At 46.0% G+C, this 204,394-nt stretch overlaps 4 protein-coding genes across 7 annotated transcripts; all 4 read left to right on the top strand.

The window, feature by feature from the left end:
- Positions 1–3,782: 3,782 nt before the first annotated feature.
- Positions 3,783–79,739, top strand: MTA1 (metastasis associated 1). 4 transcript variants are annotated; one of them, XM_050306621.1, is made up of 21 exons: positions 3,789–3,992; positions 18,965–19,032; positions 20,352–20,445; positions 28,214–28,340; positions 28,476–28,539; positions 33,741–33,858; positions 35,482–35,584; positions 37,619–37,718; positions 38,942–39,130; positions 40,275–40,349; positions 47,047–47,105; positions 53,623–53,738; positions 54,610–54,761; positions 56,401–56,590; positions 56,973–57,062; positions 58,986–59,138; positions 59,891–59,926; positions 65,675–65,686; positions 70,643–70,674; positions 73,522–73,673; positions 78,031–79,739. In XM_050306621.1, exons 1-21 carry the CDS (start codon positions 3,965–3,967, stop codon positions 78,167–78,169), a joined length of 2,097 nt encoding a protein of 698 aa, XP_050162578.1. In that variant the 5' UTR covers positions 3,789–3,964; the 3' UTR covers positions 78,170–79,739. The 4 variants fall into 4 exon arrangements, with proteins under 4 accessions (XP_050162581.1, XP_050162580.1, XP_050162578.1 ...); XM_050306622.1 differs by lacking the exon at positions 65,675–65,686; XM_050306623.1 differs by lacking the exons at positions 65,675–65,686; positions 70,643–70,674 and having other exon boundaries at positions 3,788–3,992; positions 78,031–78,179.
- Positions 79,740–88,118: 8,379 nt separating this feature from the next.
- Positions 88,119–102,946, top strand: CRIP2 (cysteine rich protein 2). Its single transcript, XM_050307081.1, has 8 exons — positions 88,119–88,273; positions 97,862–97,956; positions 99,899–99,956; positions 100,438–100,578; positions 100,765–100,833; positions 101,273–101,367; positions 101,654–101,711; positions 101,856–102,946. The coding sequence occupies exons 1-8, from the start codon at positions 88,231–88,233 to the stop codon at positions 101,921–101,923; spliced, it is 627 nt and encodes a 208-aa protein (XP_050163038.1). The 5' UTR covers positions 88,119–88,230; the 3' UTR covers positions 101,924–102,946.
- Positions 102,947–111,418: 8,472 nt separating this feature from the next.
- CRIP1 (cysteine rich protein 1) lies at positions 111,419–115,444 on the top strand. Its single transcript, XM_050307082.1, has 5 exons — positions 111,419–111,535; positions 114,286–114,380; positions 114,490–114,547; positions 114,677–114,724; positions 115,089–115,444. Exons 1-4 carry the CDS (start codon positions 111,496–111,498, stop codon positions 114,715–114,717), a joined length of 234 nt encoding a protein of 77 aa, XP_050163039.1. The 5' UTR covers positions 111,419–111,495; the 3' UTR covers positions 114,718–114,724; positions 115,089–115,444.
- Positions 115,445–123,794: 8,350 nt separating this feature from the next.
- TEDC1 (tubulin epsilon and delta complex 1) lies at positions 123,795–196,040 on the top strand. The gene is made up of 8 exons (XM_050307112.1): positions 123,795–123,974; positions 124,852–124,930; positions 131,524–131,726; positions 145,974–146,144; positions 151,755–151,853; positions 170,711–170,797; positions 173,669–173,881; positions 194,808–196,040. Exons 1-8 carry the CDS (start codon positions 123,795–123,797, stop codon positions 195,156–195,158), a joined length of 1,383 nt encoding a protein of 460 aa, XP_050163069.1. The 3' UTR covers positions 195,159–196,040.
- The last annotated feature ends 8,354 nt before the right edge of the window (positions 196,041–204,394 follow it).

Here is a 204,394-nt window from a genome sequence, read left to right as displayed (position 1 = left end):
GGGCTGTGTTGGAGGGACACAGTGGTGTTTGGGTATGAAGAAGGGGGCATCTCAGTGGGAGAAGATTGAGGCTGGGGTAGCCTGAAGCTGTGCGTGCTCCTGGGAGCACCGTGGGAGAGGGACTGCCATGTATGACACTCCAAATACCTAGGCTCAGTGCTGGGCAGTCAGGAGGTGGAGAGAAGAAGGAAAAAGAAGAGCTAAGCAGCTGTTTTGAGGCAGGAAGGTGAAGAAATTTTGGGAAATGGGCCCATGGTCTCTAGTATACAGCATGTTGAAGGCAGTGGGGAGGATGCCAAGCTGGAGCAGCCTGCATCCCTGTGCTCCCCTGACCGAGGGTGAGGGGTGGAGGAGCGGCTGCTGACAGAGCAAGGAGCTGGGGTGAAGGGAGCCCTTCGCAGTGGGCCAGGCTGCTCTCAAAGCACTCAGGTCTCAGTAGATGTCCTAGCCCCTCTGGGTGGCTTGGCCAAGTGCAGGCACATTTATGACCCGAGCCCTTTGCTGGAGGAGGGGACACAACTCTCACCCTGGTGGCACAGAGCAGGCATTGGATCATTCCAGGCAGAAGGAAGGCTGGTAGTTCAGGAGAGGGCAAATTCAGGACTCTTGAGTGCAGAAACAGCACCAAAAGCCACAGAGAGAGCGTGGCTGCTGGTGAGATGGGGGGAGCACTGTGGGGCAGCTTGTGGAGACAAGTGTGCTGAAGGCTGTTTTGGCTGTGTATTTTTTGCACAGGTTTAACTATAAACTTGCACTGAGGGCCCAGCTGTGTGAAAGAGGCACATCCTGAGCTTCACCTTTTAGAGTCCACAGAGGAGCCCATCTCAGTATGGGAAGGAGAGTGCAAATGGAGGGGACTGAGGTGATGGGAAGGCTCATGTACTGGCAGGGGAAGCAGAGGATCAGCCCCACACACACCAAGCCAAATGCCCTGGTGGGGCTGCTGTCCTGTTGTTCAGAAGGGAGGAGAATGAAATGAGGGCTGGGTGGAGCAAGGATGGCTCAAGGCCAGGGTGTGCCAGGTCGAATGCAATGGGCCTAGAGAGGGGCAGACCAATTTCTGCCAGGAAACCCCAGACTGGGCTCTCAAAGCACCAGTGTTCTTTTGCAGGTCTAGCCCTTTCTCAGGGGATGTGCACCCTCAGTGCCACAGAAGAGGTGTCAAACAAAAGTGATGCCCTGTCAGGATTCACCAAAAGCCTTCTGGGAGGATGGGGTTTGCCACAGTGAGAGTCAGTGGCACCCATGGGAGTGAGGTTTGGCGGTGGCAGACGAGGCGTTGCAAGAGCCTGCTCCTTCCCAGGCTGCAGCCACCAGCACCAGCTCACCTCCCTCCCACTGCATAACACCCCGGCTGTGGCCACAGCTGTTGCTTAACCTGGAAGAGGAACAGCAGGGAAGTTCTGACACGTTTTTGCTGCTGTCGTTTAAAGCACAATTTAGCATCTGGAAAAAGCAGTGAGAACCACGTGACCCTCCGCTTCTTCATGTGCAACTACCGAGTGCCCTGTGATGCGATTTGTAAATATTTATTCTGGATAATTTTTGTGTGTCCTACTGGATTATTTTTTGCTCTGCTTAATGGTTGCTGAAGCAGCCTGGGGAGAGCCAGCCCTCATGTCCTGGGGTGTGCTCGGTGCCTGTGCCGGCACGCGCTTCCCTGGCTGGCTCAGAAAGGAGGAAATATCACGGTGGTGCTCCCTGGCGCATTGACCTTTTTTGGCTGACCGACTTTCACCCCCAGAAGTGTTCTCCTCACTCAGCCGTGCTCCTTGCACACACTGGAAACATGAAAGCAGAGCCCTGTGACCAGCTGGGATCTGAGGACTGTCAGATTTGGTGTTGTAGGGGTTTTTTTTTCCTAACATTCAAAGCAAATTTTAACAAGAGCCCTGTTCTTTCTGAAGAAATATGTATTTTGGCAGATGTCAACGTTTGGGTGGTCTTGCATAGCTGTTTCAGGACTTCAGGAGAACCAGGGTTGAGAGTGCAGGTAAAGGCTGTGCTCAGCCCTGATAAAGGGCTCCAGCAAAACATTTCATGACAGGTATTTTTTGGCCATTCTGACCTGTCTGATTATGTAGAGGGGTCCTGGGCTGACAACGGGCTCAGGCAACACCAGGTGACTCTCCAGCTCTGCACTGGAGCTGAGGACCAAGTGTAGTTGTCCTGCCAATCCCAAGAGCCCAGCAGTGCCCTGGATCTGCCTGTGCTGACCATCAGAGGCGTAGCTTTTCCTCGAGTTCATCAACCAGCCTTGGCCACATGCATGGATAAGTCTTCAGAGGGGGTTGGACTCTCACCTCCGCTGCTGCACTTTGTCAGTCCTCGCTGGGAAACCTACTGTAAAAGTGTTATGATGGTTTCTTGGGGTGTTTTTTGGAGTCAGCCTGTTGGTTCCTGTAGGAGAGGAAATGGTAATGTGCAATGTGAAAGTTTTGCAGTGATCTGGACCTGACAACTGTTCAACAACTGTGTAACCATGGCTGCCGAGGGGACACCTGGGCAGGAGCTGTGCACAAGTGAAGAAGAGGTGTACCTGTGTGGTGCAGCCCCGTGTGCACAGGACTGGTAACCTCCCCAGGTCAGTGGGCAAGGGAAAGCTAAAGCCATCAGCTACATTTCACTTCAAAGGCTGACACCCGCAGAGGGGGGAAAGCCCCAGCATGGCAGTGGGTGACACAAGTACAGAGGGAACAGTCCAGGAAGCCTCTCACCATTATGGGGATCCAAGTGAGACACTGTAGGAGTGGGACACATGAGCAGGGGGTGTTTGTAGGGCATGGGACTCCTGTGTACGTAGGGCTGGAGGGATGTACGTGGAGAACAGGCAAGCATCTCGATGTAGGTGCAGGTGTGAGGGGCATCTCATGTCATGCGAGCAGGCTGTGAGTGTGCATGAGAAGGGCTGTATCTGTGGAGTGACCTGTTGTTCCTGCCCAGGGTGGGGACAGATTGGGTGTGTGTGAGGAATACTGTGTGTGTGTGGACAGGTGCTGCCTGTACATGGAGGCTCGTGTGTGAATACAGGTGACACACTAGAAGGGCTGTGAGTACAGGCAGATGTGTGTGTAAGAACAGGTGGAGTGTGGGGGGGGCTGTGTATACAGGTAAGGTGCTACGAGGAAGGTTGTGCGCAAGTACAGGCAGATGCACGTGTGAGGAGAGCTGTGTGTACAGACAGACGTGAACGCAAGTGGTGTTTGAGAGAGTGTGTCTCTGTGTGTCGGGCTGTACTTGAGGACAGGCTGGTGTGTGTGTATGAGGAGGGCTGTCCATGCCAGAACAGGGATGGTGTGCGAGGATGGCTGGAGCCTGTGTGGGGACTGGAGAGCTGAGTGAGAAGGACTGTGTGAAGACAGGGGTGTGTGTGACTTAGGAGTGTCCAGGTGTTTGTGTGACTGTGTGTGAGCACAGGCGGTCTGTGCATGCGAGGAGAGGCCGTGCATGAGGACAGGCGGTCTGTGTGTGTGTGTTTGTGTACAGGCAGTGTGTGTGTGAGTGTGTGCAGGGGCAGCCTGTGTGTATGTGCGAGGACCGGCGATCTGTGTGTGCATACCCGCAGTCTGACCCCGTGTCTGTGTACGTACACGCAGTCTCTCCCTCTTCCTCTGTGTGTGTGTGTGAGGAGGCCGTGCCGCCCCCGTCCCCTCTCCCTCCTGTCCCGTCCCGTCCCTCCCCTCGCGCAGCCGGAGCGCCGCCCTCTCACGCCGCGGGCGGGCGGCTCCGGCTCCTTCCCCTCCCTCCCTCCTTCCCTGCCGCCGCCGCCGCCGCCGCCGCCGGGCCCCCTCCGTCGGGCCGCCGCCCCGCCCTCCGCCTCGCTCCCTCCCCGTCCGCCGGCGCGGCCCCTTTAATTCCCCCGCTCCTCTCCCCCGCCGCCCGCTCCAGCCTCCATTTTCCAGCGGATCCGGCACCTGGAGGCGGCGGGAGCGGCCCGCGCCCCGCACTCGGCCCGGTCGCGGGCATGGCCGCCAACATGTACCGGGTCGGAGGTAAGAGCGGTGCCGCCGCCGCCGCCGCCCGCCCCGCGCTGCCTCCCGCTGCCTCCCGCGTGCGGGCGAGCGGCGCTCGGGCCCGGCGGGGCAGGCCCGGGGCGGGGCGGAGGCACCGGCGGGGCCCCGGGGAGCCCAGGGGGCTCCGGGGGCGGGAGCGGGGCAGGGGCCCGGCGGGCTGCGGGGAGGAGAGGCCCGGCGTGGGGTTAAACGGGGTGAGGGGCTGCGGGGCCCGGAGCGCGGCGATCCGGGGCGGGGGGCGCAGCGGGATGGCTGAGGTGAGGGGTAACAGCATCGTGGGGCCGTGCGGGGCCCGGGGGTGCGGGGAGGTGGGCCATGTGAGTTGCGGGCTGGTGGGGGCTCGGGAGGTTTGGGCAGGTCCGGGAGTGGGGCAGGGGGAGGTGGGGGAGCGCGCTGGAGCGGGGCAGCCTCGGGGCCGGGCCCCGGGATGGGGCCCGGGGAGCAGTGGCTGCTCGGATGGGCGTCATGCGAGGCTGTCGGAGTGGGGAGCCAGGAGGAGTTGCTGAGATAAGGAGCACAAAGATGGGCAGAGGCTGCTGATAGACCGGGGGGCTGGCGTGAGACACGTCCTGCGGATCTTGGCCTCCCCTTCCACTCTTGCTGTTCTGTTGTATGCTCTCCCATTAGTCTTCTATTCAGGGTTGCGCTCCTGTCTGATTGTCCTTTGTTTTGGCTCACGTGAAGAGAAAGGAGAGGCGATGAGGTTTGGGACTGCGTTTTATGGAATATAAACTGAGGGTGGTCTGGCATGAATTTGTGCTCGGCCATTTTCCTTCGTAAAAGCTGGTCCGTGGAGCTTCCTTCTCCCCAGGACTACAGGATGTACAGGAAGACGTTTTTGTGGAGCTCTCTCCTTTTCAAAATGCCTTGTTTCTTGTGGAGTTCTTCAAAACCAGAGTAAAGTAAACAAGACAAAAAATATAGCAAAGGTGGCCAAGCCATCCTGTCTAGCTGCTCTCCATCAACAACTACTTTCTGTTCTTTCTGCTGTTCTGGCCTACCCTTACTTTGCACTCTGAAAAATGCTACTTCTTTTGTCATGTTCATACTGTCTTTTCTTTTCTGGTTGTACCTGATTTTGTAGAGGGATAAGGGATGACTCTTGGCTGTCCCAGCTTTGTGTCTTGGGTTGCTCCAAGCTGATAGTGTGCATGTAACGTTGTATGTTGTGTTGGGATGGACATGCTGAGAGTCAAAGGATAACGGGCAAGATGAGTTGTGAAAATTCACCGTGGTGTGACTTGCAAAGGGAGTTGTTTCCTGGAAATAATTGTTTGCCTTTTGATGGCCAAGTCTTGTGGGGAATGTCACCTCTTAGCATTTGTATGGCCAAATCTGTACAGTGCATCCCCCAGGAGGTGGGAAGGCACCTCTGGAGGTCTCCAGGCCAACCTCGTGGTAAAAACTGTCCTGTTGAAGCAGAGTGCTCCGGGCTGGGTCCATCCCATTCTCTCTCTAAGGGTGATGATGCCAGTCTGGCTTTGGGCCCTGTCATTTTGACCATGCTTATAGCAAATATTTGTCTCCATGTGCCTGATTGGATTTTCTCTTGTTCAGCTGTTGTCCCTTTTCCCCTTATTCTTCATCCTGTTCCTAGTTTTAAGCAGGCCTGGCTCCTCCTAGAGGAGTGCCATTAGTGATGGGTAACCAGGTGAAGGTTGTAACTGCTGATCATTATGAGCCGTTTTGGGTTTCCTCCTACCTTTATTGTCCAGTTATCCAAGCATTTTTGTTCAAAGGATGCTGTGGGAGGCTTAGCATGGCCTTTGACACAAAGTCAAGGTGTCCAACACCCCCTGCTCTCCCCACAGCCACAGAGCCAGTCTCCTTGTCCCAGATGGGGGAGTCACGTTGGTCAGCTGTGGTTTGCCTTTGGTATATCCATTTTGGCTGGTCTCCGTTACCTTCTTGTCCTTCCTGTACTTGGAAACGGTGTCCAGGATTTGCTCTGTAGCCTTTCTGGGCAGAGGCAAGGCAGGTGGCTGACAGCCAAGGTTACAGTGCTCCATTATGGCTCACATAGATGAAGTCTTGATTTGATGTATTACCAAGATCAACATATGGATGGATGCAGCTGTTTCTGTGTGAGCACTCTGTCCAGCCTGAGCCCAGGGGTGTGTATTATCGAATTGTTTCTGACCTCTGGTGCTGGTGTCTCCCACTAATGGCTTCGTGCACTGAAGTTGTGTGTGAACTCCAGGGCAGGATTAAATCCTGAATGGGATTTGTGCATAGTCATTTCATACACTTCCCACTGGAAGACAAACAGCAGATAATCTGTTATTACTCTTGTGACTACCGTATTGTGCCACATGAACTCCAGGCCCAGCAGCTGCCAAAAGCAGCTTCCTCACTAGAGATCAGTACTGCTCCTGGAAATGTGTGTTGACTCAGAAAGGCTCGTCATCACTTCTGGCCTGGTCATGAAACACTGTGAATTTTTGTATTCAGAAGCCAGTGGGTGGGTTGCACCTCTCTGATAAGTCTGATTTTTAAATGTATAGTTGACAGGTCTTCCAAAGGACAGGGAGTGTCTTGCTCTCTTGACATTCCTGGGTAGATGAGCTGAGGAGTTCCTGGGCTATGTGGGCTGAAAGTGGCACACAAGTCTTCCTCTGTGTTGAGTAGAGAGAGCATGCTGGGGCCTTAGGAGCTGTCCCTTGAATGTCAGGCTCTGTGGGTAAATTGATTGGTGGCATCAAATTGTTTGGAGAAAGCAAATGGTTCCCCTGCTTCCTGGCAAGTTTCTACTGGTACATTTCTGATGGGAAGAGAGTTGGTTTCCAGTACAAATGGGACTGTCACAAGCTAGCACAGCTCACAGGGGATGTGAAACTTTTAAATGTGTAGGGAAGATGCCAGGGTATCACATTCCAAAATGAAGTATGGGATCTTACTTGTTGGCCAGATGGAAATCCTGGAATTGCCTGCCTCCAGTGTAGCAGAAGTGAAGATTTTCTTAACAGCTGCTGTAGAGCCACGAAATAAATGGCAGCATGATGAGAGTGGACATGGTGGACTGGTCTGCATGATCACAGACCGTGTGGGAATGTTGGGTAAACACCAGATCTGAGGAGCTTGGGATCTCTAAGCTGGAATTTGGGGCCTCTAACGAAAAAATGCACGTGGGAGAGATGTTCATTGTACTAGCTAGTGCCAGGCTCCACTTTCAGGAGAGTGCTGTGTCAGCTGCCTGGAAGAGAATAGGTCATTTTGGTATCAAGAGACTTCCCAACAGCTATTCTGTCTCCACCTTCTCCAGGAGAGTGTAACTGTAGTGTGACAAGAATTTAGTGGTGGCAGTTGACTGAGCTCCACTGCACATTTATGCCCCTATGGCATTCCCGTGACACAGTGAAACGATGATTTTTTGCATTTCCATCTTGCAGTGATTTTTGAGGAACTTAATTTTTTTCCACCTTCCCTCCTCCTCACTCTTTGTTTTTTCCTGGATTATTTTTAATCTTGCATCAGCTACCCAATCTGGTTCACTGTGGGACTGTGTGAACAGCTGAATGGTCTCAGTGGGAGGGCTGGTAACAAGGGGATGGGGAAAGAAAGGAGAGGAAGGATGGAGGAAGAACTACTGAAGGCAACACTTTTGCTGAGACAAATGTCAGTTTATGCTTTTAGATGAAAAGCCTTTTGTATGTTCTTGACTTTTTGCTTGTTTGGGAGAGTACTTGGCTACAAAATTACCACTGTTTTTGAGTCTGTGATACATTTAAGGTATGTTTAAATGGCGTCAGGAGATCCAATCAGAAGTCATTCAGGCACATCAGTACTTGCTGCATCTAACGTGTTTAAGGTATGGGAAATGATGACCCACAGTGCCTGATGTGGGCACCTAAGGGTCCCAGCAGCTTTATTCCAGTGTGCTGGAGGCTGACGCTCCACAACTTCCTTGGTGTTATTCTCGTTCGTTGCCTCCTACCTGGTGGTGGTGTGCCTGCCTGTACTGCAGTCATACATCTTACTTCTGGGTGGTTGTCCCCAAAGTTTTTAAGAATGGCAGTATGACATCATCTCTCTGTTATTATAGGGTGTTATTAATGTGTGGCTGAGGGCTGTGGTTTGACCTGCCCCCCCATACCATTACATACTCCCACTTGGCATCCAGACTCTCGTGGCAGTGTACAAGTCTTGACATCCATACTCTGCCGGAGAGCTCTGAGCAGAGCTCAACCCTCTTGACATCACAATAGTGTCAATAATAATATTCTGAGCTTTCCTGGTAAAGACCTGAGAGCTGTTAAGGAAGCTTACATGGAAGTATGTTGCTGCATCCGGATCTGGAGCAAATTCAAAGCATTTAACTGCAGGATCACGTGTAAACCTTCTCCTGTTCCCTTGCTTTATTGTCAGTGTGTATGTGTTTTGGGTGGCAGGAGGGCTTACTGTGGGATATTTTGGTTGTGTTTGTTGTGTTTTGGTTCTGTTTGTTGTTTTTGTTTGGTTTTTTTCCTTTTTTTAACTTTACAGGTAACCTGAGCTGAGAGTGGGTTTTGTTGAGAGAGGTATTAAATAACCAGTAAAGATAAAAATGAGAGTTTATTCTTGAAAATTACTAATAGGCTTCTGCAGTCGTTGGCCCTAATAAATATAAGACTGCTTCTAGCTTATCACCTCTCAGCCACAGCCAGGCAGTGGGTTTCTTCATCTTTTCCTTTCACTGTTTCTAGTTGCACAAGTTTATCTTCTCCTGTTTTACAGTTTTCCTTCCCTTTCCCCTCTCCCCCATATCTGACTTCTTCAGCATGTTAGCCTTTTGTTGGGAAACGCTTCATGGTGGACAGTGTTGTCTGCCAGCTTAGGTGTGTTTGGGGCTAGAGCTGTGACAACTGTGTCAATACACACTCTGTGGATTTGTAATAGCTGTCAAGCCCTTTGCAGCTGGCAAAATGGAGCTAAAGCACTAAGCTTGCTTCTGGGACATCCAGCTTTCCCCTTCTCATCCCAGCAGGGTGGTGCTCACCTGCTGCCTCTTTGGTCAGATTCGTGTCGCTGGCCCATTGGAAAGTCAGCAGAGGAGAGGAGGCAGGTTTCTGCTGGGCTGGTGAGTTTAGACAGGCCCTGGGCTGGTGGCTGGGAGGCTGTGCCAGGGCAGCCTGCCAGGAGGGCTGGGGCGGGTGGCACTGCCTGCCGTGGGGGTCTGGGAGGTGGACATGTAACACCTTGGCAGTACCCATTTTGCTCCGGGGAGGCCCCTGGGGCCTGTCAGTCTTGTTCGTGTGTTTTGCCTTTCAGTGATGGTGAATAAAAGACACTTGATAAGAAATTGTGGGAAAAGGACTCTTAAAACTTGTTTAACTGGTGAGATTTTGTGTGAATGTGAAAGGTTTTCCTTTCGCTTGCATCTAGTTGTTTTTCAAGCTTTTGATCAACTTTTGATGTTTAAGCATCCTGACTTTAAATAAATAGAGTGCTTAGTCTCTCCCCAGTAGGATGAGAATAGAATAAAGTGGTTACTGTTACTGTTTTTATTTTGATTTATGAACTACTCCTGAGCGGTTTGGGGTCACTTGAAAGCATAGGTATGAACTGTTGGAGGTCACCTCGTGGTAGTTCCGCCCATCTGCTGGCTACAAGTAACTTGTGAAGTCAGTGTTACTTCTGCGCCAAGTAAGGTGTTTGTTTTTACACTGTATCTTATTGCTTTGCAAGTGCACTATTATTTTTTTTTTTTAAATCCCTGCACTACTTTGCCTCAGTTTCCCGTGACGTTTACATAACAAGAAAAGTGCTCTTGTAAGATATCGTGGTTCTAGCTCTTTTGAGGTCACTGCCATAGATCCAGCATACAAAGAGGCCCCCGCTTCAGAGTGTCTTTAAGGTCTGGTGTGGTTCCTCATCCCCTCTTTACTTGTAAAACCAAGTCTGGAAGGACCTGTGAAGTACTGGTGAAGCTTTCAGGCTGTGTAGCCCAGAAGGAACCATGCACATGTTCTTCTTTTCCAGCTCTTTGGCTGGGCCTCCTTCAGGAAGGAGAAGTGTTTCTGAGATAATTTTTTACTTGATGTTGATCAGTGAAGCAAAGCAGAGAAGTTAGTTGGCAGCTTTAAAGTGAGTTTGCAAGTGGAAGAAAGATTTGGGCTTCTCCAGTCTTGTTACTCGCAAGCTTTTCATCTTTGTGGTGCCTGGGATTTCATGGCTCTGGTTCTGTGCATTGCCAGATCACCAGTCATGGTCTGTGTCAGATGTGGCCCATGGTAATGTTTCTGTTAAATTGCACGTGATGTGCTCTGGTTAATTTGGGGACTTTATGCTTTTATACAAGACGTAGGAGAACAGATGAGACTTGACCAAGCATAAAGTTAGTGTGGCGTGAACAGATGATTCCTGATTTAGCTCAGAGCTTGTCCTTACAGAGTTAAGTTGTTAACATCTGAGCAAATTTGAGCCAGCCAAGTGAGACAGTTTCTGTGGATGTTTCTTTTGGTAGGGTGTCGATTCAAGCAGAGATGTGTTACTGTCCTCTCCTTCCTTTGCTGGGCTCATGAAGCTCGGCGGGGCTGTGCAACAGAGCAGGTCAGGGAATTGTTTGGGTTGGAGACAGTTTTTTGACCAGTGTGAATTCCCAGTGGGGTTTACCACGTTCATGTGTGCCTCCTGCCATCCAGGGAGAGGCTGTCACAACTTGAGGGAGTCGTGTGAGAGAGCAGGGGATGAATCAGCTTCACTGGCACTCTCGTTTGAAGAAACAATTGCAAAAACTATGGCAGGAGTTTATACTTTGCCCATGTTTTACATTGTGAAGCCATGATGTTTCAGATCTGGCACTGAAACCGCTACCTCTGGACTTTGTATTGTCACACTGCGACCAGAGCAGTTAATTCACATTGACTAAGTGAAGTTGAACATTGTTCTTAAACAAACAAGCAAACCCAAACAAAAAAACACAACATTTTTTTGTTTGTTTCTTGAGGGTGATACCAACCTTGGTGTCTGAGTACTTCAGAGGTTCTTGTTTTGCGACTCTTGAGATACTTGCAGGGAATATGAAGCTGATTTCTTGTCATCATCTGTGTTGCCTGAATATCTCTTGGAAAATAATATTTTTCTTATCTGTCCTTAGCTCTGAGAATTACAACGGAACAGGCTGTTCTCTTGGCTGCTACAGAAGATGATTGTTAGGGTGTAGCTTGAGGATACTCATCTTCCGTCTCCCCCCACCCCCCACCAAATACTCCCCCATGATTTGAGGACCTCTCTTCTTACCAGTTTCTCCATCTGCTCAAGTGTTTCTCTGACTCTTCTGTGAATTAGACCATTCTACTCTTCCCTTGCAACCTACCTTTGGGTGAAGTTTTTCTCTTTTTAAGCCTGAACTATTTCCATGAGCTGGTTCATGGTACTGCCCCCACGAAGAGTGGTAGTGGATGCAGCTGAAGTTACAGGGGCTCACGACTTTGCTATGGCACTTAGTGCTTGTATGGCTACATCTTTGGAAACTGAAGCGGCAGAAGAGACAATGCAGACACTATGCTTTGTGCCCAGAGGCCTTTGAATCATGCTTAGACATCTCATGTAGAGCACAGAATAAAAAAGTGGTTCTCCAGGAGTGTTTAGCGTGTGCTTGTCCTGCCGGAAGCTGGAGGGGGTTGACTTAGTGAACCTGAAGGGGCAGTGCCACATGCAAATGTGCCTAAGTTACAGCTGGGATATTGGGAGTGGATTAATTGAAAGTGTTTTTTTTGAACTGCCATATAATTGATTTCTAACAGCAGAATTGCTTCTTTATCCTGGGGGTAGTGTTTTGGAAGCTTAATTTTATTTCCAGGATTGTCACGGTCTCTTCTCAAATCTTGTTTGTACACAGTCTCCTACCTTACCTTTAAGCTGGCGTGCCTAGTAGCAGTTACTTCTTACTTCAGCATGGCACAGCTCTTGTCTAAGAGGGACCCATGAAGTGCAGCTGACACTCATAACCACTCTGGCAAGAGGACCAGCAGATTCCTGTCTTTGGTTTTTAACACAGATCATCTGTGAGTGAAAACAGCCAGTGGTGCTGTGAGGAACAGAAAGAAGGACACTGACAATCTAAAAGTTGTGTTCTTTCTTCCATTATGTGATTCTTCGCCTTCCTCTGTTCCTGCTCCTGTGGAACTTTGACTTTTACTGTGATACAGTACAATATGCACCATTGGTGCCTCATGCAGCACTGAGATCTTCAGTCTTTAGGCCGTTGCTATGAGGTAGAGTACCTGCCTTCTTCCCTGGCAGAGGGGGAACATTTGGGAGCACACTTGGCCATCATGAGCTGGTTCAGAAGTTAATCAAGCCCAGGACCTGCTTGAGCAGCACTGACAGTGCAGGTGGTGGGAGGTGTGTAGGAAAGTGAGCACTCTTGATGATTCTTCCAAACACTGTGGAATCTCCAGTGATTTGCTTTAAAACCTAATCTCTTAATTGTTTCTGAAATGGGAACCATTTCATATGTCTAATTTATCTATCTTACCTTTCTCACTTTCTCTTGTAGTTTTAGTATTTATGTCTTTAAGATAGGCAACAGTGATCAGAACTTAATTATCTTTGAGACTTCTGTCCCTCTGTGAAATGTCTGAACAAAAAGGGTTCAGGAGTTAATAGGGAAGAACTAATGCATGGATAATGGAGTTGCATAAACCTTGTTTCACTAAAAATCAGGCAAAAAATGATATGAGATGGCTGGACAGGAATTTTTCCTCCCCCTGCCTTGACATGATAGAAAACAAAGAACAGAAGACTTCTGGGAAGTTCCAAGTACCTTAATGTTTCAGAGTTTAAATTGGATCAAGCAATCGGCAGTTTATCCAAGCAAGTTGCATGTAATTAACTTTGTTTTGGTGGTTTTTTTTTTTTTACTTCAAAAAGAGAATATTTCTTAGCTTGAGTAAATTTCTGCCTGGTAGATACTTCAGTTTTTGTTTGTAGCCAGTACAGGTCCTTCAGAGGTTTGGTGTTTTAGTGGTTTTTTTGTTGTTGTTTGGGCTGTTGGGTTTTTTTGTTGTTGTAATAACTCTTGCTACAAGAGGAGAGCTTGCAGAGATTAACAGTTGTATCGACTTTTTTATAGCTCTGTGCATAGTTTGTTGTCCTGCTATGTGGACTTTGCTGTGAATCCCTTCTCTTTTGGCTTAGGGTAATACTGCACCTGGATTTTTAGAGGCGAGTCAGAAAAAGCGATACATGAGTTTCATCTCGAAACGGCCAAGTAACATTGGCTGTCCCTCTCTCGTTCTGCACATTTGGAAGAAAATGTAACATGAAAATCTTGTTTACCATGTTAGTGTGCAGATAATCCTTACTCAAGAAAGAAGAGCAAAGCTGGCTTGCTTTAACTGGGGTACCTTAACTTATCCTTGCTAAATTTACGGATGGTTTGCTGTTGACTGAATGGAGTGGAGATTTCTGCAGGAGATGGTGCTTGCTCTAGCCATGTCCTTCACTAATTGGTTATAGGTATTTCAGGTGCTTGTGTGCTTGGCATTTACACACCCTTTTTAAGGAGTTGAGTGTTTCCCATGGCCTGTGCTCAGCTTGCTGCAGCCTGTGCATGCAGTAGTCACAAATACTGCTGTCCTGCAAACACAAATTGAGCTTGTACTGACAGTATGTCTTCAACACCTTTGTGGATCCATGAAAGATGTTAACTTGTAAATACCTGTTTTGTGTATACTGCTAAATCTATTGGACCTGGTAATTCTTCTAGCAACAGAAACAACTGTTTCAGTGTTGCCTTTTCTCGTAATGAAAATGTTGTGCTGGTAAGGCTTTCTCTGTTGAAACTCTGTGTGCTCTGTAACTAAAAATTTCATAGGGTGTTTTCAACAGCCAGAAGGCAATGGGACCTCAGCTGTGCCAGGTGAGATTGCAGGACTGTTGGCTGAAAGTAGTGTTGCCTCTCCAGCCTTCTCTTTCATGGGAATGTGGACCAGGAGGGATTGTATTATCCAAAATATAATGTCACTGCTGGTTTAGGGGCCAAGCTGGTGAATAATTTGAAAACGGGATCTTAATGAAAGAAAGTGGCCCAAAGTTGAGTTGGAAACCTAGACTATGAGGAGGCATATATTTCCCATAAGAGAAGTCATAAAGTAAGCAGGTCATCATAAGTTTATGCACTCTCTTGGTGCTCATCTTTAATTCAGGGCAGCAGCTTTGTGGATTGGGCAGGGGAAATACACAGCTGTGAAGTTACTTCTTTGTCACGTGTCTGGAAAGGCACCTTCTACCCAACAGTGGTAGTGAGTGTGGGAAGGGAAAGGCTTCAGCCTCCCTTGAAGTCCTGAGAACATTTTTAGGCTGGTGCAGTATGCAGTGTGTAAGACTTTCTGGGGGAAAGGTAGGGAGTATTCAGGCAGGTCAGTCCTCAGAAAGCACTCGTAGCTTGAAAGGCAAATGTACATCAGGAAGGATAAAAATACTTTTGGGCATTTTTGCAACTTGATCACCTCAAAGCCTGTAAGGTTATTAGGTAGCTCAGACATGTCTAATCTTATAAATGTATGACCTCTAGACAGTGTGTGTTCTTTATTTTGCTGTACCGCTTCCTGATTTTCCTATCCATGCACTGATGTAGACATAATCAACAGCTGACATGAAGAGGGCAGAGGGGGAAGTCATTTTGTAATAATGTCTTAGAACTTCTTTTTGCTCTCATATGCTTATGTTCATTGCTAATTGAGCGCAATTACTTTACTGTCTTTATGGAAAATGTCTGTCTTCCAGGGTCTGTAGGCTGCCATTCTAGTTTTAGCTGTTAGACCACTGCCACTGTGCTTGTGTTCTGTGTGTTCCAGCAGTTCAGTCAGTACCTGTGTAATACAGCATTGCTTTCTAGCAAGTTTTGTGCATTCAGGAAAAATGTTACAGGATATAAAGGCTTTTTTGGGTAGATTTATGTACGTGGGTACTTCTGCCCTATAACAGCACAGGCAAGAGGAAGAACTACGTCTTGAGTTTGAGTCAGAAGGTGATATGTCTGATGGTCCTTACTGCCCTGTGGTATTTCCATACTCCTCAGCCATTGTTTTAGCCTTATTACAAATAACTCTGTAATGTGCATGAGTGATGCTGTTAATTGTGATTGTCATGTGGATGTGTGGCTGATGAATTTGGGGATCGAATTAATGTGTTGTGAAGGTATGGGATTGAAACTCCAACCTCTGGTCGGGCAGTTGAGTGGTGAGGGGTTGGCTTCATGTGCTTTTTATGGTGGTTGCTGTGTATGAGAAGATGTCATCCTTGTGGGATGCAGAGCAGTTGGACTAGTCCTTTTCTGCAACTGTGTAAGTAGGAAAGCAAAGAAATGAGCAAGAATAGACAGTATGCTGGTTTTGAAGGGTCTGACTTGTTTTGCTTGCTATCTGGCTCTACTTTTCTGTCCCTAGACCTTATTTTTTGTTTTAGTGAACTCTTCCTTCCTGTTCTTAGTAGGAGCTGAGATGCCTATCTCCCTGTTGCCTAGAGATTTGCTAATTTTGTCTCCTTCCCCATCCCCTCTTTCAGTCCAGGGCACAGAGACCCTGGCAGTTGTGCACATACAGGATGTCTCTCATTGACAACTGGATTGTTGGGAGCCCGTGGAAGGCTTCTGTTATCTCGTGTGTGTTTGTGCACATGCACCTGGGAGTAATATTAATTGGGTAGACAAAATGAGAAGGGTGCACTTCCATGGCGTGGGAGGAAGCTGGAGATGAAGGGGAAGTGCTGCTCAAGGAGAAAGGTGGTGTTTTGGAGTGTAGGGACCAGTGCTGTGCCTCCGATAAACCTCCTGTGCAGGAAACCAGCCTTTGTGGGTTTTGTTGCCCGTGGAGCAGTTTTAGAGGAGTGTTCTCACCAGCATAAGCATCAGTTTGGAGAGTGGTTTGTTGAACTTAAAATTTCCTTGTTATACATGTGGAAGAGTAATTCAAGCAATTTTCGATGCAGGATAGCATTTTAATTTTAGTTCAAGTATTTAAAATCTCTATGAAAAATGCAAAGCAGTCCCCTCACGTTCTGAGTCATGTGATTTGCGGTGTGCTCTGCATTGCTTGCTGAAAGGAAGAAACCCTTTTCCAGGTAATTTGAGTAATGGGAAATAGGTCTCCATTAGTTGCATAGCTACTGCTGAAATGCTTCACATAGTTGTGGGATTAGTCTAAAACACAGATGAGATGTACCGGGCTGTGGATCTGTGGCAAGATGAAGTCATTGAGCACTGGCCTAAGCATGCACCTCTACAGTGTCACGTGTCAGCTCTTGAAACATCCCATGGGACAGCTTGGGCTCTGCCTTTTTACCAGCAGTGTGCAGTTGGCTGGTTCCTGTGAGGTTGGTTTGCTGTTGATCACACGGTGTGGGTTTGGGGATGTTCCTGCTGCTGACTGAGACACGGTTTAGGGGTTTTATTATTCAAAACTGTTGGACACCACTGTGAGCTATTCTTTGGTAAATCATTCATCTGTGATAAGCTTTTTTAAAATCCATGCCAGATTTTACAATCAATAAACTGTAGTTACATGAAAAATTGAGTTAGTGTTCACTTGAGGTATAAAATGTGTCTCAGAATATATGCATGTACATGCACACAAAAAAGCTGATTAAAAATGATGTGAACTATGAACATTTGTAACAGCCACCTGAAAACCATGGAATTCAAGACAAGGTTATATTTTCAAGACATAGATTGACATTTCCTTTACTTTTAATTTTCAATTTTCAGCCACAGTGTTTAGAAAAGTAAGATTTTTGCATCTGCCTCAGCCAAAGTCTCTGAAGTGAGGAGTAGCTGTTTGTCTTAGGAGTTATTAGAGGAGTGGAGGGAAAGAACTTATTCTTTCTTCATATCTTGGAGCCTTCTGGTGAGAGGTGGACAGTGAGCTTGGAAGCACCTCAGAACTTTAACACCCTCCACTGCAGTGCCCTTGTAGGGCATGGGTGGTTCTGCTGTGGGAGAAATTTCTCTTTACTCTGCTGATCAGTTAATTGCTTAATGCCCACCATTGTTATTTCAGTCAGCAGTTGTTATTGCGGAAGCTGCCAAGTATCTGATTGGTTTTGGAACTTTTGGTAGAGTTGGTTGTAGTAATGTTGAGCCTGTTGCTTCCTGTTTGATGCTCTGCACGGAGCCAGTGTTTGGGAATGGAAATTTAGGGTCTAGTTACTTGGGCATTTTAACCATTTCTGTGAACTTTGTGTTTTCCACAAACCAGAGGTCCAAACTGTGTTCCTCATGTGAGATAATTTCCAGTCTAAAGCCTGTAGGGATGTGGCATTTAAGATGAACCAACTCCTACAACTGGGAAGAAAGTTTTGGAGTCACTCAGATGCACGTTAACGTGTGTGAAGATAGCTGATGATCAGTCTGAGAGGTCTGAAGGACAGAATGCTCAAAATTTAAAAAATCAGGTGTGCTGTTTCAGTGCTTTCTTAGCCCTGGTTACACTCTCTGGTTGGGTAACCCAAGATCTGTGCTCAGTACTGGCAACTTGTCACTTTTCACTTCAACCAAGACCATGCTGAGACTTCGCTGTCAAGGTGTCTTTGTAACTCATGGCACGCAGCACATTTTCTGCAAAGGCAAAAGCTTGAAGAACAGATTTGTTAAAAATTGGTGCTCTTGGGATTGTAACCCCTGGGATTCCTGACCAGTGACCTCTCTCCTAAGGCAGCCCTGCCCTGTGGAAGGGACATGAGGGCACATGAGTTGTTTGCAGGTAGTGCAAGCTGCAGCTTCCTCTGGGCCGTTTGCCTGGCAGTCACTGCTGTGCTCTTGTGTCACACGTAGCAAGTAGCTTGATCTGTAAATCCAGTGAGACCTACGGATAACAGGAGCAAGAGCCTGAAAAAATCGGTGTCCATAGCTTGAGGAGTGTTCCACGAAGAATTGGAAAAGCTGCACCAGGAGAGTTAAGGAGTCCCCTTTTCTCTTCAAGGTGGCCAGGGAGACACGGAAACATTCACCCATCACATCTTAAACCAGCAAAGGCCCTTGCGGGGGGATGTCTTCCTTCCTCTGGACCGGGGAGGAGGGAACTAGTATCTCTGTTTCCGGCAGCCCTTTTAACAAGGATTTCAGGGGGATTGATGCTAACAGCCTCGGTAGTTGTCCCTATTTACAGAGGGCCAACAATGCTAAACACCCATTCATCCTGGAGCATCATGCTAATGTAGACAATGCAGAAGATCACCTGAGGCGTGCCCGGAGGCTATGGGTGTTTTGCTCCAAACACAAATGAGCTGGGAAATCTGGAGGGAAATCGTTTTAGGTAGTCTTGGAAGGAATTGTTGCTAGATCTGTATGCAAGGTCAGCACCTTGTCAGCGGGGAGGTGGATTCAGCCCTCTCTTTGCCTCAGTTCAGGCTTAGGGTTTGGCTTCTGGAGTGCTGGGAGGGAGAGGCCAAGTCCATTTTGGACTCTAGAGTACCTGTTTCCTTACCTGTAAAAAGAAGTGTTAAAGCTTTTGGAGCTCAGTAATACCAAGTAATTTATATGGCACTCCTGGATGTTTCTGTGATTTTTTTTTTTATGAAGGTGCTGTCTTGGGTAAAGAACTCGGTTTGTCATGTAACTTTAGATGTTTTATCCTGCTTGAAGAAATGCAAGTATTACTTGAAGAGTTTGGATGGTTATATTTGGAGTTTTGTTAAGGCATTCTAGGATCATATAAGGGTAAAAGACCAGGAAGTAGAGAAAAAGATGAGAGAGAGAGACAGAATGAAGCTATTTGAATTCTAAGTAAATGAGCAGTAAGTGTAAACTGGGCTGGAAGGGGAGAGAAGGATCACATATTGCTGGTGAGAAGTTTGGCTGGATTTTGTTAAGAAAAGGAAGCAAGTAAAAAAACAACAGTGTGGCCAAAGTGGAAATAATCTGATCAGAGAGAGAAGGAAGATCACATGGTTTGCTTTCCAGGCTGACAGAGGTTTTGGTTTGATTTTTAGCAGCTCGTATTTTAAAGAGTCTCTTTTTTTCTTTTTGTCAGATTATGTCTACTTCGAAAATTCTTCAAGTAACCCTTACTTGATACGAAGAATAGAAGAGCTCAATAAGGTAAACATTTTTTTCCATCAAGTCTTTGAAGTTAATTGAATTTATGATCTGTTTGATTTGATTAAAATCAAAACATTTCTTTAGCAGTTCTCTGGCAATTAGAAGCTTAAAAATACTTTTGTTCTCTGATAATTTTCTGGAATGCTTTAAAACCTTTTGTTCTCCTTTGGTATGAAAGGACTGAATGTCAATGGCAGGTCATTCTCAAGGTGATCATGCCCACCTTTAGGGCAGGAGATTTCTGTGGTTCTTCAGTTCTGTGCCAGGATCATGGGATATAAAGTTAATGTAACAGTTTGTCTAGAGGATGGAAAGCTTTAGTTTGATCTTTCTTGTGGGAAACCCTTGCTCAACAGAAAGGTTCGTAGCCATTATCTGCTTCCTCAGGCTTTTATCTTTGCTAGTTGTCCTTTGGGCCTGTGCATCATTTCATCTGCCAAATTCCCTTTCAATGGATCGAAAATGGAAGGATGGTGGTTTGTGTGTGGGGAAACCAGCTGAAGTTCTCAATGCTGAACTTTGACCTAGCTGAGGAGGGAAGACTGTTCTGAAGCCGTTGGCTGTGTTTATTTCCCCTAGAGCTTGTAAAAAGCCACTTCCACAGTTTAGCAAGTGCCACCTTACAAGTAATTGATCACCTATGTAATTTTAAGAGTTTAAAGAAAACAGTCTTTCAAAAATTCAGACCCTTTTTTGGGTGTTGTCATCGGTGTAGAGTTTATTGCCTGATCCGGCTTCCTTGGTTCTCCTTTTGGAATGATTTTTTTATGTGTGTGTGTTGGTCATTGTTTAGCTTACCAGTGCTGTCAGATAAAGAAAACCTTAAAGGGATTTCTTTTGTGAAATTAATAATGGCCTGGTTCTTTCTTGCTTTCCTACCGCCCTGCAGAGTTTGGAGAACAGTCTACATCTGAACTGTGTTGCTATATATCACAGATTTTTATTAGGATTTTAAAGAGGCATTTCAATTCTGCTTTATTTAGGCATCACCTCAATTATAGCCAAGTGGCTTTTTAGTATGTTGTAATTACAGGTAAGTGTGGGGTTTTTTTCTTACCCCTTGAAACATCTGTAACCTAAAAATGGTGATCCCACAAAAACAATTAGGAGGGCAGGGCCAAACTACCTGGAATTTCCCTACCCTCTAAGGAATCTGCTGGAGTTTGTGTGTTAGATAACACGTGCAGGTGGAGGTGCTAAAAGTAGATGCTGTGTAGTTCTTGTGCAAAATTCCAAACTGTTTCTGAAGTTTCTAGTTAGTGTGTACAGTTCTGCTCTTGATTGGTGGTCAATTGTTCTCTTTTTTTTCCCTGTTTCAGACTGCCAATGGGAACGTGGAAGCAAAGGTGGTGTGTTTCTACAGGAGGAGAGACATATCAAGTACACTTATTGTATTGGCAGACAAACATGCAAGTAAGCTTGTTTGTGTTCAAATTAAATTGCTTCTAAACAAAATTGTCAAACTTGGATACAACTTTGATATTTGAATTCAAGTGTCAGTCTCACTATTCATAAATGTATTTTTTCTGTAACCATCTTCAACAATTTGCATTACTTGTTTGGTTGACTTTTCTCTGCCTTTCTTCTCTCTGCCCCCTTCCCCCTTTTGTTATTTTTAGTTTCTCCTTTCCACTTTCCTTACGCCTTTTAAAACCTCATCTTTGTGTGGTTGCATTATGGTGGGGACAAGACGAAAGTTTTCAGTTAGAGCTGAGTAAAGGCATCATCTTGTTTGCTCTAGAGAAGTGAATTTTTAAATTTTTTTAAATGAGAAGGGAGTATTCTCCTTGTCTCATATTACTTCTCATGAATTACTTGGTTTGGTTTGTAGATTTAAAAAAAACCAAACCCTCAAACATTCTTTATGAGTAAATCAAATAGACTGATCAGAGGAGACCGACTTGAAACATGGCCAGCTTGAAACCTGACTAACAGGATTTCTCTTTAAATTTCAATATTAATATTTTTGGTAGTGACATAGCTTTTGTCTGAACACGTTCAGTAAATACCCTTCAAAAGCAGAGAATTTTAGGGTCTCCTATCTCTTTTTTGAATATTTCAAGTCCTTTTGTTTGGAAAAGAAGTGTCTGTGCTGAGAGGAGACTTGAAATTTAGACTTTTTTGAGTATTGTAGTTATGTTCTGATTTTTTAAAAAAGCATGAAACTAGCATAAAATTCAGAGGGTTATTCATGCTACCTTACATCAGCCTCCCTTGCATGTATACATTGTGTAACTAATTTCTTGATTATTTTAAGAGTTTTTTAATTATTTTTATTATTTTACAGAATGTTGTCTTATGTTTTTGTACTCCTCTTCTAGGGTGATCAGAGGCATGTGGGACACTTAGCTGAGTAAAGGTGGAAGCTTATTTCTAAACAAAAATGTAATGCTGCAATTCTCTTTCAGTTATAGAAACAGTTTTAAATCAGAGCAACATATTTACACGACATTGGGCACTTTATGTGAGGTGCTTCCAGCCTGTTTGACTCCATTCCAATTGCCAGGGAGAATTAGATTTAGGTTTATTACGCCTTCCTCTGCCAGTTCAACGTCCCTCTTGTCCCGTCCTTGCAAGGTGATGGATACAGTACTAATGTAACAGTTTCCAAAACAGACATGTTGAGAGGGAGAAAAACACTGAGCAGGTGGAATCACAAAACTGGTTTTTTTCCTGTAAAGAAAGGAGTGTGTGAAATGTAACTGTTCAGGTCGCTTGAAATTTAGCAAAAAGCATGGACAGCCTTGTATGAATCCTTATAATTCAGGGCACATACATAAATGAAAGAGAAGCAATCAGATATGGGCATGTGAGAATTATGATTTAGCTGGCAAGCATTATTGTCTTTTAATATGCTGCTTGGTGTATGTATGAATAGAGTGATGTATATGTAATACAAATCTAACATAGTTTTACTGCATGGGGATTGATTAAATCAGATATTCAGTTTCAACAATGAATACAGTATCTTGCTGTGTTCTCACTGCTGTAATGCCATTGGGGAAAACATGCAGCAAAACGAGTCCCCTCTTGTAAATTTGAGTATTTTCTGTTGCAGATTGGAGTCTGTCCAAATAATTCCTCCATCACAGCCATAGCTTGAAGAAAAGGTCATGTGGCAGTGAGATGGGGTTTGGCTGTGTGGCAGAACTGTGGTGGCAGGCAAAGCTTTTTTTGATGCCTCTTCAATGCAGTAGTACTTATTTTATCCGAGAACCCTGAAGCTTAATAGGAGCTTCACCATAAACAACATGACTATTGATTCCTTCATCTGTGTCTCACTTCACTAGATTTAGTAAAGGAAGGAGGTAGGAAGGATTCACAGAGACGCATGTCTGAGACTGAAAATGAAAAATATTTGAACCCGTAAAAATGCTCTTTGAATCTGCAAAGGCTGATTTCTCATTCTGATTAGAAATTTAAGTGGGTTTTTTTTAAATGCAAACAAATAATTCATTGTTCATATTCATATGCGTTTGAAAGATGGGAAAATTCTTCTATAGCACAATCCTATTAATGGAGCCACCAGAGACAACTGAGGCTGCCTCTTAGGGTAAATTTCATTAGTAACTAACATTTTCTCCAGTATGTTTCTTTCTGGTGCAGAATAAAATTGCTACTCAATGACTTCCATTTATTTAGATAGATGTGCTGTTCTGTGGTTTCTGCTCTTCCTAAGGAGGGAGAAGAGAGTGAAATTAAGCTTTTGGACAGCCATTAGTTCTTTACTCTGAAAAAAATACCTACATCTTGCATGATATAATGAAATTAAATTTTGAGGATGTTAAGATTCTAGTACAGATATTCCACTCTGTCACTGACTTTGAATTCATTTCCATGAAGTCTCCTGTTGCCTCATTTTGATGCATTTGCAGTAGATGTACGTATCTGCATCGCTGATCTTTTAACTGCCTTTGTTCAGCTGATTAATGGAGCTTTCTGACTGCAGACATTTCTGGATTCACACAGTCTTCTGTTTAAGATGCCTTTATTTCAGACCTACTGTTGAGATCAGCGCAGTGAGAGAGCCAAGTAATGGGAAGATACGGCCAGAATGTGAATGGAAAAATTATATATATATATATATATATATATATATTTTTACTCTTCCAATAAAGGAAGGAAAAAGGTGTGATTGTGAAATGAATGTTTTGAAGTTTAAAAAAAAAAGCCACTTTAGCTTGTATGATCCATCAGGTATCTAAAACAGACAAGTCTGAAATGTTGTCTTTCCTCGTAACTCTTCATACAGAGAAATGGGTTGGAAGCACCTTATTCTGTAGTTAGTGGCTGTAAATTAATACCTGATGTATGCAACCTGATTCTTGGATTTGATCTGTGATCTTACTATTTTTATCATATGATATAAAGCTTATCTGGGCTGTGCTATAAATCTTTCAGCTTCATAATGTCTTCCATACACTGTTAGCACTTTTTATTCATAAGCCTTTTTAATCACCTCACAAATTATTCTAGGGAATTTCTCCACCTGTTTCTGAAATGAACCTGCTTCACCAGTAGGAAACTGTTTAATGTTCTTGCCCAGAGACTTCACAGAGGTTTAAGAGAGATACTGTATGCAAAGAAGATTGTGGGCAGGACTTGATGGAAGATAAATGGGAAAGATACTTTACTCCTCAAGCTACTGTTGGGTGCTGTCACTGCGTATTTTCTCCATGTGTCTTATATAGTTTTTTATAATCAAGTTAATATTTCCAGCAGCAGGAATAGCTTCCTACCCTCTCTTCTAATGATCCACCCCCATCCATGTCTGGACACTTGTGGTTTGCCTTAGGACCGCAGTTCTCACTTCATAAAAATGTTCGTCCCGATTTGCAAAGCAATGAGTGACCAGTTGGTAGTGGTTGGAGAACTGAGTAGTTAGTGCTGGCTGATTTGGTAGATTTTTAGTTAGTTTTCAGCAGGTGGTGTTTGGGTGCCAGGCACACATGGCAGAATGGTTTGGGAACTACCAAAGCTTCTGAAAATAAATGTAGCGGTTAAATGTCATTGCTCGTTCAATCCATGAGTTGCATGATACCTGCGTGCCTAAACAGGCAAGGAGTTCATTGAGAATTTTTTTTTGCATTTTAGGTAACACCAATCTAAATAAAGTTTGATAATAGCTTCACAAATAAAGTCTGTCTATTTTATTTCTTCCATTTTATTATCTCTTTCCATTTTTTCCCAACACCACACTTGCAGACTTAAGAGGAGTCATATTCACATATCCACTAATGACAGTTTGGCTCTGTTGTTACTGGGAGGAAGACAAGTGTGGTTTTTCTCTTTGGGAGTGGTGCAGGGAGGGAAGATACAATAAGCATCCAAAATAGTGTCTGTTTTGCAGCCATGGCCACTATTACAGGTGGCAAAGATGATGACAAGGAATTTGTGGCAGGAATCCCAGTGGGAGGTCTTGATAATGTGGCAAAGTCCTTCTAAAGTGTCAAGGTATAGGGATTTCTAGTTGTTTAAACTTTCGTCATATTTTCTGTAGCTACAAACCAATATATTGGTTTTTGGTAGAGAGAAAATAAATAATGCTAAGGCTTCATACAGACCATTTGAAACTGAACCTGGAAGAAGGAAAGTGGTGTTGTATTGTTCATTTATTCAAGTACAGCATTTCTGTAACGTCTTTTTAAGGTCCTTGGATGAACTGTTAGAGCAGCAAAAGTTACAAGTTCCTTTGCTGCTGAAGGAGCTGTTATGCAGGTCACCAGCATTGGCTTTACTGTGTTTCCCAATGTTTTGGTTCCCTTTTTTTCCTTTACGTTATTTTGTTAGTGATAACCTTGCTAACTAATTTTTCTGTTACTACAGAGTGTCTCCCTAGTTGGACAGCCTGGTGTGCTCTCTGAACCTAATTTCTGTATCTTGTTTGCCTTTGTGCATTTCAGAATTCTGTCATGTAGCTACTTGTACAACACCCAGAATGCAGAGAAAGGGCTGGTGCTTTCTACCTCTGATGTTGTAGAGAGCCCAATCTGATCTATGGCAAATTGCTATTCTTTCTAGTGTCTAGCAAATATTGATGTTTAATTTCACATCTCACACATCCAATCATTTTAAATTACAATTACTGCCTCTTGGGTTTCTCCTGCCAACTCAGAGTTTACTCTTCCTAATTATTTTCCCCATATATGTTAGCTTTCACATGAGTCTTGCTGTTTGTGCCCAGTCTGTCTGTCTCTTGTTCCCAATATAAGTCATCTTCAAGCTTTGTTTAAGTGCTATTAATGATTCTGTCATCAAATATCAAATAATACTTAATCTAATATGCTCTTTGCAGCATTCCACTGGATATTTCTGCATAGCTGATATATTACTGTTTGTATTAAGGTTAAATGTTTAGCTTCAAATCTGCACAAGCACATCTATCTAACAGAGAGATTAATTTTGAAGTAAGGCTTTAGGAGCACATTGAAGTCCCACTATACTGTACCTCCTGTATTCCCATAGCACTTATTCTGCAGTACTGTCAAAATGCAGGAGAGTCTGAAAAGATTTCCTTGGATGTTTTATAAATATATATTTCATTTTTTCTTTTTTTAAGGCTACAGTTCTTCTCCTAGGCCACCATTCTTGAGGATGGAGTCTGCTTCACTCAGAGTGTGAGTGGGTGGGGGCTGTAGGAAGGTGAAATGCAGATGTGTCAGACAGACTTGACCTGGAGCTGCGACTGGGACAGACCCTGTCGTGGTTTATACTCTGATTTAATAAGCCTTTGCTGTCTGTGCAGAGGTGGTGATGTGGTGTCAGTGGGATGTGAGGTGGTATTGATTAGTTTTTTGTCAAAGCTGCTTTTGCATGACTTCAGTGAGGTAGAGGTTCCTGTCCTGGATCCAGTCCTGGATCCAGTCCTGTGTTCTCTCCTCCTCCCCTTGGTTCTGAATGCATTTGGTAGTTTCATTCTTTTCAGTGCTAAATCATGGCTGTGGAAAAGGAGAGGAGATGCTTATGTAGATTTGTTGTTTGTTACTCCTTGGAATATTCTTACCTCTGTCTCTCTGACAGTTGTGCCTCTGTGTGTGTGTGAGTTGTTTGTTACCTGTAGAAACTCCTGTCTATTTTCAAGAAAAAAATGTATTGTACTTTTTGATTTTTAAAAGGTTGTGCATAGCAGAGCTAGAGTAAGAACAACATGTGTGCTTCCCCCCTGTATTTTATTACAAAAGCTAGACACATAAATAAAACACTATTTGGAAGGCAAGCCTACCTGAAGGGATGCAGTTCCTGGGATTAGCTTGGTCGTGCTGGTGCTTTTGTTTTGTTTTGTTTGTGGATTTGACTGACATCACAGCAGTTGACACACTTTATGGAAAAATGTAATTTTTAAGAGCTCTAGGCTATCAAGTATACTGAAGATATTAAGTATTTTAGGTTGCTCCTTACAGTGTTTTCCCTGCATTACACAGTGCACTACTGTCATTCTCCAAAGCTGGTTTAAGTGCAAGCGTGAATTGCCTTTTCATTTGTGCATCCCTCAGTTTTCAGGAAAGCAAGCTTGGAACTTGCTGACTTGTTTGTGGATTGCTGCTGGTGTATTTATAGTGCAGGATAGCAGGCACAATATTAATTTTCAACTAAAACAGAATCCACTTCAGTAAATAAATTGCAGACCCGTGAAACTGTGGCACAAATGTAAATTTGGTGTTCCAGTTCCCAGGAAAATATTAAAACGTTAAGTGCCTGCTGCTGTATGCTTAACAGCTCGTGTGCTGTAACAGCTATTGTATGTTGCAGTCTGGTTTAATTATGCCACTACTTTTTTCCTTCCTTGCTGGAGCAGCCTACCTGAGGGGCAAATAAACCACAGGTCTTTTTTCAGGACAGTAAAACAGTGATAAATTGTGGGGAACCTGTAGGGCACATAATTTTCTGTCACCCCCTTTGGCATAATGTTGACCTATTTAAAAATAAATGCAATTTTAGTGTTTTATAAAATGGAGATCTCTCATTTCTGTTTGCTTTATTTTTTGGATAACTATAAGGATTATAGTTAACTAATCTTAAGGGTATGTAAATCTTAACTGCCTGTGTGTGTTTCTGACTAGCAATGTTTCTTGGCAACAACTGTTGAATTAAGCTGCAGGCAAAAGTCTGCTCTTTGAGAGTAATGCTGCTGTAAAATTAGACTTTTACAATTCACGTATGAGGCTTTACAGCTCGTTCTACTACAGTCTGGGAAACTTTTCCCGTGGTTTTGCAAAATACAGTAACTACCTTAATTTCTTAGAGAACGAAAAGTCTGATGTCTTCTTTCCCAGTCCATCATGGAGGGCCTTTGCAGCTTTTTCTTATGAGTATTTTGCCTTTTACCGCTTTATTTTCATAACTGGCAGGATACTCGCTAATGAACACAAAACACACTAACAATTTATTTCTTACAGGAAAGATGCCTGGAGATGTTTTGGATCAGTTGTGTATCAGTGTGGATGTGATTTCGTGTATTTACTTGGGCATACGTTTAAGAACTGGTTGGATGGAAACTGGATACCTTGAAACCAGACATGGTGGATCCTGAGTGTTGAAATGCTGGAGCGTTGCAGTTGAACGTGTGTGGTGCTGTGGTAGGGTAGGGTGGCAAGACTGGCCTTAGGCACTTGGTTACATTCCAGTTAATCTTGTGGCTGTGATCTGTTGGCTGTGGCTGGAGTGAGGAGAGTAAAATACATTCACTAAATAAAATACCCTTTTCAATGGGCATTTCCTGCAGATGCTGTTGAGGTCAGGATGGGACAGTGTGATATCCTGAAAGAGGAGAAAGGTTTTAGAGAACTGATGCCTGGCAAAGAGGAAAGACTTCACTGTTATTGCCTCACTCAAAGTGTGTCAGCTTCTGCCTGATGAATCTAATGGTGCACTGATGGTCTCCAAAAGCAGCTCTATCCCTTCAGAACTTCTCTGTTGGTAGCAGATCTATGACTTTCAGCTTGGTGAGACTGTGTGAACCTGGGGTGAATTGATCCCAGTGGTGAATGAATAAATGCATTCTTCAGAGGCATCATTTCAATTACGTAATTGTTCAGTTGGCTGAAATGTGAGGATTCAGATGAAGGTAGATTTAATCTGATTGTTCGTTATTTAGCAAAGGTTTTAGAGCAGCTCATCCCGATTGGCTGAGAATCAATTCTTGCCCTGTTCTTGATGATCAATTTTGTCTCTTTATAACTAGGAGAAATGGAAGAAGAAATGGAAAATCCAGAAATGGTTGATTTACCAGAGAAGCAGAAGCATCAGCTACGACATCGTGAGTTGTTTCTCTCACGACAGCTGGAATCCCTGCCAGCCACACACATTAGGTAATGACTGTTTCCTTCCATTTTATTCAAAAATCAAACACCCTTGTCATTACTCAAGCATTCTTCAATGTAAGATCAGTAATACCATCTTGAGCATTTACGATGTTTTTTCATAAGATGTTTCTCTTTTTTTAGAGGCAAATGCAGCGTTACTCTGTTAAATGAGACAGAATCCCTTAAATCATATCTGGAACGGGAGGTAGGAACCATTTTGTGTATTGTAAAGCTTGAACAGTTTATTCTGGCACAATTTAGGATTGGTGCCTTTTTACAGGTTTTCTTTCTTTTTTTTTTTTTTTCTTTTTTTTCCATTTCTACATGTAGTGTGCATTGACAATGGGAAGTTTTAGGTCCCACACAATTTTCATTCTGCTATAAAATTTTGTGGATCCAGGGGCCAGATCTGGTGTTTACATCCCTGTGACAGGGATGCGCAGGTGGGAGATGCAGTAACTGTAGAAGGGGGAGCCATACAGCAAGCTGTGTTTCTGTATATTTGCTTTATCCTGAAATCATACAGATTTATGTTAATATGCTTTAAGCTTGATCTTGCCTCAGATTTGAGGAGCTTAGTTCCCTGTTCTTTGAGTTCACTGTTTAAAATACTTATCCATAGTCCTTCATGTACCACCACAGACACTCAAATCCTTGAAAAACTGCTTGTCAGGTGATATCTGAGTCCTGCAGAAATTTACTCAATCTATACCTTTAAAGGTACCTCAAACCAAACACTTGAAACTGAATTGTCTTGCACAGTTAATCACCATTCAGACTATAAACATTGGGATTTAGGTTTTCTAGGTATTTTGTTATATTAAAAATTGCTATTGTATTTTTTTAAATATATTTATATACTTTTAATTTTTAATTGTGGACAGACCTTTGGCTGCTGACTGTGTCAGACAGTCTTGGAATGTGACAATCTGTGAGCTTTTCTTTGGGAGATTAGCAAAGAATTTCAGTGTATTATTATTTGAATACATCTGCAAGCAAATAATTTGCATTTGAAAGCTTTAAAAGGTTATACAAGAGAGGAAATCTTATAATTAAAAACAGTAGGGTGATGGTCATTACTGACTTTTAAGACAAGGAGAAAACAGATCATTTCTTTGCAAGGAGCATACTGTAGTCTCTCTCATAGCTGGACTTTTTTTATAAATGCTTTTTTAGCTTTCTTTAGTATTTATTTAAGCATAAGATTAATTTTAATCTGATACTTTAAGAAAATTCTAAACAAAGCACAGGGATTAAATCATCGAGTTTTTCTCTTTGGAATGTGAAACCAAAAAACTCTTGGGCCTGCTGAAGGCTGCCAAATGGCAGCGCATCAAACGAGGGACGTTGTATTCAGCAGCGCTTGTAACCACTCAGCAGCCCAGGATACACCAGTTGGAAAGCAAAAGTTGATCAAACTGAAATTGCTTTAGGTTTTCTAGTAACCAACTTTTATGTCGTGTTTGCTCTCAGTTGCTCCCAACATGATTTTATTTTCACTGATGTTACAGATAGGTATGCTGAGATGGAAGGGAGCTACCTTCAGATGTAGGCACAAAAAGAGATTTTTTTTTTTTTTCTTTTTTTTTCCCCATCCTTTTTGAACTCTCAAAATGCAAGATGAGTGATGTGGGTTATTTTTAAAACTGAGCAGGCACTTGGAAATTTCGCAGAACGAGAGAGTTCCCTGAATGTGTCCTGTCACTTAGCGTGGCATTTTGCTGTGGTGCAAACTAGCTTGGACAGATGGTAAAAGAAAGCTCAGAACACAAATGTGCTTGGGTGGAGGGTAAAGAGGTTAAGAAAAGGAGATAGTTTGTTGCCTGATAAATTCCTAACACTGGATGGTATTGTTTTGAGTGTTTCTTCTTTCCCCACGCCTCCTGTTCTTAATCCATTCTTTGCTTTGTTTCAGGATTGTTGTTTTGTTTTGTTTTGTTTTTTAACATGGCTGCTGTCAATAAAGCCTAAGCAGTTCCAGGGAATCTGTTATTTGATTTCTTAAATGTTATGACCAGTGAAAGTAGGCTTTCAACCCAAGGGTGTCTGCCTTGAAGCAGGTTAAACATGCAGACACAAATTTTTAGGGAGATAGTAAGCACAGCAAAATTACATTTGTGTTATCTCTGTTTTCTTCCTTCCACCCCTCTCTCATCTCTCTCAGGAAGATTGCCTTGTTATATTTGAAATGCAGGCTGAAGGGGACCAGCACGGACTCTTTTATTGTGCCTGGTAAAACTGGGTTTGTAGCAGGAGTGAGGAACAGGAAGAAAGAGGAAAAAAAAAAAAAAAGTAACTGGAAAACCTGAATTTTCTGTGGATACCAAATTCCCATGGAGATCAAGAGAAGGGCATAGCCAATTATGGCAAAAGCACTAGATTTCCCTATTCTGCAGGAAACTGTTTTATGTGTGCCGTCTATTTTACAGCTCTGCCTGAATATATCCAGACGCTTGCGTGAATTTGCCTGCTGAGCAGATGTCTGGCATTTCTGTTCCTTTTGGTACCCCCCTAAAAATAAAATGTTCTCTAGTTAAAATATATGAAATACATGAAAGTAAGTTTGCAAGCTGTAACGAACTAACCATTATCTCCATACTGTACTTTCACTTTGGGCCTGTCCTTCTTCTTCTAGTTCTTCTGCCGTTTCTTAGTGGCTTTGGTTCTTGGCTATAGCTTTGGGCAGCTTGAGGGCTTGGGTAGGGAAGCTCTGAGCATATGTGTCTGTCTAACAGCTGGGAGAAGTAGAAACTCATGATTCAGTTTTAATTCTTGGCAGGTCATGTTAATTTTTCCAAACATGTTGGGTATTTTCTGGAATCTGAAATTAAAAGAGGAAACCCTTCTCTTTCTTGGCTACTGCAGACTCAGCTCCAATGATCACGGAGGATTTTGAACAGCTGTTCTTCTGTTGTGAATGTCACTCTTGTAAAACCCTTGTGAAAAATTGTTCTTATCACATAGTGGTGATCAAGAGCTCACATGTGCTCTCGAGTACACACAAGGATCCTGTTTGTTTCTTATACCATGGTTTGCACTGGCACTAAACTGACATGTATTAATGTTTTCATAAATCCCACTCAGTTTGCAAGAATGAATTTCATATCTATGGGGGAAGATGGTAGTGGTATTGTATTATATCTAGAGGTTGCAGTTTCTGTTGTGTTCACACTTGGGCCCCCAAACTTTCATCCTTTCTCTGGCGAGGAGGTTCTGCTTGGGAAGAAGCTTTTAATTGTTTTGTTGAACCTGCTTGATTTGAGACAAAACTGGATAAGATATAACAGGATGACCTGAGATTAGTAGAGAAGGGTGGGGTTTATTATATATATATGAGAAAACTCATAGTGATAACCAATAAAAGAGAAGCAATAAGGCATCCAACAGTCAAATACCATGGCAGAAAACCCATCCACAATGTATGACTTTCCCTGGCCAAGAAAGACTGTGTAAAGAAATTGCCTGTAGAATAGGTCTTCCTTGGGGCCCAGTGTGTTATACTGCAGTGTTTGGGTTGCGTATTTACTGGGCAATGTGCCTCAAAAGCATTTATGCTGCACGGCATCTTAGTCCTGCAGTTAGGTGTTTTGGAGCTGAAACAAATAAACCACTGTATTTATAACCTGGAAGCCTGTGAGACAAAAGCTTTTCTTACATTTTATTAATGCAATAATGCATTTTCACAGTATTGTAATATCTTCAGCTTTGTGTATGTCAGGGAGCAAGAGACACAGATTTCTTTACATAGCTGTAATATAAATGAGTTTTCATGTACTCTGAAGCTTCCTTCTATCATGAGGTTGATGTAATTTGACCCTGGTGCCTGTGGGAGTAGGAATGAATTTTGTCAAAAGTATCATTTATTTAGGATGCAACCAAACCCCCCACCCAAAACCCAAATACAGACAACCCTTCCTGTTGAAGTTCAGTTCCTTTCCAGAATATTTGGTATGTTACTGTGGAAATTCACAGCAATTCTTTTTTTTTTTTTGGGGGGGGAGAGGCTTTGTATGACAGATTGGGAGACTCTCTTTTCCTTTGCCACCTCTTCATAAAGCTGAAGAGGGCTTGAAACTGATACTGGTTTTGTCCTGATTTTTGTTGCATGCTGTTGACACATACAAATATAGGGAAAGGGAAAATGAGGTGAGCATGAAATGAGATGTATTTAAAGAGAGTGCCTGCTAGTGACACAGAAATATGGGGAAAGGGAAAATGAGCTAGTAACCCAAAGTGTGAAAAATGGCACATCACACATCCTGTTTCTGTTCAGAAACATTTCTCTTTCTTGATGATGATGGTGCTGTGGACAGAGGTTACAAAAGGTCTGTTATGCCACGTCCTACCAGAGCTCTGATCCTGCCTAATATCCCACATTTTACTTTGGTGGAGCATACCTGGTCTCTGATGTGTCACTCGATAGCTACAGCCAAGTACTTATCCATGCAGAAAAGTTTAATTACTTATACTGTGGAGTTTTAAGTAGTTAAAATATTGGGCTGTTTTCTTTCACTGCCCTGGCAGAACATTCTCATTCTGCTATGCCTTCTTGCTTTAATTTTACACACTCAGGTAAAATAAGCTAAGCAGCTATTTTAGCCTTTTTCTCATCTACTTAAACAAAAGCAACAAATTAATGTATCGCCACCTGCAGCTAATTACTGCTGCTGCCAAATCTGCTGCCCCTCTCCCGATCATGGAACAGAAGGAAACACCGTGATTTAAGCTTAGATGGTGTCAGGCAAGAAGTTGATTATCAGTGCATCTCTGTGACAAGGAAAGCTGAGCACATCCTGGTCTATATTAGCAGGAATGTAGCCAGCAGATGGAGGAAAGGGATTCATCCCCTCACTTCATCACTTGTGAGACTACTTCGGGAGTGTTGTGTCCAACTTTGGGCCTTCCAGCATGAGAGAGACATTGACAGACTGGAGCAAGCACAGCAGAGGCTGCAGAGGTAGCCTGGGGCTTCATTTCTCTGTGGGGTTGCATTAGTCATGACATTATACTTCAGTTTGTACCAATATTTCTGTGCAGATAAGTCACTGGCGTCTAGTACTGCTGTTTTGGGATATGGGAAAATGCAGTTTTGTATTCTGAAACAGGTGATAGGACTAAAAATTGTCTCCTGGCCTTTTTTGTTCACTTTAGTTTTGAGACACTGTATGTTAAGGGAAGGGCTGCAGTTGAGGAGAGCTGTTACATTTCCAATGTAGAAGAAAATGGCAGCGTTTAAATGGGGCTTTAAAACTGGTGGTTCATTTGCTGTTCATTCACGCAATTTTAAAATCTATATATAGGTAATAAAACCAAACTTAAAATGTAAAAGCTTGGTAGTTTGTATGTAAAGCTGAAAATGAAAGCTAAAAACACTGTTTACCTTTTTGCTTTTGTTTTATTTTTTAGGATTTCTTCTTTTATTCACTAGTATATGATCCTCAACAAAAGACCCTGCTTGCTGATAAAGGAGAGATTCGAGTTGGAAACCGATACCAGGCAGATATAACAGACTTACTAAAAGAGGGTAATTTCTGTAATTTATTTAAATTGTCAAGAGTCCACGTTGAATGTGGCCCCTTGTATGTGTGCAGCCTGCCAAGGTGTGGGAGGTGGAGGTTCCCACTGCCAGGCCATGTGTACAAGGATGGCTGGGTTTGTTTAGGCTGTTGCCCACTGAAGGCAATTAGTTCTGTTTCAAACTGGTCTTTAAATGGGCATTTGTCCAAATCATAAATGTTGTTGAAATAAATTGAATTAATGGGCTCTCTCAGAGTTTGCACTCTTTTTATTAGGAGATTTCAGAATTTCCATGGGAAGCACAAATTTCCATCATGTCTGTAAAAACCTTTTGTGTTTTTAATCAAGACTCACTTCTCTGTGAGAGCCCCTCCCAAATTACTGCCAATTAAATGCTGTCTGCCCTCATCAATCTGCCCATTATTGCCGGGTGCCTTTTCCCTGGAGCCCTCTCCCATTCCCAGTGTTGGCTGCCAGCCTAGACTTCTCACCTGCAGAACAGGCAGAGGGAAGAATTTGCTGGCTGGAGTGTGTGGTGAGACCTCAGCCTGCCCCCACTGTGCCATCCATGGGGCACAGTACCACAAGGACCCTGGCCCAAGGGAGAGGGAGCAGTGGCAGTAACCAGTGGTAGTTACCAAATAGTAACTGACTTTAGATTTGTCTCTGCACAGACAAATCCAAAGGATCACCACCCTACAGATCCAAAAGTGGGTGGAGAAACAGAGGGATGGGGAGTGTTGGCACCTAACTGTTCTTTCCTGAGCCCCTTGCAATGCGTGGGGAAAGGTCTGTTGACCTCTCCTGAGAGACCGAGGGCTGTGACCCATGTTGGAAAGGCCCTATCCAGACTGAATAGGCCAAGATGTGAAAGCAATGAGATGCCTCTGCTGTGCTTAGGAGCTTTGCTGATATTGTTAGTCTCATGCTAGAACAGGCAAACAAATGGATCAGGGCTCTTGTTTAATTTGTCTGTGAAACTGGTATTTATTCAACAGCTGGGCAAGCCTCCTAAGTGAGGGTGAACTAATTTGAAAGGAATCCTCTTCCCTCAGTCGGCCAATATGGGGCTTCAGAGAAGGATAATCTCCAGATGTTTTAAAGGGAACAGAAAGAAGAGAAAAAAAGTTTCTCCTGTGTTTTTCCAGGGTGTTTTGGTTTGTATAGAGTTGGGAAAATAAAAACAAGAGTGTCTAATGCCATGACTTACCCCTTAGAAAGCAGCTGACACGGGTTGAACCAGTTACTTTTTGCCTGCTCAGAGCAGCTGGGAGTGTGTCTGTTTTCCTGAAACTGCTGCAAGTTAAAGGAGGAAGAGAGACAAGCCGAGGAAAGAAACTGTTAAGAAATTGTCTAGTTTGAAGAAGGATGTACTGTTTGCCATGACATGTCCTTTGAAACCAGTTTTTGAAAATCTGATTGCCTGATTCAGACGAGCTGTGTTGCTGTGTCTGTCAAGATGAAATTGTCATGTACAAATAAGTGAATACAATTTTCACAGGGGCCTGTCAGACAGATTAACTGAGATGGGCTAAGAGTGACATTATGGTGAGATAAACAAATAATCTAGAAAGTACTTTGATTTTGAAAGAACCCTGCTAAGCATTTCTGATTTGTTTTTTTCAACCAGGTGAGGATGATGGAAGAGATCAGTCAAAACTTGAAACAAAAGTTTGGGAAGCCTTTAACCCACTAGTAGACAAGCAGATAGACCAGTTCCTGGTGGTAGCACGGTAAGAAGCTTTTACCTCTCTTCTGGAGAAGTAAATGTTAGTAACTCCTCCAGGCACTTTAAGTTCTTTTTGCTTTATTAATATGAATGCGAGTTTTGGTTGCTTGATTCACTCGCTCCATTTTGAAAGATGGACATTTTACATACCTGCCTGGGAATTGCATGGCTTTAGGAACAGCTTCTCAGATTTACAACTTAATCAGTTTCATTAAGGAAGAGAAAATGGCATGTAAAAGCGATCCTGAAATTGGTGAGGTTTTTTCAAATGCTTTGGCCAGCAGGCAGAAGACTTAGTGAGCTAAAGTCTTGGCAGTTGTTTGCTCTGTTCGTTTTCTGCCTTTTTCAAATCCAATGACATTTTAACATCCATTAACAGTTTGCTAAGAATTCTAGTAAATGCTTTTGATGGAGCAAGGATGCTTACTAAGGCGTAGATTCGAAAAGGTAGGCCCAGTAAAATACAACTCTGCAAATCTGTACTGATGGTGTTTTTATTTAAGCCTAAGTTAATCTTCGTGGATCAACTTTTCCTTTTTAAAAGGTTCTTGAACTAATTCATTGTACGCGTTTATATAAACTGAAGACTATATTAAATTTTAGGCCATCATCGCAATTGGTGACTGAATAATTTGGAGAAAAAAATAAAAAAGTAATACACTTCACATTCTGTGTGGTTTAGGTGCCTGCTTCAGCCAAGGGCTTTATCCCTGGTTAACAGAGTTAAGCCTTTTTGGATGAACCCTGGATCTGTCAGCCTTCTGGTTCTTTCTTTTTCCCCCCTCTTGTGTTTTCTTGTGGGTTGGTTTGGAGTGGCTGTAGAGCTCCTTTGTGATGGGGGTTTCCAGCTTATGTAGGCTTCTGGTAGCAAACCTGGTTTTAGTGGTTCTTTCTGTCTGTTCAGTGCTGCCCACTGGGTTTGCCGGTACAGCCGCTGTAATGAGAAGCACTGAAAAAATTGCTTCTGTCTGGAATCAGCAAAGCATTCCAGTTTATAATTAGTTCACACACACACACAAAAGTATCAGTTCAGCTAAAGCTGGGGATGGGGAGTTGTGAAGCAGGGGTGGGGATAGTGACTGGGAGGCTGAGGAGAGGGCGAAGTGTGAATAGCCACAGACACTTGGATGGGGGAGGCTGGTTTGGATTCTGGCCAGAATTAGATGTTTGATGACAACTAGTGCTTAAACATTTACCTTTCCTACTCCTGCACTGCTTGGCACTAGTGTGTTCCTCTGTGGGCTCAGCTAGTTTAGGGAAGTGATCTGAGTGGTGGGGGGAAAATCCTGACCCACCTTTTTTTGTTGTTGCAGTTGCTCAGAGGAGTTCAGCTCCAGTTCCCTTGTGCAGAAGGACAAGTGTTTCACCCACGTGATGTAGCAAGCAGGCAGGGGAGTAGGAATTTTGAGAACCAATGTTTATGTTAAAGGTTCTCCAACTAATTTCTTTAGGAATAAGATGAAGAGCATGGGGATTGTAGCCTCAGATGCAGAAATAACTGGTATTATGAAGTATTCAAGAATAGCTGTGTTCCTATGCAGGCTTTATAATAAATATTACATAATAAGTTGTAAAATAAATATTGCTTTTAATGTCACTGAAACCTTTAGAAAAATGTTTGCATTACTGCATTTTCCCTGTATGGTCTTGGCATCTGTCTCTATACCTTCGGGCAATGCAGCACTGCTCGTGATTGGGGAAGAGACTATTGCCATTCATAAAGCTTGCTTGTGCTCAGTTCCTTTTATAGCTTAAGTCTATTGAGAGATAAGAGAGCAGGTCAAAACTCCCTGTTGGTCATCCTTCAGTCTTTGTTTCCTCTCCTATGCCTAAGCTTCTTTGGTCGTATGAACTAAGTGAAGTGTTGATAATAACAAACCACATCTGAAGAGGACGGTCTCTGGCTCAGAATGAGCACCAAATCATATCCTCCTGTAACTGAGAAATGGAGTCTGCTCATCTCAGAAAGTGTTGGTGGGCTGTTTATATTTGTGCTGGGCTTGCATGCAAAGTTAATGCTGTGTCTAATTCCTTTCAGGTCTGTTGGTACGTTTGCCCGAGCGCTGGATTGCAGTAGTTCTGTCAGACAGCCAAGTTTGCACATGAGTGCTGCAGCGGCCTCCAGGGACATCACGCTGGTGAGATTTTTTTTTTTAAGAGGACCTTAAGTCTGTGAGAGATGCAAAATATTCACCTCAGCAACAACAACAGTTGGCAAAGAGAGAGGGGCAGATGGATTGTAATTGTGGCCTGCTGTGAAGCAGACCCTGTCTTTGTAAAGGAATCCTTTAGTTACAGATGAAGTAACTTTCTCTGGCCTTGGGCCTCCTGTGATCCATCATGGATAGTTCTATGAGATGTTTTTTGTTGTTGTGTTTTAGTTTTATTAAAATACTCTGATGACATACTTTACAGCCCGTGTCTTACATGGGCTTGGTAGCTGCCTTGAGAAGAATGCAAATGATTGCCTGCCTGTCTGTAATGTCACAGTGCCAGAGTGCCACTCCTCATCATTTCCCCGACACCAGACTGTCACTGGCATCCTTGGGCAAGATTGTCTAGGGGAAAAGCTTGTGGTCAGATAAGAAATGTCAGTGGATCCAGTTGTTCTCTTTGAGTTCCGTTTTAGAATACCTGAGGAGTGGTGTTATTGTTAACATTTCAAAATCATAAATGTTGCTGAGTAGATCAAGGAAAGGGAAAACTTGAACTTTTATGCATTTACTAATTCCAGTTCCTCCCTCGGCAGAGTGTTCTCAGCCCTTGCAAATCACAAGTTGCAAACAGCCATAGCTCAGCTTTCTGAGGAGTAATTGCTCCTGAGAGTGATTCTTTTTCCCTACTCAGCTGTGATGTGCAACTTAAATCTTTTTTGGGGTTTCTGGCCTTTGGGGGGAACCGTATGTGTGTAGTGCTGCTCTTATTTTTTCATATATGCAACTTTTGTGGATCGTTTGATGAAGAAGGTGCATGGCCCAGTCTATGAGAAAACGTGCCCTTGGACCTCTATCTTCGTACCCCTTATGTGGAATGGTAGTTAAGAGGGCTGCTCAGTCTTTGGGGGAGTGGGTCTATCCCTGACTAACAGCAGTGCTGCAATGGTGGTGCTGAGTAGGAATTATTGATGCACAAGGGCTTGTGTTTCACACACCCTGCTATTGCTAGTGAATGTTAGACTTGTACACTGACGATTGAAGTGAGTCTGAGGTTGGAACAGTTTTTACTGACTTTGTTTTGGGTGTAGAATACTGCACCCTCAAATCTTGGTCCAGCATTGCTGTTTCACTGTTAAGCATTTCCTCCCCCGCCAGATGCTTGTCCTTACATTTCTCTTTCTCCTTTCTCCTTTTCAACCATGTAGTTCCATGCTATGGACACTTTGCACAAAAATGTCTATGACATTTCCAAGGCAATCTCTGCGCTTGTGCCACAAGGTGGGCCAGTCCTGTGCAGAGATGAGATGGAGGAGTGGTCTGCTTCAGAGGCAAACCTCTTCGAGGAAGCACTAGAAAAATATGGAAAAGATTTCACTGACATTCAGCAAGATTTTGTAAGTATATAAAGCAAGGGCCCCCGTGGTGACCGGTTCTGATCAGTGACAGAGCTGGTTTGCAGCTTGTCTAAACTGTGTTGTTTTTCCTCGTGTTGAAGAAGAGGGCTTTGAACTAGAGCATGTGTCTTGCTGTAAAGTGGGGAAAGGCAGACCTCATACTGATGACAGCCTGTTGTACAGTCAGAATTTCAAATCACAGATGATTGCTTTTCCTTTAGAGACGTTAATTTAGAATCATCTGCTCCACTACAGCTGAGGGAGGATTTAGGAAAGTGTTGTGACAGCCGAGCTGCTCTAGATTAATTTGTGTTTGAAGGAGAGTAAGTACTGGGCCTTCTGAAACACGAAAATGTAGTCACTCTTACAGTGTGATTTCAGAAAGGGCCTTTGAAAGTTTTCAAAAGGAATCCTGAACATCCAAGGGAAGTGTCCTGTAGTTTGGCCAAAGCTCCATGCTAGGTGCTCAGCCTGTGGATTGAATGGAGCACGGTAAGGAGAGCCAAGTTTCACTGTGTCACTGATTGAGTCCTCTGGAACACAACAAGTAGTTTCAGTGTTGCTTGTCCAATGCTCTAATCTTTTAGACAGAGGGACTTGAGAACAGCACAACACTCTGTGGTCCTGCTGAAATCCTCATGCTTCTCATGCAGAGAACAGAGCTGGTGGAGCACAAATCTGTTAGCAGTTTGTTTTGGTTTTGTGTTTTGGTGTTTTTTGGTTTTTTTGTTGTTTTTAATAGGCCAGCTCCACTGAAGCCAAGCAAATCAGAACTGGGATACTGTAGTTGTGGCTCTTGCTTCAGTCTCTCCTCAAACAGAGAGAATCTGAGCCTGTGGGCTCCCTTCCACATTGTGCCTCTCTTGAATGGTTTACAGTGGAGCCAGTGCAGTATGAAGATTTACCTGTAACCAGTTCCACTTCTACACTGAAAACTATTTTTTTGAAAGGGCATTTAATTTAACATGTGTCCCATGTGCATCTAATGTCCTTGGGAGATTCAGACACTGACTTGTCTTTTTGTTGTGAGGAGGGTTAGTAGTTGCAAGATTCTGCTACAAACTGTCGGTCAGAGGAATCCTGTGAATTTTTGAGTCTGTGCCAGCTCCTTTCAATGACTGCTGCTTTTCCTTTGTGTCCCCAGCTCCCATGGAAGTCCTTAACAAGCATAATAGAGTATTACTATATGTGGAAAACTACAGACAGATACGTTCAGCAGGTAAGAGAGTCAGAATCACCTCTTTCATTCTCACCCAAGTTGTTTTTCTTGCCTGTGAAACTGAGCCTTGTTGCTTTATTCTCCCTCTTGGGGTTCAGCCTTTCCATTAGGTGCATTCTGTTATGACTGGAACGATCTCTTGTCACCAAACTCATCAGCTACTCTGTAGATACAAACAGGTAGCAGTGGCAGGAGTACATCCTTTTCATGTTTGCTGCTACCTTGTTTGTTTGGAGCTTTCCAGTGTCTGTTTTGGAATTCAGCAGAGGAAGGCAAGGCAGTTACTTTCTGCCTGTAGAGTTCAAGGGCAGCGTTAACTTCATTGACTTTTTTTTTTGGGGGGTGTCAGCTGCTGTACAAGAGGCACCCACGCTGATTCCCCACTGCTGCCTGCCAGTGACTTTGGTGGCAGATGCACGAGGCTCCCCCATGTAAGCTCTGCAAGTGAAGTGTGTGTCTGGGAAGTGTTGATGGCTCAAATTCCCAGACTCGTTATACTTGAGAATCAACTCTGACTGCTGTTTACAATCGTTTTTATCTCTGCACGTTTAAATACGAAGGCTGGTTGGTCCCTGAAATAAAGCAAGTACAATGCAAGCAACATGCAAAATGTTGCAGAGTGTCAGTTGTTGAAAACTACTTACAATATTTAATAGGAAAATCAAGTAAAGGAAGGGAGAAATTTAGAATGGAGTTTTCATTATGATTATCAGTCTTAAGCTGAGGCATCTATTTGAAGTGTTAGAAAAAGTGGAGTTAATGAAAATACCTTGCCTTAACATGCTTCCTTGGAAATTGAGCCTGGGGTAAAGACTAGGTGCCTGAGGCATTCACCAACGTTTGCCATGTGCTGATATTTAAGCACCTTGATCTGTAATGTGATTTTTACAATTTTCTTTCTAGTCAGGACACTATTTAAATTATAGAGGGGTCCTCCGGACAAACAAGAAACATAACTGATACCAAAAAAAGATTTTACTTTTAATAAAAATATTAATGGCATCCTCATTCCAATATTCTCTCAAGTTCATTCTTTGATTGAAACTTTTCCTTCTGGCAAGGAAATGGGTGGTAGGAAAGTGGGATGGTGATGGAAACTGGTGTGATGGGGAAAAATGGTTCTGGAGAACTGAAGGCATGGTCTTTCCTTCCCCATTGCTTTTTCCACTTTCATAAAGTTTGTTATTACATAGGGAAAACTGCAGAAGGGATATTTGTGCAAAATACTTTGATTATTTGTTCTTGCAGCAATTAAAAAGAGCCAGCAAACTTACATTTTCTTGTACTGTTTTGCTCTGTTCCTGTGCACTGGGATTTTTAACATGGTTATATGGTACCTTACATGTGCTGCCCAGGAGTCTACCAGGGAGTGGGATTTGGGGAAAACTTCCAGTTGGAGACTCTGCACTTAGGAGACAGTATGAGTGAGTGTAAGCTGAACTGGCTGAAGTTGCAGTGAAGAGATGTCACATCAGTTAAATCTGAACTGAGCTGAAGACCTCATCTCAAATTCCTGGCTTGTACAAGCAAATAGTATCATGAAACATTTATAAAAACTTGAGAGGGCTATCAATCTGTAACCACAAAGAAAGCATAGGAAGTTGAAGTTGAAATAATAGTGTATTACATTTATATTCTACTTGATGAGTGCAAAGTCTTTGGCAGAGCACATCTGTTGCCACTTATTCCATCTGTTTCTTCATAGTGTTTGATCTATGCAGAATCTTTCCTTGGTCTATTACCAAGGAATGGTTTGGGGGCTAATGGTATTTGTGTACATAAGATATTGAAAATATGTAAAGTAAGGATATGAAAAGTGTGTATCCCAGGTTGTTACACTTCCACTTCCCTCTTTCCAAGAAGATGATTAAATTATATTTCAAGTCTGTATGTTACTGTCTTTAATAAAAGTATTGATAACTTGCTTATTCTTGTAGAATCTTTGTCTGAATGAACACTAAAAGTCCATTTAAACTGACTGTTTCTGTGAGTTACAAAACACAGGAGTAAAAATTTTTCTCACCAACCAATTGCCTGCTTGGATGAAAAAGCAACAATTAGTTGGGAGCTGTTTACACCCTTCTGTGTTTCCCTTGACGGTTTCTTGGCACGAGAAAGCACTGCTATATAATCCTGAAGTAGAATCTATCTGTTTCTTGCAAATGAGGAAGGGACATCTTGAGTTGCCTTCAACAGAAGGCCCTTTCTGAGAACTGAACAATAAAGTGTGCTCATGCTTGGTGCACCTCAGATGGAAAGGCTTAATGCTGCACTTCCTTGCCTTGTGAGTAGGACACTGTGATTGAGATACATGCAAGTTGACTTCGTTTGGAGCATGCACTTGGATCTCTTACCCAATAATTTTATTTTACTTTAGCTATACCCCATGCTTTTGAAGATTACCAGCATAATTAGGAGTTCAGTCGTTTCAAGGGAAGGACTGACCCTCCAAGAACAGAACTGCTAAAAGGAGTAATTCTACTGCAATGTCAACACAAAATTTGTGGTTTAATGTAGGCTCCTGAACGCCCATCCAAAGTGATCCCAAGAGCTGTCCTGTCAAAGACACCCTTTCAGAGTTGTTCTGAAGAAGATGGGAGTGATGCATTCCAGATTCAGTATCCCGGCTCTCCTTTGAATGCATTCTTTTCTTGGGACAGATTTCCTGTGTCAATTCACCAGATCATGTATTTCTGACTCTGAAGGATTTGAAATGGCATTGACCAACTTCTCTGCTGTTTGTTGGCTTCCCTCAGTGATTTGAAAGCTCTAAGAGCTGATGTGATGTCTGGCTACATTTTCATTCAAGGTAGAGGTTGAGTTCTTGCCTAGTTCTGAATTTCAGGGTGATTTTTTTTTTTTTTTAATATTTGTAAATGCTTCTATTATTTTGCATATTGTGAGGGGAAGTCCTAAAAACTTTAAAATGTTAAACTTTTCATAAGTTGAGAAGAACTCTAACGTGCAGTTGGTACATTTCAATCAGTCATATGCTTTCTGAGAGTCATATGCTTTACTTCTTGCATTTTATTTGAGTGTGAGGAGCAGGTGACTTGAAGAGGAAGGTCAAATACTATGAATTTCCATTGTTCTATTTCTTATTTTGAAGTGCCATTAGAAAAGTGTAGGAGGAATAGACAGAAAATCGGTTTAAGGTATCTATAGTGTTGGGAAGATACTGGAGAAAGTGGAAGTGTCCTTACATTTGACTCAGTGAGGTAGGGAGCTCTGGGACAGTCTTGATGCAGATAGGAAACATCTTTATTAAGGAAATCAAACCTGCTTTGTACCTAGCTGAGGGCTGTGAGTGACATATTAATGTACCAGCCTTCATAAAGTCCTGTGTGTAGCAATGTAGAAATAACATCAATGAAATGTTTTTCCACGTACGTAGGATGTTTTATCCCCAAACACCTCCTGTTAAAACTGCAGCATTGTGGAACTCTGTCACTTGCTTGCCAAAACTGCCAGAAACTGTAGGTACCACCCCTCAGTTCTGAGATGTGTTGTTGGAGCACAAGCAGCTGGAAACATTTCTCCCTTTTCTATCCCATCTCCCCTTATATATTTAACATTTTTATGTTCAGAGGTTTGAAAAAGAATAAACAGTGTGAAAGTTTTCCTCTAAATCCAGAAGATGCAATTTATCTTCCCTATCATAAAATAATAAAGGCTTGATGTTTGAGGCATCCCTGTGCTGTCTACCAACCTAACTCTTGCAGTGTGAATGTTGAAGTATCCCCAACGTTCCTGGTTTTCTTTTGCTATTTCCTCTTTATAAATGGTTCACTCTTTAGAAAGTGACCACAAACATTTGCTCTCATACATCATGTGTTATAAAACTCTTTCAAGCCCGAGAGATAGAATGAAAGATATGAAATCTAGGGAGAGGATATATAAAGGACAGATGTTTGCACCAACTTGAGTGTACAGTACTTTAGTCCCTTGGCTTAGTACTTTAATCCCTTGGTCCTCAGGGGATAGACAAGTTGGTAATATCTTCCTTTTATAGATGGGGAAAATATGATGAGGTAAATAAGTATATCCTCTTAAGATGTGTGTATATAAATAACTGAAAGAGAAAAGATTTATTTTAGGCCAAACTACTAGAAAAAGTTACAAATGTTTAGGTTTTTTCCTGTGGGTGAGGACATTCGTAACTACATCAGACAGCATTAAGAATTTATAGTGTAAATATGCTTCAGGCACAGATCAATTAATAACTGGCAAAGGACCTAGCAAAGCACTCTCTCAGGGAAGGGATTATTCTGAAATTGTGCATGACTGCATCTCAGGCCCCTGTCTTTTGTATCTTCTGGAATTGGCCACTGTCAGGAAATAGGAAACTCATCATATCTGGTCTATCGATTGCCCACAGCTGCAGGTACTTAGTGCAAAACCTCTTCTTATCCAGGACACTGTGGTACCTTCTGGAAACCTTCAATTTTCCTTGTATGCTGTTTGTAGTAAGGGTGTATGCTGCTTGTTGTACACCGTGCTGATCCCCAGGTAGCTGTAGGAGAGGAGGGTATTGCAAGGTCCAGTGATCTATGGCAGTTGTTGGCTCAGGGCTCACACCAGGGTCATCAGTTACAAAGGAAATCTGTGGTATGAGGTTAACATTCGTCACCTGTTTACTAAAAAGTTTACTAAATTAACCATGAACCCAATGCAAATGACTTTACATTGTGGACAGTAGAATATTTCAGCTGCTGCTGACGTGTGCTTGGATGAAGCTCTTGCATTTGTATATTTCCAAAACTGTCTTAACATAATGATGCTACGTAATTCCCTTGGGAGATGTTGTCAAGAAAACTGCAGCTTTTTCCTTCCACAACCCAGAAATTTAAAAAACCAGCAGTTCTCTGCCAGTGTAAGTTTTCTGAATTTCTTGCTTAGGTCTCGAGGAGATTGGTTTCCTACAGTGTTCATCATGCAGTATCTTAAGCTGTTAATCAATATCTGATGTTGGATATCCATGTATTTCCTGGGGAGATTATGAGCTCTATGGCTGTTCATCTGCTGATGTAACTGTCCGCAGCAGTCTGTGCCTGGAGCACGAAGTCCTCCTTTTTGTTGAGGCTGTGGGTGGAACAATCTCCAGTCCCTGAGCAGAAAGGCACCTGAGCATGCATTTGTTAAAGGATGGGTTTTTTTTGTGTGTAGTGTCTCTCTGGAAGGTAGAGGAGGATTTCTGAAGCTGTTTAGAGAACCATTATCAATGGCACTTTTTGAGGCCTCTCATTCGGTGCTTTTGTTTCTTACATAAAAACGCTCAGGTAGGGTGGCTTGAAAACATTCAATTTGAATTTGTAGTTTGTATTCAAAGGAAAAGCTCTTTAGTTCCATCACTGATTGCCAGAAAAATGTTTGTTATTGGTTCCTCCAAGTCTATAGGATTGATAAAGTCTTCATTAAGGTTTCCTTGAGGCCAGTTTTCAGGCAGCTTTTCCTGTCCTACGTGAGGTTTAACAGAAGCAGTCTTGGAAACTCGCCTACACTAGCAGAAGGGAGTCAGTCAGAGAGAGTGAAGCTCTCTGAAGGTGTACACATAGTCCCAGGAAAACTTTCAAAAGTTCTGTTTTCTCAGTCCTTGCTCTGTTGTCTGACAATTCTTTGATTTTTAAGACAGGTTGACTATTATTTGCAGGAAGAAGGGAATTCTTTAGGAGCCTAGAGAGCTTGGGTGAGGAGCTGTCGGACTGTCAGATGGAAAAACTGTTCAAAACTGTCCTGGTCAAGGCTTTATGCTTACAGGAAACATTTACTTCATCATTTTTATGTGTCCAAGATGTCCCTGTAAAAAGGATTTTTATGTTTGTCCATTTCCTCAGTGACACACTCTTCAATTCTATTACATTTCTGGTGCTTCCTGCTTCTATGAAGATACTGACTTCAACTTTACAAGTATTTTCCTAGACTGTGCCTTGAGGCTGCTGCATAGCAAATGCTAAGCTAACCTGTTTGTCTGGAATATCACAATGCTTCTTGTTTGCCAGGAAAACATTGCTGTGGCTTTATGCAGACCACTGTTAACGGCCTTGAACAGAGGGTTGGACTAGAGACCTTCACAGGCTCACCCTAAATTTATTTTGTAGATGTAATAAAGAGAAAACTTAAACCTTAGAGTATCTTTCTTACTTTTTAAATGGTGAAGGTTTGAGTTATGAAAGGAGCTCATGGCCTTCTTAATGTTTAAATAAAATCTTCTGTGTCACCTATGCCTCAAAAGTTCAAGGATATCAACACAGAAGTCTTCCTTGAAACTCTTTGAATTGCTGCAGCTGGTTCAGGAACTATCGTGGAGAGGGTGCATTGCTATGCCTGTTACTGTCCAATTGCTGAACGTTATCGTGGAGAACCAACTCTGACTGATGTGTCAGATCTTCCTCTGCAGGGGAAATAAAAAAATTTAAAAAGCATTGTGGGGGGAACAGTGCAAGAATTTGTATTGAAGTGAATGGGAATGAAAAGTTTATCCTTATTAACAGTAGCTTGGCATCTCTGAATTTTTTGATGAGCTGTGTGCATAGTCATTTGATGCCCACAATTGTCTTGGGTGGATATTTTCTTGTTGGAAAAAGGATTAGTGGTAGCTGCTCAGTAAACATCATAAGAACTGCTGAAGTTTTGTAAGTGTATTACTTGACTTGGTTATTCTAACTGTTTTCTTTTTTCTATTCTTTCTATGTTAAAGAAACGATTGAAAGCAGCAGAAGCAGAAAGCAAACTAAAACAAGTGTATATACCCAACTAGTAAGTATCCTTTTGTATTGTTTTGTTTCCCATCTCATTGTAGAGGGACTGGTGTAGCAGTTTCCATGGCCTGCCAGTATTATGTGGTTGCTTTATATGCATGAGAGACATAGTTGAACAAACACATCAGAGAACTATTAAATTAGGATACCAGTATAACCAGCCTTCAGCTGATGCTTGAATTCCTTTTTATTTTTGCTGAGTTAATGCTGACCACTCTGATACTGATAAACTAGGTGCCCTGTGGAAGAAAACTCGATAGCCTTGGTATTTCAGAGCAGGCTGGAACAAAGCAGCTCCTCCCTCTGTGCTTGCACTGCTGCTTGTGAGTGTTGAAGCTGGTTCCACATGGACTAGGAGTTGGGGACTTGCTGGCAGGTTCACGATTGTGAACAAAAGGGTAGCTAATTAACTGCTCAGTAATATCTGTTTTTCTTAATTCTTGTCAGGAGTGGATCACCAATGTGTGGTTGTTCTCTAATGTAATTTTTTTATATACAAATTTCTCTCTCTCTGTAAAAAGTAATATATTAAAATATATACTATACAGAGTATATATTGTATATAATGACATATTATTCTTAATATATAATATGTATGTGCATTTTAAAACAAAAATCTTAGTAAAATGTTTTCTATTGCATTTCCTCTGCATAGCAAATCAACAGTTGCTACAATGCAGAACTTCTAGTCTACCCTGCCCTTTTGCTTTTCAACTTTTGCTCCCAGCCATGTTCCCCTGTGTATTATCCCCAATAACTCCTTTCCTCTTTTATGCTGTCTCCTTTTAAATATTTATGAACTTCTACCATCTGTTCTGCTACTTTAGACAAAACCAATTTTTATATATTTAACTTGTAAGACAGTCCCTTATTTCTTCTGAAAATAGAGGATTTCTTTTCTCCTTTGAAATATGTCAATCTCTCTCAGGTGAGTTTTCTAAAAATCAGGTATAATATTCAGAGGGAAGCCAAATAGATTTCTTGTCATGCAGTTTTTCAACAGTATTGCTTTCTGTGGATGCTGTTACTCTGCAGGGGGACACTGGACATCAAATTAAACATGAATTCACAATGTGATAAGCTCGTAAAGCAAAAGGCAATGTAATTTAGACTGCAGATGCAAAAGGATATTGCAGACAAGAGAGCCTGGTAGTCCTGCTGCTGCTCTTGGATTACAATGTGTGTAGGTAGGGCTTTGTGTTTGAAAGGTTGTGGTGCTCATTCAATAATGGCTGTCTGGAGTGGTATCTTATCCCTCAGCACTGTACCTCAGCAAGGTAATTGTTGCTCCTATCTAGAGAATACAATAAAATCAGCAACTTACCTCCCTGCTTCAGGAAAAGATTTCTGCCTCTACCCACGTCTCTGGCTCTTTTTGTCTCTGGCTCTGATTTCCAGTCGCGGTTGATTTTGTGAGTGTTATACCTTAACTTACATATTGTTTAATGGCTAAAATGGGGATAAACTTTTCCTCCTCCTTCAATGTCCTCTCATGCGTATCAGGAAAAGCAGCAGCTGTGTATGTGATTTATTAAATGCTACTTGAACGTTTCTGCTGCTTTTTTGCTGTTAAGACCTCCAAATGTGGCAACAATTAAGTATTTCTAAGCTTTTGGGTTATTTCTACTCAAGTTTCAGTACGAGGTCTGGCACACAGGTAGTGCATCCATACCCAGAAGATGATTATATTCTTGGCTTGTAATAGCAATACACGGTGTAGGGATCTAAATATCAATGTTATTGATTTGTCCTTGTCGTGTTACTGAGCCCGTTCCTGTTTCGAGGCTTGAACCATAATGATTCACTTGTCACCTCGAAAATAAATTACTTGATGTAGGCTGTCACAAGACCTATGCAGAAGTGAATCAGCTGTTTGACTGAAACCTATTCCAACAGTAGCTGATGTAGAATTGTTGGCAGGGAGAGACCCCGAAGGATAACAGACTCAAACAGTTTTACCTTTTGTTTTTGTCTCTGGTTGTCTTCCATCGACAGGACTCTTGTTGTGATGTTAATAAGAAAATCTAGGAGAGAGGAGGAAAATAATGAGAAAAAGAATAGAAACTGTCTTCAAAGATGACATACATGTTACACAGTGAAAAATAACAGCTCTGTGTGAAGCATTAGAGTTGGTATTTTTTAACTTGAGGCTGTGCCCCAGATTTATTAATGCAGGTAACTGAAGTGTGGAGAGTCATACAGGTAATTGATGTGAGGTCATCAAGTCCTAAACCAACATCTTAGAAAAACACTTCTGTCCTAGATTGGACAAACATTTATGTGCCTCCTCCAAGAATAACCTTGGTTTTGGGACAGGCATTTGTAGTTGACGTGACTGAACCAAATGTCTGTATGTACGGCTTTGTAGTGCAGTCCTTTGGTTGAAAAGCACTAATGTGCTTTCCTGGTGAAAGGAAAAAATATAAAACCAGTTAAGTCCTGCATTTAGGAATTACTGAAAAAAAATGGTTTAGTTGTTTTCTGTAGCACTGTCTCTGACTGTGGGAGTGGCGTTAAAGCAGCAGCAGAAGCCTGAATGCACAAAGAGATTCCACCTTCTCACACACTTCATTCTGCCACCCTCCAATGTGAATGCAGGCCTTGGAGACTTTTCTTCATGCAGGTGTAGTCTCAGACTCTTTCTCCTTCTAGTGTGTACCCAAATATACTCTTCAGGCTGTTGTGGGAGTCATATTCTGGTTTAATAATCTTACAAGCATCCTATGTACCAGTTACTTGCTTCTTTTTGATGACAGTCACGTTGTCTAGCTGGTGCTTTTGGAATTAGGACATCTGAAGTCATGAAGGCTGAGACATCCAATTTTGTGTGGCTTTTCTCTCTTTTGCTTTCATCTAAGCAACATCAGAAGGGGTAAGAACAGAAAGGGAAAAATGAACTGCTCCATACCATCTTTAGTCTCCAAAATGTATTGATGTAAAACATGAATGTTAACTGTACATCTGTAAATGTAAATTAATACATGCTATTTACAGTATTTTCTCTGAGAATCTCAAAGCGCTTCGACAAGCTGCAAACGCTGCCTCTCCAAGACGTGTGAAGCAGGGAAATACTGTTCTCCCTGCTGTGCCCCTTTTGTGAAGCCAGTAGGGAAACTGGAGGAATAGGTTAGAGAAGATAATTCTTTGTTTCTTGCTTGTCCTCTGCTCGAGGAGCAAGACTTTTTTCCTTCTGTTTCATTGTGCAGCATGGAAAACTTAAACACTGTTCTTTGTTCTGAGCTGTGCTAGTTAAAATGGTGATCCTCAATGTTTTGTTGGAGAAAGCTCCTCTTCAAAAAGCATTGTTTGTAGAGGTCATTAGACCTGTTCTTAGAAGTGGGTATTTCCAGGAGCCTGGAGAGTTGAGAGAAGAGCTCACCTCTGTGTTGCCTGGATAAGGAATCCAGACACTTGCATTTACCTAGAGGTAAATGGCATAAATGTGCCTTACAAATGATCTTGAATTGTTTTTATTACTGAGGCTTAATTTCTTAATTGTTCTCTTGCATTTAGCACAGATGATTCCTGTAATAACAGGAAACATTCACTGGGTGGTATCTAGTTTATAATTATTTCTAACAACAAAAATTTTATCACTGTGCTGTGGGTCAAATGCTAGCCGGTCATCTAGTGAAGCGATCTCAGTCTCCTGTGGGGATCAGAATTATCTTCAGGTTGGGTTTTTTGGGGCAGGAGCTTCAGTCCATGTTGACAGGCTTCTAGTGCCTTCTTTCTGCATGTGCTGTATTGCCTTAATCTCTTCAGCTGAGACTGGTCTTCTGCAGAATACAGCCCAGAAATCTGCACTTTGTGGTCCCTGATCTAGCATAACTCACTGCTCCTTCTCAACTGAAACCTGTTTAAGAGTTCCATTCCTGATATAAGAACTAGAAATGGTAGTTTGCCACACCATCAGTATTCTCACTACCTCATTTGCATCTTTCACTTCAGCTTCATTAATTGCCTAATGATTCATCCAGTTACTCATCCGATTCTCCTGTTAATAGCTGTAACAGGCTTTGGCTATATCAAACAAGTTTAATTAACATATCATCAACAATTACAAGCTTTTTGCTTCTCATGATAAAAACATTATCTGACTGAATGTTATTATTATTGCCACTTTGAAACTTGACCTTTAGTCTTGGAGCAGGACACTTTCTGGTGCTTGCTGCAGGTTCATTAACTGTCGTGTTTCAAAATCCTGAAGTTTGGCACAACTACAGCATGTTAGTCCTGCTGAACAGCATGGTTTGGTGATCAGCTTTCATCTGGGCATCCCTTCCACTTGTGTTTAAATACAAGCTTGATACTGGTTGTAGAGAGGACAGTGGAGTCAGGCCATCACCCTCCTTTCTGATCTCAGTTCTTTGAATGTGCTTTGTTGGGATTTACTGATGGATTTCAGACTCTTTTACTGCCTTTTTGGAGGTTTAGAAGGGAAGCAACATGCCTGATGTTAAGCCATAAAGCCTTAATTTTCTTTACTTCAGTCTTCTGCTCTGTCGAGCAGTGCCACTTATAACAGTTTCATCTGTGAGGGCTGTTTGTTTTGCAGTGTCTTGGTAATGTTTGCACATGGAGTTTGCTAGTGAATCATTGGCAAAAGTTCTTTTGCAGCAGGTTACTATAGTGACATCCCAGAGCAAAGTAGTGTGTGAATGTACCCTCTTTCAACTGCCCCTTTGTTAAACGTGCCTGCAGATCTCCTGCCATCTGTGGTGTCAGAACTTCGTGCCATTCTGATAAGCACTCTGAAACACTTTAATCTTTGTAAGGGCTGGGTGAATTAATAAGCACAGGGAGATGAAAACCTTATCAAGCTTGTTAATTAATCTGAATGCCTTTTTCTGTGCTGCTCAGTGTACTGAAGGAACAGCTACTTACAGTGTTCCTGTGCCACTTGGCCTCCTGAGCTTTCTCTGCTGCAGAAGGGCCCTGAGCAGCTTTACAGTGGGAACACCATCAGAAGTTTTTCCTCAACTGGACAAACACTCTCTTGCCTCCTTAGGCAACATGTGTGTGGTTCCTGTAGTTCATTCTCAGCAGAACGTATTTTGTCTCTATAGAAATGGAGCTTTCCTGAGCTGTGTATCCCAGGACCTGATTGGACATTTTTTGATAAGAAGAGTGACCTTCTGGCTTCCAGGGCAGTGTCAGCTTTCCACTGGCATTTGGGTTTGTTCTGGAGCTGCAAGGGACAGTTGTCTTCAGAATGCTACCACTTGGAACTCCTTTGCTTTCAGGGGTCATTGCTGAGAACATGAAACCTAATACTGATACCCCATTAGAAAGAAATTAATTTGGCTGTAATCCCACAATGCTGTTTTTGCAGCAGTAGCCAGGCTGAAGCGTAATAAGTATTCTGGGTCACTGAAATCACAATGTGTAAGAAAATGGGTTTTCAGAAAGCCATTTTAAGATATTTCTGCTTGAATAAACAGATTCCAAATCACAGAATTTATTAGTTGGAAATAAAAGGAATATACCCACTCCCTTCAGTTTTCAGGTAAAAGAATATGAGGGAAATGTAATCAGCACTGCAGTTTGGGGTTGTGTTCACAGTTGGCTCCAAAGCCTGCCTGCTCTTTGTTGCTTCTATAATGTGAACTCCTAACAGCACCCAGGAGTCCCTGCGTGTTTGATAAGTCCTTGTGTATTCTTGTCTGAAATGTCATGTATGACTTCTTCCATCTTCCTCCATTCCCCAGAAGTCCTATACATGTAGTATTGTTACTCTGTCCCTCTTGTTCCCACCCATGCCAAGGATTTTTTTGAATGCCTCATTTTCCCCCTCAGATACCTCTTCCTCTGCAGAGATTCTGTACTATTCCATATTGCTCTCTGTGCCAAGGTTTTGTTTGCCCTTCCATTCTCAGCTCCTGCTAGTAGGGTTTTTTACCCCTCTCTTTTCCTGAAATCAGCATTTTAAAGAGGGTATAGGGATGAGATGAGGTGATTTGGATGTTGTTATAATGTGTTGGATGTACTTACAGGAATTGTGGCTCCATGATGCAAACCTTTACAGTAAGACAAAAGAGAAATATTTGTGACTGCAATTTAGAGTTATATTCCCCTGAATAAAGCAGAGGTTGCCCTTTCTCTGCCTACTTCTCCTGCTCCAACCCCTAGCCTTCTTTTTGGGGATTTAAGTAAAATATCCCTCATGTTAAGAACCTGTAGGTAAGATCTTTTTTTCACCTAGATTTGAATGTCTGGGATAGTTAATAAGATACCTACCTGTCCTCGCTGATTTACTGTTTTTTAAAAGGTTTTGAACTCTTGTAAATGGCATCCAATTATCATTATTTTCATTACTGATGTTATTTAAATATTATTGGAGACAGTGTGTTCATGGAAGCCAGGTCGCTGGTAAGTACAGCTGGTTCTGGAAACCACACACTGAATGAAATTTAAATCTTCAAACATTTTGGGCTGTGCTTTCGAAAGCTAAGTGAGAAATCACATGCCTCAATTAATGCTTGTCCTTCTTTCTTTTTGCTTTGTGTTTTAAGTAACAAGCCAAACCCCAACCAGATCAATGTAAATAATGTCAAACCAGGAGTGGTGAATGGTACTGGAGTCCAGACACAGAACACAGGAGCAGGACGGGCCTGTGAGAGCTGTTACAGTAAGTGCAGTGCCAGCATGGCAGCTGTGTGTGCAGAGTGAGTGCTGGGTTGTGAACCTTAAAGTAACAGCTGTGTTGTGGTGGGGGTGGCAGACAAGGCTTTGCAAGGGTGCAGGGGCAGAATTGGATGTAGCAGCCTTTAAGCAAATCTGCTTTTGTTGGGTTTTTCAGGGTGCTGTTTTTGTTTGGTTGGTTGGGTTTTTTTCCTTACTGGTGTTATGTTTGTAAATAGAATTATAAAGTATGGAAGGGATGAGTTAGTAAATATTCTACATAGTTGTGGGTAACTATTGAGTGAATATATAATTACCAAGGTGTGAATTTGACAATTTTTTCATAATTTCATTGTAGATTTCAAAATATGTGATACTCCTATATTTGATCTGCTGCCTGATATTAATATACAGAGTTCTAATGATTGTACTTCTTTATGGGGAGCTGGAATGTAGGACTGTATGAGAAGTCAAGTCACAGATTCTGAACTTTCTTTAGCTGTAAAATTAATGTATGGGGAGTTCCTGAAGACAATCCTCTCTCTCTGCCATGCTCTGCAGATGATGTTGTCTACCAGTCCTCCAAAATGAGAGCTTTCAGTTCCATTGGCAGGAAGTTTTCCCATCCTAATAGTTGGGTTTTTTCTGTTTGTGTTTTAAAAGGGGTTTAGATTAAGTAATGTAATTAATTCTGTTGAAATCACAAGTATATTTAACAGTGGTGATGACAGTGAAGCCATGATCAGTTTTTTAAGATCTGTTTGAGCTTTGCTCTGTCTGTGTGTGGGTTTTCTTTTGTGATGGTTCTAAAGAGAATAAGCTCTGAAAAGTGATCCTGTGTTAAGGATATATATAATTTCCACCTTTGTTATCTCTAGCCACCCAGTCTTACCAGTGGTATTCTTGGGGTCCCCCTAACATGCAGTGTCGCCTCTGTGCATCCTGTTGGACCTACTGGAAGAAATACGGTGGCTTGAAAATGCCAACACGGTTAGATGGGGAGAGACCAGGACCAAACCGCAATAATTTGGTAGGTACCCACAAAGCAGGCTGGTACTCTCAGCTGGCAGGCTGGGTGTCATGGTATCTAACTAGCTCTTCACTCTTTTTAATATTTAACAGCCCAAAGAAATGCCTTCAGCCTCCATTGTTGTCCTTGGGTTTGGTGTTTCATGTCTTGCAGAAGTTGGCACATTAACTTCAGCTAGAAGTAATTTGTTGCCAAGTACTACCCTGAGAAAAAAAACAAAACACAACATCATTTGTTTAGCAAACCAGCCATCAGATGCATGGGATGACTTAATGGAGATGGGGAAAACTGAAATGCCAGCCAGTGTTTCTGGTATTTGGTTTCCATGATTTTTGCTGTAGGGGGAAGAGGACTTTTTTTTTTTTTTTTTTTTTTTTGTAAATCACAAAAAGGAATTAATTATTTCCTGAAAGCTGTTTGCTTTCCCAAGGCACATTCAGAATTAGATACCCCAAATAGCTAGTGGCTTTTTAGAGATCCCTTATCTTGTTTTTCTATTTCATCCTCATTTTATTTTAATAATCCTCCTTTTTGTGTAGGTTTGACTAAGCATTGTATGAGCTGCTTCTGTTTCATTTTCCCTCTTTTATTTGAAAACCAAAATTCTTACATTTTTCTTTGAATTTGTGGAAGTTCAATCTGGAAGCATCAGACATTGAGCTGGTTGGAAACAGTAGCTGCATCTCATGGACAGGAGGATAGTGCACACTGACCTTTGGATTTGGGTTAATTTCTTTCCTTTTTCCCTTTCTTTTCTATCATTCCCTTTCCGTTTCTTTTGTTTAACCTCTATCCTTTCCAGGCTTCACCTAATCTCTGAGATAACTGCCAGATTTTATCAGCCTTATGCTTCTTGTTTGTTAATTAAAAAATATGTAAATAGTCAGAGAGGGGAAAGCCTTGTTCTCCCCAAACTGAAATTTCTTCCTGTTTTCCCTCTGTGGGCTGGGTTTGAGATAACAAGGTACTACTTGCATTATTTTTTTGGTTGACTTAGTTGCTTTTCATGAAGAAGATACTGTTTAGGCTGTCTGTAGTTGCTAAGTATCTTCCAGTAGTATTCTTTATTACATGTAGCCAATATTTGACATCTGTGAGTGCATTCATTGAGTTCAGAGTAAGAATTAAAAGGAATTCTTGTAATTTCGAGCCAAAACCTTTCCTGCATGCAGTGTGTTTGCTTTGGGAAGCGAGTTTGTGGTGTGTATTTTCATCATGCAGCTCTTCTGATTTTCTTCTCCTTACAAAAGCTTTGTTATAAGGAGCTTGCATTGTGCATCCAGAGCAACCTTAAGCACCCAAAGTTGCAGAGTCTTTCTGTTGTCTCTATAAACTCTACATCATGTGATAGCACCAGGTAATTTCTTTGTATCCCTGCCTTAAAATTTGGGACAGAAATAAATACTTCCCTGTGAAGTGAAAAAGTTTACCTTCATTTTATCCTTTGAGATATTTTCGATAAGATTTGGGAAATGGGGAATAGCTGGGTTGACAGTATTTTCATCTGTCATACCATTTCTCTCTTCATGTCTGAGAATCAGTAGTTGAAAGTGATTTTCTGTCTATTCTTTCTTTTCTTTAAAACCATGCTTTCTTACTATTTTTTCAGAAACAGTTTTTTATTTTGCTTTCTCTTTAGAGTCCTCACGGTGTGCCAGTACGAAACAGTGGGAGTCCCAAGTTTGCTATGAAGACACGACAAGCTTTCTATCTCCATACAACAAAACTGACAAGAATTGCCAGACGTTTATGTCGAGATATCTTGCGCCCTTGGCATGCTGCAAGACATCCCTACCTGCCTATTAACAGTGCAGCAATCAAAGCAGAATGTGAGTGGTGCTGCAGCTGGGACCTCCTTGCAAAAGAGCTCTTGGAGGCTCCTTTCCTGTAAAGTTTGAGTTGCAGTGTGTTGAGATGCTCTCTTGCATGTAGCTAGTGGTTTCACAAAATCTAGCTATGCTTGCAGAGCCTCCTAACTGACTGTAGGCCAGGCAAAGAACTTTGAAAATTCATTAGTTGTCTGTTGTAATTTATTCATGTTTGCTGTTACATCGAGTCGTTCTGCATTTGTGTCATGTTGCCAAGACATGCTTGCCACCTGTAAAATTTCTTTTAATGGGAAAGCTTTTTCAGGACAGTGGAGTTATTCATTTAGTTTTGCTCTGGTATCTAAATGTCTTTACCCTCTAATTATTTTTCTGTGTTTTACAGGCACAGCACGTTTACCTGAGGCATCAGAAAACCCATTGCTATTAAAGCAAGTGGTTCGAAAGCCTTTAGAAGCAGTACTCCGGTATTTAGGTATTAAAAAAAGCAAACACCACCAAATGCAAAAGCCCCCAACCATAGAAAACACCCTCCTGGCAATTCTGCTGACCATCTGGTTCTTCCGTGTGGTTCTAAATTTAGATGCTCATTCTGGACTTAAAAAAAAAAAAAGCCCAACAAAAAAATCCCACAAACCAAGCAAAACCAAACATGAAAACCTTCCCAATAACTTGTCCTTTTTCCTTTTTCTACTTAATCTGACAGACCTCGTGGCTCCACAGTCCCCTCTGGGCTCATCGAGCTGTATCAGAAACTTTTTTAAGTGAAGGGAGGGCTGTGTTTGCTGTGGCTTCTGTTGTATGTGGGTACAAGTTACCAGCTGCTAACGGAGGCACAAATGTAATATTTTGGGAACATTTGGTTGTCCACTTTTCCAATTTTTGGGCTGTCTTTAGCAGTTCATACAGTTGGGTCCTCCAAGAAGGCTCTTGTATTTAGAACAGCACTGTGTCCCACAGCTTGTGACTCAGTTGCTGGCTGTTTTGTTCTGAAACTAGACAAGGGGACTATACTTCCATTCTTTACTTTCCCCTTGGTTTTTTTTGAATTATCATTATTATTATTATTTTCAATTACAGTTTTGTAGAGGACTTGGGCCTCATCAGCTGATCTGTGGGAGAGTACTGGATATCTTCATCCAGGACTTGGGTGTAAGGTGTAGGTGCTGGAAGCATCTAGAGTGATGCTACGTGACATGGCAGTGCTGACTGCAGATGAATGCAGTCGTGTTCCCTGGTGTTGCTGGTTGCTGTTGATACCCTGCAGACGTATCCCGGGTTGTTCCAGCAGCCAAATGCGAGTCCAACCGCAGAAAGCCGGCTTGGACGGGGGCTCTTTGAAGGCTTCCAGCCTAGCAGGGAAATTGATTGCCTTCTTATTTAGATAAGCAACACTGGAGTTGATTTTAGGTTTCTTTGAACATTTTTGTTTATGCAATATTGTAAGGCTGAGGGTGTATTAAATATTTACTGCTCCTCTGTTGAGTGTTGTACTTCTACTGTAAACTAATGGGATACACAGACTGAGGACCCTCTGGATACTTGCAGTGCAGCAAAAGAAAGCCAATAAAGGGAGAAGTTTGCTGTTGGATAAAATCCTTCTTTTAACAGTTCTACAGAATGTAACGGTAGATCTTGAGTTTTCATTGCACTGTGTCAAGGTCTCCATCGGATTATTGAGGGAATGATAGAAATGGAAAGAGGCTGATGCACTGGTAGGAATGGAGGGAGGCTGGTGGACTGGCAAGAACGTGTTTTTTGGAGATGCTGTGCTTAGTGGACCTGAAGTTATATGTTACTCTGCTGTTGGGCCTGTGAGAGGAAAAACTGAGTTGAAGATCCAATTTACTGTTGTTTGTAACTTTCTCAAAATCTTTTCAGTTGAAGAGTGTGTGCTTCATCTCTGCCTTGGCCCAAAGCTTAAATTCAGACTCCATGTGTTCTTTATAGTGGGCCTTCAAATCCTCACTTGTTTGGCTAGTTAGGAAATTTTATTTTTTATAAACCTGGTATAAAACTGTTGTAAATTCCCCTGAGTTAAGGAGTGTTTCATGGCTGTCCAAAGTTGGCTTTTAATATACAGCACCCCCAAAATCACTCCAAATTGTCAGAGAACGGTATTACAGAAATAGATACAGAGTGCTTTTGTTATCAGATCTTATTTTAGGATGACACATCAATGACATTGATTTTAACATCTTCAGTAGCGGTGAATTATTCCTAAATGTATGGATATGCTTTATATCAGTAGCAAGCTCAAGTCAAAATTACTGACTCAGATCATTTGTATATAAGGGGAGGTATACCTGGTCACCTTGGAAGTTTGCAGGGTGTTTTCAGATTTATAATTCCAGTATCTTTGCTAATAAAAAAATATCACTTTGCTCTTTTTCAACAGAGTCTCATCCATGTCCTCCGAAACCAGATCCTGCAAAGAGCTTGTCCAGTTCTCTCAACAGTTTGACTCCTGCTAAGTTTACGCCTGTCATTAACAATGGGTCCCCAACTATCCTGGGAAAAAGAAGTTACGAACAACACAATGGAATGGATGGTAAATATTTTTCCACAAAATGTATATTGTCTCTATAGGCTTTTTCTTCTGTCCTTTCGGTATACAAGGAGATTATATAAACCCATAGTCCTTTATGTAATAAAGTCCAAGTTTCTTATTCTTGAGGGAGGCTGATTTTTCCTTTTGTACAAGTCACCTGTCCCAGTTCTCTTTCTGGGTGAGACACACGATGTGGACTGCCTGGGAGGTGCATCCACATAAATTGTGTGCTAGAGGAACTCTGCCTGGCTTGGCCAATCTTGCAACCAAGATAGTGAAGGAGAAACTCGGGTTTCTAAATTGGTAGTACAAAGAATAGCTTAATAGCTTTTTCCAGTGATGTTTCCTTTTTCTTTTGAGGTTTATTACAGCTTTTTAACCTGTAGGTGGTAACTGTGCAGTTCCCAGGTGGCTTTCTAATGTGTGGGTCACCTGGCTTCCAGCAAAGCTACCAGGGGCTGCGTGGCCACAATAAAGGCAGGCTGCTGCTTAGCTGAAGGAGGCAGAGAAGCCAGATCTGGCATGGCATAAACTTACTCCTGCCTTGGAGCAAGTGACTCAACAGGGAGGGAGAGCTAGAGAGTTTTTCTTGTTTTTACCTTTAATTTTAACTTTATACGTAGCTTATCTGAAATATAATTACAAAAATTTGATATCTGATTGTGTTTTAACGTTAAGAACTTTTAAAACTGCTGCTGTTCAGGTTGCTGATGTGATGTTTTTCTCTTTTCTGTTCACTTGTGCTCTATCAGGCAACATGAAGAAGCGCCTGTTGATGCCTAGCAGGGGTAAGACCTTGAAGCTGCGCTCAGCTTATGCTAGGAGAGTGATTTTTAGTTTCATCTGCTGGCTTGTCTGTGCTTTGTGGCTAATGAGTCTGTGTGCACCTTCTGTGTTGATGTCTAAGTGTTCCTTGGGTCACCACTTCTGCCCATGGTTATGCTGCTCACCTTTCAGGCTTTTCACATGCAGGCGACAAGTCGTACAACCCTACTGAAGACACGAAATTCTGTGTTCAGAATTGATTGCTAATTCCTCAAGTTGGCAGAGCAGTCTTCTAGCAGTTCTGTGAAACTGCTGGCAGCTGTGATGGTTGGTTTGAAAATAGATGGTGTTTCACTGACTTTTAAGAAAACAAAGTTTCACGTATCTTGAACTACTTCAAATTCACTTTGGCCAAAAGAAATAGAAGACAATATTGACATCCAGTCTCAAAGTCTCTGTATTTTTCACTGAGAGTGGACAGTCTCACCGGTGAGAGACTCTCTGTATGTTCTCTGCTGGCAGTAGAAAATTGTTTTCAAAATTTCCACTGGTTAAAAATTAATCTGTTCTGAGTACCAAACAGACCTCAGCAGCTTTAGTTTGTGATAATGCAGGATACGTATACATGATGTCACTTTACCAATTTCAGTGGAACAAACCCATTTTGAATAGTTAGGCTAAACAGGTGTCATTGTGAGACACAAAAACTTAAGCTTACCTGTTCCCATGGACTGGCCAACACTGCATGCCCTGATGTTAAGCTTTGTGATTAATGGCTGAGGCAGCGGATGGTTACCAATATTTACATGCATGCATATATGAGTGCATGTGGAGAATACATCAGTGAGGACAGTGGTTGTTCTACTGTCTGGCTGTCTTTGGGAATTTACGCCTTGATACCGTGTCGCTGAGTTTTCATGTGCTTTGTAACTTGTCTTTTGGGAAGAATAACAAAACCCTGCTGCCTTGGTTGGGTTTGCTTCCTTGGAAGCTTTGTCCAGTAATGGGGGACGTAGATGAAGAGTAGCTCATTGAATTTCCACAGCTCCCAGTGACCTGCTTATGGGCATGAGGGCTGCTCCCTGCTAAACGTCCTCCTCAGCACAGGGACTGCTGAGTTGCTCAGCAGATGATGCCCTTGTGAAGCTCAGAGATGTTGTGGCCCAAAGGAAGGAAGCAGAAGAACAGATCAATCTCTCAGGAAGGCTCTCTCTGCATAGAGCACTGGACTTAATAACCTGAGACAATTCTCTGGAAATGGAGGGTTCTTATTTTAGTGTTCCAAGATATAGAACACTGCTCTTATACATATTTGATTAGATGCGTTTCAGTCATAACTGTTACTGGAGCAGTTTGCGAAAAGATTTTGGGGGAGTGCCTGTTCAGGCTCCTCAGAATACGTGTCTCTCTGAAGCAGATGTGTGTAGCTGTGCAGGAACCAGATCTCCCTGAGCTCCTGCTGCTTTACCTGCTCAATCTGTTCTCAGCCAACCACTGAAATACTTGCAGTAGTACTTGTTTCTGTAACTGCTAGGTAGCAGAGAACAGTTCAGTCCCAAAATCTGTTTACCTGCTGAGGGACTGTGTTAACTGAATATTTTTGTGAGCAGTTCAGCTTAAACTGGTTGGTTGAGATTTATTTGTGAATGTAGAATGTTTGCCATGCCGCAGTTTTGACATCTGAAATATTTCCTGACCCTGGTTTGCTGGAAACTTTGCCAAGGCAAGGAAGGAAAGGAACCACCTGCAAGGAAAAAAAGTTTAAAGAACTTGGATCGAGATCTGCTGGGCACAGGGAAACAGAATGGACTGGAAGTTTTGTGGATCTCTTTATGTCCTGTTCCCATTTTGTGTGTTAGTGCCCCTTAGCACAGGTTCCCAGTTGCCTTGCACGTGAGCTGGTAAGCCCTGCTGGCTGGTGGGCATGGCTAACACTGGTTTCCTGTGCCACGCAAGAATTGGGATCGTGGTGCTGAGAATGGAGCCATATAGGCTTACTAACCTGGCAGGGCTGTTGACAGGAAGGGAGAGGAGGAGCATGACTTGAAGCCGTTCAAAAGAAGGGGCAAATGGCACTGAGAGTAATGAGGCCTTTTGACAAGAATTTAGGAGCCAGCGAGTGAGTTACTATTAAAGGATAGAAATAAACCCATCTATCCAGAATTTTGGATTATAGCTGACCTAAAGTAGAAGGAAAGGATTAATGAGGGTAAACCTGAATTGGTAGAACCAATCAGATTCTGCATTTACGTGAATCCTGTAGATACAATGGGAAATTGTGGGGGTTTCTTTGTTGTTTTTTATGTTTCTCCTCTCCCCCTAGTGATACACAGTGACATACTGGCTTAGGTCACTATAGGAGTGTACTGCAAAGAAAAAATGGTGTTCCAACAGCTGCACAGAGGCTGAAAATACTATTTCTGCACAAATTTAGGTGCAGGAGCATGCTTTGTCCACCTATGTTGAAACAGTTTTCAAGGAGATGTTAACCTGCTGCAATGTTGTATGGCTTATCCAGTTTTTTCTCTGCTTCCTGCTGCTGTGCTGTGTTGGTGGCACCTGCAAGACACCTTACAGTCTGGACAGGTCACCATGTCAAAGTCCCTGACAGGTGACAGTGGACAGCTGTTATGGTGGGCTTTAGCTGAAGTCTCTGCTGGTGATAAAAGCCTTTTGGTGCTGGGCTATTACTTCCAAAATCAGAGGAGAAGTATGTACAGTGTCACTTATGGCTGGTTGCTGAGCTGTTGGCAATGTGATGAGTTTGTCAGGCTTCCTCATGGCCAGGTTGTAAAGCAATATATAATCAAGAGATCTATTTGCAGGAAATAAGCCAAGTAGCAGCTTGTATTTTTGCTAAGTGTATATCATTAAGATCCATATTTGTGTGTGGTAATTGCTGAATTTTAAAGAGTACTTCAGGTTTTTCCTTTGGAATTTTGTTGTTTAATTGCTTTTTTTCTCTTGCTACTGTAACTCCAGCTAAGTCATTTTAACCTTTCTTTTTCTGACTCATCTCTGCTTAACCCTTGAGACCCTAACTTTTTCAAGCTTTGATGTGATTTGTCTGGCCAGGTATCTTGAGTTTTGAGCGGTGCCTGAATTCCAAGAGCAGGAAAATATTCCTAATCTCATCTCCTCACTACCTCCAGACTATATAAGGAGGTTGTAGTCCTTTCAAGTGTTTTGTTTTCTTCCTCTTTAAATCATCTTGGAGGCATCATTAGGCATACAGTGCCCTTCCCAGCTCTCCTTCAACATTAGATTAGCATGGACAAATTGCTGCAGGATCCTATTTTTGGAGCATGAAAAGTACAAGGAGTCTCCTAAGCTGTCAAATACAGTAAGATTTAAAAAAATTACCAGTTTATTGCTTTTTCAGTAATGTTCTGGAGCTTGACTCACAATCTTTGCCATGAAACTTCCTCTAGAGAGAGAGAGAGGATGTTTTATGTTCTGGAACCTGTTTACTTGATTCCTTACACCTCTCCAGTGTGGTATCCATGTGGTACTTGTCTATGCAAATTCCTGCTGGGGGAAGGGAGGGAACATTGTTAGATTTTTATTTTTCTCCCCTCTCTTTCATACCATGTTAGCTTTCATGTAATCAGATTTGTTTTTCAGGGTCATCACATGCACTCTGAAATTGGCAGAAAGAGGGAGGACATGAATGAGTAGCTGGAATAAAGGGAAGGCTTTTCCCAGCAACAAACTTGCATTGATAACATGGTAGTGGATCGAATGCTGAAAATTGGAGAGGGTTTATAGAAGAGCCATGAAAACGGTGAAGGGACTGGAAAACACACTGTATAATGGAAAATGCTTTTATCAAAGTGGAAGTTGTAGATGTTTGTCTCTGCTGACAGGAACAGCAGAGGTATAATAATAGAGGGCTTTTTGTCTAGCTGGGAATGGAATAATGAGCTGCAGTAGCCAGAAGGTACAGTAGAAAAATTTTGGCTGGAAACAAGCTGCAGATTTTTGAGCAAGGTTAATTAACTGTTGGAATACCTTGCTTCTGCTGCTGGGGATTTCTAAACCCAAATGGAATGTCTGTCCAATTTAACATATTCTGGTTCATTGTCTCTCACCTCCTATTTGGGAAATGTGAATGAACTCATAGAAATTGAAGCATTCATCAGCCTAGCGTGGCTTTAGTTCAGTTATCAAGAGATGAGTACAACAGTGGCAAAACTGTTCTTGAGCAAAACCAGCTATTGAAGTGGGAAAGTAAGGAAGTTCTCTAATATCAGCTGTGTGGGGGACCATAATTGTCTCAAAGTTTTTTTTTCCAGCTGACTTAGACCTTGCAGAAAATGCATGAAAATTCTACCTTTATCAGCAATGGCCCCAGTTGTCCTTCCAAAGCTGAGGAGGGTATATTGGTCCTTTAATGAAAAGTGCAATGCAGGGGTATGGGGGAAAAGTCCTGGCCTTAGCTGTTGATATCCAAACCACAGTAATGCTGACTCATGACAAGAGAGAAAATGTTTAGTGTTTTTTAATGAAATGACTGTTTCTTGCCAGCAGCAGCACAGCTGGGAAGAATGGCAGGTTGCTTGAAATGCTCGTGCCTGTGCAACTCCCTTGCTTTAGATTATTTGCCAGAAGTACTGATTGCTTTTGAGAGTTTTACTTAGGATTTTGTATTCAGATGTTAAGTGAAATTTTTTTCACTTGCCTTAAGTTTAGCCATGATACTGTGCTTAGTTTCTTTTGATGTTACAGATAAAGATCTAAAAATGAAATCAGCAGATGGGCATTATGCTCTATGGATCAGCTACTGAAAACCATTTCATTTAGGAGCAGTGGCATGGAGTAAGATGCAGATGTTGGTTGAGTGAGAGGCGAGTGCATATCCCAAGGCAGTGGTAGAGAGCAGGTGTAATTAATGTGAGAGGAAATGAATGTATAGCAGTTCAAGGGCAGAATTGCAAATTCCCTGATAGTACAAAGCCTGAATTTGTAATTGAGTGGAATCTACCTGTGTGACACATATCATTCATATATATATTATATGTATACACACATACACACAGACATATATATATGATGTATAATGCTCCTCATTCTAAGAACAGTGAATAATCCAGTGCTTTTTAGTTTACATAGCTTGGATCAGCAAATCCTAAAGCCGTGAGGTGTGCGTGGTTTTGTTGCCTCTCTTTAGCCCCTTAGTGTGTTACAGCCAGGCAGGATATACCATGATGCTCTTTTTGGAATGCGAGTGGATGGTATTGACTCAACCCTGAGGCAGATGGCAGCTCTCTGTTCTCAGCATACTTGTCCAAGGGTGGCTGCTGACTTACTGGAGTTGGCTGTCACTATCCAGAAAGTATTAGCAGGGTCCTTGAAGTACTTGTAGCAGGAGGTACAGCTTTGCATGAACAGACACATCTGTGAGGTACGGTGGTTACAGTAAATTAGTGTGACCTGCTAGACCAAGCATTGTAGGAAGTGCTGTCCAAATCCAGTGATGCTAATGTGCAGGGGTTAGTGGAAAGAGGTGGGTAACAGACCAATAACTTACTCATCCAAAATTCAAGCTGTTCTTTGCAAAATCTCCCATTTGGAGTTACTGTGTGTTTAATGTTGTCTTGGGTTTATCTGTCCAACAGAGAACTGTGATCACTTCTGTGTTTCATTACAACCAAACCAGTCTGTATATCTCTACTTGTTGCATGGGGCTGGGCTGTATTCTGAACTACGTCAATCTTTCCCTTTTTTAACCTTAAATCTTTTTTTTCCTTTTCCTTTGCCAATCTTGGTAGGAACTTACTTAGGTAAGTAAATTGCAAATTTAACATTGTTTTTATGTACAACAGAATTTGAAGAAAACGTTAGTCTAGGTGGTGTTTGGTACAATTTATGTTCTGTTCTGCTTGTTGCACTTGCATTCCTGAAAGTCTGTAGCCTCTGGTTGTTAGAAGGTGGACACTCAATCTGCTCACAGCAATAACACACTCTTGGTAGTTATAAGAAAGGGAAGGGTGCTAAAGTGTTCTTGCAAGCTTGCAAAAAGTGTATGTGTGTATATGCCAACACACTGAGACTACCTCAAGTGAACCAGTAAGCTGGAATTGAAATCTTTGTTCATCAAGCCTCATTCATGCATGAGTTTTTATTTTCTTTTTCTAGCTCACTCACAAATGTGACACTGTTGATGTTTTTGTTACTGCTGGGAGGGATGGAATCCCAGGAGGAGGAGGATTCCTTTTGGAAAAGGAAAATGCATATAAAGAGTGTATGGATTTTTGAAAGGAATGTTATTTTAGTGGAGTAAAGCTGCTGGTTGTGAAAATGTGTGTGAAATTCTCTACATTCATTGTGACTGGAGATGTGCTTATGGATCTTACTGCATATTGCATGTTCTGCATGATACTCCTCGTTGGTAAACAGAAGGTAAAAAACAAAATGCCATCTGACCAACTGCTTGGTGAAGGACCCATATTTTTGTGTGTGGTAGGTATTCTGAAGACTGAAGTTGGTAACTTTGAGTAAATATGAATTTAACAACTCCAAAATGTGTCCAGTGCCTGGAAGCTGGGCTATTCTTCCTCCTTGCTACTTGGGTCAGTTTTGTACAGACTTGTGTCAAACTATGAAATGCACTGTAAATATGCAGCAACAGTGGTTATATTCAGACATGGAAAAGCACTGGAAGATTTCTGCCCAAGCAGAAAATTGTCCATGCTTCAGGGTCTTGCAGCTTGCTGTAGTAACTTCATGGGAACATCCCTGCACTCCAGCCTGCGTTGGGCATGCTGCTGAGGGTTTAGGCTCCTCTGCCTCCCGAAATGGCAGTTGTGTATCGTGTGGTGCTGGCAAAAAAGCAGGCAGAAACTGAGCAGTGGGAGTGATTTTTGTATCCTGACATTGAGATGCTGAGGTCCTCTGTCTAGAGTGGCAGGGGATGGGACTGGATCAGCAAAGAGCATGTTTAGTGTCAGGCTTCCAGTGGGACCAGATGTGCTGGTTTGCTTTCCATTGGGAAATTAGATTCCCCCACTCCACCCCGTGTTGTTGGGTCCCAGCTATCCCCTACTCCTGCAGTGTGCTGTTGGGGTGGTGCACTGGTTGCTGCTGGAAGTTTAGGTATTCTCTCATTCAAAAATTTTTATTTTAAACAAATCTGAAAGCATGAGATTCAAATGAAATGAGGTTGTTAGAAAAGGAACGGGTTGGTTGACTCAGAGGTGGTTTCCCAGTAGTAACAGACTTGTGTTGCTGTTTGTGGTAGTCCTTCCCCAGCTGTGCTTCTTTAGGTGAAAGTGTATTCATCTGCAGCTTTGATACTTCAAGAGGAAAGGATCATTAGGGCATGGTAACCTGCTGGACTGGTTTTCAGCCAAAATCTCCATGATTGTGCTTAATGCTGGAGGAACAGTTCTGAGGTCTTTGGCACTAAGTCGTGGGGAGTGGAAGCATGCTCTGAGGGCATCAGTTAATCTCTGTACAGAGATTAGGTGCTTTATTGCCATTTCAGTAACAATGTAGGATCATGTATGGCAAAGGACATTTATGATTCTCCACAGCTACACCTTCAGTTTGTCTTCATTTTTTCCTCTGGTGCTTTCTCTTTATTTCAGAGACTGGCAGGAGGAATTGGATGTCAGGAGATTTTCTAGGGCCTTGGGTTCTTTTCAATGCTATGGAAAAAACCCTCAAACATTTAATCTGGGGTTTTCAGAGCACATTTAAATTCCTTTGGCTGCAAAAAGGTGGAAGACCTACTTACATTCATTACTATAGACCTTTACACTTTGTGGTTTTAAAGGTTTGGTCAATCCTAAAAGCAGTCTCTTTTGTTGTTTTGTGTATTTCTGTGTCATTTGGAGGAGGTCAGTGTTGTTTCTGATGTGGAGCTGTGTAAATTCAAGCAGTTGGACCTCAGATCATCAGAAGGGATAATCAATGCTTTCTGCCCCGTGCCTTCTCTAGACATTCCACCATAAAATAAAGTTGGACAGTTTTTTTTCTCGGAGAGGAGCTGCCAGAACTGTTGTATTCTGCTGCTGGATTTAAATTCCTATGCTGTCTTATTTTTAACCTGCTTGTGGATGCATGTGTGTGAGACATCTCTCTCTCAAACCTTGATCCGTGGAAATGGAGCAGGCACGTGGGGCAGGTCTGAGTTGGAGATGGTGAGTTCCCTGTCTGTACCCTGCTCACCCAGAGACCGAGGATTGGTTTAGTTCATAGAGGTGTCTGCATCTCACAGACTTCATCTCTCGCACAGAAGCCACCAGAAATTTTTGGGTGAGAATCCCTTGTTTCCAGTACAGATGCATCCTGTTGATTTGCCAGCTGTTCCGCAATGGGTTACAGATGCTGTGCTGTCTCTCTGCATCTCAGTGCATAAAAGTTGCTCATTGAACAGCAGTGCTTTGGCTGCAAATGCTTTTACCGTAATTTTTTTTTTAATTGCCAAGTGAGTAAGATCTCTTTAGTGCCTGTTTTCATTCTTTCAGACTTCAGTTATCAAAGTGTGACTAAAGGGAAAATTCATGGATTAATTCACTAAGATTAACATGCTAATTGATACCTTACTGCTGTGGTAGCAAGAGCATAAATTGTATTGAAACTGTAGCTTTGTTTTGTGTCCTGTTCTACTGAAGCAAAAAGTTGTCATGGGCAGCTTTATGCTAGAAATGGCAGATTGGGAGTGAGGTGTGTCCCTGTTGTTAGCGCTGCTTCTCTGCTGTCTGAGGGCTCTGAGGCTCAGAGCAAGCAACACTTCTGCTTAGCCTTTGCTCAGTTTGCATCTGTCACTTCTCCCCATGGAATATTCTGGGTTAACTGCAGTGCTTGGGAATAGCACTGTTTATTGTCTGTCATAGGCCCAGCAATAGTCATGGCAGCAGCCACGTATCAGCTGCTTCTGTAGCCCAGTCTTTTTTGGCATCAGGGATGGTCTTAGTACAAGAAAAGAGCTGATCTGGACGGTGGTTAAAACAAAATGTGTGGCTTCAATCCAGGGACTAGCATCAGTTGATTTACATCTCCCAGAGCTCCTGTGAATGGAGAAAACATTATCTCTCAGTTATGGAAGGGGGAAATAAAAGACAAGTGCTGGAGCTTAGCTCTTAAGCTGACAGATTCTGGTTGCATCCTGCTGGCTGTGCTGTTTCCCAGCATCCGTGGAGCTCTTTGTCCATCCATCTCAAACGGCTGCTCACAGCTGTGTTTTGGATGCAGTTGCTGCTCCCATGTAAAAAGGAATGATTATCTGGCGCCTGCATTGCCTTTGTCAACATCCAAAGGTTGTTACTGGTCTTTTAACTTGGTGCCTGGTGCATCTGTCCTACAGATTTGATGGAAATCTTTTTGGCAATTACTTCTTCTTCTCTATGGATACTTAAACACAAAAATGTAGCAAAAACTGAAACCATGTGTCTTCACATTTGGGGTAGCTGGCAGCATGCAGCTACACAGAATGGAAAATACACTTGACATAAACTGTTGATTTTAATGTGGTGTCATGATACCCAGTGCTCAGAAAATGTCCCCTGTTCCGCCTTCCTCCCTCCTGATACATTGCTTTGGCCTGTGTTTCCTGTCATACCTGGTACAAATATATACGTTTGGTTTTACAAAGGAGAACCTCAAGGGACCTGCTGGAATACGGACCATGAGCTGTGAAAGTTCATTTTTTGCTGGATTCTTTGAAAAGTTTTGCTCTCTCATCACAGCTTAACTCACTAGCAGTGGGAAGGTTCAAAGGTCAAGCTGGGAAGCTTGCTGTGAATGTGAATGCAGAATTCATAGTGGTGCCTTCTGCAGCCAGTGACAGCATTTGCTGATGCCTGTCCTGTAGTACCTGTTGGATCTGATGTACTGACGTGTTGGTGCTCAGCCGGGAGGGGATGAGAAAGATGGTTTGGTGCACGGATGTTAATGAAATGCTGTTTGCTGAGAGCATGCATGCATCTTGGAAAACCAAATGGTGCCATGCCATGATGCCTTACAGCAACACATCCTTCTCCTGAATCCCCCAGACCTTTGTTTGTCCTGCAGGGTCTCGTGTCTGCAAAGTGCAGTTCAGTGCGTGCACTGTGGCAGCGAGATGGGGTTCTGATAGTGCAGCAAAGCACCTCGTCAGACCAGGCCGTCATGCTCGGTGCTGTAGGGTGCTGTTTGTGTTGCTGGGGAAGGGCTTTGTGTGGTAGCTGGAGTCCCTGGGCTCTGTGACTGATGGAGCTACGCCTGTGGAAGTATTTACTTGTGGTAGGTTCAGCAGATAGGCTCTGTTTGCTAACAGCTTGTAGCTGACGTCTGAGCTGAGGGGTTCCCAGGGGACCCAAGGAGGATAGGAAGGGTTCTGTTTGCTGCTGTCTTGACAGTGAATAATGCCTTCCACTTTCTCCTTCTTGACGTCAGTGAATTCCTCAAAGCAAAACAGAACGTCAGATTTTTCCCAAGACTTGCAGAAAACCTTGGATCTGAAAGAGGAGGTGTGCTTTTAGTGGTAGTTTGAAGAAGGTGAGAGTAAACAGAGAAAAGACTGGACGAATGGAACGTGTTTGTAACTTGGGGCCTCTGCTCTTGAAACTGTGTTGTTAAGGAAGCTCTTTTCTCAGTCGCTTTCCTAGGATGGGAGAAGTTAGTTCAGTAGACAGCTCTAGACTTAGCAAAACAACACAGTTGCAATCATAGCTGCGTGTGTTTTGATTTTGTACTTTTTTCTGTCTTGGAAAAGCAATGGTCTTACCAGCTCTATTCTCTTTCCTGTTTGTTAGGTCTGCCTAACCACGGACAAACCAGACAAATGGTAAGAGAATGTTCATTTAACCAAAACAGGGAAAAGAAGAATTATTAACCCATGCTAGATAGAACACCCCATTAAACCGTAGTGTTCACTTCCACCTTTGCTGTTTGCAGCTGGTCACATTTCTCAAATAACTGGAAAGTTAAAAAAAAAAATTATTTTGGGGCATATGAAATATCCAAGTGGTTAAATACATTTTGAAACTCAAACCTGTCTGTCTGTTTATCTTCAAATGAGATCCTGTTTCGAATGGAACATTTTGTTTCTGCTCGTGCAGAAACTGAGTGGCTGTTTACAGCAAAGTTCTGGGATGTGTTTCTAGGTGGAATGTGTTTCCCTGTAGGAGAAAGGTTTAAATGATGGAAGGGTTTGTTTGGAAAATAGGGATTTTTTTTGTTGCTTTTTTTTTTTTTTAGGAAGTCGGTGTGCAAGTTGTCTGCTGAGAATGCTTGTATTTTATGTTTGTTTGGGGTTTTTTTTTGAGCAAAAATTATTCTTAGCCTTTCATCTATTGTGTTGAGTTTAATGAAGGACAGAAGCAAATAGCCAGTCTCAGTGATGTGTCTCTGGCAAAATGCTCTCTCGTGAAATTCACCCCAGTGTGAAGGGGCCAGTGCAAAGGCTGTGCATCCCTTTGGCCCTTACATGAGGCTTTATGGGGAAACTTCAAGCATATGTCCCCCCACGCCCCCCAAGTGATCTTCTGATGCTGATAAAGTGAGGTTTGCCTCGTTAGCTGAACTGCCACAATGCATTAGTGTCAGCAGAGTCCCTGTGACACAGGTTAGTCAGCAGCAGGTGTTACTGGGGGTCGCTGAACAGCGATCACAGGCATTATTAAATCTGACAATGTTCCGGGACAGTGTGTAGAGTCCTGAGGGGAGGCTACAACTTGAGCATGCCAGGCTGCTTGTAATAACAAAGTATTCCTTTGGTTTGTTCCATGATCCAAAGTGGGAAATCGTATTCCTCCATGAATTCAGCTTAATTTTGTGTCACTGAGGAGACTGGCTACTTGTTTGTGTCTGCTGAATAAACCAGCTCAGAGTAGTGGGACAAATCTGTGATGACCTCATACTTTTTAGGTGTTTTAGAGTGAAACCCCCAGAACTGTCTTGATTTCTGGTTGCCTGATAAAATGTGCTAGTGAATGAAAAATAAAAGGTCTGCATTTCAGGATGTATCATTTGAATAGATTTCACTATACAGGTAGAGAAAATGCAACCAGGAAGCACAGGGGTGCCCTTCCTAGGTATTTCCAAGAAAGTTTTCTGGAGTTGCTCCCCTGTGTATGTTGCACATGGGGAGAAAATATCCTTTGTGACTTTAATGAAAGCATTTTCTTGGAGAAACCTGGTGGAGAGGGGAAAAAGCCATCAGAAAAGCTTTTATTTGAAACCTTTTCCTTAACAAATGCCAAATTTAAAAGCAGTTGTTGAAGGATTTCAGTGGTCTGCTGAGGTGCCGAAGTTGTCTTGTTTCACATGGAGCTGGGCAACTAAGAAATTAAATTGTTATTGCACTCGTATGCAACAGTTTTAAAGAGCTTAGGATTTTAAAAGGTGGTATTTTGTTTGTTCAGCTCAAAAGCCCTGATGTTCTACAGGAAGCAGATCTTGCTAGAGCAGGTGATTAAGGCTGGTCAAAAAAAAAGTCATCTATCATTTTTTATTTTCTCCTCAGATAAAAAATGAAATAGATGCAGGGTTTTGTTGGTTTTTTTTCCTTGGTTGTCAGACTGAAGTCTTCCCTTTGTAAGTCAAGGTGTTAAAATTTGGTTGAGCTTTTGCAATGACCTGATACTTAAGGATTTGAACACCTCACGTCCTCACTGTTTCTTCTGAGGTGGATCTCCCAGTGCAGACATCTCTGACTTACATGCTCAGTTTCCCATTCCATGGGCAGAAGGGGAAGCCTTGGTGCACTGGGGAGATGGTCTGACCTCGAATGAATTAAATTTATACCAGGACATTTTCTGACCAGCTTTAATTTATTCATATCAAGTTTTCTGGGCCTTCATTTTGCATCTTTCCCGACTGCTTAGTGTTACTGATTTTAGTGGGATTTCTCAATGTGCTAATCAGCAGGAAGAGGGGCAGCAGAACTGGACTTCAGTGATCAAGGACAACTGCATTTGAGAAGCTTAACACTTTGCTCCCTTTCGTCTGCACCTCTCTTAATAACAGTTCGTGTTTTTCCAGTTGGGTCAGAGGGGGGTTACTGTCACTCTGGAAAATGATGCCTGTGTTCATTCTCAAAGCAAAAGTATTGTTATGGGAAATCTGTGGTGTTCAGTACTAAAAGGATTTTATTATAAAAGCTGCTAGATTTGTCTTCAACAACGTATTTAATTCTATACTATCCTCATTAAATATTAACCTCTCTAGAAAAAAAAGGATATGGGTAAGTTTAGTACCGCAGAATAACTGTAAATACTGATTTTTGTGTTTGATTTGCTCTGTAGCTAGATTTCCTTCCCTGAAATCAATAGAGTTGCTCTAGATTTATGGTAGTAGCTGAAATCTTAAGACTTATGCTCAATCTTTGAACTTGATGTCATCTTTCAGACAAAAGCAACAGATTATTGGTAATGCCTACCATTTTATTATTTGTCCTGTCGCTGGAGTATTGCTGTCCTATTGCATATTGAAGGTGCCTAACTTGTACTGCTTGTGAACAATTGCTTATGTGTGAATTCTGTGTTCACTTCTGGGCCAGAGGGGAGGTATTTATCATAAACTCTCAACAAGTTATGTGCAAACTTTAATTCTCTTTTCCTTTGAGTGCTTGTCACATGCTGCTGCAGGTTTGCTGCAGTCCATAACTGTACTTCTTTATGTATCACGTTAGGGACCAAGCCGAAACTTGCTGCTCAATGGGAAATCATACCCAACAAAAGTCCGATTAATTCGTGGTGGATCCATGCCTCCAGTGAAAAGGAGGAGGATGAACTGGATTGATGCACCAGACGATGTTTTTTACATGGCCACTGAAGAAACCAGGTAGGAAACGCGGTCTTGCAGAGGATTTAAGGGGAGGCCTTTTGGTTTGTGGGTGCTGCAGCTGATGTTGTGGTCAGACAGGGATCTCGTCAGCAGATCTGTTGCTACAAACTGAAGGCAGAGACCACTGTCAGTGTTGAGGTGAGTAAAGGCTGGGAAATACCTCATCATGCACTTGCATTCCAGAGAGAGCAGATTCTTCTTCTTCCAGAGCAGATGCTGTAAGAGATGGGCACAAAGGGGCGGAAGACTGGGATGGGAAGTTCATCCGGTTCAGACCCATCACTTCCCTTGGAGGTCCCACTGCAGTGGGACAGGATTGGGGCCCCCCGGCTCAAGGTGATGCTGTGGAGCAGAGTCTCCTGTACACAGAGCTCTGCGTGCCCTCTTGCATGTTGAACTCTCTTGTATTACTTCTCAGAACACCTCCTCGTGTGTCTGGGTACTGAAATCTGCAAGTGGCAGAGGGTTTCCATGGGCTGAGTTGACTCATTTCTTTGGTGGTTTATGTTTGCCACCACTAGTGGTGAGATTTAGCCCTGCAGTGTCCTCCTTTGATGGTACTACTTCTACTAGTCCCTCTTGTTGGTCTGCCCACAGGATAAAAATAGTAAAAAAACTCCTTGTGTGAGTTTCACTTTAAACTCTGTTTACAGACTGCTGGCAGAGTGGTAGAAGCTATGTGGCCTGATCCCTAATGCAAATCCTTTGTGTGTATGTTCTCAGTATTGTTATTCCTAGGAAGGGAGGGAGGGAGGGTTGCTCCTGGGTGTGGTGAGAAGGTGGAGACATAGGACTGTGTGGTTTCCTCCCAAGAACTTGGTGTCTCTCTCCTGGGTGACCTTGAAGAAGGTCAGAGCAAAGCTGCAGCCCTGCTTTCCAGCCCTCTCTGAGAGCAGAGGTGCTGTCTGGCTTCTGTCTTGGTTCTGAAGCCTGGAGTTATCAACACTTGCAATATCAGTGCCCCAACAGCAGAGAAGCACTTACCTTTCTCTCCAGCTTCTTGCAGAGATGGACCTGGGAATTACTGGATGTCTGAGCCCTTACGAGGTGACTGAGGAGGGTCAGGAGCTTTGAGTGCTTTGTCTCTTCTGGTGCGACTAATTTGGCACTACTCTGAGCATTGATTTGTTCAGCACAAAGTGAACAGTCAGTCTTGACATCCCCAACCTCCACCTTAGCCTGCAAAGCATGTCAAGTGTCTGTGGGCCTAATAGCAAAGATAGGCTTCAGAGACAAGCTGAGGCTGGTAACACTGGAGCTTCCAACCACTGATCTATTGGATCATCAGATTTCAGGGCAGGAAACACCCTGTAAGAACTCAGAAGAAACATGAAATAAATTTCCCTGTCAGACTTGATCCTATGGACACCTCTAGTGCAACTGTGCATTTCACACCAACTCATATCTTGACCATGTCTTTCCTTTCTTTCTGTACCTGCAAGATGCTGTGGGGTTCTGTATTTGACTGAAAATTAAGTGAGAGCAGTATTTCATTTTCAGGGGAAGTAGTTTCCTTATTCCTGTTGTCATCTTGCTTTGATAAAGAGGTACGGGAACCCTGTTTCAGACCTGCAGCTCTGGCAAATTCACGTGCCATTGTAGATGCAGGGTGTATGGCCTTTGATTCACTCCATAGATGCTCAAGGCTTATTTCATAATCCTACATCTACAAAACACTTCTTGACATCTTCATCATCCAACCCACATGAAATACTGCAGGTGTGTGGTAGCAATGTGTCAGTACAAGGTCCTGCCCTTTGACCTGTACAGAACAATGAGAATGTTCATCAAGTGTGGTGTTGGTCATGACAACAATTTACTGTAAAGACTCAGAATCATTTGCTCATACAGAACCACTGACTGACCCAGGGAAGTTGAATCCCACAGCAACCAGCACATCTCTAATCAAAATCGTAGTTCAGTGATAAACATCAGCTCAGTAAGATCTTATCTCTTCTATTTAAAAATAGAGAAAGAAAGAAAAGAAAAAGAAAAAAGAAAGTCTTTTGTCTGACAGCCTTGCTGCTTAGCTGACTGGTGAGTGGTGAAAGGAGATTTTTGGCAGCCTGTTAAAGAGCAGGGAAGCCTGAGCACTGTAGCATTGTCAGCGGCACGGGTTTTCTGTCGGGCATTTCACCTCTAACTTTTCCCTGAACCATCTGCTGCATTCCAGTGTCAAGAATGTAAGACTTGTTTGTGAGCTCTGAAACAATTTGAGCTTTGTGTTGGCTCCGTAGCAATCAATCTAGCTGCACTATCTGCATATCATCCTCCAGCTGAGGGTCAGGCTGTGTTCTCAGTCACAGAAAGTAGGTTTTCCTGAAGTTTTACACGCTTCCCTCCTCCCCTTTTTGTGTAGCACTGTTGAGAACAGTGCTGGAAAACTGGATGGCTCTGAGGGAGTAGTTTGAAAAGCTGGTCGAATGAAAGGAGTAAGTTTCTACATTCAGGGCTCACAGTAAGGAACTTGGCATTTATAACTTATGCAGGCGGAGGCAGCGAGTGACCTGATCAGAATCTAGAACTGCTGCAAGACGCGTTTCAGATGGTGGCGTGGCTAAGGAAGCACGGGGGGTGCTGCAAGGAGCTCCGCTGGCTGAAAGCAGATCAAATGCAGCCAAAAAAGTCTTGGAAAAGTCATTACATCAAGGGTTTGGGGTTTTTTCCTCCCCCACCATCATTTTGCCACCTTGTTCTCTCCTCTTCCCGTGGCCTTTCAACTTCAGAGAAGAGAGAAAGAGGGACACTGGGCAAACAAAAGACATGTCTGTGCGTGTGGAAGTGCCGTGCAGCAACTTGTCTTGTTCAGTGGGCAAAAAAAGCAAGTGACGAGATGACCAAATCTGACAAGAGCTGAGTCAAAATTTTCAGCTGAATTTGATGATTTGTCAGTTGTCCTAGTGCTAAGGGTAAGTTTTAGAGGAGAGGAGGATCATTTTCTTCAGCAACCATCATATCTCAAAGACAGAAATCATAACACTGATAGGCATCAGCTCAGTAAGAATGTAACTTTTCCATCAACGAATAAACCAAACCAACCAACCAAAAAAACCTCAACAACCAACAGAAGGGGTTTTTGGTCCCAGCAGTGTTCACTAACCAAAACTGGGGGATAGATGGCTGAGATGTGGACTGTAAAGTCTTTCCTCTCGGGTCTCATGGTAAGCCAAAAACTCGTTCCATCGGGAGCCTGCAAGGGAAGGCAGTGCTGCCTTATCAGACCCTCCTTGTTGCCCCAGTTCCTCAGCTCAAGGCTGTGCATAGTGGGTACTGGTGCACTACTCTTGTGAATATTTATTACTTTCCTCTCTAATCTCTGTATGCCTTTGACCACTGCAACATCCTCTGTAAAAGAATTCCTCATTCTCATTACACAGTACATTTTTCATTGTTGCAGGTTTTTGGGTTTGATGGGGTTTTTTTAGGATACTTCCTTTAGGGTCTAAGCCTGGTATTGACAAAAAGAAACAAGCAGTCATTCTGTATTGTCTCTGTCTGACTTAGTTTGGTAATTTTAAAACTTTGGTGTATATCCTCTCTCCCTTTTCTCTCTCTCTTTTGCTTTCTCTCCATATGGAAAACTGCTTCCTGCATCTGATAAGACTTGTTGCCAGTCTTGTAACATATAGGGAAATCCTCAACAAATGCAAGATATTAATATTGCCCATTTTTGGGTTGGGCATACACAGTGTGGAAGAAATAAGAATAGGAGACACCCTTTTTAGTGTTCCCAGCGTGGGGGAAAGGCTCCAGTAGTGGTTCACTGGTTAGGGGCTGTCATGGAGCTCCCCTGCACAGCTCAGCCTTGAGGCATAGCTCCATGTCGTGCTGTGGGTTTCCAGGAGCTGGGTGCTCCTGCTTGGAGCTGGGGAGTGGCAAAGTGCTCTGCATTAGCAGGTGGGAAGTGACCACCATTGCCAGAAGGGGTTTGGTTGTAACTTGGCTTTATAAATTCACACAAAGCTGCCTCCAGCATGTCATGCTGGAGGCAGCTTTGTATGAATTTATGTATTCAAAATAAATCAGTGGTATAGAAACAGACTATCCTGACTATTTCACATGGTACATTCACAGCAGTAGACCCTGGTCCTACAAGGCTGGACCAGAATGTCTTCTGCTCTGCAGGGGAAGGATTCTGAAACAGAGAATTCAATTTCTTCTTTATTGGAGGGGTTTATAAATCAGAAAACCTAAGTTACCCATGGAAGACATTGCAAAAAGAGCCAGAGTCAGCCCACCCCATTAGTGAGCAGCCCCTGCGTGTGTAGGCCTGGTTTCCCTTGGAGAAAGAGAGAAACCTACGCTGCCTTAGCATCCAGTCTCTGTAATCCCTTCCTTTCTTTGCTGTCTGCAGGAAAATCCGCAAGCTGCTTTCCTCCTCCGAAGCCAAGCGAGCCGCCAGACGCCCTTACAAGCCTATTATCCTCCGGCCCATCCAGACAGTGCAGCTCCGCCAGCCCATGAATGATGAACCCATAATCATCGAGGATTAACACACACTGAGCAGCGCTCCGCATGGCGGCGGATCTGCCCGACAGAATCTCTCCTCCAGTATCTACTTGAGTTTCTATGGCTACAGCATTGAACTAACTGTTGAAGAGAGGGAACTTTTGAGGAACTGTTTTGAATCTTTTAAAACCCTTAAAAGGAACTCAGCCCTGCTCTGAGCCTCTGACCACAGACTGCTCTCTCTCTGTCTCTCTCTGTCTCTCTCTCTCACGGTCTTTCCTTCTCTCTCTTTTTTTTCTGTTTCTTTTTTTTTTTTTTTTTTTTTAATTTTTGGTAGCTTCTTTTCCCTTTTGCTTCTACCCCTTTTGTAGACAGGGGGAGGGAAAGTAAGTTTAACTTATTAAGAGAATGTGGACTAGTACTTTTTAGCTTTGTTTCCTCTTCTGATGTACGAAGACCTAGAACCCTTCATTTTGTGACTGAGCTCTCATTGCAAAGCCATTTTTACGAGGCTGTGTTGTAAGATTTTTCTTTTCCTTTTTTTTTCTTTTTTTTTTAATTTTGTGGACGGTGCCATTTTTTTATTTCATTTATATTATTTCTTTTGTAGATAAATTTTCAACCTTTGACTGCTATTTGAAAATAGGAGCTGAAAGCCAGCCCCAGGTTCAGCCAGTTTTCTTTGGTCCTGTCCCTTCTGTTTTTTGGATCATTTTGCACAGCCAGTTGTGCTCATGCACAAGATAGAACCAACTCAGGCTGAGAAAGGAGTGAGCTAAGAACTGAAGAACCTTGCAGAACATTACACTAACGTTGTGTGCAGTGGAGGCCAGGCTACCAGAATTAGGTGTCCTTACTGTAGTTGCTCCCTGGGAGATGTGGCCCGTGGCATTTCTCCCAGTAACCAGCAGTTTGTGTGCTGCCTTCTCTATGACACCTGGAATCCTACGTGCTGTTAGGCCACCAAGAGCCAGCAGTAGGCCCAGCAAGTGTAATGAATTGCTTTGCTCTGGCTCCAAGAGTCAAGTACACCAATGCCCAGGGACATTTTGCCTAGAACTCTGAACCTGTTTGTGCATCAGTGCTTTTGGACACGTTTCCCAGGATGAGACCTGGTTTCTCTTTAATTGCATTACTGTATGTTTCCCGTTTTGAAGGACTTTAAATTACAGATGGGTTTTCATTTGAACACATTGTGTCTGAAATTAAGTGGTTTTTTTCCCCCTTGACATTTCTTGTGTTTGAGGTTTCTTGCATCTCTTGAACTTCTTACGTATTTGCAAGTCTGTATCATTTCTTTTTCATATGTCTTCTCATGGCAGTGCATTTGCTGAATGCCCTGCTTGGTTTTGAAAGGATGTAAACTATCATTTGCAACTTGTGCTGATCTGTACATGTACCTGCCTCAAGCAGACACAGCATGTAATAACCCCCAAGTCATTCCATATGTGTCAGCGGTGAGATGAGCCAAAGTTGTATTTGGGTTATCACAGTCCAACCGTGATTCTGTGCAACTCTGCTAACCTGCCAGGTTAGACGGAAAGGAATCCCCACAAAATGAAAACAATTCAGTTAACTTTACTTAATAAACCTGGAAAGTGAGCTTTTGTGAAACATCTGCTTTTTGTCTCTTGTGAAATAGCCAACGCAGCTCGGGCGCCGTGTGCCTGGTGCTCGCACCTCTGCACCTTCCTTCCCATCCTGGAGCTGTGTTCTGCTCTCCAGCGTTTGTGCATCCCTGTGCCACTGGTGCTGGTGTGTTGTACAGGGCAAGAGTCACTCACAGTCTGATTCCCCTCATGTGCAGTTTAAACATTTCCAGCGGTTCAGGCTCCCTCCTCAGCATCTCCCTCCCTCCTCCTCTGAGACGTGGCAGCAGATGCAGCGCCGGGGCTCTGAATGAGCCTTTTGTCCGCAGAGGCTCATGTGTCCTACTGCTCAGGGCATGACTGGCATGTGGCAGAGGGAGATCCCTGGGGGCAGCAACCCAACCCAGGGGCAGTTCTGTCATTCTGCGTTGCTACGGCCGGTCCTTGCTGGGACGAGCGGCGCAGGCTCCATGTTTGGTCTCGTTTGCTGCTCAGCAGTGGTAGGATTTACTCCGTGGCTGTGAGTAGCTGTGCAACTTGGCAGATGTAAGTGTATCCTATATTACTGGTCATGTTTCCCGTCCATAACTTAGAAGTGGAATGGGACAACCATTCCTGAAGGATGTGCTAATCAGAAAGGGCGCAAGCTTACTCGACCAAAAGCCTCCAGGGCAAGGCACCAGTGACATTTGGCAGTTTTACTTTGTCTCCATCAATCTTTAGGATCGACCTATTGTACGTGAGAAACGTTGCCGGGCGCAGGAAGGTTTTGTAATGCTTTTCTCTGTGAGGGAAAGCTCTCATAGGGATTTCTTCCTGTATAAACATGAAATATGAATGCATCACTTTTAAATACTCCATGCCCAAGTTGGCTTCAGCCCCTCTGTGGTGGGATTTTGAGCCGATGCCTCCACGGCAGCAGAGGCCTGTGCTCTGCCTGGGGCTGGGGGAGCTCTGACACCCCGGTGTGCCGGAGTCTCTGCACTGTGATTCCCAGTGGATGAAGTATTGATGAGCCTGGCTGCACCGAGGGCTCGGGAACCACTTGGGGGTGCCAGCCATGCAGTTTCCAACAACTTAAAAGCTTTCTTGGAGCAGCTCCAGAGGTTGCTCTGGGAACCAGTCCAAGCAAGGAGAGAGCATGTCCTGTGCTGCCCTGACTTTGAAGGATCCCTGTGTGTCCTTCAATAGGGATGCTGGTTTTTGGCATGCGGTAGCAGACTCCACTGCCATGTTGTTTCACTGGCTTACGTTTGTACCAGCTTGGGAGGAGGGGTTGGAAGATACCTTTAGCAACGGAAGGAGAATGCTGGCTCTTGGGAAGTGCAGTGAGTGGTCCTGCCGCTGACCTATCCAAGCCTGAGGCGTCACTCTCTTAAGCCGACTGCTGTCACTAAGTCTCTCCTGTACCAGCCTCTCCTGTGTTCACATTCATGTGCTGTTGCTGCAGGAATTGTCTTTAGTTATTCACCCTCCTGCTCTAGAGCCATGTAAAAATAAAACAACGCTCATACAGCTGGGGTACTGTCCCATTTTCTGTGTCCCTTCTGCCTCCTCAAGAGCCCCTGAGGTTGTCGGGGACACAGGATTCTGCTGGGAGCTGCAGCGAGGGCCGGGCAGGCACTTGGGTGCTTTAGCTCCATCTGCAGAGCCTGTAGTTTGGAAATGCTGGCCTGGAGCAGGTCAGGTCTACCACACGTGTCTCCAGGATGGAGTAAGTTTTGCAACATGCATTTGGGTATTTTCCTTTAGCCGTGTGTCGCCGGCATCCCCATGTTTCGCTTGTGTTTCTTGCTAGCAGAGGTGGGAGCAGGCACATCACAGGCTCAGCTCCAAACTCTTGGAGAAGGCTGTGCTTCCTGCTCACGTGGATGGAGCATGCTGACCTCCAGACTCAGTACCGTGCTTGCAATTTACAGGCTTAAAAGAAGCAGGAAGCTGGTCAGGAAAGTATTTAGAAAACAAAACAGAAATCCAAACATTCCTAGAATATTTTATACCAAACTGCTTTTGTTACAGGTTTTGATTTTTTTTTTTAAGTTAACTTTGGTATTTTGGGAGCTCTTTTTTACGTTGCACTTTCCATTTTACCAGCCTGTCAGTAGCAGCTCCCTGTGATCTCTGCTTTTGCTGCTGAAACATGAAGGCAGCGCCCTGACTGTAACAGCACTGCTGAAACAGTATAAAAAAAAGGCAAAGCATGACCAAAACTAACAATTCCGAACCTGGCATTCCTACTGTGGGAGGAGGCTGTAACCGGGACACTACTGGAGAGTTGTAAAGCAAAATACACGCTGAAATTGCCTTTGAAATGGAAATTTGGAGCCGGTGCCAGCTCTGATGTGGGCTCTGGCTCTCAGAGAGTGTTACACAAGCCAGACCTTAGGAAGCTGGAAAGGCTCTTTTGGATGGTCGGCTTGCATCATGGTGGAGCTGCCTCCCGCTGCCATGGGAGGAGGGGGCACTTACCTGCTTACAGGGGATGTGGGCCTGAGCACTGGCATGGGGGCTGTGCCAGCCTGGGGGATTTCTGGGAAGGGCACGAATAAAATCTTGCAGATTTTGACTGGCTGGGGGAAGAAGGGGTTTGACACAGTTACAGAAACTGGACACTGCATCTTTTCTGGTTTTCTTAATCCATCAAGAGGGCACAGGCTTAAAAACACCATTAACCCAAATAAGCTTTGGCAGCAGCTTTACAGGAAGAAAGGAGAGATCACTGTGGAAAGGCAAGTCGAGGCATGACAGTCCTCTCTAGCTGGCGAGGGTTTGTTTGGGGTTTTTCCTGTACGTGTACTTTTTAGTCAGTGTTTTTCTAGGTGAGCCTGCAAGAGCCAACAGTGATGGGATCTCATGTGATGTCCATCTTCAGGATATAAACATGTCTTTACTGTTCCCCCTCCCCGAGGGAGGAGGCTGGCATGGCCCATGTCCCCATGTCCCTGCTGCCCTCTCCTCCCTTCCTGGGGGCTGACAGAAGGGTTTTGCCCTGCTCAACCGCCTTTGAAACCTGGTGAAAGACTCGGTCTCTGATGATCACGTTTTATCCATGCAGGGGGGAGGAAATCTGCTGCAAGAAAAGGCACACAGTAAATTCACATGGGCTGTGGGCTGTGGGCTTGTCTCCACCTCCTCCTCAGCCTGGAAGAAAGTCAGGCGAGGTCAGGGTTGAAGCACACTTGATTCCTGCCCTGGGCTTTGCAAGTTCATTCACCACATTCCTGAAGTGAGTATGAATAACATAAATTCAGCATCTTTCTGCAGACAACTTCCTCCCTTCCCGCCTGCAAGGGGACTCTCCACCTGGATCCAGCGCTCCGTGGGATGCTGGCAGCGTCACAGCGAGCAGATTTACAGGTCCTTCCTGCAGGGTTCCAGCCAAGATCGTGCTCGTTCAGAGATTTTCCATCTGAGCAGGAGCGGGTTTGTTCCCCCTGCCTGTGTCTTGGCTGCCCCCGGGCAGGACATGCGAGAGAGGAGCGTGCGGAGCGTGCGGACGAGGAGCCAAGCCAGGGGTGTTTGTGCCCTCCTTTCCCCGCATCCCAGGAAGACTCCCCGTATTGTCTGGTGAGAACTGGGGACAAATGCGTCCTAATGGGCGGGTCTTCCCCCTTGTGATGCTGAAGAAGAAGATGGTGCCATGGAGACATCACAGCACTGGTGAGGGGCTGGATTATGTGTGTTCAGACCCAGCCCTACCCCAGGAGCTCGCTGAGAGCTGTGTCCTGGAGATGGTGTGCACATGGGCCACAGGCAATGGAAGCTGGGCAGCCACTTTCCACGCTTTTCCTTCTGCTGTGCCAGCCCTCGGAGCTGTGTTGCGCCATGGCTGGCCTGACCTCTGGCCACAGCATGTCCAGCAGGGGCCGTGGGACTGGGAGGACTTAATGACAAACTGCCCTGAGCTGAACTTTGCCACCGAAGCCTGGCTCTGAGCACAGCCTGTCCCCCGGGACAGCATTTCCTTCACGTGGAAAAGCTGGGGAAGAGCCACCAGTGCCAGCCACCCCTACACCTGGCCACTCTCTGCACAGCCTGCCCGCTGCAGTCCCCCCACAGCGCCTGGCTCTGCCGGGGGTTTGAGTGCTGGTCTCTCCAGCTGTTTTCCTGCCTTTTTTTGGTTAGAGCACTGCTGCTCTGGCACCATGATCCTGCCTCACAGAGGCGTCATGCCTGCTCTGTGGAGGTTCACGTACTCCACACCAAGTGTCTGCATGCTTGGCGTCTGTGTGCAGCCTGCTGGAATGCTCACGGGCCCTGGGTGGGCTGGCAGCCACAGCCCCTTGGGAAGGGGTCGCAGGGACAATGGGGACATCCATTCCAGGTTGCAAGGACAAGTGGGATATCTGTAAACCTGTTTATTGCAGGCGTGACAGTGCTATCGGCTGTGCCTGATAACGGCAGGACTCGGGTGCCTTTTAAAGGAGAGAAGCGACAAGTGGATGGTTGGAGCTCCAGATAACGGGCGCCGGGGCCAGGCGGTGACGCGCCGAGCCCTGGTCGGTGGCATGTGCTGCCTGACAAGAGCCAGCTCCTGCCAGCCCCTCGGCGTGCTCTTGCTCTGCTCCTCCATCTTCCCATCTCTTGCTAATCCTTCTTAAGCCCCTGTGCTCCCCTTCCCGAGCCGTGTGCTTATCCTACAGATGCCCTTCACCAGCGAGGCTGGGTACCCGGCATGTGTGGGCTGTCCCTGCTCCATCTGCAGCTGCCTCCCCACCCCAGCCAGCCCTGGGTTCCTTGTGTTGGGGGGTAGGTTACCCCTGCTGCAGGCAGGCTGCCCTCCCATGCAGCCCCAGCTTGGGATGTAGGACAGCCAGATCCAGGCTGGCAGGCACTGTGTGTCCAGGAGGGCTGTGGAGAAAAAAAGAAAGAAAAGTTTTGCCTGGTTTTGTGAAAGGCTCCTGTTGCATCCCTGAGCAACCACAGGGAACTGCTCCCAGGCCACGAAGGGAAGCCCAAAAAGTTTTTCCATGAAACTCCTGCCTAACAGCAAAGACCAAGGCAAATTGCAGGTAGAGCTGGGGCAGCCAGTGGGCAGCGTGTCACTTGCACGGGTAGCAGCTGGCTGCTCTGCCACTTGTAACCAACCAGCACCTGGTTGTGGGTGTGTCTGGGGGTGCAGGAGCTTTGGGGGTGACAGAGAGCTGCAGTGTGTCACCCTGGGGTGACCCTGTCATGGGGGACAGAGTGGGCTGGGCATGTGGGTGGTCTGCAGGCCGTGCATGGATCACTGACCTCTGGGCACACCCAGGCAGCAGCAGGGTTTTTTGCCTTAACCTTTTTTATTGGGTATTTTTCTCCCTCAGTCTCTTCTTGCCCTGTCACAAATCCAAGGGATCCTAGGTGCCAGAAAACATGAGAGAAGAGGAATGCTGTCCAGCCCCAACTCCCCATATGAGCAGCTCTGTCTGGGTCCATGAGTTTTCATGGTATGTATTTGGGTGAAGAAGAAAGAGCTGAGGGGCGTCAGTGCAGGGAGTGGGATAGAGGTGAGCCAAAGGAGAAGCAGCCTGAGGGGAGTTATTCCTTATTTATTCCTTACTTTCCCTTAATCTCCATGCAAAGCTCTCTGTTCGACCTGCCCTAGGCAGGGGTCCCAGCTTCGCGCCTTTTGCAGGTTCCCAGCGGAGGCAATCCCTGCTCCAGGGCCAGGGCAAGCCTGGTATGCTCAGCAAAACACTCCCTACATCTTGCAGCCCCCTCTGGGCTTAGGGGCAGTTGCTGCTGCCCAGGGAATGGCTACAGGCACTGGTTTTAGGATGTGGGCTTGCTTCAGTCTCAGTCCCATCTGGAAAGGATGTTGCAAGGATGTGGCTCCTGCTCCACTCTGTGCAGCTTCCCTGAGGGAAGGGGCTGGGTTAGAAGCCCCCACTTTATCAGGGAGGGGGATTCTGGGCTGCCAGATGCTGGGTGGAGGAAAGCCCCCTCACACCCCCGATATGGGTAATTGAGGGCATAGCCAGATCAGCAGAGCTCCACCATGAGTGCCCTGCAGAGCGATGTGTGCTGGGCCAGGGAGCCAGCTGGCCACCGCAGCTCAGGAAATCCTGAGGGTGCCCGGGGCCAACGCCATTGGAGGAAAATGGGTCACCTATGTCCATGGGGGTGAGGGCCAGGGGGATGGTCCCCTCGGCCAGGACACCCCCGGGCACTGCTGCACGCGAGAAACCTCCCATGGCTGCTGAAAGGCAGCTTTGTCACCCGCTGCCAGGGAAACTCCAGCTCGGCCCTTGGGCAGGGATGAGGGCCCACAGATTTCTGATGTAAAATGCATCCTTTGGTGAAAATTACTCCCCAGCCTGTCCCCTGTCGGGGGAGAGGCACAGCGAGGTCAGGGGTGTCCCTCATGTGTCACCACACCATTGCCCACACCCTGCATCCCCCTGGCAGCACGCTGTCCTGTGTCTGGCAGTGGGTGTCCTGTCCCCAGAGAAGCTGAGCTGTCCCTGCTTGCTCAGTCAGTGCCACCTAAGTCACCTGTCCCTGAGACAGCCCTGTCCTCGGTGCAGGAGCATGCCAAGCCTAAATCAGGGCAGATTAAGACATGACCAGCTAAAGCCACTTTGCTCCTGAACGAGCATATCCGCTTGGGATTTAGCGCATTTGCAGACAGGGATTCACACCTTTAGGTGATTTGTCTTAATTCCCCCCAGCTTCTATGCATGAAAAGCCCTTGGCCTGCGAGAGCTGGGCTAGGTGCTCGTTCTGCAGCGTGGCAGAGCCCAGGCTTTCTCCTGTGGCTGCCCTACACATGCTGTTGGATGGATGCAGCCTCCCTCCTCCTCCTCCTGCCCCCCCCCAGCCCCCACGGCTGGGAAATCAGCTGAAATTTCCTATGGATCTGGACAATTTAGACGGCAGACCCTTTTCGAGATGTCCCTCATAGTGCAGGAGAGGAGCTGTTGCAGGCACAGAGATGCTGCTGGTGCTGTGTTGGCACCTGTCTGCTGCCATGGGCTGCTTTAGGGCTGCAGATACAACGGGTACCACAGAGGGACCCACTAGAGCGCCGTGGGGCTGTGCTGAAAGGGGCAGCTGGTCTCCCAGAAATCGACAGCTCCAAAAAAACCCCAGCTCTTGTCCTGCCCTGGTGGCTGCTGGCCTGGGCTGGGACATGTTGGCTCCATCGTGGGACACACAGGGTTCAGCTGCCCCTCCCAGAGGCTGTGAGGGGCTGGGGCGCCCCAGAGGCACCGCTGCCACCTGCCCTTGTGCGGGGACCCCGCAGGCCACAAAGCCACACATTGTTGTGACAGCAGCTGGGCGAGGAGTGACAGGGATGCCTGGGCTTTTTAACCCACCAGGGTGCACGGGCAATGGAGAAACCCACTGTCGAGCATCCCTGTCCCCTCACCCCCATGCAACTCGCCGGCAGGGTCACCCTGTCCCATCCCTGGAGCCTCGGGTTCCCTTCCTAAGCCTGTCTTTGCGCCGGGAGCCAGGCAGGCGCTTGGCAGCTGCACCAGCTGCCGGCAGAGAAAGGAGGAATTCTGTGACAATGGCGGCGGAGCAGAGCCAGGCTGCCGGCTGATGAATAATACAAGAGCTCTGCTTGCGGAGCGGCAGATGTCCTGTTTACCAACACCCGGCCCCAGCTTGCGGGATGGTGGTGCAGGGACGCAGCCCCAGAGCATCCCAGTCACGGACCCTGCTGCCCCGCTCGCCTCCTCTGGACACCCCCTCCCCTGCGCCCCCCACAGCCCTCCCCGTGGGGCAGGATCCGGCCGGGCGGGCACTGCGGGGCTCCCCCGGGTGCAGGGGTTCTGCACCCCACCGTGGGTCTCTCCTGCCTCGCCATGGCTTCGTAGCTCCCAGAATATCCTCGCCATGGCTTCACGGATCCCTGAGCATCCCTTTGCAGCCGGAGGGGTTTTTGAGACGGGAGTTTCCATGGCAACGGAGCGGGATGGCGCCAGGAGCCGGGGGACGCGGGCGCTGTGGCCGGACAGCCGATCGGGGCTGGGGCGGGTCCGGGCTGCGGGGTCCCGCGGGGCGGTGGGAGATGCCCGAGCCCCTCCGCGGGGGCTAGCCCGGGGCCAGCACCCTCGGTCACGCCCCGGGGTGCCTGCTGGCCGAAGGCAGCCGGGGGTGCTCTCGGCCGCTGCCTTCGGGGCCGCTAAAAACCCACAAGTCGCGTCGCTTGATTGCAACTTGTTTATCGTGTTTTGTTTTTTTTTTTCCCGGGCAAGGGCAGTCGGGAACACGCGCGTGCCGACTTCGGACTTTCCGGGTGGGGGACAGGACAGCGTGGGTTCTTTTCGCCCGCCAGGACCGGGCACCTGCTGCGCTGGGCCCGCGGCCGGCCGGGCCGAGCCGTGCCGGGCCGAGCCGCGCCATCCGGAGCCCGTCCGTGCCGGGCCGGGCCGGCGCTTGTCGGGCGGCCCCGCCCCAGCTCCCCCCGGGCGGCGGCGGCGGCGGGGCCGGTGGGCGGGGGCCGGGCGGAGCGGGGCGCACAGCGCGGCACATCACAGCACGGCTGGGCTCCGCGCCGCTCGGCTCCGCTCCGCTCTCCCGACATGGCATCCAAGTGCCCCAAGTGCGACAAGACCGTGTACTTCGGTGAGCGCATCTCCGGGGCCCGGCCCCTCGTCCCCTTCCCCGCGCCCAGGCGCATCGCCGGGACCTCAGCCCGGTTCTCCTGCCCAGAGCCGGCGCTCATCCCTGCCTTCCCCTTCCTCGAGTCCCGGTGCATCCCCGCCTCCTCTTCTCTTTATTCCCCCCCGGGATGTGTCCCCACGCCCGCCCTCCCCATGGCCGGCGCATCTCCCGGTTCCCTCTCCGCCGCGGTTCCCCGCGGGACGCACCCGGAGACCTGCCCAGCAGCAGCTGCTTCTCCCCCGGAGCCCCCCCGCAGCGGCCGCGAACCCTCTGCTCTGCCCCTCCGCCCCCCCGGGACCCTCATCCCCGGGCTGTGCCTGGGAGTGCTGCTGGCTGGCCCTGGGACAGGGGACACGAGGGGTGTGGGTGACAGGGGACCCCGGGCACCCTCCCCTGCTCCCTGGTTCGGACATGTGCCCGCACTGTGGGGTGCTGAGAAGGGGGTGGCTCACGTCCCCAGGCACCTGCTGGCTTGGGTAAGGGGAACCCAGCCCACCCCACACGGCCGGGGTGCTGGGCAGGGGGATCCCACGATCCAAGGGTCTCTTAGGTTGGAGAAGCTGGCGGTAGCAGGTGCAAACCAACCCTTCTCCCAGCCAGTTTCTTTGATTCCCTGCAAGCTTAGCCCCAGGTGTGCCATTCACCCCTCCCTGTCTGGCCTCGCAGCCAGCCCTCAGCGGGCTGTTCCCATCTGGGCGAGCTAATTAAGGGTTTTGGGGTTTGTACGGGACTTGTTCAAAGGCAGCGCCTGGGCTCGGAGGTCCATCTTGGCACGCCCGTGGCTGGGTTAGGGCAGCAGCGAGTCCCTGCAGGTTTCCGAGGGCCCTGCTAGGGGTTGTGGCTGGTCTCTGGGAACCGGGGATGGGGTGAGCCCCGTCGGGCACCCCGGGTTGAGCGCTGCCGCCCGGCTTACAGAAAGCCGGGGGTGGGTGGGTGGAGGTGGGAGCAGGGGCTGTCCCTTTGTGATTCCCTGACGCTCCCCATGGAGCTGCCCTAGCCTGCTTCCCCCTGAGCGGCAGTGCCCGGCCGGGAACCTCCCGGGGAGTGGCCTGACCCTGCTGGGTGAGCACCCTCGGGGTGGGCACCCGTGGGACTGTACTGCAGGCTCGGGATGGATCCAGCAGCCCAGGTTGCCTCCTGGGACCTGCTGGCCACGGCGTCCAGCTGGCCTGGAGCTGCCTCCTTGCACCCGTCCCTGCCCATCTCCCCGCTGTGCTCCGAGGTCCAGCCCCTGTTGCCTCAGTGCGTTTGTTTGGTGAAGAAATACCAAAAGGTCCTGATGGTGCCTGAGCACTGGAGGCATTGGTGCTTTCATTCCTTTCCGGCCATCTCCAAGTAAACACAGGGAAATAGGAATTTGCTGTCTTCCTCCTTTAAATAAACCTATTTGTGTGGGGGTGGGAAGGGCTCGGCCCCTTGGATGTCTTTCTTTGTGCGAATCTTTTCCCTTTTAAGCAGAAAATAGTGCCCGCCCAGCCAGCTGGGCACTGACCCGGGGTCAGGGTTGCTCCTCTCTCTCCAGGGATGAGCCTGCCCTGTTGGGGGGGTTGGGGCTGTGCTCAGGGACCCCCTGCCTTGCCTGCAAAGGCCGGGCTGTGCCAGGAGGTGAAGCACCAGCCCCCAGCAGTGCCCGTGCTCTTTCTCTCTCCCGGTCCTGGGGGCCTTGTGGGTCTCCTGAAGGGGTGGAACAGGGCTGTACCCCACCCCCCCAGCTGTGTGCCGTCTCTCTCTCCCCAGAAGGGTTTCTGTGGGTGCAGCGGTCCCTACCCAGGTCTCTGCTGCCTTGTGGCTCTCTGTTCCTGCCCCGCAAGGGGTGTTCACCTTGCCCTACAGGCAGGGAGGAGGCAGGTGCCTGGCAGCAGAGGAGTGGCAGCCCCTATCCCACACCTTCCCCCAGGAACTGCCACCCCTGCTGCCCCTAAGAGAGACTGGGGCGGGGGGGATGAGTTGAAACGGGAGCAAGCCAAAAAGTTCTCCGTGCTTGGAGCTGAGATAGGCTAGAGCATGTCCCTGCTGATGCCTTGAGCTTTTCCTTGAGGAACCGCCCAGGCTCTGGCAGAACAAACCTGGGCCCGTTTATTCAGTGCATACAAGCTAGATGCAAACTCTGAGCTGTCTTTCCGGGACACGGCTCCTGCGCTTTCCTCCTGATGGACCGCGTGGTTTGGTGGGAAGGTGATGGCAGCTCTGCGTCCAGGGTTTGGTATCGCTTGTGAATTCCTCGGCTGGCCCGAAGCTTAACGGGGAGGTGATTCATAAAGCCCCGCTTGTTCGGGAGTCTCCTTGCCTGTGCTGAATGAACGCTGGCAGCTCGTAACTTCTCGAATGCCTGGGATTGCAGCCGTGGGTCATGTGTGAGAAATGCCACCGTGTCCTGTTCCCAGAGCAGTGCCAGAGCGGCTGCCCAACGCCAGCAGTCGTGGGTACCTATGGAAAACTCATTTCCAGCATGCCTGTTGCTTCATGCTCCCTGGAAAAATCCAGTGGGCTCCTCCCTGTGCAGTCAGGAGGATGTGGGCGTTTCCTGAGCTACAGAATGAGCTTTTTTTCTTTAAAAAGCACAGGGAAATATAAAAATAGTTTTTTGGCTTTTTTTCCTTTTTTTTTTTTTTTTTTTTTTTTTAAGCAGGCTGAGGTCTGTGACATTGTTTCCAGGAACCACGGGGCTAACTTTCCCGCTCTGGGGAGGTTGGCGGGATGAAGTGAATGTTTAACTGGAGGAGCAGCACTGCTGGCGGCTGCAGGGTCGGCTCCCATCGCGCTGGCAGGTGGCAGCAGCCTGGGATTGGGTTTAGGTTATCACTTCTGGCAGGAAGCTCCGGAGGGACTGGAGTCTCCTGCAGCCAAACAGCCACACATATCCCTGGCTCCCTTTTGCACTGCTAGCCTTAAATGAGTTTTGCAGGGTCACCGGGAGCCCTGGCCAAGCCTTTCCGCCTCCTGTCCTTTCTTCCCAGGGAACTGCGGGGGACTGCAGCAGCAGGGGGTTTCCTATTTTCCCATCCCAAGCACGAGGCAGGGAAAAGCCCTGGGGATGTGGCAAGCACACGTGCAGCGGGGTCCAGCACTGGGCAGCTTTTGGGGAGCTCACTGCACATGCTGCAGAGTGTGAGGGCTGGTGGGAGGCGGCTGCACTGTTTGTTTGCAAAGGGGCATCCGAAAAGCAAGTGGGAGCCACTCATTAGCCCTCCAAGCTTGTCCCAGCTGAGTCTGCAGCCGTAGATTGGTTTGCTGGTGGTGTGCCAGAGGGGGACTAAGGACACGGACACATGCAGCTGGGAAGCAAGGAGGGTCCAAGCCCAGCAGGCTTCAAGGGGCCCGCAGCAGATGCTTAGCCCTGTGGATTGCAGCAGGACACGGGGTGCCATGAGGTGTAGGGTGCTCTCCCTGCAGAGCACTGCACTGGGAGGTCAGCCCAGCGAAATTCAAGCTGCAGAAGCTGCTCTGCAATTAATAAGTAACCGCTGTCCTTGGCTCCAGGCACTGGCTGTTGGGAGACAGTGGGGCAGGAGAAGCAGGAGGGCTTGATTTCCTTTACAGCTGTCCCTAACAAAGGAAGCGGCTCTTCAAGTGCAGCCGGTGTAGCTGTTGGCCCTGACTCACCAGCACGGAGCTGGCTGGGCTCCGGAAACCCTCTGCTCCCATGTCTCGGGGTGGCTGCTCTTGGAACGAGTGTAGACCTTGCAAAGTGGTAACTAAGGATGCTCCAGTTCCCTGCTCCCCGCACAGGGCCCTGCCGGGGGGAGAGATTCCTCTGTGGGAAGCCTGAAGAACAGGCTGATTAGCATGAGCTTTTCCCTCAGGAAAATAGCATGAGCTGTAGAAAATGATCTGTGAGAAGGAGGGATGGGATGGTGTGAGGTCTGGATCCCCTCACTCTTGTGTGCTGTGCTCTGCTGGAGCTGCTGGGGCTCCTGCAGAGTGTGGTGCCGGCATCGCCAGCTGTTGGGAGCGGTGCTGTTCCCGGTGCTGTTCCCGGTGCCGTGGGTGCTGGAGGCTTGGGGCTAGCAGGCAGTTCCCAGCAGCCTGGCTGGTCCTGAGTGACCACTGTTTGGTGTCTGCATTATGAAGTCCTGCACCCATGTCTCAATTACCAAGACAGGCAGAGACCTTTGTGTTCCTGTCCTCCTTCCCTGTCCCTGGCAGGAGCACAGGGATGGGGAGAGGCGAGGTGATGGGACTGGAAAGGAAAGGCAAGGAAAGGCGGAGCAGGAACGCCTGAACAACAAATAATGGAAAATCTGTCACTGCAATGTTGCAATCGAGTGTAGAGCCTGGAGTGTGTGCCGTGGTGCCATTTTTGGCTATGGTGAGATGGTGGTGCCCATTGCTCCTGCCAAAGGTCTTGAAGCAGCCAGGAAGGTGATGGTAGGGGATGGATCCTGGCACGTGGATATGGGGAGAACCTTCCCACCAGCTTGATGTGCACTTGCTGGTGGGGAGCACCAGTGCTGCAGATGCCTCTTTCTGAGCATCCTCTCCCACTGCTGTCTCTATTGCCCACAGCCCAGGGCCAAGCCTTGTTTGGAGCTGTGGGGGGCAGCAGGGTGGGGAGGTGAGTAGTTGTGGGGCTGGAGGGGCTCACTTTGACAGGCTTAGCTTCTCCAGCTTGTCCCAGAATCTTGCTCTTGCCAAATGGGCCAGGAAACTGTCTCATCCCTCTGGCACTGCCTTCCAGAGGCGGCATCTCAGTGTGCAGAGGGACCACTGTGCTCTGGACCAGCAGTTACCCAGGGAGTGGTTTGCTTGTGTGCCTGTGTGTGCCTCCCCTCACTGCTCTGGCCCCCTGGTCGTGTGGAGGGCAAGGGGAGCACCCCAGGCTGCCGGGGCTCCTGCTGCTGGCTGGGGTCCCACCTGCTGTGCCTCACATGTGGGGCTGCTGTGGAGCTGGAAAGCAGCTGATTTTTAGGGCTCAGCCCTGGCTGAACCCAGTGCCTGGCTAGAAACACTGCTGGTCCTCTCCCAGCACAAACACAGACGCAGTCGAGCTGCCTGACCTCAAATGCATTCTGTGCAGATGCTGCTTGATGAAGCCCTGCGGAAAATGGAGAGGGACTTGCTGGAGGCTGCCCTGGTCCTGTGAACCAGAGCAGGAGGTTGGATGCTCATAGCCAGAAAATTGCCTGCAGTAGGTGAGGTTCTGTCAGAGGAGAGGCAGGGAGCAGAGGTGTGTACAGAAGCCATGCTGTGCATTAGGGCTGTGTCTGGAAATCATACAATCTCCCTTGCACCCAAGTGACTCAGCTACATGGGGGCTTGGGTCCTGGGGAAGATCTTGTCTCTCCAGTCGGCTGGAAATGGGAGCCCCTGCCTGGGATATTCCTTGCTCCCCCTGGGCTGTGCTCTGTGGTGAGGCTGTACTGAGCTGGCTTTGTTGTGCACTTGGAGGGAGCCCAGCAAGCGAGTGGCTGGGGCTGGAGGGCTGCCTTGCCTTGCCTTGCTGCAGGGAAGCTAAATATATATGTCTTGGCCACAAAATCACGGTGCGGTGTAACCGTCAGCACCAGTGTGGGATGGGGGAGAGGAGCTGCCTGGCCATGCCTGAGGAGGGCAGGGGTGGGGACAGGGTGAGGGACCTGGAAGGCAATGCAGACCCTTTGGCAGGGCAGCACGGGTGGGATATGGCGTGGCAGGAAATCCTTACACTGTCCCTCCACCTTTTGCATCTCCTGGACACTTTGCAAGGAACCCGAGTTCTCAGCTTTGTTTTCATTTAGCCGGCTCCTTTCCCTGCACTTTTGTCTCTTATTCATTCCTTTGTGTTCCCAAGCAACTTGCTCGTGTTCCCAAGCAACTGCTTTGAAGTGTATCTGCTGTCGGTCTGACAGCATCCCTCTCCTCCAGGGATGCCCGTCGCTGGATCCCTGTGAGGATTTGCCATCCTTATTGTCAGACTGGGCTTTGTCAGCCCTTTCCCTCTGCCCTTCCAGGGCTGTGGTGGGATGGATGGGGCGCAGCCCAGCCCTTTGCAGAGATGCAGCTGCAGCTATGGTTGCTTTTGCTGAATAAGCCTCCGGCTGGGAGCAGCGCTGACGTCAGGCTGTGGAAATACCTGTGCGAGAGCCTGGAGCTGGCTCGGTGGAGCCGGCGGCACAGAAACTGGGAGGAGGGATGCTCCCTTCCCATCCCGAGAAGATGCGCTCACCTCTGGCCTGCGCCAGCTGCCTTGTCTGGGCACGGCAGATAATTACGGGATGAGCTGCCTTGTCTCTGGGGTGGGGCTGCCGCGGAGCTATGGGAACAGGCTGCCTTGACAGTCCCCTCTGCTGCTTTCCCGCTCCTGGCCTCTTGATTTTACCCAGCTCTGGTGCTGTCCTCGTCAGTGTGGGCTGCAGCCCCCGCGGAGCAAATCCGCCTCCCAGCTACATCCTGCGGCCGGGCACATCCCCGACCCTGCATTTCCCCCGGGGAGGTGTTTATTATGGATGGGCAGCCAGTGCCCACCCACGGCGAGGTGGGTAACCCAGGGCAGGCAAACCCCGAGTCACACACGTGTGGCAGAGGCCAGATTCCTGCAGCCCCGTACCCGCAACTCTGTCCTTCCGGAGGGTGCTGCACAGCTGGTTTAAATTCAGCTGGCTTGAGCGCAGCATCTTGCCGTGGGCTGAGCGTGCAAGTGCGGGGTCCAGCAAGCGGAGCAGGATGAGCGTGCCCTCTGCGTGTTGCTGGGAGGACGGGGGCACGGCATTCAGTGGCAGAGGCTGAGTGTGGTGTGACATCTGCACCGGAGCCCGGTGCCATCCCACGCTCCCTGCGCGGAGCTGGATGCAGCGCGGGCACAGCTTTGCCTCAGGCTGCTTTCGCGGTGCCGATGGTGGGGTGCGGAGCGGGGCTCCCCCAGCAGCGGGAGGATGTGGCCAGAGACTTTTCCTCTAGAGCTGATGCAATGCTGGAGCAGATGTGGCCGGGTGACAGGAAATCTGGGCGCTGGTTCTTTCCCTCCGCAGTGATTTATGGGATGGCGTGGCCGCGGCCGTGACGCCGCTGCCCTGGAAATGGGCTGGGGTGGCTCCAAGCTGCTTCCTCTGCTCGGCTCGAACAATGCCTCCTGGAAAGCCATCCCGGCTGTGCCGGTCCCGCACGCGTCCCCCGGGACTCCTTGTTTGCAGCCAGAGGATGCCTGACCAACCTCTGCGTGGCGTTTCCATCAGGAGGCAAGCGGCAGCCCCCGTGGTTCCCGGGCTGTCCTTGTGCCTCGGGAGCAGGATGGTGCCCTGGGCCACCTCTTCCCTCCTGCCCCATCTCCTGCCAGGGACTGTGGGTGGCACTGAGATCCCTCTTACCCTGCACGGCCCGGGGATGCCTTGCCGGGGGGGGTTTCATCCATTAGGGAGGAGCAGGGATTTACAGCTGCTGAAATATTATGGAGGGGGGGACGTTGGAGGGAGCATCTCCTATCGCGGGAGCAGGAAGGAGCTGGCGTGGGCTGTGGCCGCCTGTAATTGCAATGACCTCTGGAAAACATCCGTCGGGAGCTTCCTCCTTGCTTTGTACCCAGGGCCATGAAGGCGCTGGGTCGCGGTGGCGGGGGGAGCTGGGGATGACGCAGCCGCAGCGCAGCCTGGCCTGGCTGTGCATCCACTCTGACAAAGCCGAGTGGTTCTTTGGCCCTGAGCCTCTGGCTCAGCTTTCAGCCCATCACGCTCTGTTTCCCTCCCCGGTCACCCTGGGGAGGGACCTGATCCTGCCAGGGAGGGCTGGGAGGATGCAGGGCTCTTGCCATGGCCCCAGGGCAGCAGCACGCTGGGACCTCTGTGTCCCCCTTGCTTTTGGGGAGTACTTATAGCCTGGTAGTGGTCCTCTGCTCCCAGAGACAGATGAGGGCTACAGAGGAAAGGAAGGGCCCCTTCCTCGTGTGCTGCCTGCTGTGAGGGGCTGGAAGATAGAAGCCCTCCTGAGTCCCTGGGCTTGAGGACAGCAGGAATTTGCCCTGAGCTTTTGGCAGGCAGGCACAGACCCTGGCTGTGGTGGGGCATCCCTTCACCCTGCTGTGTGCTCCCACCTGGGTTTGATCCAACAGCTTGGACCCACGTGTGGCATCACCTGAGGTGGGTTTGGAGCTTCTCCCAGCTGATGCCAGTCCCCCAAGTCCATCTTCAACGTGCTTGCTTGGGGACGCCCTCAGGGGTCTCTCTTGCACCCTGGTGCAATGAGTGGCTCTGCCTCCTAGTGCTGCCCTCACCTGCTACTGGCCACCCTGCTGTGTGCTGGGATTGAATTTTTGGGTGGTGATGGCATTGTTTTGGCTTATCTTGGCCCTGTGGCGTGCCCTGGACGCAGCTGTTTGTCTTGGGAGGAGGGTGGCTCTGGAAACCCGGACCTGCCCTTGAGGAGCTCTTGACCCTTATCTTGACCTGATGCAAACAGGTGCCATTTGCTGAGGTCCTCAGGGGGGAAACCTGAGATCCTAGGGGAGGTCTTATTGTAGAGTGGGGCTGGCTCTGATTGCGCTTTTATTTGCTTGTTAAGTATTTTATTTGGCCCTCCTGATTTAGTTTTACGGTGGCTTTAACGGGCTCACACTGTTTTCCAGCTGTCTCTGCACATGTGCAGGGGAAGGGGAGGGCAAACGGGAATTGGTGGGGGGCACAAGGCAGCCCTCAGCCCCTCAGGGGCTGAAAGGGAGAGGGGATGGTGCAAGGCTGGGGATGCAAGGAGCACTGGCAGCCTGTGCTGCCTCCCAGGGTGCTTCCGAAGACATACAGGTTGGGGCCAGCCAGAGGGATTGTATTCCTTATAACCAGTTTCAAAGCATTTGCCCTCCCTGAATTTGCCCACTGATACTTTGAAACTGCTTTCAGTGCCCGCGGAGAGTTGCTCCGCAGGTTCCTGGCCGTGCATGGATGGTGTCGGCGCACCCAGATATCTGCACGCTGTGCCTGTTCCCGGGTGGGAAGTGAGGGGAGAGCACCCGCACGCCCAAGGGACAGGTGTTTTCCAGGGCCAAACGTCCATCCTGGGTGACAGTGGAGGCTGTCTGTCATCATGTCCTCCTGGGAGCAGCTCTGGCTGAGGGCTGGAGCTGTGGCTGAGGCTCCCTGGCGAGCCCGAGCAGCTGGGGGTGTGTGGGGGAGGCATGACTAAAATGGGTGGGGTGGGCATGGAAACGCCAAATATTTGAATGGGAGCAGAGTCATTCTGGGTAACGCGGCGGGTAAAAATAGACACAGGGAGTAGGAAGGAAAACGCTACCGTTGCTGGACTGGCTCGTGGGAAAGGGTGTCTGTGGGATGGCAGCTGGGTGGGTGTCCTGGTTTCAGCAGGGGTAGAATTAATTTTCTTCCTAGTAGCTGGTGCAGATCTTAGAGGGGGTCAGAGGCTGGGGGGGGCTGAATCCATGTCCCTCACGGCTGCAGGGACCCTGTGGGCTGCAGCAGAGCGGTCCCTGGTCCCTGCAGTGTGGCTGATGTGTGCAGCATGCTGGTGATCAGCCCCTGTCAAGTGCAGCCCCCCTCATGTGCAGCCTCCTGAGGTGCCTGGAGCCTGACTTCCCCAGGGCCTTTAGCAGGTGTTGAACAGTGGCTTACCCCTCGCTTGTGTTCCCTGCAGCCGAGAAGGTGTCCTCCCTGGGCAAGGACTGGCACAAGTTCTGCCTGAAGTGTGAGCGCTGCAACAAGACCCTGACCCCGGGCGGGCACGCTGAGGTAAGAGCTGCTGGGGCGGATGGGGTGGGAGCTGTGCTGGCATGCATGGGGAGCCTGGTAGGCTCTCCAGCACCCCAGCGATGGGGACTCCCAGGAATAGGGCTGGGGCAGGTGTTTGATGCCATGTGGATGGGCTGTCCCTGTGGCATGTGAGCCCAGGAGTGCACGCTGTGGCTTCAAGCGCTGCTGCTGCAACTCATGGTGCTCCAGAGCTCTCGTGCACAGCCCTGGAGAAGCCACAGAGTGGCACTGGCACCACATGTGGTGTCCCAGCTGTGCCACTTGGGTGTGGGTTCCGAGCAGCTGTGGCAGGGCTGGGCGTACCCTGGTAATCGCTGGAAACAGCTCCATTAACTGGGCAGGCTTGTTTGAGCATTGCACAGGCTTTGAAGGCGTGTGAGTGCTGAGAGCCTGCGTTACCTGTGGTTAAAAACCGAGCATGGGGACGCCTGGGTTGTCATGGTGATGCGAGCTTGGCCGTTGTGCTCTGTGTGCCCTGGGGCTTGTGCTGGAGTGTGTTCCCACTGCCACTGCCCAGCACTTGGGAGCATGACGGTGCCGTGCTGGTGGTGGCAGGTGCTCAGGCTTGGGAGCAACTGTGTTTTTCCTGCGTGACACCCCAGCATGACACCCAGTGCCCTGAGTTTGCACAGCACCTGTCATGCCACGGTGTCACCAGCTCTTTAGCACGGTTTTAGCAGGCAGCACAGCTGGGGAGCAGGCGGTGGTAGCAACAGCTAGTGGGGGAAGTGGGGCCTGTCTTACCAGGGAAAATGGGGCTGCATGGGTGGATCTGTGCTTCAGGCAGGGTTAAGCCCAGATTTGCTGCTTCTCCATATAAGGTTTGATTCTGCTCCCGTGGGGGATGGCAGCCAAGCCCCCACCAACTGTACTGACAGCAGATTTGGCCCTTCCCTGCTATTTCTCCCGCCTTTTGGAGGCTAGGTTGGAAAGGTGTCACAGGGAGACCAGTTAAATGTTTACCCTCTCCTCTGGCATGGTAACGCTGCAAATACACTGATATTTATGCCTTGCAATATTTTATAGCTGCTTTTGGCCAGCCCACAGCCTGCTCACTCCCCAGGCCTTACCTCCAGCCATCCCAGCCCTCGCCTTTGGCACAGCACTGCACAGGGAGGCGAGGGAAGGGGCTGCACCTCTACTCACCTACCACCCTGCCCGTTTTGGGCACAGAGTCCTTGCCTTGCAGCAGAGGGGATGGAGGGCAGGAGCACAGGGCAGAAGCGGGGCTGAGATGCTGAGTGGAGCCGAGCAGGCGTTGGGGTGGGTTCCTGCCTGAGAACTTCTGTGGGTTTTCTAGACAGGGCAGTGTGTGTATGGCAGCTCTGCTGGCCCCCTGCTCCAGCCACAAACACTCTTTCTTTTCTCTTGGACTCTGTTCCAGCTGGCCCATGAGAAAGGGCTGTGGGGAGCTCTGGGGCTTATCGCCTGCTTCGTGCCTTCCTGTGATAATCGCCCCAGACGATAGTGGGGCCGATAGCAGCTGGGCTGGGACCAGCGCCCACGCAGGGCCTCTGATCTCAGGCCAAGGCGAGGGGGAGGCGAAGCTCAGTGCTCTCATGGTGCTTTGTGCCCCCAATAATGGCCTGACTGTGCACAGGATGCTGAGAGGGCGAAGTGATACCTTGCTGGGTCCTGTTGGCACACCACTGGGTCAGGGCTCAGAGATGCCTCCTGGCTGAGCCAGCAAGGTGCTGGCGCTCCAGCCCCGTGGCATGGCACGCACAGAACAGCCTGAGTGTTTATACTGGTGGCATCTCTGAATGGTCAGATTAGGCTGTCACTTCAGACCTGCAGCTGGGTGTGTTTTGGGGTGTTGGCAGGGCCATGGTGGTCTCTGAACACCAGTGGGGGAATGAAAGCAATCCTGTGGGAACTGTGGTCACTGCTCAGCATCCTAACACTAACCCTCTCTCCCCAGCACGATGGGAAGCCTTTCTGCCATAAGCCCTGTTATGCTACGCTCTTTGGCCCCAAAGGTACGTCCATGCCCCCCAGGCCTGTGCAGCTGTGCTCAAGGCTGCAGGAGGGGCTAGGTCCCCTCAATCCCCACTGGTGGCCCCAGAAACATCCCAAGGGCCAGGCTAGCGTGGGCTGAGCATCAGGCCAGCAAATTGCAGTCCCAGCCCTGCTGTTCTGTTGTGCAGAGGGAGAGGAGAGCTGATGGAGGGAGGAAGCGAGGGAGGGAGGGATCCATCCTGACAACTGCCTTTTTTTTTTTTTTTTTTTTTAATGTAGAAAACAAATTCCTATTCAGACAGAAGGTGGAGTCACTCTCCTATCCCAGATGTGGCTGGAGAAAGCCTGGGTCAGGAGAAAGCAAGGCAGGGCTGAGATGCAGCAGTGGCTGAGCTGGCCCTTGGCTCAGTGGGGCTGGGGGAGGTGGGACAGGGGGCTGGGGGGAGGATGGCGATCCCAAGTGCTCCCAGGTTATCTCAGTCTCTTTCTGCCCCCGTGCAGGGGTGAACATTGGTGGCGCTGGGTCCTACATCTATGACAAGCCGCAGATCGAGGGGCAGACCGCGCCGGGACCCATCGAGCACCCGGTGAAGGTGGAGGAGAGGAAGGTGAATGCTGCACCTCCCAAGGGACCCAGCAAAGGTGAGGGGCAGGACAGGACAGGACAGGTGGCCTGTCCCTTCACCGTGTGGGCAGCCAGTCCAAAGCCACCTCATTTGGCAGTGGTGTGAGGTGCAGTGTTTGGGGGGGGGGGGGTTCTTCCACACCTGTGGGTCCTGGCTGAGATGTCCCACCACTTCCCATGCCCATGAGCTCTTTTTTTCCCAGCTTCCAGTGTGACCACCTTCACCGGGGAGCCCAACATGTGCCCTCGCTGTGGCAAGAGAGTCTACTTTGGTAAGGTGGTGAGCAGGCAGTGGGTGATGCCTCGCAGTGGCATGGCCCACGGTGCTGGGGCTCCGTGCAGGGGCCCTGGGGCATGCAGAGTGGCTGGGATGGGGGCTTGGGGTTGGGAGCGCAGAGGGATGTGCCTGAGGAGCCTTCAGGAGTGGGTCCTCTTGGATGTACTCCTGGGTGCAGGGCTTTGTCTGCATCACATCCCCTGCTGTGACCTCCCATGTGGGAATAGCTGTCCTTGGCCGCCATCTGTCACCTGCAAGGCAGCAGAGGGGGAGGAGAGATGTGGGAGGCTGGGTTGCACGAGGCTCTCTTGGGATTTTGAATGTGGAGGTGACATCCCCACACGGATGGTTGTGCTCCCCCTGAGCCTGGGGAGTGCTCCCCCTGAACATGCTGCAGGGAGCTGGTGTGACCTTCCCTCCTTGTCCCACTCCAGCCGAGAAGGTGACTTCACTGGGGAAGGACTGGCACCGTCCCTGCCTACGCTGTGAGCGCTGCAGCAAGACACTGACCCCGGGGGGCCATGCTGAGGTAAGAGTGTCCCAGCCCCAGGATCCCTGGCAGCACACACAGGGATTCCAGTGGTGTAGGCTGAGCTGAGCTGTGCCCGGCTGTCCCAGCTGGCAGCCCCTGCCTTTGCAGGAGGGCAGGGCTGGGAGGAGCAGCTCCTCAGCTCCTGGGAGAGTGCTGGGGGTGCTGGGCTGTCTGCAGAGATGAGCAGAGCAAGGAGACATACATGCCCAGTCAGGGGGATATGTCCTGGGGACTGGGTTTTCCTTGGCCCTGGGTGACATGCCTCTCTCTCTGCCCCACACAGCACGATGGACAGCCATACTGCCACAAGCCCTGCTACGGAATCCTCTTCGGGCCGAAGGGTGAGTGCCTGGGGACACGTGGGATGGGGAGCCAGTCCAGGGGCACGTGCCCTGCCTGGGCTGCCACTCTCGATGCTCGTGTCACCGCCCAGAGGGGACATCTTCCACCTGGGTCCTTACCTTCTTGCATCTTCCCTTGCGCAGGTGTCAACACTGGAGCTGTGGGAAGCTACATCTACGACAAAGACCCCGAGGCAAAGAACCAGCCCTAGATGGCATCCCCCCTCCTGCCTGCCTGCACGCTCTGTGCCCCCGTACTAACCTCCTGCTCACAGCCAGAGCAGACCCTCACCAGGCTGGCCACGGAGCTGTGCCCTCTCTGCTGTCTCCACAGCCCCGCCCCTGGGTTATATATCATAGTCTTTAATATAAGCTTCAGTGTTTAAAGGCAAAGATAGAAGGTATCTCTGGTGGTTCCCAATGCGCTCTGCCCTCCCCAGCCCTCCCACCAGCCCTCCCAAGCATGGGAGGCAGCAGGGCAGGTGTGGGGATGTCACCGTGCGCAGGGGACAGCAGGTGGCACCCAAGGGACTTGGGATGGTGGTGGCAGGAGGGTGCTCCATGCAGGCTCGAAGTGCTCGGGAATGGGGGCTGGGGATCAGGGTCCCCAGGCCTGTTCCTCACCAATTGCTGGGGTTGTGTGCCATCTGCAGCTCTGGCCTTCTGACCACCCCAGGCTCTGTGCTCTGGCTTCCCCTCTCCCCAGGGTGCACAGCTGATCCTCTCCACTGTTGTGTCTGGCACCTCCCTACGTCCCCATCCTTGAATCCCTGTAGGTGCACCCAGGAAAGTGCCCAACCTGCTCTGCTGGCTGGTTTAGGTTGGTGCCCTCCCCAGCCTGCCCCCCCTTGGAGGCAGAGCCTGTGCTGGGGAGCACCTGGCAGCTGCAGCCCTGGTGGACTGGGCTCTCCCCACCTGTGGAGGACAGAGCGCATTGGGTCAGGAGGCTTGGCAGCGGGATGCCCGCCTGCTTCCCAGAGCCTGAGGTTTCTTGTTGTTTATTTATAACCAGTTGTAAATGTGCCCCTTGCTTTGGAGAATGACACGTGCCCCCATCTCACCCGTCCACCCCTGTGCACACCCCCCCTGCTGCTGCCCAGGAGGCCAAGGAGGGGCTGGTGTGGGGACCCACAGGGGCAGTGAGCCCTGGGTGCCAACATCCTTCTCTCTCCAGGCTCCCTGTGCTGCTGCAGGGCTGACTTTTGTTATTTGCTGACAATAAAGGTTTTGAGAGATGCGTTGTGCAGCTCAGCTCTGGGCGGAGGCGGGGGAAGCTGTGCACACCACTGAGCATCCCTCTGGTCCTAGGACAGTGTGGAACCCTGCTACTATGATCCTACCCCAGGTGGCTCCTCCTCGGGCCACACCAAGCAGCCTTAGCCCCATCTGAGCCTTAGCTGCCCAGGCCAGAGCTCCTCTGGGTGCAGCACAAGCCATGGCTGCTCCTTAGGCTGTGAACACAATGGGCTTGTAGGAGGCTGTGCTGCCCCAGCAGCTGGGATGGGATGGGATCTTTGGCTTTGGAGGGTGGAAGACTATTGGGAGGGAAGTTACGGAGCAGGTGACACTGTTCTCCCTAGCTTGGGCTTGCTCAGCAGGTGCTGTACCTGAGCAGGGCTGCCAGTGGGAAAGCTCAGCCTGGCAGCAGCAGGGCAGGAATGCAGGGTCGGCCACTCCCCATCCCTGACCCCTGGGGGCTGCCAGGTCCCCAGCCAGATACCAGCACCGCTGCCAGGGCTGGTTTTAGACATTAGCTATTCCCCCTAGGAGCTCGGTGTCTGGAGAGCAAGGTACAGAGACTGGGGCTGCCAAGGCAAACACCAGCTCTGGGAACCGCTGCTCTGGCTCCTCCCTTCCATCACATTCTTGTAAGAGCCCTGTTATGCTGCCTGCTGGCTGTGCCCCCCTGGGGACCTAGGCATCCCTCTGGCCCCGTCTGCTGGGACAAATGGGGACCTGGTGTCTCTGCAATGTCTTGCATCCTTGGAGTAGCCCCAGCCCTGGAGCTGCTCCACTGCCATGAAAGAGAAGGGGAAGTGGTTGCCAGCCACAGTCCCTGGCCTTGCTCCTCACCTGGGCACAGCTGGGAAATGTAGTGGGCACTGCAGCACAGGGACAGCAGGGAGCCTGTGGCAGCAGTGACATTCCGGGGCTTGGGCAGAGCAGTGGGGGCGAGAGCCGCCGGCTTTCACCTCCCAACAGCCATCCCAGCAGCATGAAGCCTTTTCCCAGCCACAGAGGGCTCAGCAGTGCATTTCCTGGGCCAGGGAATGGGCTGTGTGTGTTCGTGTTTTGGTGGTGTTTCCATAGAGACTTGACCCCTCTGATGCTTTAGGGACAAGGCTGCTGTGTAAATCAGAGCCGTGTCGCTCGGCTGGCTCCTCCCCTGACCCACAGCACAGACCTGGGCCCTCACTGCCCAAATTTGCCCCATGTACCAGCAGCAATGCTGAGATGGGGGGGATTCCCATCGCTCATCCAGGATCCAAACCAGCTGCCAGCGAAACCCTTGGCGTGAATCCATCTCTCCTTACAACTCTTTGTTTCCCATCATTAATTAACAAGCTTAATATGGCAGCCTCTTTTCTAGCCTGTGGCAATCCCCTGCAGCAGGGAACTTCCTTGACAGACTGCACAGGCTGGTTTTCTTCCCCAGCACCCATCTGGCTCTATGCTGTGCTCCCAGCCAGGTCCAGCAGCCCTAACAGCATTGCCACTGTGGGCACTAGCCCTGGCCCTTTGATGGGGGGCCAAGCAGCAGAGCCCCTCTCCAGTGCCTCCAGTTACCATCAAACACAGGAATTTTTTTTTTTTCCTTACATTTTCTTTTCCTCATGAGAGTTTTACTGTAGGAATGCAATGAAATTAAAAATAGACAAAATTCAGCTCTGCTGCACAAGGGGGTGCTGGGAAGCCTGCATCTGTCACAGCATCCTGCTACCCACCCCAAAGGGGACAACCTGTCTGCTCAGGCTCCAGATGGGAAATGTTTCCCCCTCCCTGAGGTTGGGGGGAGTGGGGCTGGTCACCCCTTGTGACAGAAAGTGGTCCCCAGGTTAAAACCAGGAATCTGGCAGCTGTAGCAGGGCTTTGGGATCCCATGTGGGATTATCTGTGTGTGTGCCGAGGGGTTGGGGCAGTGCCTTTGCTACAAGGTCAGTGTGGGGGCCAGGGCATGGAGTGGCACTTTGCTCAGGCAGAGAAGGCAGCTCTGGCCTCTAATCCTATGTGCATTTTTGTATTTATTTTTGGGAGGCCTATGTGAGCTGAAAATGCGCCCTACTTGAGGCTTGGAAAACATCCTTCCCCTCAGGGATATCAAATACTTTATTTTTTTTCAGCTTGGACTTGCTAGTGGGATAAAAAAGTTATAGGCTCTGATGATTACAGACATGCTCTCCAGGGTACAGAGGAAAACAGAGAATAAAGTGGATGCAGCTTTGCTTGGAAATCCCCCAAGCCCTGTGAACTTGGCCTGGGCAATTTTACTTGCTGGCTCCCAGGAAACCGGGAGCACAGCAGGGAGCTGGCCTTGGAGCTACTCGCTGGGCACAGGGCAGGGATACCACCAGCTGGTCAGACTATTTTGAGGGCAACCCAGGTGATGGGTGTCAGTCTGAATGATGAGTGTCAGCCTGGGTAATGGGGGCCAGTCCAGGTACCCCTGAGCTGCTGGGAGAGCAGGATTGTCACCTAGTGGTGCTTCTCAACAGAAAGCTGAGGGTGCCCATGCCACTAGAAATGGGGCTGCAATGCTTGTGCTGTCCTTAGTGACCCAGAAAAGGGGTGGTGAGTGTACAAAGGCTGCTCCCAGAGAGGCACAGCAGGTTGCACACATGGAAAACACCAGGAAAGAACTTGGTGGAGGTAGGAATGATGAGGGCAGCCCTGTGCACAACATCTGAGCCAGTCTGTGCAGGGATGGGAGATGCAACCACCACGGTGTGGATGGATCCCGAAACACAGGGAGATGGCAGGACAGCACTGCTCTGATGTGCTGTGGGCCAGAGCAGCACAGCTGGATGGCGAAGCAAGACAGATTTAAAACATTTGCTGGGAAGTCAATAAACAGGAGCCAAAAGGGATGAAGTGCTGGAAGATGTGATTTAAGATGGGATATTAAAAGCGACCGAGTAAGCACAGCTTGTTTCCACAGGGGCCGAGAACCAGCTCAGATGCTCCCTGAAGTCAATGGTGTGGCTCTCCCTGGCTTGGATGAGCTTTGGCTTGGTCCCAGTAGGAGGTTGAATTATTGGGTGTAAATACTGGAGAAAGTGTAGGAGACCAGGCAGGGATGAAGGAGAAGGAAAGGTACAAAACCAAGCAGAGGAGGACTTGGGCTCCAAATCCCCCTGCCAGTGCAGTGCACGGGGCTGTCACGCAGGAAGAGCTGCTGGTGCAGGCTCTGGCTGTGGCACAGGCAAGGATGGTGCTGGCTGCCCAGCTTGTTACTGCCTGGGGGCATCCACGAGGGAACCCCTCCACGATGTAGGCTGATCTCTGCATCATCCATGTGGGGCGAGTAGCTGGGGACCATCCTGAGGGGCTTTAGGGTCTCCTGGAGTGCCCCAGGAGGATTGCTGGGGGAGGAATACCTGTGCTGGTGGGATGGTGTGCAGGCTGCTAATGGGTGTGCAAACCTGCGGCTCCTCCTCTCCCTCTCCTCTCTCTTGCTCTGTCCTGGCCTTCTGTCTTGCCTGGGTGTGTCAGAGCACAGTAGCCATATCCTTCCTCCCTTCCTGCTCCACTGCCATGGTGTGACCATGCTGAGCAGTGTGCTGACAAAGAGAGCAAACACCTCTGCACCCCTTTGCCTCACCTCCCGTGAATTTTTAACCAGGAATAAAAGGTGTGGCATCAACAGCCTGGACCCAGCCCAGGACAAATGGCACTTCTGGGTGAGTGGAGGGAGGGCTGGGGAGGTGATGCCTGGCACTGGTCCCCCGTGAGCAGTCCCTGAGTGGTGCCCACGCTCCCTGCCAACCCCCAGCACCCATGTGCATCTTCCAGGCAAGCGGACTCAATGCCTTGCAGGCACTGGGCAGCTTTCCAAAGCAGCAGGCGTTGCTTCCTTGACAATCCCGGCTCCATTTGATAGCCACAATAGAAACAGCCAGGCTGTGCCAGGAAAATGCACCAAATCCTCCCTCAGCAGGATTTAGCCAGGAGGTTTCCTTGGGCTGCCGCTAATGGAAAGCTTGCAGAAAAGAGCAGATGGTAGTGGAGACTTTGGCCAGACTGTACTCAGGGAGACTGGGGGAGCGGTGCCTGGATGAAATTGGAGATTTTCCATGGAGCCGTGTCTTGGAGGGGTTGGAAAGGCGGATAAGGGCTGCCACACCCTTTTGGCCTACTAATGGAAATCCCAGACATGTCCCAGTTGCAGCCCTCCATGGGCAGCCCTGCTCCTTCCATCCCCACCAAGCCCAGGAGCTGGCCCAGGGCTCTGTGTTTGTTATTGCTCATGCAGTGTAATATTAACCGCGTGACGATAATTCACGCCCTGGCTCTGAGGGTGAGAGCTGACCTGACAAGGGACTGTGTGGGCAGCCAGCTGCCTGAACATGCCTGGGAGCGTTTTTACAGTTTCAGCTGGAAGCAGCCATGTGACTGCCCATGCCCACGGCAGGATGGACTCTGCACTGTGTCCCCGAGGGCAGTGAGCACCAAGTTTTGGTGTGGCAGTGAGCGTATTTTTCAGGCTCAAACCATTTGGGGGATCTACAGCAGCAGTTGGCAGCACGTTGGTGTGTGTGCCAGAAACCCCCAGAACATCCCTTTCCAAGACCCCTCCCCAAGCCCCCCACTCCCAGAAGGCCTTTCCTGCTGCCGTACTGTTCCCAGTTACTCCCAGCCGTCGGCCGCCTGTCAGCTTTATGAAGATGTATCCCAGAGGTTTTCCTGAAGGTGTAATTTGCCCTGACAGCCGCTTTCATGCTGTTGCTTTCCTGGCTGTCTGGTAATGGGATTAGCCGCGTGCATATCCGGAGGTGATGGAAGGCAAGTGTTGGGGGGTGCACGCCAGCCCCCCTGAAGGGTACACAGGGTACGCCGTGCTGCTCCGCAGTTCTGCGGCACCGGCATCTCGTGGACCTTCTGATGGGATCACGTGCCTGGCAGCTCTCCTCAGCTTCTGCTGGGGTTGTTTTAAGCCACCCTATAATTTTCTTGTCAAATTAGAGTCCCATGCTGGGCTGTGTAGTGCATATTTTAAAACAAATAGTTCTTCGCTGAGAGGGCCTTTGCACAAGTGTTGGTTGAAATATGGCCGGGGAGGGAGATTTCACAGACTCACAGTTGTGGGAGTGTTGGGAAAATGCTGGGCTGGGGTGCCTCTGGCCCCCGGGTCGTGCCTTCACTGGTGTATCATCTCCCCACTGTGCAAGTGTCCTGGGGGGCTGGGAGAACTGTGGGAGCCCCTGCCCCACTCCTGCAAGGTGGGGGCACGAGGGGAGCTGGGAGCTGCTGCCTGGGCAGATGGGCTGGTCTGCTACATGGAAATAGCTGGTTTTAATTGCTGTGTTAGCAAAACGTACCCAAATCGGCTTATGTCACCACCCTGCCTGCTAAAATGCCAGTGGCTTTTCCAGTTGTTACTCCAGTAGTCACCAGGGGCCAAGATGCTCGAGGGAGATATTTGGGCAGGCAGCATGTGCCCACAGCTCTGGCACACCCAGGAGCTTTCAACTCTGGGTGCAGCTCTTGCAACTCTGCCCCAGGAGCTCAGGAAAGTCTTGTGGGCTGTGAGAACCTTGCACAAAATATGACACAGATGGAGCTGGGGAGCTGGTGCTGGCTCTTGCCAATGGACCGGGAGGGGAAAACCCTTGGCCATAACAATGTCACCCAAACAAACAAATGGGACAGCCCAGGTTTGTACGAAGGCTGTTGCCATGCCATCAAGCAGCGCTGGCGCCTGATGCTCCAGGATAGAGCCTCACCCACAGATTCCAATCAGAGGGCATAGACAGCTGAGACATGCTCAGTCTAATGGTTAAATTAGCTGGAACAAGGTCTCCAGATAAGATAAAGCTGCGGTTTGCTGAAGAGGCTGCTCTCCTGACAGGTTATGAACCTTGATTTGAAGTGATGCTTTGGGTGGGACCTGGGTTTGCTGAAAACATCACTCTTGCCTGTCTCCTGCTACTCCCTGGAGCTGTCTCTGCCCGGCATCAGAGCTGCCCACTGCCTGACCTTGCCTGTGTGCATGGGCATGGCACCATGGGCAACATTCCAGTGCAGAGGGATGAGCTTGCTGCTGCCCACTGCCTCTCTAAGAAGCCTCATACACAGCTGTAGCTTGGTTTTGGGTCCTGGGGGACCCTGAATGGCAGAAGAAGCAGTTACACCAATTATCAGCCTGCCATAGTGTTTCCAGCCAGCTCTCTCCAGCACAGGCCGGCAGGGCCTCAATTTATTGCCCTGTCACAGAGTGCTGATAGTTTTTGCACATCAGCGTTTGTAGTGTTTATGGACTCCCTCCCTGTAAAATGAGCAAGAGGCTGTATCCCATGGGTTCCTGAGGTGCTGCTGTGCTCCAGGAATGCCTGTAGCTCTTCCTCCTTTCCTGTTGGGGCTCTCTGCCAGAGGGCTTCGCTGTGCTGCCCCGCTGCTTTGCATGCCTGCAAAGGGGTCTCAGCCATGAGCAGAGGGCAGGCACAGCTCCCATGGAGTGTAGGAATCAGGGCTGTGTCCCGACACAGCCTTCCCTCTGACATCTGCTCACTGAGATTCATGTAAGTTTGCAGGGCACACCAACACCATGCAGTACTGGTGTAGCCCACGGTCCATGGATTTCAGTAGCCTGGCAGGGCAAGCTGGGATAATCAAGGAGCAATGAGGAGCCAGCACCCACACAGCTCCAGGCAGGCAGGGCTGGCAGAGAGCAGCACGTGGCTTGGTGGTACCTACTTTGTGAGAGCTACCCTGGTTCTGTGCCTGCTTTGTTGAGTGAACAGAACAGTCTCCAGAAACTCCATGGGGACACGAAGAGGAGGGGGTGGCCGGGCTCTGCTTCAGCCAGGTCACTTGGTGTGTGGTGCCGTGTAAGGGCACCTGCTGTCCTGGCTGGGGCAGGAGCATTCTGCCACAGGAGGAGCTGGGCTGAGTGGTCCATGGGGACTGGCCACAGGGCTGGCCAGCTGGAGGAAACTTTCAAGTGGGCAGTTTTCAGCTGCCTGCTAGAGCAAAACCTGCCTTAAAAGGGAGTGCAGCTGAAGGCATCTGTCCTAGCCAGGCAGTGGTCCCAAAGCAGCCTGGCACCATGTGGGAGGGGAAGCAGGGCCACCAGAGAGGGGAGAGGACATGCATTGCCCCTTGTATTTCATCGGGGTGCCAGAGGTACCCCACTTGGTGTGAGGAAGGGGTCCTGATGTGGGTAGCACACTCACTGGGTACTGTGTCCCAGTGCAGGGGGACATGACATGGCTTAAATATGGTGCCTGTCTGTATGTGGTGCCTAGGGCGGGAGGGATGGGGAGGAGGCAGGGTGGAGGCCCTTGTAGGACACCTCTCTCCTCCCATACCGACTGTCTCAGCATCTCAGCATGACTCACTCCTTAGCCGGGAGCGGGTTTTCTGGTGACATCCCTCCAACACGGGTGCTGCCCACTCTGCTGGGGAGGGCACCCAAACGGTGCCCTTGCAGTACCATGTCGGGGGTGCTCCCCAGCCTGCGCTGAGGCTGCCAATAGGTGGGGTGAGCCACCTGGCATCACCAGCAGCTGCAGTGAGCATCAGTGGGACAAGGGATCCTGCTGGGAAGAAAGGCTGGAGCCAGGCTGGGTCATAAAGCAGTCCCAGCTGAACATGAACTTCGCCTCTGGGCACAGCTTGCCGCCTCTCCTCCTGCACCCACGGGTGGGATCCGGTGTCAGTAGGGCCCTGTTTGTGGAGGCGAGGGATGCCTCGCATTTCGGGAGGCAGTCACTAGGCGTCCTGGAGCTGGGTTTCACAAGCCCTCATGACCTTTCCAGCACAGCAACGTGCCCTGGGGAGGATTGTTTCATACAAAACAGACCTTTGGATAGGCTTTTCATTTCCTTCACAGCCAAGCACAAAGGAACAGCAAGTCCTCCCTCCTAATAAAATGACAACAGCCAGTGACACAGATGGGCTGGCTCTCCGCAGTGAGCGGAGCCACGTTCCGTACTTACACCATTCCCAGTGTCCTACAAGAGGGGGGTTACAGCCCCGCAGCTCCCTCCTGCTTCATCTTGCACCCCAAATTTCCCCACAGACAGGAGACCTGTCTGAGGGTTGACTTTTACACTCCTTTGGGAAAAAAAAAGAAATGGATCTGTGCTCCAAGGGAATGAGCCCGGGTGTTTAGCGTCCCATGAATCTTTCTCTGTCGGTGTGGTTAATTGACCGATGCCAATCACTCCTCCCAGCCCATCTCAGAGCGGGGCTCTCGGCTACCCGCACAGCACAAGCGTGGGCAGGGAGCTGGGGTGCGGAGGGGAGAGGGGTGCGGAGTGTGGGCTGTGGGGAGCACCGGGTGTAGCGGCGCACGGGGTGTGGAGCTGCAGACTGCACAGGGTGCACGAGGTGCAGGTGAAGGGATTGCAAGGGGTGCAGGGGGTATAGGGCGGGAAGGGGGTGCAGGATCCCATCGTGGGAGGCCCTGCAGGGCTGCGCCCCGGGCGGGCGCTTCCAGCTGCGGGCGGGGCCGCACATCTGGGCGGGGCAGGGCGGGGCGGGCGGGCAGTGACTCTGACGGGGCCAACGCGCAGCATCCCACAACCGGTGCGAGCAGCGCCCCGAGCCCAGCCGAGCCGAGACCATGCCTAAGTGTCCCCGCTGCCAGAAGGAGGTCTACTTCGGTAAGGGCTTCCTGCCCCCTTCCCAGCCGCCCCCATCCCGGGGGGACGGCAGGGCTGTCGGGCACCGATGCTGCACCCCGCCCAGCTGCGGGTCCCTCGGACACCCCGGCACTGTGGGTTCTGGGTGCCCCGATGCTGCGCACCTCATCTCTGCAAATTCTTGCGGGTGCCCTAAAGTTTCTCACCCTGCGCTGTGGGCCTCCGGGGTGCCCCGGGTGGGTGACCCTATAGATCCATCCGAGGAGGTGCCTGGCTGCAGAGCGCAGGCTGCGCTGGGTACTCCCAGCAGAACACGGGAGCTCAGCCCCATTTCCTTCCCAGCGCAGCCCGCAGCCCTGTGCCAGTCCGGAGCCCAAGGGCCCAGCCGGTGCAGCTCACTGCTCTGAAAGCCAGGGCAGGTGAGCAAATCCTGCCTTCCGGCAAGTTCCTGGCTCAGTGGGTTGCCCACACGTTGTTCTGTGAGGTTTAGCACAGCGGGATGACACCTCTGGGGTGTTATTTTTAAGCCGCGGTTGCAGGCTAGTTGTGAGACTTGTTGGGCTGCTGTCTGCTGCTGGGCTTTCTGCAGATGTCCTCCTTCCAAACTGGGGCCCTGAAGCTTCTTCCCCTTCTGGTGCCATGGTTCCTGCTGTCCTGACTGAGGGTATGTGGGGGGTTCAAGCCTCTCACCCTGCCAGCAGCTGCTGGAATGGGCAGGTTCTGGCTGCCAAACCTCCCCACATCCCTGATGTAACTGAACTTGAGGGGGCTTTGCTGGGAGCAGCTTATATGCACTCCCTGCTCTTTAATTTACTAGAGACAAGAGATCTGGAACCTAAGCGCTGACTTCCCTCTCTTCTTTATTTGTGCTCTTGTGGGTGTGCCCCAACTACTTGTGTTCTTCCAAGAAGTTTGAGGCTCAAACACAGGGGCCGCTCTCCTGGTCAAACAGCCGTGCCCATTAGCACACCCTGTGGGTGTGCATTGGGTCTGGCCTGGGCACTGCCCGGAGGGCTGCTGAGGATGTTGTTCCCGCAGTCGGGGAACATCGCTTTGCCTAAACTTGAACTCACTTTGAGATGAGGTTTTGGCACAATATAGTTTGTGTCTCCCTCCTGCGACCGAGGGTCCTGAGGCACCATTTACCCATGTGGTTTGATATCAGGAGCTGCCAGTGTGGTGGTGTCAGGATCTGCCTTTCCCTGTGGATCTGCGTCAGTCCCGTTCGGGCGGCCTGGGTTTGCCGTGCCCGCAGGTGCGGCTGCGGAGACACCAGGACGGGATCGTTTGACCAAGGAGGGGTTTGAACTTGCGCTTATCAGGCTGCTCTTACGAAATGTCTCTGTTGATGCAGAGGCTGAAAAGGGTTCAAAAGCTGCTGGAGGACCAAGATTGACGCCTGATTTCTGTGCCTTCGGATAATCCAGAGCACTGGCAGAGCAGGCAGAAAAAACCTCGCCTCATGGCACCCTGGGACTCTCAGAGCCTGGCAGTCCTGCTCAGCCGTGCCTCAGGCTGCTTTGGGTCAAAATCTGTCTATGGAGTGCAGGGATGAGGAGGAGCTGATGCTGAGAGGACTGAGCACAGGGTTTGCAGGAATCCCATCTGCATGTCCGAGCGCCGGGGGGCCCCGCTGCAGTGAGCCTTGACAGAGCTCCTGCCCAAGTGTTGGTGCAGATGTGTGTGCGAGAGTTGGGGAGGCTGAGCTCCTTCCAGAAACCCTGTAATGAGAGGGTCCTGCCGCTGGCCAGGCTTGGACTACTGGGGGTGCCCAGACAGGGAGGACACTGTGGTCCCTGCCAGGCTGCGGGCACAGGAGGCCCTTTGTGGCACTGGAGAATGGCAGCAGGGCTGCCTTGTGACATTTGGGCACTGCCCCCGCTCCCACCTCTGCAGCCGCCAGCTTGCTCCCTGTACAAGCTGTTGTGGGCATATTTGGGCTCGAAGGAAGAGATGTGTCAGGCTGCCGAGGGCCCCTCAGGGCACGCACTACCCACAGTGGCTCCATCCCATTGCTCTACCTCCTTTTGCAGGCATGGGGAGAGTGCTCAGACCTGGCTCTGACAGGGTTCCTGTGGACAGCTCTGTTAAATCACTTAATAAATTCCCAGGAGCGGAGCTGCCAATATGAGGAGGACACGTCTGCAGAAAATACCCTCCTCCCCTGCTGTGCTACAATTAAAAGCCACCCTGTGTTCCCCCCTCTCTCCATAAACATGTCTTGGCTCCAGGATGTTGTCCCTCCCACGGCAGCCTGAACCCCAGCCAAACTCCAGCCCTGCTCTGGTTTGCCATGGTCCCTGCAGGATCAGAGCTGTGGCTGGAAGGAACTGGTTCATATTGGCAGAGCATGACAATGGCTTTGCCTCCCCAGTCCTCGCCAGCATTCCCCTTCGCCCTTGCCAACTCTAGCGTTCACTCGGGCTCCAGTTTGCTGGGGAGAAATTAATCCCCTTGCAGGTTGATGTTGCAAGTAGGGAGGTCCTCAGATCTTTGGAAGACAGACAGAAGTCAGCCCATCCTCATGGATGCAGTAGTGTTCACCCTGGGCGTGGCACTGCTGTTTCGGATCTGTGCACTTGGATGTGTATGGTGTTGTGTGTGCACAGTGAACACTTGTGTTTGAAACACAGTGCCCTCTGTCCTGGACAAATAGACTTGAGAAAATGCCCAGAAATGTCCTCCCTAGGGTTGATGACAGGGAGACCAATCTGCCAAAACGGACTTATGCCTGTTCAGTGCCTCAAATAACCCACTCCTTTCTGTGGCAGCTGAGAAGGTGACTTCTCTGGGGAAGGACTGGCACCGGCCCTGCTTGAGATGTGAGAAGTGTAACAAAACCCTGACGTCTGGAGGCCATGCAGAGGTGAGGTTTGCTGCCTAGGAGGTCCCAGTCGTCTGCAGCCGAGGGCTGGAATGGGCAGACGTGGAGCTGAAGGGTGGTTAGGGCTGATGCTCTTTCTCTCTCCCGGCAGCACGATGGCAAACCATACTGCAACCACCCCTGCTATGCCGCCTTGTTCGGGCCGAAAGGTAGGGTGGCTGTGGCTGGTGTTGTGGGAGGGAGGGCAGGGGTCTCGGATCCTGTCTCTCGGCCGGTTGCAGCCCTCAGTGTGCTCCCCATCCCGCAGCAATGCTGACCCTGCTCTGCCTCTCTTCCAGGGTTTGGCCGGGGAGGAGCTGAGAGCCACACGTTCAAGTAAACCTCAGGTTGGTGCTTCCCTTGGAGCTCCCCTCCTGCCTCCGGCTCCATGGGCTGGCCCCCCTCCTGGGGCTGTCCTCCCTCAGGCAAGCAGGGAAGGCAGGCCGTGCCACAGCATCTCTCTGGGCTGGCTGTGACTCCCAGCCCTTGCACTGGTGTTTGGGAGCAACCTGCTGGGTGCCAGCTGCTGCTCTGCACAGTCCCAACTGACCGTCAGCACCCGCTTAGCTCCTGCAGTGGGTGACAGAGGCTTTTTGCTTTGTGGCTTGTTGGCAAAGACAGGGGCTGTCCTGGAGCACTGCTTGTCCCTGGGATATCTCTGCTCCCAGCCCAGCCTGACTTCATCCACTCCTCTTTTCCATCCCTCTCCAGGTCTGACGGCCAGGGTTCCCAGCACAGTCCGAAGACAGCACAGACACACCGCAACAGACATGCATTTTTGTTTTTAATTCACTCTGTACTAGACTAGCACGTTCAAAGCAATAAGTAACCAAGGCTGGGGCTGGTGTGGAGAGGGGCGTCTGCTCCAGATGGAGTACTGCTGGGGTGGGGCCGTTGGGTCGCCCTGCCGGATAGGAAATTTGGCTGGTATTGCTGAAGGCTGCCTGGAGAGGAGACCGCACCCTTCCAGCCAAAACTTAGCTCTGCTTCTGGCACCCAGCTCTCGTGGCTGGGCCCACAGTTGTATTTTCAGTCTTTAATAAACCAAAAGATGCTTCCCCCATGTAGCAGCTGTGCTCTCTGTGACAGGGGTCCTGCAGGACTCGCTTGCCATTTGCTTGAGGACCCCATGGACCTTTCTGTGGCCTTTGGATTGAAACATTATGTGATGGCTCCATGTGCTTCTGTTCCTGGTGTGTGCAGTGTCCTGCCCTTGGCTGCCCACCACTGAGCCCTGGGGTGGTGAAAGCAGTCCCAGGTGCTATGGGTGAGCACGCCCCAAGGGAAAGGGGTGATGGGTGTTGTACTGGTGCTTGTCCAGGGTTGGAGTCTCCCTGCTTTTGGGAGCAAGGTCCTACTCCACCCACAGCCTCACTGGGTCTGTGTGGAGACATATGCAGAAGTCTAGAGTGTAGTTGCTCCCACTGTAAGCCAGCTCTTGTTGCTTGTGGCTGTCATGGGCTTAAAGTGGAGGCATGCAGTGCTGCTGAATGAGGGGCTGAGACTGTTGCCCTGAGGTCTCTGCGGCACTCCACAGCCTCCTGGCCATGTCCCAGCCTCAGGCACTGCCTGCTGGAAAGCCATGCTCATGGGCAGCCCCCAGATCTGCTCCTGGGTACAAGATGGCCCTGTGCAGCCGTTGTTTGGGGCAGAGAAGTGTCTTGCTGGGAGGGGGTTACCTGTCACAGCAGGATAACCTGGTATTTGCTGCTTTTGCTCTGAGCAGGCATACAAAAAGACCAAGTGAGCTGGGAGGTTACTGTTGAGGCAGAGCCAGCCTCCCTTGGTGGGGAAAGTAGAGGTGTGGTGTTACAGAGCAAGTGCTGGCTCATAAGAGCTTTGCTCTTTTGTGTTTTAACATCTTTGCCCCGCTGGAAGAACAGCACTCACAGATGTCAAAGATATCAACTTGAGGGATGTTTCTAAAATGGCTTCTTAACCATGTCTTTACCTAATCTGAGCCACCCATTTACATATTCAGAGATACCTCATCACCCACTGGGATATTTTCGTTGACAGTTTATGCATGCATTTCCTTAGAGACTGCTTTGCATCTTACAGTCATGCCAGCCCTCCTGGGGCTTGGCCAAAACCCTCAGGGGTCAGAGGTACACGTCCAATGTCAAAATCTTCGCTGTCAAAAGCAGCCTGATCTGATAAGCATCTTAAAACTTCCAATTAAAACTTGCTTAATGCTACAAGGCTCAGCACCCACTAGGAATGCTTCAGTGGGATGAACTCGAACAGCCGGCGCTGCCTCACCTCCCACCCAGTTAGCACAACAAACACAGGCGTCTGTGTGAAAGGCAAACCCCAGCTATCGCTGTTCAGCTGTCACCAGACTTCCCAGCCAGCCAGGGCTCGTAGGGTCCCCTGCCCTCCTGCTCCCACCGCTGCCCTTGCCAGCAGTGTCCCGGGGGTGCCAGCACCCATGGACACATGGCTCCTGGCCACCGCAGCTGGCACCCAGCCACCCCTGGGGCACTGGGACGAGGCTTTCCTCTGCCAACTGAGCTTCAAAGCAAACTAGTGATACAATCTCAGCAGCCTTGAGCGTGCCAGTGAGATAGTGCTTTCCCTCAAGCATTAAAAATAAGGCAAACAGAAGCCTTGTCATCCTCTTGATTTGCATAAGTGTGTCCAGCTGGGAAAGGGACCTGTGAATTGGGCTCCTGGTCTTTCCCAGCAGGGCCTTGCACTAAAACTTCAGGAGTAGCTAATTCCCAAGTGCAAGGTTCCAGGCCATCAGGGATGACAAGGAAATCAATGAGAGGTATGGAAAAGCAAGTGCTGCTGGGGTAACCCAGACCTTCATCTGCCAGTCCTTTCTGTGGGCAGTGGCTGCAGCTGGGGCGGGAGGCAGTGCATCACTGTTTGCAGTGCATCGCTGTTTGCAGGGTGTTGCTGTTTGCAGTGTGCTGCCTGGGGCTGCTTTTGTCCCTGCTGTGGATTTGCGGTGTAGCTGTGGTGGCTGGGGACATCTCTCCCTGCCTTGGCTGTGTGGAGGGATGTGGGTACTGAGCTGTGCCAGGTCTGTGCAGCTGCAGCTGAAATTGATCCTGCATCTGCCTCACTTTGTGCTGTGTAGGGGAGGGAACGTGTGTTAAAAACAGGGGTCTCTCAAGCAAGCTCTGTGGAAAAGCCCTTGGGTTTTGATTCCCAAAATCTCCTTAGTGTCCTGTTTTTCCGCCTACCCTGCAGTAGGAGCTCCCTGAGATGTCTTTTAGCCCCAGGACTCACTGTCGGCATACTCCTCTCCAAGAGCTGTGCTTGTACAAGCCAGTCTCTGCCTGCTCCAGCCTTGATGCTGTGAGGTTGGGCAGTTCAGGCACAGGTCACATCCGCAAGGAGCCTTGGTCAAAGAAAATATACGATAAATTGATTTTTTTAAAACTTGCTTTGGTCTATGGAGAGGAAGCAGAAACAGCTGTATCGCATTTGGATAGGAAATCCACGCCCGAGCCGGGCCTCCCCTCGATGCGCAGGCTGGATCAGCAGCGGACAGTGTGCCAGGGAGGTGGGGTGTCACCAGACACAGTCTTTTCTCTATTGAACAGTATAACTCTGGGGCCTGCAGTGTGAGCTGCACAAACACACAGCAGTATGACTTCCAGTGCATTCTGTCCGTGATGCTCTCGGCTCTGAGCTTAGGGCAGGCAGGGATGGTCCCTTCCCTCCCAGTGCAGTGATGCCCTGGCTGTGCTGCTCCTGCAACAGGATGAACAGGATGCTCAGGGAAAATCCCGGCTTCCTGGGGGGAGCAGCCAAGGGGTGGCAGCTTGGTGTGCCCTACCAGCTGCTCCCAATGCTCAAGGCAGAGAGCAGACCCTGGGGAGGTCGCTGGCAGCCCCCATGTCCTGCCAGGTCACCAGGGAGCCATCATGGGGTTATCACTGCCATCACAGGTACAGGCAGGGCATGGCCCCTGCCCCTAGGTGCCTGTCTGGGACAGCAAAACGTGTAGAGTAATTTACAGTGTGGTGATGCCCAGCCCAAAGGTCCCCTGGTTTGGTGACCTGAAACAGCACCGTTACTGACCCTGGAGGACGGGGCTGTGCTTTCTCTGCCATTATTTCAGAAGCTTGGGCTGAGATCAGTGACGTCTTTGGATTGTGGGGTGATAGTTGCTATAAACACTTCATCACTGTGACAAAGAAAACAAACAACATCACCAGTTTCTCTGGCAGCTGGGCGTGGGCGAGCCTCAACGCCCTGGGTAGGGAAGCAGAAGAGGTTTTGGCAAAGGACAGGAAACAGGATGGGCTCAGAAACTAAACGGCCGTTGCTCCCCACCCTGGCTTTGTGGCTTTCTCTAGAGAAGAAAAAAGGAGAGTCGGACAGAAAGGGGCTTGGGGGTCCTTCAGCTGATCTATAAAAGGAATGGATGCTAGTTCAGCCCCAGTGGGGGCACAGTGCAGGGAGGAGGGGCTGATTTGAGTCACCTGGCCCTGCATCCTCTCAGCACAGATTGACAGACCTTAATCCAAAGCAAGGGACCCACAAGGATCATGGAGTCCAACCTTTAGCCCTGCACAGGACCATCCCCAAGAGTCACATCATGTGCCTGAGAGTATCAAGGACACGGGAGCCTTGGAAGTACAGGCACCTGCTGTGGGGTGGCACCAGCTTGTTTCCCTGCAGTGTTTCTCCAAATAAAGCCGTGTTCCTCCAGGGTCAGGCAGGGTGCAGGCAGGGCTGGAGGAAAATGGCACGGGGGCTGTGGCTGCAGGGGGTTCATGCTCTTTACTGTGCAGGGATCATGGGGATGAAGCCAGTCTGTAACTGTGTGGTATCCTGCTCACCACTGCTTTGAGTATTTTTAAAGCTGATTTGTGTTAAGCTCAAAGAGCTCTGATATCTTTTTGGTCAAGAATGTGTCTGCCCATCTCCTAACACCTCAGAAATCTGCCTTCTTATCTAGACAGTGTGGTAAGAAGGACTGTGCAGCTCTGCAAGCTCTCGTGGTGAGCTGGGACTTCCCATCCCAGCTCTGCAAAGCAGTGGGTTGGGGAAGCCCCATCTCACCAGCGGAAACAGCTTTGCAGAGGTAGCAAAGAGGGGCTCAAACCTTGTTCCTGATGGGGAGCAACATCCCCAGCAAATATTGAAGCAGCTGAAGATACTGAAGGCAGAAGGACTCTGGGTAAGTGGGACGACCAGGGACATAATGAGAGGTGAATGAGCCCATGAACTAGACCTCAGTAGTGGAGACTGAGGTCTACTCAAGGAGCAAGGAGAGGAGGGGACAGGCTGTTCTACCCTCACCCCGTTCCCATTGCTGGTGGTCCAGTGTTGGAGAGGAGCTGGGTGGGGAAATGTGAGGTGGGTGGGATGTTTGTCAGGTCCTAGGTGGCTTTTCCAAGGAAGGAGACCAAGCATAAAAGTTGACATCAGGCACTTAAAGCTGAGTTTTACTTTCATCCCTCTTGCGTTATTTCCAAGGAAACAGGGAGAGTTTCCAAGGTGGAAGGGTGCAAGAGCTTCCCACCAAAGCCTCTTGTGTTTCTTTGGTGAGTCTTTTGTTAAAGGCCCGGGGGGCAGAAGAGGTCAGAGGGAGTTTCCCTCTGTGCAGAGGAACGTCAGCTTGTCTATTAAAGTCAGAAGGGTGAAACTCTGAGAACAGAGGGTTGCTGAGATCTCAGATCTCTTTTCTAATCCTTTCCAATTCACTTATCATACTGAAAGTTCAGACCTCTGTATCAGAGGGCCTGAAACGCCAACGCCCATCTTAAACATCCAACTGCTGGGAGCTGACCTTGAATTTTGGCGCTACAGCCCACACACAGGCCTGTTGCAGACTGACTGTGTCTTGGAAAACCTGCACTAGAGCATTTGAGGAGCTGTTACGGTCCCTTTCAGGGATCTCAATCATGTACAATTGTGACACGATGCGACTCAGCATGCTAAATGTCTGTGGGCCATGCCAGCAGTAGCAGCACCTCTTGCATCCATTGCTGAGGGCGGTGTCAGGAGGAGGAGGCTCAGAGCTCTCTGGCAGGGAGATGCCAGGCAGCTTGTATTCACAGCCCCTGTGCTGCTCAGCTCCTTCCTGCTGGCATCATGTTGGCCCTGCTGCCTTTTCCCACTCTGGTTAACCTGATGTCCCAGCGAGGGGAGAGAGAGCATGTATAAAAGATTCGGGAGAGCGCAGGGAAGGAGCTGGAAATGTTTGCAACTGGAAGTGGTGCTGCGTGCCTGACCTGCTCAGGGTGTGAAATGCTCTGGCCACCCAAGGCCTCCCTTGAGCAGGCAAGGAAAGAAGCTGTGCTCTGCTAGGATGGCTGCAGAGGAGGAGAGGGGAGAGCAGAGGAGTGAGGAGCTCCGGCTGCCTGAGCTGGTGGTGGAGTGTGGGAAGCACTGATGCCTGGCCTGGGGGCCTGGCCTGGAGACAGGCTGGCTCCTGTCTGTGTCTTCACGGGGATAAAAGCATTAAAAAAAAAAACAAAAAAAGACAGCGAAAGAGTTGTTTTCCCAGAAGGAGAGCACACACCTTCCCTTTGGCAGGGCTGGGCTGAGGTGACATCAGGAAGCCGTGCTGCTGCTGGAGCGGGCAGAGATGGCCGTTATCACATACAATTGGCATGAGGCAATGGGACCGGGACGGGCTGCCGTCCTCTCTGGCAACAGCGCGCAGAGTCTGTGGTGGCGGGTTGCCATGGCACGGGAGCAAACAGGCGCCCTTGGCCCCGCTGAGTCACCCAGGGCGGAAATGACCCCAGCTGACACATCGTGCCAAAAATGTGCGGCTGCGTGGCTGTGCAGCATCACACGAGCACAGGAACCCAGAGAGGGCGAAGTCCAGTGGCCTCTCCCCAGGAGGAGCACCCCTGGCCCCTCAGTATGTGGCCAGACCTTCCCTTCCCGTTGTGGTCCCCACTGCCATGCTCGCTGCTGGGGCAAACCGCAGCTCGGTTCGTCCCGAATCTGCCCCAGTGCTGGGGAGCTCAGGGCAACAGCCAGGCAGATTGAGCCAATGAGCCAGCTCTGTCCCGCTTCCCCCTGCCATACAGAGGGTCCTGGAGGCTTCAAGTGGTCTCTTGCAACCTCGCAGGTGCCCATGGTGACATCAGGGTTGTGTGCTGATGTTAGCCAGCTATTGCTTCTTTCCATCTGCCAGTCCCATGGGACTGGTGCCTGAGACAGGGGAGGGAAGGAGGCCTGGATGCAGCAGAGCAGGGGTTCTGCTGCCGGTGGGGTGCCATCACCATCCCTGCTGGGACAGCACACTGGGGGCTGTCATGCTGTCACCTCCTTCATCTGTCCACAGCACAAGGTCCATCTCTGCAGCAGGAAACCATTGCCTTCCCATCAGCTTCTCCCACCCTGGGAAAACCACCCAGGGAGCCAGCAGAGCAGATAAGTGGGGCCTCACATGCCGGGACTGAGCCCCCGCCACACTGTGCCGCGCCAGAGAGGCTGGGATTTGCTGCCTGGCGTCCAACTTGCCCGTGGCCAAGCGCCAGCTCTCTGCAGCCCCAGGCTTGTTGTGTCAGCTGCACCCACAGAGCTGAGTGCCAGGGGAGCCATGGGGCCAGAGACCAGGGGATGCTGGCCAGGAGGGCAGCCAGCCTGGCTCTGGGGTGCTGTGCGGTTGGTCTGGCCAGTGGGATGGAGAGGCATCATGGGGGCTCTGGGAGTGCTGGGATGGTGTGGATCCCAGCTGCCACTCTCATATGCTGGGTGGTGATGCTCACTGGCCTGGGGGTTTAGTGTGTGGGCTGGGGGAGAGGAGCCCAGAGGAGGGGTGATGGGCAGAACCACTCCCCCGTGCGTGCACTGGGTGATGCAGGAGAGCCCTTGTCTCAGCAGCTGCCCTGGGGAGGAGAGGCCTAGACAGAGGATTTTGTGTGGGGACAGGGATAGCTTTAGGCAGGGTTTATGTAGTGGTCAAGAAAACACAGGAAATTGGCTCCAGCTGAAGGTCCTCCTGCTTGGAGACTACAGCGGGGACGGGAAAATAGACAAGCTATGTGTCATGGAAGGAACAGACAGCACCCAATAGCAGCAAGGTATGGAAAGCCAAGAAGGATGCCAAAGACAGCAGAGGATTGTCCAGGTTCGATAAGGCTCTGGGCGATAATAAAGGACTTTATGGGCTGTTGGGAAACAAGACAAAGAAGTGTGTGGAGGTGCCAAACCTGTTAGGAAGGAGAGCAAAGAAGTAGATAGAGATTGCTGAGCTAGAACTAGATGAGGGATAAGGAAAATGCTTTCCAGGCCATTAGGAAAGGAGGATGTGAGACAACAGCTGCTAGAGAAGATATTTTAAAAATCCTTAAGCCTGGATAACTCACACCCAGGGGTCCTTTGAGGGCTGGCTGGAGTAGCAGCCAGGATCCACAGGACTGCAAGAGCTCTAATACAGCACTCAGTGTTGGAAAGGGCTGTGCTCCCCAGCGCAGGGGTGGGAGGCAGGAGAGGAGCAACTAGAGGGAAAGAGTGCAAACACAGTTCATGTTGGTTGGAGGTCTCGTTGGACCCCTGCGATTTCTCTCCTCGCTGTGAGCAGCCACTTGGCTGCAAGAGGCTATTCTGTAGCGGGAAGGAATTTCACATGTTGGTTCATGTTGTTCAGATACTGGGGAAAAAAAAAAGGAAAAGCATCATGCTAGATCCATAGTGAGCATGTTAAATGGGCTATGAACTGGGTAGCTGGCCAAGAAACCACCAGTGGGAGTTTCCAGCAGGTCTCATGTCTAGGCACAGGCAGGATCCCCGCAGTGCTGGTGGAGCAGACCGGTGTCCCTGGCTGTGCTCCGTCTGTAAACCCTCAGCGGGAATCCATCTCTGGACCAGGTTTTGGCTGTGTAAACCCTGGCCAAGGGTAGACTTTCCCTCTCAGGAACTCACGTTGTTTCTCAAATGGCAAATCCGTTTCTCCCCCACTGCTGCCCAAGGATTAATCCCTGGGATTGCTTCAGTTAAATGGTTCTATGCCTGGGTACCCAAACTTGCTGCATCACACCCCGCTGAGCCAGAGGCAGGCGGGAACATCCGCGGACCTGCTGCTGCTGCTGTTGGCAAACCTTGTGCTCTCCCATCACCCGAGAAGCGGGTGAGCCTGCAACAGAGCTACGTTTTAGGAAGAACCGAAGCAGGCTTTTGCAACAGCTCTTCCCGCCAGGATGTTTTTTTTTGCCGGGCGGGACACGTGGCCGTGGCTCGGGGCACGTGCGGGCAGTGGGAGGTGACACGTGTGGGTGGCTGGGATGACCAGGAGCGCGCTCTGCCCCGAGCCCCGCGCACAGGCGGAACGAGCAGCGGGAAGGCCATGGATATCCAGGATATCCAGGATATCCAGGGAGGCAGGCGGGGAGCCCGCAGTGCTCCCTCCCGGCGGGCAGGGGGCGCCGCAGCGGGCGCAGCGGGCGGAAAGGCGGCGCGGAGCGGGCGGGAAGCGGCGGCGGCGGCAGCGGGATGCGGGGGCGGCAGCACCGGGAGCACCGGGAGCACCGGGAGCACCGGGAGCACCGGGAGCACCGGGAGCGGGGCCGGGCGCTGTCGGCCGCCGCTGGGGCGCTGTGCCGGGCCCTGCCGCCCCGCGGCCGGCCCGCCCCCGACACCCTGCGCCGCGCCAGGTTCGACCGGCCGCAGGCGGTGAGACCCCCGCCCGCCCCGCGGGGACACGGCGACAGCGCACAGGCACCGGGACACGCCAGTGGGGCTGGGCCGTGGGACAGGGCAGGGCTGGAGGGGGACAGGGGCTGAGCCGTGGGACAGGCGCCGGGGCGGTGAGGTTTGGAGTGGTGCCCAGCCGACACGTGTTAGGTGGCTCTCGGGTCGCTGCTCTGCTGAGGGTTTTATCGTGCTCTGGTTTGAATTTAGAGCTTGGCCCTTCGCCGTGGTCTGCAACACGTCTCCAGTGTCACCTGAGGTTTGCTGCCCTGTGCTGCCCCCCAGCTTGGGTCTTGTGCAGCCTGCAGCTCGCACACAGGGTGCCCCCCTTGCTCAGTTAGCTATTTTAAGGATTTTACGAGTGTTGACCGAAATTCCAGCTGTAAGAATCACTGTTTCAGTTTGCCAGCGTGCTGTCCTTGTGTGGCCAACAAATGATTCCCAGTTCCAACTCATTCTGTGCTGCCTCTTGTTTGTGAGTTTTTGACACTGTCGTGCTCAGATCTTCTCAGTGTCTTCAAGTGCTTGTTTGACCACGGGTGAGATGTGCCATATGTGGTTATATCATAGCAGGTTTTGGAAAGCTGTGCTCCTGTATGTATGAGCCTCACAGTAGAAGTGCTGGGTCTTGCTGCACAGACAGCATTAGCCCTTCTGTTTCTGAGTGCACCTTAACTGTGGGTAGAGTTCATAAGACAGGTGATGCATGAACCTGCCTGATTCAATGGTGTTGGGAGGATGCAGGTGTGCCCTTCCACGTATATGATGCTCAGATACGGTTTTCATTGTCTAATTAAGGCTAAATACATGGCAGATATTTCACCTGCTGATCTTCTCTGCCTGTGTGTTTCTTTTGCAGAGCCTGGATTTCTGGAGGCTGCTCTATGCACTTCTGAAACAAATCCACAGAGGCAGATGGACAGAGTCTGATGCCATAGGTAACCTGGTCAGTCTGGCTGGCTGTGTGATTTCCATCTGTCCCAGGATGTACTGGGACTGGTTTATAGCACCTTTTCTTTGGGTCTTTGCTCCCTGTTCATAGTTCTCCATTTTTAATACCTGTACCACCAACGTACTGTGTTTCACAGCTGTGCAGGCAGGTTTACCTCCTCTGACTTGCTTTGTCCAGGAAACTGGGATGTACTTGTGTCTTCCAGAGGCTCTTGCTTCCATTTGATGTTTTGCTGCAGGTAAATCTCTACAATGATCTTAGGCATTCTCAGCATCTACAGAGGGATTTACAGAAATAGATTTGTATTTCCTTTGATACCTTCTTTCCCCATTCCACATATCACACGAGATTTGGTACTTACTTTTCTATCAAGTCCTGTGTCAGAACCGTGAATTATAAGGTGAACCATAAAGGCACTGCTTTGTACTGAAGTTCTAGACAAAGCAAGAAGTAGAGTGTGTGTGATTATTTTAGGGAGACCATGAATATCTTTGTGGACAGGACCACTACTCCAGAGAGGAGCTTAATGCAGGTTGGCTTCTCACAACAACAGAGCACTATTTACTTCTCGAATGCGTGTTATTCTAAGTATGACACTACTCTCCAAAATTCTCGAGACATGTCTGTCTAGAGCCTTTTCATTGCCAGAGGAAGTTTTGAGAATGGGATTGTGATGAGTCAAGAAACCACTCTTCAGACCGAAACCACTTGAAATCCGCTTTTGCCCTGAAAGCAGAAAACCCTAAACAACACTGTTTAAGCCCCTGAATATCTGGGAGTCTGGTAGCTCTGTAAATGGAGTTAAAAAAGGTTAAGCATTGTGGAGCGTGGAGCAAAATCAGCATAGTTTTGCTGGTAGCTCAGCAGGAAATCAGCATGATTCTGTTACTCACAAGACTGCTATTTTTTCCACTCATCCACAATCTGCTGTGTATGGTAAGTCTGTTTAATGACTGTCTCCTACAGCTTTGTGGATGTGGTACTGCACAAGTGCAACCTCACTGGATCCTGGCTGCTTCCATACTTATTCCCTGTAGCATTTGGAGACAAGATTTCCATGTGCACGTGGTAGGTTGCTGGCTCTAGAGAGAGCAAATGCAGCCTCTGCTGGTACACTGTGAGGTAGGAATGTGTGGTTCTGCTCAGCACTACTGAGCTGATTTGTTTAGTTACAACTTGATGATTAAAGCTGAAGTTCAGGCTGGAGAGCCATCCTGTTTTTCAAAAGACACTAATTACCTTTGCTTGGCAAGTGAATGAGTTGTCTGCTGTGAACACAATCAATATTTTACTGCTTTTCTTCTCTGCCCCTACTCTGGTCTCTTGTGTGTTTAATGCAAACGAAATAAGCCTTGGGCATAGGGACTAAACAACTTTCTCAGGTTTGTACAGGATCTTGCTGTACAACAGAGAATTGAAGCGGATTCCTCTAGTCCAACTCTAGTGCGTTAGTCCATGGATCGGGCTTTCTTTTTCTTTGCTGTTTTTGTACAACCTCTTAATTACCTTAGTTAAAAAGAGGAGAGCAGCAGTTGTCAGATCCCACAGAAAGGCTGTGAAGACTCCTTCGGTATGAGGGTGACCATGTGCATAGGAACAGCCTTCTGGAAAAGAGAAGCCATCCTCCAATGGTCTTATATCCTTTATTTTTCCAAAGGAAACACTGAACTTTGTTCCATAGTTTACAAGTGTTGTGTGGGGTTGCAGTGGTTCTTCTCACTTTCAAGGTGTGTATTTCTGTTTTGAGTTAATAGTTTTTATTAGTCAGTTTTGATCTGATCTTGTCATATAGGTGAATTTTAGAGGAGATTGAAATTTGCTGTGAATAGAACAGCTCTTAATCATTCCCTTGTTATGGTTGTGATATGATATTTAGCAAAAACTTTCTGCATTATGTTTTTAATGAGTTGATGTATTTTATTGCCTAGCTGGCAGAAAATAAAATAGTTGTAAAATCATATCTAAAAAAGCCCACAGTGTCTGCTGTTTTAAAATACAGAACTATTGTGTTCTTGCAAAAACAAACCAGCAACCCCACTGAAGCCTGCCAGTCAGTGGTTATAAAATTCTGCAAATGGCTCTTGGTTTCTCCTTTTGGAAGAATTTTGTCTTCACACAGTGAAAAGCACTTACTGTAAACTTTGGTGGGAAGCCATTAGTACACTCCAGCCCCTTAAACATGTTGTAATAGTTGGTCTCTTGTCAGTGGAGTACAAGTCAGAGTAAGCTGTGAAAATACTCTGGGCATAACCTTAGTGATGAAGTCATGATTAATGGTTTCACGCTGCTTGTTCTTCACAGAGGCTGAGAGCCAGTGAACTTGGTTATCAACCTGACAGCCATGCCAGGTAGCAGTGCAGTATGCATGTAGATGGTTGGAGGAAACATTTCTTTTATGGAATGGCTATTCAGTTTTTACAGTATGGGAAAGAGGTCTGGAGCTGCAGTTTATTTTTAAATGTTCTGAAGCAGTATTTTCCCATAATACCATAATACCAATATTTTCCCATAATGCAGGTGTTTCTTGCCTGAGTGAATGAGGTAATGTATCTGTGTCTGTTCTTATACTTGGTTTATAGTTCTTTTCCATTTTAGCCTGCCAGGCATGTCTCTTATTTGAATATCATCTTGTAATTCACTGAAAATATTTGTCAGGATTCATAAAGCGCAAGAGCACAGCTTGAGTATCGTTTCTTATTAAAAGAGTTGAACCCTGAGGACCATCCCCAGCTTAATTTTACTTGCTGAACATACTTTTATAAATAACGTGTGTGAAGAAGCGGATTAGTTGGAAGGCCTGCATTGGGTCTTTCTCTAGAAATTGCCTAATGCTAATGAAATGCCGTCAGATGTTGTCAGAGAGGAGGTGTTTGAGTGATTCGTGTTATCTGCTGTCTGAGTGATAGTTTTTCCTCTCAGCTGCGTGTTGTGGAGGAATCCATCTTGGTCCTGGGTGCTTATATAACCTTTACTGCCATTTACCTGAGTGCTGTTGCTTTTTATTTGGAGCACCAGAGAGATGAGAAAAACTAAGTGACTTCTCTAAGGTCATGGAAAGGCTCTTTGAGCCCCAGTTTCACATCCATGCTTCGACCACTCACCTGCAATTCCTGCCTGATACTCACACCAATCTGTACCCTCTCCTGTGAGGGCATCATGTTGCAGGGAGAGAGGTGAAATAGGGGTAGATAAAGGACCAGAACAACACAGGAGTTCAGGTGGTGAATTGCCTTGGTGGATCTGTCCTGGGTTGTATATCAGAGCAGGGAGATAATGATAAAGGAAAGAAACACCTGGCTTGCTTTTGCTTTCCTTTCCTCCACTTTGATATGTGATTTTTTGGGGGAGCTCCTTGAACTGCAGATGGCAGCATGTGATGCTTGTTTGCTTTGAAAAGGGAGGAAAGCATGTATTGATCTTCCTTCCTTTTTGGAGTATTTCTACTTTTACCTGTTAGGGCAGCTCCTTTCTTGACAGATGCACAAAGAAAAGGAAAGGACAACCTGAAAACCCTGCTCATGTGAGAATGTTCAAGAGTGATCAAAGTAAGATCTCTATTATCACAGTCCTCCTCTTGTGCATGAGGGATTGGAGTGCTTATCTACAGCAAGATGTTTAGTAAGCATAGGCATTTCTGCCACCCCAACATTATGAAGAGAAGCTTTTTTCATTCACAGGTTCTGCAGAAAGAGCAAACAGAGTGGTTTAGGTGTTTGGGTTTCCTTTCTGTGCCTGTAATGCAGAAACAAGCTAGGTTTAAAACTGCCATCTGTCTCTGCAGGAGCTCTGCTATGCAAAACATTAGTCCTGCAAAAAATTAGTAGCTCTGTGCTGTCGTGTCACCTGCTTAATCATGCTCCTGATATTGTTTTGTTTCTTCAGTCATGGTTAATTTCTTAGTCAGGAATTCATTTGTAGCTTTCACGTGGTCAATCCCATATTTCTGCTCCTGCTGCTGAATATGTGTAGTAATCTGGCAGTGTTTTCAGCTGTGTATTGGGAATGAGGAGCACTCTGGAAGGAGGCTTCTCCTTAGGGATCTGCACTTTTATAACCTTCCCTAAATCCTGAAGTTGGTCAAACAGTCAAACAATATACCTTACCAGTCTCAGCAGAGCTGTAACAATGCACTGCTCCTTTAGGGTTACTGGCATAGGTCTGCTTGTAGATCCTCCCTGTGTGTTGGCTGTGTATTACTCCTGGTGGGTTAAGACTCCTTTAGCATTCTGCAAGTCAAGTTAAATCAGCCTCTCTTCACTGTGGGAGTCTCTTGTAATTAAGGAAATTCCTCTCACCTTTTGAGAGCAACGTGATTTTTTTTCTTGTTTTGTGTTTTGAAGTTGGTCGTTATGTGGTTTTTGAGCTTCAGCAGTTGATGCCAAACACAAACAATATGTGTTAATGCTAAGGGAAGCTTTTAACACAAGTGTCAAGGACCAGGCAAATGAGTGTAATGTGATGAATTGGTGTGTTAATTAAGGACAGCAGTGACAATCCTTGATTATGCAAGGTTTGTACTTCCTGCTATCTTTGTGTGTGTACATTTTATATGAAATGCTGTGGAGGTACTGAAGCATTACACTGGAAAAGGGGAGCAGCTTTCTTCCTTGCTCTCTAAGAATGCCTAAACTGCATCAAACGGTAGATTCCCCTAGCTCCACCCAGCTGTGACAGCTGTCAAAAGTGAAATGCCCTGGGAAAAGGAGAGAGCAAATATAGAAGGATACTTTCAGGGTGGGGGTATTTTTTCAGCTTCTAGTCATTTATATCTTAGACTTCCCAATCCAGAAAGGATACATTTGTGTTTCATAAGCTTCCATGAACTCCTTTTCTGTAAATCCAATTCCTCCTTGAGCCTGTGTGACTGTTAAAGAGTCCATAGTGTTCCATGGCCAGAAATTTCGGGGCTTTGGTGTATGTGTGAAGAGCTTCTCTTTAACTTGCTTTGACTCACATGCTTGCTAACTTTGGTGGCTTGCAGTTCTTGTATTGCATGTTATGCAAGCAAATTATCCCCCCTTCATCCATTCCACAGCACTCATTGTTTTGAAGAGTTTTGTCATATCCAGTCTCAACCAACATCTTGGTCTACTTCATCAGTTCTTACAACGCAGCTGTACTTGTGATTTTACCTGTCCTTTCTCTTTTGTTTCTTTCTAAATCTTCTGTAGCCTTTATGGGACTGAAGAAATAAGGGTCACAGTGAGTACAGGCAATGATGATATGTTGTTAATTGTGTTCTGTTTAGTGTCCTTTCTAGGTTTCTCACATTGATTTTGGATGCATATAAGAAACAATCGTGATATTGTCATTAAAAATCTTATCACCTAAGACTGCATTCCTGAGTCCAGTGATCAGCTCCAAGCCCATTCTTATGTCAGTACAGTTATGAACTTTTCTTTCCTTGTGCACATAGTTTTTAGTTTTTTCTAAAAATAATTTTATCTGTCATTTTAAAGCTTGGCCTCATTAGGTTCTGCAGCTCTTCATGATCTGCCTACATTCTTGACTACTACTGTCATATCAGCACCAAGTTTTCTGTCACTGTCACATTGTCTGAGTGTCATTTTGAGTTGTTTGAACAGCAGCTGTTTAGCACAGAGTATGTGAAACTGCTATTTGTTCCTGCCCTCTGGTTCTTGTCTGCTGGGCACTTGTCATTGATTTAGGGACCTTTCCTCTCCCTCCACCACAGTTGCCTTAGTTTCTTTGTGCTAGTTGAATCCCACTAGGAAATCTAAATGTCCTGCGTTGGTTGAATCTTCCTTAATCACTTCTTGTTGCCTTTGGAAAACTCCAGATAAGTTTTGAGCAGGATTTCCTTTTACAACTCTTAGTTCTTAGCCTTAGTTCTTAGTATGTGTGTTGTCATTGTGTCCCCTAATTATTTTCTTTATTCTAGCCTTGCATTAGCACAGAACTGGGGCTTACTGAGCAGAACCTTTTCTAATAGTAACTTTCTCTCTTTTTTGCTCAGTATTTTACAGTTCTGTAGTGCCTGTCTTGTAACTGTCAGGTGACATTTGCTGGTGTGAAGCGAATATGGATCAGAGCAATCCTAAGAATTTAAGGATAGCACGTGTGGTGTGCTACTGTACCTCTGTCTGCTCACTGGTGCTCAGAGATTTGCACCAGGCTGTGAAACCGCTATCTTGAAATTCCAGTTTCCTTCAGGAGCAAAGTGATTCAAAGTGTTTACTAATTCATAGCATGCTTGGTAGCTCATAAAAAATGAATAGGTGAATTGGAGTCCTGTTGTACTGGGGATGGCTAGTCACCTTTTTTGCCTTTGTTAATCTCCAAGAGGCCACTACTGGCCTTGATCTCAACTTTGAATTTGTTCTATTCCCGTAGCAGTAGTTCCTGTAGATCAGAATGGGGCAGCCTAAAGAGAGCTTTCACCCTTTACCTCTTGTCCTTTACCAGTTGTTGATAAAGACTGTAGTCCCCACAGACTTCCAGTAATATGAGGCTTGATTAAAAATCTCGCTTTCAGAGGAGGCAGCAGTTTCTGGAGCTGAATGGGTAAATGCAGTGAGTAGCACGGTGTGTTATTCTCAGTTGTTTTCTTCCTTTCAGATAACCAGATCAGGTTTGTGAAGTCAGCGTTGTGGTACCATGGCTATGACAGGCCAGAGCTCTATCAGCTCCCTGCCGATGGCTCAGCGGGCAGTCGGGAGCTCCTGCTGGCGTTTTCCTGGATGCTGCACAGACTTGGCCTCTTGGAGCGGCTTTTGGCTCGGAACAGAGTGACGACTGGGGATGAAACCTCTGTGTGCACGGTGAGCACGTTTGTGTCCTTCCTTATCCTGCCCATAAGTAATGTTGTGTGACAGCAGCTGTTATCACTGGTGTGTAATGGCTGGTATCTTGCTACCTTGGCAAATAAATGACTTAAACTTACAGGGGCCAGCATCTGGAAAATGTGTTCTTTCCCTTCTCTAAGCTTTCTGTGTGCAGGTCATCTGCGTTTCTTCTCTTTCTCAAACTCCTATCCCTGCCTGAATTCCCTGATTTCTATTTCCAGTATAGGTGAGACCACTGTGGAGAAGTGCAAATGTCTTCAGTCTCTGAGTTCTGAGGTTCCAGCCTGCACCATGAGTGTTTCTGCAGTGCAGGCAAACAGGTTATCAGTGAATGCTGGGTATGTTGCCATAGGGTAGAGCAAGTAAGGGTAAGGCACATAATACTTTAAAAAGAACCATCAGTCTCAAATGGCAGCTGCTGCTCTTGGGGTAATTTATGACCTTGTAACCTCTTTGAGAACATAGCAGGGTATGTTGTTATTTTCATCAGTAAAAAGATGTTAGTACACAGAAAGTCTGCTCAGAAGTAAACTAAAGATAACTGTGTGTCTGCTTTAGCTGCAATATATATATATACTTGATTAAAAAAGGCAAAAACCTTCATAAAACCATAGCCTGATAGTGTTTGGTAATACTGCTTTTAAAATCTAGTCCTTGCATTTAAGACCACGCACACATGTTAATTGCTCTGGAACACAGTGTGAGGAGGTCAGAAACCCTACCTGCTGATAATCTTGTGATGTCTAAGGCCTTATGGTCCTTCATGAACACATGTATTTTTCCCTAAACTATAGGCTACCTGGTTTTCTAGAATCTTTTTAGAGGACAGCAAAGCAGGAAAGCAAAAGTTTGGAAAGCTGTGACATAAATACAGCGTCTTCAGAAGGAAAACCCTTGTACAAGTGGAGGACAGTTCAGAGGGAAGGATCACCTTTGTAACAACATTATGGACAGTGTTTTGAGGAAAGGGACCACTCTTGCTACACTGCAATTGTTGGCTGCACAGAAGAAGGAGCAGAAGAGGCCAGGCTGTGAGTGGTGTTGCCCTCTGCTCATATGAAGAGACTTTAGAAAAAAACATAATTCTGGAGTTTTTACTTTGAACTTCTCATTTTCTTCTTTTTTTTTTTTCTTTTGTGTGTGTGTTATAGCAGCCCATTTTTTTTGTGTCCTTAATTTCTATTACAAAAGAGTGACAAGCGAGGTGTGATGTGAATTCAGGAAATTGGACAGCACCCATGTTATTTTCTCTGAAGGTCTGAAGTTTTGCATTTCCCAAAAAGGGATGGAAGAACTATGGTAATACAATGTCATCTCTTATGGCCACAGTAAGAAATTTATCGGTGTGTCTTTCACTGCAATTCTAACCTGGCTGTACCTGTATTTCTCAAAAAGTATGGAATGCATATTTCGTGTTTTTAGTCAGTAACTCTCTGAAACAATGTTTGGAGAGGTTCGAGAGTCTGGAATATTTTTTTTTTTTAATAGACCAGACAAAAATTTTATAGACTGGAAGTTGGAGTTAGCTTGTGTATGTAAAGTTCACTGTATACATGGAAACATTTCATGTGTGGTGTCCATCCAGCAGTTTTCATACTCCAATAAAATAGATGTTCAGGTGGAAAAGAAATGATAGAATGTAGCTACAGTGCAACTGGTGGGTTTTGTGATTATCCATCACAAGGAAGTTAAAACAAATGGAATTTTAAGGGAGAGGTCTTACCTTTTATTTGATTAATTAGACATTGTAAAACCAATAAATTCAAGAACCAGCCACGTGAAGATCTAGAAATGCATTGTCAAGGATGTAAGGAGGTAATGGTGGGTGAGGAGATAGGTGGGTCACACACCTCATTTTGGCTTATTGTAAACCACTCATGAAAGCCTGCTGTACGTGGCATGGAAGTGTTACAGTTCTGTTGTTGTTACATATTGTTATTTGATGGTTATGGTTATTTTGTGAAATAACCCTGTGGCAAAACCTCTCATCAGTCAGACAGCATTCAACAATATAGCCCCAAAATGTTAGCAAGAAGGTGAGGTTCTCACTTTGTTACCTGGCATCCTGTAAGTTAAAGTACAACTTGAACAATTGAGGTACTGGAGTTTTAACTCTGGGAGTGTTAAATACCAGGCATTTATGATGCTTCAGCTGAAGTGCTGGAAGATGTATAGAAAATTGTAGGGGCGTTGATAAACATGTCAGAGATGTAGTCTTTGCTGTTCTAATGTCTTCTATTTAAGTAAATTGAAGGAAGATGGTAAAAGAAGAGAAAAAAAGCTTCACTGGAGAAAGATCTGTATTTAAAAAAAAAAAAAGAGAGAAAGAAAAATAAATACTCTTTAAAAAAACAACTGAAATGAAATTCTCAGCTGAACAACAGCCTGAAAAATCTTCCACTGCATGGGGTCTCTTTAATGATTGTAAAAAATGGAAAATATTTTCCTGAAATTAAAATGTTACAAAACAAAATCCCATGAAATAGTATTTGGTTCTGTGCATTGCTAAGATCTCTGCCAAAATGAGCAAAGCATGAAAGCCAGTACTTGCTGGCAAAGTACATCTGTTGGTCTGCTAGTCAGAATAAATTTGAAGAAAATCCTTAGCCCTTATCCTCACCTAAAAAAATGGAGTCTCAATAACTGTGGGCATAGCTGTCATTCAAACTGATATTCATGTGGTTTGCTTTTAAAATTTTGTCTGAAATCCACAAAAGCGAACAGGGTCTGTTGTATGGGAAGAGAGAATGCAGCTAATCCCTAAATTAAGGGTGCAGTCATGTTCTGAGTGTTCTTTCAGCCTAAGTTTGAAACAAAGCCTGCTGCCTGCTAAATTGCTGATAATATGCCAACTACCCAACATATCAAGGGCCATTGAAATTAATTCATTTCATTTCAGATTACCACTTTCTGGCCTTTTTTTTTTTTTTTCCTCTTTGCAGTTCCTTAGCAACACTGTTTTCTTTCCCTGCAAGTTGAACACTTACATCAGCTCTAAAGGGTTTCAGGCCAGTTATTTGGAGGGGGACAAGGGTGTTCATGATACGTGATGGACATGCAGCTCAGCAGCTGCGCAAAACTCACAGTCTTTGGATCCTGAGCTGGGGAAGGCTTCCTCAAGCTTACTTCTAAGCGCACTTACATCTTCAGAATCAAAAGCCAAGTGATTCTTGAAATTATAAACTCAGCGTTGGTGAAAGCATGGTGGAAGGTGGTAAGAGGTAGGGCTTTGTGTGGCTAATGTAATAAAAATCATCTTGGGGTAGTTGTTGGTAAGGACAGGTATGGTTAGTAGCCTAGGATGATTATGTGGGTTGGCTGCTTTTGAAGTTAGATAAGGTAAGTCCTTCAGGGCACCTTGGCTCGTGGCCTCCAGCTTGTATTTTTTGGAAGGGCACTGCTGCAGTTTCTCCTGAGCCAGGATACTGGTGCCTGCAGCAGGATGCCCTAATGAGCAGGACTGAAGAAGCCTTCTCTAGCCTTCCACCCTGTGGCTCTCTTCCAGAATGTGAAGTTTCATAAACTGCAGGGGAGACAGTTAAAAGAGCAAACTGGAACCCGTGCTGCTGTGCAGGAGGAATGAGAGAGGGAGGAAGGAATCGATGCAGCTCAAACACTGGTTCCTGGCTGCTGTAGTGCAGGTGCCTTCTCTGAATTTACTGTGCTGATCTGTCAGCAGGCTGGGGACCCCAGAGGCAGTAAATGAAAGTGCCAACCTTGCACTGGCCAACTCTTTAAGAGAAGTAATCACTAACTCTATTAGACTTATAAAGACTTAAGTACTATCTGAACTGGAGGTTCATGTCGATTTACTGAAGTGTCTACTTGGGAATTCTCACTTGTTATTTCCTTAAAGCACTGGGCAATTAAGTGATGGACATGGTTTTCAAAGGCTTTTTACACCCCTTGTGGATTTTCATCTCAGATATGCACTGTTCTGGTGTCAGTTTTAATGTCTTGTTTTGCTTTGGTGATCACGTACAGGCAGATTATTGTCAAGTGCCATTCATTGATTCGTGTTCACACATATAAAATCCTAGTATACAAGACACATGAAAACCTGGATGTGAAACACTCTCCTTCACTGAACTTGTAAGGCACACCTGGGGAGTTCTCATTCTCTCTCTTTGAAAAGCAGATAATTTATATAAACTTGCCTTTTTAGCACGTTTGGTATTTGACTAAATTCCTTTTTGCCTCACTTTTTAGATTTTAGTAATATCATCCCCGCTTTCTCCAAATCTGTGATGGGTTTGTGCAGATAATAGCAGTACTCCATGAGCATGTATTCTTTCTGTTTCCAAGGAGGAACACTGCCTGTGCTGGTCCTGTTTACAGAAATCTTGACAGTCACTGCTGTTCCATAATCCAAGTTATTACAGGAAAGTGTTAACGTAGCAGCCAAGCTTGATGTTACCCCCAGCAGGAAACCAGGAAACCATTGGCACTAGTTGCAGAAAAAAATTAAATTTTCTGGTTTTTTTCCACCTCTTCACCTACTCCAGTGAGGATGGAGGAGGGAATTTTATTAACCTTATTGATTCTGACTCAGAAACATAATTACTTTCCAGATCTTTACGGGCTATATTAGACTGTCAGCTTTCATTTTTTGATTTCCATCCCTTGTTCCCTGTGCTTCGGTTCTTTTTGTCCTTCTGTCTTCCTAATAACTCTCACCATTTATGCTTTTGCCCTTTTGGTATTGTTGTTGCTGGATTCAGTAGCTTCTAAGGAACACTTTTTTAAAAAAGCCGTCTATAAACCTGAACAAAGGGCTCAGGACCTGTAAAGTTTCTCCTGCAGATTTTCCCTCACCTCAGTGTGGCTGACAGGCCTGTTCTAGTGCTCTGATTTGCCCTGCTACCCATCCTGTAGAGGCTGCTACCAGAAACTAAGGGAGGAAAATGCTTTAGCTTTGATTTTCTACCTTTTTTACTTTTTAAAGTCACTTACTGTATAGGTAACAAACTCTGAAGTGTTGATTTTTGTCTTTAGTTACTGACATTGCCTGTAGGCTTAAAATATTTTGTGGAAGAGGTGATTAAATTAGGAATATATTTTTGCCATACAAGAACTGGAACACATTTCAATTTGGACTCTTGAAATATGCTTTTTTTTTTTTTTTTTTGTGTTAAAGCACAAGTTACAAGTGATAGTTGAAATTTCTCCCTGTCATTCTGTAGGTGCATATGAACATGCTATTTATTCCTTCTTATCTTTCTTTTTTCCCCTTTAATTTCACACTTTGAACTAATCATGGAACCTTCTTGCCAATGAAAAACAATTTCCTGTGCTGTGCTGGAAAAGGTGTAGTTACCAATATTTTACTTGGCACAGTGAATACACAATTAAGAGGTGGATTTTTTTTTCCCCCCTCAGACAGAATGTCAAAGTAAAACGCTCTAGCAGATGCGTCTGAAATGATCAGAAAAGCTTATAATTTATTGACTCTGCTGCCTCTTTGAGCATGTCTGAATTTCAAATAAATGCAAAATGTCTTGAACGTGACATTACAGCTGATGTGTTCTGGATGGGATTCACCAACAGGCACTGGAGTCACTTGAGCTGTGGGAGGAGATGAAGACTGGTGTGCTCATAGAGGATTTAGTGTGGTCATAGTGATACTCTGCTGAAATCCAGTGTAGGGAGCTCCTTCCTTGGCAGTTGGGGAAGCAGAGGCATTGTAAGACGTTTCAGTTCCTCTCCTGCCCTCCAGTGACAGGGAGCAGCCAGTACCTTTGGTACCTTCTGATTATCATTGCAGCCTTTTAATTGAAATGCAAACATCCTCTGCTGATCTGGGTTTAGCTCACACTGGAGGATCCTTTGAAATAAAGCAACTTTTCCTCAGGAGAACAGAAGGAGTGTGCAAAGAGGAGCATGGCAGGGCTCCTACCCATGGCAGACCTTGCCTCTTCTCTCCTGGAGGGCAGGTGATGTTTTCTCCTGTTGGCCTCTGGCTCCAGGTGTGCTGCTGATGTACAATGCTGCATCTTCCTCTCTCCATGGGCCACCCCTGCCCTGCAGCTTCCCATAGTGGAGCAAATGGGCATGGGCAAGCAGGGCTGCAGCCCTAGGCAGAGGAAATGCAACGCAAGCTGTTATCTGCGTTGCGTTTTTTGAGCCCTTTAGTGCTCTCCAAGTTGAGGCCTACCCTGTCATGTGTTTGTCTTAGTATATTTAGTTTCCATGTTTTGTCTGAGTACTTAATGCAGTGAGCATTGGGATTTTCATGTTCTTTTAAAACCTTGCAGCTCCAAAGATTAGGCAGTACTGCCATGCTCTTTTGAAGGCACAGTGCTTTTGCTGTATTGCAGAGCTCTTAAATAACCTCCCAAATGAGTGAGGAGGGATGGGATAAAGGACTGACTTGCTCTGATGCCTGGGGCCTGTGGCTACTGCCAGACAGTCTTGTTTGAACAAGGCAGGCATTGGTAAGAGCTGTGTTCACATTTTCTGTCTTCCCTCAGCACCTTCTCTTTTTCACTCTTTGCCAAGAGTAAGCTCTTGGGAGTGCTGCTGTGAGTAGTAATTTTTACAAAAGACCAGGAAATTTAAAAGCTAAAAGACCTTGTGGAAACACAGGATTTCACTTTTTTTGCTAATTGCTGAGTGCACTATAAGCATAACTTCTAGAGCACTTATGTTTGTGGAAAACTTACTCATCTGTGCAAATATCTGGAGATTTAATTGGTATGTGCATCATGTGGGAGTGGATTTGTACACCATCTATCATCCCCTGCACAAATTTAATCTGGATCCTACCTTGTCTAGGAGGAAATCCAATTAGTGTTGTTTATGGTGCTATTAATGAAAATAGTGCTGTCCCTTTTGCATTCATCTGTTCAGATTGCTCCTTTTCACATTTTCCCCTCCTGCAGATAGATATATGACTGTATTAATTAGGAAAGCATGTCTGATACTGTTATTTCTGGCTATGGTGTTTAATTTTTAAAAAAAAAATTATGCTCCGTTTAAAGATGTGTAATTACAGAACTTAACATATGTTATGTCACATCAAAACCATTGTCTGAATTATGAGCGGTTCGGAACGAGCGCTCAGTAAAAGCTGCAGAAGGGCTTTATTGGCCTGATTTATGTGGTTGCTTTGCCTTTCCCGAGCCCTGCAGTGAGGATCTAAATATGCTGCTTTCCACCTTTGTGATACCAGGCTGTGTGCTCAGTGTAGTTAAGGTTTGAGTGGTAACTGAGTGAATATTTTCTGTCTAGACCCAGAGCAACTCTGGTGCAGGTGAGGAGTGGGCTGGGAATGTGCGTTGGAGGTTTCAGCTGGCAGTTGCTTTGTTTTGCTCTGCTCAAGGATTAACGTCGGGTACTTCGTTAGCACAGGACCTGGTGCAGATCTCCATGGGTTGAATGTCTTTTCTGTGTTTCTGTAGGCTTGTTTCTCCACGGGTAAAGTAAGCAGCAGGTTGGTTGTGGGCTGTTCAAATGTGGAAGCGGAGAGCTGATCCTTGGAGGGATTTCGAAGATGTCCAGGGAAAAGCCACAACTCTCCAGGGATGAGCTGGAGGCAGCTGGGGCCTGTCCTATACCGACAGGTGGCAGCTCGTGGTTAGAAAAGAGCATCTCTGGGGGAAGCAGCCCTGCCATAGCCTTGTTTTACAGCAGTGCAGGCAGCACAGGCCTTTTCTTTTCCATTGTGTGTACAGAGCATAGTACATTTATTAAGGTAAGAATTTGTAAAAGATTCCTGTATCAGTAGGAACAGTACAGAAAGTGTAAAAGGGTGATGAAGTTACTCTGCAGCATTGCTTGTGACATATTATAAGATCGCCACTGACTCTGCAAGGAATTTTACATTAAAACTGCATTTGGAGTTTGTTTAATTCAAAGTGTATGAACAGAGCAACTCCATACCAGGTCACTAAAATCCTCAAATGGAGTAAGCAGTGCAAAAAATGCCCCCTTCTCACATGTCTACAAAAACATTGATGCTTGCGTTGTTCTTTTGTAAACTATTTATATGATGAAGGACTTGTTTATTTTATCTCCATCTGACATAAATTAAATCTGACCTGCATTCTGATTTATGATAACATGGGATTGCTTCATATTTCAAACCAGAAAGAAAGGCTTCATTTCTGCTATAAAAGTTGGAACTTCTTAATTTTTAATTTCACTCTAAGCACGTTGCATGCAAATTATTTGCTCAGATGTATGGAATGTAGATGAGAATTGATATATCACCCTGTCTGTTTTCACACCCTCCATTTTTCCCACTCCTTATTCTTTTCCTCTAAGTACTTTTGTATCTGATGGCTTTTTTCAGTTCAGTGTGTTTTGTGAATCTGACTTGTCTGCTCAGAATAATTCTGCTATGAGGTCTTCAGAAATGTTGGCCTTTTTTTTGCACTTGCTGCATTGTATAAGCACAAGTCTGACACATTTTGAGTATTATCTGGCACCTTTTTTCATAACAATTTGAGTTGAAATAGCCTGGGGAGGAATGCTTAGGGGAACACTCGTGGTGTTGGAGACTGATTTCTAGTCTGCCTTGCAAAAAATTTTAAATACGTGATTTTAGGACATAAACCATGTTTAGCTCTGACAAAGCCAGAGATGTGTTTATGAGCTTGGGATGGGTTTTGTAGTTTGTGAGCTATATTAGTTGGGATGGTGATGGGTGGTGTCCTGGAATGTATATTTGTTATGGGACTTGACTGTTTATTTTCCTGGATCTTTTACCACCCAAGAACCTGTTCTACTGAAGTGTGGGCAGGGTGATAGTTCAGGAATTGGCTTGAAGAGAATTCGTGTAAATATATGCTTGTCACTTCTGTCAGGCTTGTGCTTGGTTTTCTGAGCCATACCAAGAAATGGATATTGAAATTTAACAGCAGTACTTTGAGCTTTTAGGATAGAAAGCTCGTTTGGGCTGAGTTACAGTGGAATCGAGGGGGTTCATTCTGGCTTCTGCTTAAGTTTCACTAGTCACAGCTGCTTTGGCAGGTCCACATTGTCCAGTTTGACAAGAGTAGCTCAGACAGCACTCAGTGTGATGGGAATAGACTTGACATCGTGATGAGGGTATGGGTATGTGTTGGTATGGATTTTGTATTGCAAGCCTGTGCACCATTCTGTAGCTGGATGCCTTCTCTGAAATGAAATCAAAGGGAAACATTAATTGCAGCAAAAAAATTGCAAGCAAAACAATTCTCTGGTAAGTGGCTATAAAATGATCTCTTCCAGAGCTGGTGTGGAGTGTTCCAAGTGTGGGAAAGCCATCGAGGTGTCTGGGTAGTTGCCTTGGCTTCTCTCTTTATTAACTGGACTTAGAAAAGATGCACTTCTGTATCTCAGAAGTGAATGTAGGTGTGTACCTGTATTGCTGCATAGATTAGATAAATTCACAGTGATATTTGAAGCAAAGGCTCTAGCTTAGGCTGGTATTTCAGTGATTTTTCTCCCACCGGGAGAGCAGTAAATAGACTTAGTTTGTAAAGATGGGACTAGAAATTGAGGTCATAGTATAATATGTAAGACCTTTTTTTTTACCTTGTTTACTTTATGCCAGGCTAAGTATTTCATAGCAAAATTATTTTTTTTTGCAGTTTGTGGAATAAATAATGGAGAGATCCTGTTAAAAATGCATTGACTGGCTTCCTTATTTTAATATTAATAAGGCAGGTTGCTACAATAAAATTAGCTCTGCATGGTGTTTGTCACTGTACTGCCAAAGCAATCGAGTCTAATGCCATTCCTTTCTGAGATCAATCCCCAGGAGAGCAGTATTTGGGCTGTCTGAAACCTCTAACAGGGAAGTTGGAGCAGGACTGTAAATTACGGAAAATGCAGATTTTAATCTGGGATTCCCAAGTCTGTCTTTGGCCTTGCGGCTTGCTGGCTGCTTATGTGAGGTTTTTTTAATGTTCTTTGGACATGGGCTTTCTCTGCTGTAGTGGTTAATATCCAATTGCTTGGCTTATGATGTTTATGGGCAACTTGGTAATCAGATCTCTGTGGTTTCATAGTCTCCTGGTTGGGGCAAGGCAGTCTGAACCATGGAGTCTAGGACTGCAGTGCCCAAGGACACAGTGCCTTGGTTCAGAAGCTGAAGGAGCACAGGAAGAAGAAGGATATTGCAGTTGGCACAAAGGAGATAGTCTTTTTGTTGTTGTTGTTGTTAAAGATGAATCTGTGCCTTTAAAAGGAAAAGAAAGCCCTTTACCGACTGTGCACCTCTGTGATTTATAGCATGTGTTTATCTGAGCTACAGAGCAAAGGGGAAAAACCTGTAACATTGATACATTTTGTTATGTGACCAGAACAGCATTTTTGTGCTTATAAATAATAGGAGCACTCATTGTATTAGAGGCTCTGCCAGCTGGTGATACTTAGGTTAAAAGAAGTGTTAGGGGGTTATTTGATCATGGTTATAGACACACTTCTGTTGAAAGACACACTTCTGTTGAAATCTGCATTTAAAGCAAGATTAAACTCTCTTAATTTTACAGTTTCCATTGTTAGTTCCAGTTTAGATCCTAAATTACATTCCAGCTTTGCCTGCCAACTGGATCTTTTTAAGATGTTATTGAATGTGGAAATCTGTGAAGCAGGAAAGCACATATGTTTAAATCCCATCAAGGTCTATGGGTCCAAATATGTGCTTAAGTGTTTTCTTGAAAACAGTCATATTTCAAGTAGGCTTTTTAAATTTCCACTTGAAAGAAATGTGTTGAGGGTCCAAGAACTGGGAGGCGGTTCCTTACCTGGCACACCCCCATTCTGAATAACCAGGTCTTTGCAGTTCTGTGCTACTTCTACTTCTTATGATATGTTGTTGTAAAAAAATTTGGAATTATGGACTGTGTTTATTGTATGTGATTTCTATAGACTGTATGAAATTGGCAGCCTTACTTTGAATGGTGTTGCTAGCATCAGAAGTAAAACTACCCATGTCTTCTTCCCCTTTTAATTTGCAATCCGCAGGAGTCAGCTGAAAATGGAGAGATCTGTTTGTGCATGTGAATGATCTCTTTGTGCAGGAGGCTGGGGAGGTGGAATTCCCCCCCCATGCTCCCTGGGAAAGAGATATGCTAGAAATGTGTAGCTTTATGCCGTTGGCCAAGACAAAATTTCATCCAGAAGATGAAGGTGTTCGTTGTTGTTTTTTTGTTGGTTGTTGTTGGGTTTTTTTATCTGCAGCAGAAGGAAGGCAGGACGAGATGAACAGATGGAAAGTCTTTGCTTCTCCCTTTGTTATAGTTTCTCTTCCTGATGGAGAATGGAGATTGACTGTGGACTATAGTGGCCTGAATGAAGTCACACCACCTTTGAGTGCCGCTGTTCCAGACATGTTGGAGCTCCAGTACGAACTGGAGTCCAAGGCAGCGAGGTGATATGCCACTACTGACATGGCAAATGTGTTCTCCTCCATCCCCTTGGCAGCAGAGTGCAGGCCACAATTTGCCTTCACCTGGAGGGGCGTGCAGTACACCTGGAACCGACTGCCCCAGCGGTGGAAACACAGTCCCACCATCTGCCACGGACTGATCCAGGCTGCACTAGAGAAGGGTGAGGCTCCAGAGCATCTACAGTATATTAACATTATCATAAGGGAGGGCACAGCAGAGGAGGTTTCTGAGAAAGGAAAGGAAATTATCCAGATTCTTCTGAGAGCTGTCGACTTCACCATAAAGAAAAGTAAGGTCAGGGGACCTGCCCGAGAGATCCAGTTCCTGGGGGTGAAGTGGCAAGATGGACATCATCAGATCCCGACAGAAGTCATTGATAAGATCACAGCAGTGGCCCCACTGACCAGCAAGAAGGAAACTCAAGCTTTTGTGGATGCCATAGGTTTCTGGAGAGTGCACATTCCTGAGTACAGTCACATAGTAAGCCCTCTCTACTTGGTAACTCATAAGAAGAGTGACTTCCACTGGGGCCCTGAACAGCAGCAAGCATTTGAAGAGATGAAGCAGGAGATTGCCCACGCTGTAGCCCTTAGGCCAGTCAGGACAGGACCAGATGTGAAGAATATTCTGCAGCCGGGGATAATGGTCCTTCCTGGAGCCTCTGGCAAAATATGCCTGTGAGAACCGAGGCCGCCCACTTGGATTCTGGAGCTGAAGCTACAGAAGATCTGAGGCCAACTACACTCCAACAGAGAAGGAGATCCTAGCAGCTTATGAGGGAGTACAAGCTCCCTCAGAGGTGATTGGTACAGAATCACAACTCCACCTGGCACCCCAACTACTGGTGTTGAGCTGGATGTTCAAGGGAAAGGTGCCTTCTATGCATCATGGCTGACGCTACCTGGAGCAAGTGGATTGCTTTGGTCACACAGTGCACCTGAGTCAGAAACCTGAATCGCCCTGGGATCTTAGAAATCATCATGAATTGGCCTGAAGGTGAGCACTTGGGTGTAGCAGATGAAGAGGAAGAGGAGCTGGTGGTACAGGCTGAGGAAGCTCCACCATGCAATCAACTGCCAGAGGGAGAAACACGCCACACCCTTTTCACTGATGGTTCCTGTTGCATTGTAGGGATGAACTGAAAATGGAAAGCAGTTGTATGGAACCCCACACAACAAGTTGCAGAAGCTGCTGAAGGGGAAGGTGGATCGAGTCAATTCGCAGAGCTTGAAGCTGTCCAGCTGGCCCTGGACATTGCTGAATGAGAAGTGGCCAAGGCTTTACCTCTGCACTGACTCTTGGATGGTGGCCAATGCTCTGTGGGGGTGGTTGGACAGATGGAAGAAGGCCAACTGGAAATGCAGAGGGAAAGCCATCTGGGCTGCCGATATGTGGCAAGACATTGCCACCTGGGTAGAGAAGCTGATTGCGAGAGTCTGCCACGTAGATGCCCATGTGCCCTAAAATCGAACCAATGAGGAACATCACAACAATGAACAGGCAGTTTTTTTCTTTCCCTTTGAGGGGAGGGACTGGGTTTTGGGGCAGAACTTGGGGTCTGGGAGTGGGGAAGAGGAAAGCTTCAGGGTGGTGTTTTTTTTCTGCTCTAAGCGAGGTCACGCGGCTGCTTTTGGCCCTGACTCACCTCCATTCCCTCATGCTCTGTTCTGCCGACTGCCCAGACTACCTGGGATTTCATCAGAGAAGCAAGTGCTGATCTGGGGAAGAATTTTTTCTGAGGGGGAGAAGCTGCTCTTCTTCCCTCCTCCTCCTCCTCCTCCTCCTCCTCCTCCTCTTTCCGTGCTGGAGGAAGCTTGTGTCCATTGATGAGGAGGAGAGTTTCCAGCCCAGCCTTGACAGTGTGAGTCCACAGGAAGATCACCCTTGCCCCTTCTCCTTTCCTCTTGGTGTGGGGGGTCCTCAGTCGGCTCCTCTCGTGCACTGGGGCCCCACGTGGCGACTGCACCTTCCTGGCCATGGTTAGAATTGCGCCGAAAGGCGAAAAGTACTGAACTGTTTCTGGTGGGAGTTTGGGTGCAGGGTTGTTGATTGTTTTTCTTTTGTTGTGTTACCTGTACACATGCGTTCTTTAATAAAGGGCGGTTATTTTTTCTTTCCCACATATCCTCGACTGGAGCCTCTCAATTTCGGATTTACAGTTGCTTAGAGGGAGGAGCTTGGTCTTCCTCATAACTCGCCCTCCTCAGCAAACACTTCTGTCTCGTTAAACTGTCTCGTTAAACTTCTTTCCAAATTACTCTAGAGCAAGGCAAGGCAAGCAAGACAGGTGATAAAACTGTAGCTGGGAGTGCCTCTGCGGCCATTACCAGTTGCATGGTTTTTTCTTTTCCTGTATCCTACCAGATGGGAAGTGCTGGATGGAGAAAAGAAAATAGCTGGGTAAGCACAGGCCCACGATTTTGTCCTTATATAAGTCACTGATTTACAAAATAGGGTCTCAAGAAGACACTGGAGGAGCTAAATCTGTTCTTTGACATATTAGAATCTAGTCAAAATGTGATTTTTCCCATCTGGGTAAAGAACATGCTTGCTGTCTCAGGAACACTGTGTCTTCCTGGGTATGGAAAATGAAAGATGGGAGAGGAGGCAGCTCACCAAGTCACAGCTGAGAAGCTGATATTTATTGCACAATTCTCTACTTGTTTAGGCTGTTCCCAATCCTGTATTCTAAAAGGTGACAATTTCTCTGTGCTGCTGAAATTGACTTCATTGTAGGGTTTTTTTCCCTCTTTAGCCTTCATATCCTGTATTGTTTTTCTCTACCAAATGACTTGAAAATGTTCAAACTAATTTAAAACGTTTCTGTGTTCTTTTCTCCTTTTAGTGTGAAGATGATTTCCCTGACATCCAGAAGGGTATAACTGAAACAACACCTGAATGTGGGCTGGAAGACAGAGTGGATGTTCGATACCTTCAGTGGTTAAATGGGAGGCTGAGGTTCCAGTGGCGGAGTTTGCATGCTCAGCACCAAGAGCAGTGCAAACTTCTGCACAAGGTAAATGATTCTTCTAACTCACTATGACATTGTTTATTATTTAAAAGCCTTGTCAGCTAGAGCTAAATGTACAAATTATTCTTGTTTGCTAGTTCTGCCTTTTCTGTAGATGAGAGTGAATTACTCTAAATATAAATACCTTTACCTTTCCCCAGTGCAGCAGAACTGTGAGAAAATGCAATATGTACAGTGTTTGTAAAGTTATAATTGTATAAAAGTCTCCTTTGCAGGTTTGCACATTAGTCACTTCTGCAACCATAGGCTGTTTTCATATTTCTAGAAAATGCCTGGTAGAAACAAGACAGCGCATTCTGGTCCCACAGACAAGAAGTAGTGATTCAGAACTCTAAGTATCCTGAAAATGTGGATTCAAAATATTGAGCACAAATATGGAAAGTAATAGCAAAATAAAGTGCAGTTTCCCATTCCAAAGTACCAGGCTACATCTGAGCAGAACCCAGAAGCAACCTGGTTTTAAATCAGGGGTCAGTAATAGCCTCTACATTGCTAAGATTCCACTTCTGTTTCTGTTTCTGAGTGCTTAGATACCTGTCTGGAAATCACAGACATCTGGGAGCATTATGTCTGTTTAGGATGGAAACAGCCTTCAGTCCCAGAGTTGACAGTGGTGGTGACTGCAGAGACAAATAAAAAATCTGGTTCTGAAGATAATCCTAAATGTTATTAAGCATTGTTTTCCCTAGGCCACCTTTTTCCATTCTTATCTCTTTGGATAACTTAAATAGAGCCAGTTATTATTGTACCCAGAATCTTCACAGAAAACCTTTTTTTTTGAGACTAAAAACAGTTTCAGGAAATTTCTTCTCTGAGAACATTTATCAGAAAGTTGTCAGAATCATCTTCACCTTTGAATGAAGATGCCATCTTGGTTTTAATCCTGTGTCTGGCGGAGCAGTGCTGAAAACTATAACGAGGTTACATTTTGTTCTTTCCATGAACTGATTGCTAGGGAAGATGTCTGATTGACAGCACCAGGGGAAAGATCAGGTGCTGTGTGTGCAGCATCTAAAATAACCTTTTGCTTCTCATTGACCACTGTGGATGTGCTTCCCTGATCTGGGAACAAAAGATAACAATTCACTGTAAGTGCAGGCGCAGTCCTTGGCTTTTGCATTGTGATTACAGACTGTGATGTTATTGGGAGAGGTGAGACTCAAGTGAAATGATTGGCATCTTCTCCCCGATAAGTTACTTCTATGTAAGATATGTTGATTTTTATAGTAGGTGAGGCAAATACCTCCATAACTCATCATCAGCTCTCTGATTTATGTAGTACTTGACAGTAACAAGTCATTAGGCAGCTCCAATGCCTCAGCTTGCAGTTAATGAGCCCAAGGAAGAATTAAGAGCAGGTCAAACCTAAGACCTCAAGTATTAGCAGAGATACTCTCAACAGTCCAGATCAGACACCGAAATAATGAAGAGATGTTCTGATGGGCAACATGCTGAAGTTGTTGACAGGGGAGATGAGGAGATGATGACCCTCCTGTGGGAGGCTGTACTTTGAAATAGACTTATTTTTTATCTCTGAAGGACAAATGTCTTCCAAAGTTAGGACAGCTACAGTCAGACAGGTCTAAGAGACAGGTGTCAGGTCCCTGGACCATGATTTCCAGAATCTGGAAGAATAAGTAGGAGGGAGATTGTTTGTCTGTTCATTCAGTTTCCTAAAGCTTCCATTACTGCCTTCTCCAACAGTCATCACTGGACTAAACTGAAAGCAGTAGTGGTGCTGGTGATGACTCTCGTGGTCAGGCTGTGTTTTGTAGTGTGTAGAGAGGCTGCCACCATGGATGTAAACAAAGGAGGGTAGAACAGAGCCCAGCTCCCTCCCTCTGTGATCCCACAATGGTATTATGTGTGCTCAAATACATCTGTGCAACTGTGGGAGTTCTGTTCGGTGCTGTAATAAAGTGCAGTGCCCTGATTTATATTTTAGTCTGAGTTAAAAGCAGGAGAATTGGAAGGTAAAAGTGACTTTGGAAGGGACGTCACTACAGTGCCACATTAATGTTAAAATTTACAATAACACAAAATATAACATACTTGTGCAGTTTTAACAGCTGCATAAACAGTAATTGATATTTCTTGACTCTTTCTGGAGAAATTGCTTCTACTGGTGCATTAATTTCAGAACTTTTAAACTATTCTATGTGTTGGAAGGCCGAGCTGACCCAGTATGACCTCTATATGAGCTGCTCCTTTTCTCTAATAAATCATAAACACAGTATGGTAAAGGCTAAAGAGTGTTATGTTTTTTAATTATGCTGACAGAATTACAGAGGGCTTTCTCTACAAAATGATAATTATGGCTTTTACTTGCTCTGTTTAATAACTTAACAGGTTATGTATCTTATCTGTGGAACAGCCTTATTTACTGCTGATCATGAGCTATAATTCTTGCCAGCTAGTGGTGACACACATATTTCACTCTGTGACTCACACGGGCTCTAAAATACCATATTCTCTACTTGGGGCTTTCTGAGAAAAAAACCACCACAGTTGGAAAATATGTGCTTATCCAGAAGATGACTGCTCTTCCACTCTGTTTTTCAGTATGGATATCACTGGGGCATCTTTCCATCTACCCCATCCTGCCTGTGCCACTTAAGGCTGATGGTACGAAGTTCCGTAGTACCTAGAGCAGGTTGCTGAAGGGGAAAACCTTCCTGGAGCTGCAGCTGGTTATGTGCCGTGAATTGCTTGTTAGGTGGTCTGACTGGCTGTTCCTCTCTGCTAGTTCTTCTGATGAGCTGCTTTCCAGTGATTTCAGCTCCCAGAAGGCATGTTGAAGCCTACAAACGCACACATGTCCTGCTGTACTAGGAAGACTTCCTCGGGGAAATCTTAACCTCTCTGCTGCTGAGGAATTTTGCAGCCTGAGGGTATGAGCTGTTGAGTAACATTATAATGGCTTCTCATCACGGGCAGGTTGGCTCGCTTTGAAAGTATAATGTAGTAATGCCATTATAATTCCCTCGAAATTCTCAGTGGTACATATTTACCTGATATGCCTTCAAATATAAGGAAACGTGAAGGATCAATTACCCTGTGAAGGCAAGCCTCTTGGTTCTTCTATTCTGTTTCTCCCTCTTTCTGCCAAGTGCCAGAGGAATATCTGTCTGCTCAGTTTTTGATCCCTCTTGAGTTCACGGGAGAGAGCAGCTGTTGTTATTTAGTCTTTGAGTTATGACTTTGCCTTAAAAAATGTGAATGAGAAGCCTTGCATAGTTTCAGAAAAACCAGGTAGGGACTCTGTAGTTTCAAACTGGAATTTTTTGGGTGATCTGTTAAATGCACTGTTCCATGATCAGCACGTGAAAAGAAGGAGTGTAACAGGTGAGTTTGTGCAAATGATATGGATTTCCTGGGGGTATTTTTAGCTATCTTCCATCCTGAAATAATGGAGGGTTAAATCAGGTTCAGAGAATAATTTTTTTTTAAGTAGGTGAATATCTGGTTGTGCATATAAGTTAGTAAGAGTAAAATGATATTAAATGGAATTCTTGATAATAGAAGAAGAGTTCAACATAACTGGAATTATCAGATCATGGTAAAGCAACACAGAGGGTTATAATGTGATTGGAAACTGTAAGAGAAAGAGTTCTATTTTGTGAGTAAGAATGCAGAGCAGCACAGAGCCACCACCTCTGAATGGGGTGATTTCTCGTGCCTTCTCTTAAGATAAACAATATAAAATAAGATGTAGTGCAGTGGATTGGATTGGTCACATCTATATATCTGATGATGTGGTATGAGTTAAAGGGACAAGGACAAAGTCTTGATCTCTGAATAATAGAGGGCAGAGACTGGTGCTGGGTAATTACCTCATTGTCAGTAATTCTTGAGTGAGCTAAACTGCAATTGTTAGATGTATCTGTATCTTGACATGAAGACTCTACCACGTTCCTCAGTAAATTACTACAGTGGTTATTTATATATTTCTTGTCTATTCGGTTTGAAAATCGTTGCTTTTTTTTCCTAAACTGAATTTACCATTAGATCTCAAAAGCACATCCTTTGATGCAGTAGAATATTTTCCCTCTCATGCAAATGTGTGTGAACTATGAACAAGCCCCCTTTTCATCTTCTCTTAGGTGGATTTAGACACCCTGCAGGGAGAGCAGCTTGTCTAAGCTCACGGGCATTTAGGAATTGGTACTGGAAACTCCCCAGAAGTGGTGCTAAGTGGGGGGCTGTGCCTGTGCTCTCATGCCAAGGTTAGTGTGAGGTTAAATCAGAGTCCGATTTCTGCCTCCACCTTGGTGTATTCCAGCGCCATAAAGCAACAGCTGTCTGTGCTCTATCTCTCACCCTTTCACCTGCTGCATTTACCTTGCTGCAGTTTCCCTCTTTAAACGTTGTTTTATCTTCAGTATGTTGTGATTATCAGTAACAGATAGCAAAAATACAAATACTGGATTATTCCAGTATCCATCTAGTCCTGTCTCAGGGGAACACCTTATTACTCTGTTGTTACAGCTTCAGTGTATTTGTTTTGGGCTTTAGCCAGTGATGCTGCTGCCACATACATTTGAAAAGGGGCTGAAATTCATTGCTGGTGCTAGGAGCCCAAAGGTTTGCCAACCGGTTGCACAAGAATGCAGCAGGGAGAGGAGTGGCAAGAAGAAAGGAAGAACACTGTGTGGGGAGGTGCTCTTTTATTTTTAAACTCGCATAGCTCTGCACATGTGACAGATGGTTGCCACCAGAAGTGAGTTTTGGGAAAGGAATGCTAAAATATTCTGAAGTTTCAGGGAAGGGTTGATAATTACCCAGTGCCTGTCAACTTTAAAATAGTCATCAATACCCAAGTGTATGATAAAGTTCATATTAGAATAAAGAAAGAAAAGCAGGAAATATTCTCTGTCTTCTGGCAGAAATATTAATGAAATATGAGTGATTGTCTGACAAATGTGCACTGCTATCTTGTTTGGCAGCTGCAGTTATTACAGTAACAAAGGGATCAGCTCTGAATAGGAGGAATTGGTTTTTATTGTTCCCTTGACTAACTTGGGAAGCTTCTTCATCAAGTAATTGATGATACCAGCACCAGTGCAGCTGGGACAAGGTCTTGGTAAGAAAAAGCCAAGTATCTAGCAGCAGAAGAGAAACTTACTGTAACTACATAGCATTTTCTACTTTAAAGGAAGAAATAAAAAATTACTTTGAGGGTATCCTAAAGCTCTGTTAAGACTTCTGCTATCTTGTGTAAATGGTTTCTCCTTTCATGCTATGCACAAGAGCATGTGTACTGTAAGGAAAAAGACTTTAAGACAGGATGAAAAGAGAAATCTTTCAGTTTACTGTGGCAGCAGCACTCGCAATTCCTGCATGTGGTAACACTACCAGATGGACTGTTTTGTGAGATAACTGTGGTGCATGTTCAACCTTTCCATCCTCACTGTTTTAAAAAGGTCTGTTGTACTGATGGTAGCAGTTACATTTGTACATATCCATGGGGATGGGCTTGTAACCACTGGTTCACATACCATTCCAATCCATGCCAACTGTTAGATGGTAGCTAATGATGTTGCTTATGATCTGGTCCTTTCACTGACAGATATCTTTTAAATCCATCTATTTCAGATCCATTTGTTCACCAGTGGCTCCCATGTGGACCAGGTCCTTGGACATTTTTCTGTCACAGAAACAGATCTTGTAAGACAACCAGAGAAGTGCAAGCAGGTAATGCTTCTGTAATTCTTGGATGCTTGGTATGCTTTACACAGACATTGTTCAGGAGAAGACTGCACTCCTTATAACATTTTTTTAACTTGGTTTCCAACAGAAGTAAGGGGCTTACATATTGAACTGTCAGTTTCCTCACTTAGATCTTGCATTCACCAAATCTGGTTTGATAGGACATAAACTCAAAGGTATTAGGCCACGTCCAGATGGCTTTTGAATATCTCCGAGGCTGGAGACTCCATAGCTTCCCTGAGTGACCTGCTCCGTGCTCAGTCATCCTTACAGTAAAGTGTTTCCTTAATGTGTTCAGACAGAACCTCTTAGGACAACGTCATTTTTCTAGTGTACTTTTGTACCCTTAAGTGTAGATTTCTACTGTTCTCAATTACTCAATTATAATAGATGTTTCAGTTTATTGTTTAAAGTAGTATAATTCACTTCTTTTAATACGGTATAATACATTTGTTTTAAAAATCAGTTTGTAAAAATTCATTCTGTGTGAAACTGAAGCAAGGTGGAAATTTTAAGCTCATCCCTAACAAAATCAATATTTGGCAAATTTCTGCAGTTGGTCCAGGTCTGTTTGCTCAAAGAAGGTATTCTTTCTGCTGCTAGCATAAGAACAAAAGTGGGCATTGTAAATATTGTGCACAAAGAAGTTCAGAACAGTCGCTTAGAAGGTGGGAGGATAGTGTTATGTTCAAACCCCCTAAAGTGCACGTTAATCTTTCATTACTGAGCATTTCTTGGATGAACAGTTCACATCCAGCCTCTTGTTAAAATTCATCTGTTTAGAACATTTTCCAGGAGAATTATTGTTTTCCTAGAGCAAATGGCTCAAAGTCAACTTGAGATTTCTTTTTTCCCTTCTGCTTTGCGGTCCCTCTGCTACGGTTTGCTCAGCAGCTTGGAACACACAGCAGCACATTGCTCTGTAGTCTATACTTTGTAGTTTTCCAGATCTTAGCAAAGGTATGACAGGCTGCTATTAGAAACACACTGGCTGTGTAGAAGGACTTTGCAACTACCTTTTTCCCAAAGCCTTGCCTTGATTATGGCACTGACCTGTTTCAGTAAAGCATAACAGTGCTCCTCCGAAGCCTAACTGGTTTTGACTGCTCTGTTAATTAATCATTCCAGGAGTTTTTTTCTTGCACTCTGCCCCCTTTCCTGGATGTCTGCTCCAGGTGCACTGTTCAGGGTGGGGCTCAAGATTAAACAGAAAGAATCCTTCTGTATTGTAAGCATTGTGGTTAGGTAAAGTGGTGTAGTCAAGTAGGTTTAGTTGGCAGCTATATTGCTTGGTTAAAATGAGTGGAGTCTTCAGTTCACCTTTCCCAGGCTTAAACAGCAAATACATGAAACAAAAGCGGGTGAAGACTGAGAGGCACAGAGGCAGGGTGGCAGAAGAAGTTTTCTTTAAATAAACTATAAGTGGCCCCAGTCTCTTATCTCCAGTTTCTGGGCTCTGACAGGTGCAATCCCAAACAGGTTCCAGCTCCAGTGCATGCGTGTTGGAAATTCTTTTCTTATGTTGCTTACTGCTTGGACTGATCCAAAATTGGAATTGTTTGTCATTCTAATCAGCTGTGACATTCTTAACCTCTTGAAGCTCTCAAACCTATTCAAGAAAGGAGGTGTCCTCTAAGCTGCTCTCGTGTGCCTGATTCTAAAATAAACAGGCGAAATTGCAGGAAATCATCGCAGCACTTCAGTATTCATGTTTTCGAGAGCCTCACCATTTTTATGGTCACCACATGAGCAATCTTTGTAGTTTTTGTCTCCCCTTACCCTTATTACTCAAAAGCAGCTTCCAGAAGTCATATGTTCAGTATGTATGAAGAGCCTGATATAACAAGGTGGCATGGACTTGAAAAGGCATCATTGTTTCAAGTGTCACTTTTCCAGATGGATCTAATATTCAATATGCAAAGTGATGCTGCTTTGGAAAATGTAATAAAAGGCCTCTAATTTTCAAATATCTTGTTAGGATTAAGTAAATTATGCATATTTGAATAGCTTGGTTTTCAAATATTGGTGCAGATGGCAGCACTCTGCCAAATGTTTTTTTCCAAAAACTGTGAAATAGTTTTTTTTCTTTTCAAGTAACATGATATTTCTCTTAATGTTACTTCAAGTAAGAACCTGCTGCATGGATCGATAAAAAGAGCAAGCATGTCAATATGCCTTACTGTAATGCACCTCTCTTGGTGGATGGTGTTACGAATTCCTTCTCATCTCAGGCATCCTCTAAAGCATAGCAATGCAAAGTGGATCGAAGCGTCAGAAATTAGTTATCACAGAAAGGACTTTGTGCTCTTTTTATCGAAGCCTCGAGTTAATTTTCGTCAAAAATATCCTGTGGGATATGTTGCTCTCACTTGCAGCAAAACAAGAGATGTTTAGTCTGACAGGAGAAGTGTCACAGGATATAGAGAGCTGTGAAGTTAAGCTTCAGTTTATGAAATGGAAGAGTCATACTGCTCCTTTTCTATCGAAGTTGCACATTAATTTGTATAAAATGTTCTTCCCTTGGATTTCTGACTATAAAACTCTTTTAGTGCTTTTACGTACAGGGATTTTACTGGACATTATTATTCTTCTATCATCATAAATGTCTTTGTCAGATTCATGGAGCTGGAAGTTTTCCAAACCTAATGGTTTTAATTACGTTTTTCTCCAGTGGGGCATGATCAAAATTCCAACTTTTCCTGTGGTTTGGCTTGGCTGTGGTTATATATATATGTGTGTGTGGCTGGGAGTTGCAGGTCAGTGCAGGTCAGGTCAGTGTAGGGGGAGGTGGTGTTATTTCAGCTGGAGTTCAGTTTCCAGTTGAAGTACGATGTGCGTGTTCATGTTAGCTCTTGACCTCTGCACGTATGTCCTTTCCTTCCTGAGATGCTGTCATTTGTTTTTGAGCCCCTCTGGCTTGCAGAGTCTTGCTGCAAGCTGGTGGTCCCCTTCTCTGCAGAAGCCCCTCAGTCAGTGGTGATGGTTGTGGAGCTGTTTGCTTGCCAGGCTGTGTTAGAGTGAGCAAACTGGGGGCACGTACAGGGAGCCTGGGTGGTCATTGTGTATTTTCTTGAAAATTTCTTGCACTTATCACTTAAGAGTGTCCTAGAAAATAGTCCAGAGCATCTTAAAGGTCTTGTGTTTTGAGGCATTTTCCAAGCTGATCAGTTTTTTACCCCTGATAAACTGGGGTACAGCTGGGGGGCTGCTGGTATTTGCCAACCTGGAATATCTCAGGGTAGAAATGGAGTTCTGGTCTCTGGCACTGCAGCTAAAATAATTTGGAAGCACACTTGGGAGAGCATGAAGAGGATGTGGCTGAGGGTAAGCAGCATCTGCCCCAAACTTTGCTGGACAGTAAGGATTGTCTCTGAGGATATGGTCTCATTCATCCTGTGGCTGTAAGGACAATGCTTGTGATGTGTGACCACGTGGGTAGCTTTTAATTTTTGTGAGCCTAATATAGTCCCATTCTTGTCTATCGAGCCTATTTACCTTAATTCTTCATTGCAGTGTCATCATTTCTGAAGTTTACCTTGAGCTTGAAAAATGTATGTTGCATTTGAGTCCCTAAATTAACTTTCTCATCAAATTGTTACCATATAGAGATCAATGAACTTTGAGAACAGCCTAGTCCTTCAGTGTCTTCTGTCTCTTCATGTACTGTTTTGTATGTGGAATTCAATCTAAGTAGAGATTAAATGTTGAAACTCGGGTCATTGGTACAATGCTGGCAGTGCTGAAGTGATCATTGAAATTGTAATGAGTAAAGATGATACCTTTAAATGCCAGTAAATCAATTTACTGAGTGTGACAGCAAATAAATAATGCAACTGTCTGCCAGATGGACATGCAATGGAACTGACAGAACTTGGATGTGAATAGCTAATAATTTTGTTTCAGAAATATATGGAAAATATTTATGCTTGTTGATTGTTAACATGTTTTAAGGGTGACTTATTTGACTTAAGAAACTAAGGTCCTTGGTCGCAAATAAATAGGAGCAAATAAGCCTGACTTTGCATACATAATGAATCATCAATTCCACGCCCATAAAAAATTCAGGTGAGCTTTAGCTCTCCAAGCAGCAGGGATTGGGGAGGATGGGATAGGATGGTACAGCCGTAGCACTGATCCTCTTTCTGTACCGTTCATGTGTCAGGGAAGGAAGCCAATGTAAAGTGTCTGTATTGCTTCCTTCTGTCAGGTGGGATCCATAATTTCTTACTGGGTCATTCAGGGGGTAAATTATCAAGATGTATGATCGGTTGATTGCGAACCCTAAATCTTGTGGCAGTTTCCATTTAAAACATCTGTCCCAGATGGCTGTTACAGATGGGTGATACAACAGGTTTATTCTCTGTGAGTTACAGCCAATGGTTTGAATTCATGCAAAGCACTAAAGAGCTTCTGTGCCTTTCAGAACAAGTGCATACAGATTGGGATCATTAGGAACTGATAAAACTCGGAATTTTTAAAAGTGTTGAATGTGCATTTACTAGTTACTTTGCATGAAATTTGAGTCTTCAGCTGTTGTCATGTGCATGCACACGTGGGCTTGTGCACTTCCTTAAAGTCCCCCTGATCCAGTGAAGCCTTTTTATCTGCATAAACATGTTACAAAGAAAGAGCAACCGGTGTATTCAGAGTATCTGAGGGACAGCACCACCTCCTGGATTGTGTGTGAGGGCAGCTCTGCAAAGGGGAGGTCTGTTAGCTAACATAAGTTATTTGGTTGGCTACTGAATAAGTACTGTGGTATTCCATTATCTCCAGACATGGATCCTAAGTTGCTGACCCTCTTGGATGAAGTTGGAGTGACTATGGCAGGATAGTTCCAGATGCTGTGTCCCAGACTATATTTGGTGTCCTTGTGCTGATGGTTTGGGACTTCATGGAATGTTCCTGGTGGTGACACACGCTGCAGGCAGGCGCTAAATGAAAATAAACAGTTAAAACCCTCTGATAAGCTTGACACCGTGTCACATTATTGATTTGGCACAGACCTGCAGTAGTATTTCTGTAATCAACCCTGTTGTGGTCTTATATGGTGGGGTGAATAATGTAACCTTATTTGAATCTCAAAGAGCCTGTTAGGGAGCCATCTGATACTTTATGATGTCCTTCCATCTGTTGTACAAAAAACAGTTGAAGAACATATTTCTCAGAGTGTAGATACCAATGGAAAAAAATTACCTTCATCCTATGGTCAGTGATGCTGCTGTGTAGAAGGTTAATTCAGGAAGCAAAGGCTTGTACTGCATGTAAATTCCAGAAAAAATATTTGTTCTTTAATGAAAAAATGTCCTTGAGCTTCAAGGACAAACTGCCTTCCTTGGCATAAATCGTCATAGATTCGAAATCTTCTGCGATGCTCTGGCAACTAATTCTGTTTGATCTGGCCCTTAGCTTTTTGTACGTTTATTTTTCAATCCCTTAGTAAAAGCCATAGTTCTGTCATTTTCATCATGGAACAGGATCAGTATTTTGTAACTACTATTTTGTAACTACTGTTCTAATTAAGGGCAGCTTTGTGTTTTGTCGTTCAGTTTCAGTTTTTGAAAGAAAAAAGAAACTTGAATTTTTTCAGGTGGATCCTGCATAAAAAATAATACAGCATAAGAATAACTGGCACTGAGGCTTGTGAATGTTTGTGAAAACACGGGATTTTCCTGTTTTGGTTTAATTTTTGTGCATTTTCTGTACAAAATCCCTCCTTGGCCAGTCCTGATGCCACAGAAATCTTCACGGAGATTCATTTTACTCGGTGTTACACCAGAGTCTGTGTGAGCTCTTCACAGAAGGATTGTAGTGTGAACAAGTTCTCAAGGTGGGGAGAGACTGTGTTGCTGCTAATGAGATTGTAAAGGTGGAGAATAATCTCCCCCAAAGGAGCACAAAGGTCTGTGACACCATTCTAGGAGCAATAGCGCAGAAGAAACAGCCAAGCTCTGAAGAATTTAAACACAATGAGATTTTAGGCTTACTCTACACACTGTCAGAATTAACTTAGTTTGAATTTGTAGTGACTCCTCATCATTTACCAGATATGCTTCCAGGACTTCAACATCCAAAATCCTTGGATTTTGGCCTTGTTGAATTTTCAGAACACCAAGTAAGCTGATAGTTTATGTAGCAAGAACAATTTTTTTCTTTTCCTTTTACAGAACTTTTTAAAGGTACCAAGTTTTCCTAGCCCAATGCATCTAAACCTTTACCTGTTTTAAAGCAAGGTTGTTTTTCATTGATGATTGCTGATGGCTGCATATTAAATAAGTTCTTTAATGATGAAATGAGATGAAGTTCCAAAACTGCTGACCTTTAATACATTTCAGGGATTGCCAGTAAATTGTATGTTAGGCCCATGGACACACATGTTTTGAAAAGGTCAATTATGACAAGTTTTTTGAATTTGCATAATTATGCTCACCACAGCACTTTGAATAAAAATAGAAAATGCTTTGCCCTTTTAAAGTATTCAGGTTTTCCTCTCCTGTTTTGAACTTGCTTTTACTAAACCATTCTAACATAATTGATTGAAGAACATAGGGAACATGGGCCATTGTATCATTCAGAGAGCAGAGTGCCTTACTTGTGAGTCACAGCTGTGGTGAAGAAAGTGGTTGATGAAGGTGAAGAAATAGAAGTGAGAGTGGGAGAATCACTGGAAGAGGAGGGAAGCTGTAATAGCTCAAGCAGCAGGGCTTTGTCCTAGAGAGCTGCCATGCTTCTGTGTCTTAGGATTCTCAAATTCCCCAGGGGAAGTTACTTAAACTTTTCCACGGTAGGAAAACTGCCTAAAGCCATCTGCAGGTTGTGGAGTTGTGCTGGGTGGACGTAGCCATGAAGTGCTTTATAGTAATTTTTAAATTTCCTGAAAATCATGTCTTGGAAGTCTCAGTGGCAACATCAGAAAAGGAATGGGAGCATTTTACTTACTTCTCCTTTTTTTCATTTTCCAGTTGCAAAATGACAATAATGCTATCATCTCGTCTCACATGGGTCATTAGGAAAGATAACTTGTTTATCTGAAAGATAAAAATTCTGCCTTCAGAATGGGATTTGAATGATGTGTGACAAATAAGTCTATGGCTTCCCTGTGAAGAGCAAACAATAACATGCCATTTAAAAGGAAAAGGAATAGCATGTGGAGTGAGCATCAGCCAATCTGTGCCCTTGGTGTGACAGATTATGAAGGGAAATACTTTGGTTGCGTAATTCTAGACCTTATACCCATGGGATGGACAAATTAGTGGTGTTTAGGCAGCTTGAATTCTGGCACTTATTAAGTTTGAATACTTCAGTTTCCAACTTTATCATTTTTCCTGCTGGGTTGTGCATTAGAGGTGTAAAGCATGCTTACTGCCATGTGCTCTGAACAACACTGCCAGTCAAAGGCAATGCTTTCTTCCCCCTTGTTAAGTGACTTAATGCTTTGCGTTGTTCTTCCAGCCACAGTTACTGTAGACATTTTACATGCATGGTAGTCAGGTTGGTGAGAAATGGCATGGGCACTGACATTAATATTGCAGGGGAAAGCAGATCTAATAACGTATTGCATTATATATGGGGCTCCAGCCCCTAAATGCAGCAGGCCTGGAGGCTCACACAAGAAAGGTTGAGGGAGCTGAATGATTCAGAGCATTCGATTTTTGATGGTGGTGGTTCAAATAAGAATTGGAGGTTGTGAGGGTGGGTTTAGTGTGAAGGTCACTTGCAGGCTAAAATGAAATACAACCTCTGTCCTGCTGTATGATGAGCAGGGTCAGGAGTGTGTTGGTGATCCTTGGCTGGTCTGAGCTGACTTTCTCACCATGTCAGAGAGTCCTGCCTTGTCCTGGACTACTGCTTTCCCCTTGGTGCCCTGGTATCTGTAATCTGAATGATGGAGCAAGAACTGGCCTTAAACCTCCATGAGTTATGTTGGTTGAAGGGTTTATTCTTTCTCTTTAGATATCTCTAGTTTGGTGTTTTGGTGGTGTAACATCAGGAGTAGAGTGGCTGCTCTCATGCTGTGCACAGTGAAGTTGCTGCCCTGGGATGGGTAGGGTTCAGAGCCTCCAGGGAGGATGAGCTGTGCTAGGAAACACACATTTTCCTGGGAATGTTCAGCACAATAAAACCGTTTTGGTTCTCTTAGTGGCACTGCTTAGGTTAGCTTTAAAATCCAGAATACTCATTACTTGTTATTGTTTTTCTGGGAGAGGGCTCTGTTGGTTTGGTTTGAAACTTGGTACCTTGAAGGTTATTGGGAAAAGCTGTTGTATTTTGTTTCCTCTGGCTGTGTACATGGGAACCCCTCCTTACACTGACAGGAGCAACAGTGGATGCTGTCTTACAAATGAGGTGATTAGTGGTCGTTATGCACTTCCTGTAGAGGAGGAGAGGGGCTACTGAGAAGACAATTTAAAATGGAAATCAAAAAGCTCTGGGCGATTCAGATATAATTTTTCTTTCCCACATGTCATTGCAAGGCAAGAATAAGTGCTAAGAAAGCAAAGAAGCTGTCAGTGACAGCATGTGCTGCCCACCCCGTGCTGCGTGGCAGGAACAAAGAATGTTATTCCTGCCTTTTTTTAATGAGTCACTCTACAAGAAGGAGCAGGTAGGCTGCCATGTCATTTTCCTCCGGAAATACTGTAGGCAATTGGTTTTCAGTTCATTTGCTGACATTTACCACGTAAAACATGGCTTGCTGTAGTAGTTATTAAAGCCTGTTGGAAACAGTGGATCAGGTACTCGTTTGCAAAAATGAGGCAGAACAGATTCAACCCTTGTCATCTGTGTAAAATCAGGAAGAATTACAGAGGTCAAATGGCTTCAGAGCTGCTTTTAGACAGTGTCTATTTGTAGCTGAGTTCCTGATCCTTGTTAAGAAAGTGAAAGGCTCTTATCAGCTGTGCACTGTAGAAGCAAGAGCAGTGAAAGTGTGCAAGATAATGTATATTGGAGTTTCTAAGGCAGATTCAAGTCAATTTCAGAAGGAAAAACTTTGAAAAATAGTTAAAACACAAATGACTTGCCTTTGAATGCTTTGTGTGGTCTCCTCTTGGGGCAGGCAGTGGACCAGTTGCCTTGGGTGAGGAATTCCCTTGCTAACTTCCCTGATCATTCCTGTTGTTGTGGTGCTGAAGGTTTTAATATCCTTCCGGAAGCAGTGGGGCTTGGCTTCCAGATCCTGTCTGAGAGACAGACAAGAACTATCCAAGAGCTGAGAAACAGATGCTGATGGGAAGTTTGGGCTTGATGACAGGAGAAAAGATACCCGTGGGAGAGTTAATTCAGGGAGGTTCAAGAGGTCAGAAGTGTATAGAGTTACTCTCCCTCATGCCGTAGAAAGAAAGAAAGAAGCCTCTGCAGGAGCTAAACTGCTTTAAATTTCAAAAGATGAATATGATCAAAACAATTCTCCTTCCCCACAACTGCCTGTGGCATCAGATGGTTTCTGTTCCTCTGATGCCAGCTGTTACCAGCTGGTTCAGTTCTGCCTGCTATGGGACAGGCACTTCCCACCTCTGCAGTCCCCTCGGATCATACTGCTGGTTCTCTTTCAAAGCAATGTGGAGCATCCCATCCCAGAAGGAGGCAGAGACAGGTAATTAAAGAGCTTTGAATGGCAGGTAAGGACAGAGAATGTGTCTGTGTTTATGTGTCACTGAAGGAAAATCTTTATATCCTTTTAGCCAGCTTCGTTAGAGATGGGCAGGATTAGTGAGTGGGAACATGAGTGGAAAAATGCTTGGGACACTGAGCTCAAATTGGTGCCTGGTTGTTCGTGGCGTCCCTCTGGGATCAGCTCTTGGTCCAGGACTGTTCAACATATTACTCTTGGTTTGAATGATGGGATGGAGCACACCACCAGCAAGTGTGCTGGCAGTACCAAATTGGGCATTGCAGTGAATATTTGCTCAGGGGGTCCAAGATGGGCTGGAGAAATGAGTGAGAGGAGCCTCAGGAAGCTGATCTAAGGCTGGTGCAAAGGCACCAACTGTTCCAGGGGTGGAATAAATCCCTTGCTGGGAGCTGTCTGCTTAATAAGCAACTTTGAAAAACACCCCACATGGGGGAAAGGGGGGGATCCTGTCCCTCTTTCCAGTGCTCATGAGACTGATTGCTGAGTGTCTCATTTGGGCTCCCCAGCACAAGGATGGTGGCACACAGGAGCAAGTCCAGGAAGGCCACTGAGGTGGTCAGAGCTGGAGCATGGGCCAGGCCCTTCTTAGAAGTGCACATGGACAGAAGAGACAACAGACACAAGTTGGAACACAAGAAATTCTGGCCAGATGGAACAGGAAGAAATTACCGTGAAGGTGTTCAAACTCAGGAACCAGATCCTGGAGAAGGGGTGGCACCTGCATTGATGATGTTCAGGACTCGCTGGGCAGAGCCCTGAGCACATTGCTTTCAGCAGAGGATTGGATTAGAGACCTCCAGAGGTCCCTTCCCACCCACGTGGTTCTGCCCAGCAGCTGTCAGTGAGACCCTTAGCATGAGACCAGCTTCTTCACTGACAGGCTCTAGCTTGTCACCAGCCATGAATCATTTAGCTGTTGAACTTGCTGCCCAATTTCATTTTCCCAGTGCCTCTTCTGAAGGAAGGGTGCTCTAATTTTATTTTTTTTTTTATAACTCCAGACATGTTTAGTGTTAAAATATTTCTTCAGATATTTTTTTAAGCAAGGTGGCCTCTGGCTGCAATTAGTGTCCAGTTGGAAGAACTGGAAGCATTATATAGCAACGCTGAAGCAAATCATTCTACCTCATAGCATTATTACCTTGATCTGAAAATTTCCCCAGGCTGCAATTTGTCACTAATATTGCTTTCAGCTAAACTTATCCATACCAAAAAAAAGAAGGATTTAATAGAGCTGCAGTGCTGTAGTTGCCGTCACCATTTTTTTGGTGATGAGTTATTACTTAGTACATTTTACTGACCAAGCTTATAGAGTTCTTGGACCTTGAAAAATGATGCAGTGGTTTGTCACGGACTCCATAAATTCTTGGACTACATTGCAGCAATATCTTAGTCTCCTATGCCATAAGAAAGAAGGGTATCTCTGAGACACGATAGATACATACTGCACTGATACAAACACTTGGTTGTGATTGCCAGTGGCAGAACTGATAGAATGGTACTGAGCTTTGCTGCTGCTTTTGTGCTTTTGCTTGTTTTATGCTGTACTTAACGTAATTTGAATGCTGTGACAGTGACAATGACAGTGACACAGTATAATATAATTCCACCAGAGACAATGCAGCTGGAATTAATAAGATGGAGAGACAAGGCTGAGGTGCTTTGTCATCAGTTGGCATTAGATTTTTAATTTTTGTTTTTTTGGTGGAAGTGCCAGCAAAGCCCAGTGGTGGGAGCAAGCTGCCCTGGCTCAGTGATGCTTTGGGCCAGCACAGGGAGGCCAGGCAGACTCTGGGGTCCCATATAGTGCTACAGAAAAGGTTGTACTGGCATCATATCTGGTTGTCTGTAAGCTGAATGATGAAATTCCCACTTATCAGCTGAGGCTGAGGTGAGGTGAGAGGTGTGTCTTGTATCCACATTTATATCAAAATACCCTGGTCACGCTGCCTCTTCACTTTCCATGGTAGGAGACTTGGGAGTGAGAGTGGCTCACTTGCTGACAGTCTTTTGCTAATGGAGTCTGAAGTGGTCTCAGTGGTCCAGCCAAGTTGATTTTAACTGGGATATTGGACCCTGAAGGAACAAATTAAATATGGGGAAAAAACGTTTAGGTAAGGAGCTTTAAAACTCTTAACTCATCTCTTGAATTGTGCCTTGAAGCTCACAGTAACCACTAGAGAGTGCAGAGCATCTTTGCTTGTGGAGTCTGTACTGTTGTTGTTTCCATCCAAAAGAGAAATCAGTTATCAGCTTCTAACAGAAAAGGGACCTCAGGCTTGTCACTCTTCTCTTGTGCCAAAATACAGCTATGGATGAAGTCTGATCCTGAAGTGCCCCAGAGCTATGATGACCTTGTCATCCCTCACTGGGGCCTCGTGTTGTCCTCCATCCACCTCTGCATCATTTAACCCATCCAGAAAGTCAAGAAAGACAAGACCACTGCATTCTCCAGCCTCGTGCTAGTTAAAGGAGACTACAGTTAAATTCATACATTGCAATGGCTTTGGCCACAACTGAACTGTTTGCTGGAAAGCTAAACTGAACTGAACCCTTTTTCTGGAGGCAAGAGTGCAGGTCTCCGATTGGGAGGAGAGTGGTAGAGCTTTTTTTATAGCCTTGTAAAATTAAACTTTGTGTGCAATTGGCTCATAATGTTAACTCAGCTCTACTGGCAGGTATTTTTTGTTTTTTAAATAGCCGAGGAAATTGAGTTATAAAATCAGCTGTTACTCATGCTTTGCAAGAGGTTTTGTGGTTCTTTTTAAATGTTTGTTATTTAATTTAAAGGACTGTGAAAGAGACTAGCAAGAGAAATGAACTGACATGAGAAGACTGTAGCAGATTTTAAATTAATACTTTCTTTAGTCAATAGTGCATATTTTAAATGTGTGAAAATACCTGCATACACGACAGTCTATGATGGCTTGTCAAAGGAGAGCTAGGTTGGGAGACACTATTCATATCAAGTTGGCAAGCTTAGACTAATCCACATATTGAATAAATCTCTAAATTAATTAACTAACATGAACATCTGTGATGATTCTGTGTGCTGTTGGGTCTCCCAGGGTGGGAGACTTTCTTCTTTGTTTTGTTTTCTGTCTTTGGGTGAGAGTTAAATTTTATTTAACGTTTATCTGTGAGAGAGCTGTCAGGAACTTGGTGTCAGGGCACACATGGAACACATGCACAGAAAAGATACAGCACATGTACATATGGAAATGCTCCTCCTATAACTGGCACTTCTTCTTGCTATAGTAACATCCCGTGTGGAAACACACAGAATCCAGGATATTGGAACTGTTTGGGAGTGTAGCATCAATGCTGAATTCAGAACAGTTTAAGAAGCAAATTAGAAATTGCTTGTTCTTGTTGATTCCTGTGCGTGTTTCTATGTGGTCTGCTAAAAATATAGGGAAATGGGCAAGTAAATAGGGGGGGCGGGGGGGAAGGAAAAACTAAGTATGGATAATGCTTTGTTCTGTGTAGAGGAACAGTCTGAATAAAAGCAGAAGAATAATGGTCTTTCTGACACCAGCTACACAGGGCTTCTGGTTGGCAGTAGAATAATAACAGCTGTCAGGCAGTACTGTGATACAATTTGATGCTTTTCTTTGAAATCCTTTGGCTGAGATTTCTCTAAAGTCAATTGTGATTTTTGGTATCTACTGGATGTGCTTTAACTGAGCTAAAGGTACTTCATACTGCTTGAAAATTTGGCTCTTCAGTAATGCCAGGTTAGGCCCCCAAAATCAGTTGTACCTTAAGGGGAGAAAATGTGTTCATTATCCTATATCTTGATCTTGGCTGTTGAAGTAAAAACTTGCACTTCAGCCTTCTTTTTCCTAATGTTTTTTCCCTGCTATAATGTTCCATTTCCATAGGGAAAATGCCAAGCGGTCCATTCATTGACCTGTTCCGTTGCAAATGAATGCCATTAGTGCATCCCAGTTCATTGCCTGTCAATGTGAAAGCTGTAGTACAACTTTTATCTGCCAAATGCCTCGTTTTGTTTGTTTTAAATTCCATTTTCCTTCAGTTGCATTTTAAACATCTGTTTTCTGAATCCCACCACAAATAGCAATTATGTTTTATAATGGTGATCTTTGTCACTTAAGTCTTTAACTAGTGGTTTGCTTTCCTGCTCTCAGCAACCAAAGACTGAGATGGCTCAATTGAAGTTGGCATAAAGCTGGTGTTGGGAAGTGCAAAAGTCGCATACTTTGGTTTAGGCGTTGGAGTTTTTGCATATATCCTGGCATCTGGCATTACACTACTCCACCCAAAGCCCACTGTGTTTTGTATTTTATGTATTGCAGAAGATCCAAGTCCTGCTTTCCCTTACAGTCTTGCACCACAAAAAAAAAATACTGTTGCGATTCCAAAAGAGGTGATGCTCGGCACACACAGAAATACCTGCTCCTGGAGCCACAGAGGGCTTTTCCCACTCCCTGCTAGGGTGGCAGACAAGGTCCCCATGGGGTCCATAGCTGGTGCAGGGAGAAGTTCTCATCCACTTCTGCCTTCCAGGAGCCTTTCAGAGCCACCTGCCTCATGATGGTTGGGCTGCAGTGCTTCTCCTCTGTCTTGGCCCTCAGCTTTCACAGGCAGAGGGATGACTTGAGTAGATCTTTATTTGCCTTGTGGCCCGAGGCTGCGTATTGTTCTGTTGTTTTTTGCTCTTCAGCTGCTAGTATTTCACACTACTCCAGCGTGACGTTTTAGTTTTCAGGCCTGTTTATTCTTGCTTTAGCCTTCAAGGGTTATATGGAAATGTCTTAAAGCAGCTTTGCTTCTGGAAAAAATCACAATGTGGAACTGAATCTTGGAGCACTAGAGTGTGTCCACCTACAGTGTTGTTTTTCTGTCCCAGCCTAAGATGTTTGTGATACTGAGATCTTCTCTGTTTTTTGTTTTTGTGGTTTTTTTTGTTTGTTTGTTTTGGGGTTTTTTGTGGGTTTTTTTGTTTTTTTTTTTTTGTGATCTCAAAACTTTGCCCTGCTGAAGAGCAATTTGGGCAGTGTGTGACATTTTAAACTAAATGTAATCCACCTAATAGCCTGCCTGCTGAGAGGCTCTTACTTGTCAAGGTTTAAGTGATTTTTTCGGTAAGGGAGTTTTGTATGGATGGAGGTGAAGGTGTGTTGAATTTGTTTGTTTCATCTGATGCTTGGTTAAGTCTCTAAATCCTTAATCCCAGTTTTGTGGTTTACTTCTGATAATGTAAACTGTGTAACTCTCATGAATGTTTACCCCTTTCTCTGCATTTTTTGGAATAAGCTTCTCCGCTTATCTTCTCTCCTGTGGTTGTTAGATGTTCAGAACAAGAATTCAGACTACCAAAATTCACATCTCATAAAGCCATTTCCTATTAAACAAATAAAGTTAGTTAATAGTCTTGATGTTTTCCCCCTATAAGCCTTCATACTAAATCAACCCTGTCTCAAACCTTGAGTAATACTCCAGAGATGCTGGCCTTTGGAGTGAGGTTTGCAGGGCTCAGGAGTCCAGTGCAAGTTTTCTATCTACAGACATGTGAATAGGTGATGAATCAGCAGTAGTTTGTCTCAGAGCCAAGAAACATAATTTATTGCTGTAAGACCATTTTTTTCTGTCTAACAATAAAATGATTTTCTGAACATTTAGGCAGAGCAATTTTTGATTAAAAATACTTTTGCCAGTAGATATGGTAGTTGAATTATGATCTGTGGGCATTGGAGATTAAGTACTTGTTGTGGGGAGCTCTCTGGAACTAAGCCTGTGAAAAGGGTGCATTATGCTGCAAATTATGAAATATTGATTTCTGTAACAGTCTACAGGCATCAATGAATTTTTTAATATGCTAGTAAATAATATGAAAGAGATTAATATCTCAACAGCAAAAGTAATTACACATATGTTTAAATGGCATATGCATTAGATTTGTGGATACCGAAGAAGTTTCAACTTTGACCTCTGTGTTGAGTACCACGGACTGGATGGGGTTGGAGGGGATCTGGTCCAACCTTTGCTCAAGGAGGGTCCCCTGGAGCACATCAGGTTTGTGTCCAGATGGCTTTTGACCATCTCCAGGGAAGTATCCAAAACCTCCTAGAAGCTCTTGTCAGCTTGGACTTTTGCAGCCGAAGTTCCCAGAGCTTCCTGAGGCCTGTGATCTGTGTTAGCTGCTGGATGTTTGGCTTTGGAGATCCCAGCCACATGCCAGAGGAAGCGAGGCGTGTTCTTTACAAAGCTGGCATTCTTCTGCATCACTCTGAGGTTTCCTGGCAGCCTGCTCTGAAGCAGCTCAGTTGAGCACAGTTTACCCTCTATAGCAAAGCTGTTGCTTGCACCAGGGATGGTTTCTTTACAATGGTTTAAAGAAGTCGTTACTGCAAAGTGTTTGCTCTCGGCATTCATTATGAATTTGCTTCTCCACAGAGATTAGCAATTTGAATGTGTCGTTACTTTTTCTCTCAGTGTAAATATTTTAGAGCAATAGCTTCCTCCAGAAGAATGAAGGAAATGGATTTTGCTGTCTTAATTTTGTATAGAAGGAAGGACAATTTTCAAACGTTATCCTTAAGCATCACTTAGATACCCATGTGACACACATTTCTTGATTTGCTGCCTAACTTTATTCATGAGACAAAATTAATGCATTTCTACAGACTTCAGTCTTTAAATTTCGTTAGCAGGCATATCTGGGTCCTTAGGTCACTAAAAATGAGCAGCCAGCTTTAGGTATAGCTTATGAAATTATTTTTTTTTACATTTTGAGGGATTTATGTAGTAGTAGAAGTGAATCTGCTTACTGCATATGTGTGAACTCTTGTTGATACTAAATAAACAAGAAAAGGTACTGTATTGGGTGAAAATGCAGAGGTACAACTGGGCCTTGGTTTCCACAATTGCAAATGCAACTGAAATACCAGCTCTGGTGTGACTTCCAGTGAGTGACCTAAGAAAATGTACGCCATTGACCTCAAAGTCACAGAAAGCATAGCTTGGTTAAAGAACAAGAAGTGCTTGTGAGAAGCCTGAGTAAAGGATGGGGATGGGGGAAGGAAGCTGCCTGATAGAGATGTTCATTCCTGAGTGCAGGTAAGTCTGAGTGAAAGTCTGTCACCTCTGGGTCATGTGGAGACTGTCCTTGTGACCAAATTCAAGGCATGCAGACATATGTCCCTTCCTAGCCTTGAACGTTTATTTGTTTTTATGATTTTTGCTAAAGTATCTCAAGGATATTTGTAGTACATTAGTTTTTATTGTGTTCTGCTTTATTCTCTGTGTTGCAATAACATCAAAGTGTCTTGCAAGGCCCATATAAAGGATGGCAGAGGATATTATCATTCAGGAAGAGTGCCTCAGAGTCCCTGGGGGTAGAAACTCAAATGCTGGCTATTGCAGGCTTGCCTGAGGCTGCCAGGGTGTTTTCCATCTAGGCTGGAAACTGTCCTAGGATGAGCCGTGTAGTCATCCCATTACTGATTTATGGCTGAAACAATTTAGGACACAGTTGCTGGCCTGATATTTCTGAGGGTGAAAGGTGAGGATGCTGTAAGTAGGTGAGTCAGATGGATACTTTCAAATGAGCTGTTCAAGTTTTGTATAACTAATAGAGCAGTTAAAAAAAAAGAAAAAAAAGGGCAACAAACCCCTCCCAAATGCAAAAGATCCTGAAGGGTTTGAGATTAGGGGACTGCTCAGAAAGCTTTGATTATTGTTAAGGTCAGTTAACTCCAACAGATCCTTTACAGGCTTGGTGAAGTTTCAGTTGTAGTATGAAAGCAAGTGGCAGTGGCATATGGCACTTACAACATTCAGGAGCTTCTCTACTGAGAATAAAGAGGATGACTATGTTTTTACTAAGATTATTTTTTTGAAGGCTCAAAATGAAAGACTCCCATTCCAACCTTCAGCCCTCTTTAGCTGTAATAAGACATGTTCATGCTGCAGTCACACACAGCTTGTGACCACATTACAAAGCTACTTTAAAATCAAGTAACTTAGCTGTTGCCTGAATATTTAATCAACTTTTTGTCGGGTTTTTTATTGCCAGCATCAGATCCCATAATGTAAACCATTTGTGCTGTAGATATACCCATGAAAAAAAAGTAGAAAAGAAAAAAAGGAGATAGAAATCCATTCTTCCACCTTTCATGTCCCAGCTGAGCTTGAAACTAGCAGCCATTAAGTGTAATGCCAAGTGTCAGTTGTGCAAAGGAATGTGTAATAATCGTATTTTGGATGCAACAGTGTTATAGAGCAAACAGCTTATAATTTCCAGCAGTCACTGTTGCAAAGTGCATTCCTTTCTTTGGTTCTTTTATCTACAAGTTATATCTGCAGAATAAAATTGCAAAGTCAACTCATGCTTTGCAATTACTTAAATTAGGTGATGTAGTAAACTCAACAAAGCTAGCAGAAGATAGTTATCTGTATAAGGTATATTTAACTAGTACTGATGTGGTCCTTATCATTCTCTTTTAGGCCATAATTATGTGTGTGTGTTTCATCTTAAAAAGTTGTCTTTGGTGTCAGATTGGTGCTAAAATTGTTCATTTCAAATATACATCCATTAACAAAATTGTTAAATCCGATAAGCTTTGATTTATGCCTAATATGTTCATCTTATCATTCTTTCCAAGAACTTTTGTTTTACTGATATATAAATATTTAGTCTTGGAATGTCTCCTCCATATATGTGTGTGCATACATATGTGTTATGTATGTATTCATGAAAAAAATAATAATTCATGTACCTGGAATGTAGGTAATGTCTCTCAAGTTGCTCTCAGGTAAAGGTAGGGATTCCTCATGCAGCACATCAAACAGTTTATCACATTCTTAGTTCTGTTTCAGAGCGAAGGGATAGATGGGATAAAAGTACTTTTGGATAAACACAGCTTATTTTGGTAGTCAAGAAACATAGCAGATTTGAAGGTGGTCATGCACCTAATTATATATCAGAACTATGGTCTCTTTGACCCCTCAAAACGATATGGAAGCTCATGAAATTTGTGCATTTGGGCTGAGGGGATAAATCAGTGATGCTGAGAAAAGTGTTTCACATGTTTCCACAGCTGGTTTGACAATGTCCTTGTAAAGCAACCCAGTGCTGTCCCATGTGCCACTCATTCTGTACTTGAGACCAAACACACATTTCATTCAGTTCTCGAGTCACCAATGTTACCTTATTTCCTTTGCTTTGTCTCCTTTCCTCTAGCTATTACAGCTTCTGGAGTCTGAAACCATGCAACTAGAAGCCTTTCTGGAGTGGAAGCAACTGGAACCGGTTTATTGGCAGTGGATGGTAATGAATCAAACTGATTTTGAAATGTGCAACTTTCTTGACTCTAACATAGCTAACTACATCCAAAGGCCCCTTTCCACAAAATAAGTGTTGCAAGCCAACTGTTCAACAGCACCTGAGAAAAAGTCAAAAGCCTTTGGGAAAGTAATGTTTTCTTTGTTTCCTTCCGTTCCTGTTTTCTTCAATGGGACTCACCCAGCTAAGTTGAGGAATTGCAGGACAGAGTGGCAGAATTTCATATAGTTAACACAAATGAAAAGGTCTGATCTTCATCTTGTTAATGGTTTTCAAACATAGCAATTGCACATTTTCTTAAAATTAAATGGCTTTTCAGAAGAGGGCCTGTAAGCTTTATTGTAGTCTTAAGAACAACTAAATTTGCAAGCAGCTGATATTGAAAACAACTTCATTTTTCCCAGCCAAATAGTGTGTTGACATTGCTGATTTCCCCTTGAACTGTGTTGAATGATCATAAGAAAATCAATAAGCCTCTCTCTGTGCATCCTGTGATTTCTCAAGTAAGTGCAAACGATGCCATCCATCTTACTTCTCTCTACGCCTTTTGCCCGTTCACTGTTGCTGAAATAATTCTTTAGAGCACCACATTAGCTGTATGAGTTTACAAAATTTTGATAATCAGTGAGCTGACTGGTAATTGCCCATATGCCTCCTTCTACATCAAAATCAAGGCACAGGGCAGTGTAAAATTACCTCACTTGAAGGATGCTTCCAACTGCCATTAGTTCTCTAATGGCTTTTGCTTTACATGTTTACCATCTTACGCTTTTTTTGGAAAACATCAACACTAGCATAGGCCTGGCTCCTAATAGGCAAAATATAACTGCAAGTTATGGCCAAAATATTTGCCTTTGGCATGTTGCTCAGTGTGGGGAGTGCTAGGGAGCTTCCTGGATGTATGGGAATGAGGTGTGCTTTGAAAATACAGTAGTTCTCACTTCCCCCTTAACCTGTGTTTTGCACTGCTGATCTGATGGATGGGATGGTTCTTGCATAGCTGCTGCCAGGTCTTCCTGATGGTTGTGGGCAGGAGCATGACAGAGCATGATGTCACTGCAGCAAGTGGAATGACTGCACTAATTATAGAACATCCTGAGTTGGAAGGGACCCACAAGGATCACTGAGTCCAACTCCTGGCCCTACATAGGACAACACTGTGTTCTTGACAGCATTGTCCAAATGTTAATGTTACCTCAAAATTTTGTCATTTAATGAATTTAAAATATGAACAAAAAACCCCTCCAAAACCCAACAAACCCAAAAAAGCTTTGTTTCACTCCCATGCAGTTTGTTACCCTGTCAGTGTCCCCCCATGTCTGTGTTCTCATGAGCTGGGCCTTGGTCAGCATGAGCTGCTGTCCTCAGTGATGCTTTGTGCCAATTTGCAGTGCTGATGCTTGCTGAGAAAAGAGGTTTTGTAGGGTGTCTTATGTCATCGTAGCTGTCTTACGAAGTTTTTTTCTTGTATGAGCCTAAAAATCTCTTGCTGTGAATTAAGCCGGAGTTTTTAACCTACCTTCAGAGAAAAGAGAGAAAGAGGCGAAAAAATAAAAATTCCCATCCTCTTTATAGCAATCTTTTATATAAGTGAAGGCTGTTAGCATGTCACTGCCTTCCCAGTCCCTGTTTCTAGGCCAGGCAAAAGTTCTGATGTCTTTATGTCTCTTGGTAGGCCATTCTTTCAAACTTGTGATGGTGGTTGCTGCTTTCATATAGGACTTTCCCTCCCCTTTGTCTGTGTTTAACTTCAGGTGCCTCACCTGTGTGTCAGTATTACAGTCATTGCTCTTTTATCACAGAGACTTGTGTTTATACTTGCTAACGTGGTACTTGACTTTAGCAGTGTGATATTGGTGACTTCTGGCTTTCTAATCTCATCCAGCAGTGTTGCTGCTGAGCCAGTAATTATGCACTTGGTTTTTCCTCACCTGCGTGTAGACCATGCTGTTCAACTGCTGAATCTCCTCTCAGTGTTTTTAAATTACTTCTTCAATTACTAAAGATAATTCTGAATGCAAATTATGTCCTTAAAAGGGATTATGGCTTCTCCTATTTAATGTCTTCTTGATAACGGTATGGAAATAAATATTTAATACTCTGTAAGTGAGGCCTGGCTCCTTTAGTTATGCTGTGCTACCCTGGCTTGAAAACTGTGTGTTTCTACACAGTCTGTGCACCAGAGTTAATATATGCATTTCAAGGACTCTGAAGGTTTTGTTTATTTGGGTGGGGTTTTTTGAGTATTTGAAATATCAGTTGCTATCTTGGAAGGCACTTGCAGAATTAATTATCAAGCCAACTAGATGGTCATGGTCAGCTGGAGCTGACAGCTCCTGACCAGCCTGGAGCAGGGATCTCTTGGGGTTCCTCAACTTGTGGATTTTTCCATGGGCACAAGCTTTCCATGGGTGTTAAAGCTTGCTGTGCCACGTATCAGGTGAGGCTCTCCTGTGCAGTGTAAGCACTTCCTTCCTTCCTGATCATCACTTTGTTACAAAAAGCCATAGAAATGCATCCATCCTCAGAGTTTGAGAAGAAAGGGCATATCTAGAGCTGCTGCAGTAACTAATCACCTCCATCTCATGAGTGTTACTTCATGCTTTAAAGCAGTGGAGAGTAGCTGACTCTGCAGTGCTTTTTAAAATAAGCTAGGTTAGCAACATAAGTTTTCTGTTAACTTGGAAATGTGTTGCAGTGAACTGAGGGGGTTCTCTCTTAAAATAACTCTGAAATTGTGGAGCAACTGCATATTGAGATGGCATCAGTGAATTCCTAGTTATGAATTACCAGGAAGATGGGGAGGAAGCATTTTAGCTCCTGCTGAAAAGTAACTTTTGTTGTTTTTGCCTTTAGGAAACTGTGTTGGATAATATGGCTGAAGAGGGAAAGATGTGCAGTTCCCAGGACACTCATGCAGAGAAAAGACGGCTGCCAAAGCTGACCTCCTGCTGCCCCTGGGCTGACAATCTGACTGGGCAAATTGACAGATTATCCAGAGATCTAACGACTCTCCAAGACCACCTGCATAAGCTTGTAGCCCACCGAAAGGCTGCGTGGTGTGAGAAGGTGAGGCTTCAGGTGGTGTTCATGATCATTAGTGATTCCTAAGACCCTGTATTTTTCAGCTCTCTCACTTTGGCCCCTTCTGGGGCAGCCTCCCTGTTGCTGCTCTGTGTCAACCTTGCTGCAGTCACGATGTCAGATCTGCAGTTACTTGCCTGTTTATGCCCACAGCGTGCCAAGTGCTCTTTCAAACACAGAGTAGGCATCTGTCCCAGAGAGGCAGCATGCTGAAACAAAACAAGTGTTCTTTTGGAAAGGAAGGCTTCAAAGGAGGAGAGGAGAGGGGAGAGAAGGGGAGGAAGAAGGAAATCATGGCAGCCCCCAGAGGGGATAGATGCAGTAGGCTGAAAGCAGTAATGATTATAGTGAGAAAATAAAGAAAGGTATTCACAGGGAAAGAAGGGTGGGAAAGGCCAGGGCTTGTCATCTTTCACTGAATTAGGAGTCTTTGAAATGTCTGATGGGGGAAGGAATAAGATGGGATTTGAAACCTGTGAAGTGAGAGAAGAGACTAGGCACAAGATTTGATGGAAGAACAGACTGGCTGTGGGAGGCTGGCTGTGGAGGAAAGCAGGTGACGTGAAGGAAGTGTACATGGTATTCACTGTCATAAGGATGGGGAGATACTGGGAAGCACCCGGAGGGGGTGGTGAGGCATAAATAAAGGGGATGTTAATGTAGATGTAAAAGGTGCATCTGAATATGGTGACACAAGGAGAAAATACAGTGAGGATGCAGGCATAAAAAAACTAATGATTCTTCTCAGGCATCAAGAGGAGAGAATCACAGAATCATAGAATCAGCCGGGTTGGAAAAGACCTCTGAGATCGTCAAGTCCAACCCTTGATCCTACACTGCCGCGGTTACCAGACCGTGGCACTGAGTGCCCCATCCACTCTCATCTTAAAAACCTCCAGGGACGGAGAATCCCCCACCTCCCTGGGCGGCCCGTTCCGTCTGATTACTCTCTCTCTCTCAAAAAATTTCTCACCACACTCTCACTGCCGCACCTGTTCGCCACACTCCCTGCAGCAGTTTAAATCTCCCAAAAATGATTTCAGCTTCCCCCTCCCCGATCAGCTGTTTAGCTCTCAGGGCAGCTGGGCTAAGCTGGGCAGAGAGGAGGATGCCAGAGAATTTATGATATGTCTGGATGGAGAAAAATGAAAGAAACAGTTTGGGCAGATAGAGCAGCAGGAAAATTGCTGTTTCACTGTTTTGTGTCTGTATTAACTCAGGAGAGGGTTTTTTTGCTTGAGGTGTGAGACTGTTTTCTTTTCAGGAGAGAGGGAGTATGTGCTTTTAGGTTGAAGTGTTGGTAGACAGGATTGTAGATCAGCTGACAAAATGAAGATGGCAGGTTGTCAGATCAAGAAGTATTTGCCCAAGAGTTCAAAACAGGTCTGGTGTGGAAAAAGTGTGTGGAGAACTAATCACTCTCTTCCACTGTAAGGATAAGGAACTAATTAGGATCAGTTGGATAGGGACAGGCACAAGGAGCTGCTGCTTCATACAGAGTACAAAACCTCTTCCCACAGGGCACTGTGGATATAAGCAGTGTACAAGGATTCGAAAATGTTGTACACATTCTTGGAAGTTGAAATCCATCAAAGGCTATAAAATATGCAGATAAAAATTACAGCCTTACGAGTTAGTGGGAGAACAAATCATTGCAGGCTGTGGGAATATTCTGAGGAAGTATCTCCATGTATTTGCCTTCATCTGACAGCATTCTCTAGGCACTTCTGTTGATCACTGTCAGTGATGGGATAGTGGACTAGGCAGATCTCAAGTATCATCAGATTTGATTGCTTCCGTGGCAAAATGGACGTGACTGTTGTGGGACAACTCAGACCTAGAATTCTAAAAATAAAATTTGCAGTGTGTGATTTCTAAAGCAAAATATGCTCGGACTTCTCTTATATAGATGCTGTTAAATATGATGTTAGATATTATGTAATATCACACTGAAATTTTTTTTTATGCTTAAAAGATTTAAGTCCAAAAAGATTTAACTGATGATTTCTTCTTTGAAATAGATGCACTGATTGGATTTGAATAATGGTTGGTCATGTTCCAGTGTTTCTGAGATTCTGTGGATGTGACGAATTTGTGACTGGGTAATAGATGGAGTGCACCTTAAGCATGCTGTTAAAAGGATGTATTATTGCAAATGCCTTCTCTTCTACATGCCCTGAAACAGAATTGTTTTGTAATGCCACATGACAGCATTTTTTGGAGTGCTGGGGGTCAGATGACTCTCCATCAATCCTCTTTATATCAGGCCTTCCTTTGCATAGTGTTGCTGCTTATGTGATGCTTTCTGCCCGTGGTCTTTTTTCCCTGCAGCCAGGCTGCTTGCTGAATGCAGGCTCCTCTATCAAGTGGATGTTTCTGACCCCTTCAGTCTTCTCCCTGGAGAAATAAGCTTATCAAATCCTTCCTTCTATGTTATTTTTTAAATCAAACAAAGAGAAGATACAGCAGTGGCTAAAGTCATTATCACTGTTTGTATCTTGCAGTACTGAGACATCTGGAAATTATCTTGGCTCTTACAGGCATGCCCAGCTGAGGGACAGCGTAGTTTATTACAGCTCCTGTGCCCACTACCTTGTACTTCACAAAGAACAGGATGATAATCATCCATAGAGTATTTGTGTGTTTTTACACACAAATTTGTGGGCCTGATGCCTGTGCCAGGCGACCGGGTAGAAACTGTTCTGAACAACAGAATTGAGGGCACAGCATTCAGTGTGATGTGCTGGGGAAGAGACAGCACAGTTTTTTTGCAGAGGGGAGTCATGACTTTTAAATCTTTTGGAGCTCTCTGAAGGGACCAGCAAGCATGTGGGTAGGGGCAGTTGGATTGATGTCGTTTAATTGCATTTACAAATGGTATTTGATAAAGTCTCTTTCTGAAAAGATTCCCAACAAAAATAAACTGCCCATGTGACTATCTTTCCTCTTTTCCTTGAGCAAACAGCAGAGCAGGAGGCGGAGAGGAGTGGGCTGTGATGGGTTTGTGGAGGCGGTGCAGCCTCATGGCCCTGTGCCACTGCTCGGGGAAAGGGGGCTGTGAGGTGCCCAAGTGGAGAGAGGAGATTAAATCCCTGAGAGCACGTGAAGGAAAACAGCAAAGGATTATTGAGGGTCCTTGTACTGAGTGGTGAAGTGGAAAAATGTCAGATGAAATTGCGTGGAGATAAATCTAAGAAAATGCATCTGAAGGGAGGATCATAATTTTACATGTGTTTCTTCTGATTGTCTTGGCACATGAATGAGCTCTGTGGAAATGTCAGTGGTCAGAAATAGTAAACTGAATCCTAAAAACTGTTAGGAAAGCAGAAGAAAGCAAAACTTAAAATATTCCCATCTGTTTTTGGAATGCCATGTGCAGTGCTAGTCCCATTCACAAATAAATAAAAAGGTGGTTGAGCTGAAAAGGCACAGGGAGGGGATGCAGTGATTACCCAAGTTGTGAAAGGGTTTCTTTGTGAGGAAACTTACCTAGGCTGGACTCCTTTCATGAGGAGAGAATGAAGAGGGATATTACAATGGAGCAGGAGGAGACAGGTTTTTTTTCTGTTCTTCTGATGCTCCTTGGTTTTCACAATGGGTGAACTTAGAGGAAATTACTGGACAAATTAGTGAAGAAAAAAGTCATTGTTAGAAATATGGAAAGTGCTGTTCAGAAAGGACCTTCAGCCATAAGCTACTGGAGTTTAGGAAGTTGTATCTTTCAGTGAGGTATTGTTCCATATTTGTCTATTCCTAAACCTATTTTTTAGCTTTTTGCTATGGCTGTTGAAGACCATGCTGGGTTAGATGGAGCTTTGATCTAATCAGGTACAGTTCCTCTTTCCTTATATCCATTGTTGAGTATCTCCATTGAGGAGAGAAATTAGGGAGAGTGCAGAAGACAAAAATAAGTCTGGAATGTAAGGTCTTTGAAGATCTTTGTGTTAAAAATGGCAAGGCTAAGGTGAGTTATGATTCTTTGAAGTGTTCTCTTTTTTTCCCTCTATATCCTCAGTGAATGGGACAAGAATGTGTGTAAATCACAACACAGAGATTCTAATTAGATACCAGGAAAAAATAGATGCTTAGGAAAAATTCCTAATATCCAGGGCAGAGAAACATTGGAAGTAGGTTGTCTGGTGAGCTGAGAAGTTTCCATTCCTGTACCCTGCACAAACCAGGTTATCAAGTATCTGTCAGGGATGGCTGAATAAGAGTTGGACCTGCGCTGAGACTGTGGGTTGGGCTTGAAAATCTGTTGAAGTGTCTTTAATTTATGAAAGCCTGCAATTGATTGATTGGTTTGTTTTGGACTGTGCAGAGGTGTTTCAGATGTGTTATTCATTGTTATGCCATGATGCCTGGTTTGCACCACTAAACAACTGCTTATGATTCAAGATTGTGGTTTCCAGGGGCAATGTGTCTGTTTCTTGTAAGTTTGGTTGTTTTCATGCTGTGAGTCTGATAATTAAAACTATCAATCTTAAATCTGTTAACATTAAGAAACTTTTTAGTTAGTTTCTTTCCTTGTTTCCTTCTTTCCTTTTGTTTGTTTCTGCCTGCCCTCAGCTGTTTCTTTTGTTATGTGCTTGGAACGACCCTGAAACCATTTCCCCTTTCAGGGACATTCGGTTGAAGACATTTGAATGTTACAATAGGATTTGGTGATTTTTGAAATTCTGATTAATATGACATTTTAACTGATATCCATCTCTAGGCAGCAATGTGTTCTGTAACTTGAAGGAAGAGAAAAGGTATATGACAGAAGTGTGATTTGAATATGGGGCTTTCTCACTGTTAGCTTTGTTCTTTTCTGTGCAGTGCTGGGCAAATAATCATCATTTCTTTGGTGACATTTTAGGGATCTGTAAACTATCAAAAAGTGGAGGAAAATGGTTTAAGCTTTAAGAATGTTTCTCCTCTCAGAAACAAACATAACTGTAAAAGATGAAATCTCCTATTTCCAGAAGAGCAATTGTTTGTTTACTTTTTCCTTTCTGAATATTTCATGTTATCTGCTCCTCAATTAGAGGGGAGGATTTGATTTCAGTCTTTGTTAAACATTTGGCATCCACAAGCTGGAATACAGAGTATTTGACTCCAAATGGTAATCGTTTCATTTTTCATCACATAAATGCTTATACCATTCTGAGCTTTTGTTGAAACTTGGGATATTGTATCCTGGGATCCTCTGTATTCACTAGCATTTGAAAGCAAGCCAGGCTCCTTTGAGCTGGCGATATGATGGGATGGAGCTTGCTCATGCATACACCTCTGAAGCACGCACCAGAAAGGCTTAGAGTCATTAATCTGAGCTTGAACATGCTCTTTTCACAGTAGAATTCTCCCCAGAAATACTGGTGGCTGTGCTTGCGTGCTTGGCTGATGGCGTGTGCAAGTACCCTGAGTTGAGACTGTGGTCCCTGGCCCATACCAGACGTCCTTAATGACAGTGGAAGAGGACTGAAAACTACATTCTGTCTTTGTTTCTGTATTTTTCTCCTGACTGATCACCTCCCCCTCCATTCAGGAACCTCTAACCTTCCCAAACCGTTGCACTGACAGCCTGGATAGGGATAGGAGAATACAGGGCTGCCTCATTTCAGGAGAAATGCCCTTTGAATTCTTAGTGTGTTAGGGAGGGGCTGTATAGAACTGGGATGTTTTGTTTTCTGTTTCTGGGGAGAAGGAGGGTGCAGGGGTGTCAGGAATGGCCTGGGACACCCCATTGAGCGGAGGTGGTGGGGACTGAAACACAGAGTCTCTCCATCCCAAGAGTTCTGTGATTCACTCAAAACTTTTTGTGACTGCCAGCTTATCACAGAACACTGCTGGAGACGTCACAGAGTGTAAGGAAAAGATCATTTTTCTAAGGATCTTACATTTCTAAAAGACAAAAGGGTGTTTGATGCATTTTGATTTAAGTCTTCAATATTTGAAGTAGGGAAGCAGCTCCAGAGGCTGATGCTGAAACATAGTCCTACATCTTTCTGGTTTTGGTAGGGTTTTTTTGTTTTTTCTTGCCAAGATTGAGTTGAATTGTGTCTACTCAGACAAGTGTACTTCCAGAGGTTTTCTGTATGACTTACAGTGAATCAGAGAGGAGGTTGAGGAGCTGTGGGGCCTTAGTAGCCACTGCTAGTGTTGGCTGGCTGTACTGTGGCTAACCTGCACGAAGATAAAGGCGTGTGCAGTATGTATGTGGGTGAGGGAGATAAAAATTCTTGTTACTTTCTCCACCATGCGAATGTTGAGGAGCAGTTGTGGGGCTGGACTGCCTCCTGTTGTGCTGCTTTCCCTCCTGCACTGGTGTGGGGCCGGATTATTTCTTCTGCCTTAAACCAGAGACTCGTGGAAGAGACAGCTGAGCTCTCACTGAAGAACTCTCTGAGGCTTGTCAAAAACTCTATTTTTTTTTTTTTAAGCAAACTGTTCTTGCTATTTCTGCAGCTTATTCTAGTTCTCTGGGCTCTCTGCTAATATGAAGATGTTAGTGTAGAGTGCAGCGAGTAGTTAATTATCCAGGCTGTCTGGGGTGGAGGAAGTGGAGGAGTGGTAGGGAATGGTTCAGTGCTGGTGTATTTCCTCAGTCAGCATATTCCCTTTCTCCGGTCCCAGAGCATTTCTGTGTTCCACTTTGTATTTGCAAACCTCCATCTGGAGCACCAAGCAGCTGTCAGTGGAGCTTCTCATGCGAAAAGAAATTGAAGAACTAGCAAGACCACAGGAGCAGCTTTTGGAAGTGCATGGTTGGCTGGGCCCAGATGCCTGGGTAGGGAGAGGAAACCCACAGAGATCATCCGAAACATCCATCAAAGGGAGCAGTGGAGGACACGGACAGGAGGATTGGCGAGGGGGGACAAGGCTAATGGCTCTTATGTGTAGTTCTTATTTAGTTAAATGCAGGATTGAATTTGCAGCTGATGGAATTGCCATGGTATTAGCAGATTTAGGTTTTTAGAAGTCATGAATCTGCTGTAAACAGTAGGAAGTAAATCCTGATCTTTGTATTCACTCTTTGCTCGTGTATTTTCCTGCATTGGTTTATTTGTCACTCATCAGTATTCCTAGCAGGAGATCTGAGGCTGCTTGCTTCTGGTAAGTGCCTGTGGAGAACCAAGTGACTGTTCATGAAGGGCAGCGTGCTGTCTTGTGATGGAAAGGGAAAAGGAGTCATCTCTGTGCGTTGGTTCTCTGTTTGACAGCAGGATCTAACATCTACTTTAGCCCTGAACCCCCTAGTTAGCCTGGATTAAGGCTGGTATCCATGTGGAAAGTTACTGCAGATGAGCTGAGCTGGGAGATTTTTGCAAGACTTTTGCTCGCTTCTGAGAACTGTGTGTAGGTTGGCTAGACTTGAGTAATCAGTGCTAAGCTTGCAGCATACAAAGGGTTGAAAAAGATAAGTATTTATTTTTGGTTTGCAGATGCAACTTGCTGCACAGATTGCTGAATAAGTGCTGAACTGTGTGAGAGACAGAGGCACTCCATGTACCAGTGGCTAAATCAGCAAACTGATTTCAAGGACACACGAAAACTGTTAACTGAAAATAAATTACCTAGCCTGACGTTTCTCATGGGGTTTATGTATGCTGAAAGACTTCAGCTCCTTAGGGTGGAGAGAAACATTAAAAACTTGAGTGCCGTCTCCTGTTTTGTGTGCGGAACTCTGGGGGTTGAAATAAGCGTGGGTGAAAGTTTTTCTCACTTCCCAGAAGATGCTGTTTTCCCTTCCTTTGCCGAAATGCAGAATGTTTGCTCAGGTGACAGGAACAGTTAAAGTTAAATAACCAGTGTTAATATTTTACTCGCATTATTTACGAAGGTGTTGGATTACTGACCAAGGCAATGAAGCATGTAGTAAATGCAGCTGGAGAATTATACTCCAGTAAATTATAGATGAGCTTTATTTAACGATAAACCGTAAAAAAACCCCGTTGCATTGAGAGAATGTGTTTTGCAGCCACTGTAAACATTTTAGTGCATTTTAAAGAAATAAGTGTACCACTTAGGTTGTCGCAGTAAAAGCACACAATAAAAACAAGGACGAAGACTGGGAATGCCTGTAGGGGTCAGATGCACAAGGCATGTAAGGTCTCAGGACTGCCTTTATCTTTTGAATGTGAAAAGCTTGGAGGCTGGAGTGTGGGATTTCAGGTACCAGCAACCGCAAAGTTGATAGATTTGGAGACTGTCTTGCAAGTGGTGAGCCACTGCAACAAACCTTGTCCTCCACGAGGGCAGTGCTCTTGGGGATATAGCTAATTCTGGCTGACAGAGGCCATGCTAAACACCATAGCCAGTGGCTGTGTTTTAGATAGCTCTACCTGAAACACTATTAGTGTGTTTTACTGGACCTTTCAGAGTGGATTCTGGGGACAGTAACTTCCAGGAGGTGACTGGCTTGCCTCGCAGCTCCAGGCAAGCTGTCAGCATGGGTTCCCCTCTGCCAGCAGGAGTTAAGTCATTGCCTACTTTGCAGCACTGCTTGTTTTTTAGGGGGGAGTTGACAGAGGTGTTTTTAGAAGGACTGTTTGCATTCATGCATTCAAAGCTTAACTTTGTTTCCTTTTTTCTTGAAACCTTGGCCTTGTTCTCTCAGTCGTCTGCCTGAAATCAAGGGTACTTGATCATAAGACAAAAAAAGTATCCAACCGGTTTCTGTGTCTTTGTCCCTTGTGCTTTTAGAAGAGCTGACATAAAAGTAAGTCTGTAATTTGGTGTTGTCGCATACTTTCTTTCCAGCCAGAGATGCATCTAAATAAAGCTTTAGTACGCTTCTGAGCTCAGAACTCACCACTTTTAGCTCTTCCTCTTGCTGGCTCCTTCAAAACCCTGAGACCTGTTTGATTTCTCTCTTTGCAGGTTAGCTGTCAGGCCTGGCCTTTGACTGCTGAAAGAGTCACAGTGGCCATTCAAGCAGCTTCACATCCACCTGCAGCTGCTCCTCACCTCGGAGGGTGAGATAATAAGAGAAACTGCTGAATGCACTTTAAGAGTATCGGCTTTAGAAAATGTCTGCTTTTTCACTGAAACGCTGAAAATGTTTTCAGCAGGCAAATCTCTAGCTGGGAGTCAAAGTTCTTTTGCCTCCTGCTGTAGCTGCGGATAGGCTGGGCGGCTGGAGTGACCTCTGCTGCTCGGGATGCACTGCTCCTGCCTCCCCAGAAAGCAGGGAGAAGAGCTGCAGGGCAGGGTGCTGAGGAAGGTTCTGCAGTGGTCATGCAAAGCCCCTGATGGGGACAAAGATTTGTTTTCTAACTGAAAACCAAAACGGTTTGGGGGTGAAGAAATTCCTTTAAAGTTGTGTGTGTGTGTGGGAGGGTGTGGTTGGTTTTTTTTTTTTTTTCTTTTTGCTTAAGAAAAAACCTTTTATGAAAATTTGTATGACTAGATGGTAATGCTTTCCTCTTTTAGGAGTGGTTTGCATCAACATTCCTTATTTTGGCTGTCTGTACAGGGACTACATTGCTTGAATTTGTTTCACATCCTTTTCGCCCAAAGCAGGGTGACATAGAGAAGTGCAAGGCATAAGCAGCACTCTCAGTGAAGGGGTTACTTTTATGTTGCACAGTGATAAAGGTCTTCTTAAAACAAAGTGGGATCCTCCAAGCCTCTGCAAGCCACTTAGATCTGTGTTGATCTATCATCAGTGTTTGTCTCTGCTGCCCAAGATAAAAGTTTGGTAGAACAAATTGAAAAGTAAGTGAGCAATTTATTATACGAAGCAATACTTGTCTGTTGCCTTCCTTTGTAATTTGTAGTTGTCAGAGTCTTTTTCAAAGTAGCACTGCAGCTTTTCTGCAAGTGTCTAAATTACTTACATATTCTGGTTTTTATATTTTCAGTATGTGCCTATTACTGCTTTAATTTGTGTGATCTTCTAAGTGAATTGAAGGATTTGGGAAAGCCTAGAGATAAAACTACAGTTAAAAAGAAATGCATTATAAAAGACTGGAATGTTAGAATGGAACATTTTTAATTACTGTAAAATGTGCAAGATTTCTAATTTGGAGAAGGAAGTAGGTGTTTTTCTCTTATTCCCTATGGTCTGCATTCAGAATTGTGTGGCATATGGGACTTTCACAAGTATGAACTGTGTCTTCTTGTAGCTGATGGTAAAGAATCTGGAAGTTTGATATTCCTGCTTGGAGCTGTCCCACTTCCTTAGAGCAGTGAGACTGTACCAAGTGGCAGCCTTCTTGGGAAGAAGCTGAAAAGTTTTAGATGAGCTCCTGGCTCCAGAGCACAGTGATTCTGGTCATCTTCTTGTATGCTCTTGCTGAAGCTTCATATCTGCTCTTTTTGTGCTGGAATCCTCTTCAGGTGATGCAAAAGTTTCTTTGAGGACCATTTATTATTTTAAGATTTGTTCCTGTCTGGTTCTGCAGAGTTGTTGCAATAGCAATAACATTTTTGACTCCTATGTATTTTTCTTAATTTGATTTCAGTTGCTCTCCTCAAAAGTTAACCACTGGAGAAGCAAATTACATGCGCCAAAAACTCAGGCACAGAGAGTACAAAAATATCGTGGAATAGAATCATGGAATCATGGAATTGCTTAGATTGGAAAAATCCCACTAAGATTGTCAAATCCAACCCAGCACTGCCACGCCCACCACTAAACTGCGTCCCTTGGTGCCACATCTACACCTCCTTTAAATCCCTTCAAATCCCTCCAGGGATGGTGACTCAACCACTTCCCTGGGCAGCCTGTTCCAGTGTTTGACAACCCTTTCCATGAAGTAATTTTTCCTAATATCCAACCTAAACCTCCCCTGGCACAGCTTGAGGCTGTTTCCTCTTGTCTTGTTGCTGGTTGCCTGGGACAAGAGACCAACCCCCACCCGTTTGCAGCCTCCTTTTAGGTAGAGAAATAAGGTCTCCCCTGAGCCAGGATACATTTTTATAGCTTTGTGGAGGAGGAATGTGTCTCATGAGTCTTTCAGCATAGCTGTCTGAGTTCTGGGCTGTTTGCCTCAGGTATGTCCTTCAGCAATCCAGCCCAAAGGCTATCCTTGAAGGAGCTGCCTCTTCCAGGGTAGGATCCAGTGCAGCTTCATTGCAGGAGGAGAGCTGGGTGAAACCCTCACTGTAAGCAAGTCTGCTCACACAGGCTCACCGTGCAGCTGTCATAGAGTTCAGTTGCTCTCAGGCCTAAGAGGATTAATTTCCCTTTAGCTTTGCCTTTGTGTCATAGTTGATTGTAAGCTCAGCACACAGGCAATGCTTTTATCAGTCGTGTGCTTTTGTGTTGATATTTGGAGGTATATTTGTATTTTGCTGGTAAAGATCCTGAAAAATCTTAATGTTGTTCTTTCCTGTTTTCCAAATTCCATATACTTTTCCATTATATTAAGCTAATTTGACTTTTCTGACTTCCATCAGTGTGTTTAGTTACATGAGTCTTTAATACAGACCTATTGGAATATCTTAAAAAAAGCAAAAAAAAAAAACAAAGCAAAAAGCCCTCAAAACAAACCAAACAAAGCCAACAAAAATATATTATCCTTTCAGACAAGAAGAGGTCACTCCTCTTTATGAAATTCTGTCATTTAGATGCTTCAATTAACATCTAACTTTCCATTACTGTGCTTCCTTGCTGTCTAAAAGCTTTCCATTGTAGAACAGTGTGGATGTTGATCTGAAGGCTTAGGAAGTGCTTTGCAGTATTGGATGTATAATTGAAACAGAGCAGCAGTGCCCTGCCAGACTGTGGTACCCCTTCCTGTCAGATGCAACTATGTTCATTCTGGGCATTAAAACTTATTTTTAGTTTCTTCTCAGAGGACTCCTCCCTCGGTTAAAAGATCTATTCCTAGATAAAATATGTACCTCTCCTTGGCTTCCCTGTCATTTTGTGTTGGAATGACAATATGCCCTGTGCCTGGGAGTTAGCATTCCGATAGTCACTGTCTTGCTTTAAAATGCAAAAGATTGGAGATGCACACATTCCTTTCTAATTGCAGGAAATTGCAGATCTCGGGCAAAATTTGGAATGCAGCTGCCTGTATAATTACATCTTCTGTCAGTTGCTATAGCTCAGCTTTACAACCCTTCTAAAATATCTTCATAGTTTATGGTACAAATAATGCCCCCCATCAGTATTACTTTGGAATCACCCCTTTCATTCCTTCATCACCAGTTCCAAAGGCCTGAGATTTTTCCTCATGCTGAGCTAATAACGAGTGTTAGAAATTGCTAATTATAGTAAGGTGAAATTTTGTGTTAGCTGAAAGAAATTATTTGAGTTTCTTACTGTTGCTGGGGTGTGGGTTTAATAAGAAATACCAGGGTATGTACTTCAAATGAGTTTGATCTGCCTACAGCATCGGGTTTTGGATATGTGCAAACCTTTCCATTTTGTGGCCTTAGGAAATAGAGGGTAATGGGTCATGGAAAAGTTGTTAGGTTATTGGCAGCTAAGTGTTACTGTCTGCCTCTGGACAGATAAGATATAGATCACAATTCAGAGCTTAATGAAATGTGTTGGCCCCACTTACACCACCATCACAGCTGGGAAGTGCTTGAAAGATTGGAAAGGATTAAAGGAGGGGTAATAAAGGATTTAATTTGGTCTGGTTCTTTGAGAAGTGAGAATAGTGTAATTTAACCAAGGCAAAGTTCACAGCTGGATCATGTTCTAGAGGTTCTTAGGCAGAAGAGGAATTTTGAGGGTATGAGATGAAAGATGGTAAAAGAAGACACAGTGGCTGAGGTGGAATTTGCTGAGAAGGGACATATTTTTAACTGTAAATGTATTTCACTGCTGAGGTAATGCAGTGATAGGGTCGTTTTTTTGATCTGCTGGAGCCTGTGTTTAAAACCCCAAAAGTACATGTTTCTACAAGAAACCCTGTAGTTTACCAAGAAGTAGCAGAACATTGCAGAAATTACCAGGTGAGATCCTGCAGCTTATGCTTTTAGTAGGTTAGACTATTCAAACAGTTTATTATGACTTTAATCCATAAATGCATGAGAATTGGTATTAAATGGGCTATTTCAGGTCTCTTTGTGTACAGTCAAGGATCTCACCGGAAGAAAGAAACCTCATTTAGGCAGGACAGTGTGGGAAGTCTTCAGCTATTAAAATAGCAAGTGATGGTTTCCAGCTTTTTTAACTGGTTACTCTTTAGTGTGTAGAAATTGCTGCAGAAAATTAAAACCCTTGAAAGCTTACAGCAGAGAAGCTTGATTCGATGAGACAAGGTTTATAGAGCTGCAGTACTAACTCTGTAGCTTTCTTAAAGGTTTGAAATTACATTTGGGCAAGTTACTATAGGACATGAATTTGAAATTAGAGTAAGGTGTTTTTTTGTAGTAAAACACCTGCTTACTCAGTGTTGTGGTGTTTACAAAACAGCTGATTGCAGATATTGGTTTTGCTTTAACTTGGCGGGCTTTTGTGTGTAAGCAGCAAATGGCTTTAGATGATTTTCTGAAGTTGGGGGCCTGATTTTCTTGCTCTGCAGGGTCCTGTCCCTCCTGCTCTGTAATTTTTCCCAGCAGTAGGAGCTGCAGGATTTAATTTTCTTATGCATTTATGGCATCCCTTGAAAATGGTGCCTTTCTCTGTTCCTCTGAGGCTGAATGGGTTGCTGTCTACAGCTAAGGAAGGGGAAAACATTTGTCATACCCTTAACCATCATTGTTCAAAGAAAAACAACCCAAAGAATTTTGTTAAAAGAAACTGGTGCCCAGCCAAATTATTGTTTATTGTTAAAAAAGTGTAAAGCCCTCACCCTACTTGTGTGGAAAAGGCTTTATTTGTATGTCTTTGGGGACACACAAACTTCTTGGGTTATTGATTTCTGTTCTGTGCAGTGAGAAACACGGGGAACAGCAGTGCTGGCATATTCAGATCTCGCTATCCCTAGTGATGTTTGAGACTCTGCTTGGACATCTTCTCTCACAGACAGACCATGGTGCTGTTTCTCAGCGTTACTCTGTGTAACAGAGCTCCAGAATGCGTGTTGTATAGCCAGGAGATTACTGCATGGCAGCATAAAGTAGTTGTGGGTGGGAACTGTGGGATCCCTGTGACTATTTTGGTTGTATTCCACTCTTACTTAATACTTACAGGTATTTCTGCTCTGCTTATAGTGACTCTGCTCTTCCCTCTGTTATTGTTACTTTTGCTTATCGTTTGCTTTTGCTCTTTTCGCTTGTATTTGGTGCTGTTTTTTCAGTGATGACAAGGAGGACTTTTGAGTTTGCAAATCCTTCTCTATCCTGTTTCCTGTATCCTGTTTTCTGTATCCTGGATAGCTGAGATTGCAGCTCTGCAAGGCTATTCCTTGGGGGTGGTGGTGGTGGAAAGACCCACCAGATATAAACCGCAAGACAATACAAGGTATAAATAATGATCCTTTAGAAAGTCTTATTCAGGATGTACTCATTAAAGACAAGCATTTGCAAGGTTCAGCCCCTGGACTGACCTGGATTGCGTTGTGGAAACTGAAAGCTCCTAAACCAGCCTCAGTTTGCCATGCCTGGTTTCCAGTGCTCAGCTGTCAGGGTTTCTGCACAGCATCCATGCCGGCAGTCTCTGAGCGGAGCCAGTATCTCCATGCTTTTCCCACTTCCGTTTTTTACTTCCAGACCTTTATCTGAAATTGATACTTGTGTGTTGAATGAGAGTCTCCTCAGTTTACATGGAGCCTGGGAGCTCTGGACAGCTCCTCTAGGCTGGGGAACCTGTGCTTGGGTATTGCAATGTGCTGTGGAGCTGTTCGGAGCCAGGCAGGTGAACGCACTGGCTGGCCTTTGCAGGTCTCTTCTATTTATGCTGGCTGACCCCTCATTAATCATCTGTTTCCAAGTGTGTACTATTTCACTTCAGTGACCATCCTTTTTAAAATAAAGCTTGGAAATGAGCTTCCTTTAGGAGTAAAAAAACTCTGCAAGTCAAAATGCTCTGTAGCGTTTTCAGAGGAACTAGAAGAGTTTATGAAATGTGTTGGGTTATTATGCCCTGATAGCAAAGGAGCATGACTTGGTGGCTTGGATATTGCATCCATTTATATTTCCTAATTTCCTTTCATTCTCCAACTCAAAAAGACAAGATCTGAGATTTTCCTGTTTGTTCCTTGTGACTAGAAGCACAAAGGAGCAAGCTGCACTGTGTTTTCTGGCAGAGGCAGGCACTGCAGTTTGTCATATCTGTACAGCATGGCAAGGATAATTTGTGTTTCATCCTGTATGCGTGTGGGGTTTTCTCCTTGTTCATGAGAGAAATACAGGAGGACTGCACAGATAGGACTGGAAACAGAAAACGGACCATTTCTAGGCTTTTGCAGTGTGTTTTTCTGAACAAGACTTTTATAGCCATTTCTGCAAAACTCTTAGAATAATATGAAGAGATTGTGATTTAAAAATAATGACGATTCTGGTCTTTATCATCCACTTCAAAAGGAACTCCAGCCATTTGAGTCTCTATTCCTTCTTTGAAGCTGGCAACAACGTGATCATAAAATGGAAATGCTCCTGTGCCTCTCCCCACTCTTTTCCTCAAAGTATCTGTTTGGACCTTTCCTTGCTGCTGCTTTTTAAACCTCCATCTCTAGCTAGTGGCTTTCTTCAGGATTGTATCTGCGAGGCAGAGCATTCAGTTTGCTTTCTGAGGCTTTCAGGCTGCCATGTGAAGTTTTAACAAGCTGAAATGTTCACTGTCAGTATTTGAAAGATGGTCACTTCTGCTAGGTCATTACTGGAAATTATTTAAGTAACGTGATGTGGTTATCTAGATCTCTTAGCATCTCTTTGGGGTGTCTTGCGTGTTGGTAAAATTCTCTCCAAGTAAGTTCAAGTTCAGCTTGCTGCTTAGCAGAAAGAGAACCATTTTGTATGTAACTTTTACTGCACTTTTCAGTTGTGATTTATTAGAACTGTGAGAGAGATCAGGCCCTCTGGGATGTTTCTGAGCCCTATGGAATGAAACACAAAGCTCTGGGAAGCTCATGACCAGAAAGATGCAGGCAAATGTGAGGGAGCTGAGGGACTGGAAGTTCTTCTCTTTGAGGAGAGATCAAGTGAGCTAGATGTGTAGAGCATCTTAAGCCGTTGATGGAAGTGAAGCTTCACAAGATGGGCAGTGGAAAGACCAGGGCGGTCCATCTGACAAATTATCACACGTCCAGGGGAGGAGAATCTGGATATTACTGTTCTGGCCTCAAAACACTGGAACATGCAAAGAAACTGGAAGGCAGCTCACTTAAGATGTGTGACATGTTACCTTTTCCATGATTTGCCCACTGAACTCGTTGTAAGATTTATTCAAAGCCAGAGGATTCCCAGGACTGAAAATAGCTGGGAGAGCTGTCTGGATGAAAAGAACAGCCAGTAGTATCTTTTGGTTAGAAGACATTTCAGAGAAAGTAGGGATGAAGAAGTGATGGGAAAGTTCATCATGTTTGTTGGTGTTTGCAGGCTTGAAGTCCCTTATGTGCATTGGTGCAAAAGTTAATCCGCTGTGGTGGGGATTGAGCCAAGCTGCCTGCTCAGCTTGTTTTTTGGATGTGCCTCACCTTTGGATGTTCCCCTTTCCAATTCTACTGGGCCTATCCTTTTCTGGTTTGGCTTGGCCATTTTCCTGAACCACATGTCATCCTGAATGTTTTTGGAAACGCAGAGTCTGTCATAACGATGTCCTGGGGAGATGGTAAATCCTTTCCACACTTGATGGATGTCTTGCCTGGCTTGATCCCACCCTGTCAGGAACGAGAAGGCAGCTGTCTCTGCCCACCCTCCAGCTAATGTTGAAGAGATCTGTTTTATTATAGTGCTTATTCCTTTGCATATTCCTGTGGGATAATCTGCTAGCAGTATCTGTGCATGTGCACACTGTGCCACCCTTTGCACTGTGCCAGGTTTGGTTGGGAAGGGCAGCACAGGCTGCCTGTAATTTTGATCCCTTTTCAGTCTGCTCTAAGAAACAATACTTCTATCTGCAACTCCACTAGGTCGTTGGCTTCTCCTTAGAACATGGAAGTTATTATAGTTTTCTCATTAGCTTTTAGTTTCTAATACCTTTTGAAGATTGAAGTTAATTTGAAGGAAAACATTTAGCAGCAGTTGGGGCAGTTTGGCCACTATCCCGTCCCAAACAGTGGTTGGTGACAGGGTGAGGTGAGGAGCTGGAAGGAACCCAGCAGGAATATTTGCCTCAGTGTGCACTCATGGCATCTCTCCATCTACAGCCCTTGTGGAGCTGGTGAGGATGCCTGTGTGCCATGGGAGGTTCCTGCTCGCTTACTGTGGTCTTGGGAGAGTGAAATCTGGTAGAATATGTTGATGCTGGAGTGCAGAGAGGGACAGCACTCTGCCATGGACTCAGTGTCTGTGAGTGGCTGCTCTGCTGTGAACAGCTAACCAGCTCAGGACCTGCTGCAGAGCGGGATATGTGTCATTTTGGAGATGCTGATTCTTCATCAGTTGATTCCCTCTTTATTTGGAGTGGATTTTCTCAAAGTGCACCAGCTCCCTTTGGGGGATGAGGTTGATTCTGTAGGAGTGGAAATGATGATTATCATGTTGTTGTATTTATTTGGAGAGGATGAGCAGCAGTTGTCAGACAGCACTGCGCACCTAATTGGGAATTCAAATTCCGGCTGGTAGATTGAGACTGAAAGGCAGAGCTGTGGGATAGAAATGGGCAGGCACAAAATGCTGAGGCTCCTAATCTTTTACAATATGTTTGTTTAATACAAAGTGGTCTATTGAGATTGTTTTGCAGAGGAGAGTAATCATTGTGTGCTGACTAATGGGAGACAGCAAGCTGTTAGAGAGCATCAATTAACCATACAGGAGGAGATTATTGAGTATTTTCACAAGCATTCAGGATGGGAAGGATAAAGGATATTGCTTGAAGGTAACCCTCAGAGATTTTTAGCAATTGAAATCTATAAATTGCAACAAGAGTATTTGTGGCCATACATATGGCTGCAGAGCCTTCCAGGAAGAACAGCTTAGAAAAGAACTGGAGGTAGCTTTCCAACTCCAGATTGTGCTGATAGGAAATAAACAGTGTTTTGCTGAATTTGTTCTCTTATTTCATATTCATCATTTTGGAAATTTTCCCTCTTAAATTTATTTAATGATATCTCAGGAAATAGTAGTCCTTTTTATAGAAGATAGTATGTGCAACGCCCTTCTGATCCTCAGATGTAGGAATTTATTACACATCCCTGACTGTAAGGCTATTTTCCCTGTCCTTAACAGCTGCTCCTGCTTCTGTATAGTAATTCTTATAGTAATTCTTATCTCTACTATTTCTGTGAGTTAGAACTCAATGCTCTTAGTGCTGAGAGGAGCATGCTGCTCCCCCATCATGTGTCTTGTGTATGATATTAAAATTCTCCAGTTTTGACCGATGGAAAGCATGAAAACCTATGTTTCATTAAGAATGCTTTTATACAACCCTACTTCATTTCTGCTTGAGTTTAATGTGAGAAATAAATAACATTCTGTGGGCTCTGTTTGCTGAGTGATGATGTTATTTGTAAGTAACGGGAAATATTTCCTATCCTGGATTCCAGTGTTAAATCCACTTTGTGCAAACATAATTTTCCATTTGTTCACTGGCTTTGAGGAGACCAGATAACACTGAATTTATTTTTTCAGTTTTGTTCCTTCTAAAATGATGTTAGAGAATTGGACCTCAGATACTCTTTTAGCCAACAGCAAGAGATGTCGTGGGATTCCTTGGGGATTATGATAAAGAGGGACCCCTGGTTCTTGGACAAGGACAAAGATAGACTTCTCTCAGCTTCAATTCTCTATTCAAATGCCTTAATCAACAGAGGTCTCCTTTAACAGATGGTTCTGCATCGATAAAGCCTTTAATGTGTTGGCAAAAATTCAGAGAAATTTACTCCCTTTCTGATTTGATTGATTTTCTTAATCTTTTTTAAGCGGAGGCTGAGGGGTGAGAATAACTCATCAGAAGACTATGGAGAGGATTAATTACTTGGCTGCAAAACTCATGAAGATACTCTGAAGGAAGATGTGGGCTGAGTGAGTGAAGCCCTGATGAAGTTGGTGTCAGTGGGGAAATTTGACTGTGACTGCAGCCCTTGCACCTGTGAGAGAGTGTAGACCGATCCCTTGTATTTCATAAGCTTCTGAACTTGTGTCTGTAGTAAAACCTTCCCCACTGATTTATGGAAAGAAGCCCTTTTCCTCCAGATAGAGCAGCTGGTTTGACTCTGAGCAGCTGTAGCTTGATGGTGGCAAAGGCAAGGGGGCTTTTCTACCTCAGGACTCTTGTCATTGCAGCTGTGGCTGCTTTGAGCTCTGCCTGATCTCTGATGCTTCAGAGAGCTGCCAAAATATCCCTGACTTTACAGGGAACTTGTCAAAGCCCTAGTGTGAGAGGTACCGATATCTTAATGCAGATCTGCAGATTTAAAACCCCAAGGAGTTGTTCGGCTTCACCCGCGGCCAGGAACGGGAGGGGTTGCACAGCAATTTCAAGGCTGGAAGGGGTATCATTAGCACTGAGCTTGACCTGAGCTGAGCTTTGGCCAAAGGATTCATCCCTGGAGCTGCAATGAAGCATTTCATGGTTCATTATCCTCACAGTAGGAAACAATGTCTTACTCTGAAGCTGAATATCTAACTTGAATTTTCATCCATTTGATCTTCATATGGCTTTGTCAGCAGTCTGATCTCTCACCACCTTCTTTTCCACTTTCTTTTAGGAACTAAAACAAATTATATGTGTGTCTCCATGGATGGAATATTTTGAACTCTTGAAGTTTCGTACTCTAAGGCTTGTTTGCCGAGCTGTGGGTCATTGGGTGACCTGCCTTTGAATCCTACTCTCTGTTTCCCTGTGGTTTTTTTGAAGCATGAACTCCAGAACTGTGCACAAGTCTCAGGAGAGCTCTGGGATCTGTGCAGGTTGCAGAGGCAGCATCGCTTTTCTGAAACTTTGCTGCTTTTTGGCTGAACTGATTTGGCAGCTTGTTGCTGCAGCAGAAACAGAAAATCCCGTTGGACCAAGAACCGTTTTCCTGAAGGCCTGAGTAGGGTGCCTCTTCTTACTGATGTTTCCCCACTGACAAGTGCATTTTTAGATGAGTCACTGGATTCATATTTAATCCACTAGTAAAATTGGCAAGGCAATTACCATCTTGCAAGTTCTTTGAATCAAATTGTTAGAGAACATTAAATCAAATGCTTTGGAGAAATCCCAGTATATATAGTGGCTTCCATCATCCAGACTGTGATTCTGTCACAAGACAAGCTTTTGTTTTATTGGGGTCTGTCTTCAGTGAAAGTATGCTGCCTGGTACTCATTTTTGTCTTGGCCTCTACTTCTTTGTCTCTGCTCCATGATTTTCCTTTTCCTAATTGTTACCCCGTAATGGGAATTGAGAATTAAGGAATTGCTAATTTACAGTTGTCACCCTAATTTTTAGCATTGCCAAATGCAGAAAGCATTTGCAAAGTGAAATAATGCTGTTATTCATGAGGCAATTAATCTGTTACGACAGCCTGGTGGCTTAAAGCATAACAGCGATGAAAGTTGCTCTGCTGGGTCCCCCTTTTTGCTCCGTGTGTTTTGCTCTGAAGCCAAACCACCCACTCCTCAGTAAGAGGGAAGCATGCAGAGCCCTTGTGTCTTAGTCATCAGTGGAGGGGCTGGTGGACTGAGAATCTCCAAACAAATGACTACAGGCAGCTTTTTGGTTACCGAGGCTGCTGCCTGATAGAAAGCACATGTTAGCTTAATTCAGTTTTCACTGCCACACGCTTTAGTTTGTACTCACAGTTGGCTCTTCTTTTTGGTACATCCTAGTCCAAACATGACATTTTGTGTTGTTTCCTGGTGGGAGGATTTTTTTTCACAGAAATGCACCATACTCTTCTCCTCCTGTTTTGTTTTTTTTTTTCCTTCTCTCTACAGGTGAAGGCAAGAGAGGAAAAACTACAGAAGGAGGAGTTCTCTGCCACTGCTAGAAAGATACAGGAAAGCGTTGAGCTAAAACTGCTAGATCTTACGCACCTTTGTGCTCCAGAGAAAAATAAAATGCATGGTTTGCACAGACTGGTGTTGAGGAGCAAACATCCTGCCAGCTTTGGCCAGTGTGTATCCAAGCAGCCTGTGTCAGCTGTCAGTGCTACAGAGGTGATCAGAGAACTGCGGATGAGAGAGGCCAGCCTGCAGAGAGAGCTGGAGCAGCTGCGGGAGGAGTGCCGGCGCAGGCTGGATGCAATTGCAGAAGGGTTGGATGGAGTGATTTGTATCTCCCCTTGAGGAGATTAAAGCTGGTCTGAGAAGAGCAAGGGAATAGGCTGAGTGGATCAGAAACACGTCGTGCAGCCTGGCGTGGGGGAGCGCGAGGTGAGGAACCAAATGTAATTTCTAATTTTTTAGCCTGGGAATCGTAACTTGTTACTGCTTTGTGACTTGCACTGAGGCCATAACCTTTGTGGCTCTCTCTGCAGCCCCTTTATTGCTACGCTTCCCAATTAAATTCTGCATTAGGCCTTGGTGGGAGTGTGCATAAATCTCTCTTTTATCTTTGGGATTCTTCTGCCAAGCCCTGTGCTCTTTTACAGCGCTCAGCTGCTAGGCACAGCATACATTGAGGTTGTGCACTGAAGTACTAATTGCATTCAATATTTTCCAGCAAATGGAAGAGTTCATTAGTCAGAAAAATCCAAGTATTGGAGAACATGTAAAGTACTAAGGCTTAGAGGGATTGGAAATATGCGAGAAAGTATGCTGTTTCAATACAGCTGGTTTGAGTATTTGTGGCAGCTATAATGCAGTCATGATAAAGAAAAACAAACGCCTAATAATAAATAAAGCAGTGCACCAATTTCATTTACTGGTGTGATGCACTTGAAATAATTGGGTTCTCAAAGGGAACAAACTAGAAAACCATTCCATCAAGTTATGAGTCACTATGAAGTACATAAGTTATGGATCTGCTATAGGAAATTTCTGTGGTGTAGAAATATGACCTTAACTTCCAAGCTTGAGAAGTCTCCAAGTTCTGTCTCTGGAGGCTTCTTCCCTTGGAACACACAAATGTTTTTGCCTTGACCTTCATTTCCTACCATTTTCTATTTTGCTTTCAACAAGGAATATTGTTATATTCTGGTTGTACGCTTTCAGGAATAAATATATTTTAAAAAAACCAGTTTGCTTTTCCTTCGTGAATTGCTGTTAGTAGTGGGCTCTCCTCCATCTGGATTTCTCCCTGCTACCCCAGCTTGGTGGTGTCACTGATTGCCAGTTGGTCTTAGCTCTCAGCAGGCAAAGGACCTCCTTCCAGGCTTCAGTACTATCGCTGCTCCATGGGGAGACCATGTGCAGGTGGGGTGGGTGGACAAGGCTCACGTCTCTTTAAGGAAATTTCAGATGCTTCCAGACCCTGCTCATCAGCACCTCCTATATTGGTTCTCGTGCAGGTCTTGTAGAAATGAGTGGCAGTGCAAATGTCAGTGGAGAGCCACACAGGGAGGGCTGGTTTGCCCTGGTTTCACCCAGTTGATCACAGCGTTGCCGGTAGGCCAGGAGTATACAGGCTCAGTTTAATGTGAGCCAAGTTTCAGTCAGCCTTTCGTCCATGTGGACCTGGTGGTTTGTCCAGGGACCAAACTTGAGCAAGGCTGGTGGGAAGGGCAGCTCTCACCTTGAGACCTCAACTCCAGTGCACCCTACATGGGTGGGACAGCCCCTGGGAGCGGGGTGTTAGTGTGTGTTGTCCAAGGCTGTCAGTCTCACCCAGTGTGCCTGCTGTCAGCTGCCACCGGGGATGACCAGCGGTCCTGGAGCAGAAAACCTCTGTGGACTGAGGAGATCCATCTCTGGGGCAGGTGGTCCCAGCTGCTGCTCCTGGAAGAACATCCATGGCCTTAAAAAGCCAGTGCACACCACTCTGCTTTCCAGACCGTCTCTGTAGGCGGAGGTACCAAGCTCAGAACTGTTCAGGTTGGTACAACTTGGGGCGGGTGTTGGATCCAGGGCTGCTGACATTTAATGTACAAAAGGACTTACTCAGACACAGGTTTCACAGAAGATTATTTATGAATGGGAGAGAAACAGTATATCCTAGAACTAACAAGAGTGGCAGCACCAGCCTATCTCTTTGAGAATTTCATATCCTCCTTTAGCGTTTATAGAAGGAAATTTTCATAGTGCATCACATTTCAGTTTAAAAACATTGCCCTCAGAAGACCCTTTGTTCTCCTGGGATTTTCAGCAGAGAAGAGCGTGCAGATATTCTTGAGCATGGCAAGAACACTCAGATTCAAGTGCAGGTCTAGCTCATGCCTTGCTGTGGCTTATCAGGGTTGGCTTAATGCCGAATGCCACAATGTATTATGCTGCTGTCCCCTTGAACTGACAGTAGTCATTTATGGAATGACTTACTTCCAAGTATCAACTCTTGTCATTGTTCACTTTGTGCAGCATGTTCATCCAAGGACCCTACCTCATCAGAGACCACAGCTAGCAGTGCCTTTGCCTTGCTTGATCCTGAAGAAGTATTTTTCTCTCTGGTGGGATGTCAAGCATGGCAGTGCTCAGTGTGTCTGTGTGTGTGTGTGTGTGATGTACAGAAGTGTCTACAGTGACTCACAGGCGGCATAAGCTGCTGAACTGACTTAGCCACCAAAGCTGTCAGGATAGCCAGTGGGAGCTGGAGCTGCTTGTTCTGGCTTCTACATCGGGAGGGGCTGCAGCTGATGCAGGTTAAAAGATCACTTTCCACCTGTGGGGCTGTGCTGGTGTTGCACGCCGCAGTCACCTCGCACTAAGAGCATAGGCAAGTGCAGTTTTTATTTTCTGATACCAATTTTCCACTGCCTTTCATTTCAGGTACCAATTAGCTTAAACCAGAGCAGCTACTCTGCAGTCCCTCTTGAAGGTCAGTGGGGCATTTTGAGCTGGCAGTGGTTTTAAAACCAGTACCTGTATCCTCCTCTTTCCTTTGCCTCTCTTCTGAGCACCAGCACAGAGGGCACAAAGCAGGAGGTACTGTAAGGGCTTGGCACTCTCAGGCATTGGATTTTGGAGGGTGGTTTTCCTGTGAAGGCTGTGTTTTTAATATCACAGGAATTGGACCCACAGGGTCGTGTCATGTGGTCATGCCTCGATGACTGCTCACACAACTTTTCATGGCTTTTGAGACATATTGATACAACTGAAATACAGATGCTTTCCAGTCCTCATGAGCTTGGCCAGGCATCAGCTGTCTCTCCAGTACTGGTGGGAGATGCTGTATGATAAATATCACTTCAAAGCCTAAGAAAATATCTCTGTGTTAACACCAGCTGCAGTGAGAACAGGAAAGTGAACTGGGTGGCCACAGTCACACTTAATGGGATAAAACATATGAACAAACAGGTGTTTGTCACCTCGTACTATTACCATGGCATTTGGAGTATTTTCCTTTCCTTGTTCAGGGTGACTTCTCTCACCCACCATCACAGCCCAGCAGTTTTAAAGGCTGCAGTGGCCCCCTTGGTCACCAGGGCTTGGCCCTGTGTCAGGAGTCGGGGATGCTGCAGAAGGGGGAATGGCTGCCCTGGGAATTGTGTGTCAACCAGGAGCCAAGTGGCTGGTTGGTCTCTGGCAGATGCTGTGACAGGCGGAGGATGACTCAAGGAGTACGTGTCATCCATGGGCTCCTGCATGCTCGGTAAATGTTAAGCATTACTTTACAGGAACTGGAGAGTGTTGTAAACAACCCACTGAAAGGCTGAAAGGAAAGACACGAGCTGTTAAGGGGTTTGTCCTTTGCTATACCACCATGCTGTTTGTACATTTCCTTGTGAAAGCAGGGATCTGCCCTAAAATTGTTGATGGAGTTGAACAGAGAAGAGTGGGCATTGCTAGGGAAGCTGAGTGAGTGTTACATTGTGTGCAGTTGGTTGCTGAGTAGTGGGAGAAGGCTCAGGGTGATGTTGTCCTAACACCTGAGCTAGGCAGCAGGGTTTGGTTTAGTTTCTGCTTTTTTGAAGAAGCTACAGCAGAAGTTCTCCCTGTTGGTGCATCCTAAAGGGAGTTAGTTTAGATTGGGTTTGGATGCAGGGTTTCTAAGTGATGTTAGAGAAAGAGGAGTGTATTAGGGACGATGGCCCATGTTGGAAAAGCAGGATACGAGTGTTAAATCAGTACCTGGCACAGATGCTGCACGTGGTTGTGGGGTACACTTGACAAGGGTCAGGCAGTGAAGAGCTGTCCCAGATGTTCACCTGGTGACAGCTCCCAGCTCAGCCTGTCTATGTGAAGACCCCATCATAGCTAAGCCTCCTTGTGGAACTGGGAGTACTTGGCTTTTGTCTTCATGTCCTGGTGATGCTTCACTGAAGACAGGCTGAGTTACTGCTGCAGTGTTTAAACTACGCTCTCTGGTGATGGATTGCTTTCAAGCATAGCCTTAAGAGAAGCTTTTACATGACTTCTGTGTGTGCAGGTTCTGGTAGGCCAGCATGGAGGTGTTTATAGAAGAGCACAGCTTAACCTGTTGCTCTGATGTAACTGGTGCTTTCCAAGCATCTTGCTAGGAAAATGGAATTGGCCATAAATACTTAATTGGCTGATAACTCTGGCTCACACTGTGTAGCTGGAAATATTCCTCCCCAAATAACTGAGCATCAATCAGCTTGCAGTCAAAACAGGAGGTTTACTTTGCAAAAGGCGAGCGTGGCATCCGCAGTCACCGCTCCTGACAACATTGCGCCTGCTGGTAAATAACGGCTGCAACCTATGTTTAAAAATAAGAGCTGCTGGGAGTAGTGATTTCCAGCCTAGAGTGTTTTGGGTTCCCTGTGGGATCCCTCCACCAGCTCCTGCTGGAGGATGAGCTGCTAGCAGTTGGTGTGAACATGTGTGTGTGGCAGCGTGGTGCAGGCTCAGTGGGAGTTAACACATGCCTGATGGCTGAGCTCCCTCTCCTCTGACCCTCAGCCACTTGCAGTGAGAGCCTCGGGTCTTTCACCCTCACGCTTCGCCTCCTGGAGCCAACAGCTCATATGGAGCAGTCTGCCAGTACTGCTGCTCCTCAGCTGACAGCCCAAGCCCTCAGGGATGGTGTCTTGCCCCTAGGCTGGGAAACCTCTCATCCTCCTGGACGCTTCATACCCACCCTGTGTCACAGCCGCCAGGCCACGGCCAGATCCCTGTGCCTCAGGGGTTTTGTTCCCCTGCTGCTCTGAAATGAGAGGCAGGGAAAATGAAGGTTTGCAGCCCGTGGAAACTGTGGGGGCATCCAGTCTCACATGTAAGCTCCTGGCCCGGGCTAGGTGTGCCTGTCCCAGCCCCAGCTTCTGGCTCCGATGGGATTTGCACATACAAATCTTTGTCAGTCACAGCATCGTCCCCAGCATCCCCACTCTTCGTGTCCCACTAAGGAGCTGTTGCAGGCAGGTACCTTTGTTGTTAACTGTACCACCTTATTTCCCAGCACGAATCTTAGTGTCTGCCTCCAGTCCTTCTGGTTTGCTTCCTTCTGCAGGGCTGGAGAACCTGCTACTCACACCAAGAAATACTCCTTGTGCAGGTCCATCTAGATAATGAACAAAGGGAGTGCAAGCACCTGTGGAAAGCAACCCCCTGCAGCTCCTAGGGGCTGAGAGGGGCGGCAGGGAGAGGGAGAGAGGCACAGCCCCCCGGCCAGCCTGGGCTGGGCGGGCAGTGGGGCCAGGAGGGGCCCTTGCTCTCTTGGTGGCTCATGCTTTGATTTAGGATGAAGTACAGCTAAGAAATATTTGAGCGTGGCAGCCTGCATCAGAGACAAGCAAACAAGGGATTTACTAGGGTAGTGTCAAAGCAGGCTCTCAGTCACTGCTAATGCTCTCCTTCTCCCATCTGACCTTATTAACTCAGCCTGGTTGTTTCACAAGACGCCTCCCTTGCCTTGCAGCAGCCCACAGCTGCTCCGGAGGGAACAGAGCTGCAAATCCTCTGGAAAGACCAAATGGCTCAGTGGAGCACAACCAAAATGCCAGCAGGGAGCAGGATGTGGGGGGTAAGCCAGCACAGCAGGACTGTGCCTGCCCTTGGGCTTGTCTTGCAGGACCCACCAAATATCCTTTATGTTACAAATACAAATCCAAGGTAAGAAAGCTGGTATTTTCTGCCATTTTCTGCTCATCTGGCAAAATCTCCAGCAGCTGTGGCGCGGAGGGGAGGTGGAATTTGCTTAATCCTGCTAGTTTTTCTCCTGGGATTTGCAGCTTTCCTGGGCCACAAGCAAATGGGTGCTGGGGCTGTGCTGACAGCCAGGTCCCAAAAGGACATAGAGCATGAGGGGTCTGGCCATGGAAAGGCAGCAGTCAGATGTTTTATTGGGGTGCTATTATGTTAAGATCCCATATTGAACCAGAGCGGCCGTGGAGCACAGTGTGGGAGCTGGCGGGTCCCCCAGCCCCCTGCTCTCCTGCTGCTGTGCCCTCCTTGTCAGGGAGGGATGAAGGGGAGGTACAAGCCTGTTTGTTTTCTGTAAGCACAAAAATCACTGCCTGTTGTGCTGGCTCAGCCCCATGCCTCAACAGCATCAAGCCCTGGAATGACTTGTCTTGTCCAGGTTGCAGCACTAATGCTGTAAAAAAGCCCCCTTCTGTCACAGGCTCAGCAGGGAGTGGGAAGCCTTAAACTGACAGTGAGCTCTGAACCACAGTTCATCCTGTTGTTGGCATGAGGTGGTCTGTGGACTCCTGGAGCAGGATTAGCCCCTGATCTAAACTGAGAGAAGAGGGTCCCACCCCAGCTGTGGGATGAGCTTCAATGTGTGGTGTGGGGTATGGGTGAACCACGAGGCTGTGACAGTTCACTTTGCATGAATGTTTCAGTGCCCCGAGATGTGATATTAATTCATTAGTGTCCTCTAAGTAAATGAGCTTTCTAATTAATTTTTATAAAAGTATATTTTTTATTTATACTGATTAATATTAAAAATGCTAATATGTATTTTTTAATGCTAACCACCGGCAAGGAGACCAGGCTATCACCCTTGATTAATGCCAGCTTTCATGGTGCTGATGTAATGTCTTCTCTCTTCAAAAACCCCTTTTTAAAATGAAAATGCCCCCAGCCAAGGGTCTGGGCTGCCTGGTGGATGGGGGAGATGTCCTGGCCAAGGATGTGTGCCCATCCCCTCACCTGCTGGGTGCCACCACAGGTGACAAGGCAGCATGGTCAGCCTGTGCTGTGCACGCTTGTGTTCCCTATTAATCCCTGGCTCCCCGCAGCTTCAGGCCATGCATTGATTTCAGGCTCTTACAGGTTTCCATTTGTATTGTCCCATTTTCATTGCTACCCTTCCAAGGCCAAGGCCAGCAGCAAAAAGGCATCATAACAATAAAGCTCAATTGCAAGTTATTTGCTTGGCATCGTTGCATCTGCCAAACAGTGATATTAATTTTGCCTCTCGATGAAGGAAAATATTCTGCTGATTAGCCATGGGGGCAGCATTTGTTCTAGAAAGCAGCCTTTAATAGCTCTTTATATCATGCTGTAATTCATATCGCTAAGTCAAGAAGAGCTTTTCATTGACACACTTGGGTTCTGCACCTCCAAGGCTGGACAGGGGGATGGTGGCTTGTGGCACTGAGATGAATACAAACTTGTGTCGTGGTGGAAAGTCAGGTGTCATGATTTGGACTGTAAGACTGTAAAGGGCTGCAGGATGGGAAGGGCAAGGACTACAGTGGGGAGGGACGTTGTCACCCTGAGCTGCCATCCCTGTGAGGGTGCTATGGGGATGTGCTGCTGCAGCCAGCCCAGCCCCAGGGATGCACAGCCCTGCTGCTCCCCCAGGAGCTGCAATGGGGACAGGGACGGGCTCACCGGGCTGTGAAACTTCCCAGGGAGAGGATTGCAGTGCTGAGGGGGTTGGAGAGCACGCTTTCTGCAAGAGTGCTCCACTGCCCACCAGCCGTGGCCGCGCTCCAGCCTCTGCGGGAGAGGGATGGGAGTGATTTATGGTCTCATTGCTCAGCGGGGATTTTTCTCTCCCTGGGTTTAATTTTGTTTGGAGATGATAGCACCTTTTAAAACAACAATCTCTTGTGCACTTGAGGAGATAACCTGGGGCAGAAGTTTCCTGGTGCTGCCCTGGCACACAGTCGTGTCACGAGTATTTAATGTGGGGTGCACAGAGCCTGCACCGGGGTGCTGATGGGGACATTCCCCCCTTTTCCAGCTACAGCTCAGCATTTCTGGCTACATCCTTTGTTGCTGCTGCTCTCACACACAGGCCCTGACTAGACATGCATTTGGCCCTGGCTGCACTGCCAAGGGCAGCGCTGGTGGGTCTGGAGCCCCCGACAGCTCCCTGCCACCCAGCTGCCCTCCCCATCAGCAGTGCTGTGCATTTCTCCCCTCTATCCACACCGTTTTCCCAAGCACAGCGACATGACCCTCGGCTTTGAGCTGTTTTTCTGTCAGCAGCCCTGTAGAGTACAGCAATGCCCGTGGCAGCCCGGGGGTCCCGGTGGGCACAAGTGGGATCTGGTTTTCATCCACTGGCTGCTCAGGGGGAGGCAAATGCCCTGGGCCGTGCTGAGGGAGCAGATGGCATTCAATTTCTAAGGGTAAAAATGCTTTTTAAAGTATTTTTTTTTCCCCATCTATTGCTCAGAAATTGTTTGCCTTGAAAGAAATGGGTTAGAACAGAGCAAGGAACAGGGATTTTGCTGTTTTGGCTGCAGGGACTCTGTATGCTAATAAATTATCAAAAGGACCCAAGTCCCCATAAGAGTCCTGCTGTAAGAGATGCTCCAACTGCCGCTTATCCCTTCCATTGCCACCTCTGGCTTTGGGAATGGGGCCTCTCCCTGTTTACCCATCTCAAGTAGCAATCCCAGTGAGAAAAAACAAGGAGGAGGATGTCACCAGCCCGTACCTTCTCTCCTCTCACATGTTGCTGAGGGATGGAAACTGAGGTGTGTGCTGCTGTCCTGGACCAGGAGCAATGGTACACTCTTGAGTAAGGTGAGCCGGGCAGACCTGGGGGCTCTGCCTGTGGGGCTGTGTGGCCAGCAGAGGATGGTACAGGGTGCTCCACAGCTGCATCTACTTGCTTCATGCCCTACCAGCCTGGGCCAGCGAGGAACAGGCTGCCACCCAGCCTGAATGCTGCCAGCACATCCTCTCTCCTGCCAGGGAGCATCAGCAGCAATCCTCTGGGATGAGCTCGGGGAGGTTTTGGTGACAGTGCATGGCCTGGAGGGCTTGCTGGCACACAGGACTGCTCCTACAGAACTCTCAGAGCCCCAGGCAGAAGGCTATGTTCAGGTAGGAGCTTGCTAATCCTGTAGTTGGAACATTTCAGCTTTACTCGGTGGAAACATTTCAGTGAGATGTAGGCATTTTCCCCAGCTATTTTCAAAGAACTGCCACAACCTAGTCCTTGAGATGAATATTGTATTCACAAAGTTATTGTTTCGTAAAGCATTTCTTTAATAGTATGAAGTTTTAATGCAGTTTCAAGTGTGTCTCGGTGTGGGAAGTACATATATTTAGGAATGCTTATT

The sequence above is a fragment of the Myiozetetes cayanensis genome, unplaced genomic scaffold (genome assembly GCF_022539395.1).
Source record: "Myiozetetes cayanensis isolate MyiCay16 unplaced genomic scaffold, myiCay2020 scf12, whole genome shotgun sequence".
Taxonomy (NCBI): domain Eukaryota; kingdom Metazoa; phylum Chordata; class Aves; order Passeriformes; family Tyrannidae; genus Myiozetetes; species Myiozetetes cayanensis.
Note: the sequence above shows the minus strand (reverse complement) of the source record. Positions and strands in the feature narration are given on the sequence as shown.

Excerpts from the sequence above, each read along its gene's own strand:
- MTA1 (XM_050306621.1), top strand. The coding sequence starts at position 3,965 with ATGGCCGCCAACATGTACCGGGTCGGAG. Across the intron at positions 56,591-56,972 it reads TGCAGCAATCAAAGCAGAAT|GCACAGCACGTTTACCTGAG; the intron begins GTGAGTGGTGCT and ends TGTGTTTTACAG. Across the intron at positions 57,063-58,985 it reads AGCAGTACTCCGGTATTTAG|AGTCTCATCCATGTCCTCCG; the intron begins GTATTAAAAAAA and ends CTTTTTCAACAG.
- CRIP2 (XM_050307081.1), top strand. The coding sequence starts at position 88,231 with ATGGCATCCAAGTGCCCCAAGTGCGACAAGACCGTGTACTTCG. Across the intron at positions 97,957-99,898 it reads CCCCGGGCGGGCACGCTGAG|CACGATGGGAAGCCTTTCTG; the intron begins GTAAGAGCTGCT and ends CTCTCTCCCCAG. Across the intron at positions 100,834-101,272 it reads TGGCAAGAGAGTCTACTTTG|CCGAGAAGGTGACTTCACTG; the intron begins GTAAGGTGGTGA and ends GTCCCACTCCAG.
- CRIP1 (XM_050307082.1), top strand. The coding sequence starts at position 111,496 with ATGCCTAAGTGTCCCCGCTGCCAGAAGGAGGTCTACTTCG. Across the intron at positions 114,381-114,489 it reads CGTCTGGAGGCCATGCAGAG|CACGATGGCAAACCATACTG; the intron begins GTGAGGTTTGCT and ends CTCTCCCGGCAG. Across the intron at positions 114,548-114,676 it reads CGCCTTGTTCGGGCCGAAAG|GGTTTGGCCGGGGAGGAGCT; the intron begins GTAGGGTGGCTG and ends CCTCTCTTCCAG.
- TEDC1 (XM_050307112.1), top strand. The coding sequence starts at position 123,795 with ATGCGGGGGCGGCAGCACCGGGAGCACCGGGAGCACCGGGAGCACCGG. Across the intron at positions 124,931-131,523 it reads GACAGAGTCTGATGCCATAG|ATAACCAGATCAGGTTTGTG; the intron begins GTAACCTGGTCA and ends TCTTCCTTTCAG. Across the intron at positions 151,854-170,710 it reads AACCAGAGAAGTGCAAGCAG|CTATTACAGCTTCTGGAGTC; the intron begins GTAATGCTTCTG and ends CCTTTCCTCTAG.